At 45.6% G+C, this 269453-nt stretch overlaps 1 protein-coding gene across 2 annotated transcripts; it reads right to left on the bottom strand.

Annotated features, from left to right (window-relative positions):
• Positions 1-25980: 25980 nt before the first annotated feature.
• Positions 25981-262910, bottom strand: ALG1 (ALG1 chitobiosyldiphosphodolichol beta-mannosyltransferase). Of its 2 annotated transcripts, XM_085628273.1 has the most exons (13): positions 262558-262910; positions 223425-223502; positions 203284-203387; positions 191652-191800; positions 186008-186097; positions 161544-161654; positions 152339-152460; positions 149480-149518; positions 134478-134537; positions 117204-117314; positions 95482-95596; positions 48307-48382; positions 25981-27023 (listed from the first exon to the last, which is right to left on the bottom strand). In XM_085628273.1, exons 1-13 carry the CDS (start codon positions 262841-262843, stop codon positions 26892-26894), a joined length of 1473 nt encoding a protein of 490 aa, XP_085484399.1. In that variant the 5' UTR covers positions 262844-262910; the 3' UTR covers positions 25981-26891. The 2 variants fall into 2 exon arrangements, with proteins under 2 accessions (XP_085484399.1, XP_085484400.1); XM_085628274.1 differs by lacking the exons at positions 25981-27023; positions 48307-48382 and adding an exon at positions 57068-57305 and having other exon boundaries at positions 262558-262888.
• Between the last annotated feature and the right edge of the window lie 6543 nt (positions 262911-269453).

Below are 269453 nucleotides of genomic sequence, written 5' to 3'. Positions count from 1 at the left end.
TGGGCGAGAAGAGTAACACCTAAATCTGATTTTCGGGCTGGAAATATGGCATCGGTAACAAGGCATTGGTGAAATAGGCGCTTATAGACCTGCCATCCCCTTAAGATTTTTCAATTGGCCAACTTAGGTGCCACCTGGCACGGAATTGTGTTCCCCACAGCTACAGCACCATAAGCAGGGTGAAGGTAACGTGTGAGTTAACCACTTCACCTACGTATATAAACACAAGCTGACATCACTGTTACCAAAATTTGCTTCCTTTCACATCGTATTAGTCTATTGTTTACTACAAACCGGCCCATATCTTAGCAACATCTCCCGGTTTTGGCCTCTCTACTGGCAAATTAAGTTACCTTAAATTGGACGATAGAGTCTTATACTAGTCCCGCTGTTATCCCACTCTTTTCTTACTCTCCACTGGGACAGCGTATCCAATTCCTTGCTTGTTGAATAGCAGCTAGCTTTGGACTCTATTGCTGCTGAAAGGGGTTAATATCTTCGCCTACAGTCCTTGTTACACCGGTGTTGCAGTGCTGTAGGTAAGTCGTGGCACCGACATCATGGCTTGAAAAGGAAACTTCTCATTGCTATCAAATAATTTGTTGTGAGCCCCAGTTATGATTTCGTTCCTAACCCATAATTGGCAGTGTCTCTATCTTGCCAGTGCCTCGGTCACGACCACCTTAACTCATGACAATCCATCTGGCTTTTCCGCTAGCCTTGTCCATTAACCTGTCAAATGTCAGTGGAGAGCAGCACATCTCTGGTCATGCTTATTTCAGAAGGTGATAAGCCCTTTTCATTACTAGAAAGTTTAAGTGCAATAATCAAGGGGTATGGTCCCTCCCTGCTCTCTCAATTATTACCATGTAGGTGAGGGCATGCCATTCCCGGGTGTCTGGTTGAAGTATGCACAGGGAATTGACACACATTCCGTGGTGTCTGGGTGAAGTATGCACAGGGCATTGCCACTCTCCCACGTGCAGTGCTGTGAACCGTTTGAAGTAGTTCATCAGATTCAGCCAACCACCCCCTAGGTGGAGGCTTGCACTCCCAAACTTCTGCTCGTGTAAAACCCGGCCACACCTTCAGTTCAGGGAATTTTAGTAATTCGCGACACTGACAACCCCAGGGGCCAAATACTGCGCTGTGTAAATGCGGCCCGATACCACCATGAACAATTAGCTTGTAGGGATGGGTGTTAACCTAGGCTGGCTGAAGGCAAAACCTTTGCCAATCACTCCTGGCAAGACGTGCCACCGCAGGTAGAATAAAGAGTTATTCAGCCCTCCTTCCTTCCTTTCCCAGTTCGACACAGGTCGAAGATGAATGCCCCTTCCAGAAAGGTCATGGCCTTATCCCTGAAGCTTATCCATCCAGCATTCTACCGGAAATCTACCGCATTGCCTTGTAAAGGTTTTTTTTTTTTTTTTTTTATTGTTCCACAATTATTTGTGGTCGATATGCTCTCCCTCAGTCTGAACAAATCAGAGTTCATCGTACGCCTGCCTAATTCCTGGGGCTGTCTGGCTCAATGCTTACGCCTGGAATTGCCCCACCAAGTGAAGCCTCGAAATGAACTTAACTTGGCTGTCTCAACTATCCTCTTAGAGCTTGGAACGCCCCTCGTGCTTACTAGATACCTTTGTCCTTTGTACTCCCGCTACCATAATAACACATATATATATATATATATATATATATATATACACACACACACATATATATACCTCCCCTCCCTTGTCCTGTTGCCCCACTCGGGACACACAAGGTTCGTCACTTCGTGAGAATGACTACGGATGGTTTGCATGACTCCAACCCAGACCCTCCGCTTGTCTTAAAACAGCTCAGGCTGCTGACTGTCCTGTATAGACTAGGCTGAACATTACACCAGCTGTTTCCGAATAGCAAGGCTAAAGATGAAAGGCAGCAGCATCTCCTGACCTAAGCGTGGAACTCACAATAATAAATCCGTATTCCGAGACCAAACATTTTAACCACTACCCGATCTCATGTGACTATCTTATCCACCATCAGCCAGGCCTACTTCCTTAATAAATCGCGGGTGGCTGGCAAGGGGTACGTTCGCAATATCAAAGACATGCATGTTCAACATGCAGACAGGAATCGGAGGAAAGCTTGGGGGGCGATGGTGTGAATAGTGAAGGGGCATCTGGTTCACGGCTTTCAGGAATGAAAACAGCCTCCAAGGTAAATTTTTAAGTGTATGGTAGTGCTGCACGACCAGCAAGGTATCGAGTGTTTGCGCGCTTTACCTGCACACCAACTAACGCCACCCAAAGGGACACACTCTTTTCTTATTAGGCACGGGGAGATTAAGTGATTTTCCAGAATCACTGCATATTGATAAGGCGCTGAGACTTCTCTCTTCTTATGCAAATCAACAGTTGTCTAGAGGCATCACACCAGAGTTGTTCGATTGCCTTTCCTACATAATGAAAACACGCTTATATGTGATTAGATATTATGGGTTTTCCTAGCGCCACTTGTGGTTAAAACACATCTAGAGTGAGTGAACTTATTTGAGAAGCGGCATTTGTTGTAGGAGTTGTGGCAGTCTGAAATTTAGAAAGTAAATATGTCCCCCATTTCCAAACACGAGAAAATATATGTTGAGGGGTTCACACGGAAGGAATTATGAATAAATACGGGTGGATTGCTTATACTATACGCTCAAGGCCAATATGTTCATTGACCGCCCCTGGTTCTTGCCCTTTTGATATCTGGCTTGACAGGGCATTTTTCTTATAACCTTATAGCTACAAATGCTTCAAAATTCGGAATGGGATAAAATGTTGGTTCCCCCAGAGCAGCGCTACTCACATCATGTTACTGGCTGCTCGGTGGATTATTCCACCTCCAAGTGAATGCTTTCATTGAAAGTATCAGGGACTACTTAACATCTCCAAAGTACAATATATCCTCACACTCTTGTTTTCCCCATAGAAGCATAAACTAGAGTGACCAATCGCTATTGCTGTATTTCCTCTGCCTTTTACGTTTTGTAGTTAGGATACAAACTGAATGCTCGCCAGGCATATCAACCGGTGCGCCCAGAGCACCCACCGCGCTCCAAAACCTTGAAAGCTGGACCTGAACAATGTCGCAAACGGGCGGCGCACTCGAACCTGGCATACCGCTCCCAGTCAGCACCTCACAGCTTGCCGGAAGGCATATGAGCTGAGAACGTTATGGCTGCAGGACGGCCTGAAATGCAAAGCTTTGGACTAGCCTAAGGTGAAAGCATCCTGGCCGGAACGCTGCACGTCCGACTGTTTTGCCAGCGTCACCTACATTGTTCCTGCTTTCTTTATAGTCATGTCTCCAGAAGGGTATTCCGGTATGCCCCACTTGCAGTCACTATCTGAAGATTAAACTCTACTCTGTATAAAGGATTTTTTGCAGGGTGTATCGGAACATAGAATGTAAATGCTAATCTCAATGAGCCAATCAACTATCAAACGGACAAGTGATACTGTAACGAAATTGGATCTAATTTATGGAATGCCATTCCCCGATGAGAAGACCGATTGCAATTCAACAAGGATACGTCCGGAGCAGTCAATGCAAAGCGCAACAGGTCGGAGATACAATATCCTTGTGCGCTTCAGTGCAGGTCATGTAATGCGGTCCAGGTGTAACTATCTGCCGCGCCGCCCCCCCCACTGGAGAGACAAGTGTCTTTATTACCATGCCTAGCAATCTTGCCCTGGGGCCAAAAACTGACAACATTCCGATACGAAGTCTTAACGCCTGGCGAGGATAAGCGTAGTTTATACCAAGGTATGTTACTGAGACTCCTTCCTGCTCCAAGCTATGCTATTGAGACTCCTTCCTATGCAAATAGTGTCCCCTTCTGTGCAGCGTAGCTCAAGCCGATAGGCCGTATCTTCTCCCTTTTTAAAAGGATTAGAGCAACTACAGGCATGTAAATCATCCTAGAAAATCATGCAACAAAGTGATATAGTAGGTGTGTCATAGGATGTTTTGGTGGAATATTATCTGATATTGCTTGCACTACTGCCGCCCCTCCTCACGGTTGCACTGCTGCTTGAGAGAGAGAGAGAGAGAGCTCGCATACACGCATATGCGTAAAAGAAGCTTGTACCGTAGAATGGGCTGACCACCCTGATGGAAGTGGTGCTTGTACCGTTGCTGTTAAATCATCCTCTAAATATACTAATGGTTTGCGCAGATGCGCCCTTATGGACAAACCAAACCATATTGGAATACACGTGATCACTCATCTGTAAACAAATGTCTTCAAAGAAACTTTGTGGCCGGGCCCCCTAGATTGCCAGTTAGACACTACCCGTTAAGTGTTGGGAGTCTGTGCTGAAAAGAGCCGCACTTTGCACTGTGTGCCCCCCAGCAGTGTGCAGCACTCCCTGTCCAGCAGTGCCGGCAGGAAAGACAACACCAAATTTAAAGGCGAACTATGCGTACCTTGTCTCCTATGTATGTTAAAAAACATTCCTTACCATGTGAGCTAAATCCAGAACATTCCTGACTCGTGTCGCATCTGTGCAAGTTGAAAACACGCGGTAGGATTTGACGTAAACACACCATTCCTACCCTAAGTAAACTAGCAGCATTGTTAAATGATTATCCCTTTCCCAGAAATAACAATCGTTTGTCGTTCCCAAAACTGCTGCTAGTGCAATTAACAGTCTGCATCAGTCTACCATGTCTGTGTAGCATTGAAAACACTCCGTACCTCTTCCATTCACCATTGGACACACCCCAGCCCTAATATCTCACAACGGGCCCCCCCCACCACACGCAGGGCCTGACTTGATCAATAACGGAGGGGTTGGGCGGGGCATACTCACAGATTTCATTTTTTCAAAACCACTTTGATTATTGTATCGACGTTGCTTATTCCTGAACTAATGTAGGCCGAATAAAAGAGATTGGTAAGTGACGGAGGGACTGGGGCCATAACATTGTCCCCCACGGCTACATTACATATCGCAAATACAGGTACTATGCTGATGCTCCCATTTCCATCATGTGGTAAAAGCAATTGTGTAGCGGTGTGGAACTACGATGCGGATCAACCACCGGAACGTTCTAATAATGTCTGCTAGCGGTGTGCATGCAGTTCTAGAATAGCAAGACTCCACGTTATAAATTGCAAATAACAAAAGGATGCTTCTTTTGAAAACAGCCAGCCGCTGACCCACATGCATCTCGTGCCTCCCAATATTTCCGCCTGTTTATCTCGCGTGTAGACGGCGCCAAAAGGCCCCCACTAAAGGCCTGTACCTAGATGCACATCGCACAGTGAGGTAAGCAGTAAACCTGGCTTGTCAAAGTGAAATGCTACACATTCAACTCAGGTAAACCTTGCTCCCGATCCTGAAATGCACAAGGGAGGGGGGGTGGGGGGGGGCTGTGATACCGAGGACGCGCAGAGCCGTTAAAAGTAGCTTCTCCCATACCCCGTTCAGCTCCAAGCTCGGATGTGAGCCTGGCATGGGAGGCAGACATTGCGTTTCATTCTGTACCGCAAATAGAGCAGCTTCCGCCTCGCGCCCCGGCGCTTAATTGTCAGATACATCGAGGAAATATTCAAATGTCGTCTATTAATCATGGCTATAGGACCACCTACATGTGTGTGCGCTCTCTCCACAAAAAACCCCGAGCCAACCCGGGCATGCAATTACTTGCTCCGTTTAACCGTCACCCCGGAAGCAGCACGACACAGGAGCTATGTCTGTAGCCGCGCCGTGGCCACCCCGGGGTGCCATACTCCCGCGAATGCTAGGCAGCCTGTAGCTATCGCACCCGTTCCCGGCCGGTCAAATTCAGCGGACAATGAAAAAAGAAAACCAGCGCACCCGACGGGGCCCAGAGCCACCCGATCCGAGTCCTTCTCCGTCTTCCGTCACTTTTTCTTGCACAGCCACTCGATGTGCAAGCCAAATACAACATGGGGGGGGCACGGCTGACTGCCGCTACAGTAAGCACGCCCTCACACCCGAGATGCCCCGTACAGTAGGAGCGAGGGCCGCCAAACACGGCTAGCGCCACCCTGACCCGGCGTGCCGGCCTCACCCTCCTCAACCATGCGACCGCACACCCCACCCAGAAGCAAGCCCGAAGGCGATCTGCAGCCCGCTGAGGCAAATGCACACTGGCCCTCAGGGGCGGGGGGGGGGAGCTGACTCACCGCATGTAATCCGCGACGCGGGGGGGGGGGGCAGACTCACCGTATGTAATCCGCGACGCCAGCCCCAGCCAGCATGCGAATCGAGCCGCAAACAATACATCTGCGAGACCGCACAAGAGTGCGGGCACCACTGCCTCGACCCATTAGGGACACGACCAAAAGGGGGCACCGGCCGAGACTCGGAAGCCGAGCTACGGGCATCAACGACCTGGGATAAACCTTTCACCACATCGCAAAAACAAGTAAATATGTACCGTCAATGGTGACATCCCCTTACACTGCCTAGGCGCTAACCCGAATCGCTGGACTCCCCCCACACAGGGTCGAAAGAGCAACTCCCGGACAAGTGGTAAACGCAAAAAATGCCCCCCCTCACCCCCGGAGCTGCGGGGCACACCGCCCATACGCTTCAGTGCCCCTTGACCCAGCACGAGTTGTGCTGACACAGAAAGGAGGGGGGCCAACGCCAGGCCCTCCAGATCACTCACCACCTAAGCGAGCAGCTCCAAGGATAGGACACAACCGGGTCGGGGTGAGGGGACGGAGGCAGCGGCCGATCTCGCATCTCCCAATCAACGCGACGCTGCCAGGACAGAGACGGAGACGACAACGCGTGTCCAGGCTGGAGCGGCGCGCAGGAAACAGAGGAGGAACTGGGCGAGAGGGCCTCCTAAGTAGGGGGGCAAGCCGTGCCCCCCCGCCCCCAATGGCCCGCCTCCAGCTCCACACGATAGGGGGTCATAACCCTAGTGGGCGTAGGCCTCGCGCGCGAGGCAGCAAGGGGGAAGGCTCCGACGGGCGGCCACTAAAATGCTGCCCTGCTGATGTCCCACTGCTTGGGATGCGGGCAGCGGCATTCTTCTTCTGTGATGCTCCCTCCGCGTCAGAATAGCTAACCAGCAACGTTTGATGCTTTAACGTGCTGATAGCCACGCCGCACAATGCATTATACGTGCCACCATCTTGCGATCGGCAAAAAGTCACAAGGTTTGGATTTACATCACGCTGTGAATGAAAATAATATGACAGCGTCATCTAGTGGCTCTTCAGTACCACCGCTTCTGAACATTTTTGTATTTCAATTTCATAACCACCATCACAGTTCTCCGTGTTCTTTGTAACTTTGCCATACCAATGAAGGTCAGCAGTCCCGTGATTATGAAGGTACTGTTTCTTTTCGGCTGCCATTCAGCGCTCTTCTTCCTATGTGCAGCCCTCTGAAAACATACTGTTTCCTTTGATTGAAGACATCGGTGCTGCAGTTTCTCCTCCTTATTGCAAGTGACATTTCTTTGCCAATGTGTTTTAAACAATTCACATTCACATTCACTTTCTGCTTTCAGTATTTTTACATTTATTTTATGCAAGTTGCATATTCCAATTTTCTCTGTTTGAATGAGTTAATTAATCTTAATGCTACTTGATGTATTTTATCACCTACATTTCCTGTTTTATTATCATTAATGTACCTTGTCTCCAGGTTTTACAGAGACGTGAGTTTTAAATGGTTTTGTTACCATGTGACTTTAATTGTCACCTTACATTTTAAGTTTTAAGGGTTTGCTTTATCTAGATTGAAGTGTGTATGATGTTATAGCGTATTAGCTATGTGACTTGCCATCTTAAAATGTTACTTTTGTGGACTCGTCACTTTCAATTGCTGAATATGTTACCTACATATTTTATTTTATTTTTTTGAAAAATTTTATTGTGCATAGAAAGGGTTACAAACACGGGCCTACAACCACCAGGGCTGGCCGCTAGTAGTTGAAGTGTTCCAGCAGATCAGAAAACAATGACTGGCCCACAGGGGCTCCGCTATATCACAGTAGATCAGACTGCACATAAGGGAAATCAGAATACACACTTTTAATATAAATAACAACAAAAATAAAAAAAAAATACAAAAAGCAAGGCGAAACGACTTGAAACGGGCGGCGAACCACAGCCGGGGGAGTCCACACCCAACCACCTGAGGGCGGTCAATAAAAGAAGGCCTGAGAGGGAGGGGGGGGCCACGGGAGAACCAAATCTGTACTCCAAAGTACGAGATACACAAGGAACCCTCAAGGATCAGGGGGACGAGGCAACCCCAGACGTATCCACCAAAGGGGGAGCACAGATAGACCCACGATACACGTTCCACTGCCCCCAAATTCTACCCCAAGCCCCCGGTTTACCACGAGCCACATACACAGTTTTCTCCCTGAACATGCACCAGTCCATGTTCTCCTTCCATACGGACACGGTGGGAGGCCGTTGGGAACCCCAAAGCTGCGCTATATCTCTCTTTGCAATCATGTTCCCCAAGGCCGCCCACCGAGCCTGAGCCGCATTGTAGTCAGTGGGCTCCCATACATTCAGCACACAACGACGCACCTCCGGCAGCAGAGCGACCCCGGTGACTCGTCTCATAATATCATGCACCTGGCGCCAATATTCCGCCACCTCGCGGCATTCCCATAGGATATGGAGAAAAGTGGCACTGAGCCCGCAGCCACGCTTACAGAGTCCGTCGTCAGAAAACCCCATCGAGACCAAGCGGGGGCCCGTCACATATACACGATGGAGAATCTTAAGCTGGACCAGGCGGAGACGGGCCGGGATGGCCACCTCCTTAGGGGATGACAGTGCAGTCTGCCAGTCCTCGTCGTCCAGTTCCACCCCATCTCCCGTCCATGCCTCCCGAAGACGCACCAAGAGGTCCGCCCAATTGTTTATCAGTTTTTTGTAGATCAAGGAGATAGTACTGTCGGGGACGTGACCATCGAGTATGCGGTCCTCGAGAGGCGAAGAAGAAGGGACCGTGGTCCCCTCCCCAAAGACCGAGAGCAGGGCGTGCCGAATCTGTGCATAACGGAAAAACTCTTTCACTAAGCTCGTGCTCGCGCTGGAGCGCCGCAAAGGATTTAACCGCACCTTTAACCCACAGGTCCCCCACTCTGCTGATGCCGATCGTATCCCAGCGCTCGAAGCCTTTTGTTGTCCAGAGGCTTGCCAAGCGGTCTGAGGCGAATAAAGGAGTGGCGCACGTTAAACGCTCACTCCAGCCCATCGCTACGTTAGCCGCCTTCCACACACGTACCGCAATCCTAGTAGGGCCCGTAAGGGTCCTACCAGCGGATCGAGAGTAAAGCGCTCTGTTATAGTTACCGCCGGGAAGCAGGAATTTATCCATCTCATATGCCGGGTTCAAACCAGGAGCGTACGTAGCATGGTTAATGGCAGACAGCTGGGAGGCCCAATAGTACCGTCTAATATCAGGAAGCGCGATGCCCCCGTCATACCAGGGAACGCCGGAGTGGAGACAGGAGATTCTGCTCATAGCGGACCGCCGGATCCAACGAAACGTACACCCCCAGGTATTTAAAGCCGGACTGAGATATTTGGAGCGGAAGCCGAGGCGGCAAGAGAGGAAGACCACCAGAGATAGGATACACACAAGATTTGGACCAATTAATTATCAGACCCGAGTTTTTCCCGAAGGAAGTAAGGACATCAAAGAGAACATTGAGCGACTTCCGCGGTGAGGTGAGATACAAGAGAATATCATCCGCGTACAATGAGACCCGATCCTCGAAGCCCGGGGCCCACCGGAGCCCCCTAATCGAGGGCTCCCAACGGAGCCAGGCAGCGAGCGGTTCCAGGGCGAGAGCAAAGAGCAGCGGGGACAACGGGCACCCCTGCCTAGTTCCCCTCCCGAGAGCGAAAGGCCGAGAAACCCGCCCATTGACAACAACCTGAGCCATTGGTCCAGCATAAAGGAGCTTCACCCAGCCAAGGAACCCCTCCCCAAAACCAAACTTCGCCAAGACGGCCCAAAGGAATGGCCATTCAATGGTATCAAAGGCCATCGTGGCGTCTAAGGAAACCAATATGGCCGGTTCAGCGAAGTACTCAGCCCTAGCGAGGACGCCGTGCAGACGCCGTAAGTTGAGAGCGGTATTACGATGTGGGATGAAGCCGCATTGATCCGGATGTATCAAGTCACATATAACGCTCAGCAGGCGATTAGCGAGGACCTTAGCAAGGATTTTGGGTTCGGCATTTAGTAGGGAAATAGGCCTATATGAGGCACAGCGGTCACGTGGCTTACCCTCCTTGGGAATCACCACTATAGTAGCCAGACGCTGGTCGTCGGGAAGGGAACCCCTCTCGAGCGATTCCTGAAACATATGACGGAGGAAAGGCGCGATTTTATCCGGGCGTAACTTATATAGTTCAATCGGCAGGCCGTTGGGGCCCATAGCCTTGCCCGAGCGGAGGGAGCGAATCGCAGTAGCAATCTCTTCGACAGACAAAGGGGCATCCATCAGCTCGCGGTCTTCAAAGGATAAGCCGGGCAGGGCAATATCCCGAAGCAGAAGACGAGAGTCGTCCTCATCTCTATCAGACACCGGGGAGTACACTGCCCGGAGGTGGTCAGCAAAACACTCCACAATCTCACCAGGCTCAGTCACACACACTCCATCCGAAACCCGAAGCTCCGGGACCACACGATTCACACTCTCCTTCTTGTCCAACCAGGCAATCAGCTTACCCGCCTTGTCTCCGGCGTCATACAACCTACCCTGCTGCTCCCTATACATAGTCTTGGCAGCATCAGTGACGAGAGACTTATATTCAAACTGCTTCAGGCTGAGGGCGTGCAGCCCATCCGGAGTGACACCCGCCTCCAAGGCTGCCTCCAGCCCCGATATTTCAGTCTCCAGCGTCACCACCGCCTCTCTCTTGACCCTCTTAGCCTCCACTATCTGGGACAGGGCCTGCCCGCGGAGCACTGCTTTAAAAGCTTCCCACAGGGACACCGAGGACAACACCGACCCCTCATTCTCAAGAAAATATTGATCAATCGACTTAATCAGGCTATCACGGATCTTGGGGTCTCGCAGGTACCAAGGGTTAATAGGAGTGATCCGCCCAGCGGACCGCGACCCAGTGTCAAAAAGCAACCACAGTGGGGAGTGATCAGAGATACCCCGGGCCAGGTGTTTGACCTCTCGAATCCGAGTCGCCTGGGCCGCGGGCATAAGGAAATAATCCAATCTGGAGAGACTCCCATGGGCCCCAGAGTGAAAGGTGTACTGACACTGTGTCGGATGCATTAACCTCCAACAGTCCACCAGACCGAAGGTCTCCAGGAGTCCGCCGAGCCATGCCTGGGCAGCAGGAAGGGCCCTGGGCGGATGACGATCCAGGTCACCCGAGACAACCGAATTAAAGTCCCCACCCATAAGCAAAAGACTGTCAGGAAGCCCAAGCAACATACGACCCAAGTCTGAGAAGGTGGAGTTCTGGAGGCCCGGGGGAACATAGACCAAGATCAAGGAAAGGGACTGCCCCTCCCACCTCCCAGTCAGAGCCACATAGCGCCCTCTATCGTCTAGGACCACCCTGGTGATCTCCAACGGAAGTGAAGCTCGCAAGAGAATGCCTACCCCTCTCGAACCAGTGGTAAAACCAGAGTGGGCCACGAGTCGGTATCCCCCCCTGTTCATGGCATGACAAACATTGCCAACCAGATGCGTCTCCTGTAAGAACACCACATCAGGAGTCAGACGACGCAGATATTGCAGCACAACACCCCGTTTGATACGGTCCCCCAATCCATTGACGTTCCAAGACATCAATCTCAACCCGTCCCCCCCCATCCCCTCCAGTAGATCAAGGGCCCCCTAGCAAATAGCGCAACACCCAAGAATGAACTATAGCCGATACTTCGCCTTGAAAACAGAAAACACAAATCCAAACAACCCCACCCACCCACCAACCCCCCCCCAAATCCAACACCCCCCACCCTGCACCCCTGCGGTCCAAAAAACCACCCCAACTTGCAGTGTGCCTGTCGCCCTACAAACCCCATTCTACGAAAAGACCCCGGAGGAGGAAAGGGACCCGTCCCCCACACAGAACATAATGAAACAAAATGCACAAAAGAAGTAGAACCCAGCCGAACAGTACACCATGGCAAAGTCAGGGACCATAAGTCACTCCGAAGGAGACCCGCCACCCTCGGTACCGGCAGAGGGCCCAGTCCGGTCACCCCGGTCCGGCAGCGAATCCAGCCAGTCACTCACAGTCGCAGGAGAGTCAAAAAAGGTAGTCCGATCTTCATGTTCCACTCGGAGCCTTGCAGGAAAAAGCATAGAGTACTTGAGACCGAGGTCCCGGAGACGCCGCTTCACCCCCTGGAAGCCCATCCGCTGTTTCTGGACAAGTTGGGTGAAGTCCGGGAAAAAGTTAATGGACGAGTTCTCATGTCGGACCGGGCCATGGACCCGTGAGGCCTGCAGAATCGCGTCTCGGTCTCTGTAATGGAAAAGTCTCGCAACAATAGGCCTCGGGGGGGCCCCCGGTCGCGGCCGGCCACCTGGGACTCGATGGGCCCGCTCCACAGCGAAAAACTTACTCAGGCCAGCGGGAGCAAGATGTTCGAGGATGAGCTCCTCGACCAGGAGATCAACCGGGCGGTTATCGGAGGTCTCCGGAACGCCTATGACGCGGATGTTATTGCGTCGGGCCCGTCCCTCGAAGTCCTCCAGCCGCCGGGCCATCAGATCGTTGGCCGACTTGAGATCGCCGAGAGTGGCCTGCAGGTCCGACACGTCCGTACCAAGGGAGGACGTCCGCACATCCAGCGATTGAACCCTCTCGTTGGTCTTAGAGAGATCCGCCCGGATTAGCGTAATATCAATGGCCACCGTGTCGATTTTACGGGCCAAGGCCTCGTACTGCGTAGCGATGGTCTCCCTGATGCCATTAATGGCGCCCATGATGTCCTGCAGGGACAGATCCGGAGAAACGGACGGGCCACCGCTGGTATCATCCGGGGGGACATTGGCCGTCCCAGGGGATCCTTTACCCTGAGTGTAGCGGTCCATGTTGTTCGTCTGGACCGGTCCCCCACGTAGGGATGTTTTGGTCTTACGCCTCTCGGGGTCTCCCTTGCCTCCCATGAGAACCTCGATCGCCGAAGGGGACCACCGAGGAAGCGTCGAGGTGGCACAGGCCAGGCAGACGCGGTCCGCACCAGAGGCCGCGATGTGGCGGAGCGAAGGGACCACCGTCGATGAGCACACTGGTAGCAGGCGAAGACACAGGCATCAAGCGAAGGCAAAGTGAAAGCCCAGTCGCACCAAGCAAGTCCACTGTCCAGCCCCTCAAAGATCCAAAAGTGAAACCGAAAGTGATGTGACGGCCACTGGCACAGCCCCGCCGCCGTTGTTGTTCAACTACGCCCCGGCTCCACAGATCACCCTCGCATGGGGCACAGCCATCGGTTGGGCCTCAAAAGTTCAAACCACCATAACTCCGGATTGCCAGGTCCGATTTGATTTCCGAAAGGAGTTTAGTGTTCAGCCAGCATTCGTCTTCCAGATTCCATCAACCAATTCAGGATAAAGTCAGGATAAATTCCGAGGAGCAGCGAGGGTCCGGGGAGCCCTGTGCTCTCGCGACCATCTTGGATGCGCGCTAGGCTCCTCCTCTACCTACATATTTTTAGTGCACGTTACTTTCATTTTACATGATTAATTTGAAAGATTCTTTGTGGGATCTTTATTTGAAATTCTTTAATGAATTTCATCAGCCACAGTTTTCTATTTTGCGCTTTCGTTTTCTGTGGGTCTAACATTTGAGTTTTTCCTCAAATTTTTCTTTTGTCTATACTCTTTTATGGGTGTTCCTCTCATTTTCCTCCTTTGGAGATTCTGTTTTCTTAATTGTTGGGAGTATCTTTTGTCTTCCCTGATTGTTGCTTCTACCTTTTATTATTTGATTTTCAGCCTATCTTCATACTAGTCTGGCCAACTGGTGTGGTGGTGACTCTGAACGTTGTTCCGCTGTTCGTTCTTTTGGTGTATGCACTTTGCATCTTTTCTACTTATTTCATTGTGCCCCAGTAGCGGTCCGTGGAGGGAGTTCGGTGGGACAGTGAGGCGGGGGAGGGGCAGCGTGGGAAAATGTAAACACCGGAATATGGATAAACGGAGGTAAGTACACATTTAAATAAATAAAACTAATTACGTTGCGCGTGCTGCATCGCATTTTGCGATGCAGCGCCCGCAAAGGAATTCGTTTTATTTATTTAAATGTGCACTTACCTCCGTTCATCCATATTCCGGTGTTTACATTTCCCCACCATGCCCCTCCCCCGCCCCGCCTCACTGCCCCACCGAACTCCCTCCACGGACCGCTACTGTTGTGCCCTGAAAAAGGGGAAGATGTGTGTTCTTCTTATTTTCCTTTGTGCTCTGAAAAAGGGAAGAGGTGTGTGTCTTGTGTCACTTTCAATTGCTTCTTCTCTGCAATGTCTTCTCCTTTATCACTATAGATTTTTGTCGCTCTCATTTTACCATTTTTCCTTTATCTGTAGGGTTCCTAAGCATTTCATCTAAAGGATTTAAGGTGTATCTTCATTTAATGTTTTGTGTGCCTTTCTAATTTCCTTCAAGGTGTTTCGTAGCTTCTTCATGTAATTGTTACCTTTATGATTGATATACCTATTTATTGATTTAGTATTCATGTAATTGTTATTGATATGTGTATTACATTTACTTCTTGATGTATCATTCTGTTGTTATTCATAAGTGGGAAGATGTGTTGTATCTTATATACAACGCATCTTTCCTAGTTCATGGTCCTTGCTGCTTAGCCAGTGTGGATGTTGTAGAATGTTGGTATGAGGGTGTGGTCACAGAGTGTTGGGATGCCTGGGAAGTGTCAGTTGAGAGTATGGGCTGACCAGCAAGGGAGCTGCTCCGGGTGGGGTTCGCACCATAAAAAACAGGACTCGATTACTTGATTATTTCCATCTATAATCCATCTTCAATAAATATCTTCTTCTTCATCTACCCCTCGGCTTCCATGGAATTATTTTATATTACCACAAAACGCTTGAAAATAAACATAAGCTCTTCACCTGGAATAACCAATGTGGCAGAGGAACTGACTGTAGAGTGCTTCCCACAAGCAGTTTTAAAATAACTGGTACAACTGTTACTCAACGCAATGACGCTTGTGTGTTAATTGGTGGAATGAAAGACTAGGTCGGCACTACTTGGTTTCGTTGAGATTTACAAGAGGCTCATAAATTTCTAGCATCAGTGCTAACCCACCGAGTCACCTGATATTACTGTTGGAAATAGTATAGGGTGTAGATCAACTAAGGGGTTGTTCAGGCTCAAGGAAAATTTTCATGCACATGTTATGCTGCTACCTCTTTTGTGGTTTGGAAGTATGCACATGAAATCAGTCAATTACAAAAAAGGCACTAGATTTTATTCTTATGCATTGGTGACATTTGGCTGCTGAGGAAGAAAGATCCCTGTTATGTAAGATGTAGATGCTGAACACTTGTAAAACGGATGTGTGCTGTGATAGCACTTAGTCAAAAGAGCAATGCAGGAGGATATAGTGTCAACACGCGTGGGGGAACAAGTTTGAATAGATGCAGCACTGCTTATACGATTTTGTATGAAATTCTTACAAACAGGGTTTACTGGAGTGCTTCACAGCAATACCCTTAGGGGGACCTAGCTTGCACTCACACTGCCTACTCACATCTTAGGAATCTCCCTGCATAGACTGAGAACTAACAGCATCAGTAGGAGGGGCAGGTACCTAATGTTAATTAAGCCTTGGCGGAGTTCACTGAGCTTTACTCCGCAGAACTCCGCAAAGTGGCAGAAAAACTCTGTCATGCTCTGCGGAGTTCCGCCAGCCGTGGAGTTTATTAAAGCGTGTTGCTCGCACTGATTTTTAGTGCCAGTAGTTTGTCCTGCTCTCTAAAATCAGCGCAAACGGCACTACGCGTCGAGCCAGAGAGCGCTGCTGTTGTCTGTCGCTCGAGTAGACCTTCTACTTGAGCAGCTGCTTCCTCAACGCGAGTGACAGACTTCTCATTGCGAGCAGTCGTGACCTTTTGCCACTGCGCCTGTTGAGAAATCTTGCCAGGAAGAGGTCTAGCGCATAATTTGTTTCTTGCAAGCGCTCACCAACTTACCGTTGGCAAGTAACTCGAGAGAAAAAAACTCCACTCCACATCGCAGAGTTTTTTTGGAACTCCACAAAATCCACCGGCAGACTGGAATTCTTTGTCCACCCCTAATGTTAATGCACCCCTTGCTTAGCAGAGAATAGCAGACGAGCAGTTGATGAACGCCTGGGTTAATGGAGGTAGGCCAGTAGCTTACAGAATGCTTGTATAGTGTGATCGCTATAGGCTAAGTAACACCCTGTTTATTTTGCTTCTTGTAGAGGTAGGAAATCCAGAAAATTGATTGGGAGAGCCGGGTCAGAGGTCTGACTTGGATTTAAGAGCCAAACAGTGAGATGAGACTTCAAAATAACTGTCAGTTGAGTTTTGCGATAAAATATTTTGTAAATCACAAAACTATATCAAGACTTTGTACAATGAAAACAAATATTTTTGAAGAAGTGTGTATTTTAATTGTATTTTAATAAAAGACCAATGTGTTCCATAGCCAATAGTACTCTACTTGTTTGGATAGTTAGTGCAATACTTCTAATACTAAATGCAAAACTGCAAGTCGTAGAAAGCCAAGCGCTGTTTATTAAAAGCCAGGACTGGCTAAAGGTGTCACACAATATGAGTGTGCTTGATAGCTTTGATGGTAACGAGAAGAAACACATATCAGATACTGCTTTTAACTTCATTATCCATTACCAGCAGGCAATTGGTAGCGTTATTAAACATTGGCTTTTACAAACCATAATAAGTCACTGAAAATGCATGTGTAACTAGGTAAATATTATTTTATATATTTATTTCAAACACACTGTTTATGGATAACACTATGCCATCTGGTCTTAATAATTTTACGAGTTATGCATTTTTATGGCTTCCAAGGGTTATTGAAAATTCCTTTTTTGCTTTCACTTCCAGTCATACTTTCAAAATGCTGCAAGGAGTTTTTGGTGCCAGCGAGCATTGGACTTGGTCCTCCAATCAGTTAAAGACCCTTTTCAACCCAGATGTCTGCCTCAAGGTCCTGCCTTATTGCACTCCTCTCTCCGTCTGCTGGCCTCTTGCTCGCACTCTCGCTTCTTCCGCCCGTGATCATTTTCCCCATTAATGTGCCAATTCGGTGTTGTCTTTTCTGCACGTTTTGTTGCTCTCTCCCGTCTTTTGTGCCCATCTCATCTGTGTGCCCGTTTTTCTGCCTTGCCTAATTGTTGTGCCCTATAGTTTGCCTTGACTCGTTTTTGTGACTTCTTGTCTCCTTTCTCCCCCACTTCTCTCCTCGCTTAATGGACTATCCCTGCCTCCCCCCACAAGCTTTCTCACCTCCCTCCTCTCCTGTTCATCCCACCTTTGGATTCTTGTACCTCCCGAGCCCCCCCCCCCCTTGCCTCCTCCCCTTCCTAGGACCTACTTAGTGGCAGCTTCTGCGTGACCCCATTGAGCAGGTGTCTAGGCCCCAGCTCCCACTTACCTTGGACTGGTCTTCCGACCAGTCTAAGGGTCTTTTGGACTTTAGAGTCTCCCTGGGATCCTCCCTCAGCCCAACCATTTTCAAAGTGTACAGGGCACCCCTCACCTGTATTATAAGAGTTTCTGGCATCAACATTGCCACTGATGACACGTAGCTCATCCTCTCCAATGAGAACACCACCACCAAGAATAACTTCACCTCCTGCATGGCAATGTGGCCAATATGATGAGGAAAAACTGCCTTAAACTCAACACGGACAAAACAGAGATCCTGATCTTCAGAAACAAGTGCTCTCCGTGGGACTCCTGGTGGATGTCTGAACTAGTGCCCACCCCACAGACCATGCCAGAAACCGTGGTATCATCCTGCAAGACGAATTCCCTATGAATAAACATTTTAAAGCTGTTACCACATCCTGCTGCCTCACTCACAGAATGTTTTGCAAGATTTTCAAATGGTACCCCACGCGACACACTTAAACCTATGCCCTCACAACAAGCAACCTTTACTACAGCAACGCGCTCTACATCCACATCTCCATCCAGCTCACACAAAGACTACAGACCATCCAAAACACTACCGCCAGACTCATCCTAGATGTCCCCAGGAGCACTCTCATCACTCCCTACTTCACTGAACACTGGTTACCCATCCAGAAACGTTGCCAATTCAAAAACTGCTCATCTACGCCTACAAAGCCCTCCACAACAACCGGGCAGCTTACCTCAATGACCGACTTCAACTCTACCACCCAGACAGCTACTACTCTCAACCTCTCTGTCCATTGCAACGGACCTCCACATCTGCAGAAGCAAGTCAGGAGAGTGCTCCTGCTCCTTCATTGCTGCCAAGACCAAGAATTAACTTCCTCAGCACATGAAGACAGCTCCCTCACTACTCAAATTCTGCAAGAAACTGAAAACCTGGCTATTCAGCTAGGAGCTCCGCCAGACGTTTATTTTTGCACCTGGATACCCTCATGGGTGATAAGTTGCACCACATAAATCGACCTAATATAACCTACAGCTTTTGCAGTCTGTTGTCGAACGTTCTAATGAGTTCACTACAGATACTTACAGTGGACATTGGGTCAGCCAATTGCTTATCATTGGTTGGCTTTGTCAGTCGCATTTACTTGCTTCTTATTCAGAGACTTTCCTTACTCTTCTTGTGCTTGTCCCTCCCCAGAGCACAGCTATTTTTCAGTATTTCTGATTGGATGAACTGTATCTTTCCACTGCGTACAATCAGGAAACTTTTGTTTTCTTGTACCATGACATTGGAGTCCATGCGTTTTTCCAATTTTTTTGTCTGTACCTTTTTTCTACTAGGTGTGTAGCTTCCCCTTTCATTTCATGCACTGCTGCACCATCGCTCTCCCTAGACTTTTCTATTTAAGAAAGAGTGACTAATGAGAGCCAAGGGCCCGCATACCAGCTCTCAATTTGGATGCCGGCGCACATTAATCGCGCTAACGATGAAGGTGTGAGCAACAGAGGTGCTTACATTGGGGAAGAATAGTGCACATGGCACATACCCCCATAACTAATTGAGAGCTGGTATGCGGGCCCTTGGCTCTCATTAGTCACTCTTTCTTAAATAGAAAAGTCCAGGGAAAGTGAATGCAGACCTTATATGCCCCGATGAATTTGCCGCTATTCTAAAAAGGCAATTAAACATGTTGGCCATTCCTGAATGTGGTTATACGACATGACTGTGTTTTTAACCTTGGGATAACTCACGCAATGAAATCAAGAAGTTGGAAGTATATACGTGAGTTAGACCTAATTTTACTCGAGACTTCACAGGTCGCTTTGTATTTTTCTGGGGTCTTGCTTATTTTCTTTTTTCACAAAAAGTTTTTCACACTTTCTTAATTTGGACACAAAAATGTATTTTTATGAGAAAGATATAAATGATGATAAAATCGTGAGCAAACTGGTGAGTACCTGCCAGCAGCTCCTCTGGTGGTGCACACGTGAGATACTTTCTCATTTTTTCACAATTTTTTCATACTTTTTCTATAAATTTCTTGCACCTTATCACTTTTATGAGTTATTATTTATTGGTGCCGGTTGAGTGACTTTAATTTGTGGCTGGTCTTCTCACAATTTGGGAATTGTTAAATATTAAGTTGCATGGCACCGGGGATTCAATGATAGTTCATGAAAAGAACTACTGACGTAGGGGAAATAGATTTATACATTACCCTACAAGCAATCCTATGTATTCATATATATAAAAAAAATAAATTCGGATAGTGCCTGTCTTTTGCCAAGTCTTTGTTGTTGAATTATAACCAAGTTGTAGCCTGTAGCCAACACGTGTTTCGTCTTGGGTTAATCGCCCAGCGACTTCCACGGTTATGATCAAGATGAGAATATTTGAGAAATAAGATAATAAAGAAGAATATCTCTTGATAATATATTGGACTAACCTCTTATTGGACTGATGCTCTAATGATACATGTTTGATTGCCTATTTGCTTTTTGCTCGGGAACGATATTCTGTTTTGTGTTTATCCTCTGTGTACCTGTAGTAACGGAGGATTACTGGGACGTAGGTGGCCATTTCCTTTCATGTCCCCTGGAGCACTCTTCTAGATATTTGTCTGCACCCTGACTAGATTATTGGTTTTGCGCAAGGTTTAAACGTAGCCACACTTCAAAGTTACATCTCCACCCTCAGTCCAAAGAGAATTCTGGAGCGCTGCATGCCATTTCCCATTTCTCACTCATGCAGCTGGTCTCAATCACAATTCCCACCACTGGTTAAGTGTTCCGCACCTGTGTGAAGCTCACAGAATAAGCCCAGATGAGGAGTGGGCAGACTGCAACAAGCGCACCCACAATGGTCAGAATGGTCAGAACATGTTCACACCTGCATGGGCGTGCTATCTTCACTCACCTCAGTGGCCTTGCAGCACCTCGGGAAATGAAATGGGGAATCGAGATGAAGCTCCAAGAAAGTACTACCATTGTGGGACCCATTCATTAACAACTTCAAAGAGAAATGTTACATGGGGCTCTCATATGGCCAACTGAAAGCAATTCACCCCTTTATAGAAAAGAATTTCAAATGTATACACCTTGAGCTAAAAGGATAGGTGGAGTCCTCGTAAACATGCCTTTTTATTGAAGAAAACATTTAAAGACGCTTGTATGACCATCCAACACAGATTGCTTCTTGAAATCTCAGCAGGTAATTTGAAAAAAATCAAGGCGTGGCAGAATTTTAGCCTAGAGAAGGGAAGCATGAGAAAAATTCACCGATTTTAAATTCTAAACCACTATGACATGCAAATAAGCTTCTTTCTTTGAGACTTAAAGGCTGAATAGAACAATCCATTTCAATTTTATAGCTGGGAATAGACACTTAATTGTACAGAACTGAAAAAGCAACAGGATTACTCTTCTCCCTAACATGAGCTCTAAACTATCTCCCTTTGCTAAAATGCCAGCTTTGTCTAAGTGGACATTGTCCAAACATGATGTCTATTAAAACAGAACTGTATAAGCTCAGCTGCTTACTGTTTTGATGGGAAAGCCATGAATGTCATCTGCCTACTTGTTTTTTGTCACTGCTAATGGTAAATTGTCAATATGTCCTCATTGGAATGCTGTTCTTTGAACTCTGTCGTATGTCATGATCTGCAGGATGTGCTTAACGTGCACGCTGGTTCCATCCAGAGGCACCTCACTCTGAATTTCTCAAACATGCACGTCTTCAAGAGCAGAAGAGGCTGGCACAGTGCACAGAATGTGGGTCCTGCCTTGAAAGAGGCTTTACTTCTCTGAAGAGCATGCTACAGTAAATGGGTAAGTGACGATAGGAAGGGCTACATGTCTCATGAAGCCACAGGACTGGTGGCTGTAGTGTCTTGTGAGTTATAGATTATGGAACCCTTTTGGTTCCTAATGGACTCTATAGAACAGTGCCATTCAGTTAACGTTTACACGCTGAGGAATAAAGACGTGTAATACCAAGCTCCGTGTGTGGCGTGATCATTTGTAAGTCCTTGGGCTGGGAAGGACGCTACAACTGGCGATCACACTTACCAGAAACTCAGTAAAGAGAGCCATCCGACCTCAGCACCAGGTGCTGCAACCCAAGCAGAAGCACGAGGTGGTGCTTACCAGGCTAGTGAATCATGTTGGACCAACAAAGGCAGTGAGCGGCGGTCAGAATAGTGACATTTTTCAAAGGCTGCTGGAAAGAGTGCAAAATATGGTGCCGCCGCCGCCGCCTTCTTGAAACCACCATCTCCCATCGATACTGTCAAAAAGCAAAATATTGGCAACAGATGGACTGCCTGGATCGAAACCTTCGATTATTTTATTGATGTGGTGGATGAAGCAAATGAAGAAAAGATCATTAAATGTCTAAATAATTTAGCAGGTGAAGGCATAAAAGAAGTGATGAAGAAATTACCACAAGGTGATGAAGTGGCATACCGTCAAATTAAAGAGGTGTTAAACACCAAGTTCAATCCAATGCCGACTAAGAAAAGTACATTTTCAGTTGGGAAAGGCAGAGAGCCGGCGAACTGATGGATGAGTTTGTAGAAAGACTGGATTTGCTCATAAAGCATTGCAAGCTCAATGAATTCAACGATGATGAAGCCATGCGTCTCAAAGTAGTACATGGTTACCATTTTCGGCAATCCTAAAGCCAAGATGCCCCCTCGCATAAACAAAAGTAGGTGTTGCAACTGCAGGAGTATGATTTTACATTTGTGCAACATCCAGGAAAGAACAAAGTCCTGCTGACTACTTCTCATGTGTGCCAATACAATGTCATGGCACTATTTCTAAAGCGGCTGATACCTATGTTAACTTCACTGTGAAGTCAAGTACCCCTGCTGCCATATCGGTAGAACAAATCATTACTGCCACCTGGACTGACAGGGATTTGCTAATGCTCAAAATATACACCAATTGTGGCAAAAACATAACAACCTCTTAATGATGACTGAATAACAGAAATTCAAAAATGTGCAGGAAGAACTTTGTTACCCCAGAAGGTATCATCTTACGAGGTTCGAGAATTTTCATACCCGAGAGTCTGAGACAAGTTATTGAACTGGCTCATGAGGGACACTATGGAGTTGTTGCTATGAAATGAGCCGTACGGTACCGAGTGTGGTTCCCTCATCTTGATGAAAGATTTAAAAAAATTAAAGGCATGTAATTTGTGCAACTGCTTGTCATCCAAGACAACCTCACATCTGTTAAACAGGTCTGATCTTCCAACGCATGCATTGGGGAAGATTGCAATTGATTTGTTTGGACCCCTTGACAATGGATATCATCTACTGCTAATTGTTGATGAATATTCCTGATTTCCCCTTGTGGAAGATATGTCGTAAACTACTCATGACAGTCATTGAGAGATTAGAAGGTATCTTTGCAACATGGGGTGTTCCTTCGATTTTGAAATCTGACAATGACCTGTTGTTCGATAGTCAAAAATGTAAAGATGTTCTCACTCATCTAAAAGTCAAAGATCAGAAAAGCACACCTCTCTGGCCACAGGCTAATGGTGTGGTCGAGAGATTTATGAGCACCCTCAGGTAGACCGTTCAGAGTGCTGCGCTGGAAAAGCTTAAACTCAAATCAGTTCTTCCATCTATGCTTTGTGCATACAGGTCAACTTCCCATTTTTCCACAAGTGAAAGCCCTGCCACCATAATGTTTGGGTGGGCCAGAAGACCCAAACTGCCACAATGGAGAGATCTATTGACATTGATCAACTTCGCATTACTGATTTGTTTCACTAATTCAAAAAGAAGACCTATGCGGACAGACGCTGCTGTGCTCGGAGCACAGTGTTCAACAGAGGAGACCAATTTATCATCAAGCAGAAACGGAAACGCAAGTCTGGTGCTCCTTTTGATGCTGACCAACTGAAGGTTGTGACTAGTAAAGAACATATGGTAACTACTCAGCATCTGGGAAAATCCATTACATGAGATTCTTTGCATTTCAAGCACCTGCCTTGACCTTTGCCAGCTACAGATGTCAGAAGTGAGACTTACCCACCTGAGAATCAGGTTTAATTTTGTGAAAACGTGGTTTGTTTTTGTTGAAAAAATAATTTTAAAAAACGAATGCCTGGGTTCACATAGTGCCATTTCATGTTATTTCAGCCCTGGCGGTCTTGGATTTGAACATACATGGCATAAGCAAAAAAATTAGTGTTTACATCAGACTTTAAACTAAGATGCACACAACAGCCACAAAGCTACTCCTGGTCAGTTTTAGCTCTGCCCCAGCAACACTGCTACTCATAAAAAAAATTTTTTTGAGGGAGATACCAATACATTTAAAGGCAGAACAGGCCTTCAGTCACAACAAACAACCTTAAGACCAAACTCAGGTGACCACTTGATCGTTTTGTCCCGACTTATCTAAAACCATTACCAGAGTTCAGGACTCGTCTCAAAAGAAAATGTGACAGGAATGAGAGTAGGACATCCATTCAAACCAGAAACTGCCCCAACTATATTCAAGAAAGTCCTCTTACTATTTGTTGAGACAGCTTCCGCAAAATATTCTTCAAAATTTAGATGCCTAGAGCCAACAGAAAAGCTGAAGACTCAGTCTAAAGCAGTAGTTCCCAAACTCTTCACTCCTGAGGACCCCCATTGAGTCACTATTGGAAGCCGGGGACCCCCAAGCAATTTGTATGATTTAAGTGTCAAACATTATAACTGTAATTCGAAAAAAATAAACACACTCGTGTGCACATCAAACAAAAAACAGACTTGAATTACTAAAGATTTTAGTATTTTTATTTAAAAAATATTTTCAAAAATTGAAAAATCTTAATGAGAAGGTTAGTGCTGCATCTTGCGACTAACATTTCATTGTTTGGTTGTATTTCGCTGTCCGAGGCTCCTCCTCCTGCCAAGGATGGACTGAAAACCTAAAGCTGCCCTGGCAAATGTTGTCAGACCAGTCCCTGTACAGTGCACACCAAGTGCAGCAAGTGAGCCTGACCACTTCAAAGGGAGCTTTGGGGGATTCTCCCCCAAGAAAATTGGTGGAACCTGGCTCATTTTACAACACATTTGACATTATATTGAATTGTATTAGCTTATAAAGCATAGTAAATAATGACCTTACTATGCACCAGGATACAAAAATCTTTTGTCAATCTTCAATGATTGACAATCTTCAATGATTCCCTCACTACTACCCTCCAACAGTGCCTCTCATCTCTCCATAAGCCCACTGTCACATGTATTTAATTTATTTCATAGCACCTCCCATACCACTGTAGGGTGTCAGAGCACTTTACATCACACACATACAGCAACAATGAATCATACATGTGTAGATCAGTGAATAGAAAATGTTACATAAGGCAAAGGGGATTACAACATGTAGGATTTACATGTCATCCATACTGGTAGGCATTTTTAAGAGGGCTTGGTCCGGAGAAGCACAAACTCAGGATTCAGAACATAACACAGGGGTTAGCGTTAACTTTAATAATAAGGATTTATTTCTACCAAACAAACCTTTTTAGCAGCATTGGGATAATGAAAGACTGGGAAAAAGCACAACTTACTAACTTGTACCATGCAGTTTGCATGCATCTCTTTGATGACCGTTTATAGCTCACTGGGCTAGATTACTATTGGAACTTGTGAACGGCACAATAACAAAATAATCTCTGTGGCAAAAGCAGGAACCCACTGAGCTCTGCACAAAACAAAATACTGTTTTTTTTAATGCATGGTAGACATTCTTTGCAGCAGGCATATTAACCATCTGCACTTCCTTAGATGAGTCAAAGCTGCCACTGGACAAAACCCCCATCTCTCTCCAGCATGTACATTAATCACCGGAGTTATCTTGACACTTTTATTGCTGCCCAAAAACTTCTGATTATAAAAGGAACTTTGCAGTGCTTTTAAAACTGCTGCCTGCGGACCCCCTAGGAATGGGTCACGGACTCCCGGGGGTCCACAGACCTCAGTTTGGGAATCACTGGTCTAAGGTATCAGAAAATTTGGACTGGATAAGGCTGAATGTCGCTGTAAAACATACAGCGATAAAAGTGGCTGAACTTTCAACACCAAGTTTGCCTGTTTGCATAATAAGAACCAAAACAGACAACAGTCTAAATAAATAGACATTTTGACACTTGTAATAAGCATTGAAAGTTTTTCAGGTTAAGCAGGTTTAGTGATATAAAAATAGGAACTTCTTCTGAATACAACACTTCCTCTCGATGCACACATGCAGTTACTACTTTTTAAAGTTCAAGTTATCAAACAGAATAACAAGATATGCTGTATTTTAGGACAGCACAAGGCGCTGGAGATAGATGCTTTTATTAAAAAGATTTACCGTCTTTTGAAAGCATTAACGTTTCTATTTCACAAAATGATGTCACACAAAACAGAGAGCTCCTTTTTCGGTTGCAACAATCTCTATGCCTTATATGAGTGTGAAGTGTGGAGTATAACATCATGTTATCGTGCGAAGAATGGAAAAGACCATACCATTTAATGACTCAAAAGCTTACATAAGTGAGAAGACTTTAATTTAAGGACCATTTTGATAAAAACTTCAATATCTGGTGTCTTGCATATGTAAACACTAGACGATCTTTGATTTACAATTTCATTTTGGCTATTTCTTGAAACAATTCACTTTGTCCGTAGTTATTACATTAGTCTTTCATATAATTTCATCCAACCATCAGAGTGAATACTTCTTGTGCTAGGACCAACCATAATATACAACAAAAATCAAATATAAAAATAGAAGAACTTTTGTTAGATATGTTGCAATACGAAGACATTAGTTTATAAGTACAACAGCAAACATTACATTATTTTAATAATATTCTTTTTGTATGAGCTGACCAGTAAAAGGAAACTATTCATAATTGCATTATATCGTTTGATGCAATCTAGCAAACTTGTTCAGGTTGCATTTGCTCGATATCTGTTCCAGACACATTGTCTATAAACACAATAAGAAAATAAATATGCATCTGTAATGACAACGAGAGCAGTGCAAGTTTACAAAACAAAGTCCTAGTTTTCAAAGGTCCAGTGAATAATTTTAAAAAGTAACATTTTTAGTTCTTCTCCTCTGCGAAGGTGTTCCCAGTGCAGTTGAAAATGACAGAAATACAGCACATGTTGCTGCCCCTGGTGTAACACAGAAGACTGTTATTATTCCTTGCATTGCACAATCATATCAACCATCTCAAGTAATTTAGTTGTTCCTTAGCAAGGGAAGCACAGTCTGATCCCAGCTCTCCTCCCATCTCAGATGTTTGGCTTCTCGTAAGTTCTTTCTGAACTTGATCATTTTGCTTGACGAGCTTGGAAAACCAGTAAAGATCACCTGACATCGAAAACAGAGAAATCATTTAGAGATGCATAGATATAAGAATTAAGTTCAAGGGTACTTTCATCTCAAATAAACTGTACAACAAAAGCGTCTATAATGGATTGATTTTTAAGAAGACCCTTAAATGCAATTATTATACATGAACAAAAGTGTTGTATTTTACAAGACCTCCGACTTTCAACACAGAAAGTCACCAGAGCTAGTGTAAAACTAAAGTCAACAATCAGAACTGTAATAAACATTACACTTTCCAGAATGCCAACTAACAAACGTACAGTGGTTTGGGTCTACTACTCAGTGTGTTACTGTGAGAAAGTGGCTCTGTATATACTGTTCCTTAATAGGTACAGGGTGTACAGAGTCCACAGTCCCCAAGGGTTTGACAGAGGCTAAAGTTAGATATAACCTTACTCTCTAAAGTGGTAGCTTGGTCGAGCAGTAAGGCAGTATCAGAGGACAGTGTAAAGCATTTGTTGTACACACTCAGTCAGAAAATGGTCTCACACACTCAATAAATGAACTCTAGGCCAATGGTTTATATATAAAAAATATATGCTTGTTTAATTTTAGAACCAACAATTGGATTTAAAATATACTTTCTCAGAATGAGATGTTTTATATAAATACTTTTGCAATATGCAATTAACTTTTGTAACAGTTACAAGTGGTTGCAATAGGCAACTCTATTTTAACCCCTTCACTGCCAGGCCTATTCCCCCTCCTGTGCCACGCCCTTTTTTGGCTATTTGGAGTAGTGCGCGCTGAGGCCCCTGTAACTTTTTGACCACATTAGGTATCCACGCCAAATTTGCGTCCTTTTCTTCCAACATCATGGGGCTTCTGAAGGTACTCAGGGTTTGTGGATTCCCCTGGAGGGGTTACAGAAATGAGCCAAAATACAGCAAAATTTAGGGTTTTTTGGGGAAAATGGGAAAAACGGGCTGCAAATGAAAGCTTCTGGGTTTTTCCCTGCAAGTGTTATCAAAAAAGGGTTTGTGGGGCTGAAATCACCATTTTCCCAGCTTTTAGGGGATACCAGACTTTTGTAAGAAACCCAACATTTTTTACATAGTTTTGGCATTTTACTGGGACATAGCCTATTTTTGCTATTTTTTGTGCTTTCGACCTCCTTCCAGTTAATGGTAGAAATGGGTACAAAAGCAATAATGGATCCTGGAAAGCTATACATTTTTGAGAAGTAGACAATTCTGAATTCAGCAAGGGGTCATGTGTGTAGATCCATCAAGGTTTTTTTTATAGAAGCTAACAGTTAAATATAGGATAAATTGAAAATTTGTTGAATAAAAAAGCCTTGTGTGTCAACGTTTTCACCTGTAACTTCTTATAATTATGACAGCTCTTTGAAAGCAATATACCGTTACATCCGCTGGACATTACTGGTTGTGGGGATAGATAGGACTTGTAGGTTCACCAAGAACCCGACGGACCCAGAGCCAAAAACTGAGCAGCAACTTGCAATGGTTTTTTATTATGTACCGGGTATATAGTAATTATTCTGTAAAAATGTGTACATGGAAAAATCGGTATGAAAGACACCTATGTATTTCTGAAATGGGAACAAAATATAGAGTTTAGAAACAGTAGATATTTGCACATTTCCGAAATTGGGAATATTCATACTAGCATGAGAATTATCAGTCATTTTTTAGAATGACTTCTTTTTTACACAATGTCTTTCATTTGGAAGGCAGAAATGCATCGAAAGTCAATAGGTAATAACAGTTCCTTTACAAATCTGAATTACCCTAAGTCTCCCGATAAAAGCGGTACCTCACTTGTAGGGGTAGGCATAGTGCCCACGACAGGAAATGGCTCAAAACCCAATGTGAACACACCACATTTTCATAATGCAAAATTACCCTTTTTTAGCAAAGTGCCTAGCTGTAGTTTTTTAACCCTAGCTCTGCCGGCACCTAGGGAAACCTAACAAACCTATACATTTTTTTAAACTAGACACCCAGGGGAATCCAGGATGGGGTGACTTGACTGCCTCCCATCAGGTTCTGTTACCCAGAAACCCTTGCAAACCTAAAACATTGCCAAAAAAACACTTTCCCCCCACATTTATCTGGTGGAAAGTTCTGGAATCTGCGTGGATCCACAAATTTCCACCCACCCCGCGTTCCCCAAAGTCTTCCGAGAAAAATGGTACCTCACTTGTGTGGGTCGGCCTAGTGCCCGCGACAGAAAACGGCGCAAAACGCAACGTGGACACACCTCTATTTCGCTGTGAAAAATGACCCTTTTTTGGCAAAGTGCCTAGCTGTAGTTTTTGAACCATAGCTCTGCCGGCACCTAGGGAAACCTAGCAAGCCTATACATTTTTGAAAACTAGACACCCAGGGGAATCTAAGATGGGGTGACTTGACTGCCTCCCACCAGGTTCTGTTACCCAGAATCCCTTGCAAACCTAAAAAATTGCCAAAAAATACACATTTTCCCCACATTTCTGTGGTGGAAAGTTCTGGAATCTGCGTGGATCCACAAATTTCCACCCACCCCGTGTTCCCCAAAGTCTTCCGAGAAAAATGGTACCTCACTTGTGTGGGTCGGCCTAGTGCACGCGACAGGTAACGGCGCAAAACGCATCGTGGACACACCTCAATTTCGCAGTGTAAAATGAACTTTTTTGGGCAAAGTGCCTAGCTGTAGTTTTTGAACCCTAGCTCTGCCGGCACCTAGGGAAACCTACTAAACCCACACATTTCTGAAAACTAGACACCCTGGGGATTCCAGGGAGGTATGGCTTGCGTGGATCCCCCAACGTTTCCTTACCCAGAATGCCCTGCAAACCTCAAATTTAGCTGAAAAAATCACCTTTTTCACACATTTTTGTGTGGGAAAGTTGTGGCATCACCGGGCTGACACAAATTTCCTACCACCCAGCGTTCCCCCGGGTCTCCCGATAAAAACGTTGCCTCACTCGTCTGGGAGGCCCAAGTACCCGCGACAGGCAAGGGCCCAAAACGTAGTGAGGCGTCATGAAAATTGCCTAGCTCAAAACAACCTGGTTTTGCAAGGGGGGTCACTTGGGTTTTTGGCCCGGTGCTCGGCGGCCACCTAGGGAAACCTACCAAACCCACACATTTCTGAAAACTAGACACCCGGGGGATTCCAGGGAGGTATGGCTTGCGTGGATCCCCCAACGTTTCCTTACCCAGAATGCCCTGCAAACCTCAAATTTAGCTGAAAAAAATCACCTTTTTCACACATTTTTGTGTGGGAAAGTTGTGGCATCACCGGGCTGACAGAAATTTCCTACCACCCAGCGTTCCCCCGGGACTCCCGATAAAAACGGTGCCTCACTCGTGTGGGAGGATCAAGTACCCGCGACAGGCAAGAGTCCAAAACGGAGTGCGCCTCAACAGGCAAGGGTCCTAAACGTAGTGCACCTCACTACGTTTTGGACCCTTGCCCGTGGCGGGTCCTTAGGCCTCCCACACGAGTGAGGCACCGTTTTTATCGGGAGACCCAGGGGAACGCTGGGTGGTAGGAAATTTGTGTCAGCCCGGTGATGCCACAACTTTCCCACACAAAAATGTGTGAAAAAGGTGATTTTTTTGCAGCTAAATTTGAGGTTTGCAGGGCATTATGGGTAAGGAAACGTTGGGGGATCCACGCAAGCCATACCTCCCTAGAATCCCCCGGGTGTCTAGTTTTCAGAAATGTGTGGGTTTGGTAGGTTTCCCTAGGTGGCCGCTGAGCACCGGGCCAAAAACCCAAGTGACCCCCCCTTGCAAAACCAGGTCGTTTTGAGATAGGCAATTTTCATGTTGCCTCACTACGTTGTGGGCCCTTGCCTGTCGCGGGTACTTGGGCCTCCCACACGAGTGAGGCGCCGTTTTTATCGGGAGATCCGGGGGAACGCTGGGGTGGTAGGAAGTTTGTGTCAGCCTGGTGATGCCACAACTTTCCCACACAAAAATGTGTGAAAAAGGTGATTTTTTCAGCTAAATTTGAGGTTTGCAGGGCATTCTGGGTAAGGAAACGTTGGGGGATCCACGCAAGCCATACCTCCCTGGAATCCCCCGGGTGTCTAGTTTTCAGAAATGTGTGGGTTTGGTAGGTTTCCCTAGGTGGCCGCCGAGCACCGGGCCAAAAACCCAAGTGACCCCCCTTGCATAACTAGGTCGTTTTGAGATAGGCAATTTTCATGTCGCCTCACTACGTTGTGGGCCCTTGCCTGTCGCGGGTACTTGGGCCTCCCACACGAGTGAGGCACCATTTTTATCGGGAGACCCGGGGGAACGCTGGGTGGTAGGAAATTTGTGTCAGTCCGGTGATGCCACAACTTTCCCACAAAAAAATGTGTGAAAAGGGTGATTTTTTCAGCTAAATTTGAGGTTTGTAGGGCATTCTGGGTAAGGAAACGTTGGGGGATCCACGCAAGCCATACCTCCCTGGAATCCCCAGGGTGTGTAGTTTTCAGAAATGTGTGGGTTTGGTAGGTTTCCCTAGATAGCCGCCAAGCCCGGGGCCAAAAACTCATGGGACCCCCTTTGCAAAACCAGGTTGTTTTGCGATAGGTAATTTTGATGTCTCCTCAATTGGTTTTGGGCCCTTGCCTGACGCGGGCACTAGGCCTACCCACGCAAGTGAGGTACCATTTTTCTCAGAAGACTTTGGGGAACGTGGGGTGGGTGGAATTTTGTGGACCCACGCAGATTCCAGAACTTTCCACCACAGAAATGTGAGGAAAATGTGTTATTTTGGACACATTTTTAGGTTTGCAATGGATTCTGGGTAACAGAACCTGGTGAAAGGCAGTCAAGTCACCCCATCCTGGAATCCCCTCGGTGTCTAGTTTAAAAAAATGTACAGGTTTGCTAGGTTTGCCTACGTGCCAACTGCGCTAGGACCCAAAATCCACAGGTATGCACATTGCTAAAAAAAAATTCGGAGCCCAGTGGGCTTTCTGCCGCCCTGGGGGGGGAATCGGGGAAGGGGGTTTCATCCCGATATGCCCCTAAAGGGGCAGAAAGACTGTGGATATTTTTTGTGGGGGTGGGGGCATTTATGACCATTTTGGTCAGCCCCCACCCCCACGCATAAAAAAAGCCTGCGTACCCGCTGGCGCCTATTGGGCTTTCTGCCCCCCAGGGGGCAGATCAGGGGCCGCTGCCGCCAACTACCCTCACCGGGGGACGGAAAAACTGGAGTTTCTCTGGGGGTGGGGGTATTGTCATGCCCATTTTGGGGAGCCCCTACCTCTACACTAATAAAACAAAAAAATCCATGGTTTCTAGTGGGCTTTCTGCGCCCCCCAGGGCGGGCCAGATTGGGGGCTACAGCTCCCATCTGCCTCCTGGGGGGCAGAAAGACTGTCATTTTTGTGGGGGGAGGGTGGGGGCATTGGCGTGCCCGTTTCGGGCAGCCCACACCCTAAAAACAATTGCGCAAAAAAATCCCTGGTGGATAGTGGGCTTTCTGCCCCTCTGGGGGGGGCAGATTGGGGGCTACTGCCCCATCTGCCCCCCGGGAGGGGGCAGAAAGGCTGTAATGGTGGCGGGGGTGGGGGCATTGGAGTGCCCGTTTCGGGCAGCCTCCACCCTAATTAAAATCCATCACCCTAAAGAAAATTGCGCGAAAAAAATCCCTGGCGTCAAGTGGGCTTTCCGCCCCCCCCCGAAGGGGCAGATTAGGGGCCAATGCCCCATCTGCCCCCAAGGGGGGGCAGAAAGGCTGTAATGGTGGCGGGTGGGTGTGCGCATTGGCGTGCCCGTTTCGGGCAACCCCCACCCTAAAAAAAATCTAAAAATCAATCCCTGGTGTTTAGTGGGCTTTCTGCTCCACCGAAGGGGCAGATTAGGGGCCAATGCCCCATCTGCCCCAAGGGGGGGCAGAAAGACTGTAATAATTGGGGGTGGGGGCATGGGCCTGCCCGTTTTGGGCAGCCCCCACCTCTATTTTTTTTTATTTTTTTATTCCCTGGTGTCTAGTGGGCTTTTTGCCCCCACGGGGGGGCATATTGGGGGCCGATGCCCCATCTGCCCCCCAGGGGGGGCAGAAAGGCTGTAATGGTGGCGGGTGGGTGGGGGAATTGGCGTGCCCGTTGCGGGCAGCCCCCACCCTAAAAAAAAACTAACAACTAACCCCTGTTATTTAGTGGGCTTTCTGCCCCCCCCCCCCGGGGGGGGAGAAAGACTGTAGTAATTGGGGGGCGGGGTGGGGGCCCTATTTTTTTTTTTTTTTAATTCCCTGGTGTCTAGTGGGCTTTTTGCCCCCCCCGCGGGGGCAGATTGGGGGCTAATGCCCCCATCTGCCCCCAGGGGGGGCAAAAAGACTAAATTGCGGCAAAATAACCAGGGGGGAGCAAAGGCCCTTGCCCAATGTGCCGCTCCCCCCTCCCTGATGTCTAGTGGGTGGATCCCTACTTTGGGATCGCCCTCCTGTGGCGATCCCCAAGCAGGGAGCTCTTCCCCAGCTCCCGAGGCTATTTTCTATAAAAGGGAATCCCTCTGGTGCCCGCACCAGAGGGATTCCCCAGGGAATGCCTCATGACGAGCTGGACTCGTCATGGGCACAGCGCTACTGTGATCCATGACGAGTCCAGCTCGTCATGGGCACTGGAGGGGTTAAACACAACAATGCATTGAGCTCAATGGACATTTCAAGTTATTTGCAACAGATTACTTTTAGGATTACTTTTGGAATTCCAGGACTGGATCCTAGATTCAGTCCTGGGTCAGTACTTAGAATCAAGTGATGAAAGTCGACTTAATTACTGTAATGATTTTTAAACAATTTTTAGCTATTTTAAAAGTTGACACTTAGAAAATATTTCAAAGAAAACAGTCAATGATTCCCCATGGAAGAAAATTCAAATTGCAGGTACAGTATGTTCTCGTTACTTTTGTAATCCAGTACTGGGTGCCTAGACTCAGTACTGGGACCTTTATCCAAAACAGGTAAGCAATTACGTTTTCAGATATTATACAATTTTTGAAGAATATTTAAAGAATGCAGAAATTGCCACTTGGAAGAAATTTCACAGAAAAACAGTCAATGATTTCCTATGGAAGAAAATTGGGTTACGGGTAAGTACAGTTGTAAGTATTTTTCAGAGTCAGTGCTGGGCACCAAGATCCAGCACTGGGAGCTCACCTAAGAGCAGGTGAGTAATTTCGTTTTCGTTACTCGGCTGATTTTTGGTGAATATTTTAAGATTTGAAAAGTCCACACTTAGAAGAAATTTCAGGAAAAAGCCAGTCAATGTTACCCTATGAGGAAAGGAATATGCTACTTACCAGTATGCATCTGTTCTTGGCATGTAGAGCTGCAGATCTATACACTGTGCATAGATTGCCATCTGGTGTTGGGCCCGGATGTTTGCAGTTTGTTTTTCCTCTTGAAAAGTCATTGGAAGTCACGAGGTCGGTGACTCCTCCTTTGGTTCGTATTGCGCATGGGCTTCGGCTCCATCCTCGGATTGTTTTTCGCCAGCAGGGAAAGATGGAGCGTAGTGATAACAGTAAAGAAACCCATGTGTGTTGTATCTAAATAAGATAGACTGGAACGGATACAGGTAGCCGGGGAGGGGGGTGGGCGTGTATAGATCTGCAGCTCTACATGCCAAGAACAGATGCATATTGGTAAGTAGCATATTCCGTTCGAGGCATATGAGCTGCAGATTATACACTGTGCATAGACTATATAGCAGTACCCAACCCTAGCGGCGACCACCGGCATCCGTTGCAGTTGTTTGGAACAGTGTTTTTAGTACAGCCTGGCCCACACTAGCTTGTTGTTTGGTTTGCACATCTACACAGTAATGTTTTGTGAAAGTGTGCGGTGTTGAAAATGTCGCTGCTTTGCAGATGTCATCTAGTGGTATGTTCCCTAGAAAAGCCATAGAAGCCCCTATCTTCCTTGTAGAGTGGGCTTTAGGGGGAACAGATAGCGTTCGTTTTGCTTTGTGGTAGCAAATCTGTATGCATTTTACAATCCACCTAGCTATCCCTGATTTAGAAATAGGGTTGCCTTTATGTGGTGGAGAGAAAGAGACAAATAGCTGTTTGGTTTTTCTGAAAGGTTGTGTTCTTTGGATCTAGTAAAGTAAGGCCCTTTTAACATCCAGTGTGTGTAAAGCCCTTTCCGCAACGGTTTGAGGTTGTGAGAAAAAGACTGGTAATTCTACTGACTGGTTTAGATGGAAGGGAGAAATGACTTTGGGTAGAAATTTTGGGTTGGTGCGGAGTACAACCTTGTTCTGATGCATTTGGAGAAAAGGTTCCTGTATAGTGAGTGCTTGTATTTCACTGACCCTTCTAAGGGAAGTGATGGCCACTAGAAATGCTGTTTTCCATGTGAGAAATTGCAGCTCACATTTATGTAATGGTTCGAAAGGGGGTCCCATTAGCATGGTGAGAACTATATTTAAGTTCCAGACAGGTGAGGGTGGTACTCTGGGTGGAATTACTCTTTTGAGGCCTTCCATAAAGGCTTTGATGGCAGGCACCCTGAAAAGTGATAGGTGCTGCCTGTTTTGTAAGTAAGCAGCAATTGCTGCGAGGTTTAACCGAATGGATGAATATGCTAGGTTACACCTTTGTAGATGGAGCAAGTAACATATGATGTGCTGTATGGACACATTTAGAGGGTTGATTGTGTTGTTGTGGCAGTAAACAACAAATCTTTTCCACTTTGCAGCATAGCATGCCCTAGTAGTAGGGCGTCTAGCTTCCCTGATAATATTCATGCAATCAGGGGGAAGGTTAAGTTATCCGAAATTTAAGGACCTCAGGAGCCAGATCGCAAGGTTGAGCTGAGCTGGGTCCGGGTGCCTGATCTCTCCATGGTTCTGGGTTAGGAGGCATGGTGAGAGGTGCAGCTTTTGGTGTGGTACTACCGAGAGTTCCAGTAGTGTGGTGTACCACGGTTGTCTGGCCCATGTTGGAGCTACTAGGATCAGTGTTGGGGAATGCTGTTGTAGCTTTCGCACCACTAATGGAATTAGTGGGGGAGGTGGAAAAGCGTATGCAAATTTGTTTGACCAGTTCATCCATATCGCATTGCCTTTGGACCATGGGTGTGGATATCCGGCAGCGAAGCTTGGGCATTTTTTTTTGTCGTGGGTGGCGAATAGGTCTATGTGTAGATGCCCCCACATCTGAAAGAACGGGTGAAGAACTTGTGGGTGAAGTTCCCATTCGTGAATCTGTTGCGTTTGTCTGCTGAGAAGATCTGCCATAGTGTTTTTGACTCCTGGGACGTGTTGGGCCAGGAGAAAGATTTTCTGTGGAATTGCCCATCTCCATATGCTCTGTGCTAATTGAGAGAGCTGTGGAGAGTGTGTGCCCCCCTGTTTTTGAATGTAGTACATGGCAGTCATGTTGTCTGTGCGAATGAGGACTGCCTTGCCTGAAATCTGTGTCTGGAAGGATTTTAGGGCTAGGAAGATTGCCAGTAACTCCAAATGGTTGATGTGGAGTAACTTTTGTTGCGGCGTCCATGTGCCCTGTACTGTGAGATGTAACAGGTGAGCTCCCCAGCCGGAGAGCGATGCGTCTGTTGTTAGGATTATTTGTGGAAGCGGGTCCAGGAACGGTCGACCTTTGGAAAGGTTTGTGGTGTTCCACCACTGCAGAGAGCCATGGGTGCGACCGTCCACCAACACCAGATCTGTCAGTTGCCCCTGGGCCTGGTTCCACTGGCACACGTAACACTCTTGGAGTGGACGCATCTGGAGTCTTGCATGGGGCACTGAAAATGCAAGAGGCCATCATCCCTATCAGTTGCATAAACACTCTTGCTGGGAGAGAGTGTTGAAGTATGAATTTTTGACGCAGAGCCTGTATGTTCGCAATCCTGGCAGGATTGGGATAGGCTATGGCTTTTGAGGTGTCTATGGTGGCACCGAGGTATTGTTTTGTGTGTGATGGTACCAGGTGGGACTTTTGGTGGTTCACCGTGAAACCTAGCTGGTGAAGTAGTTGGATTGTAGCGGCGGTGTGGCGCACACATTGGTCGTAGGACGTGGCTTATATTAGCCAGTCGTCCAAATATGGGAAGACGTGAATGTGCTGTCTTCTGAGGTGTACCGCCACTACTGCTAGGCACTTGGTAAATACCCTTGGTGCTGTTGTGACCCCGAACGGGAGCACCTTGAACTGGTAGTGTTGCCCGTCCACTACAAATCTGAGGTACTTTCTGTGAGCATGGTGTACTGGGATGTGAAAGTATGCGTCTTTCAAGTCCAGAGTGGTGAGAAAGTCGTTCTGGGAGAGGAGTGGAAGAACCTGTTGAAGGGTTACCATGTGAAAATGGTCTGAATGTATGTAAGTGTTTAGAGGTCTGAGATCTAGAATAGGTCGTATAGTCTCATCTCTTTTTGGAATCAAAGTACAGGGAGTAGACCCCTAAATTTTGTTGATTGATGGGGACTTGCTCTATGGCTTTTTGCAGGAGGGAGATTACTTCCTGTTTTAGTAACATGGCATGTTCTTGAGACATTGGGCGTTGCCTGGGTGGAATGTTTGGGGGGGTAGATGGTAATTCTAGGCAGTGCCCTGAATGAATAATTTGGGTCACCCATCTGTCTGAGGTGATTGTCTCCCAGGCATGAAGGAAACCTTGTATTCTGCCCCCGACCGGAGTGGAATGGTCTGGAGGGAGCGGGGGAAAGTCACTGGGTAGGCGGTGTGGCAGAGCGGACGGTATTTGTCTTGCCTCTGCTTTATTATTATTGCCTCTGTAGCCGCCGCTTTGATAACCCTTTGTGAAGGTAGACTGAGGAGGGGATTTGTAGGACGTGGATGCGCTATCTGAAGAGTAGCCTCTACCCGTGCCCCGAAAGGAAGAGCGGCGAAAGGAGTGCCTAGGAGTGTGTGACTGTAGGGCTCCCATGGATTTCGCCGTATCAGTATCTTTCTTCATCTTCTCAAGGGCTTCATCAACTTTTGGACCAAATAAATGTTGTTGATCGAATGGGTGATTCAATATGGAGGCTTGCACCTCAGGTTTAAAACCTGAAACTCTTAGCCAGGCGTGGCGACGGAGAAGGACACTGGTGTTTATGGCCCTGGAGGCTGTATCTGCCGCATCTAGGGCACAGCGTATAGAGGTATTAGTTATAGTTTTTCCCTCCTGGATCAATTCATTAGCCCTATTTCTGTATTTTTCAGGGAGATGGTGCATGATGGTCTCTAACTCATCATAATGCGCTCTGTCGTATCTGGCTAATAGCGCTTGCGTGTTGGCGATACGCCATATATTGGCGGCTTGTGACGCAGTGCGCTTCCCTGATGCGTCTAGGAGCTTGGACTCTTTGTCAGGTGGTGGTGCTTCGCCTGACGCCTGAGAATTTGAACGCTTCCTAGCTGGAGATACCACTAAGTAATCCAGTGGTGCAGGGCCTTTAATGTATGAAGGATCTGTGGGGGCGGCTTTATATTTCTCTATACGTGGGTTTAGGACCCTAGCCCTAGCATGCACCGGAGGTTTTTAAAGACCCAGTCAGGGTCTTTAAAAACCTCCGGTGCATGCTTGATTACTCCTTTTAGCATAGGTAGGATAGCAGTAGACCTATGTGCAGTATCGAAGGTGTCTAGGAGAAAATCTTCCTCCACTGGGTCAGTATGTAGTTCTACCCCGTGATAATGTACCGCCCTCTGTAGTAGGTGGTGAGAACCTAACGAATCTTCTGGTGGGGATGGCCTAGATGGGTAAAGGTCATCCTGTGGGACATCTGGGATGTCCGGATTGTTATAGTCATCCCATGGGTCTGGGGATCCAGTTGGGGTGGGGTCTTGTGGCACATCTGCTGGATCATAGTAAGGGTCCCCTTGATCATCCTGGTCTGGAGACAGGGTCGGAGAGCGATGAGGCAGGGGTGGAGAAGGTGGAGGTGGGGAAGGTGGAGGAGGTGGAGGAGGTGGGGAAGGCACTCTGAAAGGGGAGGTAGCAGTGTCCTTCCTCTTTGGAGGTGGAGGTGGAGCTGGTTTGTCCAGGTGTCTCTTTTTTGAAGACGGTGTCAAATGTCCAGTTTTTGGATCCTTGGTAAGTGTCTTTTGCAGAGGATCCGATGTGAAAAGTTCTTGCGACACTGGTTGTTCGGTCGGCGCCGAGGTTTTCGGGGCCGACGGCTTTTTAGGCTTGTCTGTCCCGTGCTTTTTTGGGACCTCCGTTTTTTTGTTCGGTGCTGAGAGAGCGGGTTTCGACACCGAGGGCTTTGGTGCTGGGCTCCGTGTGGAGGTGGAAGCCGATTTTTCGGTACCGCTGGTAGGCTGGCTCGAGCCCGAGCTGCCGGAAGGCTTAATAGGCTCCTTTACCGGGCACGAAGGTGGGGTGTTAGAAGCAGTGTCCTTGGTCTTGCCTAGGCTCGAAGGCGAGGGCGTGACCGAAGCCTTTTTGGGTATCGGTGTGGGAGGGGGTATAGTACTCACGACCCTCTGCGCCGGGGTGATGTCCTCGACATCTGAGTCGTCGGCCTCGGAAGCACTGACGAGGTCGTTGTCCTCTTCTTCGATGTTCTGCTGTCCCGGAGCTTCGACGTCGTCCCCGGAGATGTCGACTGGAGCGGAGGTCGAGGAGTGCGCCATGTTGCGTCTGGCCCTTCGATCTCGAATAGTCTTTTTGGATCTAAAAGACTTGCAGGCGGGACAGTCTCGAGCCTCGTGTTCAGGGGAGAGGCAGAGGTTGCACACCTCACGAAGATCGGTGATGGGGAATTTGGACCCACATCGAGGGCACTTCTTGAAGGGAGTTCTTTCCATCAGCCGAGACCGGAGCCGGGATAGGCCCGAAGGCTGCCGCCGACGACCGGAATCGAAGAAGTGTCGAAGAGAAGGTGATTAAGATGATTTATTATCTGAAGGATCTCGATGAGCGAGGATTTTGCGTCGATCGTTGAACTGGAAAAGTTCGGAACCGGAGCGCGAAGTATTACATCCGAGTCCGATGGCGGAAAAAAACAATCTGATGATGGAGCCGAAGCCCATGCGCAATACGAACCAAAGGAGGAGTCACCGACCTCGTGACTTCCAAAGACTTTCCAAGAGGAAAAACAAACTGCAAACATCCGGGCCCAAAACCAGATGGCGATCTATGCACAGTGTATAATCTGCAGCTCATATGCCTCGAACATAGAGTTATCGGTTTAAGGGTAAGTACTCGACTGGCAGAGTTGAGGTTCTGGGCATAGACTCAGGGGTCCCCCAGGGTCTGGTAGGTACAGTTGGTTCACCCTCAGAGACTCTAGGGCGGCCGGGTGCAGAGAGAGTTAGGCCCAATGTTATCCTATGAGGGATAGGGGGGACTTGGTTGGTGGCTGCTGACTGGCAAGCCACGCGGCTGTGGGAGCTGGGCTCCTGGTCACTTACTCAGGGCAAGTGGGGAAGTAGGTAGGTGTAGAGGTTGCACTGCCAGGGTCACTCGGGCGGCTGGGTGCAGGGTGCTTTTGAGCCTTCAGGCGCTCAATTGATTTCAATGGGAAATCTCCGGTTTAGAAAAAGACTGCAAGCTCGGGACGAGGATTCTTCAGGTGCCACCACCACTTCGAGAGGTAAGTTGGGTAGTTGGGGGATAGGTAGGTACCTCGGGATTGGGCACAGGGGGCCGCGGGGCGCCACGTGCAGTGGTGCCTTTTGGTGTCAGGAAATCTTACCCTCTGTTGATCGCGGTAGGGGGGGCACCTTGTTCTGAGGCTGCAGGCTTCTTCAGGAGTGTCGAGGGAGGTCCTTGGGTGCCGGACTCGGGGTCACAGTCGCCGTGGGGTCGTCCTCGTGGTCTTTGTTTACTCCGGCACTGGCCAGGCTTGGCTGGTGCAGAGTGTGCTGGGTTCGCAGTTCCGGGAATAGAGGTAGGTTCTGAGTAGAGCGTCTACTCATGGGAGTCCCAGGGGCTTAGAGCCAGAAGGTAGCCAGGTCCTCCGGGGTTTGTGAGGATGCTGGCCACAAGAGATGCCGGGTTGGAGCAGGAGCAGGTTCGAGGGTCTACAGGCCGGTAGTGCTGGGGCCAAAGCAGTTGGTGTCTTCCTCTTCTTAGCAGCTGCAGGGCAGGCCTTCTTTCTTCTTGCTCTTCTTTGTAGTTTGGAATCTGGGGAAGGAAGGTTCAGGGTGCCCCTAAATACTACATTTAGGGGCGTTACAGGTAGGTGAAGGGCAGGGACCAATGGGTCCCTGTCCTGGGGTGGGTACACCCCCTATCCTGCCTCTCTCCTGTTGGAGGGGGGCAGTAGCCTAGTCCCGATAGGGTAAGGCTTCCCATCTTCAAGATGGCGAGAGCCCGGAGATGTGCTTCACCTCGCCTCCCCCACCTGAGGGGTGGGGTTGGCAGGCTGGCACATCCCCTGTCCTTATTTGGGGTTTCAGGCCAAAGCTTCCCGCCAGAGTGGGGGGTTGCAGTGGCCTGGGGAAGCTCACAGAGGCGGCATGCCTTTGAAGCTTCCCCCTGCCCATCCTGGGGGAGGAGATTTAACACCTCGCCCAGGATGTGCATTGTTGCAGGCCCAGGAGAGCAGGGGCTCTCCCACCCAGGGGTCCAGCAACATGTCTGCTGTGTGGCAGCCTCAGAGCAGACGTGGATTGTAGGTTAGGTTTAAGGCGGAATCTCTAAGATGCCCTCTGGGGTGCTTGGTACATTAAATCCCACACTGGCATCAGTGTGGGTTTAATGTGCTGAGAAGTTTGATTTCAAACTTCTCAGTCTTCAGTGTTGCCATTATGGTGCTGTGGAGTTTGTGTTTGACGAGCTCTCAGCACCATGTACTCTTAAATGGCAGCACTGCACTTACAGTGCTCAGGAATGGACCTGGGTACTGTAGGGGCACAGGGCTCCTGCTCCTGTGCCCACACCATTGGCATAAGGCACCCAGCTAGAGGGGTGGCTGATGTATGCCATGGCAGTGTAGGTGAGGGCATGGCACACAGGGATGTGTGTCTTGTCGACTTTGTTTTTGTCTTGCACCCAAACACTCAGCCTGCAAAGGCAGTGTGTGTGTGTAAGGGTACAGGGCCTCTAAGGGTGGCACAATGAGTGCTGCAGCCCTTAGAGGCCTTCCCTGGTCACAAGGCCCTGGGTACCTAGGGTACCATTTACCAGGGGCTGACATGTGGCCAGGGTTTGCCAATTTGGGTTTTGTTTGTTTTAGGGAAGGAACATAGGCCCAGGGCACCTGATTGGCAGGAGTCCAGGGTACACTTAGTCAAAGTACATTCAGCAATTCAGCAAAAAGTGGGGGCATAACATGCCAGAAAGATGGCACTTTCTCACAGTTACTTGCAAACGTATTAGGGCCACGTAGCATAAATTTAGCAGAACCAAACAAACATTTCAAATTCCATGAGTGAAAGGGACTCCTCAAAGCTGACCAGTCTACCAGCTTACTCAGTCCATGGGGTCTCTACAGTACAATAGCCATCCTGAATTCACAAATTAGTTTCTGATTTTGGTTTCATTTTCATGGAAATAAGTACTAAGCTCATACACTAGAATTTGAGAGGGTAGTAATTCATTACTCATTGTGCAGGGATTTGCCAAACAAATTTAGGATCCTAAACGGCTCAATAGGAACGGTACTAGCTTTAATTTCCCCTAAATAACTTGTTTTACCTCACCAATTAGGTGATTTAACTAATTCTGTTCTGCTACCTGTAATTACTTCTCCAGTTTGTTAATCTTTTCAGTACAATCTTTAAAATATTAACTCAGGAGTAAACCACTTCCACTTACCACATTCATGGTTGACAAGTAGACAGTAGAGAGGACTAGGGTGCTGCTTTATGTAACATCCTGTGCATCAGGAATCTCCAACAGGTAGCTTGAGAACCACTAGAAGCTCAGTAGCTGCCAACAGGTAGCTCTTAGACATGGAGTCCAAGGACCTGAAACTTAACTGTGCTGCCTTCTGCATTGTGCAGGTGTTAGCACTGTTAAGTGGTAGACCCTAAAAGTGGCAGCAGCCCTAACTGATTCCAAAGTTCCATGCTCCAACCACTTACAATGTGATTGAAAGAATGAAGCCTGTAATATATTCAATAAACATGCAGCAAAGTTCCTGCCGAAGCAGACCCCGATGTTGTCTGCCCTACTGTGTGTAAGCAGGGAAGAAGCAGAGTTCCTCAAGTGTGAGACTGCAAAAGTTGCGTATATGAACAGAAATATATATATGAAGAACGTGTCTGATGTGGCAACTACTGTAAAGGTTATTCTATTAGTAGCTTGATATGATTTCTATTGTTAAAACTCAGCTCTCTTTAAAGAAGAAGTTGTTGGAGACCCCAGATACGTGGGCTCATTGTATTCAATCTTTTTCACTGGTTCCTTTGAAGCCTGAGGTACATCAGTTTCAGGAATAGCTGCACCAACATTTGTTTCCATTTTTCTGTTTATGAGATATATTATTTCAGGACCTTTGATTATTTTATTTTCTGAAAATATATAACTTAAAATCGTTACAGAGTACTAATTATCAGACCAAGAAAGAGCAACAGGGCTTAGTCTCATCACTGTCCGAGGTCTGTAATATCAAATTAAGGGTATACCGGCCAAAGGCTTTGGAACAATTATTTCTTGTGTAAGATTACAGGTGGCTATGCTATCAAGTAGCCTACAAGCCGATAAATTTGATTTATTTCCAGCTCATGTACTAAAATCACAGGTTACAATAGCATAAAATATCGAATGCAATTAAATTGTTAGTTTTCCTGACCATTATAAATGAACTTGTCTAAAAGCTGTGGGATGCAATAAGCAACTAAATTGAATGTCTTTCCTGCTATTAATGTTAAATATTAGAATCTCTGCACAATGAAAGTGATCACAAATTTTACCACCAATTGTGAGTGGATCATGATAACTTGTGGCCATATTCTGCCACATTTCTTTTGCCCCCCTTACTTGGTGGAGTAGGTTAAATTGGATGTGATTAAATTCTCGATGATCATGGTACAAACCATAAGACAGGAATGTTTTCATCACAAGAAAAATCTTAAATTGACTTTCTCCTATGAGGCAGCAGTTTAAACTTTTTTTAGAGTAATTACTGCTGGCATAAAGAGGCCTCCCTTAATTGTTTAAAACATTTTGTCACGGTCTTCAGGCTTATTTAAAAAGGCAGTGTTAACTTTCTTTAAATTTACAGGATGAAATAATGATTTCCTTCTAAAGCTAATCTTAGGTTCCTCACTAACAATGTTGTTGTAGAGTCAAATAAGGCAACACCGGAGCGATTTCTTGAGGAATGGATTTTGTCTTGGGGCCCTCTGACCATTGCCTTTCTGTATTGTGATTGAACCCGGCACATCGATCCCTGGGTCCCGCCTTGTCAGATTATTACTTAAGTACTCAACTATTAAGACTGGGATCATATCCTATAAGCCCACCATGCTGGAAACCCAGGTGACAGGGCTCGAAAATCATATGATAAGGTCAAGGCACAAATTTGCTTCTTAAATTTGGAATGCTGATGTTCCCAGCGCGCCTGCAGTTTATTCATAACTGTAAAACAGTTTTCTTCTCACCGTTCAGTTGTTGCATTGAAACTCTAAAACGGTTTTCTTTGAAACACCGGAGGATGCATGGGAATGGGTGATTGAGCAGCGGGCTCTGAGGAAGCATTTGGTGCTGGAATGGGGGGTGGGCCCTCTGGAAAGAGGTGGTGAGGCTGCCGAGGGTCTGAAGTGGACTGACTCTTAACTGTCCAGACCAGAACCTGAGGTCGGAGCAGCCTGGCTCTCAAGTATTGGGGACATTGCAAAAACAGCACCGCCAGACATCAGCTCGGGATTTATCAGTGGATTCAATAGACAGAGCCTTCCTGACTTTTCTTTTCTCTATTTCTGTCAGCACCAAAGTCTCCTATAACTGTATTGGGATGGCGCAGGAGTGAATTTTTGAACTTTCACGACATAGGTTTTTTTGTTGGGGGGGGGGGGGGGGTTTGGTGTAGAGGGTGGCTGGGGAAGTGGGTGTTGGTTTTGTTGTTCTTGTTTCAGGTTGATGATGGGGGGTACCACAGGTACACTGCATGTTTACATCGTTCCTACCTAAGCTGGGTTGTCCCGACTTGCACACAGGATCCTTGGGGCCATAATAGCTGTGATGGCTTTTACTATGGGCAAAGGCCTCCTATATATTGATGACGTGGAACGTCAAAGGTCCTAATGACTGCACAAAGCGATAGTGCTCGGTTTTGCAAAAAGACAGGACCTAGCGGTCCTGCTCTTAAAAGAAACTCCCCTACTTAGCAATAATTGCTCTCTCTTGGCCCGGTTTGGGTTTGATAGGGTCTTTTACGCGGGGTACAAGAGGGGGTCCAGAGGCACTCTCTCCTTCTTCCAGCATCAGATCTTCCCGGAACCACCGCCTCTCATTTTACCCCAAGAAATTCAGACCATGCTCCAGTGACCCTCTTTTGGTAAGCACCCAAAAAGACCACAAATCAGGCAAACTCTTGTATTGATTGGGTGGTTTCCCCTATTTTGTCCGGAGAGGGGGTGGTGGCATAAACCGCTGTAGACACAGCATCTGAATTTGCAACATACTACGAAGCCATATACGCCCCCTAGGGAGCGACCTCCAGGGGAGGCAAACCGCCCCTTGATGTTCAATATCCCGAGCGTCAGGATGGACTTGGATTGTCCCCTTCAGCTGGCGATCGCTCTGGCCCTCCAGGATATGAGCCCAGGTAAAGCCTGGATGAGTTCTCCATGAAATACTATAAATATTTTCAAGCCCAGTTGATGCCTCGCCTTTTTAGCTTTTATCAGGAGGCGGTTGGCAAAGCACAGTTTCCATATTGGCTTGACTTAGCGACCATAGCGGTCCTTCTTAAGCCTGGCCAACCAATAGATCGGTGTGAGTCATGCCCAATATCACAAATTAACTCTGAGGTGAAATCTTCATGAAAGTGTTAGCGAACCGGTTGCTACTGGTCCTCCCACAGCTGGTACACCCAGATCAATGTGGGTTTATGCCCCAAAGGAGTATCAGGCGCTGTCTTTGCAGGGTCCACATGGCACTCGCGCATCTTTCTCAGCTGGAGAATCCTATGGTCTTTCTTCAGGATTGCCTTTCTGGAGGAAGTGTTGATTAAGATGGGGCTAGGTATCTGATTCTGTGCTTTAGTGTGGGTGCTTTAGTCTAATCCTAAGGCCCAGGTGTGGGTCAATGGTACCTTATCTGCCCTATTTTCGATTGGGTGTGGGCACCCATCAATGATGTCCCCTATCACGACTTTTGTTTGCTCTGGCAATCGAGTCACTGGTGGTATGGATTATCCGTAATGTTCAGGTTTAGGGCTTTGACTGGGGTGGCTATAGAGACCACACAGCACTCTATGTAGATAATGTGCCTCTATATATTTTGTGCTCAAGATTCCTCGGGTGATGTAGATTCTTGGTCTGTATGGGGAGGCATCCGGACTTGCCATCAACTGGCCCACATCAATGTTGGCCCCCTGAAGCCAGGTCTTGCTTGAATGTCTGGCTCTTACTGTCCCACCTGACATCAGACCTCAAAGGGTGAGTGAAGCTGCCTCTCAATGTCTTGGGCCGCACAACATTGTTTAAAATGATCACCCTCCCTGCCTGCAACCAAAATAACATTTTCTCCCTTACAACTGCAGCAGTTTTGGTGACACCAGCTGCAGGCCAGAATTCGAGCCTTTGTGTGTCTTGAACAACCTTCCTGTGTAGCTATGGGGAATTTCCTCAATATACATGGAACGATGGGCTGGGTATGGCGGATGTGCGTCTTTATCACTGGGCAGTGGTGGTCAACGAGTGGCTGAGTGGAGGATGGAAGGGGGCCCGGTGTTTCAGCTAGAGGTGGTTGAGATGGGTCTGGATAAGATCAAGTGGTTCTGGTATGGCATTCATATTCCATCTTCCCTCCTTCAGCCGACAAAGGTGGTAGTTGCGACCTGGCACAAGGCATTGTGGTGAACTGGATGGGATCGAAGGGCTACACTGGCAACCGCCCCACTGGGTAGGCCAATGGCTACACTAGAAATCTTTCCTAGAAGGGTGTGGTGGGTGGAACGGTGTTGTGATCTGCGGAGTGGGAGAAGTCTGGCAGGGTGAACATCTTAAGTCCTATCAGGCCCTTCAGGAAGAGTTTGGCCTACATGGATCTCAGTTTTTTAGATTCACCTAACTACGCCATGCCTTTGAACAACATTGTGGATTCTTAGGAAGAATTCTTGAATGTAGCCCCCTGGTTTTGCAGATATACAAGTCCCTTATAGTACACTCTTGTGATCTATTTGTGCCCCTCAAGGCCCAGTGAGAATAGTGGGTGGGTGCCAAGAGTGCAGGTTATATCCTCATGGCTTCGGCTCATATTGTTTAATTAAATGCATATGACTTACAAAACACCTGAGCGACTCTGGCGCCTAAGTGTACTAATGTCACCAGCATGTTAGAGTTGCTCCGCGACCCCTGCTCACTTCTATCACATGGTGTGGGACTGTCCTGTGATTGCGAGATACTGGGGCAAGATCACTGAGGTCCTGTCTAGGGTGTTGGGAAGGCCCATTGACAATTCACTGCTGCCCAGTCTGTTGGGAGTCCTGGAAGGGGTATGTGATGCCGGTGGAGACAAGACTCTGGTGAGGTTTGGAGTGGCACTGGCAAAGAGATACAGCTAAATGGTGGCAGCAGGAGCCTTCTCCTCCTCTCCGGACTCTTTGGAAACAGGCGATGCACTAATGTGCAACTCAAAAAGAAGGCTGTATATGACGCCAGGGGATGCCCCAAAAAGTATGTGAAGATATGGGGAAAATGGTTGGAGTACTATGGACTACCATGATGGATATATTTGAGTGGGATGTGTGGATGTACTTATTATGGCCTTATTTTAAAGTGTTGTTGTGCCTGGGGACCTGTTGTGGGTTGTTCTACGATTCATAAATGAATAGAATTCAGTTTATTAAAAAAAAAAAAAACTCACTCTCAAAGCTCTGTGCAAGTAAGGTTGGTTGATACAATGTGTATGGCCGCTAACAGGCTTGCCTTTGGCATGCGCCTACCAGCTGTGTGTCTATGTAGTGTCCATTCTTAAATGGGCCTCTGCTGGATTGCATGCGTCCATGAATGCAAACAGATACAAAGTGATGAAGCAATAAGATTCACAAAGTTTGAGCCAGCTCTGCATTGTTAGTGAGGATCCCGTTGCTTCAGATTACACGTCAAGTAAAATACATTTAACAAAATTAAAATTTAAGTCCCTTCAATCAAGCATTGGCATATGCTAGGAAAGTGAAACAAATATTCATTGTGATTAAAAAATTAATCAATTAGATATAAATGATTCTTACTTTAAGCTGTGCAGCAAGTTCATTTGAATCTGCAAATACCAATCCATTCTTTTCATGCTTTACAAGTTCATATAAACTGTCAAAATAAAATGTGTAACAATTACCATTGCAATATATCAAAGAAAGAGCATAGCACGTGACTTTCAGTTTTTTCCTAGTACCTTAGTTTTTAATGTATTTACTTAATTTTGTATTGAAATTGAAACGTTGACAATATCCGGTTATAATGTCCATGTAATTAGTAAGTTCAAAGTTAAAAGGATAATACAGAATTCAGTCAATTCATTAAGCTATATTCAAGGAAAACGGAAGAGTGGTGGGTGTGGAGACCTGATCATTAATAACGAACTACACTACGTATTCTCACAGTTAGGCCCACAAGTGCTACTTTTCTACCAGTGGCCACTTAGTCATTTGACTAGCGGATGAATAGTCTTTATTAAATCTGTACCCACCACTCCCAACAGAATGGCAAGCATTCTTCTTTCTGGGAAAGTGCTTCAGGCATCACCTGGAGATGGGGTAGGGATAAAACTTTCTGCACCGCTTCAAGTGGTACTCAAAAACAATTTTTGATTTGCAGTAAGATCATTAGAACTGAGGTAGTTATTATAGTGAAGCAAAGGTGTGTGTGTGTGTGTGTGTATATCTCTCAGGGGAAAAACAGGGGTTAAAGGTTATATCTGAAATTTATAATTTACTCACCACATTCAAATTACTATAACTTGCCCACCTCCATTAGCCATAGATCATAACCTATAACTCTGGCCTTAACGAAGCACTGCTTATACACTTTCACATTACATCACTTATACTATGTGAAATCATAGTATTGATAAAACTTATGACATTTTAAATTACATAATTGATGAGAATACTGTGCATGGTAGAGTGGCATGAGGTAGTATTGCATGGCATAAATATGCAAGGATACCCATATGGCTGCCGACCAGATGTTGTCAAGGGGCCTCTGGAGAGGTCCATAGAATCAGCTATGGCCCTTGTGGAATGGTCGTAAATGCCCTGCATAGGATGTTTCTTGGCTACAGCTTGGTAGATCTTAACCCAGGGATGAATAGGGTCACCATCTTGCCCTTCTCATCACCAGTTTAGCCCCCAAGAAGCTGGTTATTTCATATGTCCTGTTGTGCCGATTTGAGGTACCCCAAGTCTGTGGTCCATTCTGTATAACCACTCCTGCTTGGTTGGACAGGGAAGAAGGAAGAAAGATGGAAGCTTAATGGACTGACCCATGTGAAATTCAGATAAGACTTTAGGCAAGAACGATGGGCAAATGCAAGGACCACCTCCTCATCCAGGTAAAAACTGTGAACAAATTGAAGGGGCCTAGAGTTCTCAAATCCTATGATCTGAAGTAACTGCCACCAGCAATGCTATCTTCCAAGTGAGAAGTCAAACTGGGCAATTGTGTATCAGCTCAAATAGGGATGACATTAAGAAAGTCCCACTGGGAAACAATGAAAAGAGTGGCAGGAAACAAGAAAAGAAAACCTTTTATATAATGTGGCAGAAAAGACAATCTAAACCGGTATGGTTAGTCAGGCAGCCAAACTAATGCAGACTAGCAAAATAGCCATTAAGTGTAGCAACTGCAAGACCATGTTACGCAAGGGACAACATGGATCACAGGACATCAGAAAGGTTGTATTAAAAAGGAATGAGGCTTTCAACTCGCACCACTGAACAAGATTGTTCCAATAATCAGCACAGATGGATTTGTAAGAGGGTTCCTGTCAAGCAAGATGCCATCTGTGTCCTCATCACAAAGAATAACTGGCAATACTCAATCACCACACAAGCAGCCACTGTGGTATGGAATTGGTGTGAGGAATGTGACCACCTTGTTGTGAGAGAGATCCACTGTGTGGGAGAGAAAGAGGTAGCTGAAAGCTCATTACCAACAGATCAGTGGGCTAGACTGGGATGATTAGATCAGCTGTGTCTTCTCTTCCCATACCTTCCACAGGACTTTCAACATGGGTAGAAACATATGCAGGAGGTGCTGAGATCAGTGGAACCCAAAAGTATCCCCTAGGGAAACTATTCAGATGGAAGTGTATGAACAATACTTAGGACCCGTCCTATTCTGGGCCATTGGGAAGAGATCTACTTATGGAAACCCCAATCTAGAGAAGATCACCACTATCACTTTGGGATGAAGTTCTGATTCATGGTCCTCCAGCAATAGGTGTTTGTGGATGTCTGCTTGATTACAGAGTGTGCAAGAGGAGTTGCTATTAGGGAAACCCCAGAATTGCAGGTCCAACTACCACAGAAAAATTACCTCAGAACGGGAGGTCCATGACCACACACCACTTGCCTGTTGATATGGTGGAAGTGCTGTCTGACAGAATCTAAATGTTACTCCCTGGAATGAAAGGGAGAAATGTCTTCATGGCACGGTGTTCCGCATGCAGCAACAGCACATTTCTTGACAGATGCTGCAACAAAGCAGCCTAAAAACCTTGCATCATCAAGTCACCCAAAAAAGGCATCCTAGCCCAGCAAGAAGGCATCTGTGGTCATTGCAGCCATGCATGCAGAGGGCTGAAGGGACATGTCACCACAGGTTTAAAGGTTACATCCAATGTCCACCAGTGCGGAGCCGGAGGTATCGATTAGAGAATCTATATCTCAGCTGAAAGACTCCCTTGATTATGGGGCCACTTCTTTTGCAGCAACTACTAGTGGGCCATCCTCCACCACTTGTTGTGGTCCACAGAATGCAAGATCTGGGATATTTATCTGAATCAATCATCAAAATCATTTGTCAACCATCCTTTATCCTCTGAGGAGGAGGAAAAGCCTTCATGAGATTTATGTCTAAACACTTTTCCTATAAACGGTAGCTTCTGCATGGGCGTGATGTGTGACTCTAGGGTGTTGATGGTGAAGCCCAAGTTGCGCAGGAGTGCCACTGTCTGCTGCAGGCTTTCTGAGGCCAGCGTTGGGGACTTTGATTTTACTAATCAATTGTCCAAGTATGGAAATTCAAGGACTCCTGACCATTGCTTTGAAGCTGCCACAACTGCCAGTACTTTAGTGAGAACATTGATGTGTAGTAGCAAACCTGTACAGCAAGACCGTGAACTCATAACGCTGGGATCCTAAGGTGAATCTCGGGTAATTTCTGTGGGCGGGCAGGAATGCAAGATGAAAATATGCATCCTGGAAGTCCAGGGATGTCAGTCAATCGCCTAATGCAATTGTCTCGCTGGGGAGGCTATGCACTGTTGTGACCCTCCTACTTAGGCGATGTGGGGCACACCTGGTTAGACCGCCTCAGTCCTAAGAGATAATGTGTATTACCCCCCTTTCCGACAAAAGGAGAAGTGACAGATGTCTCTCACTTTTCTCTATCCAGATTCAGAGCGTAATGAGTCAGGCAACCCAGCCATAAAACCTCCTCTCTGCAGTTCTTCTATGTGTGTGAGTGAAACCTCACCCTTACCCCTGGAAATAGAAAACATACACAGCTGTTGGTTAGTTGTTATGTGCAATCACAACATAAACCGTATGTATCAGAATGAAGGGAATTATTAGTATGATGAAAATTATTATGGTAAACTCAACAGTCATTATATAGAATAAGATGAACATTAGAGAACCCTAAAGCTTTTCACATCACACACCTGTACTGTTTGTAATAATGTTTGTTCATTACAGTGCAGATAGGAAAGACTGCACCTAAACTCAGTCTGCCCTCTCCACAGAGCATCATTGGCAAGGATAAAAATAGACCCAGGAAAGTGAGGGGCATTCCTTGGCACATATACTGATTGCATGATGGGAGATGCCAGAGCTCCATTAACTGACTGACTGCTTTCTGTGCCTGCACCTCAAGCCTGATAACACACACATAATAGGTGTTGAGTAGGGATAAAACTCATATATCTCAATCAGGGATGTGTTTGCAAGATAAGCAAATATATCCATCTATGTTTCCTTCTTCTTTTCAAATTTGTTCTGTGCACGGCCAGATGGCCTTGCAATATTAATCACTACACTAGTTTGTTGACCAGTAGAATGGAAGATTCCTCTCGGATGCATTTCTATTAGCATGACTAAAGTTAATGTGCTGCTAAAATATTACGGCGATTTCACGGACTCTTACTTATCACCATTCAAAATATTAGTCCTCTAGGCTCTAAGCCTGCCACATACAACTCTGATAAGTTAATGCACTGCATATTTATCATATAATTAGGGCCAATTTGTATGTAACATGGTTGTATTACTAGGAAAGGCCTGCCACTTAGGTACGTTCATACAGTTAGCCATGGCTCTGTTATTTTTTAAGTGTTCCTGGGAGGAGTTTGCCTTCTCATAAACCATCTGCTCGCTGTTGAAGGGCTTCCTTGAGTGTGGTTTAGACATCTCCTGAGAAGCCAGTGGAAAGCATCAGGCATGTTGATGCAGCGTGGCAGCCCTGCCCAAGGATCTAGCCATGGTGCCTGCTGGACCAACAATACACTTCAGGATCAGTTTAGAAGTGTCCAAGCCATCAGTGACCAAAGGGAGTGAACATATTAGCCCAGAAGGAAGGAGACATTCCTAGGCTATTGGAGGCAAGGACTTTGCAACCTGTAGCTATGTATCTTTTCTCTCTATCATGAGGTGCTATAGGAAAGGCATTCAGATTTTTTCATTGAAGAAACAATTAGAACTACCAACCTTTCTGGCGAAGTGTGACAGGACAAACAGTGTAGGTCAAAAGGAGCAGGCCTATGGCCTCTGGTTATCTGTCTGAGAACAGCTATGCCTGAAAATGGTTTCTTCTAGAACGTCATGACCACACACAGGTGAGCCTCAATATTGGGCGCACAAGGCTCTACCACCAAGGAGGAGGGTTGGAAGATCACAGTAAGAACTTATTTTGTCTTTGAATAGGAAAAGGTTAATACCAAGGCTTCAGCTACTTTTCAAGTGACAGCTCAAAATGAGGAAACTTCTTCTGAAGAAGGACCAACGTGTTTTGGAATCTTACCTTCTGGTGAAGTGCCTAGGCATCTCTCATATTGGAAATGCAGATACGGCAGCATCACTGTTATAATGGGTAATGGAGATTATCAGCCCCCAAATCAACACCCTGTGTGGCCATATTTATTAACAGGCATTGCTAAGATTTCATAGTGGCAGCCAAAGAGCTACCTCATCCAGTGAATCTCTGTGGTTCTAGGAAGGTGCTCTGCAAAAGGCACTTTCAATGAAGTTTGCATTAACCTTCTTGTTTACCACACAAATGTTATGCAACAAAATCAACAGCATTGTCCAAGTCAGCTTAGTGGGTGATATTTGTATTGAAGGAGGCTCTGACTGAGTGGGGAACAATGCCCTGACAGCCTTCAACTTCTCCTTGGGTGCTGGCACCGTGGAGGTGCAGCATCAGAGTTGCCATGCCTGCATGATCATGCTTCCCATGGCGAAAAACCTGCAGCATATAGGAATGATCACGTACAGATCCACCATAGTAAGGAGGAAGACCTCATCCTGTGTGGGACCAGCTAATGGAGCCAGAAACTCTGGTTTAATCTTTTTCAGGGTCAGGATCTTATCTAACGATGAGAAAAAGTCTAGAGGCGGGGAATAACACGGAGTTTCAAAATGGTCCTAGGAGCAGGACTATTTCTTTAAGGAACAAGAGCACTTCTTCCTATGCTGCTTTTTGTGTTTTTTATTTGAAGATCTTTGGGAGTTCGTTTCCTGACAGGGGACTTACCTGGAGGTGACAACGAACACATTGGCCTTCCTCTGTTGGCCTTTGACAAAAACAGCTTGGACTCTCCACTTCCTGATGGCCTTCAGTTGCATACAAGCACAGGAGTCGCGGGCCACTGCTTCAGGATCCAATCCCAAACAACTTAAGCAGATGTCATGTTGCTCTGAAAAGGGATATCTACTTGCAACATCTGCAACACGGTTTGAACCAAGTAGTTTTCAGGGGAGACATTTCACCTAGTCATTGTTAAAGTGCAGATACATTTTGTTGGTGAGACACAGAGAGATGGTATTCTGAGGTGAAATAGTGTTGTTTTCAAATAATAACCAACTTTTGTTTGGGGCAATTGCGTTGTTTATCCAAAATGAAAAACATGTATTTGCTGGCTTAACCCCTTATATGCTGAGGCTTTTCAATCACGGAGTTGAACCCTTGTTTGAGGTCTGTGAAACTTAGCAATAAAGACTCCATAACTGTTTCTGCAAGCAGGTCAAATCTATCTTCTATTTTCCACTTGTTAGGGGCTCTAATGGTACCCAGAGTTTATGTATTCCCCTGGAGGGGCCAGAGTAAATAGTCAGAATATATATTTTTTTTGAATGAGTAAACGTGCAGTGTGAAGAAAGTGTATTTTCGAAAAGATTCAGGAAAAGGCAAAGTTGTTTAAAAAATAAACCAACGTTTTTGCATTTTTCTACGTGATAGTAATTTTCCTTGTGGTGGAAAGTGAAGTCTCAAGGTCAAAGGTGAACACAGAAAGCAATATTGTATATCTGAAAAGTAGACAACATTTAGAATTTAGAAAGAGGTCATTTGTCTAGATCGCTCATGCTTTTCCAAACGAAACTGATCACTGGAATCCAAAATAATAAAAATTAAAATATGAAAATATAGAATTAGGTGACAACTTTTTATTCTCGTGGACGATGAACACATTTGCTAATTACACTTTCTAATACTTGAGTTGACAGGAAATGGATGCCAGGACAATCATCACCATCTACTGAACTTTATCCAGTATGCAACCTATGGGACTTAATGACTGAGTAGAATTGGCACGTTTGCAATGAAAATAAATCTATCCACGATCATTTGATACGTGCCCTGTATAATTATGTAGGGATTTTATCAGCATAGCGATCAGGTTTGCAATCCACCTGGCAGGCCCCTTCATGTTTGATAGATGAAAAAGGTATGCAATTCTGATACATTGCCCAGGCAAATTATTATCTACTGGCGGTCGCCAGTAGATAGTTATAGTTAGGACCGTGTTTCCATAGGAAATCTGAAAATTCTATTTTTTAATAACTTTGGCGCCGGTTGACGAATCCTCGCGAAATTTTCAAAACTAATGGGGCGCTCCGCTCAGCTCCTACCCTGAAAGTCTCGGGGGGATTCGTCAAGCGGGGGCCGAGAAAAAAGGGGGGTCCCAAAACGTGTTTTCCCCATGCATTTTCCCATAGGACCTTTAGTCGAAGGTACAGCCCGAACGGCTGAACAGAATTACTTGAAATTTGGCAAAGAGGTAGTCCTCAGGTCAGGGATGTGCCTTTTGCATATTATGGAGTCAATCTGTTCAGTAGTTCCTGAGAAAATTGCAGTTAAAGTACATAAATATCTATAGCCGGGCACCGTGCATGCACGGTGCGCGCACCCTAACGTGCGCGAGCGTAATTCTGATTGGTGGTTACATGTCAGTCAACGTTCGAATCGGTCGAAATCAGGAAGTGTCGGCCGCCATTTTGTTTGTTTTGAGTGCGAGAGTGAAAAAGGAAGGTGGCGAACGTGAAAAGGGGGCAGGGTAGAGAGTTCCTGACCCCCTAACGTTTGTCAGGGGGTCCCTGAAGGACTCCGAAGGCAGAAAAAAACATTTTAATTTTTTTTTTTTAAATCGCGGGGTGCGCGCACCGTGCGCGCACGGTGAAATCCCCCCCGAGTGAAATTGCCACCTATAACATGTGTGAAACCTATGTTTTTTAAGTGAATTTGCAAGGTTTTTTAAATGCTAATTCCTAACTATAACATGTGTGAAACCTATGGTTTTTTCAGTGAATATATATATATATATATATATATATATATATATATATATATATATATATATATATATATATATATAAAATGTTTTCTTCATTGCACTTCATTAGTTCACTCTAGAATAGCCCATTAGTAGTTTAGTTCAACCTGGTCTTATGATAGCTCCTGGTATGCGATATATACCTATTTGTTAGATAACAGAATAGACATTTATTGAAGATGGGTATGCCTTGCTATGATTGCAATTATTCATACCACCTCATTTTTAATAACACCAGTGCGATGCAGAGCAAAATAATGGTTCAAAATCGCTGACCGAGGGGGACAATAAATTTCACCTTTGAAGTGGTGTATTCTTTACATATTCTGGATTCTATTACCCAGCCCATTTGGCACAACTGAACAGCTCTAGTTTTAACATCACATCAAAATGGTGGCTTGCCTTCCCATTGTTAAAATATGACCCCTAGTCACGTGGAAGTGAACACAATTGGGTCATTCGGCAAAGGTTGATAGCAGTGATTAATAATGTTAATGGATCGAGCTGTTAAGAGTATTTATGTCCTCCTATTTTAGGACCATACCATATGACTTCTGTGCTAGTTGTGCATTCAAAGGAGAATAAAGAACCTGAAATTCGGGGTAGGTACCAGAAGAGTGTAAAGAACATAAAACTTAAGACACCAACTATGTGTGGGCATTAACAACAAAAAGGGTACATGAGGAAAGAAAAGCAGGTTCAATGAGTGAAAGATAAGAAAGAAGAGTGTAGACGATTGGAAAAAAAGAGAAGAAGGAAAGGGAAAGAAAGCTAACAAGGGAACCATGTGAACAAGTGAGGAGGTTCTTAAGCCCAGACTTGAGCATGAACAGAGACCAAGATGACAAGCCTCGAAGGGACAGTAAGTTCTACAAGGAATCGGAATTTGCCTAGTAACATGACGGTAAGTTCCAATTCTATTAAGGACACGGAGGCGAGGATTATGCTAATCTCTCTTCGCTTTATTAGAAATAACAACACACAGCAGCCAGAGAGATACGTAAATATCAGTGTAAACCATAAAAAAACTACAACTCCCTACAACCAGGGATAAGTAGAGTACATTAGTCCATCAACTATTTCCATAACATCCTGTAAAGTCCTCCGTCCGTTCTCATTCCTCCTCTTTCTTCGCGCAAGTCACGCCATTTTCTTATTGGTCTTGCTTGGATCCATCATTGCCTGAAAGAAACCAAGCAGGGAGGTGAGAACCGTGCGAACCAAACCGTGCATATTACGCAAGGTCACAGTAGAAAACACATCAAATGAAACAAGCATGTCCCGTCAATCAAGGTCGAGAAAATAAGTACTTACTGCCATACGGGGGGGTTCGCACCAAAGGTGCCCCGGGCGGGATAATCCTCGCCTCCGTGTCCTTAATAGAATTGGAACTTACCGTCATGTTACTAGGCAAATTCCGATTCTATGTCAGGACCGGAGGCTTCGGATTATGCTAGTTCAAAGCTTACTTACCACTAACTGTGCAACATTAAGGACTGGCTTAAAATAAAACCTCTTGAAGGTAGAGTCGGACGACCAGTCCGCTGCTCGCATTAAATCCTCCAAACGCGCACCTAGCGCGAAAGCCTTTGAGGCCATAGCACCTCTGGCAGAATGGGCACCAAATAATTTTGTATCAATGCCAGCCTCTTGCATAACCCATCGCACCCACCTGGCAATGGTGGGAGAAGAGACTGCTTTGTGTGGTTTCTTGAGAGCTATCAAGAGTTGTCGCTCGCCCGGCGGGCGGAGTTCCTGCGTTAAATCTTCATATGACTTTAAACAATCTACCACACACAGTTTGGGAGAGTCCCGGAAAGCCGGGTACGTTACTGTACGCGAATGCGACTTGGTTCTGCGTCCGATCGTAAAAACAACTCCTTCCGGGGAGAAAACCCGCGCCGAGACGTCTAGCGCACGAACATCGGAAACCCGTCTGCAGGAGACCAAGCATAGAAGCATAGCAAGCTTGGAAGACAATTCTTTCAGAGAGAGGTATCGATTAGGTTGCCAGGAAAGAAACAGATTCAAGACTCTGTTGACGTCCCAAAGGACAGAGTAACGAGGTTCTGGGGGTAACGATAAACGCACGCCCCGTAAAAGTCTGCAGACCATCGGATGTTCCCCAACAGGCGCTCCATCTAGAGGCTCGTGACCGGCAGAAATCGCCGATCTGATAGCGTTAATGGAGCGATATGCCAAGCCGTCCGACGCCAAATCGGCGAAAAAATTCAAGAGGGGAACGATTCCTGCGACCACGGGATCCAGATCCCGTCGAAGACACCAACGAACCCATCGTGACCACGCGGATCTATAACGTTTCGTGGTGCTGTCTGCCCATGCCTTTGACAGGAGGGCCTCAGCCTGTCCCGAAAGTCCCGGCAGCGACCATCTGCGCCTGAAAGACGCCACGCCATGAGTCTGAGCGTCTCCTGAGTAATCAGGGGATGAAGGTTCCCTTCTGGGTTCCGAAGAAGTTGAGGATACAGGGGGAGTAGGATTGGAGAATCCCAGGAAAGTTCCAGAAGAACTGGAAACCAAACTTGAGACCTCCATAGAGGGGTGATCAAGGTCAGCTCCGCACCCTGTCGTCGGATCTGGGCTGTTGTTCTCATTATCATGGAGAATGGCGGAAACGCGTATCCGTTTTCCGCCCTCCAGTCTTGGAGAAAGGCATCCGTGGCAAGAGCCATCGGATCCGGTCTCCAACTGAAGAATCTGGGCACTTGGTTGTCCAAACGGGAGGCAAACAGGTCCGCTGAGAAGGGACCCCAGAGATTGTTCAACCATAGGAAGACCGGAGGGTCCAGCTTCCATAAGCTGGAGTCGTAGAGATGACGAGAGTGCCAGTCCGCTACTTGATTGTGCTGGCCCGGGAGATACTCCGCTGTCACCGATATATGATGGTCTAGGCAGTAGCCCCAAAAGTCTTTCGCTAGGTTGGCCAAAGCCCGAGAACGGGGCCCTCCCAACCGATTGACGTAACGGACCGCAGAGATGTTGTCCATCTTCAGGAGGACACACGATTGCACCCTGTCCTTGGTCCAGCAGCGCACTGCGAAAGACCCGGCCAACAGTTCCAAGCAATTGATGTGAAAGACCCGTTCGTCTGCTGACCAAACACCTCCGGTGGAGAAATCCCCGCATCGAGCACCCCAACCCAGTTTGCTGGCGTCGGACTCGATGACCAAATCCGGAACGGAGCCAAAAATCGCTCGACCGTTCCATGCCTCCATATGAGAGAGCCACCACTGGACTTCCTCTTTAGCTTCTGCCGAAAGTGGTACCACGTGATCGTACGACCGACCCCGTCTGAGGTGATAGGCCTTCAATCTTTGCAATGCCCGATAGTGCAATGGGCCCGGGAAAATCGCCTGAATCGAGGACGACAGGAGGCCCACAATCCTGGCCAAGCGACGAAGGGAAATGGAGGGCCTGGATACCGTCTGGCGTAATTCGTGCCGAATCTTTGCCATCTTTCGAGAGGGAAGGCTCAGCGTCGCCTGAACGGAGTCTACCACAAAGCCCAGGAAGGTAACTGACTGCGAAGGTTGAAGTACCGATTTCGCCGTGTTGATAACGAACCCTAGGTTCTGCAGAAGAGAAACCGTGTGCTGGAGTTGCACCGACAAGAGTTGGGGAGACTGAGCCATTAGCAGAATGTCGTCCAGATAGACGATCATGCGTATACCCCGTGCCCGGAGAAACTCTACCGCGGGGTGAAGCACCTTGGTGAAACACCATGGTGCCGAGGAAAGCCCGAATGGAAGGGCCGTGAATTCGTATATCAGACCCCCCCAACAAAACTGTAGGAATCGTCTGTGGGGCGGGTGCACCGGAATCACGAGATAGGCGTCTTTTAAATCCAAACGCGCCAACCAATCGGAAGGACGCAGGAGATCGCGTAAGAGATGAATTCCCTCCATTTTGAAATGGCGGTACACCAACCACGTGTTGAATTCCTTGAGATTGATTACCGGACGACGACCTCCGTCGACTTTGTCCACGAGGAAAATATTGCTGAGGAAACCATGAGGATGCAGAGATGCGCGACAAATGGCGCCCTTGCGAAGCAAGTCGGCGACCTCCTCGTCGATCAACTGTGCGTCCTGAAGGCTGAATTGTAATGGAGTTGGCCGCGCCAGCTGGCGAGGATTGTCCAGAAATTCTACATGAAAGCCCTGAATTGTCTGAAGGACCCATGCATTGGACGTTAACGCCGCCCAAGCCTCTTTGAAACATGCCAGCCGCCCCCCTAACTGTATGTGACATGCGGAAAGGACACTTACCGCTAGAGCTTCCGCCTCCAGAGTTGGACTTGTAGCCTCCACGACCTCTGAAACGCTGTCCTCGCGTGGGATAGAAGTTGGTGTAATTTGCGGTGGAATTGTATTGACCACGACCAGAGCCTTGTCCCTTATTAGGGTTTTGTTGGAACCCACGGCCGGACGAGCGGCCCCTGCCTCGGCCGGCCCCGCGGAAAACCCGCTGGGTAAACACTTTCTTAATACCCGACTGGGCCTTGTCTAAGGAAGTAAAAGTAGACACGAACTTCCCCAATTCCTTCACAAAGGGTTCGCCAAAAAGGCCTCCCTGCGCAACTGCCCCGGCCTCAGAAGAAGCCAAATCTCCTAGTTTAGGGTCCAATTTAATCAACAAGGAACGACGACTCTCCGTTGAAAGGGCGCAATTTGCGTTTCCTATAAAAATAAGGGCCCGCTGGGCCCAATTTGATAACACCTCAGGGGAAATCGTGGAACCAGTCACCTTAGCCTCCTCTGCCATGTCTAATATCTTTGCCATGGGACCGACGGCATCGAGGAGTTTATCTTGACAGGACCGCCAAGATCTATCAATGCCCTTACGGGGGTCCTTCACAAATTTCGCCAAGAAGGTGGCCATTTTAGAGTCCAGTTCTGGAGTAAGCGCGATTTTGTCCGGCAAGGAGGGACGGGGGCATTCCGCCCTCAAACAACTCCGTGCTTCCTTCTCCAGAGGCTTACGCAGACGGTTGGCCAGGAATCGAACGACCTTATCCCCTGGGACCCAAGCGGAAGACCGGGGATGCATTATTTCATCGGGGTTCAGCATATCAGCATCCTCCTCCGGCGCCTCAGAAGCGGTCGCCGGGGCCGGGCGCCAAGGACGGGAAGAACTCGCGTCATCATCGGTATCAGCCTGGGTATCATTATCAGTCGCCGGGGATGGGGGATCTGGCATATCTAGAGGCTGGTCACCCGCTGGGGGGGGGGGGGCACAAGGGGTCGTCTTTGCTAAAAACGCCGTTTTAAGGCGCGCAAAGGCATCTGCATCCACCCCGTCAGGACGCTGTTTTTTGGGGGGGGGAGGAACCGCGTCAGGGAGGTCTCCTGGGACCGGCGTCGCGCTGCCGCGGGCCGCCGCCAATCGTTGGCATTCCTGCACAATTCTATCCGAGAGACGTTGCTCCATCGGACCCACTACCTCATTAACTACTCGATATATAGAGTCATCAACTGCCTCAAAGAAATCATCGCTAAAAGGTAAGTACTCCTGGACTTCCTCCTCGTAATATTCGGATTGCCCAGCCATATCTGTAGCAAAGGTAAGTACTTGTCAGTGACGGACAAGGCGGTCACCCAATCAGCAGGTAGTATAAATTTTTTCAGGCCTAAGGCCGCAATTTGGGTAGCCCAGAGGGATACAATGGGGCTGCACCAGGCCCCCAACGCGCATACGCCCTCAGGATTCACCTGACAGGGCAGCTGCCTTCCAAACGCGTTGGAAACTCACTGTTTGATGTGTCCACAAAGCGGAATATATGCCCAAATGAAGTTAACACCGCCCGCGAGAAGCGTGGTGTTTTGAAGTGCATACAACGCTGAACAATCAGCGCGTTCGTCGCGGTTCGAACCGCAATACAGACCCCAGCGGGGCGTTTATTAATGAATAGGGGAACAAATACAATCTGCACTGCGGACGTTGAAGGAGAGGCAGCAGGGGCAGGCTCTACCGTCCGTTGAACTCTCGGCGCGCTCCTCGTCTGAGGAGACGCGACGCGAGTGTCACAAGGCGGTCGAGCGCCCCCAGCGGCGTACAAAGAAGCCGCACAGCAGGGAAGCCGGCCGCGTGAGGAGCGAGAACGTTCCCGCGGCCGGTTGGGGCTCTGTAGGAAGAAACAGAGATACAAGCGCGCGTAAGCAAAGCAATCTGCCGATTATCTGAAAAGTACAGTCACAACGATTAAACAATGTAAACAAAGCATGAGCACTTAACTGGCTGCGAAGCAGCGAAGAATGAGGAGGAATGGGAACGGACGGAGGACTTTACAGGATGTTATGGAAATAGTTGATGGACTAATGTACTCTACTTATCCCTGGTTGTAGGGAGTTGTAGTTTTTTTATGGTTTACACTGATATTTACGTATCTCTCTGGCTGCTGTGTGTTGTTATTTCTAATAAAGCGAAGAGAGATTAGCATAATCCGAAGCCTCCGGTCCTGACATAGAATTATGTATAAGGGTGTCCAATGCTTTCCAAATGCATTGTAAGGTAATGGGACTTGCCTTGGGCTTTGATTGGGCTGTGTGCGTGCTTCTAAGGTAGGCAACCCGTGCTCACCAATTGTGATAGGAGACATTGTTAGTTGTCTTCCAGTCTAAAATAATGACCTTAAGGGCAAGGGTGTTAAGTAAGTCAAGAAGGGCAAGGTCCAAGTCTGAAAGCACAATTGGAGTCGCTGAAGTATATGAACCCAGTGTAACAGTTGGGAAGTCCAATGAGATATATGTGTTAAAACATTTTCACAATTGGGAAGTCATGTCTTACCAGTAAGAAGTTAGCAGTGTACATGAGAGAAGCAAGTTCTGGATCGCCACGTACCAGAATCCCAAAGTTTTCGTTGAAATAGTCCGCTCAGTGTCCAGTAGAGAAAATGTGATGCAAAAAACATTTGTTTGTATTAATGATGGGACAAGTTTGGTCTGAAGTAAATGGGAGCAGATTTTAGTCCAAGATTACTGGGGGCAGTGATTTATCCTCGTAAGATAAGTGGGTGGAGCATTTACCTTGCAAAACGGAGATGGAATGGTTAGACCCACTACCAAGTAATGTGTAGATCTTTGGGCCACATGACCTCCTTTGGAGTGGAAAATATTTGGTTTCCAAAAATGGTTCTAGTTTGGAAATCTTAGCTTTGATTCTTACAAAATCATAGAAAGCTAAGCTGAAGAGGACATACTTCTCTTGGAGAACAGAAAAGAACAGTTTCAAGTTTATTATGAAGTGAATAGTTAATTAAAACAATGACACCTTCCAGCAATGAAAAAAAAGACTATATTAAAATTGAGGGGAAAAATGTGCGGGGAAACCATTAGTTACATAGTAATTTCTCTTTCTATATTAAAAAACCTTAAGATGCAATTAAGGTGCAATGTGTTCTCATTAAATAGTAAATGTAAACTTAGCTGTGCGAATGCGCCGAGGGATCAGTGCTGGCCACGATCATCTCTGTTCAATATTATCAAAATAGCAATTTTATTAATGTTGCAGGGCACAGCCGCAACAGTCTAAGCCAAACACAGCTCCGCTATCAACCTCCATTGTCAACAACGGTCATAAACCTGAAAAAGTGGCAGTACTCGACCCTGGATGCAGTTGTGCAGATTTTCATGCCACTACTCTATTGTTAATTGCAACACTCAATAAAAAAGTTTTTTAAAAAGCTGGTGCGAGGCATTCCATTAGATGTTATATCATGGCTGTGCAAAATGCTGTAAAGTGTTTGTGCTTGTCTATCTGTCTGTGCAGAGTAATTTAAGATCCCCTTTGTTTTTGTCGCACATTTTTTCTTGTGTGGACAGTCAGCCAGCTGGCTAGGTGTGCAGGGAATGTGGGCTAGTCTCGGTTTTAAGGGCTGCCTTGTCAAGTTTTCTCTCAGCTCTCAAAAGGTATTTCACCATCCTACAGTTCAACTGTGTGTCCAATGGTTTGAAGCAGGCTTATACGGCCTATCTACAGTGGCATAAGCCCCTGCTGTTAAACATCGCTCTTAGCACTGCGATCCTCCAATCTGGATTTGCATAGACAGCTTATGTGTAGCATTGTTTCAGGTCCATTACTGCATAGCCGACATAGCTCCCTTTCCTCAACATGTTGCCATGGCTTAAGAGTGAGGGAAGGCACCCCAAGCGATATTTCAAAAACCTCCCTTTGATGTAAGTATTGAACCCAGAGTCAAAATATAGTTGGAGTTTCAGTGAGGTGTAGCTGACTATTGTCATTCAAGCATGATATCGCTTGGAGAACACCTCTTTGGCAGCCAGCATTGAGATTTGCTTGATTTGTTAGTTCACCGTGGTTTTAATTTGGGGGTAGCCAATCTGTGTGACCCATACAGAATTTAGACCCAGAGTTGTCAAAGACAATGGCAGGTAGGCTCTTGCATTGTTTTTTACTTAATGCAACATTTAATGAACACCCCTTGCCTGGTCAAAATCTGTTTTGCTAAGCCAAATTCCAGCTGTAACTTGGGAACTGATGTATGCCAAGGCAGATGGAATAAGGATCCAAGGGTTTTGGCTATGATTTTATCCAGGAGAAGGCCATTGCTTCCCCTTAGAGCCTCACTCTATGCTATGCTAGGGTTGGTACCAATTTTGCCTGACGTATTTGCTGGAGTGGCGTAAGCAATGGTCTGGCAAACTTTGTTTGAAGCCGCTTATAGGCCATTGATCGGAAATTAGCTTTCAGAAGCATTTACTCTTTGTCATACTTGAAGAACCCCAGTCTATCAAACAGCAATCTTAGATATTTATATTCAACGGCTGAGTTGAATTTTTTCTGTTTCCAGATGCCATATCATGTAACTAGTGGGTCACTTTCCTATAATGATGCTTTTCATTTTTTTCATATTTATTTCCATTAGGTCCTTCATTGAATAGTCTGATATGGTGTTCAGGAGTCAGTGGAGGCCGATCTAGGGTCCGAATAAGGGTTTGGCTCCTGCATGTAGATCTGCTACAAGTGAGATACCTTTGCTAGCCCAGTTCAGACCAATAGTTAAAGGAACTGATGTTTAAAACTTCTTATTGTTCCATAGTGAGATGTAGTAGGATTTCGTAATGTTGGATGAGAGAGCTTTGTCCTCCAGTAGTAAAGCTTTAATTGTGTCTTTAAAAATGATGTTGGTGTGAATAAAGGTGTGATGAGACACCGTGAAGTTTGCTACTTGTGGGAATGGGTGGCTAAAATATCGTTTGATACTAAGCCAATCAGGCATCTTGATTGGATCCAATTCCAGCCATCGTGTGCCTTATGCCGCTAGAAACGCAGTTTGATAGTTGAACTAGTCTGGTAAGTTGCAGCCATCTTCTTTCACATGAAACCTAAGCCTTTTTAAACTTATTCTGGGTTTCTTCTTACACCAAGGGAAATCAGAGGCAATGTTATCTAATGTTATGAAAAACCATTTTGGAAAGGCACATTGGTAGCATAGTTACCAAGAAATTAACTAATGGGGTCACCATTATTGTTTCTAATCTACCCCACCAAAAGATATATTTGAGGGACTGTGCCGTCAATAGGTATTTAAATTTATCAATTGTTTTTAAGTTCGTTCTGAGATAAGGATTCCACCAGGTTATTACAAAGCCTTATACCTAAGTATCTGACTGACTTAGATTGCCATTGGAAATTTGAGTTCCCACACAAGGGTGACAGCGAACATTGAGAGGCAGAACTTCAGTTTTATCCAGGTTCAGGGAGTAGCCGGAAAAGCTAGAGAATATATTAATAATGGTTACAACAGCAGGGATAGCAAGATCAGGGGCTTCCGTGAAGATCAGAATGTCGTCCGCATAGGCAGCTGTTCTGAAGACCATCTGACCGGATTTTAGTACACCAATTTCATTAAATTAGTTTATCAGGAATCACTATAGCTTTATTCGATAATTGCTATCATAAAAGCTTTGACCACCATAAAATCAATATTATACATTTCAGAATTTTTTAAAGTTAAAAACATATATAAAATTTTAAAAGACAAACTGTAGCACCAGTAAATAAAACAACAATTCATAAAAGGCGAGTTCCCGTTAAAAACGAAATACTGGTGTCGTCACAAAAAAGTGGAGTCTAATTTATTAAGTAGCAGCATTGACTGATTTTACAGCTTTAGCAATGGCTTTCATTCGAATAATCCAAGCACAGCCCAGAAATTTGGCAACTCCACACACGAAGACTGGCCTGGACGCATCAGATCTCAAGATGCGAAGTGCAACTTGATGATTCCTAGATCCTAGCTGGACACAAATGGGTTTAATCCATTTAATCCTGGCCTGTCGATAAGCCCGACATGCAAATAGGCAGTGAGCTATGGTTTCATGCAGGGCATAGCAACACGGACAGCTGGAAGAAAGTTTTTTTGCTGGATTCCTTTGGGCGACTGAAGCATTAAGGTGCAAAGACCCAAACCGGAAAAGTATGTACAACTTTCTGTCCAAAGGGACTCGAATGAAATCAAAATAGGGTTCCAAATGGCCAACTTGCTTGTGCTGTAAGAAATCCTCTGATAGTTTCCCATGTCTCGGGTAGCACAGGAGCCTTTGGTGTATCCAGTTCCAATAAATCTTTTTTAGCTCAGCCTTGGATGGCTGAGCTTGGTTCCCCCATGCATCAGCTAAACCCAGAGACAATAAGAGTTCCTTAAGTTCGTTGAGCCATTTTACCCTTTTGCCAGTGTCCAAAGTAATCAGCTCGCTGAGACCTGCTGCATAGTGTGATAACTCAGGGGTAGATCTTAATCTTGCCCAATACAGAAGGGGGCGTAATCTAACTGTATCGCTCACCCTATGCCTCCCCATATCGAGGAACAGAGGTGTTAAAGGAGTGCATTGGGGGACAGAGACCAAGTCTCTTAAGAACTTGTTCTCTGACTTTTGGATCTCTGCGGTTTGCTCAAACCCCCAAAGTTCCGCTCCATAAGTTGCCGAACTTACTGCCTTTCACTCATATACGACCAGGACAGAGGAGACCAGTCTAGAGGTGGACAGGCGCTGCTCTCTTAAGATTGCCCCTGCTGCTCTTTTATGATTTAGGAGCATCTTACTCAGGTGGGGTCCCCATGACAATTTATCCGATAGCCTCATCCCCAGGTAATCAAAGCAATGGACTTGCTCAAGGTTTGAGCCATTAAGGATGAGTTTGGGTCTAAACTGTTTTCCAGGATTAAAAGCCATACATTTTGTTTTAGAGATGGTAATAATAAGGCCCCTTTGTGTACAAAAAGCCTGGAAGCGAGTAAGTAGAGTCTGAAGACCCATAGGGGATTTGGAGATCAAGAGAGTGTCGTCAGCAAAGAGAAGAGTTGCTATTTTTTCCCCCGCCAGGGCTGGTGCATCAGCTGGAATCTGGCTCAAAAAATCCACCACGCCGTTCATATAAAGCGAAAATAGTGTGGGGGCCAGAACACAGCCCTGGCGGACTCCTCTCCTTACTGGGATACTCTCTGTAGTCTGTCCTTGATCTCCCCATCTAATTCTTGCGGAGGTGTCATCATGGAGACGAATTAAAAGGGATAAAATGTAAGGGGGAATTCCCATTTCCTGCAAGACGGCCCACAGCTTTGCGCGTGGGACTAGATCGAATGCCGTCTTGAGGTCAATGAAAGCGAGATATAAACTCCCCTTTGCAATGACTACCACTTTCCAGTAGAGTAACAATAGACGAAAAACTTGGTCTATTGTACTAGTGGCTTTCCTAAAACCCGCTTGGCATTTAGATAGAATTCCCCCTTCCTCTATTCAAAGATGGATTCTATTGAGCAGAGTACGCCCTACTACTTTCTGCATACAGTCTACAAGGCTGATAGGCCTATAATTGGCAGGGTCTTGACGATCGCCTTTCTTAAAAATGGGGATAACTTCCGCTTGTTTCCAGGACGGGGGGACTTCGCCGCCCTCTAGGAGGCTATTGATCAGATACTGAATATATTTGGCCCATCCACCTGTTTCCGAGCGGAACAGATCACCCGGAATACCGTCTGGTCCTGCAGCTTTAGCTGGTACAATGCTATTAATGGCACTTTCAACCTCATCCTGACTAAAGGAAATTGTACGGTCCGGGATAGGTAAGTAGTGGGTAACCCTGCTGATCGAACAGTCTCCCTCTGCGTCATCAGCATATAGCTTAGAAAAATGATCCCACCAATTCTGACTATCTATGTGGTTTGGGATTACAACAGTGCCTGCCCTGTTTTTAATGCTAATTAGTGACCAAAAGGAAGCAGGGTTTCTCTCAGTTGCCGCTAATTTCAACGCGTCCCAGTGTGCCACGTTTAGCTAATGTCAAAGTTAAGTTGTATTCTTTCCTCGCTGATTTGACCCTAGTGCAATTTTTCCCTTTGACAGCAGCTATTAGTGCTTTTCTTTTCTCTTTACAGAGTCCAGTAAACCAGGGGTTAAGATTATTTTTTGGGGGTTTCCTTTTGCCTGAGCTGGTGCTTCCAAGAAACTGTTCCGCAATCAAGGAAATAGTTTCCTGATGGATTATAGAAATCTTACCCCTCGTCTGAGTCGAAGCCATAGCTTCCTCAAGATCTCTGTTTTTTTATTCTAGTATTGTAGAGATAAGAGAGATCTTCTTTTCGTCTGCTAGTACTCTAGGCCACCTTAACCGCCTGCCACAGTTAGAGTACTACCTCTCTAGAGTAAAAGGAGTCCGCAGTACATACAGGTATTTTAGATAGCGGAACAGCCCAACGATTCTGCAAGATTAAAGTTAGAGGATTATGGTCGCTATCTACAGTGGAACTGACCTCCATATCGACTAGGCTTTCCCAAAGGAGTAAATCCAACAAGATGTAGCCGATACGAGATGGACATGACAGCTTGTTGAAGGTGTTCGCCCCCTTAAGATCTGACAAAGTTCTTCCATTTACGGCTCTTAGGCCGTATTCTAAAGTAAGGGCGTTCACCTGTAAAACAATCTCAGTCCATTTTTTAATTGGGGCCAAGGATAGCGGAGGTACTCACCATCTATTGTCCTCATCAACTAGATTCAAGGGGTCCTCATTGCCCAGGGGCTCAAATGTACAATTGAAGTCCCCGGCTATGATGGTTTTTGAGGTAGGTGGACATTTCACTAGGAGGAGTTCTAATTCACTCAAGATGGTCGATGACCTGCAACTCACTGTTCCCCTAATGTAGACATTGAAGAGGTTAAGGGATTCTCCTATTTTTGGGGCCTTAATGGATAGCCACAGAATGTCATGACTATTATTTTCATTAGGAGTAATAGACCACCCTAGATCGAGGTTAATCCATATTAGGAGACCTCCCGAGGGTCTTCCTTTGCCACTAGAAGTTGCAGGTTTAAAATAGGTGGCATATCCAGAAAGGAAGATCGCTTCCATACTCCATGTCTCCTGAAAGACACAGACATCATGAGTGCCCACAAACTCAACCCATGACGGTGTATTCATATTTTTCTTAAGGCCTGCTATATTCCAGGACAGTATTTTCAATTTACTCGTCGAGGGTAATCTAACTAAGTTTTTTAGGTTGGGCTGGGCATGTGTTAACTGGCAAGGTGGAGATTTTAAATTACGTAGGGGGAAGGTGGCCTGGGCGGTAAGTCCAAAACTATTTGTGTTCTCGACTAAAAGGGGCGCTAAAAGTCAATCATTTTTATCAAGGGAAGATAAAGAAAGCGCTCCAGCCTTTGATGCTGTATTGTGAGGTGTCGCTAACCAACGCCTGAACTGAATTCTGGAGGGGTCTGGGGAGGAAGTTCTGTATTCTAATGTAACCAGATTCTCAACCAATAGGGCGTCCACCAAAGTTAATTCGATCATATCATAGTTGGAATCAGGGGAAGGACATCTCCTTGCTTTCACGATGTCCTCCCTGATAACAAATCGGCACCCTCGGACATGCCGGATCCAGTGGATCGATTTCTTGATTAGCGAGTCATGGGTATTTTTGGAACATTAGTCATAAGAATAATGTTTGGTGATTTCAGGCCAGGGCCAATTTGGTCTCGAACCACAGGAGGTCTGGCCATCCCCTGCGACCCTAGATTCAATGGTCTGAGCCTGGGGTCCAAAAGATGACTGCCACTCCTGCTGGGAATAGTAATACAATCTTCGTGAGTGATCCTAGGGACTTCCCCTGCCCCCCTAGAGTGCTGTATCCGGTTCTCAACCCCAGCTGGAATTTTGACCTTAGTACCCCCACCAATGGGGGCTGGGTCTACTTCGTTAGTGGGTTTGGGACCACCCAAGATATAGAGCGAGTTCTCAGAATGTGTATATTGGGTACGGTCCATGAGATCTGTTAATAGTCCCCTAATACCCATGACCTCCCCTCTAAGTTCCTTAATCACCCTTTCTAGTTCTCCAATGGTATGGGTGCAAGCGCAGCATTGACCCGAGCTAGAATGTTTCAGAATGGGCGCTGAAGGGGTGAAATCATAATTGGCGTTCATTGAGGCTAGAGGGGCAAATCTATTAGAGCAAATAACATTAGGGGTAAGTTCACTATTGATCTCATCCTCAACCTGATCAACTCCCTTATTACTTTCATTTAAGTCCACAGACACATGGGGGTCCCCATCAATCCGCTTTAACCCACCTTTCTTATGTTTAAGAAATAACTGAGGTATCACTAGATTTTTTGGAGGAGATACAGAAACTTTTTTGGCGGGTACTTCTACAATAGAACTTGGGGCGTTTTCTAATATACTTTCGCACTCTTCAATGACTGTATCAATTCTGTCCATCACACAATTGGCAGCCGCACCTTTGGCCGATTTCTTTTGTCTCTTTTTCTTGCTTTGGTTAGTGGTCAAAACATTTTGGCCAACCATTCCCTCCATTACTTTCCTCTTCCCCATCGAACCTGAATAAAACCCCCCCCCCCCGGGCAAACACACCAAAAAAGAAATAAACTAACTGCACTTTCAGCTGGACGAACACTGTAATCAGTAGACTCAATAACTCGTATAGGAAGCAAAACCCAGCTAGAGACTCAACCAATGCAATGAGCCAGATGCTGTAGCGAACAATGAACAATAAGAATTACAAAACGCGGGAACTGTACCAGATTAAACGGAAGAGTCCAGGCCCAGCCCTGCCTCAGTCTGCCTCAGACGGCCCGCCCTTTGCCCGGGCTTAGCCCGGCGCCCGCATCCCGCGAGGCGGTAGGCGCAAGTTGTTTAAATTCTGCCCCCGGTCAAAAGGGGCGGGAGCTCTGTTGCTGGAGCTGGCCCTCGGCCTTCTGGGGCTTGTAGTAGGCTCGCAATGTGGTCACTGTGTCCCCCGGTGCTGGCGCTGCGTCTCCCGCTAAGCGGGAGGCGCGAGTTGTTTAAATTCTGCCCCCGGTCAAAAGGGGCGGGACCTCTGTTGCTGGAGCTGGCCCTCGGCCTTCTGGGGCCTGTAGTAGGCTCGCAATGTGGTCACTGTGTCCCCCGGTGCTGGCGCTGCGTCTCCCGCGAAGCGGGAGGCGCGAGTTGTTTAAATTCTGCCCCCGGTCAAAAGGGGCGGGACCTCTGTTGCTGGAGCTGGCCCTCGGCCTTCTTGGGCTTGTAGTAGGCTCGCAATGTGGTCACTGTGTCCCCCGGTGCTGGCGCTGCGTCTCCCGCGAAGCGGGAGGCGCGAGTTGTTTAAATTCTGCCCCCGGTCAAAAGGGGCGGGACCTCTGTTGCTGGAGCTGGCCCTCGGCCTTCTGGGGCTTGTAGTAGGCTCGCAATGTGGTCACTGTGTCCCCCGGTGCTGGCGCTGCGTCTCCCATTAGTTTGTCATCAATAACAAAGGGTCTATGGCCAGAAGAAATGACAGAGAGAGCGGGCAGTCTTGGTGGGTGCCTTGCTGTAATACCACAGACGCCGACATACCTCCATTAATTTCGATGCTCGCAGAAGGATTAACATATAAGGACATTACCATTTTAAAATATAGGTTGCGTGCTCTTTTCCTGCTTGAGGCGCTTGGGGGGACTCCTGACCCTATACAGCGGCCCCTGCCTGAAGACTGCCAGCGCCGGGTTGGTGACCCGAGTTGCGAGAGGGCTGAGTTTGGGGAGTGCCTGCCGCACTTGAGTGTAACAGCTCGATAGGCCTTGGAGATAGCGGGATATATATGGTCGCCTGACAGTGCCTCTGCAGCGGTTCCTGTCACCTGCCAGTACCGCTCTCCTCATGGAGTAGGGCTCCCTCCTGAGGACGTTACAGGATGCTGGTGCCATTGGGTTCTCTTGGCGGCCCAACTGGCCATTAAGCCACGTCTCCCTACCAGCCCCGGCGCGCTTTTGGGGAGATTTGGGGGTTGGTACTACACTGCGCAACCTGAGTTGGATTACACCCCACTGGCATCCTGTCTGGGTAGCGGGACCTACTCACTTCGGCCGGACCTTGCAGTGCCCTGGTCAGTGTGGCGTCTGTGGAACAGGCCCGTTAGCCTGGGGCCATGACCCGCTCGCGGACCGGGAAAGAACCCTCTGCAGCTCCAAAAGACAATCCGGTTACGGATCTGTGGAATAAGCCGGGTACCACCGCAGCAGCAGATAAGGCAATGGCGGCTGGACCATCCTCGGAGCCGGTTACACAATCTTTCATGGCCACTTTTATGCACAAACTCAAATCTGAAATTGGATCCCTTAGAACAGAGGTCCGGTCCTGTGTCAAGGAGCTCCGGAGAGATGTAGTGGAACTTGGGGGGGGCGAGTGGATGATCTGGAAAAGACACTTGATGTCTGTTCGGAGGATCAAGAACATCTTTGGCAGCGCCTGGTCACCTTAGAGGAGCAACATATTGAGCTGCAGGTCAAACAGGAGGACTTGGAAAATAAGGAACGTCGCAACAACCTGCGTTTGCGAGGAATCCCGATTGGTGCAGAAGGTGCGGACATCATGACCTTTGTGGCCGAGCTGCTCCAGGATATTAGAGGGGATGAGGATGCTTCGCCGCCAGCATTGGACCGAGCACACCGAGTGTCGGGCCCTTCTGGAAAATCCAGCCTCATACCAGACATTCTGACCCAGGTCCACTTTTACACGGAGAAGGAAGCTATCCTCAAAGCAGCCCGTGATAAGCCAAATCTCTCCTTAAAGGGCACCCCCATTCAGCTGTTTCAGGATCTTGCACCCGCGATGCTCCGTCGCCGCAGAGCCTTCCGGCCTATAACGGATAAGCTACGTGAACTGGGTATACGCTACTAATGGGGCCATCCGTTTGCACTTATTTTTCAGTGGGAAGCACAGCGCCGGGTACTGCGGTTCTTCCGCGAAGCTGCTCAACTGCTCCAGATCCCAGATTCTCCACCGTCGAGCCCCTCGCGCTCGGCCCCCAAGGCCCGTGAACCAATAAAACCCTTGTGGTCTACAGTGTCTCGTTCCGGGCGCCCCACGCAACGCAGCATCTATACATCATCGCAAGAGAAACAAGACATCATACAGCACATTCGCTCCTTAGAGGGTGGACATTCGCCTACAAGCCCCCAGTCGCCTCCTAAATGAATATGCAATGCACTCTCACAGGGATGCAGATGGCCTGCTTCTATTTCTTCGACATAGTCTCCCGCGGAATTCGGTTCAACGTCCTCTCCCCCAGAGATGCACTCTAGATGTGACCTTTCATGTGCCAGCGACACGTCCCGGCGGCAAGCCGGGTTCTGCTCCCGATAGTGATGAAGTCTCAGTATGACCTACCCCCACTTCTATTCCTTCGAGAGTGACATCTTCGGGATGGCCTGTGCCATGTGCCTGGCCACTGCCCAGTCTGGAATAGACTTCGTTGACCATGTTGGCCGTGGTTATGTTTTTGCCTTTTTACATCTTTCCTTTCTCCTTTTCCCCTCTCTCCTATCTTACTACTTTCCTGGGCAGGGGGGCAGAACCAATGACTCTAAGGACTCCCGATGGGTGAGACATCCTGCGCTCTTCCAACGCCTTGTGGCGATTGCATTCGCCTTGATATTCTTCGCCGCGCCACCGAGGGGAAGCCAGACCGCCTGGTATCCAGTCCTAACCCCACAGCTTGTGCTAGCGTTCACCCCTGACATGCTGACATCATGACCTCAGTACCTTGCTTGAAGCTTCTCTCCCTTAATGTAAAGAGGCTTAATGTCCCCAATAAGCGCAGCCAAATTTGGCGCTATTTCCTATTGCAAAACCCATACATTATCTACCTGCAAGAAAATCACCTTTTGCGCAAAGACACCTCCCGTATGTCCCACCCCCGTTACCCTCTTCAATTCTGGGCATCGGCCTCAACCAAGACGGCAGGGGTGGCAATCCTTTGTCGGCCTGGAATCCACCAGGGAGACTCCACAACAATTTGTAGTGAAGATGGTAGATTCCACAAAGCGACAGTCAGGATCGGACACCGAGTCCTCACGCTATGCAACACTTATGCACCAAACCAGGCTCAAGACCCATTTCTGCGGGAGCTGTTGCACGAGCACATAACACATGACGATCCCGGTCTTATCTTAGCGGGTGATTTTAATCTAGTATGGGAAGCGAAGCTGGACCGTAGTGAGGGCACTTTTCATGGGGCGGGGGCCATGTCAGCTGCCTTAAAGAAGCAATTAACTGAACTAGGCCTGGTAGCTATCTGGCGATATCATTCGCCGGACGCACGCGATTACTCTTATTATTCTCATGTCCACCGCTCCTACTCGCGTATTGATCATCTTTTTGTCTCGCATTCCCTAGTTAAGGACACGCTATCCGCGTCTATGTCTGATTTCTCAATTTCTGATCACGCGCATGTGGAACTTCTTATCCATGATAGCTTCTCCCTTCCCAAACGCCCGTCACGATGGCAGTTTCCCCTTCACGTTCTTAGAGACCCCGTAGATGCGAAAGAAATTTGGGACGCCATCACATCTTACTTTGAGATCAACGACCTCCCGGAGACCCGTCTTCCAGGGTCTGGGACGCGTTTAAGGCCACGATCCGTGGCACTCTTACCTCTATAGCTATAGCTCGGGCAAGGGAGGCACGCCTGTTTGAGGACAAACTCTCCCACGATATTAAGAAGCTGGAGCGGCTGGACCAAGAGCGTCCCTTGGCGGTGCACAAGAGGCGCTTGGCCTTACTCCGCGGTCAGCTCCGGGCACACAGAACTAATAAACCGGAGCATGCTCTCTTAACTTTGAAGCAGCGGTTCTATGAGGGGGAGACAAGGTGGGCACAATGCTGGCGCGACATCTTAGAACGCGAGCAGCTAAGGCTCACATTGCCAAAATTAAGCTGGACGATGGCACCTGGGCCACCACTGAGGCGGCTAAACTTCAGGCGTTCATGACTTACTATTCGTCCCTGTATGCCAGGGAGTCGTCTGACCCGGACCATATCCTGGCTGCCCTAGAGGCCAGTGAATGGGCCCCGATTAGCAAGTACCATTCACAATTAATTGAGGAACCTATTACCCTGGAGGAGCTTACTGGAGCTTTAAAAGATCTTCCTTTGGGCAAAACTCCGGGCCCAGACGGCCTCCCGGTCTTGTTTTACTGTGACTTCCTACCGCAATTACAGTCTTTCATTCTCCGCCTTTTCAACTCTTTCTCGGATCAGTTGGGTCCTTCCACAGATATGACAATGGCAGAAATTGCTCTAATTCCCAAGCCTGGGAAAGATCCCACGCTCTGCTCTTCATTCCACCCCATTGCGCTTTTAAATACAGATCTTAAGCTGTACACTAAAATACTAGCTAAACGCCTCAGCATCCACCTTCCAGGCCTCATAGAACCAGATCAGGTGGGCTTTATCCACCAATGCCAAGGGGCGGATAATGTTCGCCATATCGCGCATCTTGTAGGGAAGGCCCACCATTGGAACATTCCAGCCTGTTTACTATCGCTCGATGCTGAGAAAGCATTCAACCGAGTGGACTGGTCATTTCTCCGAGTAGTCTTGCAGAAAAAAGGATTGGGTCCACAAATGATTGCCAGTATCATGGCTCCTTACATCTCCCCGCTTGCTAGGATCCGAGTCAACGGTCAGCTCACACAGCCCATTTCCATTCACAGGGGAACCAGACAAGGGTGTCCCCTATCCCCTCTCCTCTTCACCCTTGTGGTTGAACCTTTGGCCATCCTGATCAGGCGAGATCCGGACATTCATGGCATCAGGCTCGGGGGCCTGGACCATAAAATAACTGTTTGCAGATGACCTCCTTCTCACTCTATCTAACCTGTGGGCTTCCTTACCTGCCTTTCATAAATTGCTGCAAATGTACGAACTGGTTTCGGGGCTTAAAATTAACCACACAAAATCATGGGCTTTAAACCTTACGATCCCCGCGGACGAGGTCTCTGTGTTACAATCCCTTGTTCCCTATCAGTGGGCAGCTCGCTCCATTCGATATCTGGGACTTAACTTGACCTCCTCTCTCGCTACATGGACCCAAGCAAATTGGCAAGAATGCAAGACTGCGGTTATAGTTGACTTAAGGGCATGGAAGCCTTTGTCACTCTCCTGGTTGGGGCGATTAAATACGATCAAAATGACGATCCTCCCGAAGATACTTTACCTTTTTCAGATGCTGCCCATTCCGGAGCACCAAATATGCAACCTCCAGCGAGAGCTTAACGGGTTTATATGGGGAGGGGAAAAAACGCGCTTTTCTAACAAACTCCTTATGCTTCTGCGTGACAGAGGGGGACTGGGGTGCCCCAACTTGCTCGGGTATTATTGGGCGTCGCATCTTCGGTTCATCTCGGAATGGATGGCATGAGAAAGCGAGAAGGTCTGGTTCCATATGGACCGGGCGGTGACCTGTCGCCCCATCTGGGACCTAGCATGGCTCCCACGGGAGGCGCACTCTCATAGTGCCTATATGGCGGTACCCACCAAGACTGTTCTTGAGATATGGGATAAAGTAGCAGCGTGCAAAGGTCTCACGTCTTTTCCGTCCCCTTATACGCCCATTGCTCACAATGCTCACTTTCTGCCGGCTCTTCATCCTCCCTACTTTGCGGACTGGACAGAAGGGGGTTGTAGGACAATTCGGGACCTTTTTATAGGGGGCTCTCTTAAAACTTTTGAACAATGTCAACAGGAATACCAGCTGGATGAGGGGGCACAGTTTCAGTATGCTCAACTCGGGCATTGGGTACAGACACCCTCGCTGACGCAAGCGGCTACACGGGCCATTACCCCGTTCGAACAGTTGGTGCGGTCATTTGACAATTCTAGGGGATTAATATCTTGCACATTCCACGTTCTGCAATGTTCGCAGTGAACCACCCCTAACACTTATCAGCAGAGGTGGCAAGCAGCATCTGCTACTGATATTGCACCCGTCCAATGGGTAAGTCTGTGGCGGGACATTCCCAAGGTGTTCCGTAGTATCCCTCAACAGGAGTCGGCATACAAGGTTATGACGCACTGGTACTACACCTCTCACAGATTGCCCACAATGTTTTCTACTGCTTCGTCCTTATGTTGGCGTTGGCGCTACAGGGGACTTTCTTCATGTTTGGTGGACCTGTCCGCTCTTGACCGTCTTCTGGAAGGAAGTTCTCAGTCATATCACACAGGTGTTAGGCTACCCACTCCCAGAAGACCCATTTATAAAAAGTCCTGGGCCTACGGCGGTGAACATGCGAGCCACGACCCGACGAGACCGGCACCTCAGCCTGCATATGCTGGGGGCTGCTAAACAAACTATTGCTCTTTATTGAAAAATAGCGGAGGCGCCGCCGATTAACGTATGGTTCACCCGCCTGTGGCACAGGGTGACGTTGGAGCTTCTTACAGCGCGACTACAAAATCAAGATGCCAGGTTTGCCAAATTGTGGAGTCCGCTGGTGGATCACTTAGGACGACTGCAATATGCTAGATTCAAGCCCCCGAGTTTGAGGGCCCTCCGCCTTTTTGATGACGCAATCTCCCCCACAAATGCAGACCCTTAACTCCTGTCATGCGGCGACTGCCGCTGTTTCTGATTTGCATGCTCTTAGCGCTGGCTGGCGACCCAGTTTTTAGTTTGAGGGGCAGAAATCTGAAGGGAAATGGAGATGGCAGTGAGGTCACAAATTGCGATGGGTCAATGGATGAGGATAAAGTGTCCTTTAGGAGAGAAGTATCTACTGTTATGTAATCGAGTCTCGAAAAAGTATTGAGAGGGGGAGAACAAAAGGTAAAGTCATTACCTGTAGGGTTGTGTAGCCCCCAGACATCGACGAGGCCATAGGATGTACACAGAGATCCCATTGCTTTTGTGAGCTGTAGGGACTCTATATTTGTAGACAGAGTTCCTGTCTCAGATGATGTCCATCGGCAAAATGAAATTGCCACCCAGAACGATTTGGGCATTAAATGGAATTAGCGTTAATTTAGCTGACAGAGTGGACCACATATGGGAGTCATTACTTTTAGGAGCATATATATTAACAGCAAATTAATCTGTGTTACTTCCAGCCATCTACCACTGCCATCCTGCTCTGAGGCAATAATTGATAGTCCATAGTTTTTTTTAGATTAAGGTGAGCACACTGTTTTTGTTTTTAGACTGCCATGGAGCAGGATAGATCATTCACCAATCTGTTACGCAAAGATATTGCACCTTTATAACTAATCTTGGTTTCCTGGAGAAACACAAAGTCACCCCTAAATGTGTGGCTTTAGTCAGAAACCTTTTGGCGCTTCACAAGGTGGTTAAGACATTTGGTGTTGAGAAAAATTATACTCATTGCGGACATATGAGGGTCTGGCATAACAGTGAGAAACTGTTTGGGGTAGGGTGCGGTATAAAACTACCTAGTAGGCAGAAGCTTGGGAGCAACAGTCCGTGCCACATGGTAAGGAAGGAAAGCAGGACAGAAGACATGGAAGGATCAGAGAGGGAGGGGAACAACACTGAATAACCAAAATGAATATGCTACTTACCAGTATGCATCTGTTCTTGGCATGTAGGGCTGCTGACATTCATATCTGTGCATAGATCGCCGCCTAGTGTTGGGTCCGGATGTTTGCACGTTGTTGTCCTGGAAGAGTCTTCGAAGTATCCTTGGATAGGTGACTCCTCCCCTGGACTACAGTGCGCATGGGCATCCTCTCCATCCTCAGATTGTTTTTCGCCATTGTGGCAGTGATGGAGTAGATACAGAAAGTGATGACCATGCTATACTGTAATTCTGAGAGCTGCAGCTGCTACAGGCGCCGGGGAGGAGGGAGGGCGATATGAATGTCAGCAGCCCTACATGCCAAGAACAGATGCATACTGGTAAGTAGCATATTCAGTTCGAGGCATGTGGGCTGCTGAATTCATATCTGTGCATAGAATACATAGCAGTGCCCTCTATTAGCGGCGGCTACCAGTGCCAGCTGCAGCGGTCTGAAAAAGTGTTTTGAGAACAGCCTGTCCTACAGCTGCCTGCTATTTTGACTGCACATCTACACAATAGTGTTTTGTAAATGTGTGTGTAGTGGACCATGTGGCTGCTCTGCATATATCATGCAGGGGAATATTTCCTAGAAAAGCCATGGAAGCCCCCAACTTACGTGTTGAGTGGGCTCGTGGTGGAATAGTTAATGTGCGTTTTGCCTTTTGATAACAGATTTGAATACACTTAACTATCCATCTGGCTATCCCTGCTTTGGAGATGGCGTTACCTTTGTGGTGCGGGGCAAAGGCAACGAACAGTTGTTTTGTCTTCCTGAAGGGTTTAGTCCTGTCGATGTAGTACATGAGGGCCCTCCGTACATCTAGTGTATGTAGTGCCCTTTCTGCGACAGTTTGTGGGTTTTGGAAGAAAACGGGCAGTTCAATAGTCTGATTCATGTGGAACTGCGATATTACTTTGGGCATGAATTTGGGGTTGGTACGTAGTACGACCCTGTTGGCGTGAACCTGTATAAATGGCTCTTGAACGGTTAGTGCCTGGAGTTCACTAACTCTTCTTAAGGAAGTGATCGCTACCAGGAAGGCTACTTTCCAGGTAAGGAATTGAATCTCGCATGAGTGTAGAGGTTCAAAGGGTGGACCCATCAGGCGTGTGAGGACCAAGTTGAGGTTCCACATTGGAGCCGGTGGGTGGCTTGGTGGAATGACTCGTTTGAGTCCCTCCAAGAATGCTTTGATGGCAGGCACTCTGAATAGTGAGAGGTGCTGCCTGGTTTGCAGATAGGCTGATATTGCGGTCAAATGGACACGTATAGAGGTGTACGCCAGATTGCATCGGTATAGGTGTAAGAGGTAACAGATGATGTTTTGGATGGATGCGTCCAGCGGGTTAATGTCATTATTACCGCAATAAATGACGAACCTTTTCCATTTGGCTGCATAGCAAGCTCTTGTAGTGGGTCTCCTGGCCTCCTTGATGATGTCCATACAGTCAGGTGGCAGGTTGAGATAGCCAAACTCTAGGACTTCAGGAGCCAGATCGCCAGGTTCAGCTGTTGCGGATCTGGGTGCTGAATCTCTCTATGGTTCTGCGTCAAATGCGCGGGTTTGATCCGCAGCCTTTGATGCGGCACCACGGAAAGTTCGAGGAAGGTGGTGTACCACGGCTGGCGTGCCCACGTGGGAGCAACTAGGACGAGTGTCAGGGAGTGTTGTCTGAGTTTGCGAGCCACCAGCGGTATCAACGGCGCTGGGGGAAAAGCGTACGCAAATCTGCCGGACCAGTTCATCCATATCGCATTGCCCTGCGACTGCGGATGTGGGAACCTGGCGGCGAAGCTTTGGCATTTTGCGTTTTCGCTTGTCGCGAATAGGTCTATCTCTGGATGACCCCACTGCTGGAAGTACGGTTGGAGTACTGATGGGTGTAACTCCCACTCGTGCATCTGGTGGCTGTGTCTGCTGAGCAGATCCGCCATCTGGTTGTCCTTGCCAGGGAGGTGTTCCGCCATGAGGAACATGTTCCTCTGAATGGCCCACTTCCACATGCTCTGAGCCAGATGAGACAACTGTGGAGAGTGTGTTCCTCCCTGCTTCTGTATGTAGTACATTGCGGTCATGTTGTCCGTCCGGATCAACACGACCTTGTTGCATAGATGTACTTTGAATGCCTTCATGGCCAGGAAGATTGCCATCAGTTCCAGAAGGTTGATGTGCATCTTCTTTTGTTGTGTCGTCCATAGTCCCTGCACTGTGTAGTGGAGTACATGAGCTCCCCATCCCTGGAGAGACGCGTCCGCTGTCAGTACTATCTGTGGGACAGGCTCTTGGAATGGTCGGCCCTTGCAAAGGTTTTGTGGATTCCACCAATGCAGAGAGTTGTATGCCCGACCGCTCACCAACACTAGGTCTTTCAACTGTCCTTGAGCCTGATTCCACTGACGTGCTAGGCACTCCTGAAGCGGGCGCATATGTAATCTCGCGTGCGGGACTATGAAGATGCAGGAGGCCATCATGCCTATTAACTGCATAAACACTCGCGCTGGAAGTGAGTGATTGGGTTTGAACTTGGAGATCAGCAGTTGTATGCTGTTGATCCTCACTAAATTTGGCTGAGCTGTGGCCGCCAGAGTGTCTATAGTCGCACCTAGGTACTGTTGTACGTGTGCGGGCTGGAGATGGGACTTTGGGTAATTTAGTGAGAATCCCAGACTGTGAAGAAGGTGAATGGTGCGGGACATGTGGCTGGCACATTGCTGGGCTGACTTCGCTTGAACGAGCCAGTCGTCTAGGTAGGGGTAGACGTGTATATGCTGCCTCCGTAGATGTGCTGCCACCGTAGCTAGGCACTTCGTGAAAACCCTGGGCGCTGTTGTCACGCCGAAGGGAAGAACTTTGAATTGATAGTGCTTCCCCTGAACAGTGAACCTGAGGTATTTTTTGTGTGAGGGGTGGATGGGTATGTGGAAATACGCATCCTTGAGGTCCAGTGTGGCTAGGAAGTCTCCCTGCTTGAGAAGCGGAAGGACTTGCTGTAGAGTGAGCATGTGAAAGTGCTCTGAAAGAATGTACTGGTTCAGGGGTCTCAGGTCTAATATAGGTCTGAGTGACCCGTCCTTTTTTGGAATTAAGAAGTAGAGGGAGTACACCCCCGTACCCTGCTCGTGGATGGGTACGACCTCTATAGCGCCTTTTAGAAGCATACTTTGCACCTCTTGCTGTAAGAGCGTTAAGTGCTCTGAGGACATAGGACGGTTTCTTGGTGGTATTGTGGGTGGAGTGGAGGTTAACTCCAGACAGTAACCGTATTTTACAATGTCTTTGACCCACCTGTCCGTGGTGATGGAGTTCCACGTGGACAGGAACCTTTGTAGCCTTCCCCCGACAGGTGTTATGTGGTCGGGAGGAAGGGAGAGGGCGTCACTGCTTGTTCTTGGGGGAGGACCTGGTGTTGCCGTAGCCGCGTCCTCTGCCCTTTGTACTGGAGCCACGATATCCACCTCGGGTGTTTTTATCGTAGGTGGTCTGTGTATTGCCTTTGTTATACGTTTGTTGTGACCCCTGTCCTCTACCTGCTCCCTTGTTTCCGGGGCGACGAAAGGAGCCGCTCCGAAAGGACTGAGTTTGGAGAGCGCCCATGGACTTTGCAGTGTCCGTGTCCTTTTTTATCTTCTCAAGGGTGGTGTCAACCTCTGGCCCAAATAAATAGTCGGGGTTGACAGGCTGGTTGAGTATATTGTTTTGTACCTCAGGCTTGAATCCTGAGATTGGTAACCAGGCATGTCGTCGCAGCATGACGCTTGTGTTTATGGCCCTGGCAGCCGTGTCTGCAGCATCTAGTGCACATTTGATGGAAGCATTTGTGAGTAGCTGTCCCTCTCTGATAAGAATTTCTGCACCTTCTTTGTAGGGGTCAGGGAGATGTTGAAGTAGTTGCTCCAGTGTGTCATAGTGCGCTCTATCGTAGCGAGCAAGGAGCGCTTGAGTGTTGGCTATGCGCCATATGTTGGCAGCTTGGGCGGCAACTCGCTTGCCAGAGGTCTCTAGCACCTTGGACTCTTTGTCCGGGGGAGGAGCGTCACCTGTCGTTTGCGAGTGTGCCCTTTTGCGAGCATTCGCTACGACAATGGAGTCTAGTGGTAATTGGCCTCTGATGTAAGTAGGATCCCCAGGTGCTGATCTGTATTTCTTATCAATCCTGGGGTTTATCACTCTTGCCCTGGTGGGTTCCTTGAAAATGTCCTTGGCTGGTTTGAGGACTCCCTTCAACATAGGCAGAGTCTTTACATGCCTTTCTGAGGATGCAAAAGTGTCCATAAGAAAGTCATCTTCGATGGTATCAGAGTGAAGCTGCACCCCATGGTTATTTGCAGCACGTTCAATAAGAGCGTTGAACGCCGCAGTATCCTCTGTGGGAGATGTTTTCGCCCCATAGAGTTGTGGGTCCTGTGCATCGAGAGGTGCACCTGGGTCTACAGGGTCGCCCCAAGTGTGATCAGGGTCCTGCTGGTCATCAGGGTCTGTGTCTCCATGGTAGGGGACTTGGTCATCCATGTAGTCCTCCAACGCATCCGTGTCGGAGCGTGTGGGGGAGAATAGTTGTGGATCCTGGTAGGATGAGTGGAAAGGTTCATAAAGGAGAGGTTCTGATTCTACAGGCAGCTTCCTTTTTAGTGGGATCCTGAAAGGGTCCAACGGTGGTTCCGAAGTTATCCTTCGCTCGTGGAGAATCATCCTGCCAGTGTTGGCGTCGATGACACGTGACGGAGACGTCTCAGCAGGTGTAATCGTAGTCTGGGTGACCCGTGTCCTGAGTTGGAACATTTTCGGGATTGTTGACGGAGGCAAGCCAAAGGTAATGTTGGCTGGCACCGAAGAGGCTGCTGGAGCTTCGATCGGACCGGAACCCGACGGGTCCTGGAGGGCAGCCTTGGTTTTGCTGCTTTGTGTCGCACCAGGTCGTACTTGGAGCGCCTTTGAGGCTTTGGCACCGACCAGGTTCGTAGAGGCAGCCGTGGACTTTTTCGGCGCCGGTGGTTCATCGAGTCGAGGTGCGGAGATGACCGTCGACGTCTTCGATGCGTGAGGCTTTGGTGTCGTCGAGGGAGCGATGCGAGACGCAGCAGGCGGTGCAGCCCTCGGTGTCAGTGGCGTCGGTGCCGGGAGCCGAGCAGGTTTGTCGGCGCCGAAGGCCTTTTTCCGTTTGTCGACTCCGACGTCGCCCGCTTCAAGTTCGGCACCGAAGTCTCTCTTGGTGCGGTCGGTGCCGATGCGTTGCGCTGGCGTCGAAGGCCTCGATCCGACCAGCGCCACTTTCGGTTTCGGTTTCGTTGGAACCGGAGCAGCTTTCGGTTTCGGTTTTATGGAAGGGAAACCAGCTGGTTTAAGCAGTAATGGCTGCCGCTGAATGTCCGAGGCCGGGCCCGAGGGCGGGGCCGAAGAACTGCGGGATGGGTCTCGGGTAAGGCCCGAAGGCGATCCCTCGACCAGAGCCATAGGCTGTGGCACTGGGCTTTGTTCGGTCTGAACAGGTAGGCCTTGTTCATCATTGGAGCTACTTTCTTCGGCCCCTAAGGCCTCCTCGTCGTCTCCTACCTCGGTGTCGTCTTCACCTCTGTGGAAGAGTGATTCGTCGACTTCGTCCGATCCGGATTCGTGTTCGGAAACGGGACTGGAGGGTAAGACTTCCAATTCTTCGACGTCTTCGGCCTCGTTGAAGATGTCTGCTGGGGCCGGTGCCGCGTGCTGCGCCTCGAGTCTCGCCGCTCGTCGATTCCGTAGAGTCTTCTTGGAACGGAACCGGGCACAGGCCATGCATGTCGATTCGTCGTGGTCCGGCGAAAGGCATTTGTTGCACACCGGATGGACGTCGATGTGTGGGTACTTCGCATTGCATACCGGACACCTCTTGAATGGCGTCCTCGATTCCATCGTCGAAGTAGTCGATGAACAGGTAAATGCGAAAAAAGTCGGTGCTGAAAGTTAGTAAACTAACAAGGTTGTATCGAAAACCGATCGATAAACAGTACCGACGCGAACTAAAGGCCTTTTGGCCTCGACAAAATATTTTCCTAACTTGAGCTAAGATAGCACATCCGAACCCAATGGCGGAAAAAAACAATCTGAGGATGGAGAGGATGCCCATGCGCACTGTAGTCCAGGGGAGGAGTCACCTATCCAAGGATACTTCGAAGACTCTTCCAGGACAACAACGTGCAAACATCCGGACCCAACACTAGGCGGCGATCTATGCACAGATATGAATTCAGCAGCCCACATGCCTCGAACCCAAATATCCCCCCATCAGGCAGGGAGATGCACCTCGGTGAAACGAAGTGTAGCGAGCCAAGAAGTGGGAATATTGTGAAGGGGAGAAAGAGCCTCTTACACCTAGAAGTGAGGTAAATAGGAGAGGAAAACAATCAGGCATATATAGGTAGAGCAAGATAACTGGATTGTAGGATATTACCATTATACTGACAAAACAGAGAGGTGAAAATGGGAAACTTTAGAGGCCATTATTTCACAAGTGACAGCATTGGGAGCTGGCTGGTACGTGGGAGAGGCTTTATAACTATCAGTGGCATCACATTGTAAACAACCTCATTAGTGACCAGCCATTAAGCCAACTAGAGCAAGTGGGTATGAGTTGGGCAGCTATGTCAACCCAGCAATTGGAGTAACCAACACTATAAAGATTAACGGTTTGTTAAACATAGACATGCAGATTTAAAGTTGAACACCACCCTGACCTCTTAGACCTGCAGACAAAAAATACATGTTAGCACCTACAACGCACTTTTCCATATCCAATTAAAATTTAATTTGCATTCTTACATCATCCGACCATATATCATGGAGAGAGATAAGTGGGTTGTAGGATATTACCATTACAGAGACTAATTGGTCTGATGAACATAAGAAACTCAAGAGGCCATAATTATATGGGTAACAATGGTAGGAACTTTCTGGTGTACGGGAGAGGGTTTGATAAGTATATTAGCGTAAGTACAGATTTACGCGGCCTCAGTATGGGCCAGGCATTGGGCAAACTAGAAGGCTTGAAGAGGAGTTGAACAACTATGTCAACCTTTCAAATGAAATACCCAATAATATAACACAAAAGAAATAGCTATCCAAAACATGCAAAGTTTAGATGCGAATCTCGACTGGACTTTTTGGACATGCAAAAAAAAAAAATACAAGTTAGCACCCTTGACTCAAAATGCAAATTCTAATTCAGATGATTTTTGCCATCTACATCACATTACAACAGCATTTAAGGACATTGGAGAAAATTACATTATACTACATCAAAGGGATACCAAGAGAGTATGAGGATGAGCACTGAGCTATTAACTAATAGCAGTTTAACCCATCACTTCACTCTAGCGCAGTACAAGGTTAACCAGGCTTATCATTGGTATCATTCATGCACGTTTCAAAAGCATTATCCAGTTAGGTGTTTGTATAGAAAGTGTTAATATATATAGTGAGGAGGGGTACTCCGTGAAAGTGCCAGTGAAAAACCTCACCTGCACCCACACAGAAATGTACGTGGTTAGACAGTAGTAAGTGTCCAATGCTTTGAGTTAATGAATTACAGTAATGTAACATATTTTTATTGACCTTTTCAGATTTTATCTACTGTACAGTATACCTATCCATCCATCAATTATGCCGTATAGCACAGTATGCGGTATCACATTTCGTCTGCAAAGACTGAAGGAAAATTGGCAAGGAAAGGAAACAATAAAAATACAAAAACAATGTGTGTACCCTATGGGCTCTGATAGAGAATATGTCACTTGAACTGGGGTGTAACACAGGTAAAAACTAGGGGATGTGCATGGAAGTTCATGTCCGGGCCTCTCAAACTAATGCTCGAACAGTCGTGTGGGTGTGGCGCCCCAATGAATTGCGAGTGAATCGACTCTTAGGCCCGACCGGCCATTGTGAAAGTATGCGCTATGGTGCTACTTTGTATGCGATCATATCCCCAGCATGTGAAGGGGTTGGGTGGTCAGGATTTAAGACTGCGTATGCAGGGCTGGTAGTGCAGGTGTGTCGACTTTAGGGTCTTTGCCAGGGGTTAATTGCTTGAATCTATATAACAACATGACCCATTCCATTGATATGGGGTGCTTGCGGGTCCCTCTCACCTCCTCCTCCCGTAATTTTTCCTCCCCCGCCGCCGCCGCCCATTTGTGTGTAGCTCCCACCCAAGCCGCCAATGGGGGACCGGTGGAGGAGCGCCAGTGCATAGCAATGCTCCGTTTGGCCAATAACACCGCGAGGGAGAGAAAGCGGGTCTGCACCTTGTGTTGTTTGTGTGTGCGGAAGATACCTAGGGCGCTGGCTTCCCATGCGGTCATGCACGTGATCCCTGTGAGGTCTCCTAGAACATTGTGGATGTGCTGCCAAAAGACTCGGATGACGGAGCAACTCCAGAACATGTGTTGGAAATCTGCATCCTGCGCGCGGCATCTGGGGCAAAGGAACTGCGTGTCGGGGTAGAATCGTTGGAGGCGTGCTGATGTTAAATACGCTCTATGGAGTATGTAATATTGAATGTTTTTAAAGCGTGCGTTTCTAGATACCTTCTTGGGGTACTCCAGGGCCCTCTCCCACTCCTTCTCGTGAAATGCGTGCCCAATTTCAGCCTCCCATGTGGCCCGCAGGGTCTCTAGTGGTTTATTGGTCAGCTCTCGTATGGCCTTATAGAGCCATGTAGTTAGATGGCGACCCGCCCCCATGAGTAAAATCGCGTGGAGAACTGGATGTGTGTGCGGTTCCCCCCTCGAGAGGTCTTGGTACGGCCGGTACCTATCCAGTAGTTGGCGGTGAAGCAGGAATTGCCCTGGGGAAAGATTGCAGTCGTCCATAAGATTTCGGAATGGTCTAAGCTGTCCGTCCTCAAAAAGGGACTCCATCTCAGTGATGCCACAAGATGTCCACGTAATAAGCATGTTGTTTGTGTAATAGTGTTCCCGCTTGGGCCATCCGATCAGAGGGAGTAAAGGGGAATACAGGGGTGTTCCTACGGACATGCGGTGAATTCTTTGCATGCACCTTCGTGCCACTGCCACCTGAAGGGGGTATGTACGTTTCGGTTTGGTGCCAGGGAACAGTAGGCGACGGATCTCTGGAGCAGGTACCCGCTCCGTTATGGTATGCGTTTCCCCAGTGTACCTGTCGGCCGTCCAGTGGGATAGCCACTGTAGTTGTGCCGCCAAAAAGTAGGCCTCGAATGAGGGAGCGCCCAGGCCACCCTGTGTGGTGGGTAATTGTAGTTTTTTCAGTGCTATTCTGTGTCTGGTAGAGCACCAGATTAACGCGCTGAGGAGGGAGTCCAAGTCCCGAAAAAAGGTTCTAGGTGGGATCACTGGCAGATTGGTAAAATAGTATAATAATCGTGGGACCATTATCATTTTGCCTAAAGCCACTCGTCCTATGGGTGCTAGCGGGAGGCTCCTCCAGAATCCGACTGCAGCTCTAATGCCTGCCAATGCCCTGCTATGGTTACCCTCGAAAATATCGGTTGAGAAATGATACAGACGGATCCCGAGGTGCATCCGCGCTCAAAGGCACTCGCTGAGCACCCAGCCTAACCTCCTGAGGGGGTAGGCCCGGATGCAAAGGGTATACCGTGGATTTATCCCAATTCACCCGTAGTCCAGAGGCCGCTGCAAATTCTGTCAATGTCTCGCAAAGGGGAGTCAAGTCCTCCGTGATGTCTCGCACGTATATTAACAGGTCGTCAGCGTACAAAGAGACACTGTGCACGGTGCCTGCTATAAGAATGCCCCAGTGTACTCCCTCCTGACGAAGCCGTATGGCTAGGGATTCGACTGCCAGGGCAAAAAGTAAGGGGGACAGTGGACATCCCTGTCGCGTGCCCCTCTGGATCGCGAACTCCGCCGAGATGTAGCGGCCCAGGCGCACCCGTGAGGTCAGTTTAGTATACAAAAGTTGTGTATATGCGAGGAGGGTGGGGCCAATGTCCGCTCGCTGCAGGACCGCGAAAAGATACTGCCATGTGAGGGAATCAAATGCCTTCTCAAGATCTAGGATGAGACAGGCCGACTGGGGGTAAATCCCCTTCACCTGATCTTGGATGTGGAAAACGCGGCGTATGTTCTGGGATGTGCGTCTGCCGGGGATAAATCCACACTGGTCCGGATGGACCAGGGGACGTATGATTTGTATGTATCTATCGGCTAGTATCTTCCCGAGGAGTTTGCAGTCAGCGGATAGTAGCGATATGGGGCGATAGGAGGCCATTTGCTGCGGATCCCGATGCGGCTTTAAGAAAGGCACGAGTACTGACTCTCTCATAGATCTCGGTAGCTCTCCCTTCTCGAGCGCAGTCGCAAGCATCTCCACCATTCGAGGGATTAGTTGTACTGAAAAGGTCGTGTAATATTCTAGCGGGAACCCATCTAATCCCGGTGCCTTATGGCGGGCTAGGGCATGTAAAGCGCAGGTCACATCCGCCGCTGTTATCGTCGTTTCCAGAGCCTCCTTATCTGTCCTTGAGATTTTAGGTATTGTCAGGGGATCGAGGAAGCGATCCACTACGGCTTGTGGAGTTGAGGCTGGGTCATTGTTACACGCTCCTCCACTTGCACTGTTTTCACACTCACTACCTTCCCACTACAATACCCATAATGCATCTGACTGGCTCTAGGTTGTGTACCTTCCCCTTTCTGCAAGCGATCAAGCTAATTGGTTGAACATGTGTTTAAATCCAAGCCCCTCCTTGCGTTCAGCGCTTGGCTTTCGAAGCTCTTGGGAACCCCGTTGAAACCTCGCCTCACCTGTATTTGGATTTCTTGGATTTCTTGGATTTCCGCCTACCTCGGAACTCTGCCGCTCTGAAGCAACCCTCTGTCAACCCTTGCGGTGGTTCTTCCTTGCTTTGCTTGTGACCGGTGTAGTCATTCCTGTACACTGGGCTCTTAGGATTGCTCCCGCAACTTGGAGTCCTCTTTCTGTTTCTCGGACTCAGGGTCCTCAGCCGTGACGCCTGCTGGGACTCTGTCAGCTTCCTTTTTCCTATCCACACCCGCTGGGAACATAACCGGTCTCCTGATACTTCCCCGTTTGACCAAGGGGATTCTACTACGTCTTCACGGAGGGTCAGTGGAGTCAGCAGTCAGCGCTTGTCTCTGGAAGACGTCAGACACTTCTGGACTTCAGCGTTACTGGTACGTTGCACGCGCTGCGCGCGTACATGCATAAAAGAGTACTTGTTAAGACGGCCCAGTTCACCAACTGTAAAGACATTCAAGTTTGATATCTACTCACCCATATCCACGGCCGTTTTGGTAAAGACTTATTCAGCGGCCCCGGACTGTTGAAGACGGTGTGGATTTCACTTTGTTTTTTGCTCTCCACAAAACTTTATTGACAATCTCAGACCGGCCATTAGACTCTGCCCTGCATTGGTTTCTTAGTGGAAGAACGGCTCTGGATTTATTTCTTCCTCTTATTGTTTACGACCACACGGAAGAAGGTACACAACCACTTAGCCTCATACCCTTTATCATACTTATAGGGGGGGGAACGAAGAGTGCTTCTGCTTAGTACCATCTCTATATTAATTTCTCCTTCTGTCTTTTTTTTTTGTCTCCCTGTTCTTTGTTTTGGGCTTGCTGCAGTTCTTCTAAAGTTGAATCTGGCCTATACCCATCGAGAACTAGCAACCTCTGCCGAGCTACCCGGCGCTCCATTATGTTCCCAGCTTTCCCGGAGGTGTCGCTTACTTCTCAGTTGATGTGATTTACTGAGGGTAGTGATACCTTAGGGTAGAGGGGTAACCCTATTCTTCGCTCCCGTGGATGCTGGCTATCGTCCTCGACTTCAACCAAGTAAGTCAAGTAGCAAGAGTGACAGTCATTATATATCCCCGCGTAGTAGCCGTAAAAAGCCCCGAGAATCTCGGCCTGGGAGCGCACCAATACACCCCGGGAGTCTAGGATTTCTGTGATGGGTTTGCTATCCGTGTCCTGCCTGGCCAGCTATGCCAAGAGCGTGCCTGTTTTGTCCCTCTCTTTATGCATCCGTGTAGCGTACGCTCTAAAATTGTACCGACGGAGATCCACGCAGGCGGCCTGGTAAACTGTTTTTGCTTCGGCTAAGCGCTGCGTCTCTCCCTCGGATGTGGTATCCCGCTTAGTGATAGCGGTGAGGTGCTGCTTCGCCTTGGTAAGCGCTTGTTCCAACAAGCGCTTAACTCCAGTTATTTGTTTTATACATTCTCCCCGGGCCACTACCTTAAACGTGTCCCATTCCACTAAAGCGGAGGACGCTGTACCAGCATTGTGTGTAAAATAGTCTCGGATTCTACGCTCCTGCTCATGCCGGAAGACGTGTTCTGAGAGACAATCCCATGGCCAGCGCCAGGCAGGGACAGGGGGGTGTGGGGGCCGCCAGTTGAGTCGGAGAATGTGGGCATCGTGATCAGAAATGACCCTGTCTATGTAGTCTGTGTGGGTAATTTTGGGCAGTATAGCTGCTGAGCATAAGAATCGGTCAAGACGGACGCGTAGATTATGCGGGATGGAATGGAAGGAGTACAATCGGGACTGGGGGTGGCGCATTCGCCACGCGTCGGTAAGTGTCCAGTGTGAGAGCCAGGCCCGAAGTCTGTAGGTTTGCCTGTAGGCCGGAGAGTGCACTGGAGGGGGGTGCGAGCGGTCTAGGTGTAGGTCGAGCGTGCAATTATAGTCTCCTCCCAGGATCCAGGGAATTGAAGCAAAAGGGGCTAGGACCCCGGTGAGGTGATCCCAGAATTTGTCTTGTTCTACATTGGGGGCGTAAATGCTACCTAGAAGTACTGCCTGCCCGTCTAAGAGGCCCTCCAGTAGCGCATATCTGCCGTCTTTATCTACCACCCTCCGGAGTTCCTGGAAGGGGGTTCCCGGACGCACCCAGATCAGTGCCCCCCGTGCGTACGCAGAATAAGTCGTGGCGCATATGGTACCCCCCCATTTTGACTGAAGTTTCCCCACCTCCTTTGTAATGAGATGTGTCTCCTGTAGAAAAGCTATCTGGGCATTGTGACCCTTTGCATACGAGAGCATATCGCTTGCGCGGAGTGTGCAGCCCCCTAACGTTAAGGGTGAGGATGGTAACATCAGTATGTGGTGTATGCATTACCATGTCTCAGTCTCTGCGCGCGATGAGCGGGGCCTGCGCCTGTTGGGGTGTATTAAGCACGGCCGATCTAGCTGAATGAGGGTGCCTGTACACCACGACGTTGCTTGGTCATGTGTGGTGAGCATCTGGATCTGTGTCATTCCATGCTGGGGGTTGGGACATTGCTGAACCGGGAAAACCAACCGTACAATTGGGGACGGGAAACATTCCCAATGCCAAGGACCCATCGCCAGAAGCGGTGCGTCCAAACCTGCGTTCCCTATTAAGGGGAGTGCAACAATGTATGATGGGGGCGGCGGTGTGGGTATGCAGGGCTAAGTGCAAATCGGGCCTTAGTAGGATCAATGGGCGTTGCTCATAACGTGTCGGATATTGGCAAGGGTGTCTATAGTCGGTGTGTGGAGTGGGAGTATAATTATCTCCATTCCGGTCTCTGCAATCCCATCTCACTTCACATGAGTTCTTGATTGTTCATCAAGGATGAGGTCCGCCGTCTGAGGAGTGACTAGGGGAGGCGTCACAGAGTCTTCCCCCGACATTGTTCCATCGCTTTCGTTCTCTCCCTCAGAGGAAAAGATATGTGGAGGTCGGTCTATGTCGTCCGTCTGGGGGGATGCCTGCAGATCGATCACTGCTTGCAGGGCCTCCCTCCGTTCTTTCACAATCTGTTCCAGATCAGGAGAGTCCTGGGTACGTAATCGGGACCCACCACTCGTACCACCATGTGGGTGCCTCTGGGTACGCCTCCTGGGTCGCGACAGCTTAGGGGTCGGATCTCTTGTGGTTTCTGCCCTGGACTGTCGTGCACAATGCGGGTCCGCCCAATCCTGTGCTTCCGCGGCGGTAGCGAAAAAGACAGTGGAGCCGTTATGGAATACCCTGAGGCGAGCCGGAAAGAGCAAGGAGTATTGGATATTGTTCTCACGAAGTCGACGTTTCACGTTCAGAAATGAAGACCGTTGTTGTTGCACTGCTCTCGCATAGTCCGGGAACACCATGAACCGCTAGTTGTCAACCTGCAGGGTGCCCGCCACTCGTGCCGCGCGGAGTTAATGAATTACAGTAGATGAGCTCGTAGAGAAAACAGATGCAACCTTTGATACATATGGACGGTAGCCAGTAATTAATAAAACAAACAAATCAAGAAGTCTCTAGTACAACAAACAAACCAATATTGACAATTTCTCCTGAGAATGATCATGTGAGGGGAGGAACAGAGAGGTGGGAGGCCGGGAACCGATAAGCTTTGAGGTCAATTTAGTTGGGAAAGATAAGACACAGGGATGATCCAAATATGTTGCAACAGGATCACGCTCTGCTTGTGCTGAGGTTTTAGAAATAGGACACGTAGTCAGATTGCACAAATCAAATAACACGTAGTCAGATTATGCATTCTGTTTGCGCTGAGGTTTTAGAAATAGTCACCTAGTCAGAATGCACAAACCAAACAACACGTAGTCAGATGGCACAAATCACACATAGTCAGATGATTGCACCAATCAACGTAGGAGGGTGGGAAGCTTGGCTTAAGTTGTGTAATGTTGCTTAATTATTCCATGTATGTCCATTGTCGGTCACATGATTAGTATGTATGATTCAGCAAAAATACACTATATAAAGGGCTAACTGCTGTAGCGAATTTGAGAGTTGGGTGGCAATCCTACCTGGGTTCATCACTCTCCCAGCGGCTGTAAACTAAAATCTTTATACTTCATCCCTTACTCTTGCCTGTTTTTCTACTTCAATTAAGGTCTAACCAACAAAGGTCTCTAGATCAGCTGGATCTGAGAAGCCACAGTAAACGCCAAGCCTTGACATACTGGAGGTCATTTTTGACATATGGGCCACCAATAATTTATGGGCCGCATCAATGGCAAAATTCTGACATTGGTATATTGTAAGTAATTCTTGGCATAACGAGGGACCCATGACAAAATAATAGCCCCATTGTAGATGTAAAAAAAAAAATAAGGATCAACTCCTAGTAAGGGGTAGGCTTCATTGTACAGGAATATTTCATGGTTGACCTTCCTGAGTCTGTTACTGTTTTTGCAATTTTATTTGAAAATCATAATTTAAAATACACAATTTGACCACATTATTTAAAAAAAAAATTAATGTGAAAGATTTTAAAGTAAGCAGGTGACGTGGCTTGAAAGGAGTCCCTAACAGAAAAGTCAGAACCATGTTTAATTCCCACAAATGCATGGTGAAGGGTTTAGGTGATTGACACGGACATTTGAGAAACCCTTATGAAATGTAGGTACAGTAAGAATTTTAAATGAGAACTGAGCCTGCAGATGCAGACATTCTGAGATTGCTATTATATAATCTTTAACAGTATACATGTTAATCTGTCCTGAGATAGTAAATGAGCACACTGAAGAACCAGTGTGATAAGTGTGGAGAGCAGCACACCGTCCCATAAGTCTGTTCCAAAGTACAGAAACCGTGATTTCTGAAACAGTCGTATGGCCGCTAGGATGGCACAAATCAAGTCGTCTTTCATATGGTGAACTGCTGTGTTTCCGCTTTCACCCTGCATGTTCACATCTACTTACACGTGCACTCTGGGTGGAAATCTTTGCACAGAAAAAGATAGGAGATGCGGGAGTGTAAACTCTGTATGTAGGTTTGTGAATAGTATTTTGTAGTATGTTTCGTAGTACTAAAAACTTACTACAAAATAAAGCTTGTGAATAGGCCCCAATATCTTTTAACGTCTGAAGCAAGTATGGACCTTTCTGACAAAGAGGCACTATTCATCTAAAAAACTTGTAAATGAACCGATTACTGTAAAAGTCCCAGATGACATTGGGCAGGAAGATGAGTGGGTTATCAGGGATAATTTACTATGATAGAGGACAGTACAAGGTTTGTCCACGACTGAAGTGATGTGGAGCAGGAATGTGGATTTCCAAGACACATGTTTGTCATTGGTACCAGTAAGCTCGCATTTATCCATTAAATAATAGCAATTATAATTAATAGTAACAAAAGTGCATTTTCTGTTTGTGCCACTCGATAGGTGGTACCCCATTAAACTCACAGGCACTCATCACAAGTGCTAAGAAATGTGGCAACTGGAGTTACGGGCCCTACTGGGATTTCAAGCTGCGCATAAAGAATGCAGCCATACTGTATTTCATCTGAACCCTCAGCCCACATAGTAAGAGAGAGGAACTCACGGAGGTCGAACCAACATAAGTTTTAAAACAAACTAAGGAAGTATATGCATTAAGTGTAATTTAAATCTCCAATAATCGAAAAATGTCCCTATAGCCACACTGTAATTTACAAAAAAAAACAAAGCATACATTAATCCAAAACAAAACAATCAAGCCACCACATTTGGCATGTACTTACCATTTAAAATTAATTGCACATACAGGTAAACAGCAGCCAAACATATCCACCACTTTCATGGGGAGATCAAGCCCGCTGGATGATTTATGAAGGCAGACACCCAAATCTGCCGACCCTGCAATTAGAAAAAAGTGAAGAACTTAAATAAAAATCTGTATTTCATAAATTTCCAACCGGTTTCTGGCAAGAAGTACTTAACGTACAAGTCTTATCTGAGTCTTTGGGTCGATACATAGTAAATTGCCCACTTGGGAGGTAAAACGAACATGGAATTGATTACATAACACATGCACAGGATTTTAAGCTGCTGGGAAAGTTGTACACTCCCCATAAGGAAATGCCTCTTTTTGGATGATCACCCCCAACGTTTTGGAGTGAGGCTGCTGGTTTTTCGACACAGAGTGCATTGAGGACTGCTAACCAGACCTCAGTACCAGTGTTCTCATCCTTTAAAAAAGGTATGTTGAACTGGCTACCCTCAATTGACATAAGTTAACTTACTTATAAGTCCCTAGTATATGGAACCAAAGGTACCTAAGGCCTGTAAGTTAAAGTGTCCATTCAGAGCTGCAGCACTGATTGTACTGCCCTGAGTGTGACAAAGTAGAAAAAGGCTCACAGCCTGACACTTTAGGGTGGTTTTTAAACTGCTAGTTCGACTTTTCCCTTTAAACCAATAGCAAAGCGCACACTTCCCTGAATAATATATGTCTACCCTAAGGAAGGCTATTAAGCCCTAAGGCAGAGAGTTGTATATTATTAAGATGAACATATACTTTAATGTGTCCTAACAGTAAACGTCCCAAACTGTCATTTTTACTGTGGAAAGGCTATTAGCACCATTGGCAAGTGAAGAGTTGCAGGCTGATATCTCAGCCCAGATAACATCTGAATTGGACTACTAAAATGGTTACTTCAAGGTATCATATTAGTTGTGGCATTAAACCGGACTTGATTCCCAGGTCGAATTTAATGTCAGTTTTAAGGAAAAGCGACTTTTAGAAAGTTGACACACTGTTGCTCAGTTATTCCAGTGGCCATTCTCAAATGTTGGCCACCAGGGGAGGAATGTAAACGACTGAATATGCTACTTACCAGTATGCATCTGTTCTTGGCATGTAGGGCTGCTGACATTCATATCTGTGCATAGATCGCCGCCTAGTGTTGGGTCCGGATGTTTGCACGTTGTTGTCCTGGAAGAGTCTTCGAAGTATCCTGAGATAGGTGACTCCTCCCCTGGACTACAGTGCGCATGGGCATCCTCTCCATCCTCAGATTGTTTTTCGCCATTGTGGCAGTGATGGAGTAGATACAGAAAGTGATGACCATGCTATACAGTAATTCTGAGAGCTGCAGCTGCTACAGGCGCCGTGGAGGAGGGTGGGCGATATGAATGTCAGCAGCCCTACATGCCAAGAACAGATGCATACTGGTAAGTAGCATATTCAGTTCGAGGCATGTGGGCTGCTGAATTCATATCTGTGCATAGAATACATAGCAGTACCTCCTATTAGCGGCGGCTACCAGTGCCAGCTGCAGCGGTCTGAAAAAGAGTTTTGAGAACAGCCTGTCTGTTAGACGGCGACCTCAGAGGAGCCCGGAAAGGGGTCCTGACTTCCCTGAGTCCCACCCGTGTAGTATTGTAGCCGGGCACTGGCGAGAGATTCCCCAGGGGGAGGAATCTCGCAACTAGGATCGTACTTCTGGCACCACACGACACAGAGAGACCACACTGGGTATTCTCAGAACAAGCTTTATCAAATAGGTATCACTGCAAATATGTACAAGGTGAGCACGGGCTCAAGAGTCTCGGAAAGGTAGGGGGTAGCGGGACTGTCTCTGGTAACGGTTCAAAGCAGGGACGTATCCGGCGCACAGCTCACAATCCTCGAGCTGGGGGATACGGGTCGGAGTTGGGGTCCGGCGGGACCGTGAGAGTCTGGGGGAGCCGCGAGTCACTCAGCAGGGCTCAGGTACCAGTTCGGAGGTCTTACGTTCTTCAGGGAGCCGCGAGTCACTCAGCAAGGCTCAGGTACAAGTTCGGAGGTCTTACGATCTTCAGGGAGCCGCGAGTCACTCAGCAGGGCTCAGGTACAAGTTCGGAGGTCTTACGATCTTCAGGGAGCCGCGAGTCACTCAGCAGGGCTCAGGTGAGTTCCAGTTCCAGGAGCCGCGACCACGTCAGCAGGCTCTCGTTGTTCCAGCGTCGAATCTGCCGGACAGTCTCAGAGCACCCCTTGTTATAGGTCGACCCTGCTTTGATGTCCGGAGTCTGCGCAGGCAGGGGTCTTGTCACCTGGGGGCCGCTTGTCGGGGTTTCCTGCTATTGTCTTTTGATCCTTTCAGGGCCGGGTCGGGAGGAGTCCCAGACACCCAGCAGGCACGGAGCCAGCCCGCAGGGAGGCCGGAGGGCCGATCGAAACCCATCGTCCCAGGGGAGTTCAGAGGTGCGATAGAAACTGCTCCTCCCTCTCTCCTCCCCTGGAAGCGTGATGTCCTCCAGCCGGAGTGGCGCCTCTAGGCCCGGGTCGCGCTGGGGCCGGGCGGCCATCTTGTTGCAGGGAGTGGGCACGCGGGCCCGGGGTGGCCGAAAGGAGAGAGGCCATGGACGGGGATGTCCGGAGTTGGCGCAGGTGTCCTGGCGGGAAAGGTCGGCTGGGCCGCGTGCTAGGGCTGCAGGCACCAGGTTTCGGTGGTGCGGGGGGCACGGAGGGCCATCCTACGAGGCCGGGTCCAACACGCGTCCCCCCCAGCTGAAAGCCGGAGAGAACTGCCCATCACCTTGGGGGGTTCTCTTCGCTGAGGCGGAAGAACCGGGAGAGGCCGTCCGCGTTGGCGTGGTCCGTGCCAGGGCGGTGTTCTACGGTGAAGTCCATTCCCTGGAGGGAGATTGACCACCGCAGTAGCTTGGGGTTTTCTCCTCGCATCTGCATGAGCCATCGCAAGGGCCGATGGTCGGTTTGGACCCTGAAATGAGTGCCGAACAGGTAGGGTCGTAGTTTTTTGAGTGCCCAGACCACGGCAAAGGCTTCGCGCTCTATGGTGCTCCATTTCTGTTCTCGGGGTAGCAGCCGCCGACTGAGGAAGGCGACGGGCTGGTCTAGGCCTTGATCATTCACTTGGGACAGGACGGCCCCAATGCCATGCTCGGAGGCATCGGTCTGGACTATGAACTCCTTGGTGTAGTCGGGAGCCTGGAGGACGGGGGCCGTGCACATGGCCTTTTTTAGAGCATCGAAAGCTTCCTGGCAGGCAGCCGTCCATTGCACCTTCTTTGGCTGTTTTTTAGACGTGAGTTCAGTGAGAGGGCCGACCAGGCTGCCATACCCCCGAATGAATCGGCGGTAGTAGCCCGTGAGTCCCAGAAAGGCCCGGACTTCCGTTTGGGTGATGGGTGGGTCCCAGGCCAGGATGGCGTCGATCTTTGGCTGTAGAGGAGCGACCTGGCCACTCCCGACTTGGTGCCCCAGGTAGACTACGGATCCATGCCCGATCTGGCACTTGCTGGCTTTTACGGTGAGCCCTGCCTGGCGCAGGGCGGTTAGCACTCTCCGGAGGTGTTGGAGGTGCTCACTCCACTCTGAACTGAAGACAGCGATGTCGTCCAGGTAGGCCGCGCTGAACTGTTCTAGCCCGGCCAGGACCCTATTTACCAGTCTCTGGAAAGTGGCCGGGGCATTTTTCATCCCGAAGGGCATCACGCGGAAGCGGTAGTGCCCATCGGGGGTGGAGAAAGCAGACCTCTCCTTGGCCCCTTCGGTGAGCGCAATCTGCCAGTAGCCGCAGGTGAGGTCGAAGGTGCTGAGGAACCGGGCGGCCCCTAGTCGGTCAATGAGCTCGTCGGCTCGTGGAATGGGGTGGGCATCGGCTCGGGTAACGTCATTGAGCCCCCGGTAATCCACGCAGAACCGGAGCTCGGGGGCGACACCGGGGGCTGCTGCCTTCGGAACCAGGACCACGGGGCTGGCCCAGGGACTGTCAGAGGGCTCGATCACCCCCAGGGTCAACATCTTCGAGACTTCGGCTTGAATACAGGACCGGACCCGGTCAGGAACCCGGTAGGCTCGGTGTCTCACCGGCGGGCTGTCCCCGGTGTCCACATCGTGAACACACCAGTTGGTGACCCGGGGGGTCAGGGAGAAGAGGTCAGAAAATTGTCTGAGGAGCTGGCGGCAGTCCGCTTGTTGCTGGGCAGTGAGGGCTGGGGAGAGGTTCACTCCCTCCACGGAGCCATCCTGCTCCTTAACACACAGGAGGTCCGGGAGGGGATCCGACTCATCTTCGGCCCCGTCATCGGTGGCCAGCAGGAGGCTCAGTTCTGTCCGCACGAAGTGAGGCTTGAGGCGGTTCACGTGCAGGACCCGGAGGGGATCCCGAGGCGACTGGACGTCCACCAAGTAGGTGACTTGGCTCTTCCTCTCAACCACTTTGTAGGGCCCAGTCCATCGGTCCTGGAGAGCGCCAGGCTTCACGGGGGCCATGACCCACACCTGCTGGCCCGGCTGGAACTCGACCAGAGTAGCATTCTGGTCGTACCAGCGCTTCATTTCTTCTTGACTCGCCTCCAGGTTGGCCTCGGCCAGTTCTCGGAACCTCCTGGTCTGGTTCCGGAGGGCCAGGACATATTGGAACACATCTCGGGGGGTGGTCTGGGGTGCTGCCTCCCACCCTTCCTTAACCAAACTGAGGGGACCTCGGACGGGGTGCCCATAGAGTAATTCAAACGGGCTGAACCCTAAGGACTTGTAGGGGACCTCCCGGTAAGCGAACAAGAGGCAGGGGAGCAGGACGTCCCACTTACGCCGGAGGGGCTCTTCTAGGCCAGCGATCATCCCTTTCAAAGTCCTATTAAACCTCTCTACTAGGCCGTTCCCTTGGGGATGGTACGGGGTGGTGAACTTATAGGACACCCCACATTGTTGCCACAGGTCGTCATATACCTGGATATAAAATTAGTGCCGCGATCGCTCACGACCTCGCGGGGGAAACCCACCCTGGAGAAGATCCCCATCAGGGCCCGGCCCACCACGGGGGCCGTAATGGTGCGCAGGGGAATAGCCTCTGGGTAGCGGGTGGCGTGGTCCACTAGGACCAAGATGAAACGGTGACCTTGGGAGGTGGGGGGGTCCAGTGGCCCCACGATGTCGATCCCGACTCGTTCGAAGGGGGTACTGACGACCGGGAAGGGTTGGAGGGGAGCCTTGCGCTTCCCCCTACTCTTCCCACTGGCTTGGCACGTGGGGCAGGACTTGCAGTGTGCCTCTACCGCTGCTTTCATCTTAGGCCAATAAAAATGGGTCACGAGACGGCTGTAGGTCTTGTCCTGACCCAGGTGACCGGCGAGGGGGACATCGTGGGCTAAGCCCAGGAGGAAATCCCGGAAGCGGAGGGGTACCACCAGTACCCGTCCGGATCCCAGCTCCACTGATTTCTGCTCACTATACAGGATGTTATTCTCCCAATAGATTCGGTGCGTTCCGGTCTGGTCACCTGCGGCTTGGCCCTCGGCCTGGTGCCGCAGCCCGACCAGGGAAGGACAGGTGGCTTGCTCCCGGCAAAATTCTTCTCGGGTGGGCCCGCCCTCGTGGCGCCAATGGACCAACTCGGGCAGATCCCCCAACTCGGGGACCGGGGCGGGGTCGGATGGTGCGGGTTCGTCGCTGGCGACGGACCCTTCCGATGGGGGAACGGGAGGACCCTCGGCGGGGACGGTGCTGGCTACTTCGACCGGGGTGCTCTCGACTTCTCTCCGGGGAGTGAGTCGGGCTGTCATAGATCGGGTGGTGGCACACACCCACTCGGGGAGTCCCATCATTCCTAGGTGGGCCTTGCGCTCTACGTGCTTCCAGGGAGAACTCTCCAGGTCGTTCCCTAAGAGGCAGTCGACCGGCTGGGAGGTTCTTACGGCCACCTTGAGTTTACCTATCACCCCTCCCCACTCAAATGGCACCAGGGCTACCTGACACATACTTTCCCTATTGTCTGCAGATATTACGGGGCAAAAGACATTGGGGAGGATCTGCTCCTCGGGAACTAGGTGCCTGAGGACACCGGTGATACTGGCCCGGTGTCCCGCAGGGCCTCTATCTGGTGGCCATTGATCTTGACGAGCTGCCCATATTTCTGTGTGTTGGAGGGTAGGAGGCTACCAGGGATCATTTCCCTATCTCCCAGGGATACTAGGGCCATAGCGGCGGGTTCCCACTCCTCGGCTTCCTCAACCTCCTCCCCCAGGGCTACGTTGGCTATCTGTCTCGCAGGGGTGACTTGGGTGGCCATGGGGCACTCTGGGTCATTGGCGTAGTGCCCGGGTTTCTGGCAACGAAAACATGTGACGGTCACCCGGTGTCCTCGTCTCCCAGGGGGCCCTGTTACTGGTGGGGGGGGCGCCGGGAAAGGTGGAGGTGGTGTCTTCGGGGGGCTAGGCTGGGACTCCCTCGGCCCTCCCTGGTTCCCTCCCCCTCTCTGGCGGGGTGGTCCCTGACTGGTTCGGGGGTACTCTCCTACCATGCCCCGGGAGACCCGGGTGTTGGTCCAGCGGTCGGCCTCCACGGCCAGCTTCCGGGGATCTGTGAGCTTGCTATCCAGCAAATGTTGACGTAGCTCTACGAAGCAGTTCGCAGCCAGATGTTCCCATAACATGAGGTCAGTGAGTTCGGCAAGGGTGGTGACCTTGCTGCCCTTGACCCACCCATCGAAGGCCCGACTAAAAAAGTTTACATACTCCACCCAGGTGGTGCCCGGGATCTTCCTGCAGTCCCGGAACCGTTGGCGGTACATTTCTGGGGTGAGGCCGTATCTTGTGAGGAGAGCCTCTTTCATGTGGCTGTAGGAGGTCTGCAGGGAGAGGGGTAGGTCGAGCAGGGTGTCCCTTCCTTCACTCAGAAACCGCCCCCACAACCCCGCTCCCCAGTCCTTCTGTGGAATCCGATGGGAGGTCATGGCGACCTCGTAGGCCCGAAACCATTGCTGAATGTCATTGTTTTTATAATATTCTTTGACCACATCCTTGGGGATGTGGACCTTCTGTTCCGCTGGGGGGGCCGTCTCTCGGTTCCCCGAGGGCCTCCCATCCTCATTTCGGGCCTTGAGCTCGAGTTCCTTTAAGCTCCGTTCGTGCTCCAGTTGGAGCTTCCTTCCTTCGTGCTCCCGTTGGAGCTTCTTTTCTTCCAGTTCGCCTTGTACGCGCATTTGCTCTACTGCTAGCTTTTTCTCCGCTAACTTCAACTCGCCCTCGATTTTGAGTTTGGCTAACTCGAGTTCATGACTGCGGCTTCTCTCTCTGTCCGCGAGCTCTTCCGGGGATAGGCCCCCGTCTGGTACGATGCCTCGCACCTGATTGCTACTGCTTTCACTTTGGGGGGGTTCGGCTTCGTCGGGGCGCTCCCCCGTGCCTTCCGGGCGGGAGGCCCCGGTCTCCACCCAAGTTTTCAGTGCTTTCTGCAAGTCTTCCTTAGTGTTGAGGCCAGTGGTAGCGATTTTAAGTTCTTTGCAAAATTGTTTTAGCTCTTTGTGTGTGTACTCTTCCAGATGCTCCACCTGGAACACTCTGTTGGCGTTGGTTTCTGCGGAGCTCGTGGCGCTTCCTTCTGCCATCTTTGTTGGTCGTGCGTCCGTTGTTCACTGTACGATCTCTAGGTGATGGGCCCGAATCCCGTCGCTTGCCACCAATGTTAGACGGCGACCTCAGAGGAGCCCGGAAAGGGGTCCTGACTTCCCTGAGTCCCACCCGTGTAGTATTGTAGCCGGGCACTGGCGAGAGATTCACCAGGGGGAGGAATCTCGCAACTAGGATCGTACTTCTGGCACCACACGACACAGAGAGACCACACTGGGTATTCTCAGAACAAGCTTTATCAAATAGGTATCACTGCAAATATGTACAAGGTGAGCACGGGCTCAAGAGTCTCGGAAAGGTAGGGGGTAGCGGGACTGTCTCTGGTAGCGGTTCAAAGCAGGGACGTATCCGGCGCACAGCTCACAATCCTCGAGCTGGGGGATACGGGTCGGAGTTGGGGTCCGGCGGGACCGTGAGAGTCTGGGGGAGCCGCGAGTCACTCAGCAGGGCTCAGGTACCAGTTCGGAGGTCTTACGTTCTTCAGGGAGCCGCGAGTCACTCAGCAAGGCTCAGGTACAAGTTCGGAGGTCTTACGATCTTCAGGGAGCCGCGAGTCACTCAGCAGGGCTCAGGTACAAGTTCGGAGGTCTTACGATCTTCAGGGAGCCGCGAGTCACTCAGCAGGGCTCAGGTGAGTTCCAGTTCCAGGAGCCGCGACCACGTCAGCAGGCTCTCGTTGTTCCAGCGTCGAATCTGCCGGACAGTCTCAGAGCACCCCTTGTTATAGGTCGACCCTGCTTTGATGTCCGGAGTCTGCGCAGGCAGGGGTCTTGTCACCTGGGGGCCGCTTGTCGGGGTTTCCTGCTATTGTCTTTTGATCCTTTCAGGGCCGGGTCGGGAGGAGTCCCAGACACCCAGCAGGCACGGAGCCAGCCCGCAGGGAGGCCGGAGGGCCGATCGAAACCCATCGTCCCAGGGGAGTTCAGAGGTGCGATAGAAACTGCTCCTCCCTCTCTCCTCCCCTGGAAGCGTGATGTCCTCCAGCCGGAGTGGCGCCTCTAGGCCCGGGTCGCGCTGGGGCCGGGCGGCCATCTTGTTGCAGGGAGTGGGCACGCGGGCCCGGGGTGGCCGAAAGGAGAGAGGCCATGGACGGGGATGTCCGGAGTTGGCGCAGGTGTCCTGGCGGGAAAGGTCGGCTGGGCCGCGTGCTAGGGCTGCAGGCACCAGGTTTCGGTGGTGCGGGGGGCACGGAGGGCCATCCTACGAGGCCGGGTCCAACACTGTCCTACAGCTGCCTGCTGTTTTGAGTGTACATCTACACAGTAGTGTTTGGTAAATGTATGTATAGTGGACCATGTGGCTGCTCTACATATTTCCTGTAAAGGAATGTTTCCCAGGAAAGCCATGGACGCCCCTAACTTACGTGTTGAGTGGGCTCGTGGGGGAATCGTTAATGTGCGTTTAGCTTTCTGATAACAAATTTGAATACATTTAACGATCCATCTGGCTATACCTGCTTTGGAAATGGCGTTGCCCTTGTGCTGTGGTGAAAAGGCAACGAAAAGTTGTGTTGTCTTTCTGAAGACCTTAGTTCTGTCTATATAGTACATGAGGGTTCTCTTTACATCTAGTGTATGGAGCATTCTCTCAGCTACATTCTGTGGGTTTTGAAAGAAGACAGGCAGTTCAATAGTTTGATTCATGTGGAACTGCGATATTACTTTAGGCATGAATTTGGGGTTGGTACGTAGTACGACCCCGTTTGCGTGAACCTGTATGAATGGCTCTTGAATGGTTAGTGCCTGGAGTTCACTAACTCTTCTTAACGAAGTGATTGCCACTAGAAAGGCTACTTTCCAGGTGAGGAATTGAATCTCACATGAGTGGAGAGGTTCGAAGGGTGGACCCATCAGTCGGGTGAGGACCAAGTTGAGGTTCCACACCGGTGCTGGTGGGTGTCTTGGGGGAATTACTCGTTTGAGTCCCTCCAAGAAAGCTTTGATGGCAGGCACTCTGAATAAAGAGAGGTGTTGCCTGTTCTGGAGATAGGCTGCTATTGCGGTCAAATGAATACGTATTGAGGTGTATGCCAGATTGCATCGGTATAGGTGTAAGAGGTAACAGATTATATTTTGAATGGATGCGTCTAGCGGGTTAATGTCATTGTTATTACAATAAATGACAAACCTCTTCCATTTAGCTGCATAGCAAGCTCTGGTAGTGGGTCTCCTGGCCTCCTTAATGATCTCCATACAGTCCGGTGGCAGGTTTAGGTAGCCAAACTCTAGGACTTCAGGAGCCAGATTGCCAGGTTCAGCTGTTGCGGATCTGGGTGCTGAATTTCTCCATGGTTCTGCGTCAAAAGCGCGGGTTTTATCCGCAGCCTTTGGTGCGGCACCACGGAGAGTTCCAGAAAGGTTGTGTACCATGGCTGGCGTGCCCATGTTGGAGCAACCAGGATGAGTGTCATTGAGTGCTGTCGCAGTTTGCGTGCCACCAGTTGTATCAATGGCGCTGGGGGAAAAGCGTACGCAAATCTGCCGGACCAGTTCATCCATATCGCATTGCCCTGCGACTGTGGATGTGGGAACCTGGCGGCAAAGCTTTGGCATTTTGCGTTTTCGCTTGTCGCGAAGAGGTCTATCTCTGGATGACCCCACTGCTGGAAGTATGGTTGGAGTACTGATGGGTGTAACTCCCACTCGTGCATCTGGTGGCTGTGTCTGCTGAGCAGATCCGCCATCTGGTTGTCCTTGCCTGGGAGGTGTTCCGCCATGAGGAATATGTTCCTCTGAATGGCCCACTTCCACATGCTCTGAGCCAGATGAGACAACTGTGGAGAGTGTGTTCCTCCCTGCTTCTGTATGTAGTACATGGCAGTCATGTTGTCCGTCCGGATCAACACGACTTTGTTGCACAGGTGTACTTTGAATGCCTTCATGGCTAGGAAGATTGCCATCAGTTCCAGAAGGTTGATGTGCATCTTCTTTTGTTGTGTCGTCCATAGTCCCTGCACTGTGTAATGGAGTACATGGGCTCCCCATCCCTGGAGAGAGGCGTCCGCTGTCAGTATTATTTGTGGAACAGGCTCGTGGAACGGTCGGCCCTTGCAAAGGTTTTGTGGATTCCACCAATGCAGAGAGTTGTATGCCCGACCGCTCACCAACACTAGGTCTTTCAATTGCCCGTGAGCCTGATTCCATTGACGTGCTAGGCACTCCTGAAGCGGGCGCATATGTAGTCTCGCGTGTGGGACTATGAAAATGCAGGAGGCCATCATGCCTATCAACTGCATGAACACTTTCGCAGGAAGGGAGTGTTGGGGTCTGAACTTGGAAATTACCATTTGCATGCTGTTGATCCTCACTAAATTTGGCTGAGCTGTGGCTGCCAGAGTGTCTATGGTCGCACCGAGGTACTGTTGTACGTGTGCGGGCTGGAGATGTGATTTTGGGTAATTTAGTGAGAATCTCAGACTGTGAAGAAGGTGAATGGTGCGGGACATGTGGCTGGCACATTGCTGGGCTGACTTTGCCTGAACAAGCCAGTCGTCCAGGTAAGGGTAGACGTGAATGTGTTGCCTCCGTAGATGTGCAGCCACGGTAGCTAGGCACTTTGTGAAAACTCTGGGTGCTGTTGTGACTCCGAAGGGGAGGACTTTGAATTGATAGTGCTGACCCTGAATGGTGAACCGGAGATATTTTCTGTGTGATGGATGTATGGGTATGTGGAAATACGCTTCTTTGAGGTCTAGCGTGGCTAGGAAATCTCCCTGTCTGGGGAGCGGGAGAACCTGCTGCAGGGTGAGCATGTGAAAATGTTCCGAGAGAATGTATTGGTTGAGGGGTCTCAGGTCTAGGATAGGTCTGAGTGACCCGTCCTTTTTTGGTATCAAGAAGTACAGCGAGTACACGCCTGTTCCCTGCTGGTGTATGGGCACGGCCTCTATTGCGCCTTTTTGCAGCATACTTAGCACTTCCTGCTGTAATAGCGCTAAGTGCTCTGAGGACATAGGACGGTGTCTTGGCGGTATGGTGGGTGGAGTGGAGGTTAGCTCGAGACAGTAACCGAGTTGGATAACATCTTTCACCCACCTGTCTGTGGTGATGGAATCCCACGTGGACAGGAACCGCTGGAGTCTCCCCCCGACAGGTGTTATGTGGTCGGGGGGAAGGGAGAGGGCGTCACTGTTTGTTCTTAGGGGAGGACCTGGTATTGCCGTAACCACGTCCTCTGCCCTTGGTGCTGGAACCACGATATCCCCCTCGGGTGTTTTTATCGTAGGAACTCTGTGTGCCCCCTTTATTGTAGGTTTGCTGTGCCCCTGTCCTCTCCCTGCACCTCTGTTTCCGGGGCGACGAAAGGAGCCACTACGAAATGTCTGCGTTTGCAGAGCCCCCATTGACTTCGCAGTGTCTGTGTCTTTTTTTTATCTTTTCTAAGGTGGCGTCAACCTCCGGTCCAAATAAGTAGTCGGGGTTGACCGGTTGATTGAGGATGTTGTTTTGGACTTCAGGTTTGAATCCGGAGATTCGTAACCAGGCGTGTCGGCGTAGCATGACGCTGGTGTTTAGTGCCCGAGCAGCAGTGTCTGCAGCATCTAGTGCACACTTGATGGATGCGTTTGTGAGCAGTTGTCCCTCCCTGATGAGGAGCTCCGCTGCCTCTTTGTATTCGTCTGGCAGGTGTTGGAGTAGGGTCTCTAACGTGTCATAGTGTGAGCGGTCGTAGCGAGCTAGGAGGGCCTGTGTATTGGCGATTCGCCATATGTTTGCTGCCTGGGCTGCAATTCGTTTTCCGGAGGTCTCCAGAACCTTGGACTCTTTGTCCGGGGGAGGAGCATCACCAGTTGACTGCGAGTGTGCCCGTTTGCGGGCATTGGCAACCACAATGGAGTCCAGAGGCAATTGGCTCCTAATGTACGTGGGGTCCCCAGGTGCGGGTTTGTATTTTTTCTCGATCCTGGGGTTTATCACTCGTGCCCTTGTGGTCTCTTTGAAAATGTCCTTTGCTGGCTTGAGGACACCTTTTAACATGGGAAGAGTTTGTACAGTCCTCTCGGAGGATGCGAAGGTGTCCACCAAGAAATCATCCTCGATAGTGTCCGAGTGGAGTTGCACTCCATGATTGGCTGCGGCCCGTTCGATGAGGGCATTGAATGCAGCAGTGTCCTCTGTGGGTGACGTTTTTGCGCCATAAAGTTGTGTGTCCTGTGTATCCAGAGCGGCACCTGGCTCCACTGGGTCATCCCAGACCTGATCAGGGTCTTGCTGGCCCTCAGGGTCCATGTCTTCGGGGTAGGTGGTGTTGTCACCCATGTAGTCCTCCAGCGCATCGGGATCGGAGTGCGTTGGAGAGAATGATGGATCTGTGTAAGGAGTGTGGATGCGTTCATAAAGAACTGGTTCCGATTCCGCCGGCATTTTTTGTTTTAGTGGAATCCTAAAGGAGTCCAGAGCGTGCCCCGAAGTGATCTTTCGCTTTCGGAACATAAGTCTGCCGGTGTCGGCGTCGATGAAGTGGGACGGTGATGTCCCAGTAGTAGAGTGTTCGGTACATGGGGACCTTGTCTGGGTAACGCGGGTTCTGATTACGAACATCTTTGGCGCCGTGGGTGGCGGCAAACCAAAGGTGATATTGGCCGGTGCCGAAGGTGCCTTCTGTGCCCGTTTCGGTTCTGAGCCCGACGAGGTCTGGAGGGCTGCCTTTTCCCTGATCCGTTGCAAGGATGCTGCCACCTGTTGCACCTGGAACGCCGACGGTTCTTTGGCGCCGAGAGGTTCCGTAGAGGCAGGTGTGGACGTCTTCGGAGACAGCGGGTCATCGAGCCGAGGAGGGGTAGGAGCCGTCGACGGCGTCGATGAATGTACCTTAGTCGCTGTCTTCGAGGTGGATAGCGATGCAGTGGCCATTTTCACCTTGATGGCTGGTGCCGATTGTTTCTGTGCCGGGGGCCTTGGCGCTTTGACGGCACTGATGGATTTTCTTTTCGGGTCGGCGCCGACATCTGCTGCAGCGAGTGCGGCACCGAAGTCCCTTTTGGTGCGGTCGGAGCCGACGGGTTTGGCTGGCGTCGAAGGTGTGGAGGTCCTCGAGCCGACCAGTGTTAGTTTCACTTTTGGTTTCTGTTGAACCGGAGTGATGATTGGTTTCGGTTTTGTAGTAGGGAAACCAGTCTTCTTTGGTAACAATGGCTCTCGCTGAATGTCCGTGGCCGGGCCAGAGGGCGGGGCCGAGGAACTGCGGGATTGGTCTTGGGTAAGGCCCGAAGGCGATCCCTCGACCGGAGCCGTTGTCGGATTCACTGGGATATCCTCTATTTGGACGGGTAGGCCTTGCTCCTCGCCGGAGCTACCTTCTTCGGCCCCTAAGGCCTCGTCGTAGTCTCCTACCTCATCGTCGGCTTCTTCCCTGTGAAAAAGCTCTTCGTCGACATCTTCCGCTCGGGAACCGTGTTCGGAAGTAGGGCTGGAGGGCATATTTTCCACGCTTTCGACATCTTCGTCTTCGGTGCTGAAGATGTTGGTTGGGGCCGGTGCCGCTTGTTGCGCTTCAAGTCTCGCGGCTCGTCGATTCCGTAGAGTCTTCTTGGATCGGAATCGGGCACAGGCCATGCATTTTGATTCGTCATGATCCGGTGAGAGGCATTTGTTGCACACCGGGTGGACGTCGATATGGGGGTATTTGGCGTGGCAAACAGGACACCGCTTGAATGGGGTCCTCGATTCCATCGTCGAAGTTCGGTTGATGGTCGGATTTAATGGATCCGGAAAGTTGTTTAAATTAGTAAACTAGCCTGTAAACTGTCGATACCGATCGGGAACAGTACCGTCGAAAACTAAAGGCCTTTTGGCCTGAAACTAGATTTTCCTAACTTGAGTCAAGATAAGCACATCCGAACCCAATGGCGGAAAAAAACTATCTGAGGATGGAGAGGATGCCCATGCGCACTGTAGTCCAGGGGAGGAGTCACCTATCTCAGGATACTTCGAAGACTCTTCCAGGACAACAACGTGCAAACATCCGGACCCAACACTAGGCGGCGATCTATGCACAGATATGAATTCAGCAGCCCACATGCCTCGAACTCCCAAGAACAGGAAAAATAGAGGTCAGCCACAGATGAAGGTGTTACCTTCCCCTCGCAGAAAACCACACAAGGTGTTGGCCCAAAAGGCGGGCTTTAGAGAAGAAGCCGCCTTTGATGGGCAAATGGCAACCACACCCAAGAGGGGCGGTTTCTTTGTTCAGGTAGACAGTCTGGCAGTGGAAACAGAGAGGGGGAAAGAGTTGCTAAACTCTTTTTCCATGGGAGGGTATCCCACAGGTAGCCACACCTCTAGAGTGGGCTACCAAGCTCCTGAAACCGAAAGAAGAATTCAGACAAATTGTGAGTGGGCAGAAGAGTGCACTCTGGGATAGCTAAGATGCCACACATAGCCGGAAGACATCATACGGTGGGAGGGAGCCTGGCAGTCCACTGGCTAGAGAACCTTCTGGCCATAAATTTGACACCCATGGTACCCTGAACCTAAAATCACATCTGGACTGGAGAAAAGAGCAAAGAAGGACTGCCCTGCTGACCCCTGGACCTGGCAAGAGTCGCTGCACCAACCGCTGGACTCTTCCTGCTGCTCCTTGGGTTAGCAAAGACAAGACTGTGCCTGTGGTGCCTGGCTCATGGAAAAGTTGCTATAGAGCCCCAGACCGAAACCGTGAACTCCAAGACTAAGTCGGCTGAATCCCTGTTCCAGCATCAGGGTCTTAAAAGCAGAAGTTGCCCATTCTGGCCAGTCAGTGGCCACTTCCATCGAATCACTGCTAACCTCCAATGTCCAGCCACGAAGACCACTCCTCTGCGCTCAAAAGTTGCACCAGAGTCTGTCGGTCCCAGGACAGTCATCAGTTGTAAAGCAGCTCAAACAGTGCACACATGAGAAATGTGAGCACCAAATTAAGGTTCCACTGTGGCCTAATAAAGGGTGAGGGGGAAACAAGTGGGTCAACCCGTTCAAGAATCTATGCACCAGAGGGGATTTGAAAAGAGAAAGCTGATCAGGAAGCTGAAGAAAAAAGGAAAGGGCTGAAAAATAGCCCTTCAAGGTTCCCAGAGCAGAGCCCTGCTGGGCCAAGGAAAGTATTAACAGGAGAATATCAGATAAAGATGCAGATAGAGGTTCAATAGACCATTCTGTACAATATTTACAAAATTTGGACCATAGGCAGGCGCATACCTGCTTTGTGGAGGGATGCCTGGCTGCCAGGATAACCTCACAGACTTCAGGAGGAAGGTTGAAAGCTGAGAGCTGTCGCTGCTCAATCTTCACGCAAGGAGGCAGAGAATGGACCGGTTTGGGTGGAGAACCCTCCCCTTCTGCTGCGACAGGAGATCCTCCTGAAAGGGCAGCCGGATTGGAGGATCGATGCTCATTGCCAGAAGCTTGGAATACCAGACACTATGTGCCTAGTCTGGAGCCACAAGAATGACTTGTGCCCGGTCGTTCCTGATCTTCTTGAGCACTCTGGTTAGGAGTGATATTGGCGGATAGGCGTACAGGAGGCCGGAGCTCCACTCATGACAAAAAGCATCACAGAGCGTGAGCCACCTTGGAAACTCCAGCGCCTAAAACTGCTGACAGTGCGCGTTTTCTCTACGGAGGCCAACACATCTAACAAAGGCTCTCCCCACCGCTTAAAGAGTCCTTGCACCACCTCTGGATGGAGATGCCACTTGTGATCCGCTAGGCACCTTCCGCTGAGTTCATCTGCTATGGTGTTCAGAGAACTGGCCAGATGCTGTACCACCAGGGTAATGCCCTGCTATTCTAGCCAAGTTCAGAGACGCACCTCCTCTTGACACAGGGTCCACGACTCCACCCTGCCTTGCTTGTTGCAATACCACATGGCGGTTGTGTTATCCATGAACACCTGAACCAGCCTCCTCTTGACGGACAGCAAGAAGGCTTTTAGTGCCAGCCCGATCGCCTGAAGCTCCAACAGGTCTATATGGAGCCGGGCCTCCGCCGGAGACCGGAGTCCTCTGATCGACACCTCTCCCAGATGGCCATCTCATCCCAAAAGGGACGTATCCGTCACTACTGTGAGGTCTGGAAGTGGAAGGGAGAGGGGTCTGCCCCTGTCCCAATCACGGTTTAATAGCCACCACTACAGGCCTTTCGCACTGCCCTCCGAGATCTAGACCAGGTCGGTGAGATTTCCCCGATGCTGCGCCCATTGGAACTTCAGGTCCCATTGCAGAACCCATATGTGCCATCTGGCATGGTCCAGAAGAAGGATGCAAGAGGCCATGAGGCCCAACAGCCTTTGAGTCATTCTCACCAAAATCCAGGATAGAGGCTGAAATATCACTATCATAGCGCAAATATCCTGGACTCGCCGCTCGGGAGAATAAGCCCGAAACTGCACTGTGTCCAGAACGGCTCCGAAGAAGGGGAGTATCTGAGAGGGAGTCAGGTGTGACTTTGGCACGTTGATAGTAAACCCCAGCGAATGCAAGAGGTTCGCCATAGTCTGGAGATGTGAGACGATTGCTTGTGACGAGCCCGCCTTCAACAACTAGTTATCGAGATAGTGGTAGACTAAAAACCCCTGATCTTCGCAGATGAGCTGCGACCATCGCCATCACCTTGGTAAACACCCGCTGGGCACTGGTGAGGCCAAAGGAGAGCACAGCAAACTGAAAGTGCTCCCGGCCCACTGTAAAACGCAGGTAGCGATGATGGGCCGGCATGACGGGAATGTGGAAATAGGCATCCTGCAAGTCCAACGCTACCATCCAGTCTTCTGGGTCTAGGGCAGACAGTACCTGTGCCAGAGTGAGCGCCTTGCATTTCTACTTCTTGAGGAAATAGTTGAGGGCTCTGAAGTCGAGGATAGGACGGAGGCCTCCATCCTTCTTTGGAGCCAGGAAAAAGATGGAATAGCAACCGCAGCCTATTTCTGGCTAGGGAACCCTTTCTATAGCTCCCTTGGCCAAGAGGGCATTGACTTCCTCATGGAGTAACGCAAGATGATCCTCAGTCAGCTGATCGTGAGTTGGACACATAGAGGGAGGGATAGTCTTGAAGGGGAGGGAGTATCCCCTTTGGACTATCTGCAACACCCACCTGTCCAAGATGATATTATGCCAGTGGTGAAGGTGATGTCGTATCCTGCCACCCACTTGTCAGCTCGTGACCCCGAAGGACTGGACTGGGAGGTTTTGCAGTGGAGGAGGGGATGGTGGCTTGACTTGCCTTCTGGCCTACCGAACCTCGAGGACGGGACAAACCGCGGCCTTGGCCTTGCAGAGGTTGCTGAGGTTGCTGAACTTGCAGAACCCGCTGGCTCGTTGGAAGCACCTTCTTAGCCACAAAAGGAGCAAAAAGGCGACGCAGGCTGGGGTGTAGTACTAAGACCCAAGGATTTGGCCGTAGCCCGCGAATCCTTGAAGTGCTAAAGCACCTTGTCTCTGAAGAGACGTGAGCCATCAAAAGGCATGTCCATGAGGTTTGCCTGGACATCCCCTGAAAAGCCAAATGTCCTCAGCCAAGCGTGGCGCCTGATGGCCACCGTCCAAGAAATTGCTCTGCCCAGCGAGTCCGTTGTGTCTAAGCCACAATGAATGGCGAACTTCGCTGCATCCCTACTGTCTGATATTGCTTGGGAGATCAGGATCTGGTCCTCCTTCAAGATCCTAGGCAGCACCTGCGCAACTATATCCCATATAGAATTTAAGTAACGGACCAAAAGACATGCGGTAATCACCGACCGAAATGCGAGGCTGGCAGAAGAGAACATTTTCTTCCCAAGGTCTCCAGCCGTTTGGATTCCCTATACGGAGGGGTGGAAGGGAACGTGCCACGGGAAGTGGAAGCCTGGACCACCAAGCTTTGGGCGTAGGGGTGGTCAGTGAGGAAATCTGGGTCACCCGGTGCAGGGCGATGATGGCGGTGGGGAATTGTTCTATTCACAGGAGCACCTGTGCTGGGTTTGGACCATGTGCCCAGAAGAACATCCGTTAAGGCCTCGTTAAAAGGCAGCAAGGGTTCCAATGAAGGGACACCAGGCTGCAGGACCCCCGTCAAGACTTTCGTCTTGACCGCCACTGAAGGAAATTGTAGGTCCAGGAGCTCCGCAGCCCTATGCACCACCATAGCAAATGACACCCCCTCCTCCGTAGCCAGGTTAGGGGGAGACAGCATCAAAACACACAAGATGATGGACGGAATGTGGCAAAACATTCACCCCCAGTCACAGATCTGGGTTTAATCCATCGTTATTTTGCTCACCACGCCACCCCAGTTCAGACATAGCCATATGCAAATCAGTCTTGACCACTGTGCCTCATGGGAACAATCCAGCCCGAACATGGCGTGGTGAGCAAAATAACGATGGATTAAACCCAGATCTGTGACTGGGGGTGAATGTTTTGCCAATGTGCAACATTCCGTCCATATTCTTGTGTGTTTTGCTGTTCGCCCTATGTGGGAAGGGTAGACCCAGACGTGGGTCCCGTGCTCACTACGCCACTGGAGTCAAGCTATCCTGGCTGAAGAGGGGTGAAACCCCGAAACCGGTCCTAGGATGCTTGATTCCGGTCCAGGGAAGACATTGCTTGGCAGTTCGGACTTGACTGTTCCCATGAGGCACAGGGTCAAGACTGATTTGCATATGGCCATGTCTGAACTGGGGTGGCGTGGTGAGCAAAATAACGATGGATTAAGCCCAGATCTGTGACTGGGGGTGAATGTTTTGCCAACGTGCAACATTCCGTCCATCATCTTGTGTGTTTTGCTAGGGGGAGACAGCATGCCAGAATCTGGGGAGGTGTCCAGGCCACTGACATCACCCAGTTCCTCATACCAGTCCTTGTTTTGGGGCTGTGATATTTGTAAGCGATCCTCCTCCCCCTCCCAATCGTCTTCATCCAACCCTAAACCTTCAGAAAGGGGCTGGTTAGACGGTATGAAGCTGTACAACTACGTCGGCGCCAGCCTCTGCATCGGTGGACGCCAAACCGGCTCCATATCATCTGGAATGAGGATGGGTGAGGCGCCGGTGGCACTGGAGACCTCAGCATCGGGCTCGGCACCAGGGAAGGTTGCTGAGGAGGTGAGACCGGCACCGGTCCGGACTCGGGAACAGGTCCGACAGGAGGCCGTAGTGCCAGAGACATGGCATCGTAAAATTTCTTACGTTACCTGTCCCATGAAAGGGAGGAAGACGCAGAGTCGACCCAGGTACCCGCTCTGCGGAACGGGCCTAGAACGCCAAGACTCCTCTGTCTCGCCGCGTGGTGGACAGCGCGAAGTCAAAGCACTCTTCGACTTCTTGTGGTACCTGTTACCTGACGACTTCGACGAAGAGGACTTTAAGCCCCCAGAGTGATGCTCTGCCCTTCCTCTTGACCAAGACTGGGAGCGAGATCAACAAGGCAACCACCACAGTGCATGCCGGGCCACAAGCAGCTTCAGGGACCACTCCCTCAAAGCCTTCGGCACCATGGCCCGGCAACTAGAGCACGACTTTGTGCTGTGGTCACGCTCCAGGCACCAGAGATACATGAGGTGTGGGCCCGTTACCTACAAGGTGCGGTGACAGGCGCTGCATGGCTTGAACCCAAAGTCTTCCTTCTAGACATCCTAACACACCAAAAGGAGTCGACATAAGGTCGAGAAAACTCAGTCAGAAAGTGACTGGGAGTAACTCTCTTCCACAGATCGGCGCAGGCTGGCGCGGAAAGAATAGAACTGACGTCAGTGCACCGGAGTGGCGGTTATAGGGACGACACGGACGTCACGACGACACCGAACACGACGCCTTCAATGTCACGTGGAGTCGACCAACGCCGCCTACCGGCACGCAGTGGTACTGTTGTCCAAAATCTTCTGGATCCAGCCTGACGCCTGGAAGTTCAAAGATAAGGAATATGCGGCTAGATGTCTCTATCAGATAATTATTTTTGCCCATCCAGGAAGTGAAAGAAGTGAATGATGGAAACTTCTACTGAACTGCTGACACAATAATGAGTCAGGAGGAGAGTTGCATGTCAACTTGAATGTCATGTTGAGGAGCCCAGTATCTTTATTCGTGTTCCAAATATTTATGGTTTGGCAGCAGCTGGAACAAGAAAAACACCCATTTTGGAATCAGGTAACCCCTAACTAGACATCTTGAAGGTTGCAGTACCTTAAAGCCATTATCAACTGAACTCGTCCTTTATATATTTAGTCAGGCAACTTTCAAGGTGAGGAAATTTCTGAATGTTGTGTGCAACCCATGTAATAGAGCCTCGTTATTTATCATGTCAATTTTTAATTCTGATAACATTCAATTAAAAAACACAAAAAATGTTTCTTTTAGATAGGTCATTGCTTTAAAATTACTTCACAATGAGTTATTTTGGTTTACGAAAAAAATCAATATGGAGCCAGCAAAAAGGCAGAGACTTTATCGATGCATGACAGTAAATGAATATCCTGTGAGGGGGAACTAAGGAATGAACTCTACGGAAACAAAAATAAAAGAAAAAAGTCTTTAATTCTCTCTAGTTAGCAGTGAGACCTGACTTAGCTCTTCACTGTGCAGCACACCCTTTGCTGGTGCAGTGGAATTCCGGAAGCCAGGCAAGAAGATTCCCTTGTTCAAACAAAAGTGTAATGTAAACTTGGGAAACTATTTTCTAATCACTTTATGCCTTAAAAGAACTAGGAATTTGTCTTCACAAAAAGGTCTTCCACATAAGGGTCATCAACAAAGCGGACTTCAATGAGTAGTGTTTAATGTCACACCTGTGCATGGTCTAAAATAGCAATCATCAGTGTTGCTCGAACTTCGTTCACATCCATATTTGGATATTGCTAGAAAAGTTAACTTTAAGTGAGGATTATTGGCCGTCTCTGGTAGGTATATGCATTGTCAAAAATACTGAATTGATTCCCCGCAGAATTCGGTTCCGCGTTGAAATCCTATCATCCTGAAACACTTACAGTTTTTCAACGATCCTACGTTTCGTATTTTATGTAAATGTTGAAATAAACAGTACTGATATGTCACCCTAAAATGCGGGTAAATGTTTATGAAAGAACAAAGAAAGTTCTAGGTGTGATCTGACACCAAATTCAAGCATTTTATATCAACTTTCCAGCAAAGTGATTCGTACCTAAAAGGAGGGGGTAATCTTCTGCTTCCAACCAAGGTGTACAAATCTGAACGTGTTGGAACTGCAATTGCTGTATTAAATGGACATAATGATCCTTCAATGGTCCTTTTCCTTGTTGCAAAGAAATAAATATATTGGGATTAAATGTCACAGAAAAGCAACACATATATTTTAATACAAACACAATTCAAAATTCACTACCACCACTTAATACACATTTGGACAACCCAAAGTAAAACAGTTTAAATGTTCAGGTTTCGTAACAACTGTACATTAAACGTACCATGTCTTCATTAACCAAGTTATGCAAGGCGTGAGGAGTGTTGCCATTTATCAGCCAATGTTATGTTATATTGTGATGTTACTTTGCTAGCTTTTTAAAAGGTACACTCAACACCAGGTCAACAGGTGGATGCTAACTAAGCCAAGAGTCAAGCCAGGACAAAATCACCAACAGAGTTGCGGGAAGATGATTAAGACATTGAGAGATTTGAGTGGGGGGGGGAGCATACCCTCAATGGCGTAGAGCATCATAGGAGAAGGACTGGAAAGATGGGATACCTTCACAATAATGTAGGTCCTACAAATCTTACTATCACAAATATAGGTCCCACCATGGACAGGTATCAGGAGGATCTTGGCCAGCAGGCTGACACATATTGATGAACTATGATATTCTAAAATAGATGTTGGGTTGAAACGGAGGGGATTATGCCCACAACAGTGATCACAGATTTTAAGACACGATTCCTGATATTTCTCATTTCCAGCATTAAACCAATCTGGAGGACATTAAAACATAGAGTTATTGAAGGAACAGCTTCTTTGACCGTGATACTGTAAAAGACTCTGGATACAAGAATTAAATAATCAAAACAAATATAGGAATGGCTGAAAAATGAAAAAAAAATACCCCAAAATAACTTTCATAGCAACATCCCTAAAGCAAAGCAAATAGGACTTTGATCTTTTGTATCTATGCATTGTAGGATTCCTCCTACAAATTGAATATATTTCCAACCTTGTGTGAAGTCACAACATTCCTAAAGAAAATCTCCAGGAATCTATGCATACCACTGATTTTCATGTCTATTCATAATGCTCTATGCTTATAGCTGTGGATGGTCCACAATGGAATTAGTCAGCATTAGTAAATTTACGAAGAAAGTCAATTTATGTAAGAAATTGAGCTACTGGTTGAAGGAGGTGAAACCCTACTCAAGCAGCAACCACAATCCTTGTCAGGGTGAAGTCACAAGCAAACCCCAAATTAACCTGTGCTCAATCCTCTGGTAGCTTGGCACAAAAGCAGTCAGGCATAACTTAGAGGCAATTTGTAAAGTACTTACGCAGCACTTCATACAGTAATAAAATGCCACACAAGAAAAATCCCACACCAGTTTAAAAAAAGAAGGTAAATATCAATAAATAAATCCAGACCAAAACGACAAAAATCCAATCAGTAGAATTGGAGATATGCAATTTTAAAGATTTCAATGAGGATAGCACCAAAAAGCACAAAGCACTAATTGTTGTCATTTGGTCACGCCAGTCTAGGACAAAGTCACAAGTTCAGGCTGAGTGCGATGGAGCATAGACGGGCTACAGGGACCCAATTAGGTCTGCTGAACACAGTACCTTAATCCTGGTTGTGAAGAGATGCGGAGTCCAGCATCAAGGATGCATTGCCCAGCAGAGGTGATGAGAGTCTGGGCAAGAAATTGGGTAGCGCAGCAGTGGTTACGAAGATCTGCATTGAGCGAGGCAATGTCCTTGTATGGTGATGCATCGCACAGTGACAGTCCCAAAGGACTGCTGTAAGCGATGAAGAATCCTTGCATTGGGGAAATATGTGCAGCAGAGGCGATCCGTAGGTTTCGAGGGCAATGAGTCAGGCAACAGAAATGATGTGCCAGATGCACCGTGCCACAGAGGAGATGCATCGGTTCTGCTGAATCCACGGATGGGATAGCAGACCACTTTCAGGCCCACTTCCAAGGGCCCAGGACTGAGGTGGCACCAAATCGGAGGGCAGAATTCACAGTTGGCAGGGTCCAGCTCCTGGGTTCAAGGTTGCAGGAAGCCTGTTCTGTCCCTAAGGCGTCTCATCAGGAGGCCAGCCGAGTAATCCTTAGAGTCACTCAAGTGTGCTCGATTTAGAGTTGCAGGTTCAGTCCTTTACACCCATGCATGAGCACAGCGGGCAGCAGTCCAGCAGAGTGGCAATCCTTCTTCCTGAAAGAGTCCACAGGTACTGAAGAGTTGGGGCTAAGGGTCCATTATTTGTACCTGGTGCCCACTTTGAAGTCGAGGAAGCTTCTAGAGGTTTTCAACCCCCTGAGGTGTCAGGCATCCCCTTCCACCCTGACCTGGCCCCAGCTTGTCTGGAGTCACAAAGGAATAGTGACAAACCCTTTGTGAGGGTGCTCAGGCAGAGCCTTTGTGAAATACATGTGCGGTAGGTGACAGCTCCTCCCCCTCGTTAAGTCAGAGTGGCCCATCCTGCCAACACCGATCTTCCCTTTGTCTCACTGTCTGGCAGCATTACACAATGACCAAATGCCAGCTACACCTAGTCATGTGGCCCAGGATCAGGCTGCAGGCACCAAATGCCAACTTTCTAAAAGTGGCACTTTCAGAATTGTGATTAAAAATCCTACTTCACCATTAAAGAGGGCTTTTAATTACAATTTAAAACTTTGACCTGTCTACCTGCTCCCAATTGAAAATTATCTCTTAATAAATGTAATAAGATAACCCAATGTTATCCTATTGAAGAGGTAGGCCTAGCAGTGGTGAAAACAAATTTAGGAGTTTTTCACTACCAGGACATGTAAGTCTTAACCATGCATGTCCAACTTTTTAAATACACTGCATCATGACCTTTGGGCTGTGTAGGGCAACTACAACACACAACAGCCAAATAAACTGCTCCATATTAGGTAGGGCCAGGAGCTGCTCCACAACCTCAGACTTATTAGCATCAAGAGCTGTGCTTCAAGCGGCTGACAGGGGGCACTACTTGCTGAAAAGTGGGCGGTAGTATTTATTTTCTTTCGCTGCCGCAACACATGCAAGCACAACAGTGATTTAGAACACCGCAGTCATTTCTGCAACCGATGAGCTGGGTTTTTTTTATGCCGGACATGTCCGACTTGACCTGAGCGTGTTCTTTTCTACACCGTTTTCACCTATAAAGTGGCCCCACCATCTCTGATCCCCCATGACACTGCTCAGCAGTCTGCAATTTTTCTACAGATGGAGTGGATAGGATCCCAGATGTTAGATGACGTGAGTGCTAAATTATAGCAGCTGGTGTCATAACATTTAAGAGAGTAAAGTGAAAGTTTTCTTTGCACAGGGCACTATTTCTGAATTTTACAGGTCATATATACACAGGTTGGTAGTTCTTTTGCACATTATCATTTGGATATGGCCCAGCTGCTTGGATGAATTCCCTTGTCTTGTTACCTGAATTGCAGTTAGCTTCCTAATATCCTAGACCAGGTTGTTGGGCGAGGTTCTACTGGTTAAACACTATGAAGAGGTGGAGTAGGAATTCATCCCCGTTGGAGCTAGCTTTTATGCAGCCATTCACACTTCAATTGAGAGGACAGACATGGGGATTCTAGCTGGCATATTGGTATGCAAATTCTTATGCTGGCTTAGCCCCATCCAGGAACATTCAGTCAGGGATGATAGGACAGATGAAGAGGACATCCTGTATGAGTCCATTCAAGACTCAACTCTCAACAGGCCTGGCAATCCACTATGGACTCCAAGTGTATCATGGTCTAGGACCTGGAGCAGGTCTTTTGACAGATTCAAGGCAGACCTCTCCACCTCAATTTGACATAGTATTTCAATGTTCCTGGCAAAATTCATCAAGGACCCTAAGAAAAAGATTTATCATTTATGGAGAGGCTTGATTGCCCAAGAGACCTTTTTCACCAGGGAACAATCTGCTGCATGTCTCCTGGGCAACTCAAACTGTGCTTTGACCATGGACAGACAATGTTCTCTGCTGATGAAAGTAGACTGCAGTCTGACGGATCTAGCCCCTTCAAAGCCAGGTCAGTTGACAGGAAACCCTTATTATTGAGCTACGCAAGTGTGTGGCCACAGTCACCTCTGTGGGTAAGCTGAAGGGCCTCCATCAAAAACATGTTTGGACACAAGCTTTTTGCCAGTTCTGACAAGGTCATTCTTCCAGCTCGGGCTCAGACAGAAGCCAATGTTCTAAAGAAGTAGGCTGTGACAGAATCAGATCTGATTCAAGGGTATGTTCCCATTGAAAGAGTCTGGGAGAGAACACAAAAGGTGCGGAGGTTTCGGAGAGCGCGAAATATCCCGGGAAGATATTTAAGTAAAAATTATACATCTTCCAATTCTAAAACTGGAAGGCAGTGTGGTGTGGTGCTTTTATTCACAAACATGAAGGCTAAACAGAGACCTACATAGAGTTCCATGGTTTCCATCTGCTTAGCAAAGGAGGATTAGCTCTGATAAGTCAGGAGGTAACCAATATGGAATTAAAAGGGATCATTATTCAAAACATTCTCTAACAGAGGGGCTTCTTACGCAACAACGTTTAGGTGGAGAAGGAGGACAAAAGGCATTTCTGAGTAGTCAACCTCTGGTAGTTCGAGATGAAAGGCACCCATCTGCTCAGAGTCGCTGTATTTTTTATTTATGTTTAGAAGATCAGGTTCTACTCACCACGGATTCCTACATTATTCCTAGAAGGGTCAGAGTTCAAGTTTGCAGCCCTTGATTTATCTTGTCTTTAACTTAATGGTCCTTCACCAAAATGTTTAAGCCAGTGGTAGAGTTTCAGGGATCAAGAAGGGCGAGGCTTCTGGGAATATTCAGCTCATGGATTAGTGCCTTCTTCAGCTGAACGCAGAGCTGTGTAAGCAAGTAGATCTCCTGCAGGATCTGGGATTCATATTATCAGGGACAAGTCCGAACTGCTGCCCTGTCAGATGATGACCTTTTTAGGTCTCGCCTGGCTCTAGCAGCACGCATGCGCTGCCCTCGCCATGCGAAGGCCTTTTGGAATCAATACGGATTCCAAAGCGTGCACGCAGACAGACAGAAGATGTGCACGCGCGGCGTGGGATTACATGTGACATCGCCTACCGCATTCTGTGCACGGGCGTCGGCGATATATCATATATACTTTTTTCTTTCTAAACACTAGATTTCCAGCCCTAATTTGTTGGAGCATAGAGCAGTCGTAGATTACAGGGGTATATTTTACTTTCAGGTTTTCTTTTCTAATCATCTGCTCCACTGTAAGCTTAGTGAGAAACATTACTTTGATTTCTTTCTCTAAAGATGTTTCCTGGGTCAAAATAAAAATCCATTTAAAGGTTGACTATTTGCTCCCTGCATATGCTGCCGTGAAGGTGACTTATTTTGGAATGGAAATTTTTTTACGAGCCTCATATATAAAAAAAAATGCATGCCTGCATATATTTCTCTCAGCACTGTAAACGACAGCGCTAGCGGAGCAGTTGAGAGGAAAATTCATTTTAGCCGCGGTCCAGATTTTTTCTAATATTCCCCTGAAAGCAGTAATAAAACTCTAACTTAGAGCAGACAGCAAGCAGATTAATGAACTCCTCGGAGTTTTGAGATAAAGGATGGATTTCACATAGTCCGATTATGCAGTTTGAAGATTCCGCAAGACCCGCCATGCTTCTCGCGCAGGTTGAAACCTGTTGTCAAGGCAACTGACTGTTCAGATTAAGGGCACATGCTGGGGACTGCAGTTACTGACAGGTTGTGAGCTATCGGTTTGTCACGCTAGAGATATTACATACTTCTGAGTTTCAATAAATAAGGTTACAAACCCCTGGGAGGTCAAGGTTTTGTCTTTTTGAAGAATTTTTAAACTGCAGCTCCATTTTCCCTGCTGGGTGGTAAATTAAAAGTCAAACCGCCTGCTTTTCTTGGCGCAGTGCCCGGCATTTAACACCACCACTGAGCTGTAGGGGCATAGTTCCAATTTTCGTTAATAAAAGTCCTTGGCATTCATCCGACACCTACACCCTCTTAGAACAAGCATTAAAAATGCAATAGGTCTCGTCTTTGATTAAGTTAAAGCCATTTGCTTTGCTAATGGTTTTCATTAGCAATTAGCAAAGCAAATGGCTTTGACTTAATTAAAGGCGAGACCTATTGCATTTTCAATGCTTGTTAGGCTTTGTAATAGATTCAAACACAGCTACACAGAAGCCGCTTTTGAGGAAAGTCAGTATTGTCATAAAGCAGATGAGGAGAGCTCTGCTTTGGGGCTGTCTTTCTGAGGCAGTTGGCATGGCCTGTAGACTTGTTCTCTTTCTCGATCCAGGTTGTCTTCCTGGGACCACTGAACTAAAAGGCATAACAGAGATTCAAGGCATCACATCGAAAGAAGGGCTGCACCTATTCTAAGCCATATTCACTGTTAGACAAGGCCAGGATGGAGAAGCAGTGGTGGTTAGATCATTTGTAGGTCTGGATCAGGAGTGCCATTTTTGGTGCTACCTTCGACTAGTAATAGAATTGAATGCCTGCCTTTGGGAATAGGGACTTCAATGTAGAGTTATTTCCACAAGAGGAAAGTGGTCAGAAGAAGAATTAAAGCAAACACAAAGGCCTAAGGGGTTGACAAATAACCTTTAATGGGGCCCATTGCAAGTGCTTCCTGGCCCAGACATAAAACAAACGAGACATCTGATAGTTTAACCTTTAACGGGTAACCATTATGGGTGCCATATCAGGACACAAACTTGTCCAAGTGACCGCAGTGGATAGACTTTGTAGAAGGACACCTGGCAGCAAGGATGGCATCCACAACTTTGACAGGAGGATTAAATGCAATCAACTGTCGCCTCTCCATCTCAAAGCAAGGAGGTGTCGATTGCACAGGTTCAGGTTGTTACACATCGAGCCTCTTGTCTGATCAAATGGGCCTCGTGGGAACAATAAAGTTAACCAAGAGGGCATGCTCTTTTGAGACGCTCCCTGCTCGAGGACTATGGAGGTGGAGTTTGCAGACGCTCCCTCCTTTAAATAATGGGCGTCGACCTGAAGCCAGTGCTTGGCTTTCAGTTCCTAGAATCCTGTTTCCTTGCTTGGCCAAACCCTTAGCTGTTCCCTGATTTCCCGCGCCTAGGTTGTTTGGTGTTTCCTGGTAGAAGAGTCAATGAGGGTGTGTTCGCGTTGCTTAGCGAGATGATTGCTCCGCTGTCGAACGCACTAAGAGTGTTCCCGTAAACCTAGCGGTAAGCCTGCTTTATGCCGCAGTTGCAGTGAGTGTTTTCCTCCTGTATTCCGCCGCCTCTACGGTGTTCTTAACCCTTCCATTCTTTCCCCTTCGTACCCGTGATACTTGGTACTAGACTGCCTCCGTCTTGTCCGTCCCTCCCCGCCGCCAGGGTAGTATTGGTGTATGTTTTGTTGCTCGTACATAAAAGATAAGTGGGAGCGATTGTTTAATCGTGCCAGAGAAGCAGGAGGTGCTCAGTTCACAGGGAAAGGGCTGGCTTAACTCGTGCAGAGCGCGTTATACTTGCTGTGTTATAGAGCAACTATTTTTCTGGTTTTGAATTTGTCGTGAAACGCGCGGTGCGCGTTGAGGAGTGCTTAATTACTTTCTTATTTGCATTGCAGAAAGCTATTGACTTGCGCTGTGCGCGCTAGAAGTCGGAGTCTGCATACTTATACATTTTTGTTGTAATTGCCAAAAAGACCTTCTTGGGAGAGTTCCCTTTAGGGATAGTGACTCTATTCTCTTTGCCCTTGGTTTCACGGATGATGGAGTTATAGTCCTCTTCGTTGAAGAGTGTCCCTATTGTTCTTTTCGCCTCATCTAGGGCGGTCTCATCCCCTGATTAAAGTCACCTTCCCTTTCTAGTCCTCGAGAAGGTAGTAAGTGACACTCAGTTATTACATCACTTCCTGTCCGGAACCTGTACCTGATGCTGCTGAGTCATTTCTTTGAAAGCCCCATGAGATGACCAGCTGGTAAGACAAGAAACGATGTACATTAATACACCCCTGTAAATTAGCGTGAGAGTAGTTAAAGGAGTGGGAGGGAAGGTCAGTCTTTAATGATGTCCTGTTTATCTCCTCTATAGGTCCCTCCTCCATTCTCACCCTTGGACGGAAACCAGCTGGAGGATCTTCCCCGTTTTGGGTCCCCACATCTCCCTTTATCTTTCTGCAGATAGGGTGTGGTTAAATAATTCTTCTGTGGAGAGGTGTAAGGAGTGTGGGAACATTATCGTCATTCCTGTGGATCAGAAGCTCACATCTTACATAGGTGGGTGTGTTCGGCAACACAGGTGCAGGACCCTGGTCTCTTGCTGAGGCAAGAGATCCTTCAGAACAGGCAGCCTGTTCAGAAGACAGATGCTAATGTCCAGAAGTTCTAGATACTACACTATTCTGGCCCAATGCGGAGCCACTAGGATTACTTTGTGCTTGATTGTCCCTGATCTTCAGAACCCCAGAAAGGAGAGTCAAAAGTGGAATGCTGTAAATGAGTGCCGTGAGGCACTCTAGCTGAAAGGCATATCCGAGAGACAGCCTTTGTGGAATCTCCAACGCACAAAGTTTTTGATTCTGCACTTTTGACTGTCGTGAAAAGATCTAGCCAGGGTAATTTCCCATTGCTGGAAGATGCCCAGTCCCACCTGAGGATATGTCCTCCACTTATGATCTGCAATGCACTGCTGGCTGAGTCAGTCTGCCCTGTCGTTAAATGATCCTGCAAAGAGGTTCACGACCAGAGAAATGCCTTGAAGCTCCACTTAGCTCCAGAGACGAAGAATCTTTTGACACACTACCCAGAACCCCACACTACCCTGCTTGTTGCAGTACCACATGGTGGTGGTGTGGTATGTGAAGAACTGAACTGGCCTCCCTTTGATGGACAGTAAGAAGGCTATTGGCATCAGGCGAATGGTCCGCAACTCCAACAGGTTGATGTGGAGTCCTCTTCTCTCCACCCCTCCCAGATGACCTTCTCAGGCTAGCAGAGATGCATCCATCACCTTTGGGTGTAGCAGGGGGAGGGGTCTGCAGCCGATCCAATTGCAGTCAACCAGCCACCACTGCAGATCTTTTGAGATTGGTTCCTGTGGTGATTGACCCACTGAGACTTCAGGTTCCCCTGTAGAGTCTGCATATGCTATCTAGCATAGTCAACAAGCAGTATGCAGAGGTGTGGTGCAGCGGCCAGGGCAGCTAACTTCAGAGCACAGGGTTCACGGTTCGATCCCTGGCTCTGGCGGCAGCTCAGCTCAGCACCATGTGACTCTGGGCAAAAGCTCACTTAATTTCCACGACGGCCCCCAGCGCCTTGAGACCCGTAAGGGTGAGTAGTTCGCGCTTTACAAATACGGATTTACAAAATACAGATTTTTATGCAGGAGGCCAAGACGCATCAGAGTCACTCTTGCAGAGGTTTAGGCCGAAGGCTAAAACATCAGGAAAATAGCAGGAATGTCATGGATGTCTTGTCATGCAGACAAGGTTTAAAACTGCACTGTATCCAGAATGGCTTCAATGATTGGGAGCCTTTGCAAAGGAGTCAGGTGTGACTTTGGCATGTTGATCGGGAACTCTGTAGATGTCTGAAGGTTTTCTGCCATCTGGTGGTAGTCTATGACTGACTGTGGTAAGCCTGTCTTCAATAGCCATTCATGGAGGTAGGGGAAAGCTGCAGTGACAAACCTCCAAAGGTTTGCTGCAACCTCCACAATCTCTTTCGTGAACACCCAGGGCCACTGTTGAGGATGAAGAGGAGCACTGCAAACTGAAAAAACTCCTATCCTACCTTCAACTGCAGGTAGTGTCTTTGACTGCAGGACGGGTACATGAAAGTGGGTGTCCTGAATGAACAGAGCACCCATCCAGTGGCCTGGATCCAGGACAGACAGACTCAGGGCCAACTTGAAATAGTCCTTCAGCAAAACATGAGTTCAAAGGGCGGAAATCTGAAAAAGGACGAAGTCTTCCATCTTTCTTTGGGATGAAGAAATAGCAGGAGTAACAGCGATTCCCTATTTCCAGGTCTGGAAACGCCACTATTGCTCCTTTGGCTAAGTGAGCCTGGACTCCTTGAAGCAAGATGAAGAGGTGCTGATGGGAGGGGTGGCGGGTACAGCACCATTGAATAATCTGAAGGACCCATCTGTTGGATGTTATATTTTGCCACCCTTGAAGGAAATATCTTCTCCTGCCTCCCACATGGTGGTCGTATGCCACCAAGGGTGATCTAAAGTAGTTTGGAGGCTGCTGTTGTAGCAGCAGGGTGCTGGGAAGTTGGTGGCCCGGACGTTGTCTGCTTGATCACAGTCCTCGAAAGAAGGGTGTCTCTTGTGTGGGCTGTAATCCTTGGCGCTGCCAGTGCGACAAACCTCTGGAGTTGTAGAAGTTGCCAGGAAATTGCCTAGCATGAGTAGAAAGGCCCAAGGAATGTGCCGTGTCCCGGCTCTCTTTAAAGTGTTCCAGTGCAGAATCAGACTTTTGCAAAACACAAAAAACCCGTTGAAAGGTATAGTAATAAGTGACGCCTGCATGTCTCCAGAGAATCCAGTGGATCTTATGCATTCCAAACAGCAAAGCATCTGCTAGTTCCAACCACTCTGTCCAAGCAGTCAGTGGCCAGTCCAGACAGAGTCACATATTTGGCCGCATCCTGACCTTTCTGGATGGTTTGAGCCAGGGAGGCTCGACATTTTTAAGGGACTGCTGACAAGATCTTGTGGACTAGGCCCCTGAGGTCAAGGAAATATCCTCCTACTAAACAGCTGGTCTTGGCCACCCGCAGAAATAGGCTTGTCATTAAAAACATTTATTTTACCCAACTGGCTCAATTCTCTTTAACTCTGTCGTAGCAAAAGATTTAGGGTTTACCCTAGTGGTGGAAGCTTGGACCACCAGACTTTCTGACATGCGATGTTGCTTTAAAAATATCAGGATCAGCAGGCACAGATGTGTGGCGTTTGGCTATCTGCCAGTTTATTGGTGGGAAAGTACAAGGCTTAGCCCAGGTGCCTGGCAATGGCTATAGAGGTACAAACACTTTAGTCAGAACATTTGTCTTGACTTCAATAGAAAGAAGTTGTAAATCCAATACCTCTGCTGTGCATCACCACAGCAAAAGATGCACTTTCCTCCTTAGATGGACTATGGAACAAACCCATCCAGTATGTGTACGAGCGTCCAACCCCCTGGTCTCTTGTAAACCCATATAAAAGTTATCATAATCGTAGTGTGGGTGTTAAAGCACCCCATCCTCCTCACAATCAACTCTGAAGGGTGGCGGACTCTGGTCAGAGTCAGAACCGAAAAGCTGGTAGAGCACTAGAGGGCAGCTTCAAGGTAGAAGCATTGTTCTGGGACAGGACGCGTGGGGGTGGATTCAGGATGCACATCTGTCAAGACCAAGACAAGCTTGGCTCCAAGTTAGAGACAAGTAGTGGTATGGAGCCCTTCTTTGGTGTCAGGAACAGCATCGATGACAAAGGGACCTGCATGGATTTTCGTGCCAGTGTCAAAATCCGCATCAAAGCCAGTGCGGAACCTGAGACGGATTCAGGAGGCATAGAGACTGTGCCGAGATAGAACCGCTGACAGGAACCTGACTGGAGGTCTCTGCCGATCTTTGGGATGTGCCAGACAAAGCTGAAGGCCCCATGGCCTCTTTAATGGCCTCCACCTGTTGCAACATTGCCAACTGCCTGAGAAACTCTAGGTGCATCGGGATAAGCTGCGGAATCCATTCCTCTGTGTGGGACAAGGGACTGAGAGGCACCCTGACATCCATGCAACATCTCTGGCAAAGAGTGGGGGGGACTTGGACAAATCCTGCTTAGGTGTCTTGTGCTTTAGCTTCAACTTCGATTTACCGGAAGACTTGAACTACAATGAGGACCTGTTGCAGGAATTGCTTCAAGAGTGGGAGCGTGTCTGTGCTCTCGTCTTTGAGTGGAAGCAGGCATTGCAAGATTACTTACAGTTTTCAATGATGTACAAGTTCGCGTCACATTCCCAGATTGCCTTAGAAGTAATGAGGGCCCATCTTTGCATTATTTGGAGTCATGCATCAAACCCAAATACCAGAGGCATTCCTTGTGTGGGTCTGTCAGACATTTGCTTGCGACTGTCCTGATGAGACTTAAACCCTGTAGTTTTAGGAGGGCACATGTTCCCTTGCACACTGATTTTTGGACAAAATGTAGCAATAAAACTGGTCAACTGATGACAAAAAGTCGGACAAGATCCGGATCTCATATAAAGCACATCAAAAAAGGACCTGAAATAAGAGTGCAGAGATGGTGCTTATATATGGCTCTATTTGCCACTTCCAGGACAGAATAAAATTAACACTTTATCACCTACTGGTATGCAGGAGCAATGCCATTTTAAATTTTCTGAACTATGGGAAATTCTAAAGGTGAGGATTCTGTAGTTAGAAACATCCATCAGAAATGATCTTATTATTGTATAAAGTTTTAGGCATCTATCACTCAAAATCTGCTGGAAAAAGGGAGAGGTTGGAAACATAAAAAGGAGACAAATAAAGAAGTGAGCGAAGATGATATATGCATTTTTGAAAATACCAGGCCATGTGTAAACACATACTCGGAACTTAGATCTGCCTGCAATGCTCCTAGATTTTTAAGCTAATTTGAAAGCTGCTGTACTAATGAAAGCAGTCTTCTACCACCATGTTCTCAAACTGCTCTTGGGGAAGCTGAAACTAAAATACTATAGAGAAGGGCCACATGAAAAGCCTGACAGAAACCGACATCATAATCCAGACAGCAGAAACGCCGTTCTCAGGGATTAAATTGGGGCCTCCGACTGGCCGATGTGCTCCCTGAGCTCATCGGAATCCAGCCGGAATGACCAGCCCATTTAAACTCCGACCACCTACATTGTTATTAGGCGGTCAGAATTTAAACCAGAGATGTCGGTTTCATAATTGGCCCATTAGTCTTTTAAGTCCCAATCAAGGGCAAAAGTTAACTTCTAAAGCCCACCATGACGTTAGGGAAGGGTGTCAGGCAGAGGCCGACCGCAAGTTCCAGTCCGGGTCCAGGTGCCACTAGTCAGCTGGGTACTTCAAGGAAGTGGCATCTTGTTGTCTCCCCGTAACCACACAGTTGGTCAGCAAACTGACCCTCGGAGTCTGGTTCATTATTCTGGAAACAAGAGGTAGCAGGTCCAGTCCTTCAGGGCTCCTCTCAGGTCACAAACAGCATGTCCAGTCACTCTTCTGGCCTTCCATAGCTCCAGAAAGTGTTCAAGTCTGTGCCTGAAGGCGACACATTGTCTGGAACCAACTAGATGGGAGGAATGACTCCTGGGCATACCCCAATGTGGTAAAAATTCCTCGGGCAAATCCTACCCACTTTTTCAGTAGTTACTGTTTGATTCACTGCAAACAGGCCAAAAATGTCATGTGTCACACAGCATTTTGAAAATGGTGAAAGTCTTGGGGCAGCACCACATTTGGGCTCTCAGGGCTGTGGTGTATGTATGTTGGGGCAGTATACTATGGTAATCCTAGCATTCTCCCACATTTAACACTACAATGCAGTATGAGGCAGGCACTCTACCAACAACAAACCAAGAGACAGACGACTGTTCGAACAAAAGCAGGGTCCTCCAGAAACTGAAAAGTAGATACACAAGAATTGTTTTACCATCCTGATCTCCCCGTTTTAAATGTGTCCCAAGTGATACATATGGCTCAAGCAAGATTTGACACGGTCATCAAAAAGGATGCCCCCCCTGCATATTCTTTGCCCTTTCAGGTCAGCCTATTGTTCACTCCTGGGAGGCATTTTATACCCTTTTCACACCTTTTCAAGGATGGACACAGGCTGATAATTGGAGAAATATGCTAATCAGTCTGCTGATGGTTCAGACAGGTAAAGGGTAACTTTCTAAAATTTACTTTGCCTTAATATTTATTCAAAAATCTAACTTCACAGTTACAGTAGTATTTTAATGTGTACTCTTGTTGTCTACAATGGACAGCCAGGCCTTGTCACAATAGGAACATGTCAGTATTATTTTTCTACATGTCCCACTTTTAAATACCTTGAATACTACCTTGTGGGCTACAAAGCTCACATAGGGTGACTTTCTAATGTTTAAGCGGGAAGTTGAATTGGTTTCAGATTACACATGTACAAAGCTGTGCAAACCTAGGAAGAGCATGTCACAAATTTGCTTAACAGCCTTCTGTAGGACCAGTTTTCCAGTACCCCCATAGTAAAGGCAGCCGGAACCTTCAGGAGTCCTAATCGTTGAAGCTCGGGACAGTTAACCACGTATCTCTGATATGCAGGCTTTCTCCATGGGCACGGACAGATTTCATACACGAACAGGGGTTGACGGAGGCACTCTTTATGGTACATGCCAACCTGGTGCGATACATCAAGCGACATTAGTCATCGGATGGGACCGAACCCGACACAAATGAATTAGTTCATTCACTACACTTGATTGATGGAGACTGGCAGACACTTGATTTGCTGGTTGTATCGTAGTATCCGCTCACACCAACCCTCACCTCTTTTACCAGTGTGACGCAACTGGGAGAGAAATATTAACAGAACACTCCTAGACAAAGAGTGTAAGACAATATTAGAATACCCCAAGTGGGTATCCCGCAACTCACAACTCAAATTCATACAATACATGGTAACGTAGCTTGCATACCTCACACCACATAAGTTACACTCCATTTCCCAAAGAATTACAGCCGCATGTCCCAGATGCCCCGAACAAGATTCCAATTTGCTTCACCCCAGTCGCCAGATGGGGTCTTACGTAGTATTAAGCTTAGTTAATTGTTATGTTCCTAAAGCTGGGTTGAACTACTACAGATAACCACGACTCTACCAACATGGCACCTGTCACTATGTACTCACTGCTGTATAAGACGCTGACTGTCACTCATTTCGAATACGTTGTTATCAAATGTGTCCCAAAGAAATCACGGATGATGTATATGTATGTTATTACATGGAATTATGTTTTTTGAAAAACCGATAAAATCGGTTACAATTTTTTTTTTAAATCTCTAGTAATAGAAATAAAGCAAATAAAAAAGCAGGCACCTGATAGCTTTACCTGCACTGTGGGCATATTTATTTTTCATGCAAAAGCAAACAGATGAATCTGTGGACTGTGCTACGAAAACTATACTTTTTATGAGACAGTATTATGCACTGTGATGCACCCATGTGGGTAAATGTTTTCCTCATACTGCATTGATAACAGCTACATGGCATAACCACAACTACCAATACATGAATGGTGACAAAATTATCTCTCTGTCGAGTTTCTTTAAAACAATGGTATTTAATGAGCAGGTCCATGCCCCAACACTCATATAAGATGACTTTTATGGTTCTACTACTAGAAAGAAAAAACACAAATGCTTTTGCTTTACTACAAGACAGGCCCAAAGCTCTGTTCATGATATGGTATGCTCAGTTTTCACACAAGCTGAAGAAACTATTGAAGAATTATTGTATGTAAGAGTAACACTGAGAATGCAAGGTCCTGTATTTTTAATATAATACAGGATTTGAAATATTTCTAGCAAGAAGCTGCACCATTTCTGAATGGAAACGGGTATTTGTCTAATTGTAGTTACAAAAGTGAATAGAAAGTGCTTCTGGGTTTTGGTTATGTGAATAGACTATGGTTCTGATGTCTTGTATGCCACAGTTATTTATTATCTACTTCTCTTTCCTTTTGGCCCACTGATCTTTGGATCATTTCAAGTTTATTTTGATGTGGAATCAGAGAAAATGTATGCCTACCCAAGTACAGATTTATTTTTTCATAGCGATGTGTCTCTCCAATGAGTAAGTACCAGGGTTTTTGTCTGCTCTTTTCTTTTCATCATCAAGAAATCTAGAATGAGGAGATATCATTTTTTGATTGGTCCCAGACAAACCCACTTCATGTAGAGTCCTCTGCAACTGTCTAGATTCCAACAAAGGATTCCCTTTTCTATTTGGGAAAAGTCTTTAGTGTCCGAGTTTTGCCTTTGGTAATTTCTAGAGTCTCCCAGTTTGTGCCAGATGGTTCTTGTAACCTAGCCAGTTTAGGTGAGACTTTCTACTGCATCTCCTGGTGCAGGTGTCTCCTTCTGAACTTCAGAGATTCTAAATGCTCTTGTGAGATGGAGGCCTTTTGCGGATAGCATTCTTTTGCTGAGTGAAACTTGTAGAGCTTCTCTCCTCTAATATTTCCTCTTCTGCTACCTTGTATTTTGTCTACCAATTTTTGGGGGCACTGGATTTTGAGTGTACTTCAGTATCAACATCTGCGTTCTTGTCTCTTGTTTCTCTCGTCTCAGTTTCCTAAATCTGTGTTTTCTTGTTCTCTTCTTCCTGATGAACTTCATTATCATTTCAGGCAAACAGTTAATGGATGGCTCTTCTTTGGAGGTCAAATGGAGTTTCCTTGTCCACTTTCGCTACCTGGTCTTCTGACTGCAATTACCTCTTTGAATTGGGTTGGCAAACCAACAATTTGGCAGATGCTTTGTTAAATGAAAATATCTGTAGGCTCTACAGACTGTATTTATCCCCCTTCAACTGTTTCATTGTTTGGCTTAAACATTAACCATTCAATGTTGAGCGTTCTGTTGACCTGAAGTTAGTAGTTCATCGTTTCTTCTTTCACTGAGTGTTGTTCAGGTGAGATGCGTCCCCTCTTACACTTGTCATCTCCAACCACACTTTCTATGCTGCCTTGCTAAGGCCGGACTTTCATCTTAGCTAATTGTGCTTTACTATGCTTAACTTTTACTTCTCAAGGATGAGACTTCATTACTTAGGATAGTTCTTCTGACACTTACAGTGCTGCGCATCATCAGATACCGCTGAACTTGCCTGAGTCCTTCCTAAACCCCATCCATGCATTTTTGTGGCATGCCTCAAAAACATAACATCAAACAGAATCTACATGCTCAGGGAAGTCAATGCTTCTTTCTGCCACTCTCCACCGGTCAGCCTTAGAAACAATATGTCTCCTCAACAGTTGTCCCAAAGAGCCCATTTCAATTCATGTCCTTCATGGCTAGGGTCTTTAGGAGCGCAAACCTGTTAAACTGGTTTGAAAGAATGGCACCTTCACACCAATATATAGACGGATTAATACAAAAAGAGAAATTTGTCTGAAAAAACCTTCTACATTTTAAACAGAAATGTAAAACATTGAGCAAGTGAATTTAGTTACCTGTTATGGCACACACAAGCGAAGGAAGTTTGGCCCCATCTTTTATGAACTGTTCGTAATCTACAAGGAAACAATTTAAAAAATAAATAAAAGTACATTTATTTTTAAAGGCAAACGTGAGTTTTTTTGTTTATAAATATCTTGCAGCAACATGTAAATCACCAATAAGCTCGAAGGAAGCAGTATTTCATTTCTGACTGCAAATAGGCAATGAAGTAATTTCCATCCTATCAATCAATAATCCAAGTTCCTAGGATACTATGCAGGGACTTTAAGTGTTTTTCTCTGTTCCCTCCTTTGCACTCGAGACAAGTCCAAATGAAGTGTCTGTTTAACTATTAGGGATACAAAGAAATCATTAAGAGTACCATGTAAAAACAATGTAAATATTGTGGCATGAAGCTATGAGTTAAACAATCCTAAAACATGCAGCAAATCACAACAGTCAATTGCAAGTAATGTTCTTGTAAAATGGGGCCATGGTACACATAATTTACAGTAGACAGTTTATTACATTATACCTAACGGAAAGCACCACAGAACCCATGCATTGGTCTGCCTCCGAACACTGCTCCAACTGATTTTTTTAAAATTACTGTCAAATATCATTGTTTGAATCATTTTCTCCTAATTGTCCAAAGGCTAGTAAGTTTTCAAAGGTTATTTTCTCACTTTCTCCAAGTCAGTTCATAAATAAAATATTTTTATCTCTTAATGCTGAAGTTTGGACCAAATGCGGCGATCATGTAATTATTAAAAACCTGTTTCCAGCTAAGGCAAATAGTCCTAGTGGTAAATTCTGCATGGTTTGACACAAAACCTAGTACAACATCTATATTCACACAGGCAACTTTTTATTAACAACCCCCAACAAGTATCACAAATATCTCAGGTGCACATAAGAATTGAAGGTACTCACAAAACACGTACCCTAAAACACAACCACTCAGTGTACCCAACTGAGAAGTCCAAAACTGTCTCCAACCACCCCAAGAATACTTGCCATACGTGTAATGCTAGCTCCACAGTTCCGTACCCAATACTAAAGTTCAACATCACACCCATAGCTTCCCAGGTGCAAACTGAGGCAATCAAATTCAAGGATTACTCACCAGTATCCTTTCCACCAAACTGGAGAACAATCTGTTGGTTAAGTACTAAAGATGCTCCAAATGGATATTATGGTACCTTTCAAGAAGCTCTCCCTTATTGTATACCAGGAGTCCCTTGTACCCAAAACGAAACAGCCCATTCCAAAATGGATTTTGGTGTTCGTGGAAGGGACTTTTCTTTCCCAAACTAGCTGAACTAGATGAGGCATTAATGGCTGCCAATAGATTTTTTTATAGTTTAGAGTGGAAATTGGTATTTGGGTGGCAAAGTATGTTATAGGGTTTTGGGTGGGTAAGGGTATATGGTTGGTAAGGGATTTTGGGTGGCTGTTTTAAGTTGAGAGATTAAGTCCCCTTGAATCCTGAGGGTCCCTAGGGTCCAACTAGCCCACTAGGTACCTCTAGTAAGTGCCACAGAGCTGTGTTGCAAAGACATGTAAAAAGGGGCACAGCCTGGACCACCTGTCTGCAACGCAGCGCAGTGGCGCATACTGGAAGCACCTGGTGGGCTAGTTGGCCCCCAGGGTCCCTCAGGATTGAAGGTGAATTATTTCCACAACTTAAAACGCGCCTCAGGGCGTGTTTGCACACGTCACCTCAGGCCCCGTCCCCTCCGTTCACCACTGTGTAAACACGCCCTGTGGCCGTTTTCAGTTGAGAGATTAAGTTAATTTGAAACCTGAGGGTACCTAGGGTCCAACTAGCCCACTAGGTACCTCCAGTAAGCGCCACCGAGCTGCGTTGCAGAGAGGTGTAAAAAGGGGCACGGCCTGCACCACCTCTCTGCAACGCAGCGCAGTAGAGCTTACTGGAAGCACCTGGTGGGCTAGTTGGCCCCCAGGGTCCCTCAGGATTGAAAGGGAATTATTTCCCCAACTTAAAACATGCCACAGGGCGTGTTTGAACACTTCATCTCAGGCCCCGTCCCCTCCCTTCACCACTGTGTAAACGCGCCCTGTGACCGTTTCAAGTTGAGAGATTAAGTCCCCTTGAATCCTAAGGGTCCCTAGGGTCAAACTAGCCCACTAGGTACCTCCAGTAAGCGCCACAGAGCTGCGTTGCAGAGAGGTGTAAAAAGGGGCATGGCCTCAGAACACCTGTCTGCAACGCAGCTCCCTGGCGCATACTGGAGATATCTGTTGGGCTAGTTGGCCCTCAGGGACCCTCAGTATTGAAGGGGAATTGATTCCCCAACGTACAACTCACCAGGGGCCGAGTTTGCAGAGTGCTGCAAGGAGGGGGCATGGTCTCCGGCACGATGCTGGTCTTTTATTGATTTTTATTTTTTTAAGAAGGGGGGCTGTGTGGCCCCCCTTCTTTTTCTAATTTATTGGCCCTGGGGACCCCATCCCCCAGGGCCTGACCCCTAATTTTTTTTTTAGAAAAAAAAAAATTTGGAAGGGGGCCCCCCTCCCGAGGCCTTAATCAGACCCGGGGACCCCAACCCCCGGGGCATGGCCTTTTTTTTTTTAAGTCTTTAGGAGGGGGCTGCGTTGCCCCCCTCCTCAGGCCACTCATGGCCCCGGGGACCCCATCCCCCGGGACCGGCCTTTTTTTAATTTATTTTTTAATATATTTATAGGAACACCTAGGACATGCTGGACAAACCATACGTACCTATCACCATGACGATTTGCGTGATATTCATTAAAAGGCGACTATGCATACAATGAATCCACGTGGAATGTATTTACACCGCTAGTGAAGCTCTGACGTGTCCGACGCCCTACCGTGCCTAATCCCGGCACCCCTGCCGGTGGGTACTCTCCAAGTAGACACCCTTGTCGTTTATTTATACAAACATGGGTAGCTATTGACGGGCACATTTAATACACACGCACACCAAGCCATTCAAACGGGATTCGACAAACATTCGACCAAACTATGCAAGAAACCCCCCTCACGGTTAATAAAACACACATCCACCGCCGGATGTGTAATACTTTTTATTTCACTCTCTGGAAAGGAGGCGAACCTCACTTGAGAGTCACAGCGTGCTCCTGGCTGAGCCGAATGCTGTGTTACACCCACCAGTGCCCGCCGAATGCCACACACCTCTGTGTTGTATTCCACCAGCTAGTGTGTATGCTATGACACTCTCTAGCCGATGTGCACTGTAACACCACCCCGTGAATATGTCATGCCACACTTGCCTTCGCACGGGTTATATTGTCCCATCTAACACGCCTTCCTCGATGCCTATGTTATAACGCACAGCGCTATGCAATACATATTACAATCTGGGATCCATATCTTTGTCACAGTGCATTTGCAACGTTACACTCCCCAGCACATATTTTATATTACAACTTTAGAGACTAGTTAGGTCACACAACACTGCCCTGTGCATATTACACTCCAAGGTGCATATCGCATAGCACACGCTAGTGCCTGTGCTATCTCCCGCTCTCCAATGAATCTGTTATTGCGCACAATGTATTGCATATTATATTTCACGCCCCGGTTTATCTTATATCACACTTTTTGGTGCATAGTTTATACCATACACTAGATCTAGTTTTCATTTTCAGTCGTGCTCTCAGGACTATACTCTATTTAACACTGCGTTCACCTACCCTTTTCACGGGCATTACATTTTGCGATGGGGGTGGAGGGTCAGGGGGTGTTTCTGCCAATTGAGCCCGGAGTCACAGTCACAAACGTCCTCTTCTTCCTGAATAAAAGTGAGATTATGCTGCATACTTGTTCATATTTTAAGTAGTTCGCACAGACACACATTTTAAAAACAATAAAGTTCCTAATACCCGCCTTCTCTGAACAGTTAGCTTGCTGCCCCATCTACCTCCTCCCTATCCTCTGTTGTCTGAATCCATGGACTAGCCTCCTCCGTCCTGCCATGCATGGTCTGATGTGCTGCCACTGCCCTCCATTTAGCATGATGTACCAGTCCACTCCTCCTGCCCTCCATTGCCCAATTCTATGCCCCATCATTGACCTCCTGCTTAGCCTCTGTGCTTAGCTTGCTGCCCCTATTCTCCTTCCACCTGCCCTCCGATGTCTTTGTGCATGCCCCAGCTCCATTCTTTTTGCCCACCATGTTCCATGAACCTGCCACTCCTATCTACTCTGAGTGTTCTGTTGAGCTGCCACTCCCCTCCCACCTGCCTAGCATTGTCAGATGACTAACCTGTCCCTGCCACCTCCACCCTGCCTGTCCACATTCCATACCCCTATCCCCTTCCTCCTTTCCTCCATGGTCCATTTTACTGCCACACCCTTCTGCCCTCCCTGGTCTGTTGTGCTGCTACTGCTCCTCCTGCCTGCCCCACGTGGTCTGTTGTGAGGCCCCTTCCCCTGAACTCTGGTCTGTGCCCAGGTCCTGACCCTCCCTTCTATCCTCCATGGTCCTTTGTGCATGTCCCTGCACCCTCCTTCTTGCCCATCATAGCCATTGTGCTGCCACTAACCCCCCCGCTTGCCATGCATGGTCTTCTGTGCTGCCACGGTCCCTCCCACCTTCCCTGTGTGGTCGGCTAGCTGCCCCTGACCCCCTCCCACCTTCCCTCCATGGTCTGTGTGTATGCCATCATAGTCTCACTGTTGCTCTCCATGGTGTGTCTTGCTTCAAGTGCCCATCCTGCCTGACCTCCATGGTCATCTAGCTGCTCCTGCTCCTGCCCTGCACCCTTGCCCCCAGCCCTGTTTCCATGTGCAGACCCCTATTCCCTCCCTCCTGGCTTGTCTGTTCCATTGTAATGCCCCTGATCCGTCCCTCTTGCCCTTTATGGTCTGTTATGCTGCAGCTTTCTCTCCTGTCTGTCCATTATGGTCAGTTAGCTACCATTGCCTCTTTCCCCTCTGTTCTCTGTTGTCCACGTGCATGGTCCTGTCACCTTCCTATTGCTTTCTATGGATTGTTGTGCTGCACTCCCGTTCCGCATGCCCTGTGTGGTGTATTGTGCTGCTGCAAACCCTGATGCCTGCCGTGTAGGGTCAGTTTGGTGCACCTCTCCATGTCGCTCCTGTCCTCTGTTATCCGAGTCCAAGTCCCTACCCAAATTCCTCCTGCCTTCCATGATCCAATGTACCATACTTGCGAACATTTTTAACTTGGTAAGAGGAAGACTTTGAAAAAAAAATGGGGTATTGATTTTCCCCTTTGATTTACATTGAAAAAGAGGAGATTGTAGACAGGTCAAATAAAGCCCATTTGAGCTTAAAAACATTGGACATTTCCTGGCTGAATCAGGTCTGTTGGCATGTATGGTTGTACTACCACTGCCTCTTCCTTCTGGCCACAATGGTCTATTATATTGCCACAGCCTCTCTTGTCAGTCCTGTATTGTTGGTTTGTTGCCCCTGCCCCCCTTTCCACTGTCCTCCATAGTCTGTTGTGCTGCCACTGCTCTTCCTGCCTGCCCAGTGTGGTCAAATTGTTGCCTCTGCTCCCTCCTACCTGCCCCTGGCCTCTGCCTGTCAACAGTATCCTAATGAACAACTAGATTGCTAACATTCTAAATTTATTACAAAAGTGTGGAACGCCTGACGTCATCTTGATGTAATCAAAACTGTAATACCTAGAGCATTTCCTTTAGAAATTACATATATGAGAACGTATTATTTGCATCAAAATTATGGTTAGTGCTCTAAAAAACTAAAATGAGGACATATTTTCTGAGTTTTCAAATATCAACAAAGCACTTTTAATTATATGTTATGTTTTTTTATCCAATTGACCACTTGATTAAATGTTGCACTTAGGCGAGAGGATGTGGTGTTACTTCCAGAGCTGCAGACTTAGCAACTGGGGAACCAGGTTGGAGTTTCTGCTTCAGCTCAACATTCTGTGATTCTGGTCAAATCACTTAATCTACCCATGTCTACAACCAAAATGAATTCGATCTTGTGTGATGTAACCAATGCTCATGTAAAGCACTCCAATACCTGACAAGTCTGCACTATATAAAACTGCAAAAACACAAAAAATGTGTTTTGCACACCTCTGTCATTGGGCTACATGTGGGCTACATCTTGGTGATATTTGTGCTGCATTTGGGCTCTTTTGTCTCTGGTGGCCATCTTGGGAGATTTATTTGTTATGAAGTTTCCTAATTTCTTCATTTACTGCAGTCTCCTCAGTAGGAAATGCTTTCAGTTTTTTACTTTGATTCCATCAAGAAGGTATTCAGATATGTCACACATTTGCCATAAATTCTGAATGTTAGCACTCTAGTTGCTCATTAGATCACTGTAGTAAAGCTACTGCTCACCACAGAAGTCTGCTGCTGGTATTAAAAGTGCATGTTTCAGTCTGCATGTCAGAATTTTTTAATGAAGTAGAAGAGGATTTGAGAAGTCACTCAAAATGTGCCCTAATTTTTCTTTCTTCAGCACTAATCATAATTTCTATGGCAAAATGAACCCCCTCATTTTGTTCCTTTGTAAATTAAATGTTTTAAGTGTTACCAGTTTATTCCAATCAAGATGGCTTCAGTTGTGCCATACTTTTGTCATAAGTAAGACTGTTAGCGCTCTAGTTGTTCTTAAGAACACTCTGGGACATTCTGTCATTGGGCTATACTTGGGCTACATCTGGGTGATATTTGGGCTACATTTGGGCTCTTTTGTCTCTGGTGGCCATCTTGGGAGACGTATTGGTTATGAAGTTTCCTAATTTCCTCATTTACTGCAGTCTTCTCAGTAGGAAATACTTTCAGTTTTTTACTTTGGTTCCATCAAGAAGGCATTCAGATGTATCACACATTTGCCATAAATTCTGAATGTTAGCACTCTAGTCGCTCATTAGATCACTGTAGTAAAGCTACTGCTTACCAGGGAAGTCTGCTGCTGGTATTCAAAGTGCATGTTTCAGTCTGCATGTCAGAATTTTTTTATGAAATAGAAGAGGATTTCAGAAGTCAAAATGTGCCCTAATTTTTCTTTCTTCAGTACTAATCATAATTTCTATGGCAAAATGAACCCCCTCATTTTGTTCCTTTGCAAATTAAATGTTTTAAGTGTTACCACTTTATTCCAATCAAGATGGCTTCAGGTGTGCCATACTTTTGTCATAAGTAAGACTGTTAGCGCTCTAGTTGTTCTTTAGAACACTCTGGGAAGCTGCAGTAGAACACAAAGGAATGAAATGACAGTCTCTGCCCTTGTTGGATGTACATGTTTTACTGAGAATTTAAGACTTCGTTCTCACATGACTGAGAAAGATAATGTGAATTTACAGAAAATATCCTCTCAGTTTAGCTTATAGATCACCTTCCAAACCTCTGTGGGAAAAGCATGAGAAATTAGTTTTCTCTCAAACATGATTCATGATATCCCAGCAGAAGGCTTTTTCACATGGTAAAATCACCTTAGAACACACCACAATTCCTAAAATGAGTATGGTACCATCAACAAATGATTTATAATGTAACTAAAGTCTTAAAACCTTCTATTAACTGCAATGCTTTTTAAAGAGGTGCCCAAGATGACTGCCAACACTTCTTGGATGAAGTGCTGACAGCCAATCAGATCTCATGATGAGATGTGTGGTTAGGCTCCGCCTAGATATATATGTGATTTTACTTTTGATTTTCTCAGGAACTACTGAATGGATTTCCACCATTTAACCAAAAGGCACGACTCTGAACCAAGGGCTACCTTTTTGCCAAATTTGGTGTAATTCCGTTCAGCAGTGTGGCCCTTACTGGAGGTACCTGGCGGGCTAGTTGGCCTTAAAACGTCCACAGGGCGTGTTTGCACACGTCACATCAGGCCCCCCCCTCCCTTCACCAGTGTGCAAATGCGCCCCGTGGCGCGTTTTAAGAGGTAGTTTTAATCCCCCTGCCCTTTTATGTACTAGGGTCTTACAGAGGAGGTCATGCTAATCACAGGGGTACCCCAACGCATAGTGTTCCCTAGTGTATGTAGGTGTTTTCATTGTATTCTAAGTGTCTTTTAGCATAGCACTGGCTCTAGGCCTGGCTAGTCAGAGTCAGTTACCACCAGTACCCATCTGAAAAAGTTGTGGGCACAGGATGATTTTGCAACAAGGCCTCTTTCTGCTCCTCTGTTGGTTCTTTCTGCACGTCTTGCTTCTTCCTGCAACTTTCTTTGTCTTTGTGAACTCCTGTTGCTTCTTTCTGCATTTCTTTTTTTTCTTTCTGTGCGTTGTTTCTTCTTTCATCACATGTCCTACCTCTGTAGGCATAGTTAGAAACTAGCATTTAAAAAACCTTTGAAATTCACTAAAAAACCATAGGTTTCAGGCACGTTATAGTTAGAAATTAGCATTTAAAAAACCTTAGAAATTCACTGAAAAAACCATAGGTTTTAGGGAAAGTTATAGTTAGTTGGACATTTCACTCGTACAAAACCATAGAAATTCCCCCCTTAGTTAGTTCCGCCAACTATAACTTGCGCCCCCGCAATGCACTGCTGATGACATCACATATTACATCACTCATGACATGGTAAGTGATATCACTTACTTCACATACCCATTATGTGAGAGAGAGGTTTGAAAGGAGAGGTCGTGCCATCCACATCCTCTACTATGCACACCTGTCATCTGAGAGAGAGAGGTCAGACAGGAGAAGGTACTCACTCCCACACACTACTACACACATCCGTCATATGAGATGTCTGATAGGAGAGCCCAGATCATGCACAGACTTTACTGTGCTAACCCGCCATTTGAGAGAGAAGTCCGAAAGGAAAGGTCAGTCCATTCACACACTCTTCTATGTACACCCATTTTTCCCAGAGAGCAGTCTCACCAGAGGCCAGTCCCTTTATGCTCCCTCCTAGGACCACCTGTCAGCCCAGAGAAAGGTCTCACTGGAGAGACTAGTCTCTCAACTCACCCTATGCAGTCAGTCATTCAAAAATTCTTTATTCGGCTAATAAAAGCCATAAAAGCACAAACTAAATACTCCAGCAGCAGTTATTGAGACAAGACAATGGAGCATCATAAATACACAGCAAATAGTTTACACAAGTAATTTTACCTAGAAACATCAAAATAGAGAATAAAAATAAGTATTTGACTCATTGTTAAAAACGCAGACTATAAAAATTCAACATATAAAATTCATCAATTAAAAAAGGGTCATGTACATTTAATCAGGGAAGTACAAATGTATCTATACAGGAGGCAACTTTTACCTAATTCTTATAGCACTAGAAAAATAACTAGCAAGTCCAAAACAGACCATGGGCAGGTAAAGCACCTGCAGGTATAATAATGCTGGCCTTGCTTGGACAAATTGGCATGGGCTCAAAAGCGGAAGAATATATTTTTTATGCAGAGAGACATAAAATTCACAACAAAAGAGTAAAGTGTACTGATCAGAAAAATGGTCACATGGACATGGCCTCGAACCACCCTATGCACATTTGTCACCCGAAAGAGAGGTCACTGCAGAAAGGCCAATCCTACCTCACAACTGTAATCCAAGAGAGGGGCCTCAGCGGAGAGGCCAGTCTTTTGATACACCCTACTATGGTCACCCATCATCTGAGAGGCAAGTCTCAGCAGAGAAAGGCCAGTCTATCTCAAACACTGCTATGCATACTGGTCCCTCTGAGGAGACGTGTCAGTGGAGAGTCCATTCTCCCCTTACACCATACTATAAACTTATTTTAATACTCAGGAAAGCTCGGAGTCTAGAGCCCACTTTCTCCCCATACCCTAGTAGTGGGAACTATAGAGTATAAGTACTGTAATCAAAGAGTTTAAATTCTACCTCCAAATGTAAAATCTCACGGGATCGTAAAAAAGTAGGGAGAATAGAAAAAATATGTCTGAAGAGAGAGGTCAAAGCAGAGAGGCTTATGTGTTTGCAACTCTACTACCCACATCCAAGAATACAGAACGGATATCAATGAGATTATACTAAGTGTTGAAGCTTGAGAGATTCTCGTGAGAGTCAGACAAATACAGGTGTGGAAGTAGGCGTTTGGGTGCTCCCGCAAGACCCTCGCTAGTGTCAGAATACAAAAGAAAAAAAAAAAAAGATTTGAACATGAAAGAATATCATAATATTGCAATAGGGTGGAACAGACAAGAGCCTTTGTGTTTAAAGTGTGCAATGTTCAGTTACACATAGAACTGGATGCATTCCTTGAGGTTATTAAGAAAGAGCCTGTTCCTTTCTGCAGATAAGTGCACTCCTTCTCGCCTGGCACATCAAACTGGATGTTGTTATGATATACAGAGCCCATGCCATGGTCATGACGAAATGCAGAAACTGTTTTATTGACATGCTTTCAGGCTTTCTCAATCTTAGGAGAAAACTCTTTTGACCATTGCTATTTCTGCCGTTGACATATTAGTCTATACAAAGGCGGTGTGAGGAAAGAGAGACATCAATTGTGAAAAGGGCTCCTTCATTTGAATTTCAAGTGCAACACCTGTTATTGTGCCCAAGTGAGTCCCACCTCTGTGCACTATCAGCAGCTCAGGGTACTCCCATCCCAAAATGCTCTCAACCATTAGTAACAAATAATGCCACTTCATACCTATATGACCAATCCAAGTCAATCAATCAATCAATCAAGTGGCCTGTAATGCGCAACTACTCACCCGTAAGGCTCTCAAGGCGCTGGGGGGAAGAGGGGGATGACTTCAGATCTGTCGCAAGGTACTGTGGTTAAGTCGAAGACCAGGTCTTGAGGTCCTTCCTGAATTGGGGCAGTGACGGTGATTGCCTTAGGGAGAAAGGCAGGGTGTTCCAGGTCTTTGCTGCGAGGTAGGAGAAGGATCTTTCACCAGCAGTTGTCTTGTAGATACGTGGGATGGCGGCCAGGGCCAAGTGGTCGGAGCGGAGGTCTCAGGTGGGTGCATGGAACAAGAGGCGGTAGTTGAGGTATGCAGGTCCCGTGACGTGTATGGCTTTGTAGGCGTGTGTGAGGAGCATGAAGGTGATTCTTTTGTTGACTCAGAGCAAGTGGAGGTCTCTCAGGTCACTGGTGATGTGGCTGTAGCTGGGGATGTTGAGAATAAGTCTGGTGGAGCAGTTCTGGATGCTTTGCAGTTTCTTGAGAAGTTTCTGGGTGATGCGGATGTAGAGTGCATTGTCGCAGTCGAGTCTGTTGATGATGCGTGCGTAGGTGACCGTCTCTCTGGACTCAATGGGGATCCACTTGATGATGAGACGGCGTTGATCTGACAGTTCATGGTAAGCAAGAAGTCCAAGATGATGCTGAGATTTTGTGCATGGTCTGTGGGGGGAATTCCAAGATCTTCGGGCCACCAGAAGTCGTCCCAAGCGGAAGGGGTGGAGCTCAGGATGAGGACTTCGGTCTTCTCTGAGTTTAGCTTGAGGCAGCTGTCTTTCATCCAGGTGGCAACAGCCTTTACCCCATCGTAGAAGTTGCTCTTGGCGACTGTGGGTTTGTTGACGAGGGAGAGGATCAGCTGGGTGTTGTCGGCGTATGTACATGTTTGGAAATCCAAGATTCTCGTCAATACCACAATTAATGGCATATTCTCTATCTCAGTGGATGAAGCGGGGCCCAAAATCCAGAGGAAAACTATGGTGCAGTATGGCGAGGTCAGTCACAAGAGGAGTGCTCAGCAGAATGAGTAAGCTTCAGGAGCAATAAGGGGTTATATGGGGAGAGAGAAAAATGAAAGGGTGACAAACTTATAAATGTAATTGGTAGATTTTTGGCAGTTACTTAAGGACCAATGCTGTTTGTATGCTGCACAGTTACTTGATAAACAGTATGAGCTTTTGTATTGGCAGATTTTCTAATTTTGGCTTGATCCTGCAAGAGTCATTGACTAGCTTCTGCAGGTGAAGCGTGATGTGGGTACCTCATACTATCTTGTGAGTCGCATGGAATTTTACAAAGTAACCTTACCATGTGGTCTTTGCTTGATATCGCGAGAGTTTACCAAGCCTGATTGTACAGGGAGATAAAAGAGTGTGTACTACTACAGTACAAGAGCTATTAACTGGTTAAAACAACCACAAAGCAAAACAAATAAAGCAGAGGTTGCGAATGTTAATGATTAGGCTAAAATAAAAGCTTTAGAACGACCATTAAAGGGGACTTTGGCACATGTAATCACGTTTTATTCACTACTGTATTATAGATTAGCATTAAATAACAACTGAAAACATGATAAACAACTGTATACAATAGACAACAATTAAATGTAGACGTTTACGGTCTCAGGGGCGTCTCGCAATCTCTTGCGAGAGTATTGAACCTCAAAAAAACATTGCTGGTGACATGTCTTGATATCAGACTTACAGTAACTGAGAAATTAAACAATTTCCATTGAATATTTATGTGTTTAAGACTCACACACATTTTACCAAGAGTTTGCAAACTGTGAACCATATCCTGTTTGTTACAATAAAAAATAAACATTCTTTTACTAAAATAATGTCTGATCACAACACACAATATAAAGGTGATTCTACCATACATACACTTACAAAAATTATTAACTTAAAAAAAACTAGAAATTCACTAAAAAAAAACAAAGGTTAAACTAACGTTATAGTTTGGCGTAAATTAAAATATCAGTTTTTGTGTTAAGAAAAACCTTAAAAATTCACAGAAAAATCAAAGGTTAAAATAATGTTATAACCACTACTACAGGATGGGGCCCCTGACGACAAATAACAGGTAGGATGGACAGGGGAGACAACCAATTACAATTTAGAAAAACCCAAACTGCCTGGATACGGATAATCGAGTGCTAACAAAGTCACTGGTACATTAGAACATCGCTATACAAACAGAGAAAGTCCCCCACACTAATGAGAAACAGCGCATAGAGAAAAATATATATGATTTTTATTTTTCATATTTTATCAAAATTCATAAAGGTGACATATAGCATAATTTAACTCCGATGTGCATAAATATATATATTCAGTCCCACAATCACACATTCAATCCACACTAACAACCACAGTAACAAATATACTCATACATTCTCCAGACTCAAGAAAAAAAATCAACTTTTGTGATATAATCAAAAACTCAGGATATTTAACATAAAAGGAAGGCTTTTGGAGTAGGTCCAATCTCCAGAAGAATAGCGCTCAATGGAGCGAGTTCGGCAATGTTCAGATTACATCCAGATTGAGATATGAAGCGCGGCGGCCATAATCGTCCTGCGGCGTGCGGGGAACAGAGCTCCCGCCGACTGTTCAATCAGCTGTTCAATCAGCTGTGTCTGAACATTGCCGAACTCCCACCATTGAGCGCTATTCTTCTGGAGATTGGACCTACTCAAAAAGCCTTCCTTTTGCATGTTGAATCCTTCGTCGAGTGGAGTTGGATAACTGTCCCCTATATCCACTCTTCAGCTGTTTTTAGTCAAGTATTTTGGCGCATCTACCCCTGTTTCCCACTTCTGATCTGACTGCCCTGATAAAGGTGTGACCCATATAGGGTTAGACACCGAAACGCGCGCTGGCGCTGGACAACCTTGTGCCTCCGTTTGCTTCCACCTTCTCTTATAAGAAGACACTTGAATGATTATTAACTATCTGTTACTTACTATGTATTTTATATTATGAATGTTAAATATCCTGAGTTTTTGATTGTATCACACAAGTTGAATTTTTCTTGTGGAGTGTGGAGAATGTATGAGTATGTTTGTCACTGTGGTTGTTAGTGTGGATTGAATGTGTGATTGTGGGACCGGATATATATATCTATGCACATCTGAGTAAAATTATGCTATATGTCACCTTTATGAATTTTGATAAAATATGAAAAATAAAAATCATATATATTTTTCTCTATGCACTGTTTCTCATTAGTGTGGGGGACTTTCTCTGTTTGTATAGCGATTTTCTAATGTACCAGTGACTTTGTTAGCACTCCATTATCCGTATCCAGGCAGTTTGGTTTTTCTAAATTGTAAAATAATGTTATAGTTAGTTGAATTTCTCAGTGACAATATTAACGTTTTGAAAAGGAAAGAACACAAACACAGAAATTCATCAGTTATAGTTAGCAGCACTAACTAGATCTTGCGTCCCTGCCAAGCACTGCTTATGACCTGACATACAACATTACTCATGACATATTCTATTACATCATTTATGACATCACTTATGACATCTCAAATGACATCACTGATGACATAATCCAAACTTCACTTTCACACATATTGCTCACTAAATTAGTATGACAGTAAATTCAAAATAGCTCAGGAGAAAATCACCCATTACTAATGCCACGCACTTGCACATTTTGGAAAATGATGCTCATGGTACACGTTTTCACTTGCAGTTCAACTTTGTGTGGCTTAATGGTCTCCAATGGTGGGGTGACTATTATGTTCACGTTTTTATGTGTGGACACAGCGCCTCCAGCTCCAAGGGGCTACATTATCCCTTTCAGTGTGCCTGTTTCAAATTATGCGTAGTGACTGTCATTATTTTTGCATTTCCATTTGTGTGTGGCCAAAGCTTGTTTTTGTGTGACCAGCATCTACATGTGTATAAGCATAGTGTTTGATTTTTATATTAGAAAAAAAGCCAATGATTCAAAAGAAAAATTATATCAAACACTGTGGCGCACAATTTGTTTAAATATGCTTTTATGCCATATCGCCTGTGTTCCAAGTGAACAATGTAAACCATAACACTAGTACCATACGTCCTAAATGCCATAAGATCATAATATAATATGTAGAGTATAGGGATTTGGTACACGCTCACAGGTTAACTGCACATACAAACTGCCCTGATACAACTTAAAAGTTAGATTTCTGTTGTGAAAATGTAGGATGAGCTGCATAAGAAAAAAAGAGGGAAAAAACAGCCTTGCAACTCGCAGAGCAACAAAAATAAGAACAGCATGTAAGATATAAGGTAAATGCACAGTGAGCAGATACAGACAACTATTTATTCTGAAAAACGATTAGATTATTATTTTTTCATTTAATCTTACCTTCCAAGGCTTTTAAGAGAATGGAAAAATCTTCATCCTCTGTGGAGAAAAAATAAAATTTTGTACACTGATAATATTTATGTGAAAAAAAAAACAAAAAAAACATGACACAATAAAATATTAAAGTGTTTTATCTAAAGTTACACATTTGTTCAAACTCTTGCACTCTATATATCCAACCTAAATTAAGAACGTTGGGGTCAATTAGCCGTAGTAAACTTCCTGTTTCTTCCTCTTTCCTTTCCGCCACAAATTGTTCTCCTACACCTGAAAAACACTTATTTTTGTATGTGGTTTTATGAAACAGAACTATGCTTTGACCACTGTACATGAATGGGCACACGTCAAATATACAGGTGATTAGATCAACACAGCAGTGAGTGTTTCAACTAAACAAGCACAGTATTACGTTCCAATTCTCCTGTATGAGATATACTTCCAATAAACATGATGTTGGTCAGTCCAGTTTCAATCATATTGAGATTTACTAAAGAAAGAATAACAGAAATAAAAACATATATATAACAGTTCATGCATTGGAGTAACGTTTTGAAGATCTAGTGACAGCACACACATTTTTTACAGGAATAAATCAAAGCTGTACACCAACTCATTTTCTGATGAAGCCCCGTTAGGAGGCACTGGGTAGGCAGTTTCCTGATCTATGAAGCATCTGTGTAATGTACCCCGGCCCTCTTCTATGCCGATTCACGTTATTATTGTAAGATAGGAATGAGGGCTCCTCTTATCTCATATATTAGCTTCGATCACCAAGTTGATACTGGAGGAGAGCTAAACATTTTCCATGTGTGAACTACCTTGAAATGTGTAGTCAATAACATGTGGGTTAAGAGTTTACCTGATTAAGTTCTATACCTGTGACATCTTTGATGCAGGTCAGAACTTTCCTGCAAAAAACATCCAAGCGCCCTGCAGGCCCACTAAATATGAGCCATCGTCCCTCGTTCTCCACAGCCCTTCCATCAATCTTCTTTAGACCAAAAAAAGGCCATCAGGCACACAGGGGGTCAGGTGATTTCTCATAAGACATATATGTGCCTTTTTATGTGTTTACAGCATACTAAGTAGGTAGGTGCCCTGAACCAGATATTAAGTCATAAGTCCTCCGTTATTTCCGTCCCCACCTCAGTTTCCCAAGACGAAAAAAACGAAGGTTTGGGACAATTGTGGGCATTTTCTAAAAAACCTATTGTATTTTTGTGTTCTATTCTGGAAGAGCACTGGCTATTCAGTAGGTGTTCCATGGGATTCAAATGCATCAGCTGTGAGATCTGAAAGGCATCTTCTCTACAAAGGGGGCTGGCACAGCAACAAGAATCAACTGTTCTTATTGTAAACTCATCATCATGTGCATGTCTTAATATGATCTTAGGTTCAGATACCATCCTTCAAAGCCCCTGTCTTGAAGGCCCCAGAGAAAACACAGAATACGTAAGCCCAGAAAACGTGGGAACGTGGTCCCTCCTCCTATCCTGATCAAAGGGTTCTAATGCATTAATGTGGTCACAGAAGAGTTCAGGGGGCTCTCATCCAGTTTAAATCAAGGACAGAGCAATTGGATAGGTTTTGAATAGACTTTTCCTTCACTGTGTACCCACAGTTTTTCACTGTGGTTCTTCCGTAACCTCTAGATATGCATGTGGAGGCAGAATACACTCAACGTTGGTGTCTTTCATTTGTTCCAACAGAGAAGGAAAGGATTAGGGGAATGAAAGAGGGATATATTTCTTCATTCCCTCTCTCTCATGATAGACACCTATAAAATTGGTCTTTGGCACTCTTGAGGCATCATCTATTTTAGAAAAATCACACAGACTCATACTTATGGCCTCTAGGCAGGTGCACTCTTCAACTCATCCACCAACTGTAGATCAACATTATTCATAGGAGTGCCTATATTTTTGGAAAGTGGGCTGTGATGCTTTGGTGACAGTTATCTGTGACTGCATGGTTTGTGTTGTTTCATTCCCCCATAAGATGTTACCTTTAAACTGGGATGGCTGCTCAGTTGAGACATATTAAAGAGCTGTAACAATTTTAATCCAGGAACCAATCGCACAGCCCAGTATGCTGCATATGCAGAAGGAATTAAATGGAAAAGTGTCTGCTGTGTAATCAGGTGCATAGCAGATTAGCATGCGGCTAGGTCAGTTACACAGCCAACGGGACAATTATAAATGTTGGGGTTATCCCTGGAGTAGTAGAAAATAAAATAGAAAATGCAATATAAATGTGCAGTAATTCCCAAGGTAAAGTAGAGCAGTCTGGCTATTTAAATTCTATTAAAAGGAGGTTTATTCCATTTAATTGTTTTTCTCTTAACTTTGAGGTCCCATATAGCCAGACAGGGCGATTAAACTGTGGAATTCTTCATAAACCATTTAGAAAAAAGTACTGACAATTTTGTGGGTGTGGGTGATCTTCCCAGGGTCAAGTCTTCAATTCTTGTACCTGCATCTAAGCGAAGCAATAGCTATAGTCCTAGCTTTAAGGCTACAGAAATCCTTTCATCCCAGGCTGGAAATATCTAGTCTTGGAACAAGGACTCTAATGCTTTGACATATGGAAGTTTTGCCACTCCCAACTGATGGCAAGACTTAGACCTAGGTGAAGTCAAGCAGGTAGACCAACGATACACTGCACATCAGACAACGTTCTCATTGAAGGACATGCCTCTATGTTACTCCTGTTCAATAATTCCACATGAAATGACAACAATATCAACTGGATGAAATAGCGACTTGCATAATAGAAACACTTGACACTAAGTGACATCAGCTGTTTAGTGAGCTAGACACTTCTATAGAAGAAACTGCTATGTAAAAAAACAACCCATACCTGTCCAACTGGTGCTGCTGATCAGAAGTGCTGGCCGCCCAGCACGGTGTTTTACACGGCCAGTCTTGGTGTCCAGCTCTGTGAATGCAGATTTCTGTATTTCACGCTCCTCTGAGTCTATTCTGAACAAAATATGAGAAAGCAAAACAATATGTAAAGAGTGTGGAATTCAAACACTTTAGATCTGTCACACAAAATAAATTCTTAATATTTGGAGTCTTTTGCAATCATTTGTTCATTGTTACTTTGTTATGATTAAATGTATGTCATGCATTCTCCTGACTAGCATTAATTTAACTGTTGAGTAATAATCTTTCCAAAATTATAAAAGTTCAAAAGTTATTCTTTATGGTTCCACTTTCACAGATGAACGTATAAAATAGTTTAGCAGCCGATTTCCTTGTATTCAGCTTTACTCTGTGTAGGAAATCTGCGTTTGCTGCATAGTCCCTCCAGATTTTCCACATTTTGCCAAACCCTATTTTTTCTGGCTTCAGATTTCTATACACTTTAACCCTGCTAACCAGTGGTGGAGTGCTTATGCTTCCCCTTTTTAGCATGGTGGAATTGGCATACTCCTAATTGATTTATTTAACATGCCTATAAGTCCCTATAATATGGTACAAAATGACCCAGGTTTTGTAAGTTAAATGCTACTATTGGACTGCAGCATCTATTGTGCTATCCCCTACAGTGGCAGTGAAAACTACTAGTGTGAAAACTGCAAATCAACCTGTCAAAATAAACCAATTTGACCTGGTAAAAACATCCCTTAAATATTAATAAGTCGCCTCTATGTAGGCCTTGTGCTCCAGAAGACACGGTGAATGAAATTTAAAAGTAGAACATGTATAAATGTAATATTAACAGTCTTTACAGTGACTAGCACCCAAAAGCAATTTTCCACTGTGGCAGGCCTAGCTGCCCTATGTAGAAAACCAGAGTACAGATTGAAATCCTAATAACCAGGAATGGGACTAGCTAGAAAGATTAAAAAACTGTTTTGATAGTTATTAAAAATCCAACTCAGTGGTGTAGTCGGATTTTTAATAAATATTAAATAGAGTTCCCTTCTCCTGCTAGAAGTTCCTGGGGGCTAATTTGCATTTGCTCACCAACTTCTCCCAGTCATGGATTAGCATTTGAACAGGAGTGAAAAAGGTGTTAAATGCTTCTTAGAGCTACACAATAGGTCACTGAGATTGGCAGGTCGACCTGAAGTGCCAGTGAGGACTCCTTTGAGCTGAGCATAAGAGTGGAGGGATGTGAGCATCCTTTTCGGCATTACAGTGTCATATCCTGCTTGACGGGTCTGCTGGGTTTACAAATAACACTTTGGGGTGCATCTTAAAGGAGAAGAACAGGATGCTAAGACAATTCTGTTGTATACATTGTCTGGTTCCTGTAGGACCCTGCTTTATACTACAAGATGTCTGTCTCTGGAGTTTACATACAACATGGGGCACACTTGTGTATCCACTGTCTGGTTGCTTGAAAATGCTATTTTAGGTTTTGTACAACTTCTGTCTCTGGGTTTATTATGGGTACAGTGGCTGCCTCAAATTGGATTTTAGATTTAGATGTGGGTGTGTAGGAAAGGGACTCATTTGGACATGGTCTCCCCCACTTTTTGCCTGGTATTTGATGCGATTTTGACTGAAGTGTACTGAGTTCCTGCTAACCAGGTCCCCAGTGCCAGTACTCTTTCCATAAAACAAGGTAACTGTTCAATTGAACATCAACTGGCAAAAACTGTAGCACCTCTAGTAAATGATACCCTTGGTACCTAGGACAAGGGTACTAAAGAGGGCCCCCAAGGGCTGCAGCATGGATTGTGAAACTCTAAGGGACACCCACCAAACTTATGCAGACTGCCATTGTAGACTGCATGAAATGGTACAAACAAATGTGAAAACACAACATGGCACACACCGTGTGTTCCATGCCCACAGATACTGCATGCAATATATGTAAGTCCTCCCTACAGCAGGCCTTATATCCCTAAGGCAGGGTGCATTATATTACATGTGAGGACATACCTCCATAAGCAGATATGCCCCAGTGCTGTCTAGTTCAATTACTAGATAATACAAGTGAGCAAGTAAGCCATCTTAAGTATATGTACTGGGCATTGGTCATTACGAGTTCCCCCGCTACATGATGGCTCCACTGAAGTCTATGGTGTTTGGAATTAAACACCCTGTCTTAAAAAATCCATACTGATGCCAGTAGTGGATTTAATAAGATATGCACCCAGTGATCACCTTAGAGGTGCCCCCCAAAAACCTACCAACCTCTTAGTGTGCTGCAGGCGTGACCGGTCCATTTGGGTAGAGGGCCATACCCCTCCACCTTTTGCCCCGTACGAACAGTGTCTGTCAGGCTGAACAAAGTTCAGCCTGACAGACACTCTTAACTTTCTGTTCAGGGAGCCAGGAGCCACACATGCACATTTAGTGCTGGCTCCTGGCTGCCTGAACTGAACTTTGCTGGGCTGAGAAAGTCAAAGCTCCTGTGGGTGTGACGTTCTCAGCTCAGCAAAGGTTCCTGAGGCCCTCCCCTCAGTGACGAGGGGTAGCGTCACTGATTGCCTCACACCTGGGTGCTTCAGTTTTAAGCCCTGAAGCACCCAGGGTAGATTGTCAATTCGTGACACTTCATCACAGAGGGGGTTGGGGTCAGTAGTCTCACTGTCCCATCCCACTCTGTGAGGACGTTGGGACTGCTGCCTTCCCTCGTCAGCCAATGAGGGAAGGCAGCAGTCCCAAGCCTTCTAGAACCACCAAAGCAGCATAGAGCTGGCTGCAGGCAAGTGTGTGTTTTGTTTTCTTTTTAGATTGTTTGGTGCATGTATGTATGTTTGTGAGAGAGAGTGTGTGAGAGACAGCGAGAGAGAGAGTGTGTGAGAGAGAGCGAGAGAGAGTGTGTGAGAGAGAGCGAGAGAGAGAGTGTGTGAGAGAGAGCGAGAGAGTGTGAGAGAGAGAGAGCGAGCGAGCGTGCGTGCGTGTGTGTGTGTATGTGTGTCCCGTCCGCCCCCTCCCTGCAAAACTTACCGGTCGCCCCTGGTGTGCTGGCTAACTGGTATCATCCAGCATGCAACCACAGGCAGGTTTCTGATCCCCCCTGGAGGTAAGGGTCTGCGCTCTCAGAGGTCAGAAACAATGCCTGCTCTGGCAGACGGTATTTACACCTCCTCCAGCAGGATGGCTAGTGAATCTGCATGCCAAGGCAAGAGGCTTCAAAGTTTCTGCCGCTTTTGGTATGCAACACCGCTTTCCCAAGACCTGGGAGATGCCATCCCCTGCCCTGAGGCTCATCTGCCTCCAGGACATCGGGAAATTATATATGCAAGAGGGCCTGTTGCACCACCAGGCAAGTCACACCACTAAGGCAGGCTGCCTGATGTGCTCCACGAGGGAAGGATTCCACCATATTGATTTTGGTGGAATTAGGAACTCTGGGACATGGTTAAGCCCATTCCCCACAGGAAGTAGTCATTTAGGGGGCTTAGTGATGCCAAGGGTAAGTAGCCCATTGGCTATTCCGCTTCACTCACCTTAACACCCCTAAATTTAGTATGTAGGTGGCCCCTTGACACCAGGCACTCAGATTCACCTGACAAACTGTGGACTACCGGTGGGTTTTGGTGCCAAACCCTGCCTGCCTACTCCTGTCCTGACAATCATGACAATCTGACTCGTCCTGCAGCTGTGCAGCCTCCAAACGCCTTGGAGGGCCACCAGTACTTCACAAAGCCATCAGCATCTCCCTTGAAGTGGAGGAGCCACTTCCCTGCAACCTGCAACCACAACGTTTGGGTCACCGTTCTGCTGATCACTGGGTCCAATGACGCAGCAGCCATCCAGGAGGAGGTCACCGTGCTCCAGAGGATCACCTCCGTCACCCCATCGAATTTCGCTTGCTTGAAGTCCAATCCAGACTCTAACACCGCAAAGACAGATCAACCAGCGACACTCCAGAGCAGGTAAACCTGAACTGCTGGCAGATCTTGAGACCTTGACCCCCAAGCACCTTAAGTCCTAAGGGGACCCCCAAGATACAACTGCAAATAACTGTATACTGTATAGGTTTCTTTCTCCGTAGGAAAGCATTACACGCAAAAATGAATTTGTGTAACAGTTTTGCTTTACTGTAAAAATTAAAGTCTCGAAAAGTACTTACCCAATTACGAACGTCTTGGATTAAAAAAAAATATAAAAATACCTGTTATTTTTCTAAATTGGTGTGGAGTTTCTTCTCGAGTGTGCTTCTCATTTATTGTGCATTCAACAAATGATTAATACTATCCTCTGATACTCCTAAACTGCTCACCCACACTACCACAGACGAGAGCATGTGAGATTATTAATTTAAGCACTGTAAGCAAATAAGGGTTGTCTGGATATTCTACATAGTGTACCTCATTTTGGTGCACTAAATAAAAATACAGCTTCCAACGGGGATTACGCAAGGATCGCCATTGTACACTACCCACACACACACCCAGGACTCAGAGCCCAAGTTTAGTGTGACTAAGCGCTGCTACATTTTTGAAGCCCTGAATGACTGACCCTGCTCCCTCTTGTACCCGGGACACAGGAGTGGACTTCAAGGGTCATAAGGCACACCTTCTGTTCATGCTGAGGGACGCAGGAACCTGCAAAAAGCCTTTTCAGCAACTTCCCAGCTGACCTTTGGCAACTGGACACGGACTTAACCCCACTGTTAGCCTCTGCCTGACAACCTGTGAGCCTTAAGTGCCTCCTCTGAGGTCCTGTGGGGCTTTAGAAGTGTAGTCCAGAGGTTGATTGGAAATTACGGGCTAAAGTCAGAAGATAAAACCTTTGGCCAGGAGGAAAGTGGTTGAAGTATAAGACACATGCTCCATCTCGGTCAGCGACAAATTGCTCCTAGGTCCTAGTCTGCCATGATCAATAACTTCCATGGACACTTTGTGCTTCTTGGCGCTATTTCTACTCAAATATTTAAAAATTCATATCTCTGGATCCCCTTGTTGAATTTTTGTCATTTTGGAGTTTACTACATTTTACTCCACTTTCAAACTTTGACGTTTTTAGTGTTTTGCATTTGGACTGTATTACGGTTTTGGTACTGAATAAATACTTTGCATATTACTCTAAGTTAAGCCTGTCTGCTCTGTAACATACCTATCAGGGGGTTGAACTTGGGGTCATTCAGAGACTTTGAGAGTTCACCCTGACAAGGGTTGTGATTATTCCTTGAAGTGGGTAGCCACCCATCCAAATAATAAACTAATTTCCAAAACTGTCTGAAAGTTGGCTCCACTGTAGTGTACACTAGAGCAGTGCACGTGCAACTGGAACCTGAAGGGAAAGTTGTGATGGAGTACGGCTACTACTATGCAGGTATGGTTGGAAGGACCATCAAAGAGAGGCAGGTATGATCCATATCTCTATAATGAACTGAAACCAGCTGTTTGTGCAGTTAGATCACAACTGTGTCAATGAGGGGCTTCCAGCACTTTCTGTCCTCTTCAGGCGGTCTTGGAGAACTAAAACTCATAAAATGTTCATGGGGAGCTCTTGTCAAAAGCTCATGCCGCTCCCAAGATCAAAGGCCTGACAAAGGGGTTCCCTCCCTGCCACCCATGCTTGGAAGTCAATACAACATGTATAGATCTATTTTGGAGGCAAAGATTGGCTTTGGTCCAAATACATGAGAAACTGGGATCATTTTACACAACACTCATAATGAAAAGTCAGATGCCTTTAACACAAATGTATACATTTAAATAGAGCACTTTTTGATGGGATCCGGGAATATAACTCTTGAATTAGGTCATATTTAGTGAGACTGTTTTGCAGTTCAATAAACTGTATATAAGAGCTGATCGCGCTCGAGTGGCATGGGGCGAGGATCTTGGTGTTGATATCTCCCACGCTGACAGGCTTTATTGTTGTAACCAGACGTAGCGTTTATCCCCGAATTATCGCCTGCACCTAATCCATTTTAAATATTTGATAGGCTTTATCGTACCCCTGTTCAGTTATATAAGCTGGGACTCATTTCCAGTGACAGAAGCCTGCGCTGTCCTGCCCTGGCGGCGGATTTCTCCCATCTCGCCTGGTTATGTCCAAATGTATCTGACTATTGGCGCAAGGTCTGCACTGCGATCTCCAAGATCACTTCTACACTGGTTCGGCCCGACCCCCCGCTCTGCCTCCTAGGCTTTGTGAAAAATTGCCCAGACGCCTCCCGTCGCCTAATTGCCATGCTGCTTGTCCTCACGCGTCGTAGGGTTTCCATGTGCTGGGGACGCAGACCTGCCCCGAAGTTTACCCAATGGCTCGAGGATGCATCACGTTGCCAAACCCTACTATCCGAATTCTGGGACTTTATGCCGGACAGATCTCGTCCTCTGGATATTTGGGGGCCCCTGGTTTCATACCTTCACGCTCACACCCCTCACAGCCATACTGCCTCCCCCGTGCTCCCCGCCGGCGGCGGCCGCCGGTGTTGGTCAGTAACCACCCACTGCTCCACCCTCACCCCCACTCTGATCCAGCCCTCTCCCCCTTCCACAATTTGTCTCAGATGTATTCACGAATGTTCACTGCCCTGATGTGTAGGAGCAATGCTAACTTCAGTCGCTGCTTTTTGTCAGTCTCAACTATTTGCCTCTCTTCCTATCCCCAATTGTTGCTCTGTATACGGTGCTCTGATTTAATGCAAGATTGTAATGTGTTTATGCTATTTTGTCAATAAAGGTTATTGGAAAATTAAAAAAAAAGAAAACTGTATGTAAGAGGTATTTATACTACGAACAGAACTGCAAAGGAAGCAGAGGGATGCACATGGTCAAAGGCAAAATTACAATCAAGGAGTGAATGTAGGCATGGACGCTGGGTTCTGAAAGGGGGGTTGAACTATTTACTGTTCCACAGTGTAGTGTTCTTTAAAGCAGTATCTTTTCAGCATTTTTCTAAATTTGAAGAAGGGTACAGACATTCCTGAAGATTAAAGGGATGCTGTTCTAGATCTTGGATACATAGATTCATACATGAATAAAAGACTGATTGCATTACTGTGCAAACACTGTTTAAAAAATACCAAAAACAATTGGCACTCAAATAATTAGATGCATGAATTGTGTAAATCATGCTTTCGTTTATTGGTAATGAAAATGTAGCCCTCCTTCTGGGAATTAACGTATATTTATTTTTTTATATGCAAGTGTACACATCTTGTATATAAAAATGTCAATAACAACATTTCAGCTAAAATAGTTAACACAAGAGATGGACTGGAAAAAAGGAAAATATCTCTTGAGTTCAAAGCACAAGTGCATATGACATTTATGATGAGTGGGGGGAGGGAGGGGGAGATTATTGAAAATAAATTATATTGCAAGCTTGGGGTTTGACTAGAAGTTATTTGCAATTGTAAGCCAAAGCAGAGTATGACTGAATATTGCAGGAACCGAATGCTGTACATCATAAGGCGCAGATGTACAGCACCTTGGCGGGACACAAATCAAGTGCATGCACAGATGTGAGTTTCGAAAATAGGTAAAAACTGAAATGTAGGAATCACAAAAAACGAAATGACACTATAGTTTCTACTAACTCTACTAACTAAAGTAGATCTAAAATTACATTTCACCTTCTGCTGCTTTTATTGTCAGACGTTATCGGTTAGAGATAATATTAGAACCTAGTGAGCAAAACAGATACAGCACAAAACATTGCCAGTTGTGCTGGATGAACTGAAAAGAAACGGGAGCGGAGCCATTTGTCATGCTGGCCTCTGCGCCACTGTATCATACTTATTTTCACACCTTGATCTCATAATGAAGAACCGCCCAACACTGGCACAAGAAGCCAACAAAAAACAGTCCTATTGCTGATCATTTCAACTGATGAATCTTCAACTTGTGAAACCATCCACGAAATTCACGATGACAAATCTAAAGGACCCTCTGTACATAAACCCAATGCAAACAAGTTCCGCTTACAGGAAGGTTTTTGTCCGCTTACTCCAAGGAACATGATGTAACTGGACAGTCAGGCAAGGTTCCACTTGGTTCTTTGGTCTCAAAACCACGAAAATGGGCAATGAATATGAAGTTGCATGAGTAAAATGGATTAGGATTGGTTTAGTAACGGCTCCTTGAAGAATTGTTTAACGAAAATGAAAACATTGTTTTTAATCTGTAAGCATAATCATTTGTTTTTAAGCACTGCATGGTCCCATTTCATCTTCAATTTATCCGTAAGTGGTGCAAACCACTGATTGACCCAATACGCATCTTCAAGCACTTAGCCCAAAGGTGACCACGGTACTCCTAGGGGTAGACTAATATGGAAAAGAAGGCCTCTTTGCTGGAGTGCTAGCTTTGCGTCCAGATAAGGCACTTTTAGTCCCACCTGGAGGGGTCAGACGAAGTAATTGAACACCCTGTTGAAAAAGCGCATGCTCTGACTTCAGCCATTACGGAAAAAATGGCAGGGTGTCAACAGTATTAATTTTATGGACAGAGCCAAGAACATGGCCATTTACGTCTTTTTGATCCTACAAAATGTAGTGAACACCCACATACTTGCAATCATTTCCTATGGGAAAACACACATAGCTAAAATGCATATCTAAATGCAGGTTGTTGCCAAAATATTCTGAAAATTGTTTGGCCAAAGGACAACCCCCAGGAGTAGGCATAAAAGAAATAGACCACAAGAAAGTCTATAACTTGCATACATTTCTACGCTTTCAAAGCATCGTACTGACTATCCAAAAAGTAAGAAATTACAATGGATACATTTCAATCTTTAATACTAAACTTTTGGAAATCGGGCCAGTAACAGCAGATAAAATTACACGAGATTAACTCAAATAGCATTACTTTTCCATCAAATGAATGGTGTCATATTGTGGTGCTGACAATTGATTATGGCAAAGGTACCAAGACAAGGTCTTATCTCACTCACCAATCCCGGCGCATTTCTAGGAAAAGAAATTCTATAATGCCCTACCAGTAAAATTCTTCCACTAAGAAGTGAAGGCGCCTCATGAGAGCCTTAACTTTTCAATCAAATAATGACTCCTATGATCAATGAGGAACAACATTCGTAAAAGATTGAAACAAACAGTGAAAGGCAGCCCTTTCACTGACAATCTGATAGTAAAGAACAGTTTCGAGTTATGCCTGCCCCGGAGTAATACATACCCTGCTTTAAAAGGGGGATAGTCTTCAGACAGTTTCAGGAACAGTCGATGCTGATCCTTGAGTGATGTCTCCTTAAAGAAGGCGTTGGGCTTGTCATACAATGTGATTGCTCTGTAATTGGGAAAACGTTATATAGGAAAAAAGAAATTAAATATAATCTAAGTGCCTGTAAAGTAAGAAAACTCAAATGAACAGAAGGTACAAACATAAATGCTTTTCATGCAACATAGGAAATACATATCTCAAATTCTAAGACAGAATTACTATCATGCATCAGATCCCCTTAATTGTACTTTTTGGTTCCTGGTCCACTGCTGACCACATTTAGTTTACTGGATGTATATTGGTTATAGATCCTGAAAATGTACATGTATGTCCTTGTTCTGGATACATTGGAAGCAGTGATTAATAAAAACAAGTTTAAAAAAAAAAAGAATTTCTGGATGATCTCCTATGAAATTTCGATCTCTTCATGAGCTCTTACAAAAACCTTGATTCCCTCTTTGCTCTCAAAGTAATAGGTACGCGATGTTTCAATTTAATGAGTCAACAGTAAACACTCTTACAAACATTAAAGGGCTGCGTTCCAATAACTCATCTGCCTTTATGCGCAGGTCTGCGGCGAGGACACAGCTTGGTACCTACTACATTTCCCGGATACCCTGAATGTAGGTGCTCCATGCGAGGCACTCGGCATCCCTACCTTATTCCTGTTTACTTGTGAGGGATCTCTATCCTAGGCCGTTACTATTGCCATAACTTTGCGCTGCTTTTTAATTTCCTGGCAGCACTCACCAATAGCTACTGCAACAGTTGTTAGTTGGGGCCAAAGCTGCCTTTATGTACATGAGCGCCTGTGGCACACCTGTTCCGCGGCCAGCGCCAGCTACAATGTCGGATCCAATACAGGTGAAGCTTTAACCTCTGATTTTTAAAGGGTCTTGGGCTCAACCCAAAAACTAATTGCTATATCTGAGACCCAGAATGTTTAGTGGGCACAGCAGTCTGTTATGGGTGAAGGAAAGAGTTTGGTGTTTCTACTGAGCCTCCCTCTGTCAGTCCACCCAAACATACCCCAACCAACAGCTCTTTGCAGGGAGGCCTAATTATTGTTCGTTCCTTAAGCAAGCATGCACGGAAAGTAAAAGACTTAATCATTGATAACCAAATTGATGTCCTGTTCATTGCTGAAACCTGGCTAAAGCCTTAGGCCAATCCAGATATTGTGACTGCCTTCTCCCCGGGGTAAACAATCATTAGGATGGACAGAGAGGAAGTCTGTGGGCGCGGAATAGCCATTATTTTTCAAGACTGACTGCAATGTTGTTCCTCTGATCTTGATTTTCTTAAGGAGCAGATAGCCTAAGTTGTTGCCTTAAAGTCAACCTGCCACAGTCTGTGCGAGCTGCCATATCTATTGGCCCCCTGGTTCAGGAGCTTCATTTGTATCCACACAAGGGGAGGCACTTGCCATTTTTAACATTGCTAAAACGTTTCTCCAACCCCAAAAGACTTGTAAGAGACATTCCTACCTCCCAGGCTCTTTGTGTCCTTATCCCTACTTTTTTCGAACATAAGATATCTAACATCCAACATGGCTTCAGCTGATCTCATGGCACTGACCTTTCAAAAAACTCACTCACAGATGTAGGTAACATCAACCCAAAGGCTGGCCTAACTGAATTCCAAGAGGTCTCTTTAGTACATTCTCGTCAAGCTATTTTGACATGCAAATCTGGGTCTCCGCATGATCCCTGTCCACCATCAACATTGCATGCAGCTACTGACACGGTAAATCCGATTATTAATCTGATATTATATATATCTTTTGCCGGAAGCAGTAGTCCCCTCAGAATGGAAACAAGCAATCGTTAAGCCCATACAAAAGAAACAACTAGCCGATCCGACTACCCTGTTCAACTTAAGGCCTATTTCTCTTCTCCCTACGCTGAGCAAAATCTTGGAAAACTAGTCAATCAACAACTCATGACCTTTCTTGAGAACTCCGAATTACTCCATACTCGACAATCTGGCTTTAGGCCCAATCGCTCAACGGAGTCAGCACTTCTTGAAGTCTAGGAAACAACCAAAATGACCTTGGACTGTTGATTTTATTAGACCTATCCGCTGCATTCGATAACATCCCCCATGCCATTACACTGCAGCTGATTCAGATTATCAGAATTTCTCATAAAGCTTTAGCCTGGATCAAATCCTTATTTAACCAACAGAAGGCAAACAGTATCTCTAGGACAATTTTAGTCATCTGAAAGAGCAGTTATGATGGGTGTGCCTCAGGGCTCTTCCTTGATCACTGCCCCTTTTAACGTCTATATTGCCCCTCTCAACTCACTAATTACCTCATACACGATCGCCACCACATCTTATGCTGATGACACTGAATTCATTTTGTCCTTAGAGAAAAACTCAGTTGCCTCAGAAACTAATTTCCAGAATTTGTTTTGCTGACATAATGCCATGGATGCAGAACAATCATCTTAAGTGTAATTCCAATAAGATGGAAATTCTGTTCTTTGGCATATTCAACTCTTCCCTCCCCCCCCCCCCCCCACAAAATGGTGGTCAAACTTCATCCCCCACCCCCCTCAAATTTGACATTGATTTATCTTGCTTTCCAAAAGCCTCGACAGGGCAGGCATGTGTTTTAATCTCTAAAATCTTTCAAAAAATGTTTGCACTTTTTGCCTTTAGCTTCCAGGAAAACTGTAGCTTTTGCCCTTATTTCCTTCAGACTGGACTATTGTAATAGTCTCTATGCTGGCTGCACTTAACGTCTCATCCATAAACTTCAGATGGTGTCAGAATGCAGCAGATAGACTGGTTTTACAGCTTCCCAAGCGGAGTTCTGTATTCAGCTGCGCTTAATAAATTGCACTGCTACCTATTCATAAAGGATGCTCTTTAAATTACTCCTGATTGTGCACTGAGCTTTCTTACCAGCCCAAAATACTAATGACAGGTTTTGTCACTATCTGCCCCAACAGAAACGAAGATCCTCCTCTGCTAACCTTCTGAAACTGCCCTCTTTTAGTTTGAAATCTTGAGGGAGAATGTCTCTTGTCGTTCTAAACTCCAGGGCATGGAACCTCCTTCCTAGCACCATGCGTTCTCTCGAATCCCAAGCATCTTTTAAACGAGCACTGGCATAGCCAATAGGTCTCGCCTTTGGGACCTTATAAGTGTTTAGCCATGCAGTACATTATCCTGGGTGGTGTGACGCCAAGGATTGAAGAACTATACAATTACTACACACTCGGTCATGCTGTCTGATTCAGGAATACATGCTTGCCACAGGAAACATATATGGATACATTCAAAGGCTTTTTAATGGACTGACAGAAAGACAAGTGCCTTGATGTAAGCTAACAGCACTATAACATTTTATGTGTGACTGCACCACTAGAGTACTGAACAGCCTGAAGAATCAGCGTGAGGGGCAAGTTATGCTTAACACAATGAAATGACAGATTTAACACAACTTCTGCTGAAAACTATGCACTGAATTAAGCCCAATTGTTTGTGGAGTGAATGCACTTTTATATATGTGATTCATGGACTGCCACTCTTCGCTGCATTGTACTGCAGTTTCAAAAATAATTTGACTGCATTACCCTGTCTCCACTTTAAATGAGGACCCATGATGTCGGACTAAAATGTGACTCCTATGGCTCCCTCCCTGCCCCTCTCACAAATACTCCTCGCATTCTACACATGGACGAGATGAGGAATGCAGAGAGAGAGGAGAGTGGCAGGCATAGGATGGCCTACTGGCTTTACTGCTTGTCTATGAAGGGTGAAAAACAGCTTTCTGTAGTGTGTGACTGTTAGTCTGTGTAGGGTGTGTGTGAAGGTGGTGTGCGGGTATGAGAACGGTCTCAATTATGTGTGATGACTAGTCTTGCTGCTGTTGTGGCTTCTGTTATAGTCCTATTGGTTGTCTGTGACTGCAACTCTGAGAGGCCACAAGAGTGATGTCAGGAGTGAGATAGCCTGTGTGTGAAAGTTGAAAGAGTGCAGTCAGTACCTTGTGATTGCCACTCTTTGAGGAGTGTGACAGTGCTGGATGTATTGTCAGACTACTAATGTGTGAAGAATGCAGTCAGGTCAGTAGTATTAGAAGAGTGAAGTGTGCTGTCAGTAGAATCAGAATAGCGTGAGTGCTGTCAGTAGAATCAGAATAGTGTGAGTGCTGTCAGTAGAATCAGAATAGTGTGAGTGCTGTCAGTAGAATCAGAATAGTGTGAGTGCTGTCAGTATAATCAGAATAGTGTGAGTGCCGTCAGTAGAATCAGAATCGTGTGAGTGCTGTCAGTAGAATCAGAATAGTGTGAGTGCTGTCAGTAGTATCAGAACAGCGTGAGAGTGCTGTTAGTAGTATTTGAAAGTTTGAGTGCTGTCAGTAGTATAATAATACTGTGAGAGCACTGTCAGTAGTCTAGAAGAGTGTGATAGTGCCGTCAGTAGAATCAGAATAGTGTGAGTGCCGTCAGTAGAATCAGAATAGTGTGAGTGCCCTCGATCGGAATAGTGTGAGTGATGTCAGTTGAATCAGAATAGTGTGAGTGCCCTCGATCGGAATAGTGTGAGTGATGTCAGTTGAATCAGAATAGTGTGAGTGCCGTCAGTAGAATCAGAATAGTGTGAGTGCCCTCAATCGGAATAGTGTGAGTGCCGTCAGTAGAATCAGAATAGTGTGAGTGCCGTCAGTAGAATCAGAATAGTGTGAGTGCCGTCAGTAGAATCAGAATAGTGTGAGTGATGTCAGTTGAATCAGAATAGTGTGAGTGCCGTCAGTAGAATCAGAATAGTGTGAGTGCCCTCGATCGGAATAGTGTGAGTGCCGTCAGTAGGATCAGAATAGTGTGAGTGCTGTCAGTAGAATCAGAATAGTGTGAGTGCCGTCAGTAGAATCAGAATAGTGTGAGTGCTGTCAGTAGTATCAGAACAGCGTGAGAGTGCTGTTAGTAGTATTTGAAAGTTTGAGTGCTGTAGTATAATAATACTGTGAGAGCACTGTCAGTAGTCTAGAAGAGTGGGATAGTGCAGTCAGTAGTGTGTGATTACCAGTCTGTGAAGGGTGCATGAGTGAGACCTCGTGGATGTGGAGGAGAAGGGGTGATGTTTTTGAATAAAAAAGAGATGGTTTCTAGTGGAGATAGGGAGGTTTGAAGAAACCAGACCAGCCTATAACAAAGGGCCTATAAGTTAAAGGAGGACTGGAAGGGCGGGTGGTATGATTCATGAGGAAAGGGAGGAGCTGCAATGTGCACCTCTTCTGCAGAGTACTGTTCAAATATGGTGCCGGAATTAACACACGCTATTGAAGTAAACATACACTAGGCCATACTGTTGTTACGCAAAGCTGTGAAAAGAGACCAAGTCCAGCTGTAGTGGAAGATCGGTGGATTATATCAGAAAACCAAACACCTGAGGCTTCTAAGAGTGAGCTCAGAGAGGGCGTTTGGAAGGGTTTATGAATAAAGCACGCAGAAAAGTAAAATTAAAGGAAGGTATGGGGTCAAGCTATAAGAAAGAGAGCCGAACGTAAAAAAACGAGAGCTTTGCAATCCTTTTTAGTGGTATTAAAAGACGTATTTGTATTTTCAGGTACGGTTATACAGCATTTCTTACAGACATAAAATTGCTTTCAGTAGCATCTGAAAAATAAAAAATGTGATCTTTTATTTCTGACTATTACTTTTCTGAAGAGATAGGACAGATCCAGCAATTCCAGACATTTTGCTTTATGGTAGGATGCATTCTGGGACTTGTGTTTTCACTTTTACCGCAGGAGGTATCATACATGGCATGGGACACTTGGCGCTATGTAGGCTCTCAATGTGTCACACGCAGAAACAGAATCAGATGATCAAGACATTTCAATATTAGTGGAGCTCATTTCTAAATCTGTCTTCAGCATACATGACCCCCCTCCACCAGAGCCCAGCTGTCAACCCAGCATCCCAATATCTACAGAATGATGATCTGCCAGGAAGAACTTTGCAGGTATTGATATGACAACTTTCTTTAAAACAACATGGTATGCCCAAAGAATAGGACTATGCCCCTATCTTCATACTTCAAATGTACTTGTATTTCATGGCACAACATTCCCAGCTGCAGAGTGTCAAAGTCTTCCCGCCACATTTTTTTTTTTTTTTTTTTTTTTTTTTTTAGAAACCGTTGGTACACAATAAAATACAGACAAGGGCCTACAACCACCAGGGCCGGCCGCTACAGAGCCCGAGGGCCCGCAGTGCAACGCCACACATTCAAATGAACCAGAGGCAAAGCTCCCAGCAGTTCGTGAGCACATGTAACAGGCCGTGGCCATAGGCCAGGAGCAATCGGAAAAAACAGTTTCATTTTCTATTAAATATAAAACACACTCAAGGCAATGAGAGTCCGAAATAGCAGCGTGCTCTTCCCAGGACGGGGAACAACGTACGGTGTCCAAAGCAGTTCTCATCTGGAAGCGTTAGAGGGGGGCAACGGGAAGACAAAGCATGGAACACACCTCACACCATCCCGCAGAATGTGTGGCTAGGGGGACAAAGCAATATCGACCTCTAATGGCAGGGGCGGGGTGCAGATACGTCCACGATATAAATTCCATGGACCCCATACCTTAGTCCATTTCCCTGGCTTGCCTCTCGCCACATACACCGTCTTTTCCCTGAACATACACCAGTCCATATTCTCCTTCCATACCTCGATCGTGGGCGGCCTCGGGGAGCCCCATAGCTGTGCAATGTTACGCTTAGCCACCATGTACCCCAAGGTCACCCACTGCGTCTGTGCCGCATTACAATCATTCGGTTCCCAGATATTCAACAAACACCTCCTAGCCTCTGGCAACAGAGCAACGTGCATGACCTCCTCCATTACGGTGTGGATATTGTTCCAAAATCGCACAACCTCCGAACATTCCCATAAGATATGAAGAAAGGTACCCGGCAGGCCACATCCACGCTTACACAGTCCATCCATCGAGTAACCCATACGCAGCAAACCGGGCCCCGTGCAATACACTCTATGAAGGATCTTCAGCTGTACGAATCGTAGGCGGTCCGGGATCGCCACCTCTTTCGGGGAGGCCACCGCCGATACCCAGTCCTCATCGTCCAGTTCCAGGCCATCGCCCGTCCATGCCTCCCGCAGACGGAGCAGCAAGTCCGCGCGGTCATTAATGATTTTCTTATAAATCAGAGAAATAGTGCTGTCGGGCACGTAGCCATCAAACACTCTATCCTCCAGTGGGGAATACTCGGGGATAGCAGCAATGTCCGGAAAAACCGAACACAGCGCATGGTAGACTTGCGCATATCGGAAGTACTCTCTATCGTTTAATTTATATTCAGTTTTAAGCATTTCAAACGTTTTGAAAGACCCCTTCGCCCAAAGATCACCCACCTTACATATACCAATCATATCCCATTTCTCAAAGCCTTTCGATCTCCACAAACAGCCCAGCCGCCCAGAGGCATACAACGGCGTCGCCCGAGTCAAGCGATCCCTCCACCCCATCGCAGCATTCGCCGCGTGCCACACACGTACCGCAACCTGCGTGGGTCCTGTCAACCGCGTGTCCGGGGTCACCGAGTACAGCGCCCTATTATAATCCCCACCCGGAAGCAGAAATGTATCCATCTCGAAGGCCGGATTCAAGGCAGGACCGTATATCCCGTGGTTCACCGCCGTCAACTGAGACGCCCAATAGTATCGTTTAATATTGGGGAGGGCGACCCCCCCATCGTACCAAGGGAGCGTCAACTTGGCGAGAGCAATCCGCGGCTGCCCATCCCAAAACAGTTGGCGCTCAAGACCCTCCACCTCCCGGAAATAACGGGCTGGCACGGCATCTAGAGTATTTCTGCAAAGCATACAAGAAGCGAGGTAGCGACATCATTTTAAACAATGCCACCCGTCCGAGCGGCGAGAGCGGAAGTCGTCGCCACCTCGAGACGTCGGCCTTCAATCGCTGGAGGGGAGGGAGAAGGTTTCGCTCATAGCGGACCGCGGGATCCAGAGAGATAAAGATTCCCAAATATTTGAACCCCAGGGTAGCAATCTGGATAGGGCAATCCCGTGGCAGGAGGGGGGCCTCACCAGAGAGGACGTAAACACACGACTTGGCCCAGTTGATGACCAGGCCAGAGTTGCGACCAAAGGAATTCAGTACGTCCACCAATACAATTAGCGACTGTCGGGGAGAGCTGAGATACAGAAGGATGTCATCCGCGTAAAGGGAGACACGGTCTTCAAACTCGCGTCCATCTAATGCCTCGCAACGACGGCTCCCAACGCAACCAGGCGGCGAGAGGCTCCAAAGAAAGTGCAAAGAGAAGGGGTGATAACGGACATCCCTGCCGCGTACCTCTCCCTAGTGCGAAGGGAGCTGACACCCTACCATTCACCACCACCTGAGCCAGTGGGTCAGCATATAGTAATTTTACCCAACCAATAAACTCAGGGCCGAACCCAAATTTCGCCAACACGGCCCAAATATACGGCCACTCCAAAGTGTCAAACGCCATAGTAGCATCTAAAGATGCCAAGATGGCCGGCTCACGTATAAATTCCGCTCTAGCAAGCACGCCGTGCAACCGCCTCAAATTTAGAGCGGTATTCCGATGGGGTATAAAACCGGACTGATCCTGATGAATCAAGTCGCCCACGACCCGAACCAGTCGATTAGCCAATACCTTAGCCAGAATTTTGGGTTCTGCGTTCAACAGCGAAATGGGCCTATAGGAGGCGCAGCGATCTCGCGGCTTCCCCTCTTTGTGTATCACAACTATATTGGCGAGGCGTTGGTCAGGGGGAGGAAGCCCGCCGCACGTGCCGCGAAAAACATGTCCCGAAGATACGGCGCTATCTTATCGGGATGCAACTTATATAGTTCGATGGGAAGACCATTAGGACCCACAGCTTTACCCGATGCGATCGAGCGAGTGGCCAGAGCGATCTCATCTGACGACAACTTCGCCTCCATCAATACTGCATCAGCCTCCGATAGGGTTGGCAATGCAATGTCTCTAAGCAACAGATGAGAATCCTCCTCCGAACGCACTGAAACCGGAGAGTATACCCCGCGGAAATAAGCCGCGAAGCAGTCAACGATCTCCACCGGGTCAGTCACACGCACTTCATCCATTCTCTCCACAACGGGCACCACCCTGCTCGCTCTCTCCTTCTTATCCAACCAAGCAATCAACTTTCCGGCCTTATCCCCCACATCATACAGTCGTCCTTGCTGCTCTCTACTCATCCCTTTAGCGGCTTCCGTGACTAGCGCTCTATAATCTGATTGTTTGAGGCTGAGAACATGCAATTTCTCATCAGTAACTCCCCGCTCCAAGTCCTCCTCCATTTCAGCTATTTCAGTTTCCAGGCGAACCACCTCTGCTCTCTCGCACTTCTTAGCGTGGGAGATAAGGGACAAGGCCTGCCCCCTGATCACCACTTTATAAGCCTCCCATAGGGAGACGGTCGACGACACCGACCCCACATTATCATTAAAGTAGTGATCAGTGGACTTGACCAGTTCCGCGCGGATCTTAGGGTTACGTAGATACCAGGGGCTAATGGGTGCCACTCTCCCCTCTGCCCCAGGGACAACCTTCAGTTGCAAACATATAGGGAAATGGTCAGAAATACCTCGGGCTAAATGACGCACCTCCCCAATCATCCCAGCTTGGATCGCCGGCATAAGCATGTAATCAAGTCTCGAGAGACTCCCATGGGCCCCCGAGTGAAAGGTATATTGCGCCTGTCCCGGGTGCATCAATCTCCAGCAATCTACCAAAGTGTCCAAAAAGCCACCCAACCAGGCCTGAGCCCTAGGGAGATCCCTGGGGGGGTGACGGTCCTCCAACCCGGAGACAACGGCATTAAAGTCACCCCCCAACACCAGAACCCCCCCCAGGGAGTCCCAGGACCAAACGCCCCAAATCAGCAAATGTAGCCGTCTGTAACCCCGGAGGCACATACACAGCCACGAGCGAAACAGTCCTACCCTCCCATCTCCCCACCAGTGCCACATAGCGCCCCCTATCATCGTGAAGCACCTCGTCCACCTCCAATGGGAGAGAGGCCCTAACCAAAATGCCCATTCCCCTAGAGCCAGAAGTGAAACCAGAGTGAGCGGCAAGGCGATAGCCCCTCCTATTTAGGGCATGGAAGGAGTTCCCAATCAAATGTGTCTCCTGCAGGAAAACAATGTCGGGCGAAATCCGTTTCAAAAACTGCAACACCACCCCGCGCTTGATCCTGTCCCCCAGTCCATTCACATTCCACGAAAGGATTCTCAATCCCCTACCCCCCATCCCACTCCCGTGCATGATACCCACATCCCGGAAAGCACAACCCGGATAAGTCAGCAGAGAACTTCACATTGCCTTGCGAAACAAACAAACAATCCCCAACAACCCCCCTCCCCCACAATCCCCAAACCACAACTCCCCCCTCCCTGCACCCCTGCTTGAGCCCAAACAGCCCCCCCAACTTGCAGTGTGCCTGTCGCCCGAAACATATACCACAAAAAGAACCCCAGAAGGAGGAAAGGACCCCAATAAGCTCCCCACAACCCCCAGGCATTTGGAGGGCATATTGTGCCAAACTAGGGTCCAGTTGAGCCAAGGTACAAAACGTCACCAGTCCAGTCCATCACCAGGAACCAAGTTCTAGTCCTGCTCCACCAAATCCTGTCCGCTCTCCGCCATCCGACTGTCTCGATCCTGTCCCCGAGGCAGGGCATCCAACCAGTCTCCAACCGCCTCCGGCCGGTCGAAAAAGTGGGAGCGACCCTGGAACTCAACCCGCAGCCTCGCCGGGAATAACATCGCATATTTCAGCTCCATGTCCCTCAAGCGCCGTTTGACGCCCAAAAATCCCAGCCGTTGTTTCTGGACCGCTTGCGTGAAGTCCGGGTAAAAGCTGACATTGGAGTTCTCAAACTTCAGCGGCCCAGCCACCCTCGACGCCTGTAGGATAGCATCCCTATCCCGAAAGTTAAAGAGTTGGGCGATTATAGGCCGCGGGGGAGCACCCACCTTGGGCGCACCACCCGGAATTCTGTGGGCCCGCTCCACCGCAAAGAACTTACTCAGTCCCTTGGGCGCGAGACGATTGGTCACCAGATCCTCCACAAAAAGATCCGCAGCAGATTCCTCCGATCTTTCCGGCACTCCAATGATACGAACATTGTTCCGTCTAGCCCTGCTTTCGGAGTCCTCAAGTCGACGGTCCGTCAGGTCACTGGCTAGCCACAACCTACGGACCTCCGTCTGCAGGGCGGCCACGTCCACAGTTAGGCTCGACGCCGCTTGACTCAAGGAGTCGACCCGCTCGTTAGTTTTGGACAGGTCTGCCCTGACCAAATTTACATCGATCAGGACTGCGTCCAGTTTATGAGCCAGGGTATCAAACTGCTGACCCACAGCGGTCTTCATCTCCTCAATGGCGCCCATGACGTCCAGCAGGGTCAATTCTGACGATGGGCCTGAGACCTCCTTAGACCTCTCAGGCGATTTATGCGAGCCACCAGGGGATCCCTTTGCCTGCGCATATCGATCCATGTTATTGACCTGGGTATAGGCACCCCTCCGGGTTGACTTGGGTTTTGACTTGTCTCCGTCTAGTCTCGCCGCCATCGTCCGGAGGCCACCAAGGCTGGCACCCGCCCGCACCAGGAAAAAGGGACCAGGTAGCTAATTCAATTGAACACAGCCGTCGCCGACAGTCAGCCCATGTACAGTCCGAGAGTCAGGCCAGACACTCCGCCGTCCGCGCCCCTCTGAAACACCAAAGTCTCTCAGCCGATATCAGGGAACAAGCTTGAAAACGAAAGTGAAAGTGCGGGGTCCGTGGCAGGTCAAGCCCAGCCAGCCGCGATTGTTCACTTCGTACCCGGGCACTTCACCAGCTCGAGATCGGGACCAAGGCAAGAGCAGGCCGCAAACTTCGGAGTGCAACCATTCCGGTTCCCGGCGTCCGATCTGAATTTGGAAAACGGGTGGCACCTCAGCGCAAGTTCATCTGCAAAAGCCCGTCAAATAAACCAGGATTAAGTCAGGATAGACGTGGGAGGTTGCGGAGGCCCTCGAGAGCCGTAAGCCTACGCGGCCATCTTGGTTGCGCGCTAGGCTCCTCCCTCCCCACCACATTTTTAAGTCCCAAGCACCCCAGTCATTTTGTTTTCTTTGCATTCTAGTTCGTGCAGTCATAAACTTATAGGCAGAACGGCAACTACTGCAAACTATTTAAATTGCATTATCAAGTTAACTGGATTGTGTGCGATTTCGAAATGAAGGGTCTGCTTAACCTTCAAAGTGATTAATCTCAGTCAGAAGAAACCCAACCATCAATTAACGTGTTTCAAATTTTATTTGCACACGCACAAGAGAAGCTTTTTCTAGCGATAATTAAAACTGCATTTTGAAGCAGAGTTTGTTTTCCATGTAGTAACAATTACTCTTCAATTGTTGTCTTTTGCAACTGAAGTATATTCTCGCACGCTGCTTAGCTGCGGACTCATCTGCTCCTCTCATGTGCCCCCTGGTCCCTCACTAGTACCCGTGAAATAAACGTTTTCCACTCCACAAAGGCACAGCACGAGGGAATCTTCATATGTCGCCAGGCTCTTCCTGAGCCATCTGCTTCAGGTGGTTGGATTTATCATCGCTTTGAAGTTTCACCATGGGTTCTGAATGGGAGAGGGGGGCATGGTGATTAAGGGTGGCTCGCTGAGTCCTGTTTTAGAACAGTTATCCTGAGGAAAGTGGGGAGAAGGTTAAGAGGCACGCCTGAAACTAACCAGTTAGATACAAATGTATTAAAACACCACTTTTCACAAATGATAACGAGTTGTGAAAAGGAGGCACGCTAATCACTTGCTGTCAGTTGTTTGCGTCTAGTTAAGACAATGGGGCTGATTACGATGTCAGTCGGAAAGGCTCCGAACGCCATTTGGTTTGTCTGATTTGGGTAGTCCGAATCCGATTTGGAACCTACGTTTCCGACCGACTCGGAAACACATACTGCCGACCAATTACAATAGTCGGAAACCGTTCGGTCGATCTGACTCGGTTGCGATCAGTACTCGGAGAAAACAAGTCGGTCGGAGCCGAATCATACAGGTCTATGGCCCGCGTTTCCGACCGACGCATTACAATGTTGAATTCAGACAGCCTTTCTGAATCGATTTGTCCGGCATGGATCGCTGTCGGAATCTGACTTTGGGGGCCCGTAGCAGGCCCCCCTTCACCGGGGGACCTTAGGTTGGGGCATATGGGGGGTCCCAAGGGTACCCTCTTTCCAACCATGCACAGTGTGGCAGGCACCAAGGGTGCCCTCCACAGGGTGCAAGGTTTTCCACAACCACCCTTTTTTAGGTCGAGCCTAGAACAGCGCATGCGCTGTTGCTCGACATTTAGTATACGGGTTTCCAAAGTGCTACCTACCAGACCTCGCTGGCCTAGCGCTTGCGTTCACGCGAGCGTGCACGTGCGCAGCCGCCAATCACTGCTGTGCGCGCACCACTCGCGTGCTTGCCACACAGCGCGTCCCGTCCTCGCGATCGCGATCACTTTCGCTGTGATCGCGATTACTTTCGCTTTAACGGCCGCGCGACCGTTACTTTTACGGCCGCGCGGCCAATGCTTGTTTTTTATTTTTCCTGCCTATTCATTTAGCACACAACCGTGTCGTTATTTATACAACAAATAACAGCTCATCGAAGGGTCGAAGAGGCTGGAAGATAGCGTTCTTTTGTTAGAAGTAGGTATGTTTGCAGCGATTTAATGTGATGTATCTAATTGGAAGCATGTTAGATGCAGTTAAAATAATTAGAGTATACTATTAACTCATTCTTCGGGAAACCTTTTTTTGTCCGGTCAAATTAGAAGCCAGCACAACGGAATGGCATATGATTTTAGAAACATTTTCCATTCGTAGTGTCTGTTCAAACGTCGGTCGATGGTCTGTGCTCGAATGTCATTACCATCTCGTGGCTGCTCGGTGACCTGGGAAGGCAGTTGCTCAGTCCACTTCAGTTTGACTGCTGTCAGAAATTGACAGCATATTGAATAGCGTGGGCTGAAATGGCAATGACTGAAGGACGAGTTTCAACGCCATCTTTGTGGTAGGCCCACCCCAGCATACTTACTTGTATTCTCGCTGGCTGCGTGTAGATTTACTGGTGGTGCATGCGTTTGAGGCATTTTTTATTTGTTTTACTATGATGCCACCTAACCTACATATAAATACACCACGCACTGATACTTAGTGGCAAGGCGTGATTTAGAAAACTGCGTAAATAATCCAGGGGCACATGAGACTGATAAGATATTACGACCTGATACAAGTGGTCTAATGGAGTGTCTTGAGTTGGTATTTTTGTCATTCAGAGGGATTAATCATGGGTTTGCTACAAATACTGACCCGAGGTTCAGCTTTGGGAAGACCTAGACGTTTTTGAAGAATTGCTCAAAAACTATTAAAATTGAGAGGAAGGCTCGGGGAAAGTGGCCTAATATTGACACAAAAAATCAGTTAAGTTGGCAGCTGTGATTGTGACATTATTGCTAACCACACGTTTGAAAAACATGGTCTTGCTTTTATGGACTTCGGACTAAAACACAAAAATCTAATTGCAGTGCTAAAAGCAAAGCAGTAAACGATTAATTTCTGTATTCAGTGTTTCTACAAGACATAAAATTAAATGCTTGTTGATTCATTGTAATTTTGAGATATGTTAGTCCCTTACACATGGCAAACCAAAGTGTCCAGGGGACACAGAATGATGCACCAAACAGGCAATTGTATATGAGAGTAATTCTCCTCTGGGTGGTGCCAAGACCAACATTGTATTTTAATTAGTAACAGTAGGTAGTGTCGCCTGTTATAGCTAATTTTAAAGTCTACCTTAACTGCACAGCACCTTTTTAATACCAAGAAACTTGAGTTTATCTTCCAGAAGAGGAATATCCTGTTAGAAATTGTAAACAGAAGGCATGTGGAGGCTGTTTGGGAAATTATGGCTTGTGTGGGATCTCATAGCATTGGATCTGGTGGTGATGCTCCAAGCTTGATAGGATCAATTGATAAATATATATTTTTGATAGCAATCCCTGAGGGCACCCACTCACACACAACTAGAGAGGAATGTTTGAGTTGCTTGAACTCTATAAAAGCAGTAAGACACCTGCCCCAACCCAGTTTTACGTTCAAATATGTTTAGGTTCTGCCCCATTGGTTGGACAAGCTAGTAACCTAACCTGAGCAATGACAATTGCTATGGCCCCTTAAGGATAATATTATTGTCCCTTAGTAAAAAAAAAATGAACTGTTTCAAGCTAAAGCAAACAGACAATCAGTCTTCTAGACACTAAGTAAGTTGTTCAGTAAGTGGTTAGTTATCGACTAGAGTCGAAGAGTGGGCCATTTACAATAATATCATTCCCACAAATCAGACAGGTTTTACAAGTGGATTTTTTATCAGGGATCGTTGTTTAGCTATAAAACACAGATTGAAAAATATAGTAAGATCAGAGAGAGGTCATTTTATGCTACCTTTTTAGATCTTGCACACCATTTTGTTTCCCTCATTTATGTGGATGACACCACTCTTACTTTTCAAACATCTAGGGACACTGCAGCTAAAATTTGACCCCAAAGACCAAAACAATTGTATAATTTGAAAAGAAAATGTTGGGTTATTTGAGAACTAGATCTGTTTTGGAAGTGTTTTCCAGACGAAAGGAAAATGCTTAAAATGAAGAAGCAATATTTTCTAAGAGGGTTCCACGAACTTTATGTGGAGTTATCTGCTTTTATTCCAAATATTATAGGTATTGTGTCCTAGACAAATGAGTTCAGGCGTGTGAGAATACAACAGTTTCAGCTTTGCTTTAATGGTGTGGGATTATGGCTGTGACCCTTTCGCTGGAAACAATCAAGAGTAAGTTTGACAGATAGTGTCTGCTTTCCAAAAATTAAGGTTGGAGATGTTGTTCATATTTTTTTGTGCTAGGAATCATGGGCCCCTGGATTTCATTATGATGAAGTGTCAGCAGATTAAAGAGAGTAATCCTACATTTTCTTTGACTAATCCAAATACCCCAAATGTATTACATCTGTTGTTGGTGTCAAAAGGACCTTGATCCTCCTATATGTAGCTCGCACAGGTTTTCAAAATGTGCAGTGTAAACGTAAAAGAATGCTCCAGGGCTCCGTTGTTGATTCATGTCAGGACCTAATGATGGAGATTAAGCTTTTAAATAAATAAATAAAACACAGACTCTGTCATTGATTTGGGATGCAATCTCAAGATTATCCTTTTTGTTCTTTTATAGTGTGCACACATTTCCTTTTTAAGAGGCTTGTTTTATTAGACTTGTACTTGTGCACAGTTTAATAGCTTTGGTGGGCAAGTTTAGGATGAATATGGTGCCACGGGAATCTAGAATTGAAATGGACAACATTCTTGTTTTTGTTTGAAGGAGGATTGCTAAAGAGATGATGCACTTTTACCTGATTTGCCCTTCTGTTGAGAGGTTAGAAGATAATATAAGCACGTTGTGTCGAAGATCAACAGATGGGAGGCTTTCTTATGTTTATGGGAAGCAGTGTGTATGGCATTAGTGTAAGTCGTAGCCAAGTTCGCCTAAGAAGATACCCACGTACAAACTCATAATCTCATAATGTGTTTTTTAAATTAATTTTTTCTAAGATTATTCGGCTTGGTGTATGGGTGACATGTTATTTTATTGTTTAATATATTGTGATTTCCTTTTGCATAACATGATGTATTGTAGTTATTGTGGTTTGACAGTTATGTCTTAATGGAGACATCAGAATAATCTATGTATTACTATATATAATGTCAAAGAGCTAGCCTATATGCCCCTTTGGAGCACATTGTTCAGATAGGTACAGGTACACCTGGTAAACGCAGTGTTGGACCATAAAAGGCAGTAGGTAGTCAGTTGCTAAGGTTGAAGGACAAATATGTTTATTTTATTTTTGCTCTGTGGGGCATTTCAAATTGATCATGGCCCACTCCCACAGTACCCTGTTTCTGTGCTCTAGAGAATGTGTTAGAACTTTTAATGAAAACATTTGTTCAAAGAGCTGATGAATTGGCTAGGCTCTCGTGCATTGACGAAGGTAGCGTTCAGAAACTGGCCCTCTAATTCCAGAAGGGCCATGTCATTATTTTTGCAACGTGTACTTCATATGGCAGTTTGGCATGATGGTACTCTATCTAAAGTTGTTGGTTGGTCCATAGAAGGCATTGTTTTCAGCTGGTTTGTTTTGACCTTTACTCTAGACTACATGACGATTCTAGCAGACGATTTAGGATATAATTCTGTACTTCACTGGCAGCAAGTGAAGTGTTCTTTAAGGCAGGTTTGAGTGTGACATTTTGCTTTTATGGTGCATCATGGATGACTTGTTCACATAAACTCTCAGTAAAAATTTTTGGGAAGACTAATGTTTAAGGAGTCCATGTTGGCCCGCTATAGTGACCTCTGACATGTTTCATATGAGATTAGTCCTCAAGACTAGATTTTAGGCTCTGATGTGGCTTGATACCAGTGCTAGAATCTCCAATGCCAGAGCCTCGAATTTGGTCTGAGCAGTTTTTGGACTACGGAATGAATACAGAAGGTTTATCCTGGTGTCCATATTGTGTATGTGCAGCCACATGCTTCTAGTGCTCATTCTTATTGTCTTGCTGTTGAACTATCAACTAACCAATCTCATTATTTTAGAGAGACTTTTGTATTTGCAACCCGAAAGTGTAGATTTTTCACTCAACATTTCCTATCTTGACAGCTGTGAGCATTGCTGGGATAATGCAAGTATTCACTGATGTAGTCGTTGTACTTCTTTTGTCAACTAAAGACGGGTGCTCAAAACATTATTAACCATGCAAGCTGTAGTATATTCACCACATTCGATGCCGTCCTTCCTTTTCCATCACATGGTTGCACTTAGCCCAGCAGTGTGTACCTCTACACTATTAACCTCCTAATGCGCTTTCAGCAGTCTGAGGTGGCCTTGTGTGCATTTATGTCAATCATCTTAAAAACTGAGCTAAGGAATATCTTTTCAGAAAGATTACATTTACGATTGAAAGCATTTATACTGCTAATAATTTGAAGTGTTTTCTAAAGGAAGTACAATGTAAACAAACATTGGCATAGCCAATAGGTCTCGCCCTTGGGACCTTATAAGTGTTTAGCCATGCAACAGTTGATGTTGTTGCACTAAGGATAGTGCTGCATAACTAAATACTTATAAGGTCCCAAAAGCGAGACCTATTGGCTATGCCAATGCTTGTTTCAATGGGAGCCTGTGTTGTCGGTCGGAAAACAGGCTCCCATTGAAGTCAATGGGAGTCCGACCGAACGGTTTTCAAAAACATTCAAAGACATCAAATGAGGCCCATGTGCGAAAACTTCTTTTGCTTTGCACAAGAATGTTGGCAACAAAAGTAAGCAACACTTGTTTAATAAAAAAATAAGACTGCTTTTTGCTTTGATGTTGGAAGCGGCTGCTTGTTTTCATTTTCTGCAGAGCAAGAAAAGTCATCAATATAATAAAACAGCTTAGAATCACACATCTGCGTAATGATACCGGCCATTTGCTCAAAAAGCAATCCTTGGTTTAATGTTAACAAAGATGTGCCTGACATAAACTGCGCTGCAAATACAATATAATGGATTCCAAAGACCAATGCGGCCGGCACGGCTCATGGGCGGGTCTGAGAGGGGATAGGCGGTGGACGGAGGGGTTGGTGTGCGCAGGTGTCACAATAAAAAAAATGTATCTTTCCGCCGGGTCTCTTCTCCTGCTCTCGTCTTCCAGGAACAGGAAGCACCCTGCACAAAGGCTCCCCTGGCAAATTACAATGCTGCAATGCAGCATTGTGATTGGGCATGTTCTTCATGCAGGCTGTAATGCAGCCTGCATGTAGAACAGGGAAAGTGCGCATGACTGTTTTGACCGGCCTGAGAGTGCCGACCAAACAGTCATTGCGCACTTAGGAATGTTGTACCCTACCCCCCTGCTCTTCAGCCCCTCACGCAAACTGCCGCAACAGGAGGACAAAATAAAATGATAATAACATTACATTATTATCATTAGATTTTTTCCTTTCTTTTCCTGCTTGAAGGCAGTGGTGCAACGCTACTACGCCTTAGCGGAGTAGCCGCCACTGTCGGAGACACTTATGATTTCGCTCTGCCCACCCCCTTCGAATAAATACTTTCCCTCAGTTTGAAAAGGTGAGTGTTCATATCAGATTGACGGAATGCACTTCTAACACCTTACGAGCCTTCATTTATAATGCCCAGGTACATAATAATTTCCAGTTAGCTGTATTACTTAACATATGCACATTTAAAAAATCCCATATGCTCAAATCATTTAGCATGAAGAAGGCCGTGAGTGGTTCGCTGCATAATGACAATTTGAGCTATAAAATGTCATTTATTTAAAAATGGGAAACTACTGTGAGCATAGGGTTGATGGAAGAAATTTAAACTAAATTACCGTAATGTACCCCGAACTGAAGCCGAGTTACGAGGAGAACGATGAGATGAAATCACCGCATTCCTGAATTTCTTAAAGTTTGTCGGAGGAGGAGGGGAAGCCGTGGGCTTTGGGACACGGAGGGAGAAGTGGAGATCGCTCGGAGATGGCTATGAGTGCTTCTCTCCACAATGATAATTTGAGATATAAAATGTAATGGATTTAAAAATGGAAATGCCCGTGAGTAGAAGGTTGATGGAAGACATTTTAAATAAATTACCGCAATGTACCCCACACTGAAGCCAAATTATGAGGAGAAAGACGAGATGAAATCACCGCATTCCTGGATTTCTTCAAGTTTGTCGACGAAGTAGGGGAAGCAGTGGGCTTTGGGACATGGAGGCAGCTGAATGAACAAGCTTTAGTAATGTCACCTTTAGATTCACACTATATAAAACAACATGGAGCACTGAAGTGAGAGTGAGGGGGTTGCACAAAAACACACAGTGCGAGTGCGAATGCCGTGTGTTCAAATCGATCAGCAACATGCACCATATTTACTGGAAAACTCTAATCAAAGAACACACCATCAGAAAAACTTTAATCAAAGACCACACCGTCAGAAGAAGCGCATTTGCTTCAACGTACGTGAAAATCACTTCGGCTGAAGTGCGGTTGTTGAGCAGAACTCTGCGGAGTCTATCTCACACAAGTGGTAGAAAATCTGATGTAGAGTGGTCTATGGGAGTACAGTGTATTCTCAACTCACTGGCTGAGGTTTGGGTCTATTCCAATGAAGTGAGTGTGCTACTAAAGTGACACTGCTAAGGCTATAACCGGCATTACAGGTTTTCTTACTACAGTCTGAAGATGACTGTGGGACTACCAATTTGATGACAGGGAAAGATAGAAGTATGCAAATCTATGAAAGATACAAAACTGGACAACCCTTTCAAATTGAATATCATAGCAAAGATAGACTGCCTGCAATAAATCTTTATGAGCTCACAGAATTTTAAAACCGCAATATTGCATGATTAATTACAATCGATAGGCACACTAGTAATCAAGATATGTAGCTGATTATTTTTATGTTTAATATGGGACATGATCATTCAATTGTGAGGTATTCTTTACTTATTGATTTAATATATGAATAAGTTGCTACCCAAGGTTGAATGAGAGGTCTATTGCTAAGCTTAGTAAAAGTCATCAATTTTAGTTAGGCACCATATTGTTCGGTTGAGGAGCAGCAATCATATGCTTTTTTTTGTAAATTAAAGAAGTTCTTTACCTATTTTTATGTTTTAATACACAATAAATTGTATTTGGGTTTAATGAAATGTATACATATTTCTGAATCTTTAATTATGATGGAAACACCTACCGGTCTTCTTCTAAATTATAAAATACAAGTCTTCACCTGCAGCAATTACATTTATATAGCGCTTACTACCCCTGATAAGGCGTCAAAGCGCTTTTTGGTGAGTAGAACATTACTACTGAACCCAAAAAGGATTAGTGGGGGATTTGTATAGGGACATATAAGTTCATTTGAGCAGTGGACATGCATGTCAGTTAGTTGAATTAAATAGGGTAATGGAGGAATAGAAGATGGAAGAGCCTGGAAAGTGTTATTTTGGTGATCACAGTCGTAAAATTAGGTTTACAAAGAGTCAAAGGAGGGATACAGGAGGGAAGAATTTAGAAAAGGTTGTTAATTAGATCATAGTAGTAAAATTAGGTTAGGGGTGAGCTAAGGAGGGACAGAGGAGGGAAGAGTCTAGAAAGGATTATTTTGGAGATCATAGTAGTAGAATGAGGCTTGGGATGAGTCAGAGAGGAGGTAGAGGATATATTGAGAGAGGTATAGGGTGAGATAGTAGTGCATTAGAGAAAGTCAATGGTTGCTTTTTTTGTTCTTAAGTAGGAGTGAAGTAATACATGTATAGATGCAAAACTACATAAAATAGGGATACATTTATAATGAAAATATTATATTGAGATTTAAAGCTGTATTGTATAAACTCAGACTTTCAAGTATTGCTCTATTTGAAGCGAATTTATTTGTGTATTTTCATAACTTTTTTTATTTTAATTTATATTTTCCTCATTATTTTAATAGTAAAGCACTAGTAGATAAAATAGTTATGAAAATATTTACATATTGTAATAGATAAAACAGAGACCCATAAGCATCTAACCAAATAATTTAGATGAAAACTATGCAGTGACCTATATACAAGTTAAGCATAGAATATATATATCTTTAAGCATAAGTAATATATACATTTGTCAACCAGACCTAAAGAATATCTACATATTTTACTAACCATAGTTATTATACGTATTTGTACAAAGAAATACACATATCTAGATATATACATATAATCAAATTATAAATGTTTACATACACAGAAATATGCTATACATTAGTGTTTGATTAGGATAAGTCACTTTACCTGTAATCCTAGTTCTCTTCCAGTGGTATCCTCATCAAAGTCATAAGCACTGAATATTCCCACCCATGCGCAGCGACCCCCGGGCTGGAATATTCAGTGCTTATGACTATTGATGAGGATCCCGTGGAAGAGAAGGATGATTTACTTACCTATAATCCTAGTTCTCTTCAAGGGTTATCTTCATCAAAGTCATAAGCACTGAATATACCTGCCCATGTGCGGGATAGTCGGTGCTTATGACTATTGATGAGGATCCCCTAAAAAAGAATGGTGGTTATGTAGGAAAGAGTCTACTCTTGAGTAGTCTTCTTAAAATAAGATAGTCATCCGTGCATTTTATGTTTGCAGGTAATGAATTACACAGTTTGGCTGCTTGAACAGACGAAGGTGTAGCACCTATGGGTTTTTTTCTTGTATGGTGGGGTTTTGAGGCAAGGGGCCAATCAAGAGCGGAGGTTCATTTGTTGAATGTGTTAGGTGATTTTATTCCTGATGAAAAGCAGTCCTGTTCCATCTATTGCTTTGCGGGTGATACAAAGCAGCTAGAAGGTGGATCTTCTGGCAACAAGTAACCAATGTTGGCACCTCAAGGCAGGGGATATGTTGGCTTGTGGTTTTACATGTAGGAGTGGTCTGGTAGCAGAGTTCAGAGTCTGTTGTGGTCTTTTCATAGTTGATAAAGAGGATCTGTGGTAGATGCTATTGGTGTAATACAGTTTAGAAAGTACAAGACATAGTAGCATGGACCTTGTGTGGAAATCCCAGGCAGGGGAAGATGCGTTGCAGAGTTTATCTACTTGGGCATTCATTGATAACTTAAAGTCCATGGTAATTCCAAGGTTTCTTACTTTCTTAGATACTTGAGATGGCTCCAGTTCATCCACCAATCAATGGCTTTGAGGCAACTGAAGAATTTTAAGTTTCCAATATCTTCGGGCTTTCCAGCTAAAGAAGTATTTGTGTGTCACCTGGATGTAAGCAGAATTTTATGGATTATTGCTGTTAATGACTTCATGTAGATGCTGAAAAGCATGGGTAATGTGATATTTAGGGACCCCTGATTTCTTGAAGTACGGTTTGGGTGAGTAGGGGGGGAGTATGGATGATATTTGTTGTGTTTTGAAGGTAGGATGTGATTCAGTCAAGAGCAGCTTTGTAGAGTTTTTAGATTAGAGTGTCATGGTCAACTGTGCCGAAGGCAGCTGAGTGGGCCAAGAGAAGTAGTGCAGCAACCCTGTTCTGATCTACTGTGTTTTTAAGGTCATCCCAGATGGCTATTAGGGCAGATTCTGTGCCTCTTCCTGGGTGGAATCCTGTTTGATAGTCTGAAAGTAAGGTGTTATCTTCACTGAATTGTAACATGTGGCGAACGCTGCTCTTCTATCAGTTTGCTCAGTGAAGGTCTATTTGTAATTGGTCTGTAGTTGGCTGGATCTTGCTGGTCCAGGTTAGTTTTCTTTAATAATGGGCATGTGTATGCCTTTTTTAGGTCATGTGGAAAGATTCCTGTAGTCAAGGAATTATTGATGATTCTTCTTACTGGTGTTGCAGCAGAGGTAGTTTTAAAAGAATATTCTTGAAGATTTGTGGTGGACAAGGGTAAGAAGGGCAGCCGGCTGGCCTGCTTGCTTTGTTATATTTGTTTATAGGAATGCAGAGGCTGGGTTAGCCTGAACTAAGTGTCAGGACGGGGCAGGGCGAGCATTGCCATCTTGTGCCGGCCAGCCAAACATGCACATTTTAAAAAGTTCTCTAACCTAGCTGTCTTAGCCAGCTGTGTTAGAGAAAGCGCAGGCCTCCGGTGCTCTTGCGAGAGCCTGCTCTATCTAATCCTGGCACTGCTTTCATGCTGTGAAAGCAGTGCCAGAAAAGGGTAATGCATTTTCCTGCATCTGGAGCTGCTGTGAGGAGAGAAGACACTCAAGGGAGGAGGATGTCTCACTGCAAGATAAAAGGTAACTATTTTTTTTGTGCCCCCACCACCCTCGGTACAATCCAGCTGCCACTGCCTTTCAGCCAACCAAGACAGTTTTTTTTCCAATACTGCCAAACTCTAGCCAATCCTATTCTGGTTAAGTAAGCAGAGCCCTCTTGGAATATCTTGGCATCTCTAGCTTTAAACCTTCTCAACTGCTTGCACAGTGGTTTCTCATCCTCTTACATGGTCTACTCAGCAGTACAGCTCCACACCTATACTAGCCAATTGAATTGCCTTTGATTCCTATGAAGAGAGTAAGCAGGTGTCAAATCCCTTCAAAAAAGCTACCAGAATCCAGATACACAGTCACCTCTTAGGAGCAATAAACATGCCTACCTGCCTGAATTATAAAATACAATTTCTGCTTTTATATTTGCAATAACCATTCGGATTTTCATTTATTCCGAATCTGTAACGATCAACTTAAAATCACAATCCAACAGCGGGCATTTCAGGCTTACTTGATGTTCCATTTCTCCTGCAAATCATCTTTCATTGCATTTGTCACACAAAAGTTGAAGTCGGACAACTGACCAAAGACCTTTTCATACCTGCCAAGGTTACAAAAATGATGTTTAGGTCATGTCAGAGTTGTAATAAGAATAGACAATTTCTAAGGCTTAAATGACTTTCTGCGCATTTACATTATATAATATGGGTGAATTTCATCGCAGCTTTACAGTGAGTAAGAACGCCAGCTACAATCACAAATTAATCAGGCAAAGTTACTCATATATCACAGTAAATCTGTCTTACAAGTCCACAATGTTCTTTCCCATCTATGTGTGATGTGGATCTTAAGCCAATCTGTGGTAGAGCTGTAAACTGTGGCTCAGCAGGTAGGATTCAAGTCACAAATAGTGTGTATTCCTGATTTTATCCAGATTGCTTAATTTTTGCCACAGCTAACAACCAATGCTTATAAAAATAAATATGTGCCCATTCTGTTATCTGGGTCAGGAGAAAAATACTAAGTAGTACTAGTGCTTATCAGCATTTCATTTTCCTACTGGTCCTGATATTGTTGCACTGCAACAAGGTAGCCAACAATATTTCTCTCTAGCTTCCTCAAGGGGGGGGGGGGGGGTTATAAGGGTGTGTCCAGATGCATTGTGATTTAGTAATCACCCTTAAAATGTGTTAATTTCAAGCTAGTGCTACTCTTTATAAAATGAATATAACTATGTACACTAATAAAAAATAAAAAAAAGTTAGTATGTAAGTAACTGTTCAGTCGTTATGCATATATATTATCATATGAGACAGCAAGTGAGAAGACTGTGGGTTTTCCAGAGCCTCTTCAGTGACGCTTCTGTGAGTAGGATGTCCATAAGAGAGCCAGACCAGCATTGGAATATTTGTAACAAGTCCTTCTTGACCTTTTCCCCAATTTCCTACCACAACTTTAGCCCAGTGGCAAGGTAAGTTAATGATTGCGAGCCAACCCCAATCACTCATCCAAATGACTAAAATGTTTACAAAATAAGATAGGTGCATCTCTGAATGGCAGGAGAGGTTATTGATGGTATATAAAAGTAATGGGAAGTGTGTTTATTGACCATCCTCATCAAGATATTGGTAAAAAAATAAACCGGGGTCTTTCAGGTAAGGTTTCTATGCAACGACAAGAGCAGAAGGTGAATTCTAACACAACCTCTTGCAAAGAAATAAAGTAGTCTCCGATGTACAGATCCCAGTCCAACTACATGCCGATGGTCAAAACAAGCACTGATCCTAGTGTAGGGACCGACCACTGCTTTGCAGTCACCATATCCTAACAAAGGACATTATCCCATTTATTATTACTCAAAATTAGCCTTTGGCATCCTGGCGATAAGGTAACATCCTCCTCGTCTAGGTAATATCCTCCTCGTCTAGGTTATATCCTCCTCGTCTAGTGGCAATATACACTTTATGTACCCAGCCTGCATTTGCCTGAATGAAGAGAAACAACTGGAAATCCATAATTACACAAGGAAAAGACAGGATAGGACTGTTGACTACACTATCAGAAGTTCATCATTACAATATGTGTGTAACCATGGGGGGGGGAAATCTACCAAATTTTTCAGGAGCTGAACGTTGAGAAGTTTTCAACCTACACAGATGTACAAAATTAAAATTTAATTCAAACAAAATTAAAGACTGGCAAATACAGATTTTGCCACTAATATGCACTACACCTGAGATCAATGAGCGAGAACTAAGAGTAAATGAATGCGCTTGCTTTCAGAATTTTAATAGTAATTAGAGTAGCAGTATTAATACTTTTCATTTTTAACAGGCACAAATGCAAGAAAAATCAAGCTTCAATGAACACATAAAAAGTAAGTAAACCTCACAAAACATTTTTTAAATAAATACAGTTCACCAATTTAAATTCGGTTTAAGAAAGATGTTGTTCAGCCTATAAAATGCCATAAGAGGTCATTCAGCCTAAATTTAAAAGAATTGAAAACTGGAATGCAGTTGGCAGCAGATCATTCCACAATTTAACTCCACAATTTACGCAGCTTATCCTAAAATGTAACACATTTCCATTTTGGGTCAATCAATGCTGGGTCACTAGAGAAGCATAATTTCTGTGAACAGATCTTGAATTGAATGCAATCTTTCAAATAGTCAAGACCAAGCTAATAAACGAACTTCCACATTAAGGCCAATACCTTTAGCTGAATTAACTCCTTTACTGGAAGACAGTTTGACAAAGACTCATATTTCTTAACACAATTTGAAACAAACAATTACAATTCAACACTGCTCAAGTTATATTAGGACACATTTAGATATAGTGCAGAGCAAAATAGTAGTCTTGAAAAAACTACAGCTGGAAATCAGTAGAATGAGATGGGAAGGCCTTACCAATGATAACACCTTGAAGAGACTGTACAAATAATATTGGGAGAGCTTAGTCAGAGCCATATTTTAAGCATCACTAGATAGGGGCCTTTTCTGTCTGACCTTTTGTACCTTATATAGTACATTGTGCTGTGTTTTCATTTGTCTTTGTATGTGTATAAAGTTGATGTATGTACTGTATTGTATGAATCTCTACTGTTAGGCATCTAATCATGTCTCTCTTCATTATTCAATGGTATTCAGAATGTTTAGCCTTTTATATGTAATGAATGAATATGATTCTACTATCTGTGCTATTGTTTTTATAAAATAAATGAAAGATAAATAATTTTTACATAAAATTAACTTCTGTTTCGGACTGTGGACACATTTATATTTATGGACTTATAGCCTATTTATATCAATCTAGTGGGGGGACTGTACTACTGTTTTTTGATGCTGAGAGCTTAGTCAGAGCCATAATTTAAGCATCACTAGATAGGGATGAATGAAATATTATGCCTAGGCTTCCTCTACTTGAAATGGCTGTGTGTGAATTGCCCTGCTTAGTCAAGCACAACCTTACAGCTAGCAAGCAAGCACCCACAGTTTGGACAGTGGAAGGCTTGTGATAAAGATCCCATTGAATTGAATGTCATCCATAAACATGTTGCACCAGAAGACATTGGATGAAATGAGACAAGCAAAAGGAATCATATAGATGTTAAACAGTAAGGGTAAAACAGAGCCCTGTGGCTTTGCCAAAAAACTGGACCTACGCAGTCAAACTAACTGGCTAAACTAAATACTCTGAATCTAATCCATTAAAAGTGAAAGGGGTAGATCGAGTCAATGGCCAAAGCCCTTTCCCCCATCTCAAGCTCCAATCTTCCTCCTCTGCAATTTTATACTGTTTGCTGTCAAATTCAAATAGCCACATTTTTATAACGTTATACATACTGTAACTGTGCCATATATGTAACAGTGTTTCGGGAAATTTATATTTAACCAAACGCATGGGGCAAAACTTTATTTGCTACATTAAATCTTTATTTGTAAGCCCTATAGACTTTGTTCTTAGGTTGAGTGAAGGTCTGTGGTAAGGTTATCTCAGACAGCTTCTCTTACAATCCAATTTAATTTTACAATTTATTAGCAAAACAAGGCTCTTTTTGGCAACTTTCCAGAACAAGCATCAGCAAAGCTATTAGGCCTTGTGTTTTGCTGTCAATGCAGAGCTTAAGGTTTGCCAAAGCTTTTTGGCGATGATGTTCAGCATTGGCAAAATAAAAAAGTGGCAATGCAATATGGGCATTATCATGCATGAACATATACGCGATATGAAGCTGCAGTCATTTAGCATTTTGTTTTACTATATGTCAGTCAGTCAAGTCACTTTATTCGTTTAATTTAAAAATAAAAGTTTTACTATATGGTTCCGCAATGGCGTACGCACACCTTGTAGTGGTAAATTATACACGCATTGGCAAAGCTAATAGGTCTCGGCAATTCGAGGGCTACTGGTGTTGTCAATGTCTTTTAGCCATGTTGAACAGCGGCACAGCTGCCGTTCAGCATGGCGGAAAGTCATGTAAAGTCGACGCAGCTCAATTATAAATAACCATATTTTGAGACCAAGTCTTTAAAAAATGCACCCTCACTCTCTTTCTCCCTCTCTCTTGTCCTGCCTCCTCCCTTCCACACACAAAACAAGCAGGAGGCCAAGGGAGGGGGATGGAGGAGAGAGCAGAGCAAGCCTTTATGCATACATAGATATCAATGTAGCCGCCTATGAGCTCACAGAAAACAAGTAATCAGGATAAAATAGAACAGTGGAAAATGTTTTACCTAGAGGAGAAACCCCCTTGTTTAGCAAATGAGAACTTCCAATTGAGGTCTGTGTCCAGACTCCCTACAGTTAAGAACCGGAGGGAAAATTTAACAATCCTAAGCATATGGCGACCACTTCAGTTTTTTCACTGAAGTGGCACCAAAGCGCATACACAAACCTAAGACCCAGCGCTGCTCTCTCTGAAAGTGGGAAAGGCAAGGCAGGAGGAGTTTGGCTCATGCCAGATGTATCTTCTGTTTAGCAGACACGAAGGAGGGAAGCGTGAAAAGAGAAATCAAAACAATCTCCATCCACAATACCAACAAAATGGGGAACTGTGCAGTTTTCATGTTTATATTCTGTTGGGTGTAGTCAAATGCGTAATACCAGCTTGCTATTTCGCTGCTTTGCAGATAGTGCAGTTTACAAATTTATACATAGTTCGAAATTAAGCCCGGGTGAGAGGAGACCGAGCTTGTAAAAACAAAGCACTCGTGCGGAAATGCAGCCTTTGTGTGCAAATTCCTAATAAATGCTTTGTTCGAAATGAAACCAGGGTGGGAGCAGACTGCGTTAGTAAAAACATGAGCACATATGTGGAGTGCTCAAACACAAAGGAAAAAGTAGCTCCTAAAATGGGAACAATGGATGGACACCAGTACTTGGTCAATGCTCTGGGGGAGGGCTGAACACAAGAGGCATGACTCATGCATGCCATGGACAAATAGGGACAAAGGCTATGAGAGCAATGATGAAGCGAGCAAATGGTAAGCCTATAGGTGGGCTGAAGCTCACAGATTGAAAACAACATGTTTCTTTGAGAAAGAGCATTGACTGTCTAACTGAGACCTGAAAATATTAAAATGTTTACCACAGCAAATAAGGAAAGAAGAAAAAAAAGTTGAAAAAGGGAGGGGGGAGCAATGATGTAGTGGCCATGGGGGTGGAATGATGTAAGCATAATTGAGCAATGGGAGAAGTGGAAGGTGTTAAGCAACAGAGTAGGAGGGTGGGTGATGTAAAAAAATAAAATAAAAAAAGACAGTTGAGCAGGGCTGGAAGAGCATGTGAAGCAGTAGGTGGGCAAGGGTGGGAGGGAGCAACACAGAGCATGGGATTTTTACTAGGAAGCAGTACATAAAGGAGACAAGGATACACATGCACTCACACGGAGTGCTCAAAGAAAAAGAAAAAAGTAGTTTACTGACTAAAAGGATACAAGTCTTTCGACCAAAAGAATGCTAAATAAGCTATGCACCAGGGTAGGAACAAACACATGAAGAGGAAGAAAAACCATTAAGTATGCAAATGACAATGGCAAGAAATGCAACAAGTGATATGCAATGTACAGTACAAAAAATTGCTGTCAATATTATTGTTGCCAACAATAGGTCTTCAATAACACAGCTAAAAAAAAAAAGTGAAGCCATACTTACCATTTTGCAATTAGCACAATGGGGTGATGTTCCCCATGAGTCAGACCCATAATTGTGTAACCATAATTGTGCCAGTCAATAATCAGTTGGCTCCTTCTTATACGGCAGACAAGCCAAGAGATGGCGATGCTGGGAAGGCCTGGAGGATTCTGTCTTCACAAAATAGACAGAAGCAAACATTTATGAACTGATACTCCCAAAAAAAGATTCAATTTTTTAAAGAAAACAATGCATTTTTACAAGACAAAGCATCTGCTAAACTAATGTATTAATGACACCAATCAACAGACAAGGTCTTTCTAAAAGGTTCTATAATAATTGTGTAGTGTTGCAGAAACCTAGAGAAAATCAAGGCGGGCGTGACAACTGACAATTTGAGATAAGGCCCAGAATGTCCACTATACCTAGTCTTTTATTCCTGTGCAGCAAATATTGTGGAATCACCAATGTCAAGCACCTCCCAACGATATAGTAAACAAAGTTGAACCTCCTCTTACTGATTATATAAAAGCACACCATTTATGTTGATAAATGAATTGGCACTGTATTAGTAGGGAGGCACTTGTAAAAAATGTTATGTTATGTTTATGGTGACTCGGTTATACCTTCACTGTAAATTCTCACCAATTATCAACTTTTGTAAAATGACAGTACTAAAATCTGTTCTATAGCTGCTTGACAGAGGTTTGCAGAAAGAGGTATAAGTTTGAATCAATGCAGACATGTTTCCATCCACTGGGCAGATTGGCATCCTAAACAGCAATCCTTTTGAAAAAGAAGCCACTCTGTGAAATGTTTTCAACTAATGTTTGAGGGACAGGTGGGAACTAAGCTACTGGCAGAGAAAATGAAGACTAAAGGACCGATTTTGAAGTGAGTGGTATTTAAAGAGAAAGCAAAAAAAAGAGAGGTTGAGGGCGGAGGTTTTCCTTATGGCAGTACCGTCACTAGTTTTACCCTCAGAAACATCTGGGCAGCCAACAGGGGATATGGCATCTGAAGCTCCAGTCTATTTAGCGTTGGACCTCCCAACATCATGTCCACTGGCTTTTTCCGGTGCCTGCCTGTCACAACAGGCTGAGTGCAAACAAAGTCCTTCCTGCACGGGACAGAAACCTTCAGCTGGAAGAAGTGCATCGCTTTTAGATTTTCTGAAGAAATTACTTTGCTTTGCGAGTTTGCCTTGAGTAAATAAAAAAAACTTGCTGATCGGTCCACTGCACTAGATTTGGCATTGTGGAAATTGTCCAATCAAAGATGCTCATCTCGGCTGTAACGCTGCTGCCTCCCAAGATCACAAAAATTGGTCTGCATGACCTATAGCCCCAGTTCAACCAAGCAAAAATGTTTGTTGCATTTGGCATAAAGGGTATTTTGGTTTCCTCGGCTGGAAGAGGCAAGCGAGCATAGGAAAAACATGGCTGGAAAGGTTTCCTTCAGTTGAACCACATCATGTTGTGGACGAAGATGGACGAAGATGATATAATTCTTAAGAACCACTTTGTTGTATATGGAACATAGTGTGTGGTCAAAGGCCCATGTTGACGAAACTCACTGAGAGAGATGATTAAATTTGCAGGAGACCTTGAGCTTGTAGTGTGTGTGTGTATAAATCTGGCTAAGTGCAGGGTCAGATCCAAGTACGATCTGTAGGGTCCCCAACTGGATAGAACAGGTTTTGACGACCAAATATTCTTCTCACCTTCACAGCAGGCCTCAACTACTGCCAGGAAGGCCATTCAGGTGTACACATGAAAGACTCAATGGACAAAATATCTAAAAAGGAGGGGGAAAACCACATTGTCCTTCAACAAAGTGAATTGATTGATATTCCCTGGCAAAAAAATAGTAATACAACAGACTTTTTCTCCTGTATTATGCTTAGGTAGATTTCAAGCTGGCTGCTGCCAGTACGTCCAAAATCTCTGAAGAGAGGACATGGTGAGCAAAGACTAGCTCCTAAGGTCCACATTCTGTGGCAAGCAGACATGATCCCTGTAAAAATAAATATGAGGTCTGCCAATAATACTTTTGATCATCGCTGCATCACACTACAGGTCTATGAAAGGAGACTGTGCTCTGTTTCTGATTAAATAGGTGTGTTTATTCCCAATGCACCTAAAAGTCCAGCATGGCACAAATAACACATGCAAGGCTTCAATGCTTGTGATAAATAACCTCTCCCTACCGGAGGTAAACTTGTAAAAAAAAATATATATATATGTGCCGGGGCTTTTGTCAGGAGGCAACTTGCACCAGCCCATTTCTCCAATTAGTGCAGCCTAAAACAGATTAACTGCTAACCATAACAGTGGGGAAAGGATGTGGCGTTATGGCTAGAAGCTGCCAACTTTGGAGCTGGGGAACCAGGTTCAACATCCTGTAATTCTGGGCAAATCACTGAACTACCATAATGAATGTGTCCTTAACCGGTGCTCGTAAAAAAGCGCCGGTGTTGATGATTAAGTGCCAGTGCTGAGCACCGGAAACCACTGGCTCAAATTAAGCACTATTCCCTGCACTAAACAATTGTAATAAATAGCATATCACACTCTGCACACCTGCAAATATGTGTTATGGAAAGATTGCATTATATTATAATGTATATAGTGCTTAGTACCTCTGCCAGAGCTTTGAAGTGATTTGCGTATGGGTGGAATGCAACTAAATAGAGCTAATTGCAAACGTTCAGTTAAACACCATTGGGTGGCTTTATTGATGTTGTTCCCATGAGGGTTATGGAGTATGTGATGTTTTTCTTGCACATTTTAGGGTAGTGCAAGTTACCAAAGTTTGATGGAAGATTCCGTGAGGTTGAGTTACTGGAATGCTTCATAGCGTTAGCGGTATTGTCATTAAGACCTTTAATTTCAGGCAGTTCATAGTTGAGTTATGGCGTCACTTACCACACATTAACACACTCACTATTTATGACATTTGTGCAAGTGGCACGACGTAAGAGCAATATGTTCATAACAGAGTTGACTACATTTGTTTAAATCAGAGGTATTACTGAGAACTGCTTGGTATTGAGATTGTAGTGCCAGCAGCAGGATTTACACATCCATGACAACTAGCACCTCAGCTTCTCTTGCAGACAAGTACACCAACCCTGGTGGCTATCGGCACATCCACAGCCAGGATGCAATCACACTGCAGCCAAAGAGCGTAGCAAATGAAAAAACACAGCGGCAGACTTTTCCCATCTATACGAACAACATCCAAGTATCCATCATGATCGCCTCAACGCTACTCCATTTTAAGGAATGAGTTGAAGACGCACCTCCTCAAAGAACTCTACATCACAATTTATCAACTGTCTCCTCTCCAGTCACCTCTCCTATTGCTCGCTGACTTTATTTTGGGCTTTGACTATGTACAGAGCTACGCTGCCTTTTGGCTAGGATCATGCTAGTGATACCACATTCAAGCATACATACATAGATACATACATAGTGAAGTCCATGGCAAGTTCTAAGGTATATGCTGCAGTTTTTAGGATCATGTTACAAAAGGTGATTTATGAAGGCGGAGACGCCACCATGCCGGCCTGATGCTGATTGAAAATATGTGACTGTTTAATCCAGCACTTGATTACGTCATTACGTCTTTAGGAAACCTTACAAACTGAGCACCGCCCACCCCCTCTCCTTATGAAACTAATAAAGAAACAACACTCTTCTTAAGAAACACGAGTGAGACCCAGACCAGGATAACTGAACCACAAAATAGAAACCAGAGGAAGCATACAAACTTCCAAACCGTCCCTTACGACAGATAAGGATAACCAGAAAAGAAAATAGAAACCAGATCAAATATCTCCCTAAAACCTGGGGCACTGCCAGGTATTACAATGAGCTATACCTTTCCCAAGCATTATTATTCCTATCATCACTCCCTTTTCACAACACAAACATTAAAAACACATAATCATATGCTACTCCACCAACAGACCATGGCGGTTGGCCAAACCAACATGACCCAGTGAAAATGAAAAAAATACAAATAACAATGCTCTAACCAACATTCTCATAACTCTTTGCCTTGGGCGTCTTTCAGCACCATATACACTGAATTTATTGTTAAATATTGAAGTGATTGGGGGTCTTTCGACCACACACCAACCCACCCACAAAATTCAGACAAGAGACTAGCAATTTTTTTAAGACAAAATGGCTTTTATTTATTTGTCTCCCACCTAAACATAGTCAATATAGGTCAATGGAGAAAATACATTTCCCTGGCTGATTTTCTGTAAAACGTGACAGGCACAGCTGTCTTTCAACCACTCCCATACTGCAACTCTTGAAAACCTTAACAAGATGGGTGTCGATCACACCTACACACTTCAGTGCAATATGGCACTTTTGTGTATCTTTGAACCCCACTGGTACGGTACAGCATGTAACATATAATTAGTTGTCTTTCAACCCACACTCAACCACACTGGGTGTGTCGCCAGCTTCAGAACAATTGTAACAAGACATCTACCAACCTACGCTCCACCAGACCGGGTACCTTGCACAAATAGGATTACGATATTAACACAACACGTTATGACACATTTCGTCAATTTAGGACTGTCTCGAGGCTCTAAAAAAGCATTACAACTAATCATAATAATGGACTTTGTGATACAACTGTAACCAATTTAAAATAAGAAACGTGGAATATTCCACTGCTGGGTTTTCCATGTAGACTAAGTTGGTATGTTATGTTATATCATTTATAAGGTGTCTAAATAGCTATTTGGGTGTCCCAGCACTGGCACAGCTGGTGGAGTACAGCAAACTCAGGAGCAAAGATGGATTAGCCTCTGAAAGGCCAGGTCTTCAAGCTTTTCCTACAGTAAGGAATTGTGCAGAGAGTCATAGGGAGACTGTGCCAGAGTTTAGCTGCCATCACTGAAAACGTATTTCCCCCGGAACAAGATCACTTGACTCTTGGAATAACAAGGAGAAAAGCCTCCTATGAACATGGAGAGCAAGCTGGTGCACAGTTGGTGAATTTCTTCCTCAAATAACAGGGTCCTATGTGATGTACAGCTTTAAAGACAGGGCAGAGCCACGAAGACTATTCTTTCCTCCACAAGAAGCCAGTGGAGAGAGTTCGGTGTACTAGAGGCAGAAGGAAAACGTGCGAGATCAAAGGTCAGCTGGGCATTTTAGACCCTTTGCAGCTTTTTCATAAGGTCTGTAGCCAAGCCTAGAAAAGGGGAGTTACAACATTCCAGCCGACTCAAAATGGAGCCTAGATCACCACACGGTGGACAGACTTCGGGAACAAGGGCACAACCTTCCTTCGTGTATATAGTGCTTATAACATAAATCAGGGATGGTAGATGAGAGCTCAAAAAGTTTTAGAAAAGTGCAAAAAGGGGGCTAACCACCAAACTACTATGTTGTTCTGATTAATAACATAGAATTGGTCAATGTGTGGGAATATGGAATACAGGAGCCAAAAGGGGACACAAAATGCAATTAATATTAAAAGTAAATAGCTCAAGTGTGCAGAAGAGTCGGTGTACGGTGAGACATGCATATATATATATATATGGGATGGTAGTGTTCTCTGTGCATGAGGACAATGTAGACTCCAAACATGTTTACACAGATTCAGCTACGAGTATATCAGAAATGAGAAGGCAACAGTGTAAGGTAGCCCTTCCACTTAAAATTAACAAGAACAAAAAATAGTATACCACAGGGTGGCTACAAACACAAGGGAAGAAGTGATGCAACCAATGTGGATATTACTTCGTAAGGAAGTAAAGATTGTATATATCAGGACACATGATGTTGGCTGGATGGATGTATAATGGGGATGCGATGGGGCATGAAGTGGATTGTGTGGACATTTAATGTTAGGTATGTTGGCATACAAGATTGGTTGAGTGGAGAAATGGTGATAAATGTATTAAACAAGGATAGTTCTTTCTTAGATATATGAGGAGGGTGAGCGAATTAATGACATTGGCTGTGTGAAAGTATAACAGTAGGTGTGCCGGTGTGTGTGGTGTGTGCCTTTCTTGCTCTACCACTTGCAGGCCTGGTACAAGAAACACTCCCCCCCCCCCACCCCACTAAAGTCCTGCATGGCAAGTGTGTGCCCTCCACCAACCCTACATTCATTCTGTGCACCCACCCTCTGCACATCAAGTGTCCGCCTCCCTCCGCACCCCTTGCCGTCCTTTCGATGCCATGCAACCTCACTCATGCATCTCCCATGTGTGGCCTCAGCATCTCCCCGTTTTACCCTCTCTATAATACCATGCCCCACCCTGGTTCCCTTCTCTGTGTGTATCCATGCCTTCTGAACTCCTGTGGGTCTACTGCTTTCCCTGCATCTCCCTTTTGAGTTTCTACCCCCTGCAGCTCCTATGCGTGACCACCACTTGCCCTGAAGTCCCTGTGTGTGCCCCCTGCTTCCGCTATGTGTCCTGGCGTCCCACAGCCCTTCAAAGCACAACTGCTCTACCTGTACATCACGTATACCTCCCTGCCTTGCCCCTTTACATTTGCTGTGTGCCTCTGTGGGTTCCCACCGTCCTTATTGTGCCCCTATTACAACTCAGCAGACCATTTGTGCCGGTTGTATGGTGGAACCACACAATCCCCAACAATGCATGGCTGAACAATACAGCCTTAACAATAATCGTGCCTTAACCATGCATGCCTTTACAACGGATTTCGCTGTAATGGCATAATTGGTAAAGGCATATCCGTGGATAAGGTTACACTCTAGCCCCCGCCATGAACCCTAACACCTAGGCCCCTGCCCGAGTAGGATCCTGACCCCAGTCCTGAAAAACACAACAGCCCCCTGCCTTGAACCCTAAAAGCAGCCCCAGCCCTAAAGCGGCCCCAGCCCTAAAAACAAACCCCACCCCAGCCCTAAAAACACCCCAGCCCCCTGCCCTGAGCCCTAAAACCCACCCGCCAACCTTAAAAATGTCCCTGAGCCCCCCTCCCCTGAGCCCTAAAACCTGGACCCCTAGCCTCTCGTCCTGAGCTCTAAAACCATCCCCCCCAGCCGTAAAAAGTACTCGGACCCCCATGCTGATGCCTTAAAGCACAACCATGCAAACTAACCAGCCCCTAACCCTGAGCCCTAAAACCAGCCTCCCTGCCCTATAAAGTACCCTGACAACCCGCCCTGAGCCCTAAAAACCTCCTCGATCCCAACCAACCCAGAAATCGTACTCACTAAGCCGTTCCTCTTCCCCTTCCCGGCAAGAAGTCCCTCCAAGTTTGCAACACCTCCCACCCCGAGCCCATTCACTCTGAGTCTGGAGCGCCTACAACCACTAACGTCTAAACCACACATATGTGTTATAAAGGCATATGCATGGATTAGACATGCGTGATTTAGACATGCGTGGTTCCGCTTGAGTTGTTTAGCCACGCATAGTTTAGGCTGCATGGTTAAGGCCATCTTCCATTTGTGCCACTTTGTACCACCATTCTGGCCTTCTGCATGCCAGACTCATTCCGCACCTTGTGGTGCCAACAGCATGCCCTGTAGGCCTTCCGATTTTCCTCACCACCATTTATTTAATTGCACATTTATAAAGTGCTTCATGACATGTCTTGCTGTTAGTTGCCAGGTAATGGGTGACATAATTTAGGTTATAAACAAGATGAAGAAGCACGCAATCACAATTTGAGTGTGAGAGATGTGCCCTCTGGATGACAGTGTTCAGTTGGAGGTGATGTTATGTGAAGAATAGTTTGAAAAGGCGTGTTTTCAGATGTTTCCCGAAAGCAGCGAATGGGGTTTGTTTCTTCAGGTCAACAGGAGTCTATGTCAATGCGGCAGCTCCTAAAAAGGATTGTTTACTGATGAAGGAGGTTTTGGATTTATAGTAGAAATAAGTATTTACTTCCAAATCTTTTTGATCTATTGATATGGACAGACCTTCCACAACATAGGGTGGATTTTGGTGGTAAGTGGCCTTGTTAAGTAGCATAATTTGCATTACCCTCCTGCTGGAATAAGGAACATGTGTACATTCCGGAGAATGGTTATGTTGTGTTTCTTTGGCGGAATATATGAGCTTGGCTGCCACTTTTAAGGACCCCTTTCAGAGGGTTTAGCTGGGTAATGGACACTAAAGCCAGAACAGCCCAAGTCCAGTCGCGATAAGACTAGTGAATGCACTACTGCTCTAAGGTGCTCCTTTGGTAGCTGATGTCATATTATTTTCAGACTATGAAGGTGGAAATTCACCGATTTGTTGAATGTTTATGCCTGTGATAAAGGAGAAAGCAAAGGTAGATGTGAATCCTAGAGAGCTGGCGAAAGAAGAGGTTGGATATCCTTTTAGGTCCCAAACAATTCATAAAGCACCTAGGTAGTAAACAAATGACAGCACCTTCAAGACCTTACATGTCATGAGTGTTTAGAATGGATGGGTAGTGATTTCTTTGGGTGGATGTGGACCGGAGGAGGTCTTCCATTTTCTGCTGGTTGTGTATGAGGGAGCTATCAGCGATGTAGGATTGTGGTTGGCAAAGCCATTCTCCTTGCAACCCATGAGAGGCAAAGACGTCATCGAGATGAGAGCACTTGTGTAGACTGAAAAAACTACAGGAATGATGTAGGTTATAAACAAGAACAAGAGTGGTCAATGGACCTGGGTCACACAACTAAAATATCTAAAAACGTGACATTTAGGCTCATTTAATTATATGCATCACACCAATCTATCACTGAAACAATTGTATAATAGTTACTCAGATGACTCTCATAAGTGTTCCTGACGAAGGCCATGCAAACGTCCTTCTTATACTTGGTGTGTGCATGGCCACCACTTCAGTTCAGGAAAGCTGAGCCAACAGTTAAAAAGGGAAGAATAATATATTCAAGAAAAGAGAATCCTTAGTAACTATAAATAAATAGAAAAGATTACAGCATACACCAGCCGCAGGATTTTTAGCTATGCAATACCAGCTGGATCACCATGTGCATAGTGGGCCTTCTGGAGGCGTTGTGTACAGCTCAGGATAATATTAAATATGGCAGTTTGGCAGTTCCAGGTAAGAAATAATGCTTGCAGGCCTTGACATTTATTTTTTAAAGCACAATGTTTGCCCAAGGGCGTCTTGGCATTAGCTTCTGCAAAATAGAGCTATACCATACCATGTGGAAACCCACATCTTCCTAGAAAGATGAAAATAACAATGTCTTCAAATGTTTCCTAAAGGTCATTAAATCCTGCTGGGCTCTGAGGTGCGCAGGTAGCTGGTTCCAAAGTTTGCAAGTGGAGTATCTCATACTTCTACCACCCTATGAGGCAGTGTAAACTCTAGGTACTCTAACCATTTCAGAGGTTGCTGACCTAAGACATTTTCCCGGATTATACCAGACAAATTTACTCTTTAGGTAGGCTGGACCGATAATATAGAGGGCTTTGTGTGATGTACAGAGTGCCTTAAAAACAACTCTTATTTATAGTAGGGCAGTGGAGCTCCACCAGGGCCTTGCTAACTGAATCCTATTTTCTGATGTTCTTAATAAGCCAGGCAGCAGCAGTCTGCATTCTTTTTAATTTCTAAGGAGCCCTGTTGTATGCCCAAATAAAGGACAGCAATCCAATCTCAATAAAACCAATGAGACAACAACTGTTTTCTGCAACTCAAAAAAAATAAAGGTCAAAATGTTTTTCAAAATAGTTAGTTGGTAAAAGCAATTGGAGACCAGCCTATTAGTCTGGTCAGTGAAAGCAAGCTTGGAATCAAGGATTATTCCCAGGTTTCTTACTTTAGGGACAGGGATAGGTAAAGGACACAAGGACTTAGACCACCAAGAATCATGCCTACTCATCCAACTAACCACTGCTTGCATACAGCTATTGAAACGCTGTGCCACCTTCTCAATGTTACTTGTGAGAGACACAACAATTTGTGTGTCATTAGTATAGGAGATGGTTGAGAAACCAATAGATCTAATAAGTTTTACAAGCGGACCGAAAAACGTTAAATAGGGTTGGGCTGAGCGATGCCCTTTGCGGGACACCTCACGGCAAAGCAAAAGGGGTGGAAATAAAATCTCCCAGTGCTGCAACTTGCTCTCTATCCGAAAGGAAGGAGCATAGGAGATTGTATGCCAATTCACCAATTCCTATTTCCATTCATCTCTACTTCAGGATAATGTGGCTCACAGTATCAAAGGCTGCGGACAGGGACAACAGGACCACCGCAGCCTTGCCACCGTTATCCATGATGTTCTGTATCTCCTCTGAGGCTACCACTAATGCTGTCTCAGTACTATGAGACTTTCTGAAGCCAAACCAGGCTCCATCCAGTAACTCATCATGCTCAAGATATTCTGAGATAGTGAAATGTATACGTTTCTCTAAGAATTGTGCGGGTAGAGGACGGCGACAGATGAGCCGGTAGTAGTTCTCTTCATTTGGAACCAATTTTGGTTTCTTTAACAGAGGTGGAATTTATGCTTCTTTCCAGTCCAATGGGAACGTACCTGTGTTGATAATGTTGTTGAATAGGGTGGTAAAGGATGGAGTTACTATGCCTGCAATCTCCTGGAAGATTCAGGGCAGACAGGAATCAGATGGAGCACCTAATTTAGTCTGCATAATAAGTTCCATCATTCTCTCGTTAGAGAGAGAGAGAAAATTACGGTGGTTAGGGAGAAAAAAACTCCATGCATACAAAGAACACTTTTTTTAAAGATACAAAATGCAACGTTAGGTTTTTTCCTTTCAAAATAGCCAAACAAGAATGACCACTAAATGGTGACGAACGCTGGACGCGGATGGATGCAGAGCGGCCTGTGCTTTTCAGCAGCTTGGTGGCCAGCCAAAAGCGGGTTTAAATGCCCGCTACATCTATTATGAGAAAACCTATCTCAACTTTATAAAGGCTTGTGCCAGGCTAGTCTATGCAATATGCTCTATGTATTTGGTCTTGGTTTAATGATGATAGTTGTTGGAGGTCTTTTCCGGTACATCCTCTGGGTTAGAACATACCCTACACCCGAATTCCCACTGAGAAAGGCATACTGATAGACTCCTAGGATGATGGAATGTTGACACATCCAAAGAACCTTTCATCACATGCTTTAATTTTGCATTTGGCCACTCCGACTTTAGCATAAAAACATGAACATAAAAAAACAGTAGATTTTGTGGTTTAAGGAGGGAATGGGGCCGGCAAGGAGGTCTTGGAGGCGATTAATCAGGGGCCTTGGAGGTGAAAGAATGGGTGAAGGCTATCACATGTGATGGTACGGTGTATCAAACAGATGCAGACGTTTGAGTTCTTCTAGGTATAGCAACTTGTGGTTCGAGTTTTCTTTAGGCATGGTTCAAAGGAACAGAGAGCAAATTGTCATGTGTGGTTGTGTTTGTACATGGCAATGACTTAGTAGAGGAGAGTCTGGGATGAGAAATAAACAATGAAATACCAAACTCCACCAGAGCTATTACCCAGAAAGCGCAAGGAAGGACACTGTTTCAAGTCACAGGTGCTAAATGTAACCACATCAAAATGTTCATATCTCTCTAAATACTTATAACATATGAATACAAAGAACCACCATTCCATGCCCAATAAGAAGTGCAATAAACAATAACATGCTATGCATATTACAAATGAAAAAGATAATATACCTGAAGCAGAAGATGGGATGATGCTTCAATCTTCATCAGCACAGCAAAGAGCTGCACAGCCTGCACAACTACTTTTGAAAAATACTGGAAAATCCGGGGACCCACTGAAAACAAGCACAAAAAACTCTAACAGACAATAGGGTTTTCTTGAGTGTGAAGATTTTGAACTTTCTGGTTTATTATGAGAGACCGATACATTAGTTACATTTAATTTGACAGGTCAATTCAAACATGCCCAGGGCAGAAAGCCTGATTCAAGTCTCTAGCGTCACCATAGCTTCCACAGGTTGCAACTCCAACTACTGCAGCAGAGGGCACACACCTGGTGGATGCTTGTCTAGAAAGGAACTTCTTCAAATTTGTAAGCGATTAGGAGTTTTGAAGAAGCTGTGGGAGAGTGGCCTCTATTGGGAGTAGGCCACAAAAGTTGTGGCATGTGAGTAAGGGCAAACGTGCAACATAAAAAAATTTAATGAAAGTAAGAAATAGAAAACTATCTTAATAAAAAAAATTAAAAAAGATTTACAAGGACCAGTAACAACTAGAGAAAGTCAATGGCATTAATGCCAAAGGCTAGAATAGGGTACACCTAAAGAAACTAGTGACCTTTTTATGCAGGTATGTATGCTACTCACAACAATATGAATTCATTAAAAAGTAAAGGTTACTCATTTGCAACAATAGTTATTCTGAAAATGTGTTCTCATCTTATTTATACACTAAAATAATGCCAGGTCGGGCCCACAAAACACTCAAAATATGAAAGAAAAAAAATCGGAAATTAAAAACAGCAATACAAGCTAAAACTGCAGCACCAGGGAGATAAAGGTCATTGCCCTTTTAGACGCAATTTCCAAGGTCAGTAGAGCCTTCAAAAGAGCTGAGAGCTCAACCCCAGAAATTCCACTCTATTCGAGGGCTTTCTTTGAAAATGGAACTAGCGAGAGACTCTTCAATGAGGGAAGGAGGGGTTGGATTCGAAACGGGGAGATATCCTCAAAGGTGAACTATAGTTATAAGTAAGTGAGTTTTGCTTCTCAAGCACAGAGTCCTCCACAGATTCATAAATTTACAAAAAGATTCAGGGCAGTACCCGTACTTACAAGGGGAGGTGCATTTTAAGCCCCATTCTAAACAGATTTCTAAGGGATAGCTGATCACTCGAGTGTCAGCCACAACACAGGAGTCAAAGAAATAATGGACATAGAAGGTATGAACCAAATTCCGAGTAGAAGCCCAACATAAGTTAGCAAAAGGGATGTTACACATCGAGGTTGATCTGGCAGCTTCACATTGAATGGACTGTAGGACAACTTGGATGAGCTCTCTTTGCTTCCTTTCTTGCAACAAAACTTCAATCCACCTATATATTTTAGTTGGTGATACGCTTTTACCTTGAGAATGGTTGAACAAATAAAGCCTGTGGATTCACCCATATGTTTAACACAGTAACAAGATATTGAAGTAAGCTTTAATTTGGGCTGTTATACCTTAATATTTAGTCATTGTCTATAAATAAAGATAAGAGTAATGGGTGTCCTTTAGGATCGGGTTAATATCTTGTTTCTATGTTTTTCTGAATTTTAACTCACTTGCTTTGTACTGTATGGTGCTGATTTGAATTTTCGGATTAATGTTGTGGGGAAAATGCCACAGACCATGTTCACCTTTCCTTTCAGGCTTAGAACATGCTAATTGCATTGTCTGTTTGCACCAACACCAATTTCCTTGAAGTATGGACAGAAAATATTTGTGAGCTATCAAATTGACAGGAAATTTTGGTTCTTGTTCAGACACGTCTGGGACCGGTCTGCAAACAGGATCAGTTGTATCGGTGCCGGGTCTATAATTGTAGACTTTGCAGAAAAGTCAACAACTTCTTCTAGTTCTCAGAGAACCTCAAATGGTAGAGCAGGCTCGCAGGTGTCTGTAGTTTTGAAATGATAAGGAAATCTTTCCCAGTTGTGCAATTAGGAACATGTAACATTTATTAAAGATATGTTATACTTCTTGCCTGGCACTTTGTAAATCCCTCAGAGCATACCTCAAGTCAATAAAACTACCTAGAACGGTTAAGGTCCCAGGACCATCATGAAACAAAGGAAGCACCTATGGAACTATCTCACAAGTACGTGCAAACTGCGGTTGGGGAGACGAGACTATGAAACCACAATGGTTGAGAAACTGAGTTTTGACTTGCCAAGTGATCATCTTGAACTTTTGTTTTTGAATGTAGGCTATGTGATCGAGCCACCTCAGGTCTACAATGGGACTCTACAATGGGACCTATGGTCCTTCCTAGTCTATTACAAATCTTTTGAAAAAGATTACTGTTGCTTCCTGCATTAATTCATTACTAAGACGTTAAAATTCTCTTGTAAGAGAAGATGATTATTCAAACACATTACCCAGCAACAGAAGCATAATTGAACATACATTAATGAGAATGAGGTTGTGATAGGAGTCTCTAGCACTCAAGCATCAAGTGCAATTCTTTGTATTCTGCCTGCCAATGCAGGTCCTTAGGGGTGGTGTTGCTGAAGAAAATTGTTGCTTGGGTCACGTTGTTTGGCCTCTATTACATTATCCTTATTGAAACGAAGGCTGGGCGACCAATTGCCATCTGCATTCAGGGTGTTTAACCTGGTGGAAGGGTCAATTATATCCAATGCTACAGAAATACTGGAGGAAAAGGATTTTTCTTTATTCTAGTCTAACAATCTGACCATCTCAGCCGCAGTCCTCTTTGAAAAGGTAGTCAAAAACGTTTATTCAGGAGAAAAAGGGAAGAGAGATTGAGCCTTCACTCGTTCTCCCACAACCTATACTACTCCGGCCACTCTGATCCCTCTGACGGTTGGAGGGATCAGAGTGGTTGAGTAGCTTGAAGTAAGTGTGACTACAGGACGGGGATCCCACTCGGTCTCTGAGTTAGGATCATCGTTGATGAAACTCGGGTACACAGACGGTGTGTATACAAAAAGGGCAATAAAAGCCTCCTAAGAGTTCCCTACCATATAGTGACAAGGCTAGGAGGGTACGTATGTAAAACTTTTTTCGGGGATCCGTATCCTGACAAATGCCATTGACCCATAAGGAAGGCGACCTACAGCAGAAACATGTTGATACGACAGAAAGGGTAATGGTGTCGTTGCTTGCCCATTCACCCTGATTTGGAACTTTTTTTAAAACCTGCCAAGTGGGATCAATAATTGAGACAGTGGATACCCATTTAGACAGTTTAAAAAAAAATCTCTGCGTGAGGGATCCATACTGTAGGATTTGTTTCTTTTCTATATTCAGTTTTTTCTCTGTGTTCCTCCCTGGATGTTGGTCTGCACCAGGGAGTCGCAGCTGCACTATAATGAAGCATGCCACTCCTTGAGTGGATGAGGGCAGTATTTACACCCATTTTGGGACTCCCAAATTGGGTCATACATTTTCAGCTCTTATTTCTCTCTTTTGTGTAGGTGAAGAATGCTTTTTCTACATTTTTATTGAAAAAAAGACTTTTTTGGAGCAGGAGGGGACCGGCTGGCCCACATCCTAGAGGGTAATATACATAGAAAAGATTTCCAAGTTATTACCTTTAGTTACTAGTCCTTCTCGAGCACTCAAAAACACGTTATCACAAATAAACTGAAATTTTCTAGTGCAGACGCAAGTCTCAGGTTTCAAGTCAACCAGTTGCACCCAGGAACGGCTCATCAAAAAACTGCACCGAGTACTTCAGCAAGATGGAAAACAGATTCAGAGTCTCTGTTCAGTTAATTCGAAATTGCTCGTCATTCCACCACAAGCAATTCAGCCTTCACCTTCTTATGTACCAAGAGGAACTGTAGCAAGTCCTACATCCTACCCCACTATCTTCTGTTCAGTCTAATTAACATACAAGTAGCATTGGCTGTTTATAGTGTTATGGACCCTACCCAAAGGTGCAAATTTTCTCCCCGGAAAGTTCACTCTGTGACTATTCCATTCATATCTTGGTTGGAAGGAAACAGTGTCCCCACTGACATCACCAGCAAATCCGCAGGGCATGAGCCTTAGAGGGAAAAAGAAATAAGAGTACCAGCCCTAGATTTCTTTTAATCTCGGTGGAAATCGCTAACCAGGATACTAGAAATCTGTTTACATTGCATCTATCAATCAATCAGTCAATCAATCAAGGGTTTGTTAAGCGCGACTACTCACCCGTAAGGGTCTCAAGGTGCTGGGGGGAGAGGGGGTTCGCAGGTTCTAGTCCATCAAGGAGGGGGTCTGTCTAAACTGCCTTTAATAGTCAGAATGAACCCCTTAATTGCTAGCGCGGGTTCAAATGTGTCATTCGTATGGTCTGATGTAACGCAATCGAATCTTACATTTCCTGGCAGTTACAATAATAAAGGATGAAAGGCCAGCAGAAGCTGTGCATAGCATCGCCGAACCTCTTCGAATTGTTGCCCAAAATTATTATTTTTTTAAAAATCTACAAGAGAATATGCTCATCCAGAACAGAGCCAGCTACGATGCCTCCTACAGAGCTTCATATTCTTCATGGTGGCACTTCTATAACTTTTTCATTTTTAAAAAAAAAATGTGCAGCCTCCCTTTTATAAGAAATGACTTTGCTGCACTGATTTTCTCAGCAAATTCCACCTAATGCACCAATAGGTCCACGTGCTATACCACACATCCCCACAGTCTGAAAATAGTAAACGCTGAAGCTTTAGACAATGCAGAAGAGTGCCTTAGACCTAAAAGACATTCACGTCGGAGAAAAGGAACAGAGATGTGTGGAAGGCACTTCAGAAACCTAACGGGAAGCTTGGAAGTCACAACAGAGATGACAGAATAAGGGGCAGGGTTCTTGCTAGGCACTTGTCTAGGGGCAGGCTCTCAGTTATCCATCAGTGCAGACGTGTAAAGCCTATTTCGGGGACTGGTTTCTGAATCAATGTTTGAGAGTACCTGCAAGCTCCAATATTATTCTGGCACGAAGACATCCCATGGAGGAAAATGCTTTACCAATACATGTGTTATTGTATTGGCAATTGGAATGTCACTCTTTAGCGGACATGCTCCTATCACCCAGGGGCAATACTTAAAGGAGCACAAGCCTGAAAAAAAGATGGAATACAGCTGCTCCTCTTACCTGTTGTAAGATTCAATAAAAACAAAATCTGCTCTTTACTAAAGTGAGAAAAAATGGCAAAACAACTACTTGGATGAAAAAAGTATGCCTCCAAAATGAAAAAAAAACTTTGAGTAAAAAAAAAAAAGAGGAATTTCAAAATCATTCTCTGCCAGAGAACACAAAGTACTGAGGTAAGATTGGCAACTCCACTTCTGAACTCATTTAGCCATAGTAGGATCAGCAGAACCTAGAATCATGATTTAAAGGCGCAGTCATCTTTTACTATTTTGCAGTTTTAAATTCTTTTGTCTGGTTTCACATGTTCGAAACGTTTTCCAGTAGCGTGAAAGCATAACAAATGTTTTCATAAATGAACTGAACTTTTAATATTAAAATATGCGTCTTTCCTAGTGGGGGGGGGGGGGGGCTCGTGACCTAGAAGTATTCACAGCTTATGAACCTGGTGAGGATGCCTTGATGGAGAAATACTTTTAATATATATATTTTAATAAAGATTTGGAAATCATGTAAGCAGTATAACATGCATATGTTGGGAAAATACGTTTTACTGATAGCAGTTCTTTTACAGGCATTTTAATACATTTGTTCTTCAACTTGTACTTCTCAAGCATAATAATGTCATTGCTCTACAGACGGAATTGTAGAAGTTGAAATTCAAAAGGTTTGTCTTTTAGTATGCAATCATCTTTTCATCATCCAACACTTGACGTCCCCGCCATGACAGATCATCACGTGAGGCAATAAGTTTGCGGGAAGGGAATCTCAGGGATTTATTCCTTATCCTCCTCCCTGCAGACGACAGGTGCCTGTGACAATCCTCTGATGAGAGGTAAACTGAAGAACATGTGTACCAAAAGTTGCACCATCTAAACTGGTCTCGGTGCAGTGCATCTCCGATACTTCAAAGGGCCATTACAGGGGGCAGCATCTGCGGTATCACTAAGAGTACTGGGTCCAGGTGTGTAGGCCATATCTTGAATCCCAATCTGAAGTATCGAGTCTAAATGTAGAGGCCACATCTGAAGCCCTGGATCACGTTCTGTAGAGTAGCAGGAGCACAGGACACTGGTTAAAGAGCCAAGCTATATATTCATCTGTCACAAACGTCTAGTCATACTATGACATGGGGAAAGAAATCATCCATGTTGACAAGAGGTGACAAGGTGTGGACCCCGTGTTTATCAGATGGTTCCCACCAAGTATTTATTTAGAAAGTTTCATAAAGCCGGGAACATTACCCATGGGTATCAGAGCGCTGTACATAAACATCAGATCTTGGTTCAGGTCATTCATGATCAGGTTTTACTGCCAAGTCCGTTCCAAGACATTCAAAGTACGCTACATGGGAAATCAGCATCAAAGCAAAATGTTTGTGGCGGCACGTCGATGCATGTCTGCTGGAGTAGTATAGTTTCCTTGGGTGGCGTCCTGTGGGTGGAACGCCTAAGGACCTGTAATGTATGCTAGAAATCTGTTGAGTAGATGTTTTTTTACTTCTTTCTTGAAAGCATGGGTTTAGGGATTAGACGTAATCCAAAATGGGAGTGGGTTTGATATTCTTGCTGCAGATCTGAGGAAGGTGTGTGTGGGTCTTCTTTTGCTTGATTCGGAGGGGAAGGGAGTGGGCATGGGGGGGGCCTTCCAGGGATGGAGTTACGACTCCATAAAGAGTGGCTTTTTCCTGAAAACTTGAGCTTATATGCTATTAGCCTAGGTGTCTTAAGGTGCAGGGTTTTATGCGTCATGCATGCCATCTTCAATTGTATTTTGGCTTCTAGTGTGAGCCTCTGAAGTGGCTTCAGAGATGGTGTGATATGATCGAAATACATCGTTCCTGTTATTAATCTCACAGAGGCATTTAAGATTGTCCTTAGCAATGCCGTATGTGCTTTTGGCAGGCATGTTAGGGTTGGCTCCCGTAGTCCAGTGTGGACACAACCAGGGATTGAATCACAAGCTTAAAGGCTTGTGGTGGCACAAAAGGTTTTAGTTTCGTAAGTAGACTGAGCTGGTGATTGGTACTGTGAGTGGCTGCACTGATGTGTGCTTGCATGTTAAGGTTTTTATCCGGTGTAATCCCAAGAGATTTTGTTGCTTCGATCATAGTGGGTATGCAGTTGATGGCACCCATTTATGTATCTATTGGCGATAGGGACAGCAGGGCAGCGAGAATAGTAGGAATTCTGTTTTCATTGGGATCAATTTGGGGTGGTTCAGCGATACTCAAGTGTTGATTTTCACAAGAATGTCATTTATTCCGATATTATCCTGCTGGAAATTTTGAAGTAGAGGTGAGGGTCACCTCTTTACATGGGGTATGCAATGCTTGCAATTTCCAGGATCTCCGTCAGCGGTTCCATGCATAGGTTGAAGAGTGTCCGCAATCCTTGAGGTGCACCCATTCTCACCGGATGAGTCTTGGATAGTGAGTGTCCCAGTTTAATTAGTTGAGAGCAATTATTAAGAAATAAAGTAAACCATTTGAGAACGTTACCCGAGAACCCTATTCTGTGTTCAAATTACTTCAGAAGGCAGTCATGATTGACTGTGTCGAAGCAGTATGAGAAGACAGGAGTGGTTACAATCTGTAATGATGCGAAGCCTTAATCTTGTTTTGAGACATTTATTACATGGACACAGAGCAGTCCACTTGCTTCCAGTATCCCAGTCTCCAGCAACTGACTAAAAAAGAATCCCTGTAGATTCTACGTGGTCATGACTACACAACCGTAGTTCTTATCCATGACATCACTACATCTTCCCCCTACTGAACAAACAAAAGAAAACTACAGATAACAGATGATAAATAATAAAAAAGAGAAAAGAGAAATAACTGTTAACATTGTTCAATCAGTCTTTGAGTTTTTTTTTGTATCCTTTATGTTCTTCTAAGAGGAGCACAATCACGGATATCATCCCCTTCTCTGTAGGTTTCATTTGAGGGGCTTACAAACATTTTAAAATGTGCTTTATTTCTTATTATCACTTTATTTTCATTCTGAGCAGTGACAGCTGAACCTTTCATCTTAGTCACTTCCAAAGGAGATGGGTGATATCTACTCATAGACTTTCTGGTTTGATTTTGCCTTACCAACACCAGATCCCCTATTTCATCATTTCCTCTGCGAACATACTTTCTTTGTTCTGCATTCTTCTTCATTTTTTCTTTCATTTTCTCATCTCTCTTTGTAATTTGTGTATGTTCTTTAGGAGGTCTTAAAGGCATTTGTGGCAAGCGTGTCAGTCTAAACTGGCCAAACATTTGCTCTGCAGGAGTCTTTCCAGTCGACCCATGAGGTGTATTCCTATAGTCACGTAATACTTGACACACAACTTGATTTACGGTAATATCTGTTAACTTTGCCCTCTGCACACATTTTTTTAATGTGGCCATCAGTCTTTCCGCTATAGCAGTTGCTTGTGGCCTGAGTGGGGCAATCTTCCTATGTTTCACACCCATATATTCAAGAAATGTTGTAAATTATTTTCCATTAAAAGGTGGACCATAGTCTGTCTTCAAAACATTTGATATACCCCAAGCTGAAAAAATGTCATCACGAATAGGTAAAATCACAGATGCAGAAGTAGAGGTCACTGTTTTTATGATTGGAAATCTAGAATATTCATCAATCAGAACAAAAAGATAATGTCCAGAATCCAGAGGTCCATAAAAATCACATGCCAGATCAGACCAGACAGGATCTGGCAATTTAGACATTTGTAATTCTCCAACAGTTCTTTCCCTTGTGGTGCATTGACAAAAATGACAAGACTGCACAATCTCTTCTACTGACTGTCGAGTCTCGGAAACCACACTTTTTCTCTTAAAATACTTTTTGTTGCTGATATTCCTCTATGACCTTCATGTGCAAGATTAATGACACGTCTCTGCAAACTGCTTGGAATAACTATCCTGTTTCCTCTAATAAGAATACCAGAAGTGGCATTCGTCAATTCTTCTTCAATATTTTTGTTGGCAAACATGTCTCTTCTGCATACTCCCGGTTGAAACTTCGTTGAAACATTTACATGCTTCCATCTATTTAGGTTTTTCATTCTTTTTACTTCCACTAAAGTATTGTCTTTGTCAGATTCATGAATTAGTTCTTGTTCAGATATCACTTCAGGAACTGTTGACTTAATATTGACATTTATGTGGTTTTCTGTATCATATATTTCAATTTTATCCTCATCTGTTGGATGCCTAGACAAATAGCAGCAGCAGGATTATACTCTTTTCCTGGCTTATGAATTATTTTAAAATCATAGTCCATTAACCTCAAGCCCCATCTTTCAATCCTGAGGGGTCTCTTTGCTTTCGGATTTCCAAAAATAGTTGTGAGGGCTTGATGATCTGTTACTATCACAAATGTTTTTCCATACAAAAAATCATTATAGTGCTCACATGCCCAGACTACCACCAAACTTTCTTTCTCCGGTTGAGAATATTTGTTTTCTATATTCGCCAGGCTTCTGCTAGCATGTGAGACCAAAAAACGTGGGGCATCTTTTCCTTGTTTATGTTGAAACAAAATAGCACCTAGCCCCACTGGACTTGCATCTACCACAATTTCTGTGCATAAGTTCGGATCAAAGTATTTCAAATTTGCTGCTGCTGCTATGTCACTCTTTATTTTCTTAAAAGCATCGTTGCATTCCTTACTCCAAAGGAATGTTTTATTCTTTTTCGTTAACTCTCTGATAGAAGAGCTGGTAGTAGCATAATCTTTAATATAATGAGAACAGTAACTGGCCATTCCTAGAAAACAACGTAATTCTGTAATGTCTTTTGGACAAGACATTGCCACAAGAGATGACACTTTCTTTGGGTCCGGTCTCATTCCTTTACTTGAGAATATAGGACCATAGAATGTCAATTCTGATTTCAGTGTTAACCCAGCTTTCATAAGCTCTTGACAAACTTCTCTTAGTGCTTGATCATGTTCACTTTTTGTTTTTCCAAACACAAGAATATCATAACTGTAGTTCATTGAATTTTTTAGTGGTCAGATAACATTTTTTATAATTTCTTGAAAAATCTCTGCAGCTGAGCATATACCAAAATTGAGTCTTTTGTAACTAAATAAACACATATATGTTGAGAAAGTCGTAATATATCTTGATTTTTCATCAATTTCCAATTGATGATATCCTTTACACAGATCAAATTTGGAGAAAGTTGTTGCCCCATTCAGAATACTAATCATGTCATTCAAATGGGGCCCAGTATATGTCTCTCTCTCTATTGCAGTATTCGGTATTCTCATATCAACACAAATCCTAATTTGGTCCGTGTCTTTTTTTGGCCCTATGACAATCGGAGACACCCAAGGTGCCGGACCCGTAGCAGGCTCAATTATGTCCTGTTTGAGTAGAGAATTGATTTCTACTTCAACTTTACTCTGCATGTGAACTCTCCTGTGCATTTGTGCTATTGGTTTCACTTTTTCATTTATGTGCAACAAAATAGTCTTTCCTTTCAAGTTTCCAAGACCTTTCGTCAGAACAGGAAAGCCTTTTAAAACATGGTGTTCTGTTGTCATACGAAACGTCATAGCCAATAGTCCCATTAACTGAGCTGTGACATTGCTTAACAAACATGGCCCAGCAGTTTCTCCTTTCAACACATGTACTTATTCTTTCAGAGATATCTTTCCATATTATATACTTTCTTCAAATTTCCCTAAACATGTTACAGGTTCTTTTGCACCCCATTGGAAAACTTTTACATTTGACGAAACAAGAGGAAGTTTTTTTTCCATTCTGTCATACTCAGTCGTACACATGATATTACACGTTGCTCCGCTATCAAGCACAAACAGAACTTTTTGGGATCCTACTAATATGTCAACAGAAGCTGTTTTTTCAATACCTTCTTTTTTTTAACAAGTGGATTTTCTCACCCTCACTTCCTTCTGACATTAGATATAAACGCTCTTGTTCAAATTCATCAGCGGAAGAATCTTCAACACTTGTCTGACATGCCTTGTACTTCCTTGACGTTTCCACATTTTTACACCATCCTTTCTTTTGAATCTACATACAGCAGCAAAGTGATTCATCCTTCCACACTTTTTGCACTGTTGTCCAAATGCTGGACATGTATTCATATGTGGAAATAATTGTCCATATCTATAACATATTCTTTTTTCTTTTCTAAAAAGTGTTGGCTTATCCATTTCCTTTTTGAAGTTTGTTGACTTTTCCACTCTATTACTATTTTTTTCATCTTTCTTTTTATCTTTTTCTTCACTTTTGTTGTCCTTTTTTGTCATTTGGTGAACTTGTTCTAATGTTTTAACTCTTTCTTGTTCCATGTTATTTGCATGTTTTTTTGCTTAAGCCTCAGTACGTGCCATATGCAAAATTGTTTTTAAAATCATAGGTTTTTTTGACGAAGTCTCTTCCGGAATTCTAGTGAATTAAATCCTGGAATGACTCTTAACCTGACAGCTTCTTCATTATTGAACTTATCAAATTCACAGAACATGACTAATTTTTTTAATTTGGTTACAAACTCATCAATTGTTTCGTTGTCTTGTTGACATGTCATGTTGAAAGTGTATCTTTCAAAGTCTACATTTCTTTGTGGGTCAAACCTTTCATTCAAACTTTTCATGATGCCTTTGTACGTGTTTTTATATGCATCTGGGAATGTAACAATAATATCTTCCACTTCATCACCCACTAAATTGAGTAGTAGATCTTTTGCTTGCTCATCGGTATACTTTTTGCATGTTGCCTTAAGAAAATTTTCAAATCGTCTTGTCCACGTTTCCCATCTTTGAGCAATTGTTTGCTCATCTGTAACATCAAATGGTATTGGTCTTCTATAAATTGCGCTGGACACACTTTCCTCTTGTTCATCTATGTGTCTGTGTGTAGACACACTGTTTGAATTTTCACCTTCTTCTACTAATATAGTATCCATATTGTGATATTTAGTTGTTTAATACCTTTAAATTTGTTTTTAATTAAGTTTAGCTGTTTAATTACGTTTTATTTGCTTAAAACCAAGTAAAAATTACTTTGCCTGATCTTAAGATGGTCATGTGGTATTTCAGTGCAATGTCCCAAAACTTGCCTGACTCCAAGATGGCCGCCGACTTTTTGAACTCTCGCGTTATTTTCTTTTGCCTGAATCTAAGATGGCCGCCAATTGTGACATATCAGACGAAGTCACGCGAGATTTGCTTACACATGCTCACATTCATGGCAATCAATTCTGCTCCTCGGGCTGCACCGGTAAGCAGTTTTCCTTATTTAAAGGTATTTAGCGCGTTTTCTACTCAGCGCGTTACACAGGCAGAAATATACAGGCAGTTTCTTGTGTATTTCTGATTTCTGATCATGACGATTTCTTCATTCAATAATGACAGTTTACAGCAAGCGCTCTTACCGCAATTATAAGAGCTGAGGCAGGCGAGGGGTCGCATCGGCGCTCGTCGCCAATCTGTAATGATGCGAAGCCTTAATCTTGTTTTGAGACATTTATTACATGAACAGAGAGCAGTCCACTTGCTTCCAATATCCCAGTCTCCAGCAACTGATAAAAAAAAGAATCCCTGTAGATTTTACGTGGTCATGACTACACAACCATAGTTCTTATCCATGACATCACTACATCATCCACTATTTTTAGTGTGTCGTCCATTATGTGTAAAATGGCTGATCTGTGGTGTGTCCAGGTCTAAAACCTGATTGGCATGTGTCGAGTAGGTTGAATTGCTCAAGAAGCTGGCATAATTGGTTGTTTCGCTAAAAAGGGAGTGTTGTATACAGGTCAAAAGTTATTTAGATCTGTTGGATCTGTGTCAAGTTTTTTCAGGATGGGAGTTACTTGCGCGATCTTTAAGCAATCTGGTATAATACTTTGCGTTAGAGATATGTTTGTGTGTGTTTTTTTCCAAATGGGGGAGACAAGTTGGCTGAAAATGTTTCTGATTATAGAGGGGTGTGGATCATTGATTTGTGACGTTGGTTTCAAAGACATGATGATCTTGCCAATTTCCTCTTCATCTGGTGATTTGAATTTGTTCCATGTTGCTTCATTTTTGTTTTTGATGGGATATACATAAACCTCTGTGTTGCTGGATTTTGTGGGCTCTAAATGAGCTATTGGGTTATTGTTTTTTGCCATCCTTAATTCTTTTCATTGTCGAAGGCAATTGCCCTTTCAATTTTCAGTATTTTGTCTTCAAGAAAGGATGCAAAGGCTTTCCATTTCTCCGTGGAGAGGTTTGTAATGATGTTAAGCTTGTTGGAGCTGACCTGTTTGACGATTTCAAGGTGTTTTCGTGGTCTATTAATGGCTGAATCAAGTTGAGTTTGGAAGAAAGTTGTGTTAGTATATCATATATTCTTTTTGTAGGTGTTATTTGTTTACCCCACAGTTATGTAAACTGATAGGTGGAGGGTACATGTCTCCATAGACTCAAGTCGAATCGTCTTTTTTCTTCATTTAGGTTCTTGTTGAACCAGGTGTGGGCTGCTAACTCTATTATGTCTGTCATGTTATTGTTGCTGGCCTGCAATTGTTTAACATGTATTAAAGTTTTGTCACTGTTAGCTGGGGATTATTCAGATGGTCAGGGAGGATAGGATCGCGATTAGATTCTGAGGTAGATTAAATTGCCATGGGATTCCAGGAAGTTTCTTGGTATGTCTATAACAGGTCAGTGATTTCTTACCTGGATAACTGATTGTGTGTTCTCTTGGGCCGGCACGTACCATCAGATACTGGTCTTGTTGGACAGGGCTGCATGCTTGATTTGGGTGTGCGGGGTATTGTTATCATGGTCGGGATCTAATCCATGTAGCATCTGTGGCTTACAATTATGTATGGCGAACAGGGCCATTTGTAGGGTTGTAATGGTCATTTTCATATCCAGCCTAATGTTGACCATTATGTGTTCCAGCCGAGCGAGACAGTTGTGCCACTGAGAAATATGTTTGTATTAAGCATTCAGGTCAGACACATGGGAAGCGTCTCTGGGTTTTTCTAACTGACAATCTCTTAGGTGTGCTGTTCTGTTTGTGTTAGCTATTTCTTTTCTGTAAGTGGAGGTTGGTGTAATCTGTCTTGCAGGTGTGCTTGATGGGAGTGTGCGTCTGTTGGCTTGAACCTTTTGTTCTCTGTTGGTGCTGGTTTGCCATCCTGTCGCCTAATTTGGTTATGGTTTGTGGTGATCTTGAGATGTATGTAGGTGAATTTGACATGGCTTTTGATTATATGGAATGTAGAGGATGGGGGTTATGCCCTGTTCTGATCACTCTATTCGTAGGTGGGTCTGTTGCAGTCGTATTGTTTTTCTGGCAGAGTCTAGAGGGCTGGCGTGCCGGAGTGCCTTGGTTATGGGTATTGTGGGGTGTGGCTGGAGACTTATCAAAATAACTGTCTTCTCTGGATGCCATCGGGGTTTGATGGTCGTTGCTTGAACGGTGGGGTAGGATTCCATCTCGTGGTGCAGTTGGATTATAGTGTGTGCATCCATAACTGACAAAGGAGAAATGGGACCTCTCACAAGCATCATTGTGGTATTGTTCAGGTGAGTATTAATAGTGTCTATGATTCTGGAGAAGGGGGTTTGGGTGTTGCAAGAGTGCGTGATGAATGTATTCTGGTGAAACTGTAGGGGAATTTGTTGAAGCGCTCCAATTAGTCGGGAGATCTGCTTGTGAAACGTGTTTTTATCTTGTAGAAAATCTGGTAGGAGATTTCTAGAGTCGTGTTGGAGGCATGTACAAGTATATTACCAGTTACCAGTCTTGTATATTGATATTGTAGCCCATCTCAATGCAGAGAAGCAACACAAAAAATATTGTGGAACACATCTCAGGAGACTTGTGATACAAATCTCTTCGGCAGAAGAATATTGTGTTTGAAATGGAGAATTACATCGGAGGCAGATAAGCACAGGGCTACTATTCCAGGGACATTTTGTAGGACGTGCAACCATAGAGACAACCATACAAATAACTATGCTCAAGGTAAATCTGTTAACAAAGGTAAAACATGGTAAGTTCTATCACACAGCATAGAGCCTGTCTCACTAATGAGACTCACAGTAACAGTCATATTTCTTCCATTTTCAACATCACCAACCAAATAAAATTGGTTACAACAGACTGCTACAATAACGGTTAGCTTACTCCTTTTCGAACTTCTTTTAATTTCTTTTGGGAGTCAGATAAGACTTGTTTGCTTTTTCTGCTCTTGGTTTGGGTCTATTGTTCCTTATCCTTTTAACAGTATTTATTTATTTGTGTTGTTGATTTCACTCACCCCGGGAGGACAGAACCGCCTACGTAGCTGAGCGGGACCGGATCTTTGACGACCATTTGACTGCAAGATCATCCCTCTTCTCTGTCCTCGTGAGAGGCGTGCAGTTCTCCATATTTTGGTTGTGCACTCCTATATTGAGAACGCCTCACTTAGGATAAGTATATCCATAAGGCATCTGCATGATAATTTAAATACTGTTCACATTATCTTTTTGGTTTTACTACTGCAGGGAGGGATACCAGCTTCCTTTGTGCCCTGATGAAAGCCATGGACCCCTAGGGCCTCATATTGGCTGAAACATGTTGACATGCATAGGGTCATAGGGCCACTGAATCCTGGGAATACCCTACTTTCCTGTTTTTAATAACCACTATCTCTCCACATTAAAGGGATACCTGGAGTTGATGGTGGTTTCTTAATCTTTAAACCCCCCCTGACTTTTTTTTCACACAAGAGCTCCCTGGAAAACGGTTGAGCCCACCCTGTCCTTTAGGAGCCAGTGTGCCCCTTTGATGAAGCATGACACTATTAGAGTGTGGAGGGGAATTTAACAAAGAGGTTTTGCGCCCAATAGTGGTAGTAGCAAACCATTACACCTCATAGGGAACTAGTCAACTTCAGTATTATTTTTCCTGTTTTCATGTTGGGCTGGATACTGTTTTGTTTGTGGTTACTGTTTGGGAGGACGTATCCGTTCCCACTTGCCTGTTGTGGAAGTACCTCTCCATCCTAAAGACCATATGGCCAGTATTGTACGGTTGATTTTATACCACCAGCACATTTGTCTGAGTATTAAACTTTGTGTAGGCTACTAGGATATTTCCTGTTAAGAGATCTCTGGAACCTTTAGGACCAGGCATTTTGTATGTTTTACAAGAGCACACATATGCGCCTGCAGCCACCATTCAACTGTGATCTGCTTTCCAGCCCTATGGCCGAAGGGTGTTATACATTATATCATTCATTAGGCATGATGATATACAAGGTAAGGTGTAGAGGCTTGCTACACAGGTTATAATACCTCACTAACTACCCTTCCTAACAGTCTTCCAAGTATGAACATGTAGGCCCTAACAATAATATTTCTGCAGGTATCCAGTCATGATGATACAACATGACTAATACACTATGCACTCATTCGACATAGCATTGCTTCAGTTCCTGCAATGTGATACACTAATAGCCTCTAAGTTGTGCAGCTGTGCAAATAAGCTAACAGTACGTGATTGCCATGCAATCCTGCTTGGCAAACAAGCTCTCAGAAATCGATCCCAGCAACAAATAAATAAATGCGCTCATTCAGCAATGGGTTGCCATTCCATCAACTGTTCCTATTAAAACAGAACCAAACTTAATTTGCAGACAGCAGTGCACTGTTGTGGCTTTTTGGGTGAAAAAGGACTGGGTACGGCCACAATCGATTGCTAGTATTAATACAAGCAATTCTTCCATTGTCTTACTGTTGTTGCAGAAGATACCCCAAGTTAAGCCCAAATGTGGTCCTATTCTCACTTTTCCACAGGACTCGATCTATACCTCACTAATGAGGCCTCAGTTAAAAACAACCAGACTTTGGGAGGGTTTGTGTTTACGTCTAGAAAGGACAATGTGTGGCAGTCAGGCTGGACTGTTCTAATGGAGAAGGATCAAGTGTAATTGGTGTATGGAAGGTCTCTGGCTGGAGTAACAAAGCTGATGGAAAAACAATGGACTACAATGAAGCTTGAGCAATCACCAGTGACTGAGATTAATTCAGGCATTCCAGCCAGCAGCCCAGTCACAAGAGCCATGTGAAGGTATTCTGGAAGTGGTTACCCAGTCAGACTACAACATTACTGCCAACTCTTCATATCAGCAGACACTAAAAGTCTTCGAAATGCTAACTCACTTCACCTTCCACTCTTCCCTTTCCTCCCAACAACTATTCAGCCAATTCGAAAAAGTCTTAAACTTCGACATTCGCACCCAGTTCAGCTTTCCAAAGCCATCCATTACTTGAACATCAAGGAAGTTGGATGGAAGTTTAGTGATCCTGTGCAGTTATTCATTGTAGTATTTAAATCTGACCATATGCTGGATAGTCTCATAGGCTATATCAAGAGTCAGGTCAGTTTCCCTACTGGCAGAAGCTAACTAGAAGGCCCTAATTTCAGCCTTGGAGTTGCCCAACTATGATCGCTTTCAAAAAGGAGGTCAAACACTACTTCCTTGAAAACAAAGAGTTTGATATCTTCACAGCACTCCACAGATGATCCATCTTGCAGAGTATATCATGTTCATTCATGTAGTTCAATTGTATATTTCTTTATATAACTAACAGAAGTGTCTCAATACCCCCTCTACCACATATTATTTTTGCCATTGCCACGAACCTCTACGTTCAGACTTATCTTTGATGTAACACGAGTACTTCATTTATATCCTTTCTGTCCGAAATATTCTGCAAATTAGTAAACGGCAAACCAAAAGAGTAGAATGAGGCTGTTCTGCACAGAAAAAGTGATAAAGGGACCACATTCCAACTAAAAATGCAGTGAAGGCAGCAGTAAAAGCAGGTCAAGAACTTAAATGGCCTGGAAAAGAGCAAAAAAAGGAATCAAAGTGTGAAAGAGAGAGAAAAAGATCGAGACCATTTGTCACATCCACAGTTTTGCAACAAGCAAAGAAAGGAGAACATTATATTAAATCAATGCAGGTGGTTAAATGCACCCACATCCAGAAGAAGCACAATGTCATAGCAAGAATATATAGGGAATTGGTACAGGCAATGGAAATAATAGGATCTACACATTCTCTGGATAACAGTTACTGTATAATTGTCAATACACACAACAATTCTTTTGCATCCCTACTTAAATATTTTCAAAGGTCTACGAACTCAGCCCACAAAGGTAATAAAATTCACAATACATGGTTTAATAAGGAATGCAAAAGAGCTAAAAGTAACCTCAAATCTGCCATTAAGAGTAAAAATCTAGTTTTGATCAGAGATGCAAGGGAAATTTACTAAAGTATACAAGTAGTTGTGAGGAGATAGCAGGAAGAGCAGAACTGGAATGATCTGCTCACTGTGACAAAACTAAAGGATAGCAATATATTTTGCCACATAATGGTCAATGGGGACCACAGTAATCCAAGTAATATAGTTTGCCATATCCAGCCTTGTAAATGGATCAAAAACGTTGTCGCCCTGTATATATACACACACACACACACACACACACGGATGAGGGTAATAGTTTGGAAGATATACTCATAACATACTCACTGTTGATTAATGCAGAACCACTAAAGATTGCGCTTACAGATACCTTGCATGCAATAAATGCATTAAGTCAGACAAGGCACTGATCGGATACCCAGGGATATCTTCCTAGATTAACCAGAATTCTGGGCCCCTTAATCCTGGGATAAAACTGACAACTAATATGCCTGGTACATGCAAATCAATAAGAGTACCATAAAACTACAACATAACATTTCATGCATCTATACATGGAGTGTCGAAACCTACCTCTACTAAGTTTGTTTCCACTGCCCTAGAAATATATAATGCCACAGCTTTAGGTAGTGCAGACTGTGCCACAGAAGTGTGAGGTCACTCCCAGAAGAATAATCTTGCAACAGCGGAAAGAAAATGTCTGAAATCCCTAGTCAATTTGTCCCAGTGCACCCAGACCCTGCCACAACTTTTGGACATGGGTTTAAAAATCGACCTTACAAGGGGCCTCTCCTAGACCACTATTATTTTGGGGAAGGCTTTGTTGTGTTGAGGAAGTGGCACAATACCTTACAAAGTCCAATGGGTCAACAATGTGAGCTCTTTGTTGATATGGAAGAGTAGTTGCCCAACAGAGCATACCATCCTGTGGTAACAAACACACAGCTAAAATAGAAATACTGGCAACAATTATTTGAAAGAGAACATGTTGCTTTCAGAAATAGGTCTTCTTTGGCAGATTTTCTGGACTTACCCGTTTGAAACATTTCTGATACTATTACGCCCCACCCCTACAGCAAAATCATTGTATATTAAATTTAATTACATGCCTTGTGTGTAATAAGCCAGCCACACCACTGGTAATGAATTTTCAGACTTGTAATGAGGCAGAGGAATCAGTGTCCCAGCTACTGTTTTTCTGTAATACCTATGTAGCTCCAAGGAGAAAGTGGATAATACTGATTTGTCACTATGTTTTGCTTACGATAGTTAGATCTGATACCACTATAGGAACACTATATAGTTTGGCTAAGTATTTACACTTGGTCTGGTGCATGAGAAAGAAATGTATTAAAATGTTGCTACACAAGCACTTTAAAAACACAGTTGCATTGCCTTTACTGAATCATTTTATCTTCGTAGTAACACCACTTGAAACATTGATCTGACGGGGCTCAAATAGCGAACTATATGGAACCTAGCATTGTAAATAATCATCAATTGCAGTATAATTTAATGCTGTTTTTGTATCTATTTTTTGTATCTTTATCTTTTATGGTTTTAATTATCCGGAATAAAGATTTCCTGATAATGACGATGATGATTAGATCAATGCAGAATTGCAAATATTGGCCTCAAATGCATGAACTAGTCTTTTAATGGGCAATACAATTCTACATAGAATCTTTTTGCCTCATCACTTAAGCGTACTAATACAGGTAGTTAGCTCCATTTCCACATCGCCTACTGTCCGAATTCTCAAAATACATTATATTTACCTCTCAACAGGTTAACTTCAGAAATTGGCACAATCTTTATCCTCTCGTTAGATAGTATATCCTTATGTGGTTTTGTACCTTCAGAAAAAAAGAAAAAACTGTTTATTTTAAAAATATATGTTTAATTTCACAAATAATAGCTCAATTTCAAAGTAAATATATACTTCACTTCTACAGAAACTCTGTTTGCTATGGCTGCACCCTAATCAAAAACAAAAAAGAGCTGGTTTACCATTTGCTTCTATGGCTACATGTAAACTAGAGCCTGAAATGACCATAACACAGGAAATTAACACCTCCTTTAAATTATAACCCCACCTGTATACAATTGTCTTTGGCAATGCAATAACAACCATAAGGTTAACAATAACTTCTTTCCCTGCACTTTAGAAGTAAAAGGCCTCTGTCAGAATGAGAGAGTTCAGTCAGAGTTCTAATAATGATTTGTGATGACGCTTTCACAACAGAACGATCTGAACATGACAGAAAGCACAAGTTACTACCTGTGTAACGATATATCTGTAATAGATATTAGTTAGTGATAGATTCCTTACCTTAGAATATCCCTAGGCGTCAGACTGGATCCGGAAAGTCTTTTGTAGCAGTACTCCTGTGCGTCAGTAGGTGGCGTAGTGTGGCTCCGCGTCCGTCACTGGCGTCGTAAGCACCGAGAGGACGTCACGGAGGCTACTTAGGTGCCACCCATGCGCGCTGACTTCAGTTCTGTACACGACTTTCCGCGCCAGGAATGCAGAGCCATGCAAGAAACTAACCACTGGTGCCATGAAACTAGGACCCTAAAAAGGGGGATGACCTTAACCCTAGAAATCAGTTCGCAGAACGGGGAGGATGGGAGGGGCGGTACGGAATCTATCACTAACTAATGTCTCTTACAGATATATCGTTACACAAGTAGTAACTTGGGCATCTGAAAGAGACACGTTAGTGATAGATTCCTTACCTTAGAATAGATACCCCAGCAATACCAACCCCGGTGGTGGGTCTGCGAATAGATTACACCAGAAAGTCACGGAGAACAGAACGGTCAAAGAAGCCGTCTCTCCGGACCCGACTGTCAAGGCAGTAATGCTTGGTAAACGTGTGCAGCGAGGCCCACGTAGCTGGCTGACAAATGTCCTGCAAGGGGACGCCGCGTCCCAAGGCAGTAGTGGCTGCAGTTGCCCTGGTAGAATGGGCACGCAGCCCCACAGGAGGCTCCTTCTTAGCCAAGGAGTAACATGCTTTGATGCACAGAACGACCCACCGAGAGATGGTCCTTTTGTGCACAGCCCGACCTTTTTTGGCGCCCACGTAGCCAACAAATAGCTGGTCTTACACCCGGAACTGCTGTGTACGCTTCAGATAGAATGCGAGCGCACGTTTTGGGTCCAGACGGTGGAGCCTCTTTTCCTTCCTCGAAGGATGCAGAGATGGAAAGAAGGTAGACAAAGTGATGGTCTGCCCGATGTGGAAGGGCGTGACCACCTTTGGCAAAAAAGAAGGACGGGTCCTTTACACCACCTTGTCCGGATGAACAGAAAGGAAAGGAGGTTTGGAAGAAAGAGCCTGGATCTCAATCACTCTTCTGGCAGAGGCGATAGCGAGCAGGAAAGCCGTCTTAAGAGTAAGAAGACGCAGATGACAGGTATAAAGGGGCTCGAAAGGAGAGCACATCAGATAGGTCAAAACGAGATTCAAGTCCCATTGAGGCATGATGAACGGCACGGGAGGAAACGTGTGCGTAATGCCTTTCAGGAAACGGTTAACAACCGGGGACTTAAAGAGAGAAGGCTGATCTGGAAGCCTCAAAAAGGCGGAGATGGCCAAAAGATAACCTTTGACAGTGCCCAGAGCAGAGCCCTGCTGGGCCAAAGAAGGAAGGAACAGAAGAACTTCAGAAAGAGGGGCAGAAAGGGGATCCACAGCCTTTGCTCTGCACCATGCCACAAACTTTTTCCACCTGCAGGCGTATACCGTTTTAGTGGAGGTATGCCTGGCTGCCAGAATGACATCACAGACTTCGGGAGGAAGATCGAAAGCTGTCAACTGTCGCTGCACAATCTCCACGCATGGAAGTGGAGGCTGGATAGGTTTGGGTGGAGGACTGTCCCCTGCTGCTGCGACAGAAGATCCTCCCGAAGAGGCAGACGGATTGGGGGCTCGATCGCCATGCTGAGTAGCTCGGGATACCAGACTCTTCGTGCCCAATCCGGAGCCACAAGGATGACTTGGGCCTGGTCGCGCCGAATCTTCTTCAGCACTCTGGGTAGAAGTGGTATAGGCGGAAAGGCATACAATAGACCGCAACTCCACTCGCGACGAAAAGCGTTGCCGAGCGAGTGCCACCTTGGAAATTCCAACGCGCAGAACTGCTGACATTACGCGTTCTCTACGGTGGCAAATAGATCTAACCAAGGCTTTCGCCACTGCAGAAAGAGACCTTGCACCACGTCCGAGTGCAGACGCCATTCGTGATCCATCAAGCACCGGCAGCTGAGTTCGTCCACCCTGGCGTTCAGAGAACCTGCCAGGTGTAGAACCACCAAGGTAACGTTCCAGCCATGTCCAGCCATGTCCAGAGGCGCAGAGCCTCCTGACATAGGCTCCAGGACCCCACCCCACCCTGTTTGTTGCAATACCACATGGCTGTGGTGTTGTCTGTGAACACCTGAACCACACTACCCCGGACAGAGAGAAGGAATGCCTTCAGTGCAATCGGATCGCCCGCAGCTCCAAAAGGTTGATATGGAGCCGGGACTCCGCCAGAGACCAGAGGCCTCTGATCTCTGCCTCTCCCAAGCGGCCTCCCCATCCCAGGAGGGACGCATCCGTCACCACTGTGTGCTCCGGTTGGGGAAGGGAGAGGGATCTGCCATTGAACCAATTGCGATTCGTGAGCCACCACTGCAATTTTGGTGCAGTGCCCTCCGAGATCTGGACATGAACGGACAGGTTGCCCTGATAGACCGCAACTCCACTCGCATCGAAAAGCGTTGCCGAGCGAGTGCCACCTTGGAAATTCCAACGCGCAGAACTGACATTACGCGTTCTCTACGGTGGCAAATAGATCTAACCAAGGCTTTCGCCACTGCAGAAAGAGACCTTGCACCACGTCCGAGTGCAGACGCCATTCGTGATCCATCAAGCACCGGCGGCTGAGTTCGTCCACCCTGGCGTTCAGAGAACCTGCCAGGTGTAGAACCACCAAGGTAAGGTTCCAGCCATGTCCAGCCATGTCCAGAGGCGCAGAGCCTCCTGACATAGGCTCCAGGACCCCACCCCACCCTGTTTGTTGCAATACCACATGGCAGTGGTGTTGTCTGTGAACACCTGCTCCACACTACCCCGGACAGAGAGAAGGAATGCCTTCAGTGCAAGTCGGATCACCTGCAGCTCCAAAAGGTTGATATGGAGCCGGGACTCCGCCAGAGACCAGAGGCCTCTGATCTCTGCCTCTCCCAAGCGGCCTCCCCATCCCAGGAGGGACGCATCCGTCACCACTGTGTGCTCCAGTTGGGGAAGGGAGAGGGATCTGCCATTGAACCAATTGCAATTCGTGAGCCACCACTGCAATTGTGGTGCAGTGCCCTCCGAGATCTGGACATGAACGGACAGGTTGCCCTGATGTTGCGCCCACTGGAACTTCAGGTCCCACTGCAGAGCCCGCATATGCCATCTGGCATGTGTCACCAGCAGGATGCAGGAAGCCATCAGGCCCAGAAGCCGGAGGGTCATCGTGATTGAAACCCGGGACAGAGGCTGAAAGATCGGAATCATAGCCTGAATATCCCGGACTCACTGCTCGGCAGGATAAACCCGAAACAGCGTCGAATCGAGAACCGCTCCGATGAAGGGGAGCTTCTGAGAGGGACTCAGGTGCGACTTCGGCACGTTGATGAAGAACCCCAGCAAATGCAGGAGGTCGGCTGTAGTCTGAAGGTGGTTGACAACTGCCTGGGGCGAGCCCGCCTTCAACAACCAGTCGTCGAGGTAGGGGAAGACTGACACCCCTGACCTGCACAGATGAGCTGCGACCACCGCCATCACTTTCGTCAACACCCGAGGGGCGCTGGTAAGGCCGAAAGGGAACACGGCAAACTGAAAATGCCCCAGGCCTACCATGAACCGCAGGTAACGCCGACAGGACGGGGATGTGAAAATATGCGTCCTTCAAGTCCAACGCTACCATCCAGTCTCCAGGGTCGAGGGCAGCCATGACCTGAGCCAGAATCAGCATTTTGAACTTCTCCTTCCGGAAGAAGCGGTTGATGTTCCAGAGGTCCAAGATGGGACGCAAACCCCCTTGTCCTTCTTGGGGACCAGAATGTAGTAGGAATAACAACCACTCCCTACTTCTGGCCCAGGAATGCACTCGATGGCCCCCTTGGCCAAGTGGGCCGCAACTTCCTGCTGGAGAGTCGCCAAGTGTTCCCCCAACATGCGGTGGTACCGAGGTGGCATGGCTGGAGAGGTGGACTGAAAGGGAAGGGAGTAACCCTTACGGATGATCTGCAACACCCACTTGACTGATTGGATAGCGTGCCAGTGGGGGAGGTGATGGCGAATCCTGCCACCCACTGGTGTGGGGTGCTCCACAAAGCTCGGATTAGGAAGGTTTGGAGGTAGAAAAAGCGGGGGCGGAGGTGGACTGCCCCCCACGCTGATTTCCAGACCCACCCCTGCGGAAGCCGCGTCCGTGCTGAGGCTGGTTCTGCACAGGCTTGCTGAAGGAACGTGCCTGGGCGCCCTTGCCTTGGCCACGAAAGGAACGAAAACCAGGAGTGGCTGGGATATTCGTGGAAAGACCCAAGGAATTGGCCGTGGCCCGCGAGTCTTTAAAACGCCAAACAGGCGAGTGCCATCAAAGGGCATATCCATGAGCGAGCTCTGGACATTGGGGGAGAAACCAGTAGATCGCAACCAGGCGTGGCGACGCAGCGCCACAGTCGTAGAAATCGCCCTGCCCAATGAGTCAGCCATGTCCAAACCACACCGAATGGTGAACTTAGCCGCATTCTTACCCTCAGCTACAACCTGGGAAAGAACAGCCTGGACCTCCTCAGGACACTGAGGCAACACCTGAGCAACAGTATCCCACACCGCGTGGGAATAGCGGCACAATTAGCAGGCGGTGTTCACCGACCACAGCCCCAAACTGGCCGAAGAGAACAACCGCTTACCGAACTGTTCCAGCTTCTTAGAGTCCTTATCCGGCAGAGCCGTGGGAAAGGCACTCTGCGACGTCGAGGCTTGGATGACCAGACTCTCAGGCGTGGGATGAGTAGTCAGAAACACGGGGTCACCAGGTGCCGGGCGGTGACACCTGGCGACATTCTTATCCACAGGGGCCCCCGTGGCCGGCCGCGACCAAGTGACCAACAGGACGTCGGTGAGGGCGACGTTGAAGGCAAGCAGTGGCTCTGATGAAGTAGACGCCGTCTGGAGCACCTCGGTGAGGAGGTTGGTTTTGAGGGCCACCATAGAAAGATCGAGTTTGAGGACCTCAGCAGCCCGACAGAGCACCATCGTGTAGGAAGCGCCCTCCTCCATTGTAGGCGGGGAGAGGCAAACCCCGGGTCAGAAGAGACATCGAGGTCACCGGCATCCTCCAGATCGTCCACCCAGTCCTGTTTTGAGTCACACTGACGGGCAACCCAGTTATCCTCCATCTCCGTTGCAGGAGGGACCAGCCGCAGCGGTAGAGCCGGAGAAGGGACGAACGGCGTTGGAAACGGAGCCAGCCGGGGTTGGGCCGGCGCAATGTCCCAATGCGGATCCCAGGCAGGAACAAAATGGTCCTGGAACCGGGGTAAGGGCGGAACGAATGGCACCCACTGCGGCGCTGGAGGCGGAGCCGGCAGCGCCAGACCTCGTGGCGCGGGGCCGGAGCCAACGGCGTAGGATCCTGTGGTGCTGAAGCTGGATCTGCTGGTGGCGCCGACAGGCCAACAGGATCTGGACACAGGACCGCGGGGCCCGAAGGCGTGCCGGCAGGAGCCCGAGGCCTAAAAAGGGGGTCCATGGTGGCAAGAAACTCTTGCACCTGTTCGGGAGTCGCCGACGGACCCGGGTAGGTGGGTAGGCCGCAAGACTCCCAGGCTCCAAAGGAGCCGCAGGGGCAGAACCCCTGTCCCCCTCGTCCGCATCCGAGGACCAACGGGGGGACGTCGGAGAGCTAACACGCTTCTTCGACTTTTTTTTATGTCGTCGCTTACCGGAATCCGAGGGCGAAGCCTTGGAGCAGGAGGAGTGACAACTGAGGCCTCGCGAGCGGTCCGGGTAACGGTCCCTGGACCTGGAGCGGCGGTGGGACGACTGCCGGGCCTCCAGCAGTTTCCGGCGCCGCTCCCTCAAGGCCTTCGGGGCCATGGCCCGTCAGGACCGGAAGTCGTGGTCGGTCTCCAGGCAGTAGAGGCAAACATCATGGGGGTCCACCACCGACATATTGCGACGGTAGGCCCCACAAGACTTAAATCCAGGCATACCTACGTGCACCATGAGAAAAAAGGGGGAGACAAAAGTCTCAAAAGAGTAGTCAAAAAGTGACTAAGGTACGTGCTCTATCCGGATCTGCGCTTGCTGGCGCGGAAAAAGAAAGAACTGATGTCAGCGCGCATGGGTGGCGCCTAAGTAGCCTCTGTGACGTCATCTCGGCGCTTACGACGCCGGTGACGGACGCAGAGCCGCACGACGCCACCTACTGATGCGCAGGGGTACTGCTACAAAAGACTTTCCAGATCCAGTCTGACGCATGGGGATATTCTAAGGTAAGGAATCTATCACTAACGTGTCTCTTTCAGATATAATGCATGTTTATGCTGGATCCCAGGATAGTTCAAAACTAACAACAACCCTGTAGAAAACCTAGTTCTCTGTCCCAGTTACATTTCTGAGGGAGGAAAAACGCCCTATGGAAAGAGCCAAAAGGATGGATAGGGACACAGAAGCATTAGAGGGTTTCACACTGGGAGGTTTGTCAAGAGGCAAACCTTTGACCTGACGATTAAGTCCTCCACAGAGGATTGGTTGAGCATGTTAGACCTTATTCTGAAGAGAGGCATTGAAGGATGAAAGAGATGAGGAAGATGGGTTTAAAAGAGAACTACCCAGGTCTTTAAGGGTCGACAGTAAAAAGAGATCCTAAGAGCTTTCCTTTCTTTTCTACAGACACAATATTACAGGCTCCTTGACATTGATGCTGCCTCTGGAAAATACAATAAGACGCCTTTTTGTCTAGCAGCAACATATTCTTAATTATATAGTGCTTTCGTTGATTGCCCTGTAATTGACAGAATTGAAGTAATTGTACTTCTGGTGCCCTCTTTTTAGTTTCCAGAGAGAACAGAAAATGAAAATTGAGACGACTAGCAAATATACCCGTTGGCCAGGTTCAATGTAATACAGTTTCTGTCCTTTTTGGTTATGACATAGAGAATTGCCTGAGGTAATTCTCCTTCTTTCAACCTATTTAATTTATGGTGATACTGCTACTGGGAGGCTTTTTTGTTCTGCTAGGATGATACAAACATGTGGCATGATAAACTGAGGCAAATACAAATGTCAAAGAATCAACAGAAAATGTGGTTCACAGATCAAGTTGTAGCACATGAATTTGCTCCAACCTTTTGTGACTGCCATTTGTATGTCACAAGTCTGATGCTGCAGGAGCCTTGAAGTACGATTAGTCTCATCTATCCCCTGTATTAGTTCCTCTCCGTCTTTGGATGTTGTGAGCACACCCAATCGTTGATTAATACATTTCAAAGTGGCTTCAGAGTTTTGAAACACAGCTTTTATTTTTGCAACTGGATAAAAACTGACTTCCACAGTGGTATGGCAAAAGAGGATTTAGAAGATTTGTAAAACAATTGCTCTCCTTAGACGATAATGTGATTTTGGTCACTGCAGGGCAGCTGTGTTTTCCAGCATGACTTCTGATATCTTGATTATTGGTATGGGAGACCCTGTTTACTTGGTTAGCTAATTGAAATTTTTTACAACACTGCCTTCACCCAGAGGGTCTTAGTGCTGGTTACAGCAACAACCAATAGATCAAGATCTAGAAAACAGCAAATAAGGTGGCAGTGTGTGATGGACTCCTTAAGTGACAATGTCAGAGTCATTGCAAGTATTCTCCAGGCTAGCAAGCTGTTTGCGATTCATTAAGAACTCACAGCCCAGGTGTCCGTTGTTAACTCAGTATCATTGTGTTCCTCTCTTAGAGACGAGGCATCATAACACACCTATCTCTAAGGTTTTAATAGTATCTATGTGCTTCTCTTTCTCTGTTTTAGTTCAAACAAGGGAGTAGTTTGTGTTCATCTAGTGGAATGGCTAAAGATGCTAAATTCCTCGCCGCCCCAAAGCCCCCCCCCCCCCATCTTCTACAAAAGAAGTCCCTGTCTTGGACATCTGAAGGGAAACCGTATGGCTAAATGTCTCTAAAAGAACAACTGAGGCACAATCCTACTGGTCCCATGGCGCTGCTGCATTTCATCCATTGATGAATCAAATATATTCTTGCCATGAAATGTAAAGCCAATATCTTTTATCCTGGTCTTCCTGTTCCAAGTCCAAACACTTCTACCATGCTTGTCATTTCAAGGAAAGGTGGTGTTCATGGCAGCAATTTGAAGGAGATTCCTAGATATCAACAATTTTGATTTTCCACCTCAGTATACAGAGTGAGGATTTTTATGCTGATCTTGAATATATGGAGAGAGGCACATCAATCATAATTAAGCCAAAGTCATGGAATGTAGCTAGATATGATTGCATTGCCTTTAGCTTGTCTCAGAAAAAGACTTTTAGACATTTGGCTTCTTTGTCAATGTTGGTGAAAGAAGCATTACCTTTTTGAGGGCCATCACTAGAACCACAGATACAAGGATGGTGCTGTCCTTCAGGGTCTTGTACTTATAGTCCATAGACCTGTAGTATTGCACATCTGGGATATGTACTCCCATACAACCACTGAGCCAGCTTACCAGGCTGTGCTCGATCTGGTGAAAATGGCTTGATGAGGAAGCAGAGGGAGCCAGCAGCACATGAATGCAATTTATCTTCAGCAGAAGGGTCGGTATCTCATTGGATCACAGTTCAACTGATCAAGTATAGAGAAAGTACTCCTTGTTGGATGAATGTCCTCAGTACCATGATCATCAGTATCTGGATGAGCCAACCTCCGCTGAGAAAATAGACCCAGCTTCATACCCTGAGTATTGGAGGGATATGCTCATGTTGCTGGAATGGGGCCATGGACTGGGGCTAAGGGTCGGGAATGGTGGAAGAGAAGCCATCCGGGCCAATAACAAATGTCTGGAACAGTAATATTACAGCCTGTGCAGATACCAGTACCACTACTTACTAGAGCTGAAGCAAACATGTCTGAGGTGAAATGATAGGGGAGCATCTCTTACCGACAGTATGGACCTCAGGTAAACCAAGAAAGAGTTTGACACCAGGAGGAACATAGCAACTCTGGATAAAGCTCAGACTGTTTAGAGTAATCAAAATTATTTTATAAGGATAGAGGGCCGATACGGACCACAGCAATTATGCCCCAGGTTACAGCCCTAAATGACCTTTGTCATTTTACAGGATGGTCAGGCTGGGGCTCAAGAGATTGGAAACCACAGGAGGTTGGCAGAATGGTGGAATGAGTGGAGAATGTGTTGCTCTGGAGTCACCTCTGTTTCCTTCTTTCTTTCTCTCCGTCAATGGATAGAAGGCGGTGCACCAAATAAACACCTAAGGCAAGTAATTTGCAACCATTTGCTCTGTGATGATGCAAGGAGCAAATTAAATAGGTTTGCAGCACTCATGCAAACTGCTTCAACTTAGTAATTAATCTATATTGATACTAGCACTCATGCAAACTGCTTCAACTTAGTAATTAATCTATATTAATACTAGAGATTATGCAGCCATACCTCATAGGGCTTAGCATGTGCCACTCATCAACATCACAAGTATTAACACATTTTGTCACTAACATTTTCAGAGGCCCCCAATTTAGATTCCGAAGACCACACATAAACCTGCTTTTGCAGACACAACTAAACTAAGGCCAATTTTGCCCCATGCCCTGATAAATGTCACTTCTTTAGAGTTAGTCACTGGGAGGTTGAGCATGTGGTGCATAGGCAGCTTGGTCTCGTACAACAATATCAACAGACCTTGCTGGGGGAAGGCCAAGCATCCTGGCAGCACAAATCAATGATAGGACAAATCGAGCAAAATGCTACACAGACTATGCCAGAGTGCCCAGTTCTCTTCCTCCATTCCTTTTGTTCGGGACTAATAGGGCAATCTACTCACTGATCCAGGAGAGATAGCATGTAGTTTTGCCACTCATTTCGAGGCTGTGTACGCCCCGGAGGGAGGTTTTCTCGATGGGAAAAGATAGCAAACTTTGTACATGCCCTTCCCCTTCGAACCCTCTCAACAGTAGATCAAGACTCATTGGAAGATGCTCTCACCGGAGTGAAGCTCTGGTCAACCCTTGCAGGGCTATGACCCTCGAAAGACCCGGGACTTAACGGGTTCCCATGTGAATTTCAAAAGCCTACATGCCCAAACTAAGGGAACACATGCTGGGGTGATAAATTCTGCGACTGTTGGTGCTGCTATGCCGCCCGATTGGTGACATGCAGAGATTGTGGTGTTCCCCAAACAAGGCCGGTCGATTAGTGAACACTCCTCATATCGTCCAATTTCCCTCTTGAATCTTGAAGAGGTTTGTGCACCACATCCCTGACCTGGTACATCCAGATCAGGCTGGTTTAATGCCTCATCGTGCCACTGACATAACATTCAGCTTTTATATAATGTCTTGGCACTAGCCGATAGATTGGAAGGACCGGATGTAGCTCTCCTAGCTGACAACGCACTTGACCCCTTGAGCGGGAAGTATCTGTTTATACTCCTCCGGTGCCTTAATTTTAGCCCTGGAGTCCTATCTTACCTCAGGTTCCTGTACACTGACCTGAAGTCAACAGTGCAGGTGGCTAGTGCCAAATCAGATTAGCTTCCAATACGGTGGGGGACCAGACAGGGCTGCCCTGTGTCCCCCCTGCTGTTTGCTCTAGCGATGGAGCATTTGGCGGTGTGGTTGAGAATGGATGCTCAGGTGCATGGTTTCGAGTGAGGGGGTGGAGGTGGAGGACTTTCCTATAGAATAGCAGCGTATGCTGATGATCTTTTCTTCTTGACTACCCCAGAGACATTGGAAGCCCGAATCCTACAAATCATGCGTAGTTTTGGTGAAACCACGGGCCTCTACATAAATACATCAAAATCTGCAGTGCTTTCGGCAGGTAGCCGCTCATTGGACTCTGGTTGGGCGTTGGAATTGCAGATTTCCTCGGGTGAGTTCAGATACCTGGGAGTCCTTATATCCCTGGATGCAGGGCTGGCGTGGTCACGTAACCTAGAGCCAGTTTTGCCTCGCTTCAGAGAGGATGTTCGGGTCTTGCTTCTGTCCCTCACCAGTAGGTCGGTAATTTTAAAATGGTATCACTTCCCCAGTTGTTATACCCGCTGCAGAATTTTCCCTTACATCCCTCAACACTGATTCTGAAGGCAAAATTCCATTCTTACCTGCTTCATCTGGGATGGCGGAACTCCTCGAATTACCCTCAGACAACTTATTGTTGGGGTATCACTGTGGCAGATATTGAGTCATATTATTGACTATGAAATGCAAAGGTGGGGCAACCCCACCTTTGCATCTGAGAAGTGGGCTATGGGGAAAACCCCTCTTGTTTAAGATCTATATGGTGGGGGGCAGTGTTGGTGGTCTTCCTCCGGTGACAAAGGTGGTCCTGAATCAGTGGAGACATTCTCTCCGCCAGATGGGATGGTGGGGGAGGCTGACGGAGTGGGCACCCCACCACTCTGATGGAGCCACGTGCTCACACAGGTGGATGTACTGGAGGGCTTTCGGAAGTGGGACCTTATAAGAATCTCTAATATTGAGGATGTCATGAGCGGAACGGTTCTCAAGTCGTTTCAGACCAGGCAGGTGGAGTACCAGATCCACCGTAGCCAGTTCCTTTGCTACCTTGAACTCTGCCATGCACGGACTCCATACTGGAGCCCACAACATTGAACAGATATATCAAACACTTATCAACAATCACCCAGATCCATTCCTAGCTCTCGGGGAGGCGGACGTTGGGGTAATAGAGAACAAGGACTGGACTGAGGCTGTGGGGGCACCACGGGAGGCAGCCATTGCTGCCAGACTCCGGCTGGTCCTGCTTCAATACCTCCACAGAGTGTATTACATGTGTGATCACCTATGGCAGTTGGGGGGGGGATTGCCTCCCCGGCATGCCTCCACTGTGGCATGGAGGACGGAACGTTTCTGCACACAGTATGGGGTTGACTTGCACTGGACTGGTTCTGGTGAGGGGTGGGAACAGTTTTGTCCTGGTCGATTCCGATGTACCCAAAGCTTATTCTACTTCACGTCACTGATGCTCTGGGTGGTAATGGCTGCGAATTGTTACTACTATTTCTGGAACTGACCCTGGCAAAATGGGATATATAGCAAGGGAGTGGAAGGCAGAGGCCTCCCCATCCCTTGCGGTATGGAAAAAAGGAATGGACCACTGCATGGTTTGGAGGTGGCAGTATACAAGGCGAGGGGCTGTGTGTAGAAACACCCCAAAATATGACAGGTGTGGCCAGAATGTTAAAATGTAAAATCTGATTCTTTCATTTTTTAATTAAGTTATGCTTCATCCATTCTCATCCCTGCCCTACTTTCAGTCTGGTTCTCTTCTTGACACCGCATCTGTATAAACATTAGGTTGGGACATTGTAGGCTGTGTAAACATGCAGAGTCAGCTTGCTCGAAGGTTTTCGGGCAATAGTTAATCCTTAAGTAAAGTCTACTCAGAATAGCACATTTTGTTGTTCAGCCTTAAAAAGTAGAAATTGCACAAGACACCGAAGCTGTCAGATTCTTGCCTTAGCTCATTTGTGTGTTATTTCCAAAGTTCTATTTACCACTGGGCGTTCCTTGTTTGTGATCTTCCCTATAAAAACCCATGTAGCCATTGTCGAAGCGTGCTCCTTCCTTGAGTAACTCCATGGTGCTCGTTGGATGGAGACCCTTTCTGAATGCTTAATAAATTACCTGTGGTTTGTACTTCGCTACACTGTTGATTACTCCTTACTTGATAAGGGCCTGTAGCAAGAGTGGTGACCCTGCACCAAGCAGATTAAAATTAATCTGTTCCACAAGAGTATAGAGGCACCGAGTTGGAACCTGTTCGTTCTCTGCAACAACTGGTGAATGATGAGATTCGGACATTCATGGGATGGGGGATGGACTGAGTAAATGGATTCTCAGATTTGGCATGTATCTTATTGTTGCAATGTAACAGGGATACGCGAGCAGGTATTTGTTTTACATTTCTGCCTTTTTCTTTTACATTGTCTTTCATTTATATGTTAGCCCTCTGGGCCAGCTTCATAACTCAAGACCAATAAATTGTGTTTATAAAAAGAAAAGACTAGATTTTGGGCCAACTATATAGAGCAAAGTGAAACTCAGTTTTTACGGGCAGGCGGACAGTCCAAATCCTTCCTCCTCGATAGAAATGAATTCAGGACAGAAGAATTTCTTGATATAATCAATCGAACGCTTGTGAGGGTGTACTTCTTGAATTCAGATAAGGCATTTTGCCCATGTCTGCCTTTACTTCATTTTGGCCAACATCTGCGAACAATTAAAAAATTTAACCACTGTGCATTTCTCCTGTAGAGACCAAAGAACATCTGTTGTTCTTCTGCCTAGCATACACCAAACCAACATCTCGTTGGATTAGCCCTATGTGCCAATCATTGGGATTAACAACCCGGATACATGCATTACTAATCTGTATAAGTGATTCCACATTATTTGTGGTAAATGCAATATCAACATTTCTGTACCCTGTGTGGCTGATTCGATTGCATAGTCTGGGGTTGCCACACAGTTAGCACCCTCCCTGTAGTTCTAGGATTGATTTATTTGTGCTGATAGTCTTATAATTGATCTTAAACTGTGACTGATTTTATTCTGATTGTATACGTTGTATGTATTGGCTCTTCACGTATGTATTGGCTTTTGCTATTTTGGACGTTAATTTATTGGTCGGTATGTTTCACTGACTTTTGCTGTATTTTTATTACATTTGATAGGCTTGTGTGTCAATTACTTTTTCTATTAGATCTGGCAAATAAATACCAGTCACAGCATTTTTTGGACAAGATTGTTTTAGGCTCTTCTTCAACTGTAAAAGGTCAAACATATTATGAAGCTTTTGCTGAGACGCGTTTCAAAATCTAGCACGTTCACAGCTAAAAGTATTCATTAATGTCTGATATTTGCACAAAAGAGATAGAATTAAACAAACATGTCAGATAGTAAGGACTGATTTTCAACTGAAAATAATTTGCCCTATTCCTCCATAAAGCACTGTACATTAAGAAAAGTACTATTAAATACATTTTATTGACGTGGTGATGAGGCCTGCCTTTTTTGCACTATTGTTTGGGCAGCCGGGCTACATACTGACAGCAGGTTGTTGATCAGGTTTTTTTTGTACCTCCAGGAGTAGACAAATTAGTGGTTTGGGTGGCTTGGAGGAGTTATTTACTTAGGGGTAAGAGAAAGTAATGTGAAATGCCTGTCGGAGCAGAAATCTTGTTTCTTGTGTTACTTGTTTGTCTCGAGTATCTTGGGCCCACGCCTCTGAAAAGAAGGGCTGAAACAAAAGCCACCACTGAGATAGTGTGGCTATACTTCAAGCATAGAGGTTCCTATCAATAATAATTGAGCTGTTATGACAGGACCATAAAATAAGTGTACTATTGTTTGTGAATTACTAGACAGGCACACCGACCAGAAGTTCCAAAACTCCTTGTCCATGAGGGAGTGAAGGATATCAAAACAGATACGCCCTAACAGGATGGTATTAGGAATACATTTGTACTCTTATCCCAATACAATTGCACACATTGCAGAGTAGGTTAATTCATTATCAACTTTTGGCCAGGTACCCCCTTATTAAAATAGTTGTTCTACATCTGCGCACTGAAGCGGTCTTCAGTGCAAGCATGGATCTAACTCGATTAGCAGTTTCACTCTTTACTCGTCTCCTTTAGTTACCTGCTTCTGCTTAGCTCGTTCCCAGTCATCAATCATTCATAAAGTCTACAGATATTTGATTGTCTGGTTCTCTCAGGGTACATTCTTTAGTAAGTCTTGTAATACTGCAGCTGCTAGATTGACTGATTAAGCCACCTCAGGCCTTCTTGGAGCCAGCTCTTCAAGTTTTGAATACCAATTCTTCCCGTAGGACAATTATGGGTGTCAACTTTGAGAGTTTAAAGATGGCCCAGTTATAATGTATTTTATCCTGAGACGATTTGATCCCATAACACTACTAAAAACAAACTTGCTGCTACTGTGACAGCCTTACACACTTCAAGTGCCTTAGTGGGATAGATACCCATCTACATCTTGGTTTCAGACTCTGAAGACTGCTGTTCGTAGGTTTAGTCTGTAAAAAAGTTTTATTGAAACGTGTCACCCTACAGGTAAAGACTTCTGATGCGCAAACATAATGATCAGACCCAGAACAACGCGTATTGATACTGTCCCCAGTCACAAACAAATTGCTTGAGACTACGTTACTTGGGTTGGTAACCTCCTCTGCAGCAACCAAAATCTGTTGAGCATCATATCCTACATTTCAAACAACCACTTCGTGGATATGGTAACTAGCCTTTACCAGCCAGAGTTTGCTGCAGAAGCCTCACATTTTTACTTGTCACATAAATCAAATTTCAGACCAGAGTTGAAAGGGAAACATTCTCATGTATCTGGGGGAAAATGACAGATGCATAAACAGTGCTGGAATATGTAGTGTGTGTTGTGTTACAGGTGTAGTTTGGAAGTGCTGAGTGATGGCGAGTGTGTAAGTGCAGGGTGAGAGGTGCGAGTGGTGTAACCAGCATGCTGTTGAAAGTGGATGGGGAGAGTCAAAGGTGAGCCTGTGTGAGTGAAGGATGACTTGTGAACCTGTGTGAGTGTAGTGTGAGCTTTGTGGATGCAGGATGATGTATTCCTAGACACAAAGTAATTCACCTGATCATTGGCAGTAGGAAAGTGTGGATTTGGGTATAATTTAAACTGTGGAAATCGAAGCTGATCCTGCAACAAAATATCAGGCTTTTGGAAAAGTCGAAAATTACTTTTATAAAGGTGGAAGAGTCATTAAAAAGCAGACTCAGATGCTGAGCACTGGCTATGGAAAAAGTCCTCTTGGAACTTTGGGCCAAGACTTCTTGTGGATTCTGCCACCCACTCCCTTAAATCAGTCATGAAGCCACTTCCCCTTCATCTAGTGGCTAAATTGTGCACCATAAAACCAGGAGACCTAGTTTCAAGCACTGTTTACCTGCTAGACAAAATCTGTTTTACCCTAGGCAATTATCTTATTTCACCGTGTCCTCTATGATCCCCATTAAGAGTACCTTCAAAGAAATCTCAATTTAGCAAGTGCGGTCTACAAAAACGTTACTTTCATATGTTTTAATAGACTTTAATGTTGCTCCATATGGTTGAAAAATCTAAGCAGAGTTCTCATGATTCGGTTCACTACTAGCCAGGGCCAGTGACGTAACAAAAGACACCACAGCACCTGTGGTGCGGGGGGCTCCACGAGCTGCGGGGGGCCTCCTCCGGTACTAGCAGATCCCTGACCTAAGCGCTCCGGACTGGGTCCAGAGTGTGAGGGGGCCCCTGCATGTACATTGCAGGGGTCCATCTCAAGTTTCGTTACACCACTGGCCAGGGACACTGGAATAATATGGCAGAGGTGGACCACATTATGCAGCAGTGCTGACTAAAGTATGCATCTTGAAAAGGCAAATTATGTGGCGTAAAGCAGCACATTTTGTGATAGTATTACCTCATTATTTTTGTCATTTTTACACCTGGTAGCACTGTCTCTGAAAGATTTCACCTAATTAATATGAATTTAACATATAAATGTAACTGAGATATGACCATTCAACTTTTGCGAAGGGCCTTCCAGATCGCAGGAACACGTATCGCCATGATTTTAGTACATTTTATCCATTAGAGCTAGAAACTATTTTTTATCAAAATCTACAGATTTTGCAGCAGACAAAGGATTATGTAGCAAATCCAATAGTATTCGAAAAACGCTTGAATTGCATAATTCTGGTGGCCCTGCTAAAAGCATCGTCATTATAAGCATGAATGTTTCAAAGTTTGTGTACGGAAGCAGTCAATCCTGATTAATGTCAGTCAATGCAGAAATCTATTTTAGTTTACTTAAGCGAACAGCTTCCAAGTTGAAGAAATATATTTTTGGGAATGTGATTCTTTGGCAGATTTTTAAATGATGAATAATATACCACAGAGGGCTCATTTCCTGTTTTGAAGCTTAAGAGTCAAACCAGGCCAATGGCTGGGCACTTTATATTATTGTGCTACATGGCCACATTTGTATTGTACATGAAATCTTGTAATCCTTCCTCCCACTCTGGCAAGCAATAGTCCAGAACGAGTGGGGACAGCAGGCGATTGGTAGCAATTAAGATTAAGCCTCCCTGTTTTCTGTTTTTACTGAGTTTTACAGATAAATGCAGACAGAAAACCATTTATTTTCCTGTCTTTTTTTTAATGTGGATAAAAAAGGAAACTGGGTTGTTTTTGAGTGATTGTAAATGCTGTTAACCATGGCTGCCAGGCCAATAGCTGTACAGATAGAAAGGTAAAGGGGTTAAAAAACAAATGAATTTTAATAACGAGCCTTAAACAGAAATAGAGATGCACAACCTTGATAATAACATATGCATTTTTTTTATAAGTGCATATTTTATCATCTGAGTGTGTTTGTATCACTGAAACTTATCAGATATGAGTGCATATTTTTGATTAAATAGGCGGAAGGGAGAGAATATGTCAATGCAACTTTCAGTGAGTTCGAACAAACCCCCATATCTTCCATGTTTTGCCTGACCCAGAATGTCTGATAACCTGGAACATGGGCATGATCAGCATGGGCACTACATTCCATCTGTACACGAAGTGCTTGGAAAGGGAAACAATAAGTGCAGGTACTCAAACTGCCGGGTGTGGCTAGTGGCCGGGCTAGGGGTAGGACATGATACAATGGTACCCCTGCCATCTGTCAAACATTCATTTTGCGCTTGCATTAACCTCTTTAGTAGTTTCAAATTTCCTTATATGTCTAGATTCCATCTGCACATGTGACATAACTATAAATAGTAATTAATAGCTGGTCTGCTGTCATAACCCACTAAAATATGCACAAAGTCCTTTGCACTTAAAGTGATCTAGAAATATGCTGTGTGGTCTTTGGCCAGAAATGTGTGTGCACCGCTCAACACGGTGTAATTTTAGGCCATCCTTCTATGATCTTGAGCCACTGCTGTGATTTAGGCTAGCACTGAGTGATGTTGGGCCACCAGTGTACTATCTTGTGCCAGTGATGTGGGGTCCTGGCTCATCAGCCCTGTCTGACCCTACCTCAGCCATTTCAGATTTTTGCTTGGTGCCTTGTTTCCCACAGACGACACAGACTATGAAAAGATCGGGATGAACTCACGAATAGTAGCGCTTTTCTCTTAATGGCATGAATACAAAAACTTGCGAAATAGAGCTGAGACTTTTAGCTTAAAATTATATTTTAACTTTCTCACTGTTTTTCCATCATTCTCAAGACACCTAACAGAAAATATAGTTGAAATGTATCTCTCTAAAATTATCTCTTAGTTATTCACAATATGTTGAGGGGTCTGTAATGCAAGTGGCCATGATCCTGTAATGCAAGTGGCCATGATCCTTCCACCTATCTTTAATACATGAAAGGAGACTGAGGGGGAAACTCTGGCACAGCAGCTTCAACAAGGACACTTTCAGACTACTGCTTTACCCTTTTTAGGTCGAGGGACCGTCCGGTCTGCCGAAGGCAGAACCGGAAGTCCGGAGATTTAATGATTCTTAGAGTGGCTATTTAGCCCGCCTCTCTTTTTGCTTCTCCTCCATTGGCTGGCTTCCTAAACGGAGGCCAGCCATTGGAGGAGAGAGCCGTCCCTCCAAATAGGCTCCGTCTTTTTCAGATTCGGGGGCGTGTTCCCTGCTCTTCTTTCCACTTTTTAGCCACGCCCCCGAATCTGAAAACCGTTGCTGCGTTTCTCCGAGGCATTTCTGCTTCGCCTGGGAGAAAGGCAGTGTGTGCTTATTAACTTATGTTTTTATTTGCAGTGCAGTAACATAACAGGTAAATGCTATTTGCTTGTAAATGTTTAGTAAAAGCGAGCTGTTAATAAATAAATAAAGGCGCGTGGCCATGCTGTGTTGGGAGGTGGGAGTGCTAGGCTTTGGAGGAAATTCCACAAACACTGCAAGCAGACGAGTCCAAAGTGAAAGCGGCGCTGTGCGTGGCCATGCTGCTTCGTAGGTGGGAGGGGTGTTCTAAGCCTACGCAAGGAAAGGGATAGATGTGTGAAAACCTGTTGATAACATCCTGGGGTGAAAGAAGTGTTCTGTCTCTTCAGGTTGTGGGTAGTAGAAACTGGTGAAACTTCCATTGATGCCAGTAGCCCAGTGGGAGAGCACAGAAAGGACAACAGCATCGTTCAGGCACATTGAAACTCGTGTGCTCTGGAATTCGGGAAATAGGTAATTCAGTCACTGGCAGAGAAAGAAGCCCGTTTGAATAACCTGGGCTTTAAAATTGTTAGATGTGCGCTAGAATTGCAGGTATTTTATTGCAAAGGGAATATTGAGTACGCACCTCCGCTTTGCTTGCGCCACCAGGGGGTCCTCCTGTATCCAGATGGGAATGGTCTTGCTAAAAGCCTGTTGAATATTAAAGCCGTTTCTGGGCTTCTCTTTGACTGCTGCTGTTATTTGTTAGTTCTTTGTCTGTGGCGCTCTAGCTTCGGGTTGGGAATCATTTCGATGGAGAACCAGGCTCTAATGCAGTTCTGACCGGATACATCGGTCTCTTTTCTCTTATCAGTGCACTTCAGTGAGCTCATGCTCGCTGTCACCGAACTCCCCTTCCCCGTGTTCCACGCCAAGCCTGTGATTTGAAACAGAAGGCAGCAAGGTGCCAGCTGTCTGTGTGTAAAATGAATGTTGCTTGATGTAGATTGTCGCTTGCTTTCTTTAACAAGGGAAAGGGATTGAAAAATAAAATACATTTAACTTTGCAGTGTGTTAAACAGAAAGAAAACTGAACGAAAGAGAAATACAATAAATCTCCTCTGCAGCATTAAAAACGCTTAAAAAAGAACAGAATACAGGAAAGGGGCTGCAGAAAAGGGACAGCGTGCTATGCCTGCTACACCAATATGGAAAAAGACATTAAGTTACAAAATAGTGCCCAGTAACAGTAAATTAAAGATACTGAGTAACAACACATGTAAAAGGGCCAGTCCTCTCTTTCGTTTCCCATTATTGTTTTTGCAATGTTTGTTTATGGAAATGTAATAAAATACAATAATCAAACAAGCATTGGCATAGCCAATAGGTCTCGCTTTTGGGACCTTCTAAGTATTAAGTTATGCAGCACAAAATCCTTGGTGCAACCACATCAACTGTGGCTAAACACTTATAAGGTCCCAAAGGCAAGACCTATTGGCTATGCCAATGCTTGGTGTTTGGTTGTGTGTGTGTGTGGTTGTGGTGTGTGTGTGGTTGTGGTTATGTGTCTGGGTGTGTGTGGTTGTGTGTGTGTGGTTGTGTGGTTGGGTGTGTGGTTGAGTGTGCGGTTGTGTGTGCGCGCGGTTGAGTGTGGTTTTGTGTGTGTGGTTGTGTGTGCGCGCGGTTGTGTGGTTGTGTGTGTGCGTGGTTGGGTGTGGTTTTGTGTGTGGTTGTGGGTGCGGTTGTGTGTGGTTGTGGTTATGTGTCTGTGGTTTTGGTTGTGTTTGTGTGCGGGTGTGGGTGTGGTTGTGTGTGGTTTTGTGTGTGTGGTTGTGTGCGCGCGCGGTTGTGTGGGTTTGTAGTTGTGTGTGTGGTTGTGTGTGTGCATGGTTGGGTGTGGTTTTGTGTGGTTGTGGGTGCAGTTGTGTGTGTGGTTGTGGTTGTGTGGGGGTGCGGTTGTGGGTGTGGTTGTGGGTGTGTGGATGTGTGGTTGGTTGTGTGTGTTTGTGGTTGTGGTGTGGTTGTGGTTATGTGTCTGTGTGTGGTTGTGTGTGTGTGGTTGGGTGTGTGGTTGAGTGTGCGGCTGTGTGTGCGCGCGGTTGAGTGTGGTTTTGTGTGTGTGGTTTTGTGTGTGTGGTTTTGTGTGTGCGCGCGGTTGTGTGTGTGCGTGGTTGGGTGTGGTTTTGTGTGTGGTTGTGGGTGCGGTTGTGTGTGGTTGTGGTTATGTGTCGGTGTGTGTGGTTTTGTGTGTGTGGTTGTGTGCGCGCGCGGTTGTGTGGGTTTGTAGTTGTGTGTGTGCATGGTTGGGTGTGGTTTTGTGTGGTTGTGGGTGCAGTTGTGTGTGTGGTGTGTGTGGTTGTGATTGTGTGGGGGTGCGGTTGTGGGTGTGTGGATGTGTGGTTGGTTGTGTGTGTTTGTGTGTGGATTGTGGGTGTGTTGTGTGGTTGGTTGTGTGTGTTTGTGTTTGGTTGTGGGTATGTTGTGTGGTTGGGGGTGTGTGTGTGTGCGGTTGTGTGTGTGTGTGTGTGGTTGTGTGTGTGGTTTGTGTGTGTGGTTGTGTGTGTTGCGGTTGTGTGTGGTTGTGTGTGTCTCGTTGTTTGTGTGGTTGGTTGTGGGTGTGGTTGTGTGTGTGGTTGTGTAAGTGTGTGTGGTGTGTGTGTGGTTGGGTGTGGTTGTGGGTGTGTGGGTTTGTGGGTGTGTGTGGTTTGTGTGGTTGTGTGTGGTTGTGGGGTTGTGTGTGGGTGTATGTGTGGGGTTGTGTGTGTGTGGCTGTATGTGTGGGGTTGTGTGTGTATGTGTGTGTGGTTGTGGGTGTGGTTGTGTGTGTGGGTGTGGTTGTGTGTGTGACAGTAATACTAAAAGCATATCAAAATAAAGGAACACAAACATAGAGTTTGTGGAAAGAGAAAGCACATTGTATGTCAAACTGGCGCAGCAAAGCATTAACACAACAACATGTTCTTTGATGTTTGATGTTCTTTGAACGAGAACATCAAAGGGTCGCCGCGAAAGTGATGGCGGGCAAAAGTGAAAGTGATCGCGGGCGCTTAATGAGCATGATGAGGTTTGCCATATGGTGCCTCTGCTCCTAAGCGCGCGCCGCGCACATGCACTGTAGCTCTAGGATGGCCATGGTAGCATTTTTTGAGCCCTCACTAAAAGTCTCGCAATCCAGCGCATGCGCTGGGTCATGCGAGACCTAAAAAATGGCCAGTCCTCATGGGAGGTAACAACAAAGTAGAGGGAGGTACTAAGGAGGGACTAATAAGCTTATTAACAAATCAGAAGCCAACATTTACAAAGGACAATGACACAAGCGAATGAAAAAAGTGGGCAAAGCTTCAAGTCCATACCTGAATACAGCATGCCTCGAAGAGACAGTGCAAGCACTGCCTAGGCAAGACCTAAAAAGGTGTTGTTAATTTGGTATGCCTTTACATAGGTAATACTTAAGTCATAGCTGCAATGCTCGTGGGCTAAGGTAATATTAGTAATGAATCTCCCCAACACCACATGATTTATGACTCAAATATCCGCTTTAAAATTATATTGAAAATTAAAACATTTTTCTTCAGACATCCTCTTATGAGTTCTGAAAATAAACACATTTTCATTTCGAATGCATACTTTTCAATTTTGGTATATATATATAAATTATGTCAAGCAAAATCTCCTAATTTGGTAGACTGGGCTACACACAGGAGAGTCACTCAAAGGCAGCTGAAGAGCAACAGTAGCTCATAAGTTACTCGTTGGAGAAGCCTGGTAGAGATTCCTAAACTGTAGTTTCTTATACAATGTAGTATCTAATAGGGTCTAGTCAGGGGCGCTTCAGGGGGTGTTTGGGGTGTTACACCTCCTAATAAATGTATTTTGTGATAACTAGTTGGGTGCCGGTGCTTTCAGTCGGGTATGGTGAAGTGTTTGTTGGATTTTACCAGGAATATTTACACAGACACACACTTTCCCTCTCTCTGTTTGGAAAGACTTAACAAATGTTGGTTATTTCACAAAATAATGTGCTTTCTCTCCCTTAGTACCCGTACCAATACACGTTCCTCTCGATTTCCGCTACCACTTAATCTCCTCTGGTGCACCCTGCTTGTCGTATAATGTGTTTTAACATTATGTGCCAGTTTCTTTTTTGGGAAATCTTACTTACTCAGCTACAGTCCTGGGTATAGTACCCGGTACTCTGTCTGACAGTGTAGTGTCCACTAAAGTGTACAGTCCAGCACAGTTGAGTGTCTGGTAAAGTGCAGTGTCTACTGAAGTTTTGAGCTTGTTAAACTTAAGTGTCAAACAGTCATTAGGATCAACCAGTTGGGAGTGGGAATGGTTTATGATGTCTAAGTAATAGAGCTTAACAGTCTATAGGGTTAAAGTGTGTAGGGATATACGGTGTAAGAATTTACTGTCATGTAGTATCCTGCATGCTTGCTGGGATAACATGTATCGGGGATTCAGGCTGCAAAATTACTAGTTAGGATTTGGGACAGATTGGTACTGTGGTTTCTTCGGATACTCTTGATAGCTTTAATGTTATAGATTCACAACCTTAAACGCAAGACATCCCATGGAATTCTAACAAATGATTCGCCATTGTCTGCCCGTGTGAAATACATATCTGATCTAATGACTGTCTCCAAAATTTTGCACTGAAATTCAGAACATTAATTTCTTTTTCTCAGTCTCCCCGAGACTCAATCCGTTTTTAGGTCTTGCCTATGACAGCACGTGCTCTCGCTTGCAAGAGATATTGTATAGAACAAGGGGCTTGCAGCCCGCTCATTGTCTTCATTGTCACTCTTACTTGCTGCCTCCTACTTGGCCAGCGTGTGCTGACTTCACTTCCTCTTCGTTTGGCTGGGGCATGCACCAAGTACGGATTGCTTCAGTTTAATTGCTATTGTTCCGCTTAATCATGCTGTGATTTCAGGTGCTATTTTTAGGTCTCGCCTAGGTAATGCTTGTGCTGTCTCTTCGAGACATGCTGTATTCAGGATATGGTCTCTTAAAGGGGAGTGATTCGATTAAGGGCATGAGAGGTTGGAATCATCAAAACTTTACAACAAATGGTTACCTCTCTGACCATAGATCATAAGCATTTTTTCAATGGAGTGCTGCAAGAATGTTCTCCATGACTGCTCACTTAATGAGCTGGGATTATTTTGAATATCTCTAAGAACGGAATGGTGTTTTCTTTTTTAATATTACAGTGTCACCCATAGGTATGGTTCAAACACCAATTACATTGTTTGTGTCCTTCATTTATCTCGTAAGAAAAAGCATGGAACATGAACATACATTATGTTTACATCAAACACAATATCGTAGACACATCGAAACACCAATACAAAACAAATCATAAATGCCTATTACAAAACGGATGAAAACATGACATACTAAACTCTATATACAGACAAAATTAAAAAAATGAAGAACATACTATACAGTGAATGTACCCAAGTGGCCTTCTGTGCTGCTTGAATGTTAAATCATGTGTCCAAATTTAAATGTAAGTGGAACCTATTATTGATGTTCTCGAATACGTTCTATTACATGGTCCTAAGTGAGGTCAGAGGCCATTTATACAGATTCTTGTCACATCCATATGAATTAAGCTTGTTTATTCAATCCTATTATATGATGACTTTCAACGTGGTAACTCTTGGCCTCACGCAATATGTGCCAACGTGTTTCGACCTTTGTGGTGGGATCCAGGGCAGTGTTTCAAAGGAAGGTCTTCCTCAGGGTTGGGGCTTGTGAAGGACACTGAAATTATCCAATATGGTGCATACATCTGTGAGTTAGTCATTCCTAAATGTAAATAATGTTCCTATGTTAAATTTCATTTACACATACTGTGCATGTACCTTAAGACTCTTGATCATGTGTTCTTAGTCCACTTCATATCCAGAAACGAAGCCCGTGGAAGGGATCAGGAGTGATGAGAGGCTTCCCTTGTACGGCCTTAGTCTTTCTTATATCCTTTTTATTGAAGACAGATGAGCGAATCTGAAATTTTAAAGAGTCATAAGGCGGGGGCTGTTGAAACATACTTCATTCAATAGTATGCCAGAAGAATCGGCGTGAGACGCTTAAAGTAAACATCCAACATTAAAGGCTTTTTAAGTGGAGCGTGTGTTCATATTATGTTTCACCCCTTATAGCGAGACCTACACCAAAGTGGATGTGCCTGCTTTAGCTTTGTGCAATTCGGTGGTTCAGATTGCGAAATTGGCATCTTGTGTCCGGCGTCGGGTGTTCAAAGACGCCTGCAGGACCAAAGTGCCACCTTCGTGTTACAGAGTTTGTATCGAAAACATAAACCAGGTTTCTTGTGTGCTCCTAGTTCGTCTTATGATCAAAGTGGACCAGCTTATTCTGTAGCTGTGACGACGAACAGCGCGGACTTCCGTGTTCCTAAAATATCGTCCGTGCGTAATGACGCAAGGAAAGCGTCGTCAGTAGTCACAATGCTTTTTGGCATCTCCGCCTTTTTTGCCTGACTTCCTGTTATGGTTGCCATGGAGATTGTTGGATTGTCGCTAAGTTGTGGAATCGGTAATCATTTACCGGTCTTCCATCTACGAGCCTGTCGTTATATACGCCTCCTCTTGTGATAACTTTTGGGTTATCATAATGACAAGATGGAACTGTTTGTGTAGTGCACATGTAAAAAAGGGGCTTTACAAGATATTTCTTAAAGAAACCAATCTTGAGTTTTCGGTCTCACGGAATCTACAACAAATGGTAGTTGGCATACTGTTGAGTATTCATTGACTTATTTCATAGGCAGTGCATGGTCTCACTCATTTTGTTTAGTCCATTGGTAGTATTTCCTAGGCGCAATATAATTTTAGCTTCAAAACTGGCCAAGAGTGTATCAACGTTCCTTCCAGTGACGTGTTTTAGGACTGTCCATTGGATATCTTGTGGGCCATGTCCCTTTTCGATACAGTGTGGTACCATGGGGGCATTTAGTATTTTGCAATTAATCCTTGAACGATGTTTGAGTGATTCTTTTTTTGACAACTTGTGTGGTTTTTCCCACGTATGCCAGCTGGCAGGGGCAGACTACACAATATATAATGTTATTCAGGATATGGGCATTCAAAACATCGAGTATTTCTGGTTGGTTAGTTGGCCTACCTTTCTAAATTCCTTTACTCTTTTTGGTGAATACTGTCCATATTTCCCGCCTTTGTGTGCTTGGTCCAGCTGACATCAATTGTTTTTTTTTTTTTGGTTGGCCATATCTGGCCTTCTGTTGCCTCCTCGCTCGCACATCCTCCCTCCTCTCATTGCTGCAGTCCTTTCTGCGCTTCTGCTGACCTGCACAACACTGCATTAACTTTTGTAGGAATGGCGGCACACCACGCTTTAGCTTTAAACAGCTAAAGCGCGGCCCATGTGCCACCATTGCTACTAACGTAAAACAAGCATTGGCATAGTCAATAGGTCTCGCCTTTGGGACCTTTATAAGTGTTTAGTCATACAGCACATTATCCTGGGTGCTGTGCCGCCAGGGATTGAACAGCTATACTATTACTACACACTCGGTCATGCAGTTTGATTCAGAAATACATGCTTGTCTCTGCCGCATGCTTTTTAGGTCTCGGCTAGCGAAGGCTGCGCTTGCGCAGTCTCGCTCGCGAGATTTAATGATTTCAGTACGGGGCTTGAACCCGCCCCTCTTCTCCATTGGCTGGCTTCCTAAACGGAGGCCAGCCATTGGAGGAGAGGGGCGTCTGTCCGTTTAAGCCCCGTCTTTTTCGGATTCGGGGCGTGTTTTTTCGATTCTTTCGGTCCTCTGGAATGTAAACATTACAGCCAATGGCAAGAGGAGAGAAAGAAAAACACGCCCCCGAATCAGAAAACGCCGCTGCGTAGGCATTTCTGCTTGACCTCGGAGATTTGTGCCATTTTGCTTTCTCTAGCTTAAAACGGTTTCCACCTCACAATACGAAATGGATTCTCACGTTTTTGCTCTAAACTTCCCTTGTATATGTGCCTAAATGTTGGCAAGCGTGCATTTATTTCAAAATGTTATTTTTCAACTTCTTAACTCCTCTGTAGGACTGCATCTACAATGGTACCGATATACTTGAATTGGTTTTCAGCTATTTCAAATGAGTGGATGTCTTAAAATGTATTATAAAATGAACCTTGATGTGGAATCCGGAATACTGAGAAGCAACACAAGCAGATTATTAGTAAACACGGAGGTGTTAAATAAACATTAAATAAAAAAGCTGAAGCTCGAAGGAAAATGCAAAGAGGCTTCGGTAAGAAACATACGTGCCTCTGTAGTAACAGTCTCCTCCCATACCACTACGAAGCACTAACATGGCGGCTGGCAAAGGGAAAGCCCCGCCCACTCGAGGAAGTCTACCCCGAGGAGCATGCAACACCCGTTACTCTAGCAACCGAGGCCGCGCGCATCTATGCAAAAACTTTCTCGCCCCCCTAAAAATGTCTGACAGGACTTTGCACACCCCTGCACGCAGCAGGAAGATCCAGGCCTGGGAAATAAGCCCAGAAGAAGGTACTGAGGCGCATGAGAAGAAGACGAGTTGTGGATGGAATGCTTCTTCATCAGTGCTCCGGGGCGGACCCCGGGCTGCAGCCGGCAGGGAGGACAGTGGCGGGGGTCAGCAGGTTCTGCTTCGTGGGATATTTACTGTCGGCAAGCAGAGCTGCGACGTACAACTGACGGACAGCAGGTTGGTCTGGAGCCCCATCCTGTCTGAAAGACCCCCTGGTAGGTACCCGAAACGTGGGAATCTCCAGGATTCGTGCAACAACGTCCATTACTACATGTTTGATTCTTCGGGTGACAGCAGTGCCACGTAATGTTGTTATGAAATGAAACATATGTGGGCGTGGCCTGCTGCAGGGCACACCTCTCTATACCCCCCTCTGAAATGTCTCTGTCCTCACATCGTGCTCCCCCCCCCCCCCCTACAGGAGTCGGACCCATTAGTCATGCCCACGCTGCCCGAAGTGCAGCAGGACACATTTCGCTTCATACCAATATTGCACAGTTACCCAGCACTCTCAAGTTATCTAAATTCTTAGGCGTGAAAACTAATTTGCATGTTGATGACACAACCTTTGACATTGAGGATTTAAAACAAAGGCACAACTGTAAAGTGGTAAAACTGCAGTAAATACATGTACAAGATTAAAGTAACAGGGAGACTTCACTAAAACAGACATACACAGAAAACATCACTAAACAGTGTTCAGTTGGGAAATGTATTGTCCTTCAAGAGATAAAAGAACTCAACGAGCCTAATAAAGCTGCAGTTAAAAAGAAATAAATAATCTTGAAAAAAATGCGTGACTCCACAAAAACTTTCAAGGAACAAGTTAACTAAGCAAAGTTAAATTAAGTTACTAAAGGGATAGAACACTAGAAACGGAAAGAGAATGGTAGCTTCAAAATTCATTAACGCATTCTCAACTATATGGAGTAAAATAATTTTGAGTTGTTCTCCGTAGTACATAGCAACAAGTACGAAAGCAGGCCACTATAGTAGTTTTACAATGACTTGACAAACTAACTTGACAAAAAAACCTGCCCAATGAAACCCTACTCTACATTTTTCACAAGTCGAGTAACCAGAGCCGTAGACTTACTTAAGTGTTTTTCCACATTTTGAGTCTGAAATAAGTTACTCTGTAGAGCATCATCATCTGAATTTGCCTGCCTATTGCATTATGTCATGTTGGTTGCACATAATGTAAATAGGTCAGTGGGCTACTGCGTGTGTGTGTGTAGTTGGCTCTATTTGTGTGTGGGTTGCTCTATGTGAGTGGCTCTGTGGGTGGCTCTGTGTGCGTGGGTGGCTTTGTGTGTGTGGGTGCAAATGCAATAGGTCTCGCATTTGAGAGTGATTAAGCTATTGACATAGTAAATAACAATACCGTTTCTTAAAATGTTTTAAAAACAAAAACATAAACAAAAATAATGTCATGAGCAATGCCAATAGCTCTAACTTTAACAATGCCGAGACCGTTGCATTGTAAATGCTTGTTTCTCTTTTTAACCAGGTAACACCAAACAGTATCTGTGCAGTCCTTGGCACCACCTCTACTTCAGCACCATAGTTTTCAAGAGATCCTCATTAAAAGGGCTCCTCCTCATTTTCTCTTATGCGCAATGGGCATATTCATGCAGCCCATTGTATTTATTTGGATGGGCCAGATCCGACAATGTGAAAGAATCCTCACAACGACTTTGACAAAGTAAAAACCGTGCACATTGGTCACCACTGTGGGTGATGTCAGGCCTGCAGTGTTGTACGCGGCGAGGATTTGGACAGTATCCTGGCAGTGCACGCACTTTCACGTAAGTTTTAACATGCACACTTTCAGACTACTGCTTTACCATTTTTTCTCTTTTTAACCAGGTAACACCAAACAGTATCTGTGCAGTCTTTGGCACCACCTCTAATTCAGCACCATAGTTTTCAAGAGATCCTCATTAAAAGGCTCAGTGTCCTGGCAGTGCACGCACCTTGACGTAAGTTTGACTACAGGGGCTCACTCCTAACACCTCGCCATTTCTAGAGACTCAATCTATGAAACTCGACGGAGTGTGTGTTGATTAAGGTATCCTTGGGAAGGATCACATTCCACAGGTACCAGAGGGAGGATCAGAGGGTACCTCCCACTTTTGGATTCCAAAGGGTCCTGATGAATGCCGGAGTGACCTGGTTGTGGGCACATACTGACGGCAGAAACATGTCAACACCTTGGCAGTAAGGATGGGTGAAGGAATCCTAATTTTCTCCTTTCACTTCCATCCTTCATGTTTTTAAACCTAGCCGGATGGCCCCAGAATAACATTTTGAGTGGGTTCACATCCAAGCTAGTTTTAACTCTCACTGGCTGCACTTTTCTTTGTTGATCCCAAGAATTTCATGGTTTGTATTTTTTTCCCCTCTCTTGTGCTCCACCCCAGGCGTTGGTCTGCAGCATGTCCTATGATAAAGCATGCCACAATTTTGTGAGTGAGGGGAGTTTTTTCACAGTGAACACATGCCACTAATCTCATATCTTTTGCACATTTTATATATTGCTTGATATATATTTTTTCGAATAGGACATTACAACGCAAACGTTTACAACGCACGCTTTTACAACGCGGGTTTTACATCGCAGCTACCATTACAACGCACGATTTTAGAACACATGCCATTACAACGCATTTTTAGAAACTACATTTACAACGCATTCCATTACAACGCATACCATTACAAAGCATGATACTTTTAGGGCCAAAGCAGGGTAAGTGTTGGATAGTGTAGGGGTAAAAATTACTATTCTCACTCCAGTGAGTGCAACAGCAGGGTAAGTGTTGGATAGTGTAGGGGTAAAAATTACTATTCCCATGTACCCCAAAGCCCATACCCACCCTAGAACTTAAAAATCCCCAATACTTACCTTATAATGAGTTCTAATGGCATGCGTTGTAATGGTCTGCATTGTAATGGCATGCATTGTAGTGGAATGAGTTGTAGTGACATGCTTGTAGTGGCATGCGTTGCAGTGGCATGCATTGCAGTGGCATGCGTTGTAAAGGCAGTTGCGTTGTAACAGCTGCATTGTAAAGGTAGTGCGTTGTAATGACTGCGTTGTAATGGATGCCTCCCATATTTTCCTACCCCTCTGTGTGGTTCAGTTATCGTACGGGGAGGCTGGAGTAGGGACATTGCCTCTCCCCCCTTTATATTGTGTGTTCTGCTGTGTTGTAGGACATTATATGATCTCAATACTGTGGGGTATTGGGCATTGGCAGTTTAGTATGTTAATTTGGGTCAGTACTGTATAACGGACAAGCACTTTGTCATATTGGGTCTGCAATGGGTGTGCGGAGTGATGAGTGTGCCCTGTGTTAATTCATGGTTTTTAAGCGCTATAGAAACCAGTCAATAAAAAACATTTTTTGGGTCTGAAAGGAGGATGTCAAACATCTGAACAATCCCTCGTTATGAGCCATGAATCCGCCAGTCTAGAAGTGGTACAGTCAAGCATGAAGGCAAATGTGTATCCATCTTCTTACATTGTCGTTAGTTGGGATCAGGAGGTGAGTAGGTAAATATTCTAGGGTAGATTCTTTGAAACACCATGCACATCTCATTACCTTAGCTAAGTTATCCCTAAAGGTGCCATCACATTCTTTGAACAGTATTACTAGTCATACATCCTTGCCACCACACTATAGAATACATACTATCTGCCATACTCTGCTTTAAGCCACCAACCTTATAGGAACTTCTAGGGTCCTGGTTCTAGCTATCCTATGCAGCACACGGAAATAATAATAATACAATAGCACTTGTAAATCGCATGGTTACACCAACTAGTGTGTCCCCACGCTAAGGCAAAACTCTACAGGGGAGGAGGACAGAATAAAGGACCTATACCTGGAAAAGCCATGTTTTCAGTTTTTTCCGGAAGAGAACCTCCGAAGATTCCGTGCGGAGAGAAAGAGGGAGAGTATTCCAGATTTTGGCTGCCAAATAGCTGAATGAACTCGCCCCCATTCTAGCTTTTTGTACTTTAGGGACTTTGACCAGATGGGTCCTGGTTGATCTGAGATGGCGTGTATGATTATACGGAGTAAGCCATGCAGATACCTCGGACATTTGCCCAGTAAGCTACGGTGACTAATGCATAAAGCTTTAAAAAGGACTCTTTTCGCAACCAGTGCAGGTCGTCGAGGGCCTTCCTCGTAGAAGCTCTCCTGGGCAGCTTCAGAACTAGGCGGGCTGCCGCGTTCTGGATACATTGTAGCCTATGAAGGAATTTTTTTAGTTACTTTTGTTGAGGTGTTACCAAGGCGTGGACCAGGATTTTCCTAGCTGGGTTAGGAGAACCACCAGAGTTTTTCATAACATTCTCAGAATTCCAAAGCACTTCCCTGCCACCTTAAGGGTCTGTGCCTAAAACGACAGATTGGAGACCAACCACATTCCTAGGTTTTTAACCCGTTTACTTGGAGTAGGAGTGGGGCCCAATATATGTGGCCACCATGCCGATGACCAAATGGAGGGGGATTTCCGAACCACCAAAATCTCTTTTTTACTGCCATTCATTCTAAGGCAGTTATTAGTCATCCAGGAGGCCAAGTCCTTCAGGCACGAGGAGAACTTCACGGCTGCTCCATCAGAGGTGTGTGATAGTGACACCACCAATTGCGTATCGTCTGCATATGGTACAATAGTGACGCCCTGTAGTTCCACGATCTCTGCCAGGGGCATGACATACAGATAAAAAAAGAGTAGGGCTCAAAATGGAGCCCTGAGGGACCCCTTGAGGCAGAGCAATACTTTTGGAAATATGTGGACGTTGTGCCACCTGGAAGCTCCTATCCTGCAGAAAGGAAGCCATCCATTTAAGTGTGACATTATCCAGTCCTCTTAATCTGAGACGTTGTAAAAGCAGTTGGTGGGATACCATATCAAAGGCAGCGCTTAGGTCCAATAGGACCAAGGCCACGGTCTGCCCTTCATCCACGCGTCTGCGTATTGTCTCAGTTGCCAGGAACAACGCTGACTCCGTAGAGTACGTAGCTCTAAAGCCTGATTGTAAGGGGTAGAGTAAGTTTTGCTGATTAATCTGTGTGACTAATTGTATATTCACCCCCTTTTCTGCTATTTTGGAGAACTAGGGTAGAAGTGAAATCGGGCGCAGGTGCTCCAGCTGACGCGTCAGCTCCAGGATTTTTTTGTAGGGAGAGGACAACTGCCTGCTTCTAAGATTTTGGGACCACCCCATCAGAGAGGGAGAGCTCAAGAAGCTGCTGTATATACGGCAATATAATCTCTAGGCCCTCTCTCGAGATCTTAGGAGAGCCAGATGTAATACTTGTAGCTATGTCTTTGAGATCTACAAGTGAGGGTGGGTCAAATTTAGAGAAGCATTTAGCCACGTCCAACGTGGTCCTCTCGAATTGGAAAAGCATCCCATTGCGAGCCTCATCCGGAAAGGTATCATATATTTTGGCTACCTTCTCAGCAAAGTAATCTGCAAATCGATTACACGGCTCAGATGAGCTTGTCACAGGAGTCTCAGTTCTCTTAAGTGAGGATAGATCTTTAAGGATGGAAAATAATTATTTAGAAGAGCTATCAGCCTTCTCTATTCTTTCCTTATAGTAGGCAGCAAGGGTTTTTTTGATGAGGGAATGATAATACTTTAAATTCAGTTTATATGTAGTCTTATTGTGGTCTGAAAATCACTCATCCATATGCGCTCCAAGCGCTTACAAGATTTTTTTGCTGCTCTTAGTGCTTCATTGAACCATGGTGCAGATTTAGTCCGTCTGCATGGAACGCTGGAGGTCCAAGGGGACACCGTATCCAAAGCTTCCGTAATCCACCTATCCACGGAGCTACATGCCACATTAATATCCTTTCCCAGTGGAGGGCGACACTGCTGGAGGGCATGAATAAAGCTTGCCCAAGTAAATCTCGACCATCCTCTATGTGAAGTGCAAAATTCTTTTGTAGCTATAGAGGGGATGTTAGCTAATGGAATAGAGATGGTGGTCAGACCACGGAACTGCGGTCGGGGGCTCAATTTCTAACTCTACACAATTAGTGAAAAAAGGGTCAAATATATGCCCTGTTGGTGTGTAGGGAAAGTGGATTTAAGTATAAGCTGAAGGGAAGCTAGCTCCTGCCGTAGAGATAGGGCTTCATCGTTAGTTTTGTCATCAATGTGTAAATTAAAATACCCTAAACCTATCAGTTTCTTATAGCGCAGTGCAGGTTGCATCATTTGCTCCACTAAGCTGGACGTAAAGTTGGTGGCAGGACCAGGAGGTTGATGAATCAAAAATCCTTTCACAGGGTGATTACCTGCTGCTGTGATTGAAAAAAAGGCTGCTTCACTTTTATCTATGTTGGCCATATCCAAAGTACACTGTAAAGATAATTTATAGACTATGGCTATTCTTCCCCCGCGTTTAATCTGGCGATCCAGTCTAAGGATGCCATAATCCTGTGGGAGGGCTTCCAATATCTCAGGTGGCAGAGTCCTCATTCAACCAAGTTTCAGCGAGGAATAAGGCATCAAGATGGTTATCTAAAATACAGTTGTGTATTTCGATCTTGTGTTTGCTAAGAGACCTGGAATTGATGAGCATTAATTTGAGCTTATGCCTTGTCAAATATGTTTGAGACCTCAAATAACTAAGAACGCGTCATGGCGTCTTCAGGCACAGAAGGAATTTCAGCACACAACCCACAAAAATGCAATACTTTTGTTTCAGGTTAGTGATCTAACAGGGGTGTGTATTCCACAGTAAACGGGCAGCCTAAGAAAATAACTAACTGGGTACAATGGACGGATTCTGCAAGTCTCTCTGCTTGCTGGACATGTCTCAGAAAAATATACCCAATTCATCCATTGCTCGTATTAGAGATCTGTACAATGACAATATAAAGAACAGACTCCTTACCTTACAACTTACTGAAACAATATTAGCAGCAAAAACATAACAGATAAATCCTTTTTCAGCTCCAGCCTGAAAATGAAGTTCAGCTAATCCCTTTTTATTTTTAGACACTTTTGGCTGTCTTCCCAGCCTTGTAAATTTACAATACATACATAAATATAAAAAATATAACTATGTTGGGGGGCTTTTACTCAACCCTCTTCATTCACATTCTGCTCCCACTCACCATAATATATAGCATGGGTGTAAAGGGTCAGCCAATAAAGGCCACTGGCCATCTGGCACTGTGAGTGACAGCATTTTTCCTGATCACAAGTGCAAATTTGCCTTTTTTGAATGTTTTTATTTTTACAGAGTTTATATAGCACAAACTTGACCCGAATCGGGTATCAGATCGCTTTACATAGTACCAGTTGCATTACATGAGGACACATTCATTTTTTTTGTTAGGCACAGGTAAGATTAAGTAATTTGCCCAGAATCACAGGATGTTCAGCGTCCTTGCCGAGACTCAAACCCAGTTCCCCAGATTCAAGGTTGACCGCCCTAGCCGTTAGGCCAACTCCTCTCCCCTTAAAAAGAGTATTTTAGTGCCAGGCTGGTGGTCCAGTACTATACTGTGTCAATGCTTTTTTTCCTTTCCACTTTCTATCCATTTTTTCAGTCACTATTTGAGTTTAAAATAGGTCTTCGAGTTGCAGTAATTAAGAGTCAATAGTAGCTAGTCCTTTCGCAAATTAGAATCATACCTCTGTGTGATGTGTATTAAGACTAACATGGGGTTCTAAACCAATTCTAAGTCACCTGCCTGATAGAGCACACTGGTACTACTAAATTATATGAAATGGTAAAGCCTTTTTTATTTAAATATATTTTAGCATGTTTATAATCACCACATATAGGATGCATGTTTTCTTTTTTTGTTTCATATAATTGCAATATACTTTTTTGAACTAACGATTACACCAGCTTGACTAAGGCCACACCTAATGGCTTTGTCAATACTTGTTTACCTAGTACAGCTTCTTGATGTCACACTGTTATTATCAGGGAAATGGAATTATGTTATTCCATTTCGCATAATTATGGATTTGCCGCTTTTTCCACATAATCCATCATCAGGTGCATAATCTGCAGATTTAAAAAAAAAAAAATAATTCTACCTCAAGCACTTCAAAAGTTAGTAAAATCGCAGCAATTCATGTTGCCACGCAGTGGAAAGTCCTTTGCAAAGGTTGACGTCTCACCTTTCTGATGCTTATTCCTATGTTCAGGTGTTAACCTGAGGTGCAACCTATGCCCAGATAGTGTTAACAAGTGTAACAAGCATTGATTTTGCCTGTGTGATGAATAATAAGCTGTTTTTATCAATCACCGTCTGGGACGAAGGAAAGAGCTCCCTGACAAGTATCACAGAAGTGGAGAGGATATGGTGCCGCAGCCAGAGCTGCTGGCTGGTGAGCTGGGGATCCCAGTTTGAGTCTCGGCGGCACAACATCCTATTTATATAGCAATAAGGAACAGAAAGGTGACCAGTCCAGCTTTGAAAAGCACCTTCCACTGCACAGCAACACGTTCCACTGAATTTTTAGTAACTTTAAAAAAGTTTCATCTCTTTAGAGCACTAAATAATTTATTTGCGCTTGATGGCCACTTCAGATAGAATTTTCGTTCAATTCAGAGGACAGCGCATTAATTGTGCATTTGCATTGTACACTGTGTGTGCACCACAGACAGGAAAGACCCGTTGAAGACTGAGAATATTGTATCCGTGACTGAAAATAATTGTGCGCTGAACAAGGTAGCAAGACAGATGAGCAGTTTGTCTGGCAAACACAGTTTATGAAAAATTACATGGGTGCATGTATTCATGGTAGGCACAATGTCCTGAAAATATTGGAAAGTGAAACAGAAAGCATGCATAAAAGATTTTTTTAGAAAATATCTTTGGCTCACAGTTCCCACTCTCGTTGCCGCTCAGCTGTGTAGCTGACTGCAGTCTATCTGTGAGAAAGAAGATTATAGTGCAGTTTGTGTTTGATAGAAAGGCCCTCATATGACTGAAATAGCAATGGAGAACTGTTGAGCTGTGGCTTCTGATGCCGCTCTCTCTGGCAGAATGTGCCGTGTTTATATGAATAGACTCTGCTTGAACAAGGGGCATAGCTGGCAGAAGATAATTGCACACTCCTGCGCTGGCACTAAGATAAATACAGCATGGTGTTATTGATATTATGTGTCTTTTTCCCATGCAAATAGTGCAAGAGGATAGCACCATGACCAGACTTGTTCCATGAGCTGTCTGCAGCCATGCCACTTTTTATGGATCTGATGAATAGAAGGCAGCGGAGCCCTCATTAGCTGTGCCCTCAGGGATGTCAGCCAAGAGCTGTCATCAGTGCCTCTCTCAGGGAGCCCCAGTCTCTCCCCGCTGGCTCCTGTGTGCCCTGTCCATCTGTAATGCAACCTGAAAAGCGCTACAATACCTTTGGGTCGAGTTTGTGCTGTATAAAAGTTTGCAAAAAAACAAACAGCAGGAGGGGGTGGTAAACAGACACAAAGGAGGGGGCTTAATAAAGGGGAAAGTAAGTAGGGGGGTGCAGGACTCGAAGTACAAAAGCACAGCCAAGAGTGGGAGGAGGGTGGAAGTGCAGATGACATGCTTCTTTGGCAAATAAAACAAGCATCACAGGAGTGAAGGGGATGTGGTGCAGTGTCCAGAATTACTGCCTCGAGAGCTGGGGATCTGGTCCAAGTCTCCACAGCACAACATTCTGTGATTCTGGGCAAATCATTTAAACTCTGCCCAGTTGCACTACATAAATCTGCTGCAAAATGAAAAAGCAGAAAAAGGCAAAACTTTGTGAAAAAAATTGTTCCACCAAAGTGGATGTTAACAGTATTTCAGCTACGGGAAACTGATAAGAGAAGCAGAGGAGGAACAAGCATTGGTAAATGCAAGAAAAATGCTACAGCCAATTGAAATGAAGAAAAAGTAAGTGGCAAGCACAGGAACCAATAAAAAGCCAGGGGGGGCGGGATGAGAGCCCCTTTTAAGTTTATATTAAAAACAATAGATTTTACAAGCACAGTGCAAGCGCTGTGCAGGCTAAAGCTAAAAATAACAACTAATAAAGTGATACGAACAAAAAATGTGCTAAATTACAGCTCCTAATTTGCCTTTTATTGCTGCATAATTTAGTCAACTCAGACCCATAATGTGTCCCTCGCCTGCCCCATAATTCTATTGGCCCTGGTTACTTATATGCATTGGGCTCAATACTCAGTTTTGTGTGCACACACTCTCAAAAGCACACATCCACATAAAAAGCAATCCACACACTTCCTTCAAAACACCTTCCGAGGGTATCCAGATTCTCTCTTCCTCTTTCGTTTACACACAAACGCGCACACAAGCAGTTAAACACTAACAAGCAGTCAAACACTCACACAAAAAGCTCACGTAATATAAAAGTCATTTTTTAGGTCTCGCCTGACCCAGCGCATGTGCTGGTCTGGCGAGACTTATTGAGAGGGCTCCAAAAAGTGCTACCAGGCCCAGGCCCGGACTGGCCGTAGCGGGCACCGGGCAATCCCCCGGTGCGCCGCACGGGTGTGGGCCAGTTTTGGGCCCCTGGGGGCCGTTTTTGTTACAGGGCCGTCGGCCCTGTAACAAAATCGGCCGAAAACCGGCCCTGGCAAAGTGCTCAGCCGGCACCCCCAGGGCCGGCTGAGCACTTTGCCAGGGCCGGTTTTGGTTCCCAGTCCGGCACTGACCAGGCCAGTCTAAAGCTACAGTGCATGTGCGCGCGCGCCGCGCTTTACCGCGATCACTTTTGCGTCCGCTTTGATGTGTGATCGTGATCACTTTCGCGGCCGCATTGCATAGCCAATAGGTCTCGCTTTTGGGACCTTATAAGTATTTAGTTATGCAACTGTTGCACGGCTAAACACTTATAAGGTCCCAAAGGCGAGACCTATTGGCTATGCCAATGCTTGTACTCCTTACCTACCATTGCTTCCTTAATTCCCACTCTCGGTGGGTTGCCTGGATTCAGCGTGTGCACAAATGCACACTATGGTGTGAATGTGAATGACATAGCAGAGTCTGAATGGACACGGTTTGTCAACTCAGCGTGAAGGTGACATTCTCAACACCCCCCACGTTCAAGACATAATGCAAATGAGCTGCTGCTGAACAGGGACTCAGCACATGGCTACAGCTAGGTGTCAGTGTATACTAGAGGGAGGATCAACGCTGACAGCCCCACCAGAAGTAGCAATAAACATTATATATCGAACAGGAGTACCGGTACTCTCTGTGGCGGTAGAGAAGTGCCGATACTTGAAGGGATAAAAATAATAAGTGCCGGTACTGACTACCTGTGAGTACCGGCCTCATTTAAAGCACTGTATACACGTCACCTTAAAAAACAGCCTTAGCTTACCCCGGAAGCCAAGGAGATTGACAGCATAGCCCCAGCGCGCTAGGCTAAGTGCGTGGTACGTCATACGTGGGCTACGGCCCAGGTCACCGAGCACTAGCACGCATACTCGCCGAAGACCCTTCCGTGGAGCGGCTATGCACGAGAACCCCAGCGTGGACAGTGCCGTGAAGGCCAGCAGCAGCGGAAAGCGCAGCCATGCCCAGCTGCTACCCCAGCTCAATGAAGCGAGAAGAACGCAGCTGAGCGCTGTCACTTGCAGGAGCAGCGGCAGTCGCCAACCAGCCATCCCAATAGAGCTGTATCTACGGAAGAGATTCAAGCCTGCGCGGTATCCGCGAAGAGTAAAAAGAGTAGAAAGACTATGATCATGCGAGGCTCCAATAGTAACACCCTTTCGATTTTAAAAATCTTACCGTATTCCATTAATAAAAATACTAACTTTTCCATTAGACGAACAGCAACAATATATAGGCCCGCTTTTAACGTGCGACACCAAGAAAAATAATACAGACCGCAGTCGTACAAAAATGTAAAGTGTTTCATTATTTGAGTCGCAAATCCTATTCCGTTGACAACGGTATTGATTTGTTGTCTCTGTAGTGCATACAATTACAAACAAACAGTGGCAAAGCCAATAGGTCTCATGTTTTGGCAACCACTGTAAACCTATTGACTTTGTAAATGTTTGTTGTTGATGCAAGCTGTCGTGTTCTGTGTTTGTGCATATGAGGTCCCTAGTGGTGCTCGGCAGACTCCTTACAATATTACGTAATCTGTTTGGTGTAGTTGATAAAGTTTTGCAGTGCGTTCAGTTAACAGTTGAATGTTGAAGAATATAGACGTTGTTGTGAGTCCAATAATCCACAAAGACTCTTGTAAGTAAAGGAGTCGTTTATTGGAGCCGTTTATTGGAGCATCCACCTTCTGAAGAGCAGCAGTGTAACTGAATAGAAACTGCTCTTCATAATGTAGAACGAATACAGCATATTCAAAGGTATATAATGATGGCGGATGTAGGGGAGAATGCATCCATGGTAAGAGACTACAGGAGATGTCATTGCATGTAAACACAAACTAGAGCTTTGTGTGTGGCAAGGTCTGTTACATGCTCCCAGACTAGGGAAGACTTCACACTAGCCAGCTGAAGCATTAAAACGCTACCTCAATCACATTGTAAAACATTACTGCAGATTGCATGCAGCCTAGCACGGGGAGATTAAGTGATTTGACCAGAATCATATGGTGTTGAGCCGACGCCGAGACTAGAATCTGGTTCCCCAGTTCCAAAGTCAGCAGCTCTGGCCATTACGCCAGAAGAATGTAAGTGCATAGCTAAATAAGGAGAGGGGTGCACAGTTGGAGACCCATTCACAGCAACAAACCACACAGATCCTCTTTGGTTACAGGCAGGAAACTTAATTGTGCATGGAATAATTTAAATTGGAAAATAATGCTAACAGTGGAGCATATGTCTCACTGCTTTTCTGGCAGTGGACAGCCTTGCCAAGTGCAACGCATCACTGGTTAGTATAACACATTTCTATGCTAGTATTCGCATCACCGCATCAAAACGCGTTATGATACCTAATAATCAAAAGTTCCTCTGTACAAGGCGCTGTAGCTCTAGGCCCAGAGCGCCCAATGCACTTCTGATTGTGCAGCGCAAAACTGTGATAGCCGGGCCAAGATGGAGCAGAAGGTGAATTGTTGCAGTGGATCCCAATTCTGCCTGAGCCAGCTTGTTTACCGTAAATGTGGTGCACATTTACTTTACACTTTATCAGAGGAGAGGGGCTGCCTCCTGCCCTCTCCTCACATGTCAACTTAATCGGGCCCAGTGTTCTCTTGAGCGTTGTCATGCCTTAAATAGAGACCTAATGTATGTCTCTTCCTATCGGCCAGTCTGGTCCCGGGATCATCCAGGCATTTCGTGGATGAAAAAAATTGAATGTGCAGAGTGACCAGGAACTATCTCTGTGCATTTAAATACTTTCTTGCACAAAGTAGGGTTGAGTGCCCCCCACACCTCATCTGGAACTAAAGGTTGATAGGTGAGTTGAAATCACAGATTACAGATTCTGTGGCTGGACTCAGGTAGGTACATGCTGAAGGACGGAACATAAAGACAGTGATGAAGAGGAAGTAGATTGTGTCTGAGAGAATATAGGGAGAATTTCTAAAAAATGTGGGGATAGAAGGAAAGTAAGTGGATATGCTGCAGATCAGAGCTTATAAATTCTCCCTACTTCCACGGACAGAGTAATTCCACAGTCATACGCACATACACTCACCATACGCTAGGGCCCATCACACCAACATTCATTCTATTACTCTATCCACACTGAATATATGAGAGAACTCCTTAATCAATCTGCATCTAATTTGAGGTCAATGCAACCTAATTGATTTGTCTCGAGTCATGATTTAAACAATAAGAACACATTTGAGATCTCAATAAATTGACAAAGAAATAACCACCCGACACTGTAATTCAAACAAAAGGTTATTTTATCTAAATTAGTTCAAATGAAAAGTCATTCAATAGCAAGAATCATTATTCTCATAGTTACCTATTCTAGCTAAATGTCGTATTTAGGTCAGGACAGGTCTCTCAAAGTCTCCCGAGTCGCCGTCCTTTCGATCAGCATCGATCTTCTCGAGCATAAGTTCGGGAAGAAGTGGCCTAAGACCCTCTCTAGTCTAACAATATTTATACTAAAACTTACACATTAAAAGTTACAAACAAGCTCTAAACGTTCGTTGAGCAGAGCGAGCAGGAAAAGATGTTGGCTCGTAACATTTAGAAAAATCTCCGCTCTCGCATATTTCAAAAATAAAAACACGGAAAAAGGAAGCACAAACTAAATCTGCAACATTCATGGATGCTCTTCTCCGGAATTATAGTGAAGCCACCGCAAGTTTATCAAAATATTCATTGTGACAATTGTTCTCTTCCAAGGATATCTGGCGATGAGCCCAGAGCTGCTGTCCTTTCGGAAACTTTTAGCTCAGACAGAGGCCGAGGTCATGTTCAACCATATTCAGCGAGGCCTCTCTTCGTATTAATTCAGAAATAAGGGGAAGTAGAGGTAAAAGTTAGGTTCACCCTCCATAAATATATCTAGCAAAAAAGACTATCTGAACAAGTCAGATAGACAGGAACCTAACTGGGAAAAAAGCAGAAGGTGTAGGAAACGATTTGATCCTTGAAGACACCGTTATCAGAAAGAGAAGTATTATCTCTTTCTATAGTCCCCTCACTCACCAGGGTTTCCCCACGGTGACATGCTTCATCATAGGGGTCCTCCCAGTCCTCTACGGACTGAGGCGTGCTGCGACTTGCGGTGTTACGTAGGAGCACTGAGAATTTGGTAAACTATGTGTGGTGTAAGTGAAGTGGTGGAGTGGGAAAATTAAAATAATCAGCTAGTGGGCTACAAAATAGACTTTATTGGTGCTCTAAGCTGAAAAGATTAAAAACGGGGTAATATGCCAAGGGACCCTAACTATGATGGAAAGGTGTGCCTAGCATATTATGAAGTCAGTCAACTAGTTTCGAGCTCCCCAGCTCTTCGTCAGGACTACACTGGGACCAGCCCAGTGTCGAGAAACTTGCCACTCCTAGTCAACCTTAATAGGGTGAAATAAGTGTGATGCCACAATAGTAAGGCATGCGTTTTAAAATATATACATACGTTATGTACGTTGGTACACTGATTTAAGAAAAAGCAACACTGTGCCTCATGGTCACTGGAGGGGATGCGGAGATCTCGTACATTTGTACGTTGAACCCCACATGCTTCTGACACCTACTGAAAGCCAAACCTCTCGGACCGCAGTCGCAGCACGCCTCAGTCCGTAGAGGACTGGGAGGACCCCTATGATGAAGCATGTCACCGTGGGGAAACCCTGGTGAGTGAGGGGACTATAGAAAGAGATAATACTTCTCTTTCTGATAACGGTGTCTTCAAGGATCAAATCGTTTCCTACACCTTCTGCTTTTTTCCCAGTTAGGTTCCTGTCTATCTGACTTGTTCAGATAGTCTTTTTTGCCTCTCTTCGTATCTCATCTACTCAAATGCAGGCTGTAAATATCGGCCATTTTCCAATAGGCCAAAATGGACAATCTTAATTAAAAGAAACACAAAACAACGTTACTACATCGTATTGATTATACAGTGTTAATTCCCACTAATACCCTTATGTGTATGTAATTATCTAGCCATCTGCGACATAAAGAAGCATTAAAGCATATTATTTTAAAGCGCAAACACATAACAAATAGCACTTTAGCCACACGTATTTAATTAATCTGCTCACCAACTTAGTTCACGTATTAATTAAGCCATACAATTGCATTCCCACGTGTAATTCTTTCATTAGTAAGGTTGATTAGTCAGAACACTCGACAAAATTATTATTCAATAATTACTCATTAGTAATTTTAATTATGACATATAGAAATATAAACTGAAGTTTGAGTTTAAATAGAAAACCCTGCTCCAGCAATCCCCCCTTTGGTGATATATTATCACCACAAAAAACCAACCCAAAAAATGTAGTCCCCTTTCTTTAGGAGAAGTTCAAATGTCTTTTTGCATTCATGCTACACACCAGTTTCTTTTTCATCATCCCTTCTCGTTTCTAAATACACACTCTCTCTAAATTCTTCTAATTCTATTTCTTGTGGGTCTCTTTTTGACCTCTTTTGTCTCTTCTCAGTATTTTCTCTCATTATGTTCTTTTTACTTCTCCTGTATTTACAACATAAACATCCTAATCTAAGAATCAATAAAGCAACAATCACACATGTCAATGGAAATAATATTTTACCAAAAATGGTACTACCTATCTTAGCAATAAAATTCTTAACAGCAATCATCTTATTAGCCATTTTAGTCCAGATACTTTCAGCTTCCAGTGGTACTAATTCTTCATGCAAATCAGTAATATTTTTGATATAGACCTTTAGATCTTTGCTTTCGTCAGGAATGTAGGTGCAACAATGTTGAACCTTCAGCATTCCACAGACTCCACCCTCTTTGGCCAATAGAATATCAAGGACAAGTCGATTTTGCATAGACATGGCGCGTAAGGCAACCATCTCCGTATTCACCAATAGAAACCCTCCAGCGGTGCTTGTCGATAAGCGATCCACCACTGTTGACAGCTTCCGAATTCCATATGCATTTAATGAAATTCCCACTGCTGGAATCAAAGCTCCAAAAATATCTCCTACAATTTCTGACCAAGTTTCTCTCTTAAAGCGTGTTAGTAAATTAATTTGTTCTGCATCTTCTATTCTCTCCATATGAAAAATCTTTGGAAAGACCAGCCCAACATAACATGTGCCATACCAATGGTCAGGCAACCTGTAATAAGCCTTATTCCCACAAATATAATACACTCCCGGGAAAACTGGATCTTCTCCTCCCTTGAATCCCCATCCTGTTGCAATAAAGTATGTATCATGACACTCACTAGTCCCAACAAAATAACTATCATATTGGGATTTCCTTCTAGTAATGCATAGTTTACCCTTCGGTGGTGCATCTAAAGCCAAAATTGGACTGGCCCCATTCCTCAACTCCTTTCCCATCTCAATGTCCCACACTGTCTCACTCATTTTATATCCTCCTGCCTTTTCATGCATGCTCACTCTCCTTTTCTCTACCATGTCTAGGAAAGCTTTTTCTTCTTCTTTCAAACTGCAAGTTAAATTGTTTCTAAAAATGTAATCTAATGTTAATTCTTCTGTTTCAATACAAATCTCACCAAAAATGTTAGCTTCTTTAGCAGGATTCAGTTTTTTATTCATAGGCAATTGCCCAAAAATGTTATCTTTATTAGACATCTCATAATCTATTTTCCCTAATAGATAAAAAACACTACTTAACACACTACATGAAATCCCATACGTAGCTGGAAGATGATGATAAGTAACTCCCTCTGAAACGGATGCAGGCAATTGCATACAGACGTAGCAATCCCTTACCTTCATTGTCTTTACGTATTCATACAACAATTTTGAAAAAACATTGCTAGAAAAATCATTAATTGACCTATCCTTATGTATGTATATGTGACTAATTCTAGTTGGCACTACTTTCTTTAAACTCTTCTCTGTGTTAGTCATATTCTCAGTATGTATTCCAAAAGTGTCTATTGTAACTCTAAAAGTAACTAATAAAGCAAGTACACTCCATAGTAGCATTAATAATCCTGTACAGCAGCAGCACATTCTGCACCATCTTTTCAGAAAGGTACATCTACTTTGATTATTCTCTGTGTTAGCCATTTTACTACTTTGGCTGTGTCTTTTGACTTAGCCTCCCCTACTTCACTATGGAATCTCTAGAACACTAGATTATTTCAAACCATTAATTTTTAGATTTCTTCTTTTTCACTCTTCTCCAAGTGACTCTCCTTCAGTTCACTCAATATGGATTTTCATCACTTTTCACTTCTTCTTCAGCAACATCAAATTGTATCAGATCTTCAATATCCTGAGCATCTGACTCTTCTCCAATGTCAGTCAAGATAACTTTCAGGATTCCAACAGTTTTCTCCTCCTCAACCACTTTCCGTAAGGTCCCCTCTGGATTTCCTTGACTTTCTGCCTCTTCTTCTCCTTCAGACAGTGCCACATACGTCCATTCCGGTGACCTATACTTCTGGTTAGGCTTTCTGATTCTCTTGATCTCCTCTGGTTCCTTTGATTTCTTTTGTTCTTCCTCTTTTGCTTGATTTTGACTTGACACCTCATTCACCTGTTCAGCTTTCGATGAATTCCCTCGTGTCAGTCGATACCTCAGCCTCTTTATCCTATTAGGCCAAAGATCTCCCTTTACACTCCTTTTCTGTTTCACTTCTCTATTGTTTCTTTCTCCAATCCA

This window comes from Triturus cristatus, chromosome 10, assembly GCF_964204655.1.
Source record: "Triturus cristatus chromosome 10, aTriCri1.1, whole genome shotgun sequence".
Classification (NCBI taxonomy): domain Eukaryota; kingdom Metazoa; phylum Chordata; class Amphibia; order Caudata; family Salamandridae; genus Triturus; species Triturus cristatus.
Note: the sequence above shows the minus strand (reverse complement) of the source record. Positions and strands in the feature narration are given on the sequence as shown.

Bases quoted from the DNA above. Each gene is read 5' to 3' on its own strand.
- ALG1 (XM_085628273.1), bottom strand. From the start codon at position 262,843: ATGGCTGGTTGGCGACTGCCGCTGCTCCTGCAAGTGACAGCGCTCAGC. The intron at 191,801-203,283 runs GTATATTATCTT...TTGTGAAGACAG, and splicing joins CATCCCATCTTCTGCTTCAG to AATCCTCCAGGCCTTCCCAG. The intron at 149,519-152,338 runs GTATGGGTTGTT...TTTTCTCCACAG, and splicing joins CAGCAGCACCAGTTGGACAG to AGGATGAAGATTTTTCCATT.